Below are 227,445 nucleotides of genomic sequence, written 5' to 3' on the forward strand. Positions count from 1 at the left end.
TTTCAAAAATATTTACTTGAGAGCAGCCTGGGTGGCTCAACTGTTTAGCGCCGCCTTCAGCCTAGGGCGTGATCTGGAGACCCGAGATCGAGTCCCAAGTCGGGCTCCCTGCATGGAGCCTGCTTCTCCCTCTGCCTGTATCTCTGCCTCTCTCTCTTTCTCTCCCTGTCTCTCATGAATAAATAAATAAAATCTTTTAAAAAAACACAAACACACAAAAATATTTACTTGATATTATAACACTGTTTGTCAAAGTTTATTCCTGACTTAAAGAAAAAAGGGATGATGGTAGATCAGTATGTTCTGACAGTGGAAAGACCACCTGCACATGTTGTTAAATGAAAGAAGCTGAAGAGTCCAGGATACAGGCAACAGGTAGGACAAGTCAGCTCTGGGAAGGGAAGGAGCGAGGGGACCCTTGCCAAAGCATGTTTAGTGGCCTCTGGTTTTTGTTTCTTTATTTAAAGATTGTATTTATTTATTTGAGAGAGAAAGAAATGGAGCACAAGCAGAGTGGGGGTGAGGGGCAGAGGGTGAAGGAGAAACAGACTCCCCTCTAAGCCGGGATCCCGACATGAGGCTGGGTCCCAGGACCCTGAGATCATGACCTGAGCCGAAGGCAGATGCTTAGGCAACTGAGCCACCCAGAAGCCCCTGTTTGTTTTTCAAAGATTTTTAAAATTTTTTACCAATTTTATTTATTTATTCCTGAGAGACACACAGAGAGAGGCAGAGACATAGGCAGAAGGAAAAGCAGGCTCCCTGCGGGGTGCCTGATGCGTACTCAATCCCAGGACCCCGGGATCATGCCCTGAGCTGAAGGCAGACACTCAACTACTAAGCCACCCAGGCATCCCTAAAGATTTTATTGAAGTAATCTCTATACCCAATGTGGGAATCAATAATCCTAAAATCAAGGGGTCGCAGGCTCCACTGACTAAGCCACCCAGGCGTCCCTAGAGGCCTCTGTTTTACCTGTGGAGTAGGAGGCAAGTGGAAAAGGCTCTGGTGGCAAGCAGGCCACAGCAGTACCCCTTTCAGAGAGGCCCCATTGCCACTCCTGCCACAGCCAACTCACCCTTACCTTAGCTTGTGCTCATGACAACCTCTGTCCTCTGGCCCACACCTCCTTACCTTTCCCCACCACACTTTACCATCATCAGGGCTTCTCTCCATATGCATCCCTCTGAGGGGCTGACAACAGGTGGCCAGGCAGATAAGTACATTGGTGGGGAGTATGTGGAGGAGTCCCTGGCCCAGGTCACTGGCAACAGGAAGGGAAGGCTTTCGAAAGAGGTGACACTTGAGAGGCTTTCTAAACCACAAAGAGATGGTAATGAGGCAAATAAGTTGGGAAGGCATATCCAGGAAGAGAGAATGTTCCAGGCTTAGAAGGAGCGTGACACTTTTAAAGAATGGTGGAGGGAGGGCCTGGGTGGCTTAGTCGATTAACCATCTGACTCTTGATTTCAGCTTAGATCATGATCTAAGGTTCATGAGATCAAGCCCCTGTCCAGGTCTGCGATCAACATGGAGTCCACTTGAGATTCTCTCTCCTCCCTCTGTCCCTGCTACCCGCCCCCGACCTGTGGGCATGTGTGCACACAAGTGCTCTCTCTAAATAAATAAATTAAAAAAAAAAAAAAAAAAGGAATGGTGTGTGTGTGTGTGTGTGTGTGTAACACTGGGAAGGGGTAGGGCCCTGTCTTGAAGAACCTTAAAAGCCTTAGCTTTGAGGAGCCATCAAAAGTTTTTAAGCAACCAGGGTGATTTGATCTGGCTTGCATTTTCAAAAGGCTGCTTGGGGGATCCCTGGTTGGCGCAGCGGTTTAGCACCTGCCTTTGGCCCAGGGCGCGATCCTGGAGACCCGGATCGAATCCCACGTCAGGCTCCCGGTGCATGGAGCCTGCTTCTCCCTCTGCCTGTGTCTCTGCCTCTCTGTGTGTGTGTGTGTGTCACTATCATAAATAAAAAACAACAACAACAAAAAAAGGCCGCTTAGGCAGCCTGGGCAGATATGGACAAATGTGGGGCTCACTGGAGCTGGGGAGATGGGAGAGGAGTCTGTGAAGGGTGGGAGATGGTGGTGTAGTTGGACGCTAACATCAAGACAGGAAGAGTGGGGGCATGAGTGGATCGAGAGCTTTCTGGAGCCAGAAACAGCAGTACTTGCAGCCTAAGCTAACATGAATGAACCTCATGTCTTCTTCATTGCAAAATTATTGTCCTCATTTTCCATGTCCTCATTCTAGAAACAGAGCTCCGGAGAAGTGAAGTCAGTTGCTCAGCAGGAGAGCACAGTGCTGACAGTCCCATGCTGTGTCCTACAGAGTCCCACAGTTCTGATGGGAATATCCAACAGAGATCAGGGTCCACCACCGTCCACCTCCCCCCCGCCCAGCCAGAGCAGCTCTGCTTTGAGTTGTTTCATAAATGGCAATCCTACATAAGATTGCAACTGAAGGGTCGTTTTGCCCCTTTAAAAAACACTGTTGACCTCACGGCACACACAGCTTGTATCTAGGCTGGAGGGCCAGTCAGCAGCGAGCTGGTCTATCCTGTGCAGATTCCCCATAGGCAACCATACCCAGGTGTTCCTAGAAACCTTCAGGCTAACCCCCTACTCTATCTATGCCTGGGGCACTGGGCCCTGACAAATGACAGTGATGCCTGGAACAGCCATTCTTACTAGCTGTCTGGGAGAAGCTGGCACAGTCATACACCAAGTATTGAAGAGAGAAGTCCTAATCACCCTCACAGTCTTGGGGACTCCTGCCCAAGTGAGCACCAATAGGATCATGTAGGGGGTCACACCTGGGGAGAGAGAGATCCTCTTCCTCTTACATCAAAGGGGGGATGTAAAGGATACCTAGCCTTGATGCTCATCTACCCTTCCTCCATCCATATCCAGTTAGGATAGCAATCAAGAGAGGAAGAGAGCCAGGAAATGGTTAACCTGGGGAAAAGCAGCAGAAGCCAATTGATCCACAGCCCCTCCTGGTTGGGCAATAAGTCCTCTGAGGGCTGCTTTTGCTGACCTCTCTTTGGCGCCACAGACCCACAGAGCAGGACAGTCACAGCTTCCAACCTGTCTGGGGGTGGGGGTTGGTACACAAGGCAGGACAGGACGGGATGGCCGTGTGGAAGGGAACCACCGGGCTCTGCATTTTGAGGGGTTGAGAATGCACAAGGCCCCGGAGGGTTTGTCACTTGTCAAGCTTAACAGGTGTAGGAATAGGTGTGAGGGACCCTGGCATGTGGAAAAACCTGGGGAACGCTCCAGAGAATTAAAGCCACTCTTGGCTTTGCTGTGTTTCCACTTTACTCACTCTGGGCCTTAGTTTGCTCTTCTGTAAAATGGAGACACTAGCCCAGCTAAGTGTTTTTATTTTTATTTTATTTTTATTTTTTATTATTTTTTAAAGATTTTATTTATTTATTCATGAGAGAGAACAGAGAGAGAGAGAGGCAGAGACACAGGCAGAGGGAGAAGCAGGCTCCATGCAGGGAGGCCGATGTGGGACTCAATCCCCGGTCTCCAGGATCACGCCCTGGGCGGAAGGCAGGCGCTAAACCGCTGAGCCACTCGGGCTGCCCACAGCTAAGTGTTTTTTAAAAGCAGAAATTGTGTGCGGGTCATGTATTTATTTATTTATTTATTTATTTACTTACTTATTTATTTGGGGGCATCAGAGGGAGAGAATCTCAAGCAGACTTCCCACTAAGAGCAGGCCTTGATCCCACAACCCATTAGATCATGACCTGGGCCGAAACAAGAGTTGCACACTCAATCGACTGAGCCACCCAGGTGCCCCTTGGGGAGGAGTTGATAGTGAGAGAAGAATGGGCCTTAAGTCTGATTGACCTGGAGCTGCTTTCTCCCCTCCAGCCATTCCCTCTACTTTCCTTTCCCAACCATCCCTGCTTCTGGTAGAAAAGGGAACACGAGTTGGAGAGCCTGGCTCCTGGTCTTTATATTCTTCTCAGTGTCTTATAGCTTGGACAAGGCCCATAATCTCTGTGGATCTTGGTTTCTGCCTCTGCAAAATGGAGATCCTCTACCATCTCTGCCATCTTCATGCAGTTAGGAGAGCAAATAAGAAAATGCCCAGGAAAGCACCTCCTAAATCACAAAGCACTCTACAAACAGAAGGCATCTCCATTAAACAATTATGTAACCCACTGACTCAGAACTGGATCATGCTGGTGCCTGGCCTGCCAAGAAGTCCGAAGAGCTGGTTCCCTCATTTACCTGGTGGAGCTTAGTTTTATTTTCCCTATCTGGCAAATAGAGATGATACCTAAGTCCTCTCAGTTTCATGGACTTATGGTGAGAATCACAGCAGATCATGCAGGTGCCAGAGTTTAATCTGTCATGAACCATAATAATAATAGTACAGCAGAAACTTCACATTCCCAGCTCACATTTGAAGACCCTTTGCAATCTAGCAACACCCTCCTTGTGTATGTGTGTTCTTTTCTCAGGGACTTGGGCCCTTGCCGGGTCCTTCCTATCCAGGCCTGTCCACATGCAGTCACATATCAAGCTGGCTATACAGTTAATGAGTTCATGTTGTTTTGCCTCTGGGAGGAATGCCTGCTCTTGGAGACACAGGGCTGAGAAAGACACAGGCTGTCATTTCATGTTTTCCTAGTACTTAGTGCAAAGGCTGGCACACAGTAGGCACTCCATAAATGTGTAATAAATGAGTTTTGTTTTTGATGTCTTAACATACTGGCCCAGGTCATACAGTTCAGTTCCATTAACTTCTATCTTCTTTTGTTTTGTTTTTTTTTTTTTGTAATAGAAAGCAGTAAGCAGTCTGAAGAGAAATCAAGGAATAAGGCAGATGGCCCTGACTTCTGGGGGAAAAAGAGTCAGGAATTGGGTGGGCAGGGATGTCTAGATGACACATCAGGCTAAGATGGGCTTGGAGGTTACGATTCCTAAACCTTGTGTTCAGGTCCTAGCTACCATTATTAGCTGCATGCCTTGGACACCTCTCTTAGCTTCGATTTTGCCAGCGAGAGAGACAGATTCCTCCCTTACTGTTTCACAGCAGTGGGGCAAGAACCAGATGCCATCTGTGGAAACTGTAATACAAATTTTTATTGAAATGTGCAAAGAATAATCAGAGACCTAAGGGCTCTTTGACTTGTGTATTTCTCTAACATTTTCCAGTGGGGCCTGAAGAGGGCACTATACCCTAGGAACTGAGTTGGCCAGGCAGGGGAGGAGGGGGGAATTCTCCTTTGGGTCCACCTCTCCTTTGATTCCTCCCACCACGCTTGGCCACGGCCCCCCCAGCACACACACATATATTTAGCACATACCATCCAATCCCCCAACCGACCCATCATTTGTCCTCCTGCAGATTGCAAAAATTCTTTTTCTTTTGCATATTTTCAGGGATGCAGGCTGACTTCTCTAAGTTTTGTGATATGAGCAGAAAGGCTGATCCCCACACATATGATAATGGCCAGGATTGGGCTCTCTGCAGGGAGCCTGATGCAGGACTCAATCTCTGGACCTGGGGATCACGACCTGAGCAAAGGCAGACACTCTACCACTGAGCCACCAAGGCATCCCTCTGGGAAGGAATTTGAAGTGGAATGTTGGAGTACTGGGTAAAATTATTAGTAGGGATGGAGAGCGGGAGCTGAGTTAGTCTGTTCTGTGTCTCCCATCCCAGGGGAGCAGGGAGCAGGTAGGGGTTATGTGGAAGAATAAGCTGAAGAGGGAAGGGATAAGAGCTGGGGCCATTGGGGATTCCTGTTGTCTTGGCTTTGGGCAGTTTACTTCTCATCTGGGAATGACAGTGGAAACTTTCTCATCAGGCTGTGCAAGGAATAAAATGTCATGTAAGTGAACCACCTAGAATAGCCCTGGGCACAGAGTGAGTGCTCAGTGAGACCGCTTTTGGGGAACGTGGCTCCTTCTGCAAGTTTTGGGGTAGAGCATTTCCTTGCCTTGACCATCCTCAGGCAAGGAAAAGGGTCAGCTGGATTTAGAGGTGGCAAAGGCTGATGTGGGAATGTGGCTTTAGTCAAAAGCACTATGGAGAAGTGAGAAATAATAAGGGTCCAGGGTCCAGGACTGGGAACTCCCACCAGCCCCCAAAGGGGCTCTTCCTCCTGGCTCCTGTTTCCTTGATGGCAGCTGTAGCTCACTACAGAGGGTTGCCAACTGCCTACTGAGGAACAGCCTTGAATAGAACCACCTTATTGACCAGCGTGGGCAGAGCTTGTGGCCTCAGACCCAGTGGGGTTAAGAGGTCAGATAGACCATGAGAGGCAGCACGTAGGGCCGACCCCCTCCACCTCTAGTTTTCCAGGACTGTGGCCTGCTGCCAGGGCCGGAGCAGGGCCAGGGAAGTAGGAGGATCCCAGGGAAAACAGAAAAGTCAAGAGCCATGTTGTGGTTTCAGTTTCTGCCAATGAGATTGAAAAATACACAAAACTTGGACCCAATGAGAGCCAGGGGCCAGCCCCTATCCCATCTCCATGGCTCCCACCACCCTTTGCCCAGTGGGCTCTTGCTGTCATAGGAGACCCACGAGACCTAGAGAATTTATGGCTTGCCACCTAGATTCTCTAGCCTCTCCTGTCTCTCCCTGATAGGTGCAAAAAATCGGCAATTGCCCTCCAGCTTGTCCTGGCATCACTGTTCGGCAGGGCACCGAGGTGAGTCTCCCGAGCAAGGCTCTGTCCCCAAGTTTGAGCTGATTTCCTCCGAATTCCTCCTGCTTCGGGCCTCAGGCTGGCACTGTGACATCCTTAGATCTGATTTGAGCTCTGGACAGTTCCTCTGGCCCTTGAGATGTCACCACTGGCCGTGGAGTGTCCAAGGGACAGGCTGGTGCTGAGCAGATCACCCCTGGACAGGGGTCAGGAGTGGTGGTGCAGAGGCGTGGCCCAGGCAGTGGTAGTGAGTGAGGTGGTGGATGTGCCTGGGGTGGGAGCACCTGGTCACCTGTCTCCTCTTCTGCAGGCCTCCCCTGTGTACAGTGTCAGCTTTCCACGGAGGAAATTGGAGTAGATTCGGAAAAGTTTGCACAAAGTATCAACAGTGAATGTTCGGAGTGGAGCAGGAGAGGCTTCCTCTGGAAGGGACATGGCCTCCTTCTGACAAGGAGAGAAGAGAAGGTTACCGAAGTGCCCAGGACCCTGGTGGGAGATGGGATGGAGGACAGAATTGGAGGGGGGATGAGGAGGTCCAGTGGGGTCTCAGTATTTCTTGGCAGGGCCCTTGGAGCAGAAGTGCAAGGGAGGCTTCTACCCACCTGGGCTCCCAGCGCCCGAAGCAGAGAGGTGAGGCTGCGCAGGCTGCTGACGGCTTTGTCCACATGCAGCTGCGGAGTCTCAGATGGCTGGGAGGCGTTGGCCAACAGGGCCTGACCCCGCAGGATGGCTTCTGAGAGCAGTGCCAGGCCCTGCCAGACTTCCAAGGCCTGCTGCCCAACCTAAAGGGAATGGCGACTTATAGTCAGCGGCCCAGGCCAGCCCCTCCCTCTCAGCAGCCCCAAGCACCAAGCTGAGCAAAATGAAGGCTTGGGATCAGTTTCATTGAATGAATGAATTAATGAATGAACAAAGAACAAATGAGTAAACATATTGCATTCAGCCCTCAGCTTCTTCTATGGTACTCCCTCCCACCCCATCAGGTAAGCAAAACAAGACTGTCCAAGTAGAGGGGAAAAATAAACTCACATCCATCCTCTTCCAGGTATAGAAATTAACCTTGGTGTCTGGGACGGTGATATTCTCACTGAAGCTGCAGCCTTGAGCACAGCCCATCTGAAATGCATGACCCCAGTTCGGGGGGAAGGGGGTGTCAGGCTCCCCAAGAGCTCCCTCCACCTTTGCCCCTCATCTAGCTTCCAGGCATGCATTGAGGGGCTACCACTTTTATCATTTTTCCTGAGGGCTCTGGCTTCCCATCTCCATCTCCGAACGAAGGGGCTCAGGTTCCCAGATCTTGGAGGACACCCCTGGACTACTGAGAATGTCCTGAGGTGGGACCCTCACCGTGACATTTTCGGCCTCCCTGGCCTCCAGGATGTATCTCTCCAGGACCCGGCTGTCACAAATGAGGCGAGGGGGGGCGCCCAGGACTGGGAGGCCCAGAGGAAGCAGCAGCAAAGACAGCAAAAGGAACAGGGCAGGACATTCTGGAAAAGAGTGCCAGGCTGACTGTGTGGGTTTGGAGGGGCAGGTTCACACATCCCGCTCCTCTGCCCCCAACTAGTCGCGCCCGACCCCCACCTTCCCAGCGTTCAGGTTCTGCCTCCCCTGCCTTCATTCAATCCGGCCGCTGCTGCGCGCACACCCCACCCCCCAAACTACCGGCATCCACTTCTCCCGGCCAAACTTCAATCCCGGCGTGACTGAGGCTTCCCCTCTGGCAGATCCCGGTGATTGCTCCAAGACCCAGGTATCAGCCTTCTCCCCACGCACGTGGCAGCCCCTCTTCTCCCTGAACCCCCAAACCGCATCCCCGTGTCCAGGTCAGATTTCACCTTTCCTAGGGGCTCCCTAAGCCCTGCCGGCACGTGGGGGCTGCCCCACCCCCCTTGCCCTTCCGGGGTCCTTGGCAAGTCGTCGGTCCTTGAACCCAGCCACCTCGGGGCCCCAGCGGTAAATTCTTGCTCAAACAGGGGCCCGAGCGGGCGGGGGCTCCTCCGGCCGGCGAGTACTCACCGCACGCCCCCATCTCCGCGCCTCCGTCGGCCGCTCAGCGACCAGGGGCTCCGCCGGCGCCCTCGCCGGGAGCCCTCATCCCGGGAAGCGCGGCGGGGCAGGGCCGGCCCCACGGTCCGAAGGAGGGGGCCACCGTCCAGGGGCCGCCGAGCCGGGGTCGCGCAGAGCGAGCGCAGGGCTCTCGGCCAGGGTCCGCGAGGACAGGCGCGCGGCGACCGGCCGGGGTTGGCCCGGGGACTGCGGCTCGGCCGGGGGTCGGGGCTGTTATCAGCATGTGTGCGTGCGTGTGTGGGGGTGGGGGGCAGGCTGTGTGCGTGAGGGGTCGCCAGAGGTAAGGGCCAGAGGGGTCAGACCGGGGCAGGACGCCTGGGTCGGGGGCTCGCCGGGGCGGGAGCAGAGCGGCAGCAGGCGCGGCAGCAGGCGCGGAGCGGGACGCGGGTCCGCCAGTCTGACCCCGGGTTGTGGGAGGCGCGGCTGGGTGCGCACCCGCGGGAGGGGTGCCATTCTGGGAAAGGCCGGGGACCCCGAGGCTCCCGGCCCCCTCCCCCCGGGGGGAGGGGTGCGTCCCAGTCCTGGGCGGGGGATCGAGCTGGGAGCGCCGGTGCCTGGTGCCTGCGGGGCAACTAGCCTTGGAAGCCGGGAAGGTGCGGGCAGAGGCAAGTTGCCTTCCTTCTCGCAATCCCAGTACTTGTTCTAGACGCCAGTATTGCTCGTGTTGAGGAATTTGACGGGGGCCCACGGAGTAAGAAATTTGGGGGGCTCTTCTTTCCTGGCTCTTTAGTTTCTAGGACTCTGAAAACCCAGAAATTGAACTTTTAAGGGCACTGGGCGTATGGTATGTTGTGCAGGACACGCGTGCACTTAAACATCCTTTTGGTTTTTGGTTTTGACCTATGCTGTAGGCTAGGCTATGTGGCAAAATTTGTTAGATGGTTCAGATTTACAGCTAAGCCTTTGAGGCTTCTCGGAAGCAGAGAGGCAAGCTCCCTAGAGCAGGAGTCTGAGCCTGGCTGGCTTCGCAAACCTTGGAAAGTGGTCTGTCCTGAGCTTCCGTGCCCTAACCTGACAAAGGGGGGTGATGAAGTCCCAGTTTCAAAGTCCTACAAATACAAGTAGTTATATATATATATATATTCCCTCACTTCCTTCCCAGTTCCATGAGATTCAAGAATATTTTATTCCTGCAATCAATGCCATCTACGAGCAAGTCAGCTGCCTACACACTTTGCAAGGCAAAAAGATGTGTTTGAGAACTAGCTCCTGCCTCTTGGAGTTTGTAGTTTACAACAGAGATAAGATGGGTACACAGAGCAGTTGTGTGAGGACAGGGGTGTTCAGAGCCTAGCTGGAAGAATTTGGAAGAAGCAGAGCTCACTGTTAGCTGGGGGAATCCAGGAAGATTTGATGCAGAAGGTGACAGGAGCTCAGCCTTGAAGGGCTCGTAGGATTTCAGTGGGAGGAGATGTGAGGTGAGGATGAAAGTCATTCATCAAGGGGAAAGGAGGGTCAGGTGTGTCAGGGTGGGGGAGACTAGGCCAGAGGGCTGGTTAGGGAAGGGTCAGGTTGTGAAGGGCCTTGTATGACACTCAAACAATTTGGATTTGGGGAGCCCTGGGGGCGCTCAGTCGCCTGAGCATCCAACTCTTGGTTCAAGAGATTGAGCCCCACAATGGGGTCCGTGCTCAGTGAGGAGTCGCTGGAAAGATTCTCTCCCTCTGACCCTCATCCCCTCCAGATGCGTAGGTATGCTCTCTCCCTCTTTCTTAAATAAATAAATAAATCTTTTTAAAAATTATTTAAAGAAATTTGGATTTTGTTTGTAAAGAGTCTGAAGGAAACATTCTTTCATTCAAGAAATGAATATTCAGGGATGCCTGGGTGGCTCAGCGGTTGAGCATCTGCCTTTAGCTCAGGCGTGATCCCGGAGTCCCACATCAGGCTGCCTGCATGGAGCCAGCTTCTCCCTCTGCCTGTGTCTCTGCCTCTCTCTCTCTATCTCTCTGTCTCTCACGAATGAATAAATAAAATTAAAAAAAAAAAGTATTTCCAACAGCAATAAAGGACCAAGGAGAGCATGCATGAAGGGGGCCGGGAGTGTTGGAGAAGGCTGCAGTTTGAGATGGGGCAGTGGGGGAAACTGTGCTGAGGGTGACTTGAATAAAGTCAGTGGAGGTGAGTGAGGGAACCACAAGGTGGGGAGGGCATGATTGGAGAGGGGTTCAGAAGAGGGAAAGGTGGGAGGCAGAGGCTGCTGTGGTTCCAGTGGGAAGTCCTGAGGGCCTGGATTTGCTCCGATCCTGCTCCTCTACCCTCCACTCACCTCCAGCCTGCTCTGGGGTCCCTCCTCAACCCTGGTATATTGACTCCCAGTCTACTCACTCCACTATGCCCCTGGTCCCAGTTTCCCTCCCGACACCCAGGCAGCTTCCCAGCCCTGCTTGGCCTTCGGAACCCGGTTCTGCTTCCCTCTCAGATCCCAGCTGTGGGACAAGCACACGCACACTCACGTCCACACACGTCCACACATGCGTTCTGTCCCGACCCCTCCACACCCCCAGCCTCTGCTCTCCAGTCCCGACTCCTGCGTCACTGCCCTGACCTGACCATGGAGATTGGGCCAGGGACAGATGGAGGGGGCAGACACTGCCTGAGGAGACTGAGGAGAGGAGGAGCCTTTCAGGCTGTGAGACCTGCTGCTTCCCTCATAGCAACTTGTGGGAGGCCTGCCTTTCACCTCTGCCTTCAGGAAAGGAGGGGAGATGGGCCATAGCACCAGTGCCTAGATGCTAGGTCCTGGTGGACAGGGGTGGTGCTAGCTCATCCTCTGGGGCTTTTGGAGAGAGCTTTCTGATTGCAGATTGGGAGAGAAGGTGTAGGAGAGGATCTCCGTCCACCCCACACCCAACCCCTAAGCTGTAGTAATCCTACCAGAGGGCAGAGGCTGGTTTGGGGCCAGCTTCAACAAAGATGCTCTTGGTAACTGCCCAGCAGGGCCCAGCTATCTGCCCTTGGTATCTGCATACTCTGAAAAGCAGAGAGAAAAATGGAAGCTCCTTGGGCCTCCACCTCCAACACCCACCACCCCCTGCCACTGGCTCCTCCATTGGCCTCCTTATGTCCTTCCGGCGTGGTGCTGGCCACTGCAGAGGGTCTCCCCCCGACCTCTCCAGTCAATCCCCACTAGCTTTCCCATTGAATAGCCTTGTTCATGTCACTCCCCTGAGCAGGAACCTGCCATGGCTCCCAGTTGCCTCAAAACGAAGATTGTCTGTGTTCTGTCATCCACCTGCCTTTCTATCCTATTCTCCCACTTTGCTCATTCCCATTCCTTCCATCACATGAACTCAGATACTTCCTGCCTTTTGCTCACCCTGTGCTGTCTACCTGCATCATCTTCGCACACTATCTCCCCCAGCCCCTTCCCCCGCCCATTCTTCAAAGCCCAAACCCAAGATTTCAGCACCTCTATGAAGGCTTCTCTGATCCCCCAGCAGAAAGTTGTCTCCTTTCTTTGCACTGCTATCATTTATGCACATGGCTTAGGGCTCCTACTGGCTGGGCCACCATACACAGTTTTCAAGATTGAGGACTGCACAACTCCAGGGGGCGCCATTCACATAGATTCACTGGGAATGGCAGTTTCTGGGGTCATGCAGCACAGGAGCCTTGTTAATCAAAAAGAGCAGAGGACAATGTAGGGTAAGTCTTGTTTCACCTCAATACCTCCCAGGGACCCAGCATGTTGCCTATTTATATGTGGCTGGTATTAGGTGATCCCTCCACTGCAGACAGACACCTCAGCCACAGAATGGGACACCTAGAGTGGGGAAATGAGCCACTCATCCTCTGAGTGCTTGCTGGAGCCAGCCTTGACAACCTAGCTCTGGGATCTCATGGGCCTGTAAAGCCTCCATCCACTTCCTGAGCAGCGGCCACTGAGGCAGGGCCTGAAAAGGGATGGGTGTGACAGGAGGATGGCGGGGGTGGACGTAGGCTCTGTTCCATGGAGTCTTCCTGGCAGTCAGTTCAGAAAGAAAGTCCAAGGAGAAGCAAATTTACAGCTCCCCTGAGCTGCCCCAGCCCCCAAGACAGCACGAAGCCCCAGCTGCCTGGAGTCGTGCTGGGGACGAAGGGGGCCTCTGGGCCTCTCTTCAGTGGCTTTCAGCTTGGCTGGAGAGTTCAGCCAGTGGCCCAGAAGACCTTCTGTGCTGGGAAGTGAGGTGACCAGGGACTGTGGAGGGGTGTGGTGGGGGAGGGTTTCCTGGCCCCTGGGGAGTTGGGAAGGGAGCAAGAATGCTGGAGAACAGATTCCTGCTGGAGAGCCAAAGAAAGTCCTGTCCAAAGGCCAATTTGGAGAAACTGAGGCAAGGGCTGCTTTCGGGGTCATAAAGTAGCCAAGTAGAACCAGACATCCAGGTGTCTTCTCTCAACAAGCATTGGCTCTGTGGCCCAGCAGCTTAAAGGGGGTTGTCCTGTAAACAAGGGAGCCCAGATTAGCGGCTTGAGCTCTGCCATTACTAGGAGCCGACTGGGACTGGTGACTTTACCTGTGAGCCAACGCATGGCAAGTGATAGTAATTGCTTCCCGGGACTATTGTGGGTTATGTAACACCTGGAGTAAGGTGATCAATAAATGCTGGCTGTTATTACTGCACTAACTCTGCTTTATTATCCCTCCTACTTGTTCTCACTTTGGAGTCACATCTCCAGCATATTCTCCAGACTTCCTCCAGCACACTCTACTTTTCCCTCTGAGCAGCTAGGCACAACTCATGGGAACTGCTCTGTGCTGTTTTAGCTGCCTGGCCGAGCAACTCACCGGAAGACATCATGAGAACAGTGGGGTGTGGATGGAGGTCTCTCTGGGTGTATGCACTGACTGCACTTTGGAGAAACTTGCCCCCTGAACACAACTGAGTGAAATGAAGTCACTGTGGGAGTTGCCGGTGGTTTCAGATGCAGGTATTAAGCCTATAGACTCTTTCTACTTAGAAGAATATAGGCCAAGATCTCCTGAAGGGTAGTTTATAGAAGACTTAGACATACTCGTAAACATCCAAATTTAGCAAATATATTCCCAAATTGTTCATGGTTCACCGAGAACCAACAAGAACCTATTGCTTGACCCCATAGGCGTCCCCTATGATCTGTATAGAAGGGAACTTTTTTGCTCCTGTTTTATTTCATGAACCAGCAAATGAGTTTAGGATTTTCAGAGAAGTATATATATTAAGATTTTATCTATTTATTCGTGAGAGACACAGATAGAGAGGCAGAGACACAGGTAGAGAGAGAAGCAGGCTCCTCAAAGGGAGCCTGATGCAGGAGTAGATCCCAGGACCTGGGATCATGCCCTGAGCCGAAGGCAGATGCTCAACCGCTGACCCACCCAGGTGTCCCAGATGTGTATTTTTCTTGCAGTGAACAAAACTCAGACTCTGAACTGGAAAAGACCTAGGAGGTCCCATGAAAGTGAAGGTTCACCCTCTCTTTGTGTACTTCCAGTGGCAAGCCATTTGGTGTTTTCTCAAGGGAGCAGAGGCTTGTTATAGAGTGGACAGCAAGCTGTCTCCTGTGTATCCCATCCATCCATGAAGTGATATTTATTAGTTACTGGACTGGGCAATGAGATCACTTCTCCTTGATGTTATCTCATCAGTTTGATAACTAACTCCCCTGATCACCCCACTCAGAGGACAAAGGAACAAGCTTTGTAAAAAATTAACATTTTTTATTATAAAAATGATCTGTGATCATTGAAAACTAGAAAATATGGCTGAACCAAAACACATGAATGAAAAGCACTCATATTGCCATTACGAAGGCGGAGTCTTAAGTGGTTACATTCAGACATCTTTCTTGGTGAGATCATTTTCGCCTCACCCCAAACCTCCATGCAGTTGGACATCTGCTCCCTGAGGAAGTACCTCGAGCACAAGAGTTTTAGTCCAACTTCTCCAGAGGTTCAAGGATTTAATGGAACATGCCCCTCTTCCCCCAACTCCTGACCAAGCACTACAAACTGACCTGAGACAGAGTATGAGGACATCCCTAGGAGGATCATCACTCTATCCAAGCCAGTTCATGAGTCCTGAGGGCAGGTCTTCTTCCCTGCTGAGTAAGCCACAGATTTAAGAGCTAACAGAACTAGAAGCCTGGCCTTGTAAATCAAACACACACAAATCACCTTTCATCCCCTCTCCCTATAACCCACAAAGAGGCCTGAAACCATTTCTTCACAAAATGGCTCATATTAACAACAGTAGTTTTTACAACTTATGGAGCCTGTACTAACGCCAGGGGCAGTTACAAGCACAATGCCCATTCTTTGTCTTTTTAACATCTTACTCCCTATAGACTTTATAGGACCAGTTTATACCTTCATGGGAAGGCCTGGTACTTAACACAGATCCCTAAAAGTAATGCATGATCAATAATGCTATGAATGATGAGCAGATGTCTGCACCCTCCTCCAAAACAAAGCATTTCAATTCTGGCCTCTGGGGATCTGGTTTTGGAGTTGGAGGTCATTTCAAACTCACTGTGGCTTATGCAGATGTTGTGTAAAAAGAAGGGAGGAGAACTGCATTTGGACACACCTTCTGCCCCTATCTCCTTCCCCTTTCTCCAACCCTGATGGAAGACATTTCAGAGTCAATAGGAGGAAGGGGAATAGAGGTGGTATTTGGCCTACTGAAGGGATTCGGAGTTCAGAGTTCCCTGCCCTGCCCACCATGCCTGGACTCCAACAGATGCAGGAGCCTTTCTCATGCCCCCTACGTGCCTACATATGCAAAAGGGTGAGCTCTTGGACCCTCTTCCTTCAAACAGCAATGTCTATGGGCTGTTTTTGAGGATCTGCCACTGAGGGAAGCCCCAACAGCAAGCACTGAAAGAAAGTGGAGTAGAAACAACAACAAACAGGCTGGGAGAGGTAGCTGCCAAAACAAACCAAATGCAAAATGTCTGCTTGCCACCACCTCGGCTGGGCCCAGGCCAGGAGCTCAGACACCAGAACACATACGTGCAGGGAGACACATAGTTCCAGCGAACTCCCTGCTGGCTCCCCATTCTGCTACTGGATGCTCTGGGGCAAGAGAGCCTTGCAGTCAAGGCTGATAAGGTAACGAGGTGGGCAGTATTGTTGGGGGTATCTGAGAGAAATGTGTCCCTGGTGCCTCCAGCTTTCTAGCCACCCTGAGTGACCCTTGAGTCCCATAGCACACCCTGCCTATTCATGAATCCCCTTGGCACATGCTGACCCCTCTGTCATATATGTCCTCTCCTCTTTGCCTGGCAAACTCCTATTCATTTTTCAATACCCAAGCCAAAGGTGAAACCATTTTGGACACCAGCAGGAAGGTAGTCCTCTCAGTCCCCACATTTTCAAATCATGGCTCCTCTTACTTCTTACGTAACTCACCTTCCTACTCACTCACAAAAACGGGTGTTACCTACCTTCCCAATGAAATGGTGGAGCTCCTTAAAGGCAGGGGCTTTTGAACTGATTTTGTATCTCCAGGGCCCAACCCTGGCCTTGGCCCACAGTAGCAAACTAGAATAAAACCCTGTTACTTTTAGATCAGAGGCTTTCAAACTCTTAGGACTTTGATCAACAGTAAAAAACACAAAATGGGATGGCCTGGGTGGCTCAGCAGTTGAGCATCTGCCTTCAGCTCAGGGTGTGATCCTGGGTCCGGGGATCGAATCCCTTATCGGGCTTCTCCCTCTATGCTTCTCTCTGTGTGTCTCTCATGAATAAATAAAATCTTAATAAAAAAAAAAAATCAAACAGTAAAAAATGCAATTTATATAACTAGTACACGTGTTGGACACATATATACATAACTGAAAGGCACCAGCAAATACTACCATTTCAGACCCATTTCTGTAATGAGAAAAAGCTTTTTAAAAGGCTTGGACTGGGATCCTGGGTGGCGCAGCGGTTTAGCGCCTGCCTTTGGCCCAGAGCGTGATCCTGGAGACCCGGGATCGAATCCCACGTCGGGCTCCTGGTGCATGGAGCCTGCTTCTCCCTCTGCCTGTGTCTCTGCCTCTCTCTCTCTCTCTCTCTGTGACTACCATAAATAAATAAAAATTAAAAAAAAATAAAAAAATAAAAGGCTTGGACTTGGGATGCCTGGGTGGCTCAGCGGTTGAGAGCCTGCCTTTGGCCCAGAGTGTGATCCTAGAGTCCCAGGACTGAGTCCCACATCAGGCTCCCTGCATGGAGCCTGCCCCCTGCTCCCGTTGCCCCCCGCCCCCCCCCCGTGTGTGTCTCATGAAGAAATAAATAAAATCTTAAAAAAAAAAAAAAAGACTTGGATTCAGTAAATTGATTTTAAGATGCACAAATGGGGGGATCCCTGGGTGGCGCAGCGGTTTAGTGCCTGCATTTGGCCCGAGGCGTGATCCTGGAGACCCGGGATCGAATCCCAGGTCGGGCTCCCAGTGCATGGAGCCTGCTTCTCCCTCCGTCTATGTCTCTGCCTCTCTCTCTCTCTCTCTCTCTGTGTGACTATCATAAATAAATTTAAAAAATTAAAAAAAAAAAGATGCACAAATGGTTCACCACCCACTTTGATAAACGTTGCTTTAGAGGACTCTAGCTTGATAAACCCGAGAAATCAGATCTCCCTACAAATATTCAAACAAAAATATACTTACTCCAGTGCGCATGGTAATTGGAGGCTCTCCTTTCCCACTAGAGCAGCCCACCCAGGAGGATCTAAAAGGTTCTGGACAACTTGGGCCCCACACCCAATGGACCAGGAATCAGGTGAAGCTGTTTGTCAGTCTCTATCACAGAGCCCGACAAAAAGGAGGTCCCAGTCTTTGCTCCCTTTGTCCTCAAATTCTCACCTTTCTTGTCCTGGGAACCGCCACCAGAAAGCCTGATGCTTCCTGAGTGTACAGCCATCCCAGCTTTACGTTAGCAGGCAAGAGTGTACACCTTATCCACTCAGCCTTCCACTGAGAGTACAAAAAAGTTTAAAGCAAACACTGGAATTCTCAGGCTTTTGCTTGTACTAAAGTTTGTTTTGTTACACTGTCTGTAGCTGTAGTACTATCTATACTCTCTGCAAAGGCAGGATACACTAGGGGTTCCCTCCTGTATGTAAATACTTGTAAAGTGTCCTATTCTCCCTTTCCATGTCATACGGAATTTACACAGGAGAGAGACAGTGGCAGTGGGGTGGCTGCATACTAACACAGCTGGATAGTTTTTATTGTCTCTGACAATGGTTACAGATCATAGACTCAGGAAGACCCACTGCTTGGGCCCAACAAGAGACAATACTCTTCTTCTCCATTCAGAGTCCTCTGGGCTGTAAGGTAATAGGGTTTTTCTTACGTGGCTCTGGTAGGAGGTCCATGACTGTATTCAGTACAAGAAGAGCCAATATCTGAGCCTACCTATGTGGGGGTGGGTGGATAAGGTGCCCACCCTCATTTCGATTACTTGGGGGTAACCCTGAAGACACGGATGTGGATGGCCGAGTTGTTGCGGATGCGGGTCAGCGGCTCTCGTGTGTCAGTCTCTGGTTCCAGCTCATCGACGAGCTCCACGGTGGAGGTATTGGCAGCCACCTGCAAGGACCCGAAGCTGCCCGCTTGAAGCTGTAGGGCAATGTTGATGGCACGGTTGATGGCCAGGCCCAAGCCATGAATGTAGATCTCACTGCATGAGTTCTGACCCCGAGCCCCTCCGTCCAGAAGCTTCTGGCAGCGGGCCAGCTGGGCCTTAAAGTCAGTCTTCATGTTGACATAAATGTCATTGGGCCTCCGGGGCAGGCGGTGGGGAAGCCGCTTCCGAAGGGTATACTCCACCGGGTCCAGCTCAGCCTCGACCGCCCCGCGGGGCTCTCGGTTTTCAGCCATGCTGTGTGCCCTGACGCGGGGAAGGGAGATCAGAGAGAGGTGACCAGCCACGTCGCTGCCTTTCCTACCCCATTTCCAGGACAAAAGGTGCAGACACGAGGGGGCGCACTCAACTCGCCTCTTCCCTTCCAGCCTCAGTCCCCTCCCACTCACCCCAATCTCCCGAACCTCCCTCACCCCGGTTCCTATTCATTCAGGACACCGCCCCCAACCCCGGGCCCGTCCACCGCCCCTCTTCCCGAGCACGCGGCCCGGTCCCGGCCGAGCTACTCAAGAGCTGTTCCCACCCGCCCGGACTGACCGCGCAGCCCCGGACGCTCAGGTCCCAGAAAGAGAAGGAAAGCGGCCGCGCTACGGGATCGCGAGACCGCGGGCGCCCTGACGGCTCCAAGCTCCTGCAAGCGCTGCGCACTGCGCACGCGCGCCCGTCCCCCGCGACCTACGAATCGCCTTCCCGGCCTCTGTTCTCCCCGCCCCTCTGGGCGCGCGCGACCGCGGGAATGTGTTTAAGTAACGCGAGAGCGCCGGAAGACCTCCTTTACCACGTGTACGCCACGCAAGCGGGGCGCGGAGGCAGGAGGCAACTACTAAGTCAAAACTGGGGAGGAGAAAAAAAAAAACTGGGGAGGGCCAGCTTCTCTAGGCCAGTCCAAGTTACTGGCTCACGGGAGGGGTCCTGAAAGGGAGGAAGGAAGAGAGACTATTGTAGGGGCGTGGAGGACTTGGGGTAGGGGCTTACAAAGATGGCGGGGAGGGCTGAGCGTTCAAGAGAAGGTGAAGGGACCTGAAGGCAAGTGTGGACTCCCGCGTCCATCGCAATTCCTCTCGTCAGAGGAGGCGTGGCAGAGCCGATCTCCCGCCCTGGGCCCCCGCTGCCCAGAGATTGAGGGGGGAATTGAGCGGTGCGGCCGCGCCCTCGGCAAAAGACGCCGCCTTGGGACTCCCCTGTAGGTCACAGGGACCCGCCCTCTCCCCATCCCTTGCAAGGTCAGCTCTTGGGGACCCATACTTTAAGCCATAGGCCCAGCCTTCAGGGTTCCCTCAGAGCACGCTGATCCACCCTCACGCTTCAGCCTCTACCTACCAAGGAGTTCATCGGCCTCTGTCCCTCTCCCCGCCAGCGAGGATGTGCGCCCCCTGGCGGGCAGGATGGGGCGGTGCCTGGGGGGGTTCGTGGCTCCTCGGCCAATAGGGAGGGGTTTCTTGTGACCAGCTTGGTGCAGCTTTTGGAGACTTCCCTTCAAAAATGAGTTAGACCTGTATCGGGAACCTAGGACTACTCTGCTTGAGTTGCCCCAACAGTCAGATGGGGATGATAATTCCTGTTTTGCAACTGTGAAACGCAATATAATTTTGTAAACTGTAAGCCTACACATGTGAATTGGCATTGTTATGACCCTGTTTGGAGGTTGGAGGGGGGATCAGGTTCCTGAGAACTTCTCTATCAGCACCATTTAAATCCTGTTGTTGTCCTTTTAGTTTCAGATTATTTCATTAATACCAAGTTTGGGGGTTTATGTGGGGGTGAGGAGGAAAGGCTGGCTACAACCCTATTTTGCCTCAAAAGTGACATTTAAGTTGAGTTGATGGATAAACAGTTTTTCAGAGAACCAGTGAGTATTCTGGGGACACTGAACGATAGTTTTTAAATTTGTTTTTCTTTACAGTGTTTATTTGACAGAATGAGAGAGTACAAGCAGGAGGAGCGGCAGGGAGAGGGAGAAGGCCCTGGCAGAGTAGGGAGCAGGAAGTGGGGGCAATCCCAGGATCCTGAGAGCATGACCTGAGCCAAAGGTAGACTTCTTTTTTTTTTTTTTTTAAGATTTTTATTTATTTATTCATGAGAGACACAGAGAGGTAGAGAGGCAGAGACCTAGGCAGAGGGAGAAGCAGGCTCCATGCAGGAAGCCCGATGTGGGACTCGATCCTGGGACTCCAGGATCACTCTCTGGGCCAAAGGCAGGCATTAAACCGCTGAGCCACCCAGACTCTTAACTGGCTGAGCCAACCAGGTGCCCCTGAAAGTTTTAATAGAAACATAATCTAAGCTTCCACCTCAAGGAACTAGAAAATGAAGAGCCAAATAAAGTCAAGGGGAAGAGAAGTGAGGGAATAATAAAGAACAAAAATCAATAAAACCAAACACAAAAACAATAGAGAAACTCAATATAAAAGCTGGTTGTTTGAAAAGATCAGTAAAGTTGGTATGTATCTAACAAGACTGCAAAGCAAGAACAAGAGAAGGAAAACATGCAGTGTCTGGCTGGCTCAGTCAGTAGAGCATGCAGCTCTTAATTGTGGGGGTTGTAAGTTCAAGCCCCACGTTGGGTGTAGAGATTACTTAAAAATAAAATCTTAAAAAAAAGGAAGACTCGGGGCACCTAGCTGGCTCAGTGGTTGAGCCGTATACTCTATCCTCTGATCCGGAGTCTGCCTTTGGCTCAGGTAGCAATCCCGGAGTCTAGGATCATCCCTCATCGGGCTCCCCACAGGGAGCCTGCTTCTCCCTCTATGTCTCTGCCTCTCTCTGTGTCTCTCATGAACAAATACAATCTTAAAAAAAAAAAAAAAAAAGACTCAAATTATGATTACCAGAACCAAAAGTGGGGATAGCACTAAAGATCCTCCTATGCAAAGGATACTTAGAGAATAATACAGGCATGGCTTGGAGATTTTGTGGGTTGAGTTCCAGATGACTGCAATAAAGTGAATATTACAATAAAGTGAGTCAGAGATGCCTGGGTGGCTGAGTGGTTGAGTGTCTGCCTTTGGCTCAAGTCATGATCCTGGAGTCTGAGGATCGAGTCCCACATCAGGCTTCCTGCATGAAGCCTGCTTCTCCCTCTGCCTATGTCTCTGCCTCTCTGTATCTCTCATGAATAAATAAATAAAATCTTAAAAAAAAAACAACAACAACAATAGGGGCATCCCAGGTGGCTCAGTGGTTTAGCGGCGCCTTCAGTCCAGGGTGTGATCCTGGGGTCCCGGAATTGAGTCCCATGTCAGGCTTCCTGCGTGGAGCCTCTTTCTCCCTCTGTCTGTGTCTGGGCCTCTCTCTCTCTCTCTCTCTCTGTCTCTCATGAATAAAAACATAAAATCTTTAAAAAAACAATAAAGTGAGTCAAATATTTCTGGTTTCTCTGTATATATAAAATTTATGTTTACACAGCACTGTAGTCTTTTAAGTTTGCAATGGGATTATATCTAAAGAGAGTATATATCTTAATCTAAAAATACTTAATTGCTGAAAAATGCTAACCATCGTCTGAGCTTTCAGTGAGTTGTAATCACTGAACACCATAACAAATACAAGAAGTTTGAAATTTCAAGAGAATTAACCAAAATGACACACAGACATAGAAGCAAATGCTGTTGGAAAAGTGGTGTTAACAGACAGGGTTGCCACAAACCTCCAATTTGTGAAAAATGCAGTATCTATAAAGTGCAATAAAAATATGCCTGTACAAATTCTATATACACAAATTTAGCAACCTAGATGAAATGGACCGATTTCCTAGATAACCACAACCTACAGAACTTACCTGAAAAAAAAAAAAAAAAGAACTTACCTGAGATGAAATAGATCATCTGAATAGTCCTGTAACTATTAAAGTAATTACAGTCCTAGTTCTTAAAAATCTTTAGAAAAATATCTAGGTTCACATGATTTCACTGGTGAATTATAAGAAAAAAAAAAAAAAAAACTCCACACAAATTCTACACAATCTCTTCTCTATAGAAGAGGAAGGAACATTTTCTAAATGATTTTATAAGACCAAAACCAGACAAAGGTTATATAAAAGAAAACTACAGAACAATATTTCTCATGAACAAAGATGCAAAAATCCTCTATAAGATTCTAGCAAACTGAATCCAGCACTATTTAAAAAGAATTATTAACAATGACCAAGTAGAGTTTACTCCAAAGATCCAGGCTAGGATGCCTGGGTGGCTCAGCAGTTGAGCATCTGCCTTTGGCTCAGGGCATGATCCTGAGGTCCTGGGTTCGAGTTCCACATGGGGCTCCCTGCATGGGACCTGCTCCTCCCTCTGCCTATGTCTCTGCCTCTCTCTGTGTCGCTCATGAATAAATAAAATTTAAAAAAACAAAAAAGATTCGGGCTGGTTCAATATATGAAAAACACTTTCATTTATCATATGAACAAGCTAAGCAAGACAATGTATATGATACCAATCAATGCAGAAAAAAAAAAACATTTAACATTTAGTATCCATTTATGAGAAAGACTTTCAGCAAAGAGTAGAAGGAACTTCCTCAACCTGTTAAAGAGCATCTTTAACAGAAACCCTACAGCTACAATCATACTTAATGCTGTAAGACTAGAAACCTTTTTCTTCAAATCAGGTAATAAGGCAAGGATGTCATCTATCACCACTCCAATTGGTAAAGTTCTAGCCAATACAATAAGGCAAAGAAAAGATTGGAAAGGAAGAAATAAAAACATTCTCTATTTGCTGATGGCATGACTGTATACATAATAAGTTTTGAGGAATCTACAAAGAACTCATACAATTAATAAATGAATTTAGCAGGTTTAGCAAGATACAAGATTAACATACAAAAATCAACCGTGTATAGATACTGACAACAATTGGAAACTGAAATTTAAAATACAATGCCATTTATAATGGGGGGGGGAATGGGAGGGAGGAGGGGAGGAGGGAGAAGTATTAAGTCTAAGTCTGACAAAACACGTATAGAATCTATACGTTGAAAACTACAAAATCCAGGGATTCCTGGGTGGCTCAGTGGTTTAGCGCCTGCCTTCAGCCCAGGTGTGATCCTGGAGTCCCAGGATCGAGTCCCTGCATGGAGCCTGCTTCTCCCTCTGCCTGTGTCTCTGCCTCTCTCCGTGTCTCTCATGGATAAATAAATAATATTAAAAAAAAAAAAAAACCTACAAAATCCTGGGGCACCTGGGTGGCTCAGTGGTTGAGCATCTGCCTTTGGCTCAGGTCATGATCCCGGGTTCCTGGGATCAGTCTTGCATCAGGCTTCCCGCAGGGAGCCTGCTTCTCCCTCTGCCTAGGTCTCTGCCTCTCTCTGTGTCCCTCATGAATAAATAAATAAAATCCTAAACAAAACAAAACAAAAAAACCTACAAAATCTTGATGAAGAACTCTAAAATCTAAATTAAAGAAGAGAGGTCCATGTATTGAAGACTGAACATAGTAAAGATACCAATTGTCTCCGAACTGGACTCTGGGTTTAAGGCAATTCCTATGAAAATCCCAGCAAGAATTTCTGTAGGTATAGACAACTTTATTGTAAAGTTGATATGGAAGGGCAAGGGAAATATTTTTTTTTTTTTTTTTTTTTTTTAGGGCAAGGGAAATTTTGAAAAAGTTGGAACTGTGCTACCTGACTTTAAGACTTACTACTACATAAACACAATATCCAGACAGTGTGGTATCTGCCAAAGGATAAACACACAAATCAATAAGATGGAATAGAGAACCCAAAATAGATTTGCACAAATACAGCCAGACAAAGGTGCAAAAGCAGTTGAAAGAGGGAAAGAGTAAGTCTTTTCAGCAAGTGGTTCTGAGACTACTGGATAAATACAAGAATCGAACCTTAGCCCTATACAAAAACTTAACACAAAATGGATGGTAGGTCTAAATAAAAATGTAGAATCATAAAACTTTTAGATGAAAATTAAGGGAAAAAAATCTTCATGAACATGAACATAGGGTCAGGTGAAGAATTCTTAGACATAACTCCAAAAGCACAAACTATTAAAGAAAAAATTTGAGGGGCACCTGGGTGGCTCAGTCATTGAGTGTCTGCCCTTGGCTCACTGTCAGGCTCAGCTTCTGATCCTGGGTCCTGGGATGAGTCCTGCATCGGGCTCCCCGCAGGGAGCCAGCTTCTCCCTCTGCCTATGTCTCTGCTTCTCTCTGTCTCTTATGAATAAATAGACATTAAAAAATAGATAAAATCTTTTTTAAAAAAGAAAAAAATGATATTTTATCAATTATATCTCATAATGTGGCAAAAAGGGGGAAATAAACTTTCACTCTGCAAAAGAGTACATTCATATAATGAAAAGGGAAGCCATAGACTGGGAAAAAATATTTGCAAATTACTTACCAGACAAAAGACTTGTATCCAGAATAGAACTCTCTAAACTCGAGTTAAAAAAAATAACCTGATTAGAAAATGGGCAAAAGTCTTGAACAAAGACTTTGGCAAAGAGAGTATAAGGACGGCATATGAGATATTCAATGTTGTTATTAAGGAAACCCAAATTAAAACTATGGTCAGGTACCATTACACGCCTATTAGAATGTCTGCAAGAAAAAGTCTTGACACTACCAAGTATTGATGAGAATGCAGGGAAACTGATGTATCACACACTACTTGTGGGAATGTTAAATGGTCTAGCCACTCTGGAAAATAGTTTGGCAATTTCTTCCAAAATTAACCACACAGGGCAGCCCTGGTGGCTCAGCGGTTTAGCGCCGCCTTCAGCCCAGGGCGTGATCCTGGAGACAGGGGATCGAGTCCCACATCAGGCTCCCTGTGTGGAGCCTGCTTCTCCCTCTGCCTGTGTCTCTGCCTCTCTCTCTCTCTCTGTGTGTCTCTCATGAGTAAATAAATAAAATCTTTAAAAAATTTAAATTAAATTAAGCACACATACAGTCAGCCTATGACCCAGCAAGAGCACTCAAAGGTATTTTAAAACCCATTCACAACTGTCTACAGCAGTTTTTTTTGTTGTTTGTTTTTTCCTACAGCAGTTTCATTTGTACTAGCTCCAAAGTGGAAACACCCCAGGTGTCTTTCAGTGGGTGAATAGTTAAACATAATGGCACATCCATATCACGGAAAAGTTCTCAGCAATAAAAGGCGGATCAAGAAGACTTGGTAGGCTGTTGGAATACTAGTTACATCACAGAATATCATGCTAAACAGCTCACAGTTTTGTGTGGAAGGCAAATGAGATGAGCAAAATGGGGAGCATGTACAGGATTTGGTGGAGTCCCATGGAGGAATAGCCAATATGACCTTGGGGAGATCTAAGGTTTTCCAAAGGAAGCAGTGGCTAACCTGAGCTAGGAATGTTTAGCAGTAGGGCTCATAGACTGTGCAGTCCCTCCTGTTACAAAGAGAGGTCTGGAAAGCCCAAGCCCTGTGAGTGCAGGAAGAAAGGAGGAACCTGCAAAAGACTCAGGAGTAGCTGGTGAGGTAAGAGGAAAACCCAGCGAGTATGGTGTCCTGGAAACTAGGTGAAGAAAGCATTTCCTGGAGGAGGGAGTGACCAGCTGTGTCATATGCAGCTGATAGGCCACATAAGATAATGGATCACTGGATTCAGGAACGTGCTGGTCACTGATAACCTGACAAGCTGTTATATTTGGTAGACAGGAAAACTGAGCTGGTGGCAGAAAGTAATTTTGAATGCAATAAATTCATTTTGAGGCCCATTTTGTGTGATAATTAAGAATAAACAGTTTATGAACTGTCTCTCCAGGGATGCCTGGGTGGCTCAGTTGGTTAAGCCGTCTGCCTTCGGCTCAGGTCATGATACGGGGGTCCTGGGAGCCAGCCTCAGGGTTCGCTGTTGAGTGAGGAGTCTGCTTCTCCCTCTTCCTCTCCCTCTGCCCCTCCTCCCCCCTCTCGTGTTCTCTGTCTCAAATAAATATTTAAAATTTTTTGATTATTATTTTTTTAATTATTATTTTTAATTATTATTTTTTAAGATTTTACTTATTCATGAGAGAGAAGCAGGCTCCCTGAGGGGAGCCTGATGTGGGACTAGATCCCAGGACCCCAGATTCATGATCTGAGCCAAAGGCAGACAACTCAACCACTGAGCCACCCAGGTGTCCCTAAAAAAAGAATTGTTAAACGAACTATTTAAAAAAACCCAAAAACGAACTATCACTCTATTACTCAAGAAGTGTGTCTTTTCATGAGATCTGAAAAATGTTTTCTAAATGTTGACATCCAGATAATGTAGAACGGTTTGTGATTTAGGTGAGTGAAGCCAGGCACTGTAATAAACTGATTTGACAATAAGATGGTACTTATCTTTTTGCATTTTGTTTTAGGCAAACACTACAGAGGAATCTGCCATTAGGAAAAAAGGCAGTGCTTGGCTGTTTAGACTTCAGACCTCCCTTTCATCTTGATTAATCACCTAACCAAATCTTTCTCTTCAGTTCAAAAACCCGCCAATTTATTTTTATTTTTTAAAAGATATTATTTATTTATTTATTGATGAGAGACAAAGAAGGAGAGTCAGACTTAGGCAGAGGGAGAAACAGGTTTCCTGCAGGGAACCTGATGTGGGACTGTATCTCATGACCCTGGGATCATGACCTAAGTCAAAGGCAGACAGCCACTGAGCCACCCAGGTGCCCAAAAGACCACCTTTTTTTTTTTTTAAGATTTTATTTATTTATTCATAAGAGACACAGAAAGAGGAAGAGACATAGGCAGAGGTTAGAAGCAGGCTCCCTGCAGAGAGCCTGATGGGGGACTTCATCCCAGAACCCCAGGATCATGACCTGAGCCAAAGGCAGACGCTCAACCACTGAGCCATCCAGCCCCAAAAAGCCCAACAATTTAAAACACAGACCAAGACATTTAATAGCATAGCACCGGAATAAACAAAAATATTTTAGGTCTGAGTCTTTTTTTCGTAATTCTCTTTTTCATTCCATATGGGAGATGCACGGTTCTGATTTCAATATTCTTTCTCAAAGAGGTACACTTCACAGATTCAAATTCCACAGTGTCTTCAGCAACAGGAGCAGCAGCAACATTTTCCCCAGCTCTACAGTTGGAGGAGATTACTGGGCCAGGGTCACAAGCTGGAACACAAGGAACCCTTGGTGATCGCTCCAACCCTGTACCCTGGAGTCCAGCACGTGCTCCTTGCCAGGCAGCATCTAGTGGGTGCTACTCTCAGATCAAACACATTTTCATGTTGGCATTCAAAGCCCTCAGCTGAAGTTTCGCTTCCCTTCTCACCCAACTAGGGATCCAGGTGCTCTTTTCCCATTAGCCAGGAATGTGACTATTGTATAGCTGACCCCCACTCTTCCTAAACCTACCCAAGTGTCTTCCTTCCAGCTTAGCACAGGGCCCCACCATTCCCTACAGATGGCATTCCACAGACATCCCTCCCCCCCTTTCCCCTATACCAAAAATGTGCGATCTCATATTTGCTAAATTAACAATCGAGACATGCTAAGACCTTACTCATTCAGAGATTTGGCTGCTGGGAACTTCCATCACCCAGGACACAATCTAGAAAAGTTAAAAAAAAAAAAAAAGCAACAACAGTTTGTAACAAAAAAACTGTCATAAGCTTATAAGCTTTAGGTGAAGAATTCTCACCCAAGCCTGGATTCTGTCGATACATTTTTATACAGTGTTCACAACTTTATATCTTCTCTCCTGTAAAACCAGAAGCCCCCCCCCCCATCAGCTAACATTTGTGGAGTACTTGCCCTGTGCCAAACAGTGTGTTAAATGCTTTACCAGACAATCCAGAGAGGGAACAGATTATTTCCAAGGCCACAGGCAGTAATGAATGAAATCTGCACGGGAGCCCTTGCTTTAAACAATTGCTATTTTCCAGCCTCGCAGCAAGCGGGGGAGACCAACAGCACTAAGAAATCCTGACTGCATGAAAGTGAAGGGAACTGGGGAAAAACAAAACAAAACAAAACAGATACTAAAACTGCTAGGACAGAGAAGCCTGGGGAACACTGGTGCGGGAACAAAGGGCCTTCTGGTAGCTCCTGAGGTCTGCGCTCCATTCTGGCACAACACAAGACACTCAAGTTCTAAGTCCCACTTTACCTTTCTCCGTCCTGAGGATTACACTGTGTTTGCTAACAGCCGTTTTAGGAAGCCGGAAAGTACAGTATACATTCTGAATAACCAGCACCCCCTACCCCGCCAAAAAGGTGAAAATACACAGGGGATAAAAAAACAAAACAAAACAAAAAACCTTTCACCCTAAAAAGTTCAGGGACTTGGAAAAATCTTTCTAGAAAACCCCTTTTTTAAACAAAGGAGGTGTCAATCTACTTCTCATATTTGCATAATAATTTCTCTCTTCACCGTCTTTCACATTCACCTATTTTAATTCTTCCAGCACTAGGGGAATGGAGTCGGGTGGAGGTCGGGGGTGGGGCGGAGAACAGCGTAACACCTGACCTAAAAGTGAAACTGAGGCCCCATCAACTGCTTTGCCCCCGGGGTCTAGAAGCTAGTAGTCAGTGGCGGAGCCAGATGGAAACTCTGGGTCTCATCAGCCAGTGCTGCTTCGGACACTTTCCAAATGATTAGTTCCTCACTTATTTTATATATCCCAGGACTTCTAATTAACACACCTCTGGATCGTATGCTGTCTCCTTCAATCCAGGTGGGCTTCCTGGAGGAAACCGACTGGAGAGGCGAGCCCTGCGATGCCACCTGCGGCGGCCTCCGTCGCGACGGTCGCGCGTCACGTGCCGGGAGCAGCCGGGGGGCAGCCGAGGAGTGCCCCGGGGACCCCACCCCCCACCCCGGCCCGCTGCAGGCCCTGCGTCACGTGACGAGCCAGGCCTCGGGTCACGTGCCGGGGGGGTAATTTCGGGGGCGGCGGGCGCCAGGGCTCCCCACTGGGCAGGCGGGGCGGGCGCTAGGCCGTGCGGGTCGCCGGGGACCGGGGCTACGGAGGGAGCGGCGGCGGCGGCTGCAGAGGCGGCCGCGGCGGCGGAGGGGGCGGCCCCGCGACCCCGCGTCCGCGTCACGTGGTGCGAGGCGGGCAGCCATCTTGCTACAAACACAAACAGAGAGGAGCGGCCGCCGCGGGAGCGCCAGCGCCCCCTCCCCCGCCGCCGCCGCCGCCGTCGTCGTCGCCGCCGCCGCCGCCGCCGCCGCCGCCCCCTGGCCCGCCGCGCGCCGCCAACGCCCCGGGACCGGAGCCTCGCGCCGCCCGCCCGCCGCGGTAAGCGCTCGGCGGCCCCGCGGACCCCGGCCCGCCGCCGGGCCCGGGGCAGGCCCGCCCCCGACGCTGAGGCGGCCGCGCCGAGCCTGCGAGAGCCAGAGCGAGCGCGCGGGCCGCCAGCACGGACCCTCCCGCCTCTCTGCCCAGGCCGCTGCCGCCGTCGCCGCCCGGTGCGTCCGCCCTCCCGCCGGCCCCTCCTCGGCGCGGCCCCGAGGGAGGACGCCCTCGCCCCTCGCCCCTCGCCTCGCGCACCTGGCGCCCCCTCCCTGAAGGGCACGCCGTCCTCCCGGGCGGCCCGCCTCCTTCCCACCCCCGCGCTCCTAACGGTCGTCCTCTGGCACCTCGGCAGCCCTGCCCGGCCCCTTCCCGTCCACCCGCATCCTCCGCCAGGCCTGCCCCGGCCCCCCGACCCTAGTGCCCGGCGCTCCCCGGAGACTTCCCCCAACGAGCCTCCGGGCTTTGACCGGAATTAGCTGGGCCCTGCGGGTCTTAAAGTCCAGGCGTTCCATGACTTTGGCCAACGTGGAAGCTTTTCTTAACCGAAGCACCTCCGCTGGGTCTTCACCTAAATTTCCTTTCAGCGGGCGACATTAATGCTTGGTCATTGGGGTCTCCTTCCTCCCTGTTGCCCGTCCGTTTCTAACAGCTTAGTCTCCTGGCTACGGTCCCTCACACTTTGCCTCTTTTCTTCCCCCCGAGTTAACTTGAAAGAGACCCTCTTTCTTACCCAGTCGTTAGAATTCCTAGTAAGCTTCCCGGTCTGGTCTTTCATTGGGCCCCAGCCCTGGGAGATGCTAAGTCAGTTGTCCGCCGGATCTTTCCTCCACGCACCCCAGTCTGTCTGTCTGTATCTCTCTCTCTCGTTTCTTCTTGCTGCTTACCCCAAACTCAGCCTGCACGCCACTTCTCCACTGTCCCTTGGAGCTGACATGCCAGTGGCACCTTGGCTCCCCACCCATGGTCTCTGCATGTGAAGCCCCTTAGATACCAACAGGCTAGGCTGATCCCCTTTGCCATTCATTATGGGGAGTTTGCTCTCAGGATCCTTCATCTGTAGTCTTCCCCTTGAAGTGCCAGGCCACCCACCCCTCACCCAGCTCCAGTTTTATTTCCTAGTTGTAGATCTGTGTAATTGGGAAGGGATGAGACAGATGTGGACTTTGCATTGCTGCCGTGGCCTAGGGAGCAGGGACCTAAACGGTCCCATATGGTGATTACAGTCAAGTGAGTTCTGTTTCTAGATCTCTGGCCTGGCTTTTTGTAGCCAGTGGACAAATTAGTGTTGTGGTTTGAGGAATTCAAGGACCCCAGTTTGCCCTTGTTTGTGGTTGGGTTAGAGATAGAAAAAGCTGCCCCACTTGAGAACAGAGAAAGGGAGAAGAGGTTGCTACGTGAAGGATTTTAAAAATTCTAAGGAGAAATTTTAAATGGCTTAAAACTTACCAAGTACTTAGGGTGGCTCTTGCTGCTTGTGCATCCCTTCTCCAGTCTCTAATAGTGTGTCAGGAACATGGGGTCCCCTGTGGGGGCAGCTGCATCCTCCCTTGTTTTCCCTGGCTGGGTCCCGAGACTGGGCAAGTGGGCAGAAGGGATCAAATGAGGTAAAGTGTGAAAGCACTTTGAGAACTTAACCAGTAAACATGCCAAGGACATTATCACGATGGCTCAGAGAGGCAGGGGGAACATGGTCTTGCACCCCTTCCTGAGCCTCAGAATTATTCTACCATGCATGGAGGATCTTTCCATCCAGAGAAAGGGCGGAGTCACCTCCCAACAGGCTTGGGGCTGGGTGGTTGCTGGTTGCTCAGATGTTGGGGAATTTGGGACTCCACTTCTGTTAATAGTGGTACCTTTCTGTGCCAAGGCACATTGCTCTGGAATAGGGCTAATTTTAGGGGTGACGGAATGAGGAAATAATGTTAACTTAGTGTGTACTAGGACTGCGTATTCTTTGGATATTTTTCTTCTGAGAGTTCTGAACCCCAGAGAACAGGCTTCGCTCCTGTTCCTGCAAGCCTGTTGTGAGCATCCTGGACAGTGTGTGTCCTCTCCCCTCAACTCCAGCAGGGGGCAGCCTTTTAGTAGCAATAATTCCAGTGCCAGGGGAGGGAGGGTATGTTAAGGCCTGAGAAAGAAGATCGGGCAGACAGGGGCCTAGGGAGACAGTTAGGAGATGAGGCAAACAGATGCTGAAGGTAGGGCCATGGGGTGGCAGATAAGCTGGAGGAATAAGCCTGTGAGGAGAGCCTTAAGATTAAGAAGCCAGGAAAGAGTGCTGTCCGCAGTCCTGTCTGCTCTGCTCCTTGTCCTGGTTCTTTGCTACTGGAAAGGGACCCAAACTTTGAGAGTTTGTGATACAGAAACTTAGCAGAATTTTTTGAATCTCTTCTTAAGGATTTCTCTCCTGGCAGGAGTTCATATTTCTCTCATGGGACAGTACAATTAGGAAACAATTTCCTTGCTTGCTCACCGGAGGGGAAACTGAATTGGAATAAACTTGGTTTCTTTTGTCTTCGTTCTTCCCCATAAACAGAATAGGCTTTATCAGCACCCATGATACGAAGGAAGGGTCCTCAACCATGGCAGTGTTGATTCCTTGTTGTGGGTGGGGGGCAGTGGGAGGCTGCCCTTCATGTTGTAGAGTGTGTAGCAGCGTCTCTGCTCTCTGTTAGACACCAGTAGTGCCCTTCAGTCATGCCAACCAAAACCATCTGCAGATATTGCCACATGTCTCTTGGGGAGCACAGCCCCCCCTTTAATTGAGAACCATTAACTTGGAGGAAACATGGAGAAGACTCATGGGTGTGGAGGGTGGGCACCATGGGGCAGTGTGTGTGCTGTTGGGTGGCACTTCCTGCAGTGTAGGGAATGGCCGGTGGCCACCAGCTGCTGGGACCAGGTCCTCCTGTGACTTTTTTCCAGCTGCTTCTCTGCTTCCCCTGCCCTGACTACCTTTCCCTTGCTTCTGCAGTTGCTCTGCTTCTCACACTGGGAGCCACTCCTCAGTTTGCTCCTTACAACCAGGACACAGAGGTGAAAGCCAGGAGCAGAGAGCATCAAGGAGAGCCACCTTTGCCACTCCCTGGAAGGGAGGGAGGGTGAGTGGTCTTCTGCCTTCCATACCCAGAGGGCTCTTCTGTCCCCCATCTTCCCTCTCAAGATGGGGCTTCTGGAATGAACTTCAGGAAGCTTAGAACAGTCTTTCCTGAGGTTGGTTTGAAGGAATGTGAAGTGTTTTCGTTGGAGTGAGGAAGACTTAGGTATGCAGTAGCTATTTCTAAATGTCTTTCTTTTCCCTAGACTTTTTTTTTTTTTTTAAGATTTTTATTTATTTATTCATGAGACACACAGAGAGGCAGAGACATAAGTAGAGAGAGAAGCGGGCTTCCTACGGGGAGCCCAATGTGGAACTCCATCCCGGAACCAGGGGATCACAACCTGAGCCCAAGGCAGACACTCAACCACTGAGCTACCCAGGAGCCCCCCCTTTTTTCAAATGGTAGTAATATGTACCATTTATCCATTTCTGAGAGTCTAATTTTGCGAGGTTAAGGATGTTCATATTGTACAACCTTAACCCCATCCATCTCCAGAACTTTTAGATTTGCCCCATTTGAGCTGAAGCTCAGTACCCATTGAATACTCTCCTCTCCCCCCAGCCCTAGCACCCATTGTTCTACTCTCTATGTTTCTAAAATTGACTCTTCTAGGAATTTCAGGTAAGAGGAATCCTGTATTTCTTCCTTTGTGACCGGGTTGTTTCATTTCACATACCATCTTCAAGTTGATTCACTGGCCATATTAAGTAGGGGTTATAGCGTGGGAAGAATGAACCTACTCTGTTGTCCTGGGAGGCTTGTTTGAATCCAGTGAAAGGGAGAGCTTTTCAATAGATGTATCTCCTGATGGCCATGTGTGCTATGACATGTTCCATCACCAGAAATGTCCAGTTGGGGCTATTGTAGGAGAGATGCTCATGCCAGGGGTGGTCCACCCCGCTTTAAATGATCTCCAAAGCTGCATTTCCTGGTAGGATGCTGGTATCCTGGAACTGGGTCCCATCTTTGTCATAGCATTTTATTTCATTTTCCCATGTGCAGCTGTAGTGAGAACTACTCTCCCGTGGCCCTTCTGGTGGAAACTCCTCCTCCTTTCTTGCCAGAGCTGTGGAGTCTTGGACTTGATGGAAACTGTGGAGGTACTCGGGTCCAGCTTCCCCACCAGCCAGTGAGGGAAGCCCCTGTGCAGCTCCCTGAAACCTTGCCCATCTGTCCTCGCTTGGAACTGCCAGGGATGAGCTGCCTCCAGAGAGTCTCCTCTGCTGTTCCTTAGAGGGACAGGTCACTGCCACTGCCACTGCTTCTATCAACCTCATTTCTACTTTATGGTGAGGGGAGCTCTTCCCTAGTTTATAGCATAATCACGTTCCTTTTTTGATTTTTAGTAGTCTTTCTGATCCATGGAAAGGGTCTGGGTGTTGATTATTGTTGGGTAAACCAGCCCCAGGGTGCACTGACTAGACTTAACCTGCTTGCAGCCTTCCGTGTGCCCTCTCTTTTTGCCTGGAATAGGGCCTCCCCACTGCCACTCTCCTTCTGACCACCCCCCCCCCCCCCCCCAGTTGAATCCCTGGATTCTAGCCACCAAACAGGCAGCCCTGAGTTTTTTCAGGAGGGAAATAATTTTCCTCCAAGATTTTGTTTGTAATTCTTTTCATACCTGATGTTTTCTGTCTTTAGAATATCTGTGGCTTCAGTCGGTTTTTTGTTTGCTTGTCTTATTTGTGTTTTACCTTTGTCCTGAGCATTCCCACATACCTCAGCCAGCCCTTTACCAAATGCTGCACCACACTGGGAGGGCACTGAGGTCTGGAGAGGTCCTTGGCATTCTCTGCCACACTGCCAGTGCCTCACTCAGCTCGGCTGAGGGAATTAAACTACTCTTGAGGCCTACTGTAGGGGACAGAGATGAGGAGCTGGGGTTGTGGTTCCCCTGCCTGGATAACTAGAAGCTTTTAGCAGCTATGCATCTCCCTGTTATGCAGGCCATAGGAGGGCCAGAAGTAGGAAAGCCCAACTGGCCCATTGGTTTAACCCCAGCTTTGTTTCTGTGCCTCTTGGTAAGGATCTTTCCCCGAAGTGAAGCTCCCTTCTCAGGCACCACTGCAGTCAGATCATCATCCTGCTGCTTGGGGACCTTGGTTCATTCCAGCACAGGCCCCTTCCTGAAGAGAGCCCAGTTCCATCCCTACCTGCTTCCTGGGGCAAGGCTGCCAAGTGAGTCTAGGGTGGAGGGAGGTACCCCCTGCTGAAGCTGGAAGGGGCTCTAGCTGCCCTGTTTCCTCCCCTCCCCCAGATCTTCCTCATTGTGACAGTTCGCTTAACTCATGGTGTGAGTGGCACGTGGCTTGGCTTAGGTGAGTCCTTTTAGAGTTCGTTAGGTGGGAATCTATACTTTAATCTCTTGTGGTTCTCCGGGTGTGCTGTCTCCAAGGCCTAGTGTTCCTGCTTCTCCACAGGTTTTTGGAGAGTGAACACCAGGTCCCCCCTCCTCCCTTCAGCCCCACTGACCTCGAGGACACACCCAGCTCCATAATGGCAGCAGAGACCCTCAATTTTGGGCCTGAGTGGTGAGTTAGACATGCTGTGGATGGCTTGGAGAAGCCAAAAAGAATAGAATTGCTCAGACTCCAGTCTCTTTTCCTTCTTTCCCTGTGTCCCTTTTGTAGGTTGAGGGCCCTTTCCAGTGGCGGCAGTGTGGCCTCCCCACCCCCATCCCCTGCCATGCCCAAATACAAGCTGGCTGACTATCGCTATGGGCGAGAAGAGATGTTGGCTCTCTACATCAAGGAGGACAAGGTAAGGGTAGGCAGGTGTAGGGTATGTGACCCGGTTGCCTGTTGGGTCTCAGCCAGTGGAGAGGGTCCAGGAGCATGAGATCTTGGCTCTCCTCCCCCAATTGACAGGTGCCTGATGAGCTGCAGGACAAGGAGTTTGCTGCGGTCCTACAGGAGGAGCCACTACAGCCTCTGGCTCTGGAGCCTCTGACTGAGGAGGAGCAGGTGGGGCTGGGCCGGGGCAGTGCAGGGTGGGGCGCTGGGTCTTCACCTGGGAGAGAGGGGCTGAACCTGGGAAGACAGGTGGTGGAGGTTGTGGTTCTAGGCAGGGGTGAGGAGGGGTGGGTGCCTGGGTCCTCACTCCCACCCCTGGCTCCCTCCTCAGAGAAACTTCTCCCTGTCAGTGAACAGTGTGGCTGTGCTGAGGCTGATGGGAAAAGGGGCTGGCCCCCCCCTAGGTGGCACCTCCCGTGGCAGGGGCAGCACTCGGAGCCGAGGTAGAGAGGGTGATGGTGTGTTATAGGGGTGGGCCGGGGGGCGAGGCTATGGTTTTGAGGGTGCAAAGAGATGGTAGGCAGGTTTCCCATGTGTATCTTGTCCTTTCTCTAGGCCGAGGCCGTGGTGATAGTTGCTTTTACCAAAGAAGCATTGAAGAAGGCGATGGGGCCTTTGGCCGAAACCCTCGGGAGATTCAGCGTAGCCAGAGTTGGGATGACAGGTGCTGGCAGCATAGTGGCAGAGCAGAGAAGTCTTGTGGCTTAGTCCTTGGAGGGGGGCTTGGGTGTTTGTCATTAGAGGTCAATAGGAGACCCACCAGATGAGCCCTGGTCACAGATTTTCCTCTTTGCCCTGTGACTCCCTGTGGCCCTCTCCTTTTTTTTTCTGAATCTCTTAGTATTTACTCTGTGACCTTCATTTCTACATGCCCCCCTGGGCTCCATCCCAAGCCTGACTTTTCCCTAAAACCTCCCCCTTACCCCCCTTCTCAGGGCAGAATGGACAAGGTGTGCAGAGATGCCACAGGTTGGGGGAGGGAATCTGTTCTCCTTTGAAATACCTTTTCCTTCTGCAGAGGCGAGAGAAGGTTTGAGAAGTCAGCCAGGAGGGACGGAGGTACGGAGTGTAGCAATGACCAGGTCCTGAGGGTCATTGGGGTGAGGCGGCGGGGGGAAGGGGGACTAAATGGGTGATGCTGTTAGGAGGGTGTTTTCCTGAGGGAGGCGTTGGTGGGGACAGGAGGGCCCAGAGCTGGTCTCTTTTACTGTAAGGTCTATAGTAAGAGTCTTCCAGGGACTGTGGCTGCTGTTCTTCTCACTCTATCTTCCCCCACCCTCAAGCACGATCCGGGTTTGAGGAGGGAGGGGCTGGCCCAAGGAAGGAACATGCCCGCTCAGATAGCGAGAACTGGCGTTCTCTCCGAGAGGAGCAAGAAGAAGAGGAGGAGGGCAGTTGGAGACTTGGGGCAGGACCCCGGCGAGATGGCGACCGCTGGCGCTCAGCCAGCCCCGGTGAGGTTGGGGCCGGATGGGTGTTGTGGAGGGCAGTGGGTGGCAGGAACTTCCTGTGAGAGTGGGCGCCCATGGCTGGGTAGAGAAAACAGCTTTCTGGAGTGGAGTGGGTGGGAGGGCAGGCCTGGAAATGCCAGGGTTCCCCAAGTGGGGGGAAGACCTGATGGACAGCAGAAGGGTCAAGGCTGGCTTGACTGGGACACTGACTTCCCTTCTCTGACTTTTCCTGCCCAGATGGCGGCCCCCGCTCTGCTGGTTGGCGGGAACATGGGGACCGGCGTCGCAAGTTTGAATTTGATTTGCGAGGGGATCGAGGAGGGTGTGGTGAAGAGGAAGGGCGGGGTGGGGGAGGCAGCTCTCACCTCCGGAGGTGCCGAGGGCCTGACGGCTTTGAGGAAGACAAGGATGGGCTCCCAGAGTGGTGCCTGGATGATGAGGATGAAGAGATGGGCACTTTCGATGCCTCTGGGGCCTTCTTGCCTCTCAAGGTATGGGAGGAAGGGGGGAGGCGGCAGGTCTACACTAGAGGGTGGTGGGATCTATCCTGCAGGGGGCACCTCTTGTTCGTACCCATTCATCCTCTGCCCTTTGTCCCCACTGTGTCCCTTAACCTCGTGCAGAAAGGTCCCAAGGAGCCTATTCCTGAGGAGCAGGAGCTCGACTTCCAGGGCCTGGAGGAAGAAGAGGAAGAGCCTTCTGAAGGGCTAGATGAGGGGGCGCCTGAAGCAGGTGAGCCTGTAGGATGGGGCGGGGAGGAAGAAGAGTGCCTTGAGCCAGGCCAGGCAGGCAGAGGGGCCCTCACCAGATTATGCACCCGTTTTTAGGAGAAGGTGATTTAGGAGAAGAGCAGGTGTTGCCAGGTGTGGGGAGGAATGCAGCAGGGCTGTGTCTGAGAAGGCAGTGTGTCAGTTCAAACTAAGGCATGATCAAGATGATCTGTGCAAACCAAGAATGCAGTGTTAAGTCTGTGGTATTGTGTTTATGCTGTGGGCAGGGACGATGTGTCCAGTGTTGTGAGGTGGGGTTTGTGGTGCTGATTTTTTGGAGTTGACCAAAGTTATCTGGGTGCATTCAGTGCCCAGAGGCCTAGCTTCTGGCCACAAGTGGGGGATTTCTGCCAAATAATTTTTAAGGCCTCTCAGGTTTTGAATTCTGATAATTACCCATTTCTTTCAGGAGGGAAGGAACTGACCCCACTGCCCTCTCAGGAGGAGAAGTCTAGCTCCCCATCCCCACTGCCCACCTTGGGCCCACTCTGGGGAGCTAATGGGGAAGGTGATGACCCTGCAGACAAGGACCTGCCGGCCACTGAAGGTAGTTGGGGGGAGGAGAGGTGGGCATGGGGGGTGCTCCCCTTTCTTGCAGGAGGGAGGTACCCAAGGAATCTTGGAGGCAGGGTAGAACTAGAGCCTACTTTTCTGGAATGAGGGTGGACAGGGGAGTGTCTCATTCTCTTCTCTGTCTTCTCCCCCCCCATTTCACTTCTTTTCTTTGCTTCTAGATGATATGAGGGGAGTGCCTCTGAGTCCTGGTGTGGGCTCACCCTCTGGCCCACCTGGAGATCTGGAGGACGATGAAGGCCTAAAGCACCTGCAGCAGGTGTGAGGGACCTCAGAAGGCTCTAGGGATCCAGCCCTTTGGGGAATAGAGAGTCATTGTTCATCTGTCCCTGCCCAGTTCCTTGCTTTCCCCGTCTGTTCTTCTGCATTGTGACCTGATCTCCTGACCGCACTCCGACCTTAGCCCCAGCCCATCCTGATATTGCCGTGATTGTGCAATTAAGCCTTCCCTCTCTCTCTGGTCTCCCAGGAGGCAGAGAAGCTGGTGGCCTCGCTGCAGGACAGCTCCCTGGAGGAGGAGCAGTTCACGGCCGCCATGCAGGCCCAGGGCCTGCGCCACTCAGCAGCTGCCACTGCCCTCCCCCTTAGCCACGGTGCAGCCCGGAAGTGGTTCTACAAGGACCCTCAGGGCGAGATCCAAGGTACCTGTGGGGAGTGGGGACCGTGCAGGAGGGGCTGCTGGAGGCGAGGGGACAACACCATTCTCATCCAGGGCTTCTCTGGCACAGCTTTTAACTGAGGTCCCCCTTTTCTTGGTCCAGGTCCCTTCACAACACAGGAGATGGCAGAGTGGTTCCAGGCAGGCTATTTCTCTATGGCACTGCTTGTGAAGCGGGGCTGTGATGAGGGCTTCCAGCCACTGGGTGAGGTGATCAAGATGTGGGGTCGTGTGCCCTTTGCCCCAGGACCCTCACCCCCCCCACTGTTGGTAAGCACATCTGCCTTGGTGAGGAGTGGGGAGGGGAAATGGGAGCTGAATGGGTGGATTGTAGTGGCAGGTGCAGAGTGAGACAAGGTCAGAGCCACAGGAGTGCTCTGGCTCTCCCTCAGGGCAACATGGACCAGGAGCGGCTGAAGAAGCAGCAGGAGCTAGCTGCGGCGGCCTTGTACCAGCAGCTGCAGCACCAGCAGTTTCTGCAGCTGGTTGGCAGGTATGGGGGTGCCTGGAAGGCCTTGGTCGTCAGGCTAGGCCCAGGCTACGTGGCCTCCGCCCCGATACCTGTCTCTGTTCCTGCAGCCGGCAGCTCCCACAGTGCGCGCTCCGGGAGAAGGCAGCTCTGGGGGACCTGAGCCCGCCACAGCAACAGCAGCTCACTGCGTTCTTGCAGCAGCTCCAAGCTCTAAAACCTCCCAGGTCCAGGCCCGGTCTCTGGGCGGCAGGGTGGGGGTGCTGGACCCAGAGAAACTCAGAGTTCTGAGAATTACTGCTTTGCTCAGCAGAGGTGGGGACCAGAACCTGCTCCCGACCATGAACCGGTCCTTGTCGGTGCCGGATTCAGGTCCCCTCTGGGACATACATACCTCAGCCTCATCACAGTCAGGTGTGTGGCCCACCTGCTCCCTGCCCCCGTGTTCTGAACCCCGATGACCCTGCCCACCAGCACCCCCCAAGGCCCCGGGTGAGTGGGGGGCTTTGTGTCTGTGGCTGCTCCAGCCCAGCATACCCTAAGCTTCCTCCTGCAGCTGCCTTTGCTTTCTGCAGGCGGTGAGGCCAGTCTTTGGGACATACCAATTAACTCTTCGACTCAGGGTCCAATTCTAGAACAACTCCAGCTGCAACACAAAGTGAGTAGGCTTCCTGGGGCTGGGCTTCTTGGGCAGTGAGGGCTGGGCTGAGGCAGGGAAGGCCAGGTGCCCCCAGGTCTGCCGTCTGAGCACATTGACTATGCCAGTTCCAAGAGCGCAGAGAAGTGGAGCTCAGGGCGAAGCGGGAAGAGGAGGAGCGCAAGCGGCGGGAGGAGAAACGGCGGCAGCAACAGCAGCAGCAGGAGGAGCAGAAGCGGCGGCAGGAGGAGGAGGAGCTATTCCGGCGCAAGCAGGTGTGTGCCTGGCTGCGTCTCCCCTCGCCCACCAGGCCTGGGCCCCAGGGTGAGGCCATGGGCCCTCACCACGTCACTCCGGTTCAGGTGCGGCAGCAGGAGCTCTTGCTGAAGCTGCTGCAGCAGCAGCAGGCAGCTGCTGTCCAGGTGCCGCCGGCACCCAGCTCCCCGCCCCCGTTGTGGGCCGGCCTGGCCAAGCAGGGGCTCTCCATGAAGACGCTGCTGGAGCTGCAGTTGGAGGGCGAGCGGCAGCTGCACAAGCAGCCCTCACCCCGGGAGCCATCGCGGGCCCAGGCCCCCAACCACCGTGTGGTGAGCAGGCTGGCCCTTCCCCCACTGACTGGCATTTTTGAGCTCAAGAATCCCTTCTAGTCAGTTCCAAGGATGACCCGGGGTGGGAGGAGTCGCTGAGCCCCAACTTTCCAGCCTGAGCGCTGGTCCATATCTGATTCTGAAGTGTTGCTTTTCTGGGTGGCCCTCATCTCACCCCACTTGGCTGCCTCCACAAGCCCCCCGACTTAGCTGTTTTGAACGTGTGTGTCTGTATTTGGGCCACTCTGATTTTTGCCATCTATAGCAGCTTGGGGGCCTGGGCTCGGCCCCCCTGAACCAGTGGGTATCTGAGGCCGGGCCGCTGTGGGGCGGGCCCGACAAGAGTGGGGGCGGCAGCAGCGGCCCGGGGCTCTGGGAGGACACCCTCAAGAGTGGCGGGAGCCTGGCCCGCAGCCTGGGCCTAAAGAACAGCCGGAGCAGCCCCTCTCTCAGGTGGGTGTCAGGCCCTGCAGGCTCTGTCCGGGCTCGGGCAGGGGTGGAAGGTTGTGACAGGCCTCAGCTGATCTCTTGCCTCTGATTGACCCCTGGCCCACTCAGTGACTCGTACAGCCATCTGTCAGGTCGGCCTGTGCGCAAAAAGACAGAGGAGGAAGAGAAGCTGTTGAAGCTGCTGCAGGGCATCCCCAGGCCCCAGGATGGCTTCACCCAGTGGTGTGAGCAGATGCTGCACACGCTGAGCACCACAGGCAGCCTGGATGGTACGGGCCACATACCCTGGAAGGCCGGGTGGGGCTGGGGCTTCCAGACCTGCGTCAGGTGGGCCCTGACCAACACCTCCCCTGCCCTTTAGTGCCCATGGCTGTAGCGATCCTCAAGGAGGTAGAATCCCCCTACGACGTCCACGATTATATCCGTTCTTGCTTGGGGGACACGCTGGAAGCCAAAGAATTTGCCAAACAGTTCCTGGAACGGAGGGCCAAACAGAAAGCCAGCCAGCAAAGGCAGCAGCAGCAGGTGAGGCTTCTGCCCGATTGGCCCTCTAGTGGGTGGGGTGAGGCTGCTGGTACCCTGCTGACCCAGCCTCCCTCTCTGAGCCTCACAGGAGGCGTGGCTGAGCAGTGGCTCCCTACAGACAGCCTTTCAGACCAACCACAGCACCAAACTCGGCCCTGGGGAGGGCAGCAAGGCCAAGAGGCGGGCGCTGATGCTGCACTCAGATCCTAGCATCTTGGGTGAGTTTGGGGGTGTGGCCATGCAGGAGGCTTCTTACTCAGCAGGGGCCAGGAGCCTAGGGAGAGCTCAAACCCAGCTTCTCCCCGGCTTCAGGGTACTCCCTGCACGGACCTTCTGGTGAGATCGAGAGCGTGGATGACTACTGACCAGCCCATCCCACCAGCCTCTGGGCTGTAGGCCAGGGGCGGCAACAGCGGCTTGGACCCTTGGGTCCCCAGCCTGCAGGCTCCCCACCAGGAGCATAGGAGGAAGCAGGGGCAGGGTCCCCAGCACTTGTTACAAACCACACGATGCACCTTAACTCACCCACCACAAGGCACTTTACAGATTGGGGGGGAAGGGTTTTTTTTTTTTTCCTTTGTTTTGTCTTTTTTCTTTTTTTAAAAAAACATTTTAAACAACCCTGAAGAAAATGTTAGGAGAGACAGAGTTGTTAAAAGCTAGACTCTAAGCACCCCTTTCCCCTCTAGGGACAGTGAGGGTGACAATGGAAGGTCCACAGGTTTTTTGGGGGTTTTTTGGTTTTTTGGGGGTTTTTTGGTTTTGTTTTTTTAAGAAAAAAGAAAAAGAAAAAAAAAAAGGTTAGGAGATTGAAAGAAAAAACACACTGTTATTTTGGGGCAGTGGGGACATAGGCCCCATGGACCTGTCCTGCCTGGCCCCCGAGGCTGCACTTACCCTCCCTGCCCCGCAAGGTGGGCCATTGGGGTAACTGGAAGCTGGGGTGCCAGCAGTTTGCACAGCGAGGCCCCCTCAGCCCCGCCAGCCGGACCCGCTGTGAACGGCTCCCTTTGTTGCTGTGACTGTGGCAGAGGTGTCCGAGGTAGGGGCCAAAGTAGCCCCTTGGCTTTGCTGCTTTGGGGGAAAGTTGCACAAATGGGCCAGGCTGCCTCAGCTCTCTAGGCTGCCATCCTGTGCTGGCTGATGGGGTAGAGGGGAAAGGGCCTGCCGGTGCCAACCTCATCTGGCTGTCAGGGTGGTAGAACTTTCGCTCTGGCCCTGGTGAGGGCTTCCCCCACTGCTGCCATTTGTGGGGACGGCCTGGGTGTGAAGCTGAAAGCCTCAGCTCCCTGCCTTGCCACATGAATGTATTCTTTGGGCCACAAGCCCCTGCTGCGCCTTCTGCCTCAACCCTGCGCGAGGTGGGAGTGGAGCAGTTCCTCCAGGAGCTGGAGAGAGAGGCACCACTTCATGACTGTTTTCTCCTGTGAAAGGGGCAAGAGGAGGGCCTAGGAGGCCAAGGGAGTGGGCAGCATGGGGCTTCAGGTTGCGGTGTGGGGGCTGTTAGAAGGGAGTTCCCTGCCTGCAGCCAGCTGTGTGGGATGTGGACCACCCAGCTCTGCTCTGATCCCTCCATTGACCAAATGGGAGAGAAGCAAGTGGCCTCTCCCCTTTCTGCTCCCCTGATGCATTTTTAATGTTGGGTAAGGTGGGGGGGGTCAAGAATAGAAGTGTCGTCTCTCCTGGGTCAGGGGTAGGCTGCCTTCTGTTGCTCACCAACTTCTTATTCCCAATCACTTACCTGGGTTTGTCTCCATTTGTGTTTTCTTTTTTGTTTTGTTGTTTGTTTTTTAAACAGTTTGTTGTATCTTTTGGTTTCTCATCTAACTTCTCCCATCGACCTCATTGCTCAGAGCGCAGTATTAGGGCAGGATTCTGCCACTGCCTCCCCTCCATGAATGTATTTATCCTTCCTGCCCTGGGGAAATGGGGAGTGGCCCGTTTTCTTTCCCATCTAACCCCAGAGAGACCACATTTTTTTTGTTTGTTTTTTCGTTTTGCACCAAAGTGGCAACTGGGTCAGTGTTGGGGGATAAAGCTGGCCTCGGGGGTGGAGGACACCCTCCACCTGCTTCTCCCTGGTTTCAACAGTGTTAGTGTCCGTGAAAAGACAATATTCTCTCTAAAGCAATAAGGGGGTGATGGGCCAGGGGGAAATGTCTTGCTGCTGCTGGCCCCCCAGCTCCCCCCTTCCTCACGCCAGTATTTGGCGGCAGTAGAGGTGTGGGGGGGATACTGTTGTGACTGAATGTAACCGCCCACACCCCCACCCCTGCCGCAGCCAATGCAGGGGAGGGGGGGTGACACTCTTCCCTGTCTCTTCCTTCCCCTTCTCCCCCAGCTAAAGAGACTTTGAATTTAGGGGGCCCTTGAGCCTGGAGAGGCCTTAACCCTGTGAGGAAGTGTAGGGGGAGCCCTCTCCCACCCCCATCCCCTTCTGAGAGTGGTCAATGTTTACAAGCCCCTGAGCCCCCGGGGCCCAGGGACTCCACCCCCATTGCTGTCCTTTCCCACCCGTCTTCCTGGGCCCCAGCTGCTCTCCCACCCTTCCTGGGTTGGGGTGGGTGCAGGGGCTGTTCTGTACTCCTTGTCTGCCTTGGACCCACAATCTCCCCTACTCCCACCCTATGTGACTCCCCTCTCTTCTACCTGCCCCTGTAAATATTCCCCTTCCCTCAATAAAACTTGGTGTGTGTTCTCCCCTTCTGCTTCTGTGTCTTTTCTTGGGGAAAAGGGTCTTTGGGGCTAAGCGTGAGGAACTTAAAGAGCTGTGGCCAGGGACAACTATGGTCATCCAGGGTCAGAGTGCTGTGTGTGTTTGGGAACATCCACGGCCCTGCTGCGCAGGTCCTCCTGCCTCACTTTAGCTGAGAAGGTGTGGGGATTCCTCTCTGGTCCCCATATACCACCACGACCCTGCCCCAACAAACGCACAGTTAGGCTCAGAGGTTGGAGTGAGAAAGACGCAAGGGCAGAGACCAGGTACAGAGTTGGAATTGGTTCCTTTATGGAAAAACTGAAAATATAATAAAAATTAAAATAAAACCAGTTTTAAAAAAGCCAGCCCCTGGAGTTTCTACCTCCTGCCTCTGGCCCTCCAGAGGGATGAGGCCCCAACCCCAGGGCAGCAAAAGGATGAGGGCTTTCTGCCCCTCCTCTTTCCCCATTCTATCCCCATCTTTATCTCCACAGTGGGGGCCCCCGGGAGGAACCAAACCTGGGTAGGGGAGCAGGGACCCAAGGCCCCGTGGCCCAGGGAGGGAGGCTTGGTATGCACCCAGCCCCAAAGCTCCCGGCCTGTAGTGTGGGCATGGGCAGGGCCCCTCTTGGCCTGGGCCCAGTGGGGTGGTAGCTGTTAGTTCCAGATCTTGAGGAAGGAGTCCCAGGAGCCTGTGGCCACAGCCATGCCATCATCAGTGACCCCGAGGCAGCTCACACGGTTGTCGTGGCCGGCGAGGACACCTGTGATGGAGGACCATCAGAATCCAGCCACCTGGGGTCCCTGCCCCCCACCCCAGCGCCCAACACACACCTGCGCGGTCGCCTTTCATGGCGTCCCAGATGTTGCAGTTGAAGTCATCATAGCCGGCGAGCAGCAGCCGGCCGCTGCGGGAGAAGGCAACAGAGGTGATGCCACAGATGATGTTGTCATGGGAGTACATGAGCAGCTCCTGGTCAGCCCGCAGGTCGAAGAGGCGGCAAGTGGCGTCGTCGGAGCCAGTGGTGAAGGCATAGCCATTGGGGAAGAACTGCAGGACATAGGAACAGAGCAGGATGAGGGCACAGCAGAGCCAGTAGCCTGGCAGAGACAGGCCAGCCCAGCTCGACTCAGAACTTACTGCCACGGCATTGATGTCTGACTCGTGGCCAATGAAGGTCTGTCGGCACATAGAATCCCGCACGTCCCACAGCTTGATGGAGGCGTCACAGGCACCTGACACAAAGGTGCGGCCATCGGGGGCCAGCGATAGGGACATCACATCTCCGCTGTGTCCAGCAAAACCCACTGTCTGCTGGCCTGTCTCAATGTCCCACAGGGCACTGGAGATAACAGGAAGGAGGAAGGGATCAGAGAGGGGTGCAGGGCAGACTCCTTGCCCCTTTCCCCTCCAGGTGAGCCCAGCCCTGATAGAACCTTAAAGGAAGGGGCACAGGGAGCCACTGGATCACAAGAAAGGGAGGCAAAGTGTTCAGAAGGCCCTTGCTCGCTTGGAGCATATACTATACACTAAACACCAAGGCAGGGGCATCCCAGGCAGGAAGTATTGGTGAGCCCTGACTACACAGCCCTGGCAGGGCCTCACCAGGTGGTGTCCCCAGAGCTGGTGATGATTTGGTTGTCATCCAGGAAGCGGCAGCACGACAGGTACCCTGGGGAAAGGGGCTGGTCAGCCGAGTCTCTAACAGCGGGCAGCACAGCCCCACCCCCTGCTACAGCGCCAGAGCCCTGCCAGGTCCCTCTCACCAGTGTGGCCAGGCAGCTCCCGGCTGACCCTGACATTGCCCTCGCGGGTCTTGAGGCTGTAGATGGAGCAGATGTTGTCCAGCCCCCCACAGGCCACAAAGTTCCCTGAGGGCGCATAGGCACAGGTCATGACCCAGGAGGAGCGCAGAGGGATGGCATGGACCTGGAGAGAAGGGGCAGTGCCCAGGGTCGGAGACAGCCAAGGCCTGTGGCCCTGCCCCATCCAGCCTCAGGCATCACCTCTACCTTGTTGGTGGTATAGCTGTCCCAAATGATGAGCTTCCCATCCTGGGAGGCGCTGACCAGCAGCCTATTAAAAAGTGGTGGGGGAAGAGGCAGAGGGATCAGGGTGTGAAGCTCTCTCTGGAGACAGGACACCTTTCCTCCTCTCTCATTGGGTGGGAGGCCCTCTGAGGTAACTCCAAGCAGCAGCCCAAAAGTTCCTGCTGGGATGGTCCTGTTTCCCACTCCCTGGGGCTGTCTGGGAGTCACTGTCTTCCCAAATACACTGAGCAATGTAGGCGTCCCATTCATCCCACTAGATTGGGGAGGTTGCAACCCCTGCCCCTTTCTGCGTGTTGTAAACTCAGGCCAGGACAAATACAAAAGCTCAGCACACGGCCCCAACCACACACAAACACACCTTGAGTCTGTCCCCCAGTGCATGGCATAGATTTTTGCCAGGTGCCCACGGAGGGTCCTCCTTGTCCTCATCTGGATCCTCCCCACTGGGTCCAGCCCAGCTGTGATCTGGAGGTAGAGGCAGAATGGGCTCAGGGAGGTTCAGGTAGCATGGCCCACCAAACAGTATGCCTCAAACCCTTGGTCCTTCCCTAAACCCCAAGTCCGGCCCTGGATTCATCTCACCTGGGTCAGTGTTGAATCCCCACATGCTTTTCGGGCATCCTATAAGAGATGGCATGGCGGACCCCATCAGAAAGAGGCAGGAAGAGAGGGGAAGGAGGAGGCAGGGAAAGAGATGACAGAGGAGTGGAGAGGAGATAGTGAGAGGCTAGAGTAGCCACACACACAAATCCGCCCCCAGCCCAACCCAGTAGAAGCAGGCCACCTGGCCCTGCCCCCTCAGCCTCCCCAGCCCAGCGGCCAGGCTCTCACCCGGATCTGGTTCCGGAGCTGCTCAGCCTCCTGTCTCAGTTGCTCCAGCTCACTCATGGCGCCGGGCCCGTGGGGCGGGGTTGGGGGCGGCTGGGGGCCGCGGGACGGGGGCTGGGGGAGACAGCTCCTCGCCGCTGGCCCGAGGCCTGGGGGATGCAGGGCTGACGTCAGGCCCAAGGCCGCCGGGGAAGAAGGGGGAAAAGGCGGGGTTGAAGCGCGGCCCGGAAGGGGTAAGCGCCGGTCGGAGGGGGGAGGGGACAGCAGCGGGGGCCGCGGTCCCCCAACCAGAACCGGGGTCTCCGGCACAGGAGCGATGTTGCCCAGGAAGAGGTGACTTCCCCAATCTTCCTCCCGCCCCCCGGAAACGGAGCGGGAAGTGCAAGAGGAAGCGCAGGGGAAACCCCTCCCTCGGACAGCAGCCCGGGCGGGACACCCGCGGCAGGAACTGAAGGGGGGGGGGACGGGGAGGGGGAAGGGGCGGGGAGAGTCCCTTCGAAAACAGACCTGGCGTCGGCCCGGGCCCGCACAGGCACCGCCCTCCTAGCACCTAATTTTAAAAGGGGCGGTGCCTCTTTAAATTCACCCCCACACGCCGCACACCCTCCACACACACCCCCAGCTTCGACTGGGGTGGGGGAGAGACCAGAGAGGGAAGCTGGGCTGTTCGTGGGGTTGCCTAGGCAACCGTCACCCGGACTGAGAGCACCTCATTGGTGAAGTGCCCCCACCCTAGCCCTGTTGCCAAGGCAACCGCATCCAAGGCAAAGACCTGTAGGGTGGGTGACCCCACCCCCGGCCCCCTCGCCCCCTCGCCCCCGCCCGACCCAGCCTCCCGCCCCGACCCAGAACCCGCCAGAGTGGCTGTTTACAGGATTTGGGAAAGCCTATTGGCACTAATGGGTTCGGGACGGCTCACCCCGGATAATCCCCGGGCCGGCTGCGCCCCATTAGCCGCCCACGGCGGGCGGAGGGGAGGGTGGAGGGGAAGGCAGCCCCAAGCCGCTGCTCCTTCCAGCGCCGAGGCCGCTCGCCTCGGCGCGCCCGCAGAAAGCCCATGGGAGCCACTCTCGAGTAATTAGTGCTCCGAGGAGAGGTCCCCGGCCCCGAGGCGTGGAGCTGCTCTCTCCCAGACGCGGGCCGGCGGGCGGGCTGGCGGCCCCAAGCGGCCCGGCCCTGCGCCCTCGGCACCCCAGGAGCCCAGCCGCGGAGCTCCGCGCCGGGGCCCCAGGGACCTGGCTGGCTCTGCTCCAGTGCCCGGAGTCCGGCCCCCCTCTCTGGACACCTGTGTGATCTGGCCAAGCACACTGCACTCTGCCGACCCAGGCGTCCCCCACCCAGCTCCCACTTCCCCCAGGTCCTGGGCGTTCCTCTTCCCCACTGACATTTCCCCTCTGCCAGCTCAGCTCTCTACGCTAGGGCCGAGAGACGCCCCTCCATAGGAGCGGGGGGCTGGCAGAGTCTCCCACTCCACCTCCCCAGCTCCCCAGGACAAAGCCTCTTCCTTCCAGTTGCCCACAGCCCAGGCCGGGCGGCAACGCCAGAGACCGGGGCATAAGGAAGGAGGCCAGGAGGAAGCCGCGGGGGGCGGGGGCGACGCTTCCAGCCCTCAATCCCCATCACCCTCTAGGGCCCCCTCGGCGGCCCTCGGATTCTGGGCATACAGCAGCCGGGGCCCCAAGGAGAAACAGGGGTGCCGCCGCCCCCGCAGGTCCGGCGGGGCGACGGGGAGGGGACATGGGAGGGTCCCGGATCTGGCAGCTGGAAGGCGCGGGCCGGTGCCGCGCTGCGAAGCGCAGTGGGCCTGGCCCTCCGGCCCCCACGACCTCCATTTTGCCCAAAAGAAAGCAAGGCGTGGGGTGAGGGCGTCCGGGAACTGGGCTTGGGGTGAGGGCCAGTAGAGGAAACAGGGTGCCGAGGTCTCCGGTCTAGGGTAACGCGGCCAGAAAACGCGGCCAGAACCCAAATCGAGGGTAGGGTGGAGGCGAAAAGAAGGGTGGCCTCGCGGCCTTGCCTGCCTCTGAGGATTCTGGAGTTCTGCTGGGCGAATGCCGGCATGGGTGCAACATGGGAGGGCACGAAGGGTGCTACCCAGGGGCAAACAGGAGGGCGGTGATGGGGGGAAAGGGGGCGGGACCGGGCCTAGAGGAAGACCGGAATTTGGCCCCCCAACTTCTCAGGGCGCAAGAAGCAGGAGGGGCTGGGTTGGGGGCTGGGGTCAGGGAAAATGCCCCTGATGAGGCAGGGAGCGCGTGCGTTATTGGGGACGAGGGTCCCCCCCAGTTCCCCTTCCGGGTTTGGGAGCGACGGAGCCAGAGGAAGGGAGGGGAGGTCTGGGGTGCTACGTCCGCTCTCAAAAGGCCAGACCGGGGAGACAGAAGGAAGAGAGGTTCCCCCACGGGAATTTGGGTCTGGGGGACAGGAGGACTTCTTTTGTCAGCGGAGGTACCTGTGGCGGTGGGACTCTGCGAAGGGTCGCTAGAGGAGCGCGGGAGGTCCTGTCTTCCTCCGCGGCGGAGGCGGCAGCGGCGGCGACGCGGATGGATTTCCTCAGTCACCCCAACTCAACCGTCCAGCGCTGCTCTCCCCAGAGCGGAGGGATCCCGCCCGCCAGTGACGCGGCCGTCGCCGCCGCGCCCAGGGCCCGGCTGGGCGAAACCAACTCCTTAGTGGTGGGGGGACGCCGGAAGGCAAAAGACCCCTTCAGGGACAAGGATTGACTCCGTCACAACAGAGATATCACACCACACGATTTCGACGCAAAACGGATCAAAATTAATGCTTTGCTTTCCGAAAAGGCGCAAGACATCCCCCCCGGGACTGACAGAGGTGGTACCGGCGTAGGGGAGGGGAGGGAGGGTAGGAAAAAAAAAAAAAAAAAACAACCGCTCGCTGGTCACGTGACCTACCCTCCCGGATTGGGCGGCTCCAGACGGGGTTCGGGAGCTCGACGCCCCAGTTCTGGGTTCGGCACGCCCCTGCCCCAGTGAGACCACGCCCCTCCACCGGCCTGGGACTGAGCCCGGCAGATGGAGACCCGCACGGGACCCGGCCGGCGACTCTGACGCGGCCGAGGGGGAGAGCTGCTCTTCTGAGAGCCCCCGAGGAATGATGCGGGCCCCTGAACCTGGGAACGGTGAGAAGTGTCGTGCCCGGGAAGTTCCCCGGCGTTGCCCGCTGGGCTTTTGTGAAACTCCACGGGGCTGCGTGACACTGTGATAACTCATATTTATTGAGTTCCATACTTAATCTAATCCTCACGACAGTGTTGTGCGTTTCAGGACTAGCATTGTCCCCATTTTGTTGCAGTGGAAGCAGACTCCTAGGACTCCAGAGTTGAGATACGAACGAGGCAGCCTTAGCGACTTAACTGTGCACTCATATCAGTACACTAGCCTCTTGAGGAACGCTCCCGAGCACCATCCCTGTAAAGGAATGAGAATGTAAGCCCAGGCCTTAGCTTCCACACCTGTAAAATGAGTGTTGACTGTCGCCTGCCCTGCAAGTCACATTGGATTGTGAAAATGCTTTGGAAGCAAAGCATTTTCAAAGTTCACCTCAATGAAGAGTCTTCACTGAGTCCTCATTGAATTTAAAAGTGAAAGTATTAAAACTGACTTCTTGTGGCCTCCATTAAAGACACTGGAAGAAGCTTTCAAAGCACAATATTTTTAAGAATGTAAGAAAACAGTCACATTCTTCTTTATGCACAAATCCCGTTGATGTGCACTTACTAATTCAATGATATATTTGTAGGAGGTGATAGATGTCAGTTAGGCATTAGAATTTGGAAGGGACCTTAATGGATAATTCACTTCAATTTCCTGTCAATCTACAGATGGGCAAAGTGACTTCCCAAAAGTCACTTAGAAAACTGGCAGCTTAGGACTAGAACCCAATTTTATTAATCTCCGTAGGGCATCTGACACTGCTTCCTCTCACTTTTGGCTTCACTTTTCCTCTCACTTTTGGCAAATACGCTTCTTTGTCTTGACACATTCACCAAATATTCAGTCTCTGATGCATGAGGCACTGTCCTAGGCCTTGAGGATACAACCATGAAAGGGTGCATCCTTCCTCTGCCTACAGAGAGTTTACACTGTACAGAGGAGACAGATGGTAGATGATCATTGAAATGACCATTGGTGCTGGTGGCTTGAAATGTGACATTTGCTAAAAGCAGAACATTTGGGAGGGGAACACATTTGGGGAGGAAGATCAAAAATTTTTAAATTGAGGACATGTTAGGTTTGTAGCGCCTCAGAGAAGTGCAAAGAAGAATGTTCAGAAAGTGGCTGTCAAACCAGGTCTGGGGCTCCACAGAAGAGCAGGAGTTGGAATAAAGCCTTGGGAATGAGTGGCGTTTTAGAGCAGATGAAGTCATAAAGAGACTCAGGGAAAAGACAAGATGGCCCAAGACCAAGCCCTGAGGAACTCCAACATTAGAGGTCAGGGAGAGGAGAACAAGCTGCCAAAGGAGAAGCCAGAGAGCTAACAGGAAAATCAGGAGAATATGGAGTTCTGGAGCCCAAAAGAAAAGAATGTTCCAACAAGGGAATGGTAAACTGTGTTGAATGCTGCAGAGAGATGAAGCAAGACAGGGCTGGGAAGTGTGCATGAGATTAACGAGGAAGCCAGTGGTGACTTTGTCAAGAGCACTTGCAGTGAATGCAAGTTTGCTTGCAGTGGGCTGAGGGTAAGTAAAAAAATGAGGCAATGGGGACAACCAAAGTGGCCAAAACTCTGGGAATCTTGATTTGGAGGAGGTAGGAGATAGAAAGGTGGGGCTACATATGTTGAGAGGAGAATTTGAAATCAAGGTATTTGGGTTTTGATAGGAGCTACTGGAGCTTGTTTAGATGGTAATGGGAAGGATGGGAGTTGGGGGAGGTGAAGGATACAGAGGTAGGGGATGGCCAATGGATGACCGATTTCTCTGAGAAGGCAGGATCCCTGGAGAACATGTGGAGAACCTGGCTCCCATGGGTCATGGGATATACTTCCTCCTCCTTCTGACTCTTCTTTCTCAGACTTCTCCTTGGTCCTCCCTTTCTCTTCCAAGCATCTGTAAACATTGTTTCTCCCAGGATCCCAGCTTCAGCCTCTTTTTCTCACTGGTCACTTCCTCCATTACTGTGACTATCCCCTAATTGCCCATATCTTTCAAATCTCCATGTCCAGCCCAGATGTCTCCCCCCAGGTGTAGACTTGGTGTATGTCCAACCACAGCCTGAATATCTTCATCTGGATGCTCGCAGAAGAGCTGATTGTTTTGTTTTGTTTTTTAAAGATTTTATTTTTTTATTTTTATTTACTCATGAGAGGCACAGAGAGAGAGAGAGGCAGAGACACAGGCAGAGGGAGAAGCAGGCTCCACGCAGAGAGCCTGATGAGGGACTCAATCCCCGGGTCTCCAGGATCATGTCCCCAGCTGAAGGCGGCGCTAAACCGCTGGGCCACCGGGGCTGCCCCAAGAGCTGATTGTTAAAACATTTATTATGCACCACTGATCACAGACATGTCACATTCAACACATTCAAAACTAAATTAATCCTCTTCTACCCCACCCCACCCTGCCTAACCTTACCCTTTCTCTGAATCTCTTGGCCCAGTTAACAGCATTGCCATCCATCCAGGGGCTTCTTGTGCCTTCATTCCCCATATCCAAAGATGGTCAGCTAATTAGGGTATAGGCCAAGCTACTATAACAAAGAGTCCCACAAATTCAATGGCTTAAGAGACAAATTTAAAACATCCTCTAGGACTGTGGGGGCATCTCTGCCATCCTCAACACCTAGCTTCCATCTCTCTGTATACTGTGGCCCAAGCAGCTTTCCACAATCATACCTGAATTTCATCCATTGGGAAGGGGGATGGGGTGGAAAGCACAAGTTCTTTCTTGTTTAAGGACAACAATAACTTCCTTTTTTTTTTTTTTTTTTTACAACAATAACTTCTGCTCAGAGGTTGGCCAGTTGCAAAAAATGGCTGGGGAAATGTAGTCTCTAGCCATATGCCCAGCTAAAATGTTATTAATAAAGAAAGAAGGGAGATAACCATTGATGTAAGACTAGCAATCTGTGTCACTGGTGGATACATCCTGTCAATGCTACCTCTTGTATATTGCTTAAATCCATCCCTTCTACCATATGCTAAATGCTGTTACCCTAGCCCTAGTCTATATTCTGGCCTCTAAGATAGTTCCTCTCTATTCATCTACCAAACAGCTTCCAGACATATCTTTCTGAAATGCAAATTAGATCATATAACTGTTGTTCAAAATGATGTAAGAGTTCCCCATTGGTTCCGTGAGAAGGGCCACACTTCATGATGCACAGTCTGGGTCTTGTCCCCTCTTTGAATGCCTTCCACTCCCCAAGTCCAATCCTACTTCCTTGTCATCTGGGAAAATTCAGTTCAGTTTAGTTTAAATACTGCCTCCCTGACCACACTGTTGTTTGTGCCCCACTGCAATGTTGGCTCCATTCCTACTGCGGCCTTTACTGGACTGTTTATTTCTGGGCACTTGCCACCTTCACTAGAGAGGGGCTCCCTGTGAAGCCAAGACACTTGATGTATCTGGCAGGGAACTGGGGAAGAGCCAACCACGGAAGGAACAGACCCTCACAAGATGCCAAATCATTTCCAAGGTGTGGGGGGCAGAGGGTCCTGGCCCTACCACCTTCAACATCATTACCAGATGTTCAGGTTTGGCCAACCTAGTGTAGGCTGAAATGTGTGAACCTCCAGGTGATTTTCTTAAATTAATGATTTAACCCTCCATCTTCTAGGATAGACATTCAACCCTAGGAGAGTCATATCAAGTTGGGTTTTTTTTTTTTTTTTTTGTTTTTTGGGGGTAGATTTTATTTATTTATTTATTTACTTATTTATTTGTTTGTTTGTTTTTAAGATTCCATTTATTTATTGATGATAGACACACAGAGAGGCAGAGACACAGGCAGAGGGAGAAGCAGGTTCCATGCAGGAAGCCCGATGTAGGACTCGATCCCGAGACTTGGGGATCAACCCCTGAGCCAAAGGCAGATCCTCAACCGCTGAGCCACCCAGGCACCCCTATTTATTTATTTGACAGAGAGAGAGAGCATGCACAAGTAAGGAGAGTGGCAGGCAGAGGGAGAGGGAGAAGCAGACTTCGTGCCAAGCAGGGAGCCCGACGTGAGGCTCAAACTCAGGACCCTGGGATCATGACCCGAGCCAAAGGCAGATGCCCACCCGACAGAGCCACTCAGGTGCCCCGAGTTACATCAAGTTTTATGAGCCATTTTATTCCTAATGTCCATCAGGTATCTAGAAAACATTTATGAAAAGAGTAGAAGCAAGGCAACATTTTCTCCAGAGAATACTTTTCACAGGCCACAGCTGAAATCTCAGCTGTGTCATTTACCAGCTGAGTGACCTTGGGCAAGTCACTTAATCTCTCCATGTCTGTTTCCCCTACAAAATGTGGATAATAATCAGATCATTATAAGGACTAGAGTACTTAACATTTGTAAATCACTTAAAATGCTTTACATCTAGGCACTGGATGTTTTGTGTTTGCTAAATAAAAATAGGATTTAGTTATGAACAAGTTGGTCTTTGGCTACTTTTCCACTGTCATTTCCCCCTGACTCTGATCTCTGCCAGCAGCTCTTGTGCAACTCTCTTTCAAGACTAAGCTCCTAACTCCACATATGCCAGAAATGATCATGTCTCTAGAACTTTGCATGTGCTATTCTTTGTGTGAAAGACCTTTCCTACCTTGTTCACCAGTGAACTATTCATCCTTCACAATTCAGCTCAAACTTCACTTCTAGAAGCCTTCCTGGACTCCTGGAGACAGGCGGCCCCTCCTTCCTCTGGGCCCCCATTTCTTGCCACTTTCGTGCATGCCTAAGCTCCCCACTACAGCAAAACCCCTTGAGGGCAAGAATATATCTTATCCATCTCAGTATTCCCATGTCTTGCACAAAGACGTTTGCTGAATCAACGAATGGATAGTGAAATATATTAATAACCTTTTACCTTACATAATACAATAGAATCATAATACAAAAGAATGACAAATGAAAATTGGCCACAGTTGACTGGAAGGTAAATCAAGTCCAGTCGTGTAGTCAGCCAGCTATAGAGGAAAAACCATGAGAGGAAAATTCAGTTCTCATTACAGTATTACAGATTTCTAATTTATGAATAATAATAGTAAAGCCTCAAAAACTCCCCAAGAACATTCTTAGGGCCAGTGTTTACTGAATAGTTCCTGTGTGCCCAGCTCTTAGCCAGGCACTTGATTCTGGCATCAGATTGAGTCCTCACTACCAGCCGTCCTACAGATAGGGACAATGAATCTTGGACTGGGACACAGAAGTGTTGTGAAATAAGGTCATTTCTAAACTGGCTGATGAGAAATGTGAGTTCTAGTCCTGGCTCTGCCAAGAGTGGGTTGTCTGACCCAAGACAGGGACCTGCCTCCATCTGGGGAAACCTCTGTAAAATTGAGGTGCTAGGGGATCCCTGGGTGGTTCAGTGGTTTGGCACTTGCCTTCAGCCTGGGGCGTGATCCTGGAGTCCCAGGATCGAGTCCCACATCGGGCTCCCTGCATGGAGCCTGCTTCTCCCTCTGCCTGTGTCTCTGCCTCCCTCTCTCTGTGTCTCTCAGGAATAAGTAAATAAAATCTTTAAAAAAATAAATTGAGGGGCTGGATCTATGATCAATAATATTTCTCCTGACTTGAGGCAGTCTCTGGACTGGGTTAAGAGAGGGAACTGACAAGGTGAATTTGTAGGGGAAGTGAAGCAACTTCATTAAATGTCAACAAAAGGAGAGGTACAGGCCACGAATAGAATCACTTTCTACTCCAGTGTTCCTGTAATCCTCACCTCAGCAACAACAATAATAATAACAGTAATAACAATTTTGTAAGATAAATGCAGGTGTCAAGAGGTCAAGGGACTCATCCAGTCATCTAGGTCTCAATTTATAGAGGCCAATGACTAACTACAGAAATATTTCAGTTTCCCAGCACTGAGTCAGCTCTCTCCCCTACAGCTCACCTCTCCCACTTAAGCCTGGATGCCTCCAGTCTGAGGTTCTAGGCCTGGACTCCCAAACAACATTGGGCATGTGAAATGCCACTCTTGCCAGTGGGTGATCAATGAGCCACCTTAGTCTCTTTCAGAGCGGGCATCTGGTGAGCAGAGAAACTTCTGGGGCATTGGTTGTCACAAGGTATCCTCTTCCTGTGCCATCCATGGTCTTTTTTTCCTTTCCCTTTCCCTTTCCTCTTCTTTTTCTTTCTTTCTTTCCTTTTCTTTCGTGTGTGTGCCAAAACCCGCTATCCATGGTTTTAATGCTTCCCTCACACTCAGCAAATAGGTAAGAGTGCCCTCAAAACAAACATTCACATGCATATACAGACATGCATATGCACATGCACACATCCTGACACGCATAAACGCATACATATAGGCACACATCTACACACATGCTCACATAAGAGTCGCTCAGCTAAGCCAAGCTGTCGGAGCTGCTCCTTCACCTTTGCTATTAAAATTGCTGTGGAGGTGGTGTCAGGCCAGGAAAACAGCTGGGGAGAGATAGATGGGGAAAGGGAGCTGAAGATGGGTTAGCTGAGCACGGGTACACGTGTATATGTATAGGGCCCAGGCACCGGGGACGGGAGAGGAAAAGGGGGCACTAGAAAGACAAGGATAGAAAGAAACAGGGAGAAGATGGAGACACGCCCCCTCCTGTACCTCTCTCCTCCTTCCCTTCTTCCTTTCCCTCCTTCGCCCGGTGATTTCATTCAGACTTGGGTATGGCAGAACCTTGATCAGGAGCCAGAGAATGGACGACTCTCCAGGACTATGGTGCCCTTTTCTCGACCCCATTTAAAAAAAGTAAGAGAGCAGGGGCCCCGTGAGACGTCCTGAGGCGTCCTGGTCTCCAAATGGACAAGGTTTCCATCTCTTGTGTACGTCTGCTCTCTACCTGGCTATCTGTTAGAATCGATCTCGAAGTCCTTGCTATCCTCCCCACAATCTTAAAGTTGCGGTGTCTGCCCCTTTAAAGCAGCAGCCCCGGGTCCGGTTATTGTCTCGCCTTGCAGCCAATCCACGGCGTCATTGGGGGCGGGGGATCCGGCCTCCTGATTGGCTACTGTAGCGCCCCGCCCCGCCCGGGATCCCGGGAGCTGTCCGGCCGCCTCGGTGCTGATCCCGTCGCCGCCCACGGGCCGTGAGCAGCGCTAAGAGGGCATTATGAGCGGGGGCGTCTACGGCGGAGGTGAGCTAGCCTCGGGCTTCAGGCTACCCAGCCTGCTGCGGCCTCACCGGCAGCCCTGCACCCCGAACCCGCGCGACCTAAGCTCTGGGCACCCTAGGGCCTGTCACCCCGGCGCTCGAACGGGTCCAGCCCTGGGTTTGGGTCCTGCGCCACTCCTACCTTGGTCCTCCCAGGTCGGTCGTTTGCGCGCACTGGGGTCACTCTCCACCATCCAACTCACCTCCTCCCGGCCCCCTGGCCCCTTCTTTCCCGGCAAGGAGAGTGGCCTGAATAAGGCCACTGGGCAAGAAGGGACTCTGGGGAGGCTTGATCCCCACTCCCAGGACCCCGGACTTCAGGCCGAGCTCCTACTTGCCCCGGCAAGCGTTGAAGGTGGCGAGACTGGCTCTGCCTTGACCTCCTCTCCGAGCTATCCAGGGGGAGAGAGTTTGGGAGAGGTCCCCTCACACACCTGTCTCCCCACACAGATGAGGTGGGGGCGCTGGTCTTTGACATTGGCTCCTTCTCAGTCCGCGCTGGGTACGCTGGGGAGGACTGCCCCAAGGTGAGCCTTCCAGCCCCATCCCCAAGTCCTAGGGCCTCGGACTCCCCTCCAGGCTTCCCAGTGACCCAGGGTTCTCACAACACAGAGAGAAGCTCTGCAGAGCGGGAATGTGGGAGTAAACCCAGGGGCGGGCTGAGGGCCTTGCTATGGGTCTGGATAGGGGCAAGAGGTTGATCCCTCTTCCTGCCCATGCCCCCTCCAGGCTGACTTCCCCACCACGGTGGGGCTGCTGGCCGCGGAGGAGGGGGGCGGGCTGGAGCTGGAGGGGGAGAAAGAGAAGAAAGGGAAGATCTTCCACATCGACACCAACGCCCTGCATGTGCCTCGGGATGGAGCAGAGGTCATGTCGCCCCTCAAGAATGGCATGAGTAAGGAGCCCCCACCCACTGTCTCCCACCACAGACCAGGATCCCACTCACCACAACCCAGGACATATCACCCCACACTTACAGGAGTCTATCTTGCAATTGCCCACATCCCAGGAATTCCCTCACAGCTTCCCACAGCTGACTGGTTCCCAGCCCAGGGGCCCAACAGATTCCCAGGAAGGGGGGATTTCTGCTAGAACTGATCTCACTTCCCCTCCCCTGGACTTGGCATCCCTCCTTCCTTTGCTTTCTGTCCCTGGACCCCTGCCGGCCCACCTTCATCTCTCCACGCTGGCCTCCTGGCTCCAGTTGAGGACTGGGAATGCTTCCGCGCCATCCTGGATCACACCTACAGTAAACACGTCAAGTCCGAGCCCAACCTGCATCCAGTGCTCATGTCTGAGGCCCCGGTAAGTGCCTCACCCAAACCCTAGTCCAGCCCCAGGTGCTCCCTACCTCCTTTCTGCCATTCACTTCTCCCTTCTTTTTTTTTTTTTTTTTTCACTTCTCCCTTCTGAAAGCATCTGCCATTGATCACTCCACTTAACTTTTCAGACTTTTCTTCCAACTCCACCATCTTCAAGCACTTTTTTTTTTCCTCCCTGGTTTAGTCTTTATCCCTCTCCATCCTCCTGTTTTATCCATTCATATCTTTTGCCCATTCAGCCTTATCCACTGCTGTTTCTCCCCTCCCCCCCCCCACCAAAGTCCTTTTGGACTTTTTAACTTAAAATTTTTGTCAATGTTATATATGCACATAACCACTTTGATTTAGAAAATATGTTAAAGAAAAAACGGCCATTCATATCCTCTTCCTTCCATTCCACTTTTCCAGAGGCAACTGCTTTTCATTTAGAGAAGTTTTGTCATATTATTCTATATCTCTAAATATCCCATTCAAATGCTGCTTGTGGATTTTATAGTTTTAGGGATTTATTTCCCACTGTAGAAAATAAATATTGAGGGGTATCTGAGTGTCTCAGTCAGTTGAATGTTGGGACTCTTCATTTTGGCTCAGGCTGTGATCTTAGGGTCATGAGATTGAGCCCTGCATGGGGCTCCATGCTCCATGGGAATCTGCTTGAGATTCTCTCCCTCCCCCTCCCATTCCCCCTCCTTCTCCTTGTACACACTCTCCTCTAAAAAAAGAAAGAAAGAAAAAAAGAAACATTGAGCTCTCTTTCCTCCTCCAGCCCACACCACACACTTCCCTCATTCCTCACCTTTAAGTATAGTTGTATTTTAGATTTCTAAAAAAATTATTATTCAGTATTTACATTCTTGTGTTTATATATGGTAATCAAGCCTCAGGCAGGCAATAACTCTGGTCACTTTTCCTTTCCTGCACAGCTCCTTTACATAGAACTGAAAATTGCACTGATTTTTATTTTGCTTAGCTTTCTATTTATTTAATGATATGACCCTAAGTTATTCATCTGCTATTATTTATCTGCTTATGTTATCTATATCCTTTCTCAAACATTAGCTCCATTAGATATTCTATCAATTTGGTCTTTTTGAAGAAATCTCTCCAAAAACCCACTAATTGCTCCACTTTGGACTTGTTGCCTTCTATACAAAAGACATAGCTATCATCCTGACATCTCCCTTCACCATCATCTTAGGGCATCCCCTCACGTCTCTCCCGTAATAGAAGTCCTGTTTCTTGAATCTCATTACTCCTTTTCTTGATGTACTCCCTTGTTTTCATAGAGCACATCCTCCAGTAACTGCCTTATAAAGGTCATGAGAGGTAAAAAATGTTAGGACCTTGCATGCCTGACCTTGATTGATAGCTTAGCTAGATATAACATCCCAGATTGGAAATCTTGAAGGTACTGGGATCCCTGGGTGGCGCAGCAGTTTGGCGCCTGTCTTTGGCCCAGGGCGCGATCCTGGAGACCCGGGATCGAGTCCCACATCGGGCTCCCGGTGCATGGAGCCTGCTTCTCCCTCTGCCTGTGTCTCTGCCTCTCTCTCTCTCTCTCTCTGTGACTATCATAAATAAATAAAAATTAAAAAAAAGTTTAAAAAAAAGGAAATCTTGAAGGTACTTTTCCATTGTCTTCCAGCATCTACTGTTGCCATCAAGAAAGCAGAGCTATCTAATTCCTGATCTTTCGGTATAATGTTTTTTTTTGTGAAAGCTTATAGAATTTGCACTTTGTCCTCAGTGTTATATAATTTTTCAATATCGTATTGCTTAATTTTCATCCATTGCTTTAGACACTCAAATTGATATTCCTTCAATCTGGAAACCTATGTCTTCCAATTCTGTGAAGAAAAATCAGTCATTATTCAATTAAGTATTTTAAATTACTTATTTGATAATTTATTTCTCTCACTATTTATCTGTTCTCTCTTTTGGAAAATATTATTTGGATTTTGCACCTCCTGAACTGATCCTCTCCTTTTCTTATCTTTTTTCTTATGTTTTCCTTCTTTTCCTCTTTTCCTCTAATTTCCAAGATAATCCCTCACATTTATTTTTCTTTTTAAAAAAATTTTTTTAAATTTATTTTTTTTTAATATTCATAAGGACCAACTTTATTGAAAGTAGATGCACAGAGAGAATGCAGCATAAAGAAGTGTTTCCAGGATCAAACCCTGGGTGATGCTTTTACATTTACTATAAAGAAGAGAACCTTCCAGGGATCCCTGGGTGGCGCAGCGGTTTGGCGCCTGCCTTTGGCCCAGGGCGCGATCCTGGAGACCCGGGATCGAATCCCATGTCGGGCTCCCGGTGCATGGAGCCTGCTTCTCCCTCTGCCGGTGTCTCTGCGCCTCTCTCTCTCTCTCTCTGTGACTATCATAAATGGATAAAAAAAAAAAAAAAAAATTAAAAAAAAAAAAAAAGAAGAGAACCTTCCAGTAGAGTAGCTACTTATTTTTGCTGAGGGTTCTCTGCTTTTCTGCATGCTCCACTATCTTCTCTTCCACGTAAAGACCCTTCTGCTTGCGCACGGCGTTCATGTACTTCCGGGCCTGGTTCTCAGAATCAGCCTTTTCCCCAAAGTTCAAGTATTCTTCCTCGGTGGTCGGCACCCAGAAGGGGTCGCTGGGAATGATCTCCCAGTGGCTGAACACCAGCTGCAGGCTGGCTATACCCCATTTAATTTAATTTAATTTAATTTAATTTAATTTAATTTATTCATCTGAGACGCAGAGAGAGAGGCAGAGACACAGGCAGAGGGAGAAGCAGGCTCCCTGCAGGGAGCCCAATGTGGGACTTGATCCCAGGACCCTGGGATCATGCCCTGAGCCAAGGCAGACACTCAACTGCTGAGCCACCCAGGTGTCCCTCAACTTTATTTTCAACCCTTCTATTGGGTTTTTCATTTCTGCTCCTGTATTTTCAATTTCCTAGAGCTCTTTTTTGTTCCATGAATGTTACCTTTTAGAACATCCAATTCTTAATGGGTGCAATATCATCTATTATCTCACTCAGAATATGATTAGTTTTGTTTTTCCAAAGTTTTCATTTCCCTGCACAATCTCTGTTCTTCCAATTTTTTCCCCATGCCCTTTTTCTTCTTTTGGTGTTGGGAGGCCCTATGTCTTGCTTTTTAAAAAAGATTTATTCATGAGAGACACAGAAAGAGAGGCAGAGACATAGGCAAAGGGAGAAGCAGGCTCCCCAATGTGGGGCTTGATCCCAGGACCCCAGGATCATGACCTGAGCCAAAGGCAGATACTTAACCACTGAGCCACCCAAGTGCCCCTCTATCTCATTTTGAGGCTTTTCTCAGATTTCTGAGAAATCTTTGGTTGTCTGCCTGTGTTTGCAAGTGGTGGACTAAGATACTGATTAGAAGCTGTGTGGGACAAGGCACTCATTGACTGTGGTGATAGAGGATGTTGCTATATGATGACCTGCCTGGGATGATTGTTAGGCAGCCTCTGATAGTTGGCAGCTTTATTTTTTTATATAATAAATTTATTTTTTATTTTTTTATTGGTGTTCAATTTGCCAACATACAGAATAACACCCAGTGCTCATCCCGTCAATTACCCCCTCAGCGCCCATCACCCACTCACCCCCACCCACCCCTCCTCCCCTTCTACCACCCCTAGTTCGTTTCCCAGAGTTAGGAGTCTTTATAGTTGGCAGCTTTAGATCTCATGTAACCCACAGGGAAGACTTGTACCCTACAGATAGGCCTAGCGACCCCCTTTCGGGGAGCCAAGTGAAGCAATAGGGCTGAGATTCTCACCATTTAATATACATGGAATCACTTTCTTCTCCTGTTTTTTTTTTTTTAAGATTTTATTTATTTATTCATGAGAGACACAGAGAGAGAGAAGCAGAGACACAGGCAGAGGGAGAAGCAGGCTCCATGCAAGGAGCCCGACGCGGGACTCGATCCCGGGTCTCCAAGATCATGCCCTGGGCTGAAGGCAGGCGCTAAACCGCTGAGCCACCCAGGGATCTCCGTCTTCTCCTGTTTTAAATATAGTGTCTTCTTTACTCCTGTGTCAAGTATCCCATCGGTCCAGAGACCCTCAGTTTTACTCTGTCTAGGGAATTAAACTTTCAGTCTTCTGTGGAGGCTGGAGTGAGTAATAACCCAGTGACATGGAACTGGGGAGAGAGTTTTGGGAGCTGTTACTTGAAGAACTTTAAATAATCTTATTTTAGCTTTCCCTTAACCTTACCTGCCAGAGGTACTCAAAACTACCAATTCCCAAACCCTCTGAGGATTCTGCAATTTCCTGGCTTTTTCCCACTACCAGCTTAGGAGTCAGTGTTGAATCTGTTAAGCCAGTTACCACTCAACTATCTTTCTTTTTTCTTTTTTTTTTTTAAACTATCTGATTTTCAACCTTCAAAACTATGTTTCTGTTTTCTCCTTCCTTATTATTCCCAATCCTTGAGGGTATCTGTCTCTTCTTTTTTTGAGGTAAAATTCACATAACATAAAATTAACTTTTTTGATGTCAACAGTTCTATGCCATGAAACACATTCATAATGTTGTGTAGCCCTCATCTTTTTCTACCTCCCAACATTTTCATCAGCCCAAAAGAAAATATGTTTTCATTAACCAGTTTCTCCCTACTCTCCTTGCCCTTGGCAACCAACCATCAATTTGTTTTCTGTCTCAATCAATGTATCTATTCTGGATCTTTCTTATAAATGGTATCATACAACATGTGACCTCTCATGTCTGTATTCTTTCACTTAGCATAATAGTTTCAAGGTTCATCCATGCGGTAGCATATATCAGTATTTTATTCTGTTTCATGGTGAGTAACATTCCATTGCATGGATATACCACACCACAATTTGTTTTTCCAATTAATCCATTCATGGACTTCTGGGTTGTTTCCATCTGTGGCTATTGTGGATAGTGCTGCTATGAACAGTTGTGTATATGGATTTATTTCAGTACCTGTTTTCAGTTCTTTTGGATACATAAGTAGGAGTGGAATTGCTGGGTCATATGGTAATTCTATGTTTAACTTTTTGAGGAACTGCTGATTGTTTTCCACAGTGGCTGAACCATTTCACCTTCCCAATGGCAATGTACAAGTGTTTCAGTTTCTCTATATCCATTTTTTTCTTAATTATTATTAATACTCTAGTGGGTATGAAGTGGTATCTCGTGATTTCAAATTGCATATCCCTCATGGTGGCCAACAATGTTAAGCATCTTCTCGTGGGTGGTTGGCTTTTGTGGCTTTAGGTCTTTTGGTTTTTTTTTTAGAGATTTATTTATTTATTTATTTTAGAGAGACAGAGCATGAGCAGGAGGAGGAAAAGGGGAAGGGAGAGAGAATCTCAAGCAGACTCTGAGCTGAGTGCAGAGCCTGATGAGGGGCTCGATCTCACAACCATGATATCACAACATGAGCCGAAACCAAGAGTCAGGCACTTAACCAACTGCACCACCCTGGTGCCCCCCTTTTTAGAGTAACCTCTATGCCCAAAATGGGGCTCAAACTCACAACTCCAAGATTAGGAGTTTCATGCTGTACTGACTGAGCCAGCCAGGTGCCATGGATTTATGTCTTTTTTAAATTGCCCCTTTATTATACTTTTCCTGGGATCTTGGAAGGGGATAAAACTGGATGTTTGTATTCAATCCACAATTTCTACTAGAAACCCTCTTCCCAGCTTTCATGCCTTTGAGATGACTTAAATGGGGAAGAGGGATAAACCGGAGGCTGATAGAATTATACAGTAAAGAACAGTGGGCCAGAAGTCAAGAGACTATAACTCTACCAAGCTCTACCAAGGGCTTTGTGTGTGAACTTGGTCAAGTCACTCTCCCTCTCTGAGTTTGGTTTACTTCAGGGTTTGGATTATAATCTTTAAAATTCTTTGTACTTCTCACATTCTAGAGTTATATGTGGATCTAGAGACCTGACCTCTGTCCCCAGTCCAAGTCTTCTGTGTATGTGTGTGTGTGTGTGTGTGTGTGTGTGTCTGGGCCTCTCCTTTTTTGAATCCTCCCCTCCTGCACTTTCTCCCCAGTGGAACACACGGGCCAAGCGGGAGAAGCTGACAGAGCTGATGTTCGAGCAATACAACATTCCTGCCTTCTTCTTATGCAAGACAGCTGTACTTACTGCGTATCCTCTGGCTTGAGCTGCTCTGGCTGGGTGGAGGGCCAGGGTGGGGTTTATGTGGTGTGTCAAGCTGGAGGCTGGACCTGATTCTGTGGAGATTAGTGTCCTGGATGGGCAGACACCCACCCTGTGCTCCATTAGTGCAGAGGGGCCCCTGTACACTAAATGCCTTTGACCCTGGGGTGGCCAGATCAGCAGTTCTTTCCTATTCCTTGGATAAGACTGAACAGAGAGAGAGACAAAGAGGGAGGAAAGGAGGGAGAGTTGGACCATAGACAGCAGGGGCTGCAACTGAAGAGAACAAGGAAGAATATATAACAATCAGCATTCATTTTTTTAAGGATCTACCTTATGTTGACCCCTGTGCTAGGCACTGGGGCAATATGGCCCCTCATTTCAAGGAGCCCACAGAACACTGAACCAAGATTAAAGAGAAACTGGGAGCTCAGAAGAAAGAAAAAGAGGGAAAAGTTGTGATTCAGACAGGGAAGAAGTGACAGGAGTCTCAGGAACCTTTGTCCTGTGATGGGTCATAAACCAGAATGAGAGATTTGCAGAGTGTGAATGGACTGGACCAGGAGATCAGAGAGTGACCAGGGCAGACCTGAGTCCCAGTCCCTTCACTTGCTGCTGCTGTCTCTTTGACCTACCCGTCCCACACCAGCTTTGCAAACGGACGTTCCACGGGCCTAGTGCTGGACAGTGGGGCCACCCATACCACCGCCATCCCAGTACATGATGGCTACGTCCTACAGCAAGGTGGGGCCTCAACAGGGGTCGGGGACTCCTTGGGGAGGACCTGGCCCTGACACCCCCTCCCTTTCCAGGCATTGTCAAGTCGCCCCTAGCAGGGGACTTCATCTCCATGCAGTGCCGGGAGCTCTTCCAGGAAATGGCCATTGACATCATTCCACCTTACATGATTGCTGCCAAGGTGGTGTCTTTGGGGAGCCTGGGGCACTTACCCTATGACAGTTGACCCACTGACCCACTAGATATCAGAGAGAGGAGTGTCAGAGCCCCCAGAGGACCCTGAGTCCAGTTCCTTAAGTTATAATCAAAGCATCAGAGATTGGACAGGCTGAAGGACATGGCCAAGGTCATACAGCTAGCTGGTAACAGGAGGTATGAGGGCCAGTGCGGCAGACCCAGGTTCAAGGTCTGCCTCTGCCATGTAAGAGCTGTGTGACCTAGAGCAGATCAAAGCTTTCCGAACCTCAGTTCCTTCCCCTGTGAAGTGGAATTACAGCATATACGGCAGCTGTGAGTGTTGAGACACTGAAAGGGTCCGCCCTGGACTCCCACATGGAATGTGGCTCAGGAAAGGCTACTTCTTTAAGGTTCTCGTCTCCCACTGTATCCCCCATGCCCTCAGCTTTCTCCAGCCTAGGCCTTTCAGATCAGCTGTACCTGTTGCATGAGTGGCAAACATGGGGACAGGCTCTCCCCATTCTCTCTCCTTTGAGAGAGAAGGAGGAGGAACACCTTTTGTGGGCAGCAGAGCAAAGAACTCAGTGCCTGTTAGCTGCAGGAGCATGGGTGTGGTCAGGGTGGGCTGGGCAGGAGTGGAGTGGGAAGGATGCTCATAGGCTTTGTGCCCCCAGGAACCTGTACGGGAGGGCGCCCCTCCAAACTGGAAGAAGAAGGAGAAGCTCCCCCAGGTTTCCAAGTCCTGGCATAACTACATGTGCAATGTGAGGAGACGGTCCCCTGAAACAACCCCTATCCCTCCCAGCTCCTGCTCCCCTGCCATGAGTAGAGGGGAAGGGACAGAGAGGCCCTGCAGGGGTGGCTTGGGGGTGCTGAGGAGGGACACCAGGCCCTCACTGCTCACCGTGTCCCTGGGTCCCCAGGAGGTGATCCAGGACTTCCAGGCCTCTGTGCTACAGGTCTCAGACTCTCCCTATGATGAGCAGTAAGTGAGCCCATGGCTGAGGGATGGGACAGGGGGCAGGCCTGGGATTCAGAGGGTACCTCTGGTCCCCTGTGAGCACCCCCAGGCAGAGTCTCTTTTTCCTGGGCAGGGTGGCTGCGCAGATGCCCACGGTACACTATGAGATGCCCAATGGCTACAACACAGACTATGGTGCTGAACGGCTCCGCATTCCCGAGGGCCTGTTCGATCCCTCCAATGTCAAGGTTGGGTGGGTGGAGGGTATTGAGGTGGGGACTGGTTGGATTCCCTGGATGCCAACGTTGGGTGTGAGGGAGGCTGGGAAGGATCACTGGGGTCTGGGGAGAGAGGGCAGAGGCCCAAAACCCAGATCACCTTTCTTGGCAGGGCCTGTCGGGGAACACCATGTTGGGTGTGGGCCACGTGGTGACCACCAGCATAGGCATGTGTGACATCGACATTCGCCCGGTGAGGCCCAAGCCTGTGTCTGGGCCCAGGGGCCCAAAAGTAGTGGGGAGACAGGGAGGGGCTGTGCCCTGAAGGCACACTCCTCTCTGCACTCAGGGCTTGTATGGCAGTGTCATTGTCACCGGTGGAAATACCCTGCTCCAGGGCTTCACTGACAGGCTCAATCGGGAGCTTTCCCAGAAGACCCCACCGGTAGGAGCCCTCCCCCAACAGGGTCCTGGATTCCTGTCCTGGCTTAGCTCTCCAGGACCCAGTCCTTCCTCCTTCCTCAACAGCAAGTGTTCTGGCCACCAGAGCAGACCCCTCCCCCTGCGGCTTCCCAGTCTTCCCCACTTCTAGCCCTCTCCCTTCCCAGAACCCAGGTGTCTGCTTCCCCCAGCCCCTCTTTCCCCCCAGAGCATGCGGCTGAAGCTCATCGCCAGCAACAGCACCATGGAGCGCAAGTTCAGCCCCTGGATTGGGGGCTCCATCTTGGCCTCACTGGTGAGAGGAAGGGGCCTGGCCTCGCACTGACTGTGGGAACCAGGCAGACCCAGACATCCCATCCCCTTGTCCGCCTCCTTATTCATTCATTCAACAAACTTTTATTTTTGAGAAAGAGTAGGCTCCCAGAAGGGTGAATGCTCCATCAGGACAAATCAGGGAGCAGAAGGACAGGAAGCTGGAGAGATTAGTGGAAGTTGAGGCTATGGACGAGGCACCCACTATACTTAGCAGAAGAGAGACACTGGAAGTTTGGGGCAAAGAAGCAATGTGACAGTCACAGGCATGTTTGGGAAGACTATGTCCAGAATGAGTCTTTGGAGATCAGAGTATGAGCCAGACACAAGGGCACCTTGGGAAGAGGCTCTTTCCATTGTCCTAGAGTCACAGAGTGAAAGCAGTGAGGATGGGGTGGTGGGCAGGAGGCAGATAGAGGAGACAGGCAGGCTGGTTCTGGAGCAATAGGTGGTGAGTCCTCTCTGGACCTGCTGTGGGACACAGGCAAGATGCTGAGCAGGGAGCTGGAGATGCAAACTATATCTCATGGGTGTCAGCCACACAGACAGGACAATGGGACCATGACAGAGCAAGAAGGTCATCTCCTAGAGGGGCAGCCCCCAAGGAGACAGAAACAGGGGTCAGAAATACAGGAGGCTGACAGTGTGAATTCATCCATCCAGTTACTGTGGCCCCCCACCCTGGGTGCCTGACATGGTCCCTGCTTCAGGAGGCAGCACAGACCAGCTGCTGAGCCCATTAAGCAGGAAGTCATCTCAAAATGTGCAAGTGTTCCTTGAAGGGAGGGCCTGATCTAGTTTCAGGGGCTCTAAGGAGCATTCAAGCTGAAGATGGAAGACTGAGTAAGAACCCTTGAGGCAAAGAAGGAGAGAGGATGCTTGGGCCATGGGGAGAGGCAGGGAGACCAAAGGCAATGGGCAGATGCTGTCAGACCCAAGTTTAAGAAGCTCAATGGGGCCACAGAGTGGAGAGTGGCTTGAACAGTGGCCTCCACTGTGACTGGAGTTTGACAGGGGAGTGGGTATCAGGCTGTAGAACTGGGAGCTCATGACACAATGTGGGCAGCATCTGGATGTGAAAAGTTAGAAGGAGTCTAGGATGATGCCCAGGATGCTAGCTCCTGGCAGCTGTGTCCAACAGGAATTTAATATGAGGAGCCACATATATAACTTGAAATTTTCTAGTAGGCATATTTTATAAGAGCCCCAAGAATCTGGTGAAAGTTAAGCTTAAAAAATATATCTTATTTGGGTTGCCTGGCTGGCTCAGTCAGTAAAGCATATGACTCTTTTTTTTTTTTTTTTTTTTAAGATTTTATTTATTTGAGAGAGATAGCCAGGGAGAGAGCAGGAGCAGGGGGAGCAACAGAGGCAGAGGGGAACCTGATGTGGGGCTCCATCCCAGGACCCTGGGTTCATGACCCGAGCTGAAGGCAGATGCTTAACCAACTGAGCCACCCAGGCACTCCGAGTGTGTGACTCTTGATCTAGAGGTTGTGAGTTCGAGCCCCATGGTGGGTGTAGAGGTTACTTAAAAACGGAGTCAGCCAGATGCCCCTACTTAAAAATAAAATCTTAAAAAGAAAAGAACATACTTTATTTAATTCATTATATTCAAGATATTTCAATGTGTGATCAATATAAAAATGAGATGTTTTACATTCTCTTTCCTGGATTTAGTCTTCAGTATCCATTGTGTATTTTATAACTGTAGAGCACATCTCAATTTGACTAGCCATGGGATGCCTGGGTGGCTCATTGGTTAAGCATCTGCCTTCAGCTCAGGGCATGATCCTGGAGTCCTGGGATCGAGTCCCACATCAGGCTCCCTGCATGGAGCCTGCTTCTCCCTCTGCCTATGTCTCTGCCTCTCTCTCTCTCTCTCTCTCTCTCTCTCTAATAAATAAATAAAATCTTTTAAAAAAATTTTGGACTAGCCATATTTCAAGTGCCCAATAGCCACAGTGCTCAATAGCCACTACATTCACCAGCACTAGTATAGAAAATGAGAAAGGCCACTGAAGAAGGTTTGGGCCAGCTCTGGGGGAACTCAGTCACAGACATGCTGAATTTGAGGTCTTAAGAGACTCAGAAGGAGGTGTTTAAAGACAGTTGAGTATTTGGGTCTAGTGTTCAGTTCCAAGCATTGGCAATGGTAAATCGAGGGAGGAATAGGGTTTTGGAGCACAAGCAGAAGTCCCAGGAGTGGATGAGCTGGTTCGGGAAAGGAGAGAAACAGGGACAGTAGTACCAGGGACACAGGCACTAGCTTTCAGGCAGAGATTGAGCAACCATCAAAGAGAAGGAAGAGTTTGGGACGCCCAGCGCGATACCCTCGGGGGCAAGGCTCAGCGTGAGGGGTGGCCGGCAGAATGAAGAAAACTACATCCAGAAGTTAAGTGGTGCAGGAATGGTGAGGGTGAAGGAAAGATTCTTCTTGGGAATGCGGAGACTCCCTGATGGAGTGATAGGAGGAGGAATTGGGGGAGGGGAAGGGGGGCAGGTCGGCTGGCCTGAGGCTGTTAGCTCCCCTACTCAGCTCTAGCCCAGTGCGTGGCCCAGGGCAGACAGTGTGCAATAATTACTTGTTGAATGAATGAATCAACGTCAGGATTAAACGACAGGAGCAGGGGTATTCGCACGGAATATGAAAGAGGGCTGGGAGGCTTGGGGCGGTCGCTGCGGAAGGGATTGGGCTGGAGAGGCGGGGTCGGAGGGCGGGAGGAGGGTTTCCGAGGGGCTGGGCTTGCACTAGTGGAAGGTGCGGAGGTGCGTCCAGTTCCCCCGACCCTCCGCCCCGAGGCCGCGCTGATGGTGGCCTCTGTCGTCCCCCGTCCCCAGGGCACTTTCCAACAGATGTGGATCTCCAAGCAGGAATATGAGGAGGGAGGGAAGCAGTGCGTGGAGCGGAAGTGCCCCTGAGGGCGCCCCCTCAACACCCACACGCCCTCCCGCAGCGGTGGGGTAGAGGACGCCAAACCCGGGAGAGGGCTTCCCGGCTCGGCCTCAGCCAGCGCAGATCTAAGCCCCTACCCCCATGCCCTCGTCTCTTCCCCTGCCCTCTCGTCCGCTTAGATTGTGATGTTTCTGGGTTGAAAGAAGTAAAAATGTTTTAAGAAAAAAAGTTTGGCCTCCTTAGGTGGGTGGGCGGGAGTGGGGACGGGGGCCTGCGGGGAGGCGAGGGGAGGGCTACAGCTGCGTCCCCTGGTGATCCCACGGTGGACGCCGGGGCAAAGTCTGCGGGTGGGGGCAGAGCCCCAGGAGTCACGCAAGCCTCGGGTTTCAAAGGGGCCGGGACCTGGGGAGGGTCACGCAGCGAGGACCTGCCAGAGGCCCGCGAGAAGGCCCCCAGCTAGGAGCGGAGTTGGGGCGAAGCGGGTGCTGGAGACCCGACCCCCGGGCAGGGGAGGGGCGGAGCCGGGGACCAGCTTGGGTGGGGCCGGAGGCGGGCCCTGGGGTGGGCGGGGCCTCAGGTGGGCGGTGTCGCTTAAGGCCCAGAGGACCTGCAGCTCAGGTGACCCCCGCTGCGCTGCGTCTTCCCTCTCTGGACTCCTGGCGGCGGCAAGAATGGGGCGGGGACTGGGACCCTGGTGCACCCCAGCAGCTCCGAGCTTCTGAAGCTCCCAGTTTGGTAGGAGCTGAGGTTTCCCAAGGGAGACCTTGACACGGGGCCCCTGAGCCCTTCTATTCGAGAGCTACAGGTCTGGGGGGTCCTCGGTAGGGCTCGGGGACCGGCAGCCCTGCGTGAAATTGTGGGTGAAATTTAGCAGTTCGTGTCTGTGATATGTTCGTGGGGTGCCTAGACCCAAAAGAGTTAGAAATCAAGTCCTCCGGTCACCAAAGAGTCGCAGGTCCCCAGAGAAAACCATGAGTTGTAGGTCATCCAACTCTGCCCAGGCCTTGACCAGGACTCTTTCCACCAATGGCTGGTGGGCCTTGACCCAGCAGATCCAGGAGAACACCAACATGGAGCACTCACCAACATGGAGTCCTACTTGATCATATGCTCCCACCCATGTCCCTCCCTCCCCAGAAGTTAAGAGCCTGAGACCCACTTTTCAGGCTGATTCCAGCAAGACAGGCATCTGCATGGCCAGACCAACCCCCAGGTCACACCACTGTGGCAATTTCAGTTTAGGATCTCATGGAGGCAGGTGTCGGAACAGGGAACTGATGTGTTACAAGGCCTGGCTGGGCACTCAGTGGTGGGGCTGCGAGCCAGATGAGTTGAGGAGGAGCGAGGTTTTCACGGTGGGGAGCTTAGGAAGGGGTCCCCAAGGACACTGGGAGGGATGGTAGCTGGAGAGGGCATCCTTATCTTTGCCCTCCTCAGCCATCAGCCCCCCTCCCCCACCCCTGCCGGGAACTAGGAGGCCAAAGTCTGCCCCAAGGTAAAAAAAATTGATTGTTTTGCAGGGAGGGGGCAGGAGTGGGACCAGAGGGATTGGCAGGGGAGGGCACAGTGCCTCTTCTCAAGCTTGGGCTGGGGGTTCATATCTGCAGAGCTGGACTGAGGCCAGGACTGTGCCCCCACCCTTTTGCGGGGAGAAGAACGGCCTGGGCTCAGGCTGCCTGCCAGGGCTGATAAGGGGCCCTCTAGAGGCTCCCACAAACGGTTTATCACTGTGGGGGGAACAGCCTACAGGGCTCCGGAGGGGGCACGAGCATGGATCGACTTTGGGGTCTACTTCAGAGAACGGTAAGACCAAGTGAGCTGGGGGACAACTCTAGGCCTTCCCTTCAGGTCCTTCAGCCTCCTCCCAACCCCAAGGCTGGCCTGTCCACTCCCCACCTCCATCTCTTCCTCTCAGCTTGCCTCTCAGGACCCTCTCCCCTGCCTTATGCTCCTTTGGCACTCCAGAGTCACTACCCTTAGGGTCAGCCCCTGCCCCATCCCCCACAACTCTTTCCCCAGTCTCATTCCCCTCCATACCCCCCCCCTCACAGCAAAGGTTGTCCCCACGACCTTCTCAGACCATCTACAAGCGTGTGGAGGGCACCCAGCAGTGGCGCCTCGAGGAGGAAGAAGAAGACGGGGAGGAGGGGGCTGAGCCAGCAGTCCACTTCTGCCCCATGGAGCTCAGGGGCCCTGACCTGGGCTCTCGAACAGGGGGGCAAAGCCTTGGACTCTTGGCAGCAACAGGACGAAGGGCTGCCCCCTACCTCATCCTGACAGCCCTGCTGATCTTCACTGGGGGTGAGAGCCTTCCGTCCCCCCACCCCCCAACCAGTGAAGGGCCTGGGTTGAGGGGGTTTATGGAGTCCAGAGTGGGGCACAAGGAAAATCTCCATCTTGCCATCCTTCAGCTTTCCTTCTGGGCTATGTGGCCTTCCGAGGGTCCTGCCAGGCGTGTGGGGATGACGTGTTGGTGGTCAGTGAGGACATGAACTATGAGCCAGGCCCAGACTCCCACCAGGGCACACTGTACTGGAGCGACCTCCAGGCCATGTTCCTGCGGCTCCTGGGGGAGGGGCGCCTGGAGGACAGCATCAGGTAAGGATCAGCCTGCCCCCTTCCCGGGCCCTTGAAAACCCCCACCCACTTGCTTGGACTCAGCCTCCCTCCCTCATCTCCCAGGCCCCTGAGGTGGGGTCCCTTCTGAGTCCTTCCACTTGCCTCCCTGACCTCCCTGTTCCAAGGTCCTAGGAAGGACGTCAGGTATTTGGAGCTGAGGGTAGGGAGGGTGCTCCGGATACTACATAGAGGGTTCTGTCCCTGAGCCTGGCACATGTGGGAGATGCAGGAGTTGACTGTCTCAGTGAGAGCTTAGGGCTTCAGTATCCAGACCGGAGGTGGGATGGATCCAGAAAAGTCCTGAATGCCACATCACAGAGCCTGGATTTTGACCTGTGGCTTGGGCGGGGGGTGGGGGGGGGGTGGGGGTGCTCTGAGAAGGGACATTTTAAGGAGTCAGAAAAAAATGGAGCAAGCAAGTAAATGCATTTGTAGGCACAGACTATCCCCCTCCAAGACAGAGAGAGTGCAAGCCCAGAGCACAGCACAAGTAGATCGGGGTTTCTCTTGTTTTGCTGAGGTCACATCCCCCATCAGGAAGGAGCTGCCCAGGTAGGTCCAGAGAAGAGGTCAGGCCACCAGAAGCCCTCTCTTGGGTCAGGAATAGTATTTCAGTGGATTCTCCTGGGTTTTCTAAGTAGAAAGTCATCTAAGCTAGATGACTAGTGAGAGATACACAGCTTCTCTTTCAAAGCTTATACTTTTTATGTCTTTTTCATTGCTTATTGCATTAGAGGGGATGTGAATTTAGGTAATGATGACAGGAGATATGCCTATCTCCTGATTTTTGTAGGAATGTTTTTATATGAATTTGTTATTGAGTGTGAACTTTGCTGTAGATTCCGAATAGCTTTTTATTTTTTAATTTTTTATTTAAACAATTTTTTAAAATTTATTCATGAGAGACACACAGAGAGAGGCAGAGACACAGGCAAAGAGAGAAGCAGGTTCCACACAGAGAGCCCCATGTGGGACTCAGTCCCAGGACTCCAGGATCATGCCCTGGGCAGAAGGCAGACGTTCAACCACTGAGCCACCCAGGCGTCCCCCAGATAGGTTTTTAAAAGTGAATCAAGGAAGTTGCCTTCTACTCCTAGCTTCCTCTTTCTTCTTCTTAATGATCAGGAAAGGAGGGACAGGTTTGGATTTTTTTCAAATATTTTTCCAGAAGGTATTGAGATGATCACATGATGTTTCTGCTTTGATTTATGTTTGCATGTCTTAAATTTATGTTTCTGTAGTAACTGATACTGATAGATTTTCTTGTCTGAGATCAATGCCAAACTTGATCAAGGCGTACTATTACTCTTTGGATATCTTGCCCAAAGACCTTAGCTCTGTGGCATCAACAACATACAGGGCTTCTTATTTTCTTGAGCAACACTCAGTTGTTTGGGTACAGGCTGAGCAGGTGGACGGTTTGACAGGTCCCACGGTAAGGTGTGGCACTATGGATACCATCAGAGGGCTGGGAAGCAAGAGTGTGATGGTGAAGGGGAGCAAGCAAGGAAGTGATGCATGACTCCAGGATGGTTGGAGAAGGAAGAAATTGGACAATCTGGAGAACTCAATGTGGTTGAAGAGCAGGTGTAGTGAGGGTCAAGAAGTAAGCTGGAACCTGGACATGTAGTCAGAGAGTGGGATACTGGAACTTTGAAGATTTATCTGATAAACCATGTCCAATTTATCTTGATGTCCCCGGCACCTAGCACAGTGCCTGGCATTTAGTTGGTGTTCAGTGTATCCCGAGTGGATGAATATTCCAAGGTGGAATTCTGGGTAATGACAAGGCCAGTGTGGGTATGGCAAGGGAAATGAGTGGCTGGACTGACAGTGACACTGACAAGGTCATTCATTCATTTATCCACCAAATATTTTTGAGAACCTACTATGTGGCAGGTACTCAGTTAAGTAGGTGGGGGCGATAAAGCAGAGAACAAAAGTCTGGACCTTGTCCTTATGGAGGTTACAATCTATGGGGGAGACTCATTACTGAACTAATAATCTCATTCATTACTATATATTTATTTATTTTTTAAAAGATTTTATTTATTTATTCATGAGAGACACAGAGAGAGGGGCACAGACACAGGCAGAGGGAGAAGCAGGCTCCATGAAGGGAGCCTGATGTGGGACTCGATCCTGGGTCTCCAGGATCACGCCCTGGGGGCGCTAAACCACTGAGCCACCCGGGCTGCCCCCTTTTTTTTTTTTTTTAAGATTTTATTTTTTTAAAAGATTTTATATATATTTATTTTTTTTAATTTTTTTTTTTTTTTTTTTATGATAGTTACAGAGAGAGAGAGAGAGAGGCAGAGACACAGGCAGAGGGAGAAGCAGGCTCCATGCACCGGGAGCCCGACGTGGGACTTGATCCCGGGTCTCCAGGATCGCGCCCTGGGCCAAAGGCAGGCGCCAAACCGCTGCGCCACCCAGGGATCCCTTATATATATTTATTATTAGAATCACTGCTTTGAGGGAAAAGTAAAGGATGTGAGGAATAACCAGGAGGACTTAACTTAATTGAGGGGCCAGGGAAAGCTTCCTTGAGGAAGTGATGAGCTGAAGCCTGAAGGGTGAGTCATTCACCAGGCAAAGAGAAGGTGGAAAAGCATTTCAGGTCAGAGAACAGCAGGTGCAAAGGGTCTGGGCTGGGAAATGGTAGCCTATTGGAAGAAGTAAATGAAGGTCTATATGGTTGTCTGAATGAGAGCAGAGGGGTCCAGTATCCAGACAGGAGGTGGGACAGACCCAGAAAAGCCTTGAATGCCACGTCATGGAGCTTGGTTTTTGACCTGTGGCCTTGGGGAGCTGCAGTGTCAAGGTGGATATGGCTCAGGCCCTAAAAGGTCTTTTTTTTTTTTTTTTTTTTTTAATTTTTTTTTTTTTTTTTTTTTTTTATTTATGATAGTCACAGAGAGAGAGAGAGAGAGGCAGAGACACAGGCACAGGGAGAAGCAGGCTCCATGCACCGGGAGCCCGATGTGGGATTCGATCCCGGGTCTCCAGGATCGCGCCCTGGGCCAAAGGCAGGCGCCAAACCGCTGCGCCACCCAGGGATCCCCCTAAAAGGTCTTAATAGCTATGCAAACTGCTTTGGATTTTATTCTAAGAGGAAAGAGAGAAAAATGAGAAATTTAAAACAATAGAGTATCACAAAAAAAAAAAAAAAACAGAGTTTATGATACCCCTGTGATGATAGTTCAGTATCATCAGTGAAAGGCTTTTTTGGTTTTGTTTTTTCAAGATTTTATTTTTATTTTTTAAAATATTTTATTTATTCATGAGAGACACAGAGAAGCAGAGACATGGGGAGAGGGGGAAGCAGGCTCCTTGAGGGGAGCCCAATGTGGGACTCAATGTGGGACTTGATCTCAAGACTCCCTGAGCTAAAGGCAGACGTTCAACCACTGAGCCACACGGGCATCCCTAAAGATTTTATTTTTAAATAATCTGTACACACAACATGGGGCTCGAACTTATAACCCTGAGACCAAGAGCTACGTGCTCTATGGACTGAGCCAGCCAGGCACCCTAGTGAAGGGCTTTTTTGTTTAATTTCCAGCCCTAACCCTGAGCACTCCTCCCTGCACCCTCCCCCAGAAGCACCTCATTTGATGCGTTTCACGTGTACCTTTAAATTCATGTGTCGCTTTATCGTATAGGTAATGTTTTACATGCATATATAGGTTTTTCAAGACATTTATACAAAAATATTTTTATACACAAATATTTGTATAAAATCCTTTATGTTCCTTATTTTTAAAGTGAAGTCATATGGAGGGACACCTGGGTGGCTCAGTGGTTGAGCATCTGCTTTTGGCTCAGGTCATGATCCTGGGGTTCTAGGATCGAGTCCCACATCAGGCTCCTTGTGGGGAGCCTGCTTCTCCCTCTGCCTGTGTCTCTGCCTCTCTCTCTCTGTCTCTCATAAATAAATAAATCTTAAAAAAAAATAAATAAAAGTTAAGCCATATGGAAAAATATAAGGAAGAAATTTTTTTAAAAAATCACTCCAAGACCCATTACTCAAATATAGCTATCTCTAGTGTGTGTTTTTAATTTTGATAAGCTTTTTTTTAACTGAATACCTGGTTTTCAAGGTCTGTCTATGTTGCAGTGTGTACATCTAATTTATTGTTAGGCACAGGAATCCACACTGTGCATCATGTATTTTATGAAAATGCACTGACTGACGCAGTTTTGGAGCTCCTGGATCGGATCAGGAGGGGGTGGCAGGAATGGTACTGAGAAAGCTGAGGCGACCGTGGGGTCATGAGTACAGGAGTCCTTTTGAGAGCTGAAGGGTGGTGGCTGAGACTACAGTACACCCTGCACGTGGGTTTTGAAATGGTGACACAAAGTGAGTGGACCATGATTTAGAGAGGAAAATGCTAAGCCAGATGCCAAAGTCCTTGATGAAATGGGTCAAGTGACCAATTGGCTGGAAGAGGGGCAGAGGAGGGGATCACTGGATGGCACAGGCTTCAAAGGAAGAGAGGTTTACTGGAGGAGAAATGGCCAGAAATTCCAATAGTGGAGTCTAGAGGCTGCCTCCACTCCAAGCCCGGGGTGTATGGGAACCTGAGTTCTCTCCCGAGCCCCATAGGAGACCTGGCCTCTCAAGGGACAATTGGGTTTTTGCCAACGCAAAAGGTAGAGAGGTATTTAAAGTTGATGCTGAGGAGGGAGGAGTCTGCCTTGGAGAGCACACAGATGAAGTGGGTTGGTCAGGAGGCCATGAGGCCTGAGGCGCAGCCTATGGCTGGGGCGGGAGGGCAGCACAGGAGGGGCTCACGGGACAAAAGGCTCACTGGTTAGGTGGTAACTATGGAAAAAGACACACGGTGAGGTCTCCAAGACCGGGGACCCCACTATCACACCAGTAACCATAGCGTAATATGTCTCGTGAGGCGCAGCTGGAAGAGGGGGGAGATGAAGGGCCGCCTCTGCCCCCTTAGTCCTTTGGAAGAAAAGTATTTTCAGGTAAGGGGCAGAGCACAGGCCAGTGTGCATATGTGTGTGGGGGGGTGGGGGGGCAGCAGGTAAATCTATCTGGTGAGTTTGGCCTGAGCCAGGAAAAACCTAAGGGACGGTGGGCCGGACACCAGGTTGTTGGAAGCTAAGGTTTGAAGCAGGAGTCCATAGAGACGCTCAGTCACAGCCACAGCCCGGGTGATGGGATGGATGGCGATGGCAGGGTCAGAGAGAGGCTTAGGAGACCCTCACAGCCCACGACCAGGGCGACCCCACGTCTCTGGCACCATTTCTTCCTCCCTGCCTCTCCTCCAGGGGCAGAGAAGTCCCTCTCCCCTTCCGCGCCCCCAATCCCCCCTCTTCCCGCTCAGGCAAACAAGCCTTCGGAAAAGGATGGCTGGCTCGGCTGGGATGGCGGCTCTGGCTCAAGACATCCGCGAGGCGCTCTCGAGCCAAAAGCTGGACCACGTGTGGATGGACACGCACTACGTGGGGCTGCAGTTTCCGGACCCGTGAGTGCGCGCGGGGGGCGCGGGGGGCGCGGGGGGCGCGCGGGGACGCTCACCACCTCTGCTCTTCAGGGCTCATCCCAATACCCTGCACTGGATCGGTGCGGCGGCCGGGACGCTCGGGGAGCCCCTGCCGCTGGAGGACCACGACGTCTACTGTCCCTACAGCGCCACGGGCAACGCCACGGTGAGCGCCTCGTGTGCCGCCCCCAGGACGGGGGCAGCGCGCGCCCTTTCCCGGGTGGCGGAGGAGGGACCTGGAGAGCACACCCCCTCGTCCTCCCCGTCCCCAGGGAGAGCTGGTGTACGCCCACTACGGGCGGCCGGAAGACCTGCAGGACCTGCGGGCCCGGGGCGTGGAGCCGGCGGGGCGCCTCCTGCTGGTGCGCTTGGGAGAGATCAGCTTCGCCCAGAAGGTGAGGCTCCCAGGAAGGAGCGGGGAGGGCGCAGGGCTGGGGAACAAGAAGATAGGGTAGGGGCCGATGGGAAGCGTCCAGAAGCCTGTCAGAGAGAGAAAAGGAAGAACCAAGTGGGTCATAAGAAAATGTTGGTGGGAGGCGGGGGTTGCCAGATGGCTCAGTCAGTTAAGCATCCCAGGGTCCTGGAATCGAGTCCCTCACAGAGCTCCCTGCTCAGCGAGAAGTCTGCTTCTCCCTCACCTACTCCTTTCGCTTGTGCTCTCTCTCTCTATTAAATAAATAAATAAAATCTTTTAAAAAGATAAAATTTTAAAAAAGGAAATGTTGGTGGGAAACAATCAGGAGGTTGGGATGGGTACCAAACACGGCGGAATGCAGAGGACAGTGGGGCTTGAGGGATGCCAAGGCACTGTGGGAAGGTGAGGGTCGGGTGGTACCCAGAGCCTCTCTGTGGTTCCGTAAGAGCAGAGTAGAGGCAGTGCCATTTCACTTTTACTTGCTTCTCCTGCCCTTATAAATTAGTTTTCCCCCCAGGTTGAAGGAGTCCATTACCCACTTCCCTTCCCCAGGTGGCCAGTGCCCAAGACTTTGGGGCCCAAGGAGTGCTCATATACCCTGATCCAGCTGACTTCTCCCAGGATCCACACAAGCTCGGCCTGTCCAGCCACAGGGCTGTGTATGGACATGTGAGTCTGGGGGTGGCCACCTGGGGATTCTTGGGATCCCAAAAACTATACCTCCTTGTCTGGGATGAGGCTGGCAAGCTACTCCTGGAGACCAGCTCATAGCTTCAGTGCAGACACTCCTTTCCTCACAGGTACACCTGGGAACTGGGGACCCCTACACGCCTGGCTTCCCTTCCTTTAATCAAACTCAGTTCCCCCCAGTGCAGTCCTCTGGCCTCCCTAACATCCCAGCCCAGCCTATCAGCGCGGACATTGCCTCCCTCCTGCTGAGGTGAGGGGCCTTTGGAAATCAGGAGGGGAGGAGGGAGATGTAGCTAGTCTGTAAAGTGCTTTTGGGTGAACTGGAAAAAGATGAATCTGGGTGGGGACAGCCTCACGCCAGGGCCCACTGTCTGGTGAGTGGAGCTCTAGCTGGATATCACACCCACCTCCGTTGGGCACCTCTGGGCAGGACATAACCTGCACAGCTGTCCAAAGCAGTGGGCAGAGTGTAGAAGTAGAGCTAGGGCCAGAAGATGGGAGGGAAAGAGCAAAGAGGGAGCTCTGGGCTCTTCTACAGCCTGGGCTCTCTGCCACTTCCAACTCTTTCTGCCCCGTCTCTCTCCAGGAAGCTCCAAGGCCCTGTGGCCCCCCAGAAATGGCAGGGGCGCCTCCTAGGCTCCCCTTATCACCTGGGCCCTGGGCCAGGCTTGCACCTCAGAGTCAACAACCACAGGGTCTCCACCCCCATCAGCAACATCTTTGGCTGCATTGAGGGCCGCTCAGAGCCAGGTGTGCCAGTGTGGCCCAGCATTACCCTACAGCCTGCAGGAAGGGGGCCCCACTTATAAACCCTGGATAGAGACGGTGCTGGAGTGGGAAGCCCCAGGGGAGTGGCCAAGAGCTGTGCTCAGTGGTGGGGGTTGGGGGGTGGGGGGCAGCAGGGCTTAGCAGGGAGGGAGGCTGGCAAGTTGAGGCCGATCTGGGATCGAGGGGGATGGCAGGGAGTAGATACCATAGTCGAATCTGTCCAGAGACAGAACTCTGTGTGGTAGTGAGCTCCCTAGCACCAGAGGTGAGCAAGCATGAGTTGGGTGATATTATAGCATGAACGAGGGTTCACATGAGATAGATGAACCTTTCAAGCCTAACTGGATGAGGATGGTGGTGGGCAATAAAAGTGGGTTCTTGAGCCGAAGAGTATGGTACCTACAAACACTGAGGGAGAGACACAGGGGGGCCCGCAATGCGGCTCACAGGAGACTGCTGGGGCCCAGGTTGGGGTGGATTAGAGAGAAGCGTGAAGGAGGAAAACCTCTCAGGACTTGTGTGGACGTGGCCGACCAAGGAGGTAATGGAATCCAGAAAGAGGCCAGGCACCCTGCTGAAGGAGCAGGCCATCCAGGCAAGGCCAAGGGGAGGAGAGGCACTCCTTTAGGACAGCAGGGATCACTGGGCTGGGAGGTGGAGACTGGGGGGGGGGGGGGGCAGAAATGGTGGTGAGCTCCCACCAGCACAGGACCCTCCCTAGACGTTCTCTGGGTACTGCCATGTAAGGACCGAGACCCCAAACCTCCCCTCCTGCAGATCACTATGTGGTCATTGGGGCCCAGAGGGATGCGTGGGGCCCAGGAGCGGCCAAGTCTGCTGTGGGGACAGCCATACTTCTGGAGCTGGTGCGGACTTTTTCTCCATGGTGAGCAATGGTAAGGTCAGGGCCTGGGCCGGGCAGCTGGGGCTGTGGCCCGAGCCAGGACAGGGCAGAGAGGTGGTCAGGAGCACAGGCTAGAGGCACTGAGCACGTGGCCACTTAGACCTGGTCTGCAAACCTGGCTTCTCCACATCCCAGCTGCATGGCCCTGGGCAAGTCACTTTACTTCTGTCTCCTTTGTCCAAACAAAGAGTAAATTTGACCCCCTAGCAACGCCTGGGGTAGGGGCACTGACTCCTCCCGCTCAGTTGAAAATCTGCATGTGAGGGGACCCAAACAGTTCAAAACCAGGTTCAAGGGCCAATGATAATAATAGTCCTTGGTCTGAGTGAAGAACTAAGCAGGAGACTGCATATGAAAGCAATCACTGTGGGTCCCTGGGTGGTTCAGTGGATTGGCGCCTGCCTTTAGCCCAGGTGTGATTCTGGAGTCCCGGGATTGGGTCCCACATCAGGCTCCCTGCAGTGGAGCCTGCTTCTCCCTCTGCCTGTGTCTCTGCCTCTCTCTCTCTCTCTCTCTGTGTCTCTCATGAATAAACAAAATAAAATCTGAAAGAAAGAAAGAAAGAAAGAAAGAAAGAAAGAAAGAAAGAAAGAAGAAAGAGAGAAAGAAAGAAAGGAAAAGAAAAAGAAAGAAATCTCCATCGCTGTTATGGTTGAGTCAGGGCAGACAGGTGAGCTGGGCTGGGCTGGGGGCTTGGTGGGAGGGACAGAGAGACCCTAAGGAAGCAGGACAGAAGAAGACAAAGATAGGTCTTTGTTTGGCCTCCAGCGGAGCCCATCCTCCTGACCCACTATGCTTCCAGGCTTCCAGCCCCGCAGGAGTCTTCTTTTCATCAGCTGGGACGGAGGGGACTTCGGGAGTGTGGGCTCCACAGAGTGGCTGGAGGTAATGTGGGGTCCAGAGCAGGGAGTCGGGCAGTGGGAAGAGGTGAGGGGGTTTCAACTCCACATCTCTCACCCACAGGGCTACCTCAGCGTGCTGCATCTCAAAGCCGTGGTCTATGTGAGCCTGGACAATGCAGTGCTGGGTGAGTGGGGGCATTGCCACCAGCTGGGCCCGCTCTGGTGCACCCTGGCCTCGAGGCCAAGCCTGGAGCCTGGCATCCCTTCTCCCTCTCTGCAGGAGACGACAAGTTCAATGCCAAGACCAGCCCCCTTCTGATCAGCCTCATAGAGAACATCCTGAAGCAGGCAAGAGCCTGGCCAAGAGCAGGGGATAAAGGGAAGCTGGTGGCAGCCAGGGGATGAAGGGAAGCTGGTGGCAGCCTGACCGGTGCCCCCTACCCTGCCCCCAGGTGGACTCTCCTAACCGCAGCGGGCAGACCCTCTATGAGCAGGTGGTGTTCAACAATCACAGCTGGGATGCTGAAGTGTAAGTTGGGATGAGGAGGCGGGGAGGATGTTGCGGGAGGTGGTGAAACCACAGAGCATTCCCCACTGCCCACTCCCAGGATCCGGCCACTGCCCATGGACAGCAGTGCCTATTCCTTCACGGCCTTTGCGGGGGTCCCTGCCGTCGAGTTCTCCTTCACGGAGGTGAGACTTCCTGGCCCTGCCCCAGAGCAGCTGCCCCTCCGCCTGTCTGCACCATGCCCCTGCGCCAGCCCGCGCCCTGTCCCGGCAGGATGGCCAGGCGTACCCGTTCCTGCACACGAAGGACGACACGTATGAGAACCTACACAGGGTGCTGCGGGGCCGCCTGCCCGCCGTGGCCCAGGCTGTGGCCCAGCTCGCTGGGCAGCTCCTCATCCGTCTAAGCCACGATCACCTGCTGCCTCTGGACTTTGGCCGCTACGGGGACGTGGTCCTCAGGCACATCGGCAGCCTCAACGAGTTCTCTGGGGACCTGAAGGTCCGACATAACAACCCTGCTCCTGGCTTCTGGGGGTGGGGGGCGTTATATCCTCTCAAAGTATTGCAGGGTCCAGAGGTCTGGCCCCTCCTCCCCACAGCCCTTAGGGTCTAATCCCCTCGGGCAACCTGGCCCCTTTACTCCTGCCCCGGGACCCACCTGGTACCCTCCCAACCGCCCAGGTTTTCTTCCTTCTCCCAGCATTCCCCCCCATATCCCTCTCCTCCCGCCAGCCCTAGGGTCCCAGCCCCATCCTCCAGTACCTGGACCCACAGCCTAGGCCGGGGCCCTAGCCGCTGTGTGCGGCCCCAGCATGCGTCTCCACCCTCAGGCCCGTGGGCTGACCCTCCAGTGGGTGTACTCGGCGCGAGGGGACTACATCCGGGCGGCCGAGAAGCTGCGAAAGGAGATCTACAGCTCGGAGGAGAGCGACGAGCGGCTGATGCGCATGTACAACGTGCGCATCATGCGGGTGAGACCCCACTGCGCCCTCCTCCGCTGTGCGCTCCTGTCCCCTCTCTCCGCCTTTATTTTGACCCTGTCCTCGGCCCCCAGTCCTGGGCGCAGCGCTCACAGACCGGCCAGGCTGGAGCGGCCACTGAGGCCCCACAAAGTGATGAAAATGACAGGGAGGGCCGGCTGCTTGGCGGACTACTTGGCAGACTACTTGGCAGACCACGTGGCAGAACTGGGACAAACCCCGGTCTCCTCCCTGCCTGCCCCAAGAGCCTTCCACTGCCTCTTCACCCCTCTGGAGGGAAAAAGTGTGGACTCAGTTGTCCACAGTACTAGTGGCACAAGCTTATGGCCCAGGAGGGGCAAAGGCTTAAGACATTCAGAGCAAGGAGAGCTTTCTTCCTCTGGTAATAAGATGGGTGAAGCCCAGAGAGGCTGCCTGGAGGAGGTGTCAGAATAAGTTCCACAAGATCCTTGGCTAACCCCTCATGCTTAGTTTTGTTGTTGTTGATTTTTAAATTTATTCATGAGAGACACAGAGAGAGGCAGAGACATAGGCAGAGGGAGAAGCAGGCTCCTTGTGGGGAGCCTGATGTGGGACTCCATCCCAGGATCCCAGGATCACACCATGAGCCAAAAGCAGAGGCTTAACCACTGAGCCACCCAGGTCTCCCCCCCCTGCTTAGTTTTTAATGCTTTGCAACCCTCACTTCATCTCCTGTTCCAACTCCTCCACTTCCTTCCATTTCTTTATCCTGAGTACTCAACCTGCCACCCATTGATTTTGGGAAATGGGATAAGTAGGGACTGTGGGAATGGGGAAAAGTCTACAGGGTGAAATTATAAGTAGGACCATCCCCCGTGAGTGTAGGGTGGACAGGGAACCCATAGTGTATAATGACTGGTTTTAGAACATGTCTGCCATGTTTTGTTTTCCCCCTTATGTCCCTCCCTGTTTCCCTTGGCATCACTCATTCCTTCTTTCTGTTCACAAACCCACCTCTCTTGCTCTTTCATCCTTGCCCCTTTCTCCTGATCCCCCTCACTCTACTCTCTGCATCTGCAGTTTCCTCTTCCTCCCCCACGTCGTGACCTCTCCATCTCCCCTTTGCTTTGTCTCCTCCACTGAGGTGACCCTGTGGGTGAGACAAGAGATTGGGCACAGTTCATTCCCATTCACAGGTCTTGCTTTAACCTCTGCTGTGCCAGACTCCAGGAACACAAAAAGATTCTCACCTCACCCGGCCCCCAAAGTTACCACGTGCCCCTTAGGGAATAAAGGGCACCTGTGCGTAAGGGGCATGATTCAGACTCAGGGCTGGAGAGTACAAGATTCAGGGCTTCAGAAGGAGCAGCATAGAGCTGGACCAGACCCAGGGAACTTTGTGGCTCTAGACCAGGGGTTGGGAAACTATAGCCACTTGGCCAAATTTGGCCTGCTACCTGTTTCTGCAAATAAAGCTTCATGGAAATACAGGCATGCTCATTGATTTTCATATTGTCCATGGCTGCTTTTGTGCTAGCTATGGTGGCCAAATTGAGTGCAACAGAAACAATATGGCCTGCAAAGCCAAAAATATTCACTATCTGGATTTTTGCAGAAAAAGTTTTCTAACCCCTGCTTTAGACTATGACATTGGTCTTGAAGAACGGACAGAACTTGAGTTGGTGCAAAGTAAAGATATTTCAGTGGAGAGACCCAGAGTAAGGGTGTGGTGGCGAAATAGGCCTGGCTGTCCTTGGGAGCAGGGCTTGGACCCGATGAGCCAGAACAGAAGCCTATGGAGAAGCAGAGGGGAGAGGTACACTGAACAGTGGGATAGAAATTGGGGGGTTAGATGATCAGAGATCATCCTTGAATGTCAGGATGAGAAATTTGGATTTTTAGGGTCTGGGTATCAAGGAAATTAGGACGGTGTTTGAGCAGGGAGGTGATGTGGGCGAAGTGGAGTTTTAGGAAGGATTTGGTCAGAGTGCAAATGATGAAGAGGGAATGAAGTTAGTGATGGCCGAACTCTGGATGAGAGTGGCAGATGGCAGTAGATGCCACCTGTGGGTGAGGAGACTGGAATGAAGTGAGACATGTGGAAGGAAAATGGACAGACAAGGTGTTGAGGGAAGAGGAGGAGGAAAACCATAGCAGCTGCCACTTACCGAGGGCTGCCATGTGCTTGCACTCAGCTTCATTTTCTCTCCCAGGACTCCCCCTGCAAATCTTGTGAGGGCTAGTCTTGTACAAAGATAACTCACCCAAGATCGTAGGGACTTGTGGAGCCCAAATCAGAAACCAGGCAGTCTGAGACCATAGCCTGTGCTCATCCCACTCATGTACACTTTTGGGGCTGAGAGGTTGGCACCTGGGGAGATTGTGGCGCTCCTGAGGAATCGTGGGTGCAAGGGTCAGGTTTCTTTTTCTTTCCTTCTTTCTTTCTTTCTTTCTTTCTTTCTTTCTTTCTTTCTTTCTTTCTTCTTTCTTTCTTTCTTTCTTTCTTTCTTTCTTCTTTCTTTCTTTCTTTCTTTCTTTCTTTCTTTCTTTCTTTCTTTTTTCTTTCTTTCTTTCTTCTTTCTTTCTTTCTTTCTTTTTTAATTTTTATTTATTTATGATAGTCACACACAGAGAGAGAGAGAGAGAGAGAGAGGCAGAGACACAGGCAGAGGGAGAAGCAGGCTCCATGCACCGGGAGCCCGACGTGGGATTCGATTCTGGGTCTCCAGGATCGCGCCCTGGGCCAAAGGCAGACGCTAAACCGCTGCGCCACCCAGGGATCCCTCTTTCTTTCTCTTTCTTTCTTTCTTTCTTTCTTTCTTCTTTCTCTTTCTTCTTTTATTGTGAGAGAAAGCATGCACTTGTGTGAGCAGGGGGGAGTAGCAGAGGGAGACACTAGAGCAGACTCCATGCTGACCACAGAGCTGGACTTGGAGCTCAATCTCACAACCCTGAGATCATGACGTGAGCCGAAAACTAGAGTCAAACAGTTAACCAGCTGAGCCACCCAGGCACGCCTAGGGTCAGGTTTTATTTTTTATTTTTTTTATTTTTATTTTTATTTTTTTAAAGATATGCATTTCTTTTTTTTTTTTATTTTTTTTAATTTTTATTTATTTGTGATAGTCACAGAGAGAGAGAGAGAATGAGGCAGAGACACAGGCAGAGGGAGAAGCAGGCTCCATGCACCGGGAGCCTGACGTGGGACTCGATCCCGGGTCTCCAGGATCGCGCCCTGGGCCAAAGGCAGGCGCCAAACCGCTGCGCCACCCAGGGATCCCAGGGTCAGGTTTTAGAAGTTGGTGCCCACATGTGTGTGAGGCTGTGTAAGTTACTCTGTACCCAGTGGGGTAGGTCCAGGAGGGTGGAGGGCAAGATTCCAGTGGATGATTTGTCAAGCAGGCTTGGCAGTTCTCCTCAAAAGGTCCTGACTGCAGCCAGGGGTATGGATGAGCCCTTGGCATGAAAGATGGAGGACTTGAGAAGAAATGAACCTGTAAGCCTAGAGAGTCCGATTCTACTGGGGAGGCACCCAGGCCATGTCATCAAAAGGTTCCCCAAGTGATTCTAATTAGTAGCCAGGCTTCAGAACCAATGGACTGCACATAGGAGAAGAGCAGAGGGTGGAGGCTGAGCCTTGGGGCTGCCCACAGGTGGGGAGTGGAAGGAACCAGAGGGAGTGGAAGAAAGTTAGGAGAATTGAGGGAGGAGAGAGGCCCCCTCAGGAAAGATGAACAGCATCTGAGTCACGCAGGGAGGACAGAGTCCGGCACTTCATTAGGACTGGCCTGTCCCCTTGACCTTTGGGCTGTGGACATTGGTGGTGGTGATGGGGAATGCGTGGGGTGTAGGAAAGTCTGGAAGAGCAGGATAGGTTGTTCTTTGAGGCTTCAGCTGGGTAAGTGAATGCGTGAAGACTGGGGAGAGACGCGGGTTTGGAGGCTTAAGGCTTAGAAGCGAATGGAACCCAAAACACAGCAGGAGGATGCATCCTACCTGGCTGCTGGTGACCTCAAAGGATGGCCGCTCGGCATTGGGTGGCCAAGGGGAGTGGGACTTAAAGAAGCTGCTCTGCATTGTCTGCTAGGCGCGAACGAGGGAGGTCCCCAGCTGGGTTTGGAATTGCTGTTAAACCTGCCCTCTGGCGGCCCCCACCCCGACCTGATCCCCTTCTTGGCGCAGGTGGAGTTCTACTTCCTGTCCCAGTACGTGTCACCGGCCGACTCCCCGTTCCGCCACATTTTCCTGGGCCGCGGAGACCACACGCTGGGCGCGCTGCTAGACCACGTGCGGCTGCTGCGCTCGGATGGCTCCGGAGACCCGGGGGCCTCCCCCTCCCAGGTGACTCCGGGTCTGGGCTTCCAGGAGAGCCGCTTCCGACGCCAGCTGGCCCTGCTCACCTGGACGCTGCAGGGGGCCGCCAATGCACTTAGTGGGGACGTCTGGAACATCGATAACAACTTCTGAGGCCCCGGGGCGGGGGGTGGGGGGGGGTGGGGTGGGGGGGCAGGGCTGGGGGGCATGTGCCCCCAGCTCCTGCCTGGAGCTCCTGCCTCCCCGTTAGTATTTTCTGGGTGAGGGAGGTGCCTAGTACCACCTCTCATTGCTGACCTATTTCTCATTGGCCTTTCCCATCTCTGCAAAGGGCCCAGCCAAGGTGCGGGCTCAGACACCCACACCCTGGCCCCACAGTATAGGAGTCGGTGAGCAGTGCCTTCCACAGTGGGCCGGCAATACAGTCAGCTAATCTGAGAGCCTCCGCTCCCTCACTGCACAGCCCCTTACCCTTCGGGAGAGGGCCCCCCCTTTGGAAGGTTTCCTGGGCCCTGGGACATAGCTAGCCCTCTTGCTGGGAGAATGGCTGAAACCACAGCCTAGAGCCCCAGCAGGTGGTCTGTGGCAGGAGAGGCTGGGGTTTGGACCTTAATAAACCATCTGGTGACTTCTTGTTTATAGGCACCTTTGTGCTTCCTTACCTTTACTCCACCCTGTCATCCCACCCCTGAGACAAGGAAGGGTTGGTTGGGCAGAAGGGTGAGAGATGTAAATAGGAATGCTGTCTCCATGAGGAAAACTCTGAGCTGCTCTGTCATGTGAGAAAATAAGGGGGGCCCTTCTCCAAAGACCATCATGGGGTGGGGAGCTGACTCTACCTTCTCCTGAGAGCTGGGATGACTATGTAATTGGCAAGGCCTCTTGTTCAAAAGGTGTGAACAGAACTGTTTTCTTCCTTACAGTCTTCCAACCTGTCACGTGGATTTTAATTTGCTATTTAATGTCCAGATCTTCAGAGGGAAATACCTTGGGGCAGAGCCCCATAGACACTCAAGAGTTCTGCCCCACAACTTGGTATGGATGGCGCATGTGCCAGACCCTGACTGTGACCCAGAACCTCCCTGTGCCTGGGCCCAGACCCCTGCTGGGAAAGGAGCATAACAGCCATCTCTGGGTGGGGGCAGGGAGCTGGCAGGTGAGAAGCCATCCAGGGGAGGCAGGACCCCCAGCACATTCTCCATTGTCCCATCGGCTTTTGCTTCCAAAACATACATTCAAGGGTAAAGATCATTGATAATTTTTCTTTTCTCTTTCTTTTTTTTTTTTTTTTTTAAGATTTTATGTGTTTGTTCATGAGAGACACACAGAGAGAGGCAGACACAGGCAGAGGGAGAAGCAGGCTTCATGCAGGGAGCCTAATGTGGGACTCTATCCCAGGACCAGGATCATGCCCTAAGCCAAAGGCAGATGCTCAACAGCTGCACCCAGGCACCCCAGATCATTGAGAATTTCAAGATGGTGACCACAGAGCATTAACTGCCAAATGCGGGGCCACCTGAGCATGGGGCCCTGGGAGACTGCAGTGGTCACACACCTGTTAGATGGGCCTGCCCTGGGACCTCTCTCCACATGGGTCCCTGTGGTCAGTCTTTGTCCATCAAGGTAGAAGCTGCAGGAGGGCAGGGAATTCCAAGTGCTGCTGGCACCACTTTACCCTTAATCACATCTCAGGAGGCTGCAGCCCTGGCTCTCACTCCCAGGGTAGCTGCATAAATCCCAGGGCTTGTCTTTGGGTTACTTTGTCCTCTCTCTTTTTTAAAGATTTTATTTATTCATGAGAGACAGAGACCTAGGCAGAGGGACAAGCAGGCTCCCTGTGGGGATCTGATACAGGACTCAATCCCAGGACCCCAGGATCACGACCTGTGCCAAAGGCAGACACCGAACCACTGAGCCACCCAGGTACCCCTACTTGGTCCTCTCTTGCTCCCACTATGGCATGACAGTTCCCACCCTGGGTTCCAGGATGAAACTCTGCCTTCTAAGCCCCTCCCCCCCCCCCAGGAGCGTTTCTCAGGAGCCTGGACCAGGGTCAGACCCTCCTCAACTATTTGCTCCTCTGATACACGGTTCAGAACACACTTCTCAGAGTGGTTTCTTGGTCCTTCATCTTGTCCATTTGCTCCTTGTAGTGAATAGAATAATGGTATGGAAAAAGATGTTCACATCCTGATCTCTAAAACCTGTCAGTGAATGTTACCTTACACAAAAAGGACTTTATGGGTGTGATAAAGTTGAGGATCTTGAAATGGGGAGTGTTTTGAGCTGAAATGTGTCCCCCCCACCCCTATTCATATGTTGAAGCCCTGACCCCCCAATACCTCAGTCTGTATTTGGAGATAGGCCCGTAAGTTCAAATGAATCCTTTAGGAAGGGCCTAATCCTATCTGATCAGTGTCATTATAAGAAAATTTTGACACAGGGGCCTCTGGGTGGCTCAGTTGGTTAGGTGTTGGGCTCGATCTCAGCTCAGGTCTTGATCTCAGGGTCGTGAGTTCAAGCCCTATGTTTGGCTCCATCTTGGGTGTGGTGGCTACTTAAAAAAAGGATGGACACAGACACCAGGGATGTGTATGCACAGGGAACCATATGAAGACACAGTGAGAAGGGGGCAATCTGCGAGCCAAAGAGAGGCTTCAGGGGAAACCTGTTGACACCTTAATCTTGTACATCTAGCTTCTAGAACTGTGAGAAAATTAATTTCTGCTGTTGAGGCCTCCCCCACATCTGTGCAGCCCTAGCACACTAATAGGGAGATGATCCTGAATTAGAGGAGAGGAGAGATGTCATCATTACTGTCCTTTTAAAAGGAGACAAGAGGAGCAGAGGTAGACAAAGGAGATGTGACAGCAGAAGCAGAGAACAGACTGAGTCTGTCTTAACATTATCTTGCTAACTTTGTCCCCAACCACCAATGTCACTGGCTGGCCCTCTTCCTTTCTTTTCCCCTGCCCTGCATCTGGAAGAGGACTGGACACATACTTTTCAAGGCTCCTGTTCTTTTCCCGTGTTTAGTTTCTCCTGCCTGGTTGAGGTAAGTCAGGCAAAGCCACTTCCCTCAATCTTGGCAGAGACCTTGGTGTTTCTGACCCACCGGAGTTGAACTCTTTTTTTTTTTTTTTTTTTTTTTCGGAGTTGAACTCTTAATGGGAGAGACAAAATAAAGCAGATAAAGGGTCAAGAAGCAGAAAAGGATTCTGGGTATTGGAAGCATCTAGGTTACCCTGGCAAGAGGCTCTGATGGCTCAAGACTATGAGACTGGGCTTCTGCAGTGGGTGGCATGAGGCAGGATTTATAGTTTAAATACACCAGCTTAGGGACAGGACCCTATTTTTAGAGCTAAGGGGGACCTGAAAAACCTGCTTGCCAATTCCCTGGTGTTAGAGGTAGAAATAGAAGCTCAGAGAAGTTCAATGACTTGCTCAAGGTCACACAGTTTTTCCAATGTGGCATCAGGACCAGAACCCAGGTCTTCTCTATCCTCACTGGGCCCCTTCCCTGCCCCCACTTCCTGGGTGCCCTGCGGACAGGAGGAGGAACTGGGAAGAAAGGGGCTTACTCCCTCCAATTCTGTTTAATTTCAAAAATTTATTTTATTCAATTTCGAAACAATACAAATCCCTGGGTCCTTAGGGGAGGGAGGATGGGCAGGAAGAAGAGGGAGTAGGAATTGAGGCTGAGGAATGAGCATCACAGTGGCTGTCTCATGAGCACGTCCACATCCCTGCCCTAGGAGGGGGCTGGAGGTTGAGCAGGAAGCTCAGGTCCGAAGGAACACCATGGTGAGGAGTCCTGGAGAGGGGACAAAGACAAGCAAGGCGGTGTGAGCAGCCCTGGGAGTCTGCTAGCCTTCCTGCTGGCCCCCACGCCCCTAGCCACTACTGTGCTCACCCAAGATGTAGGCTGCCACCAACTTCTGTCCCAGAGAGACGTGCAGGATTTGAGGCAGCTGGCTGCCGAGCTCGTCCTGGAGCGGGAGCAGCAGGAAGGCCACAGAGACTATGCCAGTCAGCAGGAAGAGGAGGAAGGAGCTGGTGGCCAGTTGTGGGTGGCGGTCTGGGAAAAAAGGCTCATCAGAAGCTCCAGCCCCCCTCCTGCCCAGCCCAACCTCCAGGGAGGAAGCTAGAGATAGGAGACATCTCTGTTTTTTTATTGCCTCCCAGGTGGCATACTAGAAGTGTCCTCTCCTCCCTGGAGCCTCTGTCCCCACAACCATGAGAAACCCTCTCCCCTGTGATCCCTCAGCATTTTTTCCCTCTTCACCCTGCCTTTGTTACTGGCTCCTGTGTACATGTCCGCCAGGCAAGGAGTCCTATGACCCATATACAGCCCACAACTTGGTACAGTACAGGTTTCTTACTGAACTGAGCTGAACTGGCACATGATAGGAAGTATTAAAGTTAGAGCCCGGTGGGGATCCCTGGGTGGCTCAGGGGTTTAGCATCTGCCTTCAGCCCAGGGCTTGATCCTATAGTCCTGGGATCGAGTCCTGCATCGGGCTCCCTGGATAGAGCCTGTTCTCCCTCTGCCTGTGTCTCTGCCTCTCTCTCTCTCTCTGTGTCTCTCAGGAATAAATAAATAAAATCTTAAAAAAAAAAAAAGGTACAGCTAAGGAAGAACTTTTCTAAGAAGCCAGAAACCAGGAAAACTACAAAGTCTGCTTTTTGCCTAACCTGATATAAAATCTCAGCTCCTAAGAATGACCAAAAAGCGAAAGATCGAACCAGAAGACCTCTTCAACTCCAACTGAGTGCATCTCTAGGGCAATGCTGAAGAACTCAAGAATTCCCATCCCCCAACTCACTCTCTGGGAAGTGTCTGGCCGTGGGTGGTGTTGTCCAGGAAGGAGGCCCTGGGTGGGGTGTTGGGTCAGGCTGTCCCTGGAGCTCAAGTGGGTAGGCTGGGGCCCTCAGAACCGAGGTGATGTCCTTGCGCCCCACCACTCGACCCTCAGCTCCCTCCTCAGACAGCTCAATGCGGAAGCGGTCCTGGACGTCATAGTGGCTGGGAATGGGGGCCACGTGGCGAATCACACTGGTCCCAATATAGGAAAGAGCCCATTGAAAGGAAGTGAGTGACAGGCAGTGATCCAAGTGGATCCAGCCCCCCTCCCCTCTTCCCAGGAGCCTTTCCCTTAGGGATGCAAACAGAGGTAGGGAAAAAGACTGAGGAGAATCAGCTGAGCCCTACTTCACCATCACCAGCACGGTAATTCAAAGGGGGCCACGACCCCTGGCTTCCAAGAGGCCCCTCCACCCCAACTCACATGTCAATGCAGGACTGAGGTTTCACATATCCTTCTGCGTCAAACACCGTGTATTTGGCAGGTGCTGTGCACAGGACTGAGGAATAAAGGGACACAGACCGACTACTGCTTCAGAGACCCTACACAAGCTAGCCCGTGGAGGGACACTAGAGTCTCCCTTCCCTTCTACGCCGGGACTGGACATGACTTTTCCAGTCCACCAAGGTTGGCTATCTGACCCCACTCATCTCGCTCCCCCAGCCCATGCAGCCCCTCCCCCCAAGTGTCCGGCCGCCAGACCCAGATCCCTAGCATGAGGTGCCCATCCCTTCACCTCGGAAGCGAAGCGCAGCTCCCGTGGGGTTATAGAGGGTCAGCAGCTGCCGGGGTCCACTCCGCTGGTCCGCCCTGAATACTAGGTCCGGGGGAAAGACGAGGACCGGGACAAGTCCCGAGGGAGGAGGGGCGCCCCGGGACCCCCGCCCAGGAGCCCCCGCGCCCACCAGCTCCTGGTCCTGGGGCGCCCCACGGCGCATGCAGGCTGTGAACGGTGGACATACGAAGGCAGAGCTCAGGGGACAGGGCCTGGAGTCTAGAGCTGGGGGACAAGAGGGGAGAAAAGGATCGGAATGAGAGGGGAGAAAGGGATCGGAATGCTCAGGGGGCGGGGCCTGGTCTGATCCTGCCGCCGCCGCGTCGGAAGCCGGCTAAATGAGGCTCCCGCAGACCAGGCCTGGGCCCCCCAAACCCTTCCCCTCTCGGGCTCTACCCGGTCCCTTTAGGCCCCGCCCCAAGCCCCACCCCATGGTCACGCCCACCCCATAAACCCTGCCCCTATTTGCTCCCAACCCGGGCCTTGTCTGCAGGCTCGGCTCCGGATCTCAGAAGCCCCGCCCGCCCCGCCGCAGGCCCCGCCCCTTCCGGGCGTCCCCGCTCTCCGGCCAGACCCCGCCTGCCGCAGCGCCCCCCTCCGGAACCGCCCTTCCTCCGGCTCTCTAGAGGCTTTTATCTGTGCCTCCGACCCCTCCCTGAGCTCCGCCCGCAGCTCCTTTGTGCGTCAGCCTCCGAACAGCCGCTCCTGCTATGAGGCTTACCTTCTGGTCACTGTACCTGCCAATCAACTTGTGGCCGGACCGAGGCAGCCATCTTCCCGGGAGGCCATTCCTACGCTTCCGCCGTACGGCCGCTGTCATTGGCTGGGGCGGCCGCGTTTCCGCCGTAAGGTGTACTCCGATTGGCGAGCTTAACGACGTGATTGGCTTGATCCCAGTGACGCAAAACTTTACGGGCGACTCCGGCCAGAAAGCTCTGCCCAGAGTGACTGAGGGAAGTCCTTAGCGCGGGTAGCCGGCCCCTGGGCTTTGTTCCTCCCTCCCGGTTGCGACCTCCCAGTCGCTAGAATCACTTGCGGTGGGGAAGCCCCCTTTCTCTACTTTAATCCCAGGCCTTCCTAGAAGCCTCTGCGGCAATCGCAGCCGTTTTCCACAGTACTAGTTGCGAGGTTGCTTCCAGTTGGAGTAGGATTCAGACAGGAAAACTACAGAGACCTCATGAAATAGTCTTTTTGTTTGTTTTTAAGATTTGAGAGAGAGCACGAGTGGGAGGGGAACGGGAGAGCGAATCCTGAAACCGACCCCGCTGAATGTGGAGCCTGGGGCGAGGTGGGGATGGATCCCAGGACCTTGAGATCATGGCCTGAGCAGAAATCAAGAGTGAGCCACTTAACTGACTGAGCCACTCAGGCACTCCCAAAGCCGGTTTTTTCCCCCTTTGTTTCTTTTTTTTTTTTCTTTCTTTTTTTTAACGATTTTATTTATTTATGACAGACACAGAGAGAGAGGCAGAGACATAGGCAGAGAGAGAAGCAGGCTCCATGCAAGGAGCCCGATGTAGGACTCGACCCCGGGACCCCAGGATCACACCCTGAGCCAAAGGTAGACGCTCAACCGCTGAGCCACCCAGGTGTCCCTTCCCCTTTGTTTCTTTTCCAGCTTCTATTCTTGCTAGGGCCTGCACACCCACCCCACTCTACACGTGCCTCCTAATGTAAAAAGCATATGGCCTCCTTATAAGGGTCAAAGAAATGATATCTTTGGAGTCTTCCAGCACTATAGGTGATATCTAAAGAATCACCTGCTAACCATTATGTGCCTATTCCAGACCACTGGCACTAGATAACTCCAGGCCAAGACCCCCCAGCTTCAGGGAATGAGTGACATGAAAGACACCTGCGTCCTACCGTTGTTCTGACTAATTCCAGGATGCCTGAGAGGACCCGCACACCAGATGACAATCCCCAATAAAAAACCCAGAAAAGATGAGACTCACGCTCTTTTCCTTTCCAAGTCTCCGTAAGGCTCAGTCCGTCTGTCTATCTATCGATCTATCTCTGTACCCAAACTGCCTGCATCAAGATCTCAGCCCATGACTTCTCTCCTGTGTCTCCCTTTCCTGCACGGGACTCAGAAATCACGTTTGCACAAGGAAGTAGGATTTACCAACCCTGCCACTTGCATCATCCCACTGAATCTTTAACTCCTTTCACAAAAGAAGTGGCCTCAGGAAGATGAAGAATCTCACCCCAGGGCACATGAGTGGTTAGCAGTAGAGCAAAAACAAAGTTCATCTTATCCCAAAGCCTTCCCTGAGCACCCCAACAAATGTAGAACCCACTTTATCCTTTCAGGCTTTTGTTTTCTTCAGCACAGTTTCACTTGACACCATGTTTGTTACTTATCTCTGCTCCAGTAGAATGTACTTTCCTCCCCATAAGAGCAGAGACTTTGTTTTCTGGTTCATTCCAGAGAGCCTGCCATTTGGAAGGAACAAATGTGTGACTAGGATGAACTTTATGCTGAGATCTGATTGAAGTTAGGAGGCGAGCCATGATAGATCCGCGGTGAGAATTTTGGACAGAGGGGATAGCTAAGGCAAAGCCCTGAAGCAGAATGTACTAAAAATGATCAAGGACCCACTGAGACTGGAACAGCACTTCTAAGGGAGACAACAGTCAGAGATGAGATAAGGTGGGAGGGTGGATGCAGATCACGTAGAGACTCAGTCTTCAGTAGGACTTTGGATTTTATTCTGAGACTAGTGGGAACCTATGGGAGAGGTTTTCTTTATTTCTTTTTTTTTAATAGCTTAATTGAGATGTCTTAGGACATATACAAATTGTATCTATTTAAGGTGTACAACTGCCCTTGAAGGGGTCCTGGTGGCTCAACTGAGCCAAGTTGGTTAACAGCTCATGTCATGATCTCAGGGTCCTGGGATCGAGCCTCAAGTTGGGCTTCCTGCTTGAGGAGTGGGGGTTGTCCTCCCTCCTGCTCTTACCCTCCTTGTGCATGAGCGTGTGCTCTCTCTCAAACAAATAAATAAAATCTTTTCTTTTATTAAAGATTTTATTTGTTCATGAGAGACAGAGAGAGAGAGAGAGAGGGAGAGAGGGAGAGAGGCAGAGACATAGGCAGAGGGAGAAGCAAGCTCCATGTAGGAAGCCGGATGTGGGACTCAGTCTCGGAACCCCAGGATCAGGCCCTGAGCCAAAGGCAGACGCTCAACTGCTGAGCCACCCAGGGGTCCCTAAATAAATAAAATCTTAAAAAAAACCAAAGGGTGTACAACTTGATATTTGGATTTATGTACACATTATGAAAAGATCACCACAATCAAGCTAATTAACACATCCAACACATCTACATAGTTACCATTGTGTGTGTATGTGTATTTGTGTGTGTTGAAAATAGGGGAAGAGTTTTGAGCAAAGGGGTGACAAAGTCTTGCATTCTGAAAAGATTGTTCTGAAACATGTTGAGTTTAACGAATGAATGAAATCTCCTTAGGGGGCCCCCAGACCATAGAAATGGAAATGTGACCCCTTCCTCAGTCAAGAAACATTTATTTGGATAAGAAAGGAGTCCCTAGGGCTCTAGGCTAGGAAGGTAGCCTGGGTTTCAGGCCTGGGACCCAGCAGCCCTTCCAGGCTGGGAGGGGCACTTCCGCTTGCTGAGGTTGGTGAGGATCTGGTCCTGGTTGGGCCGGTAGAGAACCACGAAGCTCTCTGCAGGAAGGATAGGACCTCTGTTCTCTTCCACTTGGCCCATCATCAGATAACTGGCTCCTGGGGGAGGGGAGGGAAGGGAGGTATTGAGAGTGCATTATTGTGACCTTGTAGATGTACCTCCCCGTCAGAGTCCTTCAGATTCTATCATTTTCATGAGGCTAAGTCCTCCTCCCCATTTTCCCACATCTGTTACCTTTCTTCATGGGAGGGCACTGCTTGCAAGGCACATAGAACTTCAGGGGGGTGTCAGTGATTGGAGAAGGCAGGTCCAGGCCTCCGGTTTTGTAAGCACCAATGAGACTGACAGTGACAGTGAGGCCCTCCCCTGGGCCTCGAACCATGGACTTCACTGTCGCGGTCACCACTGTGGGAGAGTGGGGGTGAGAATTGAGGAGACAGAGGCCAGGTCAGGGCTGGAGCCAGGAGGGGGGACTTTGGGGACAGGAGTGGGATTAGCGCTGCTGGAGGAGCAAAGCTGGCAGATGGGGCTTCTTACCCAGGCTGCTGGAACAGAAGTTGCTCTGCAAGGTGCCTGTCCTTCGGCACTGCTTTGGGCAGGACACATTGGGCACATCTAGGAAGGAGGGGGGTGCTGTTTGTGGAGGGGGACCCAATGGGCAGGTAGGAAGGACCCCTTTCCTCCTAAAGGTCTCATTAATTTTAGTTCATTCAGAGCTCTATCCAGTGCTAGACCCCACACCCAGTACCAGACCTGAGTACGTACAGAGGAGGCACCAGAGCATAAATGTGTGCATAAATGAATGAGTTCAGAAGGGAGGTCTTTGGAATGGCTCCTTTCAGTCTATGTCCCTTCCTCCCCCTTCCCAGACTCACTGGGAGCTTCCGGAGTTGCTTGAGCCTCCGATGAGGCCTTTGGCTTCTCCACAGGTGGGGGTCCGGGCTTGGGGAGCGAGGCTCCTGACCGGGCATCCTCCCCGGGGCTCCGGGCCTGCCCTTCGGCAGCGGCACCTCGTGGCAGGGTCTTGTAGGAGGCGGAGAAGCCATCGGCCGTGACACTGAGGTCAGAGACGAACTGGACGAGGAGCTCATTCCCTTCAGAGGAGATGGGACTGCGGGTGGCGGGCACCGTGGGAAGCGTCAGGCGGGCCTTTGTAACCTCTGCCCTGGGTTAGCCTTAACCAGCTACCTGACTACGCGGGACCTACTCGCCTCTCCCTCCGTGGACCCGTCCCGGGGCCAAACCGGGTCTTCTGCCTGGTCCCCTACTAGCTCCGCCCATTTTGGGGGTCCCCGGTGCAGGTGTTCACCTCTTCATCTAAGCCAGGTCTCTCAGCCCCACTCCCTTTCCTGGGGAGGTGGAGACCCCTCCCCGCCAACCACCCGGGTCCCGCCCCCTCACCCCGGGGCGGTGTCGCCGCAGAACTTTCCCAGCCTCTTGGCGTCATCGCTCACGGCTCCGTTGAACACGCTGACCGAGTCGTAGCGGCAGTAGGTGTCGGGCTCCAGGTCAAACTTCCCGAAGGTCAGCGAGATCACCTGTCGGCGGGGAGAGAGGAGGCTGCGCGGCGGTACCCCCGGCGGCTCGAGGGCGCGGAAGCTCTGCACCTCTTGCCTCCTCCTGGAGCCCGGAAGCTCGCGGCAATCTCTCTCTCCCCTCCCGCGTCCCCTGGAGCTCCCTTCTTAAAGCAGTCACACCAGCGCTCGGAGGGTCACACACCAAGGGAACCCTTCCGTGGCGTCTGCCTTCGTCGGCAAGGTCTAGTCCAGGCTCACGCTCAAGGAACAGACCCAGCATCCACCTCCACTGCCGCCACTTACACACACAAAACACCGTTTATGTATCAGCATCGTGTACCTCGCTCTCGTAAGACTCGTCACAGGTGTTATTTTACATTTTTTTGTTTGAGCGCGAGCAGTTCTGGGTCTGTTTTCGCACCCCACCACCGTGAGCTCAGTGATCGGGACATAGCAGATGGTCAATAAATCTTTGCTGGCTGCATGCTGCAGGACGCCGCCCGGGTCCCCGAGGGCGGCCCGGGCAGGGGCTCGGTACCTGGTCCGGGGGCGCGATGATGTGCCAGGAACAGCTGATGCCCGGGGGGTAATCGGACTCGGGCCAGTTGGGCGTGGTCAGGGTTCCCTGGGCCTTCTCCAGCCGCCCCCCGCAAAATTGGTGCTCTGGGGAGGGGAGAGAGGTGTGGGGGTGGGAGGCGGTGGAGACCCTCGGTCAGCTCGAGGAGAGCGCTAGGCTGGAAGCCTGTGCTGGAAGCTCGGATGTCTGGGTCTCAGCGTGAGCGGACGAGAAGAGGGGTACGGAAGAGGGAGTTGGTTAGCAGATAGGGGGCTTGGAGAAGCAGGGCTCAGGGGAGTCTCGGACCGCCCGGCGCCCAGGTGGGCGCTGGAAGGGGGAGGAGGCATTGGCAGGACACGCTCCCTCTCGCCCCTCCCCCTGACCCGCGGCCACACCGCTCCTCTTCCCCTGGGAGATCCCATCTCCCCGGTCCGGCGGAGAAGTCCCTCTTGCAGGTTGGGGAGTCCTCACGTTGTGAGGGTGCCCTCAAATTGGGGCACAGCCCCAGAAGCCTCTTTGGGGAGGTCCCTGCCTTAAACATTTAGGGGAGACCTCTACCGCCAGGAGGGGGTGATGGGACCGCAATCGGGAGCCCCGGGCTGGGTGTAGGGGGCTCCGGGTCGGGGGTACCTAATCCCCCAGCCCGAATGCCTCCTCGCGCCCGTCTGAGGGAGCCCGATTGCGGACGGGGGCGGGCTGTTACTCACCGTCCCAGTAACCCCAGGCCGCCCATTCCACCCGCGGGTCGGTGACCCATTTCCGCCTCGCGCCTGGGGGGGGGCCTGGAAGAGGGGGTGGGCGGGAGCGGGAGGGGGGAGAGAAGACGAGGAGGAGGGACTGAAGGGGCAGTTAGTGAGGAAAAAGGGTAAGGGAGGTAATGGGGGCCCTAGGCTCTCGGGCTTGGGGTTCGGCTGGGGGTGGAGGTTAAGGCTGGGGGCGGGGCCTGCGCCGGGGGCGGGGCCAGGAGAGGGGGAGGCGGAGGCGAGTGAGGTCTCACCAGTGCCTGAGGTGGCCCGCCCGCTGTACCAGAGCAGGAAGCCTCGTCCTCCCGTGCCCTCGTCCGCCGTCATCCTCAGGGTCACCTGGTTGCCGGGGGCGACTAAGGGCGCAGGCCGGAAGGTCCCGCAGAAGCGTCCAAGCCGCTGGCCCGAGGTTCCAGACCCGGCAAAGACCTCCAGAGCATCATAACGGCAGGCGGGGTGCAGCTCCAAATCAAAGACTCGGAAGGAAAGGGACACAGTCTGGCCCTCAGGGACCTGAAGGCGGGGACAGGGAAGAGGACCTGCAAAGTCAGGCCACACACAACCCAGGCAGAGGGTACCTGTCCTTCCCCAAGCATTTCATACAGATACTGGGCCTGAACAGAAAGGGACCCCATCAGCGTGCAGAGCAGAGGACCTGGGCTCTGCAGCAGCTTTTGGCTTGTGCACGGGACAAGACCTGAGGTCCTGGAGAGATTGGAGGACTGGGAATGAAGCTGGAAGTGGAGAAGCAGACCTTAAGTAAGGTGTGAGGACGCTTTGCCCCGTGTTATTATGGGCACTGCTGCCTCAGTGACAGAGGGGATAAGGCTTGGTGGTTCAGGGATGGGAGGTGGTGGGAGCAGGGGGCCGGCAGACTGAGGTGCCCTTAGTTGGGCCTGGGAGACTACAACAAGGGGGTAGTGATAGGAAGGAACTTCTCACCGTTATTGTCCAGATGCACTCCTTATTGGGGGGGTACAGGTTGGGGAAACCCTCACTTGCCACGTAACCTGACTCCCCGGTCACATCCCCTCCACACAGGAACACAGGTCTGGAGATCAGAAGAGGCATCAGCCATGAGTGGAAGAGAGCTTGGGAAGGATAGGGACGGAGGGTGGGGGGGGCAGGGAGGGAAGCCAGGGGGATGGAGGCCTAGGGAATCTGGGGCAGCCTCAGCCAGCCATGCCGGGATTGAAAGGATTAGGAACAAGTGGGGCCAGCAACTTGGCTGTCTCTCCAACACCCCCCAGTCCCCACCCCCACCCCAATAGGAATTCCCGGAATCCTCCTCGGGCTGTTCCTCACTCTCCCCCCTCGCCCTGCCTGGCAGTCGGGGACAGGAGCCGCCTAACTACTTCCAGATGTGGACACAGCCACGAAGCCATGGGGGGGGAGGGGGCGGAGAGATGAGGAGCAGCAGCAGCAATGGCCCTCATGTTGAACCTGGAGACCAGATTTCCCCAGCTCCCAACCTTTGCCCTGCTCTCAACTACTTGAGTATCTGACTCCCAAGTCTCCCCCTCGCTCCCCCCTCTCAGCCCCCCCACCTCTCATTCTCTCCTGGAATCCAGATGTCCAGCTACCAGGCAAGTTCAAGGTCTTGGTGCTCTCAGGTTCCATAGGGGTGGGGGGTGAGGGGTGGGCAAGGGTCTGGGTGGATGGGAAGACTTAGAAGATGAGGGACAAAGGGTGGAGGAATGGGGGGCACTGGTGACCCACAGGAAATAGTAGTCTTGCAGGTAGGGAGGGAGAACATGGGGACCAGGGAAGAGTTGGGGCTATAGGAGATCTGGGGGGTGGTGCATTAGTGAAAGAATCCATGGGCTCCACAGGCAAAACCCCCAGGAATCAGGGGTTTTTGAAGCTCACTCAAGCTATCTGGAAGGTGCCAAGAGACCTACCTGGTATAGTTGGGGGTCTGGCCCTGGGTGAAAGGCAGCAGGGCCCAGGCAGTGAGGAGGGGCCCCAAGAGGGAGGCTGTGGCAGCAGGCAGCATGGCCGGGGGGAGAGGCGCCGGGGTCCTTGAGGCAGAGGCAGCAGCTGAGTTTAGCAGCAGCAGCGGCAGCAGCGGAGATAATCAGTGCCAGATGAGGCAGCCTCGGGTGTGTGGGCGTGGGGACTGGCCAGCGGGGCGGGCGGTGGGGAAGGCGGGACAGGGAGAGTTTAGTTGGGACGGTAGTGAGTCCAGGGGCCTCTCTAGGTCCAGGACACATAAATATTGACCTAAGTAGGGGGTGGAGCAGTGAAGGGCAGAAGGAGCATGAGCCCTCAGCCACAATGCAGGCATCAAGTCCTGTCACCTGGACCCCACTCTGCCCAGTGCCTGAGCATCTGGTCCTTCCTCCCAGCCATCCCTGTGCCTCCCCCTTCCCTAGACCCCTACATCTAGTCACTTACCCCTTCCTGACCTCCCCTTGCTCCAGCTAATTTTCCACTTCAAATTTCTACTATCTTCTCTCCATCCCTGGGCCAGACTAGGCCAAGGAGAGAATTTTTCCTGCTCAGCCATTTTCTCTCCCGAATATTTGGAGGTATGGGAGGGGCTAGGGGCGGGGCAGATGGTAAAGGGAGCATCCCCCTTCTGAGGAAGAGGATGGAGCAGAAAGTGAGGGAAAGGGACAAAATGTGAGACTGGACCTGGCGGTAGAGGGGAAGCGGGGGCTGACTTCACAGGGACCAAGGGAAACGGGTAGGAAGCTCTGTGAAGTCCGAGGCAAGTGGCCTCCCCAGGATGGAAGTCAGATAGAGGATCCGAGGAAGATAGAGTAGCATATGTTGGTTTCATTGTTCCAGAAGGTGGGGCTTAGACTTCCAAGTCCAGGAGCCTGGGCTGGTCTTGGGAATGGGAGGGGAGAGCAGGCTGAAAGATTCAGGTGGTCAGTTCTGTAGCACCTGAATGCCTGAGACACTTCTGCTCTGCCTGCACCCCCCGCCCCCATGCCTGGGCCTCCACTGCCCCCTGAGCCACCCGGTCCCCATCCCCTGCCCCATTTTCCTCCCAGGCCCCAGGGCTCCAAACCGGGCCTCACTTCAGCCTTTTATTCTATTTGTCCATCAAATCTCTTGTCCATGATAGTCAGATTGGGGGCTCCTCCTGGGCAGCCCCCTGAACATTTTACAAAACAGTTCCCTCTCCACCCTGGCATGTCTAGCAATCCCCGCACACCCCCCACCCCTTGTGCACATACAGTGTTTATTGCTACCACCCCATTTCTCCTTAGCTCCTGGCCCAGGGCCAGACTCTCCCTCCAGGGGTGAGACTAGGAGAGGGGGTGGTCAGCTCTCTGGGGTTGGGAGGCCTGGGCCAACGCCTGCAGCAGCCCTCTGCAGCATGTCCAAGGCCTCCCAAAAGAAATCCTTCTGTGCAGCCATCAAGGGCATCCAGCCTACGATCTCCTTCATCTTTTCCATGCGATCCTGCAAGGTGGGGCAACTGTGGATCTGGCTGAGGTACTCCTCACAGGCTTGGGCCGCCCCCCCTGCGTCTTGGGATGCTCCGGCTCCCAGGCTGGGCTCGGGGGTCCCCACCACCCTGCTGGCTGGTAGGTCCCTATAGGTGGGGTGGTGCTCGATGTCATGGCTGGACAGCATGTAGAGGCACTCTCTGGTAGAGCAGAGGGAACAGGCACACAAAGGGACCTTGGAGGAGAGAAGGGGTGTGGCTGAGTTGGGCCTTTCCTGAGGGGCTCCCAGGAAGCCCCAGCTGTTGTGTTCCTCCCTCTGAGACCAGCCCTGAGCCAGCAAGTGAGCTAGGGCTGGCTGAGTCCCAAGGTTGTGTGAGGTCAGAGAGGGCCAGCAGGGTCTGCTAAGGGAGAGAGCCAGGAGTCATGGTTTGTGGCAGGGAAGGGAGGTAGATTGTGCTGGGGAGATGCCCCCACCCTGGATTCCTGTAGGAGCCCCAGTTATGCTCCTAGGTGCCACCTGGCTCTACTGCTCCTGCCCTCCCTGGTGGCCTGCTTGTGTGACAATGCTCTGACCTTGACGTGGAGCTTCACGAAGGAGGCACTCCCCTTAGGCCAGCCAGGGAGGCGGCCTCCAGCCCCACAGCCGCAGCCCAGAAGCTCCTTGCTGAAGTCTGAGCCCTGGCTCAGCACCAGGGAGTGGTTGAGGCCACACCACAGGGTAATGGGGCGTTGCAGATAATGTACCTGAGGACACAAGACCAGGATGCCTAAGGTGGGAATGCCAAGGATGTGGGCCCCAGCTAGGGCAGGAAGGCTTAGGAAGAATCTAGGGTAACTAGGACAGGAAAACAAAGGACTCATACCCCCCCATGCCCACCCCCACTCCTGCCCAGCTAGGAGGTAGACCAGCAGCAATCTCTCCTTGGTTCTCTTGCAGTCTCAGGCAGACTCTGCACTTCCGTAGCCTCTGCATCTTTGCTTTCCAGAAAAGAGGCTACATGACTGAGCGTAGGAACTACCATTTGCTCCCTCACTGTCACCCCAGGACTGTGCCAGTCTAGTCTCTCATTCTGCCTTCCAGTCCCAGGAGGAGGACTATCCTTCCTCTTTTCCCAAAGTTTCAAGACTCCCTCCCTCCCTGTGCAATTCCAGGTTAGCCCCAGGAAGGACTTTCCTCCCACTCACTCTTCCCTTCTCTCTCTGGCATTTTCTTCTTCTTCTTCTTTTCTTTTTTTTAAGATTTTATTTATTTAATCATGAAAGACACACACACACACACAAAGAGGCACAGGAGGAGGGAGAAGCAGGCTCCACGTAGGGAGCCAGACGTGGGACTCAATCCCAGGTCTCCAGGATCATAACCCGGGCCGAAGGTGGCGCTAAACCGCTGAGCCACCCCCGGGCTGCCTTCTCTCCGGCATTTTCAACTTGTCCTATCCCTGTCTTTCCAATGGGCTACCCTATTTTGAAAAACAACATTTCCACCTGATTCCTGCTGCTTCTGACCTCTGTCTCTAAGCAGCAGAACTAGTTACATGATCAGTCTGAGGTCGACCACATTCTTGTTCTCACCACAGCCAATGTTTCCTGCACTTTCTTGTGATCTGTCTTCTCTCCTCACTATGCTACTGACATGTTCTCTCCAGATGCACTTGACCTCCCAGCTGCCAAATCCTGGGGCCTCTGCTGCACACTTCCTCCTGAGATTATGAGGCCTTTAATTTTGAAGACCACAGGTAAGTAATTTATGGTCATTATAGAAAAATTATAAAATGTGATGAGCAAAGACGAATTTAAAAATTACTGGGAAGGGGCGCCTGGGTGGTTCAGTTGGTTAAGCGTCTGACTCTCTTTTTTTTAGATTTGTTTTTTATTTATTTGAGAGAGAGAGATAGAAAACAGAGGGAGGAGCAGAGGGAGAGGGAGGGAGAATCCCAAGCTGACTCCGACCGAGTGAGGAGCCCATCTAGGGGCTCGGTCCCAGGAGCTGAGATCATGACCCAAGCAGAAATCAAGAGTGGAACACTTAACCAGCCGAGCCACGTAGGTGCCCCAAGCACCTAACTCTTGATATTGGCTCAGGTCTTGATCTCAGGGTTATGGGCTCAAGCCACACCTTGGGCTCCATGTTGGGTGTGGAGTCTACTTAAAAAAAAAAAAATCACCACCTATAATGAACATCTTGCTGGATAGTCTTCTTCACTGCTGCTTATGTGTGTATATATGTGTATAAATTGCATATTTGTAAACACAAATGGGGTTATATTATGTAAAACATAATGTGGCCTGACCATCTTTCTGTGTCAGTAAGTATATTCCTGCATTACCTGTCACCGTTAATGACGCCCTCCTGTTTGGATCTCCCTGCACCCAGGGCTTCTGGGATTTGGCATTTGAGGGTGTACCCCTCCTGTCTCAGAGACAGCCTTTTCTGGCCCTCTGCCTACAACATCTGTTCCTGCCCAGAGTTTGCTTCCCTATCCCTACTTCTGTCTGTTTTGACCTTCTTCCAACATGGAATCTAATGTCAGAGAGACACTGCCACTTTCGAAAAAGTCCAAATTGGGGCATCCCAGGTGGCTCAGCGGTTTAGCGCCGCCTTCAGTCCAGGGTGTGATCCTGGAGTCCTGGGGTTAGTCCCACGTCGGTCTTCCTGTGTGGAGCCTGCTTTCTCCCTCTGCCTGTGTCTCTGCCTCTCTCTCTCTCTCTCTCTGTCTCTCATGAATAAATAAATAAAATCTTAAAAAAAAAAAGTCTAAATTCACACTCTTCCTCTTTCCTCAAGCCAGCATCCATTCCTTTATTTGTAGTGATGCCATCTTTCTTCAAGTGGTCTTGTGCCAGAGCCGCTTTTGTCCTCCGGGCCTTTCCTCACATCTCATCAGTTTCTAGGGCCTGTTCATTTCTTTTCAAAACATCTCCAGTATCCATTCTTTTGTATTCTCACCACCTCAGGCTCTGGTCTCAAGTGCTGCCATAGCTCCCCAGTTTCCCAGTGGGCTTCTCATTCAGTGGCCTCCTGTTCTCAGTCACCCTGGGGGTTGCCTTCTCCTGCTCCAGAACCCCCTGTGACTTTCCCAAACTTCTGCCTCTCTAGGCTCACACCCACCTGTACCACCTCATATCTACCAATTTCCAAAACACCCTCTCTGCTTTAGGTATGTGCAAGCTGCACTGTCGTCTCCATTATACAGAATGCCTCTCTTCGTACCCACCCGAATCCGACCTTAGCCACTAGGCCCTGATCACATCTTACCTCTTCTGGTCATACCAGCCCACCCTGGGTCTCCCTGCCTCACTACATTCCTACTGCACTCACAGCAAGCACCGTACAGAACAGATCTCACACTGCCAACCCTGGGAAAGACACGCACCAGTATCCCAGGCATTATGTACTGGTTGGCTTAACTTCCCCAGGGAGTAAGAAGTGGATTCCAAAGAGAGTGGAGAAGTGGAGAGGTGTGAGGTTTAGGGAATTGAAGGAAGGGGGCTAGGATGAGAGTTACTGAGAAACAGGCTCACCTGTGTGGGTTCCCCTCGGTCCATTTTGTCCCCTGTTCCCAGCTGCCCATATCTGTTATTTCCCTGCATAAAGATTCGGCCAAATTCATCCACCAGGCCAAGGTGATTATAGCCAAGAGCACAAAATAAGATCTAGAAAGGAAGACAGAAAGAGAGGGTGGGCATTCAGTTCCCTCAGAGTAACTCTGAGCTCCAGAATCTCCCAACCACTAGCCTGCTATTCCCACCTGACTTCTTTTGGCCTTGCCCACTGCCTCACCCCCGCCCCCTCTCTCTCTGGGTCCCCTGTCCTTCCCTGATCAATCATTTGATTTCTGCTCATATTTCAGGCTTCTGGTACCTTTTAAACCCTACACCACACCCCCTGCCCACCCCCTCGTCTGCCCCATCCCTCCAGCATCCTACCTTGGCAGGCAGTGAAAGAGCAAGCGGCATCTGCTGGTCCAGGGGGTCAAAGGCTTGAAGGGTCCCAAAGAGATCACGATACACCCCTGGGGTATGCACCTCAAAATACACTCCTCCCTGGTCTGGGGGGTCAGGAGCCCTCAGCTCAGCAGCTTTGGGCACCCATTTCCTAGGGATAAGGCCCTACCTGGGATGAAAGTTGCAAGATCTGGGGAGTCTCACACCCACTAGAAATGTACCAGCTATGATGTCTGGGAACCTAAACTCATCTTTTCACTAGGATGCCCGAAAGGGTCCACCACAGAGCTGGACTAAGTATTAGTGGGGGGAGGTATTCATATCTTGAAGGCCTGTGTAAAACTAGGGTCTGGAGAAGCAGGAAGGTGGTTCTTACCCGTGATGTAGAGAGTACTGCTCTGGTTGGAAGCCATGCAGGCCACTCGAAGGTGAGGCAGGCACCGGGACACCTTCCTCAGGGCCAGCTGAACTGTGTAGGAGCGTGGCTGGTCCAGCTGGGTTTCATTCACGACCAAAGAGTAGATCTTTCCTTCCTCTGGGAGAGATGGGGAGAGGTAGACAATTATGTGGGGGAGGGGACCCCCCAATATCCACATTAACTTCCCAGTAGGCTTTAAGCCATAAGGAGGAAACATTTACTGCCCTAGAGTGGGGTTGGAAGAAAAATGATAGCAGCAAAATAAGAGAAGTGTGATGTCAAGTTGCCTAGATGCTAGCCCTTTACCACCAGAAATGAATCAGGGAAGTAAGTCCCTGAGTGTGAAAGATTAGTGGAAAGAAAACCCAGAGTCAGATTTGGCAGAATTCAGCTTGAGTATTAAGAGGAATGATGCTGGGCACTTGGAGCCCTGCCTGGCATTAGTAAGCCCAGAGGATCTCAAGCCTGGGAGTGTAGTCCAATAAAGGGGATGAGGATGTGAGGCTCGCTCAGTCAGAAGAGCATGTGATTTTTTTTTTTTTTTTTAAGATTTTATCTATTCATGAGAGACACAGAGAGAGACAGAGGCAGAAGGAGAGGCAGGCTCCACACAGGGAGCCCGGCGTGGGACTCGATCCCCGGTCTCCAGGATCACGCCCTGGGCTAAAGGTGGCGCTAAACCGCAGAGCCACCCCGGCTGCCTGAACACGCGATTCTTAATCTTGGGATTGTGAGTTTGAGCCCCCCATTGGGCATAGAGATTGCTTAAATAAATAAAAACTTTAAAAATACATATATATATATACACGTAATATATATATATATTACGTTATATATACGTAAACCTTATATGTGTGTGTGTATATATAAAACTTTAAATATATGTATATATGTAAATGTAAATGTATATATTTACATATATATAAACTTGATAACTTTAAACTTTCACATATATATTGAATCTATATTCTATATATATATATATAATTTTAAAAATTGGCCTTTCACTAGAATAGTGATTTCCAAACTATTTTTTGCAGCAGAGCCCTTTATTCATATGAAACACACAGAATCTTAAGACTAGAAGACAGACAAAAGGCAAAGCTCTTTGGTTTGAGAGCAGGATGAGGGGGCACAGGGAAACCCATGTGAGAGGCCTCCCTCCTCCCCTGCAGCAGGTCCTGAGGAATCTGTGGAAAGCAATTTGCAAACCCCTGCTCTAGGCCATACCTGTGAGAAGCAGCAGAGCCCGCTGGGTCTCCTGACCCACCAGCACAATCTGTTTGAAGCTCATGGAGTGGTGGAAGGTCATCTTAAAGACCCGCTGCCCACTGGACTGCAAGTAGACCTCGACGCAGTCACAGGCCCGGCTGCCAGTTGTGCCTACCACCCCTGGCTGCTCCCGAGTGGCCAATACATAGAGGTATTTACGGTAAACTGTGTCACATCTTGGGTCTGAGGCAAACTGTAGGAAGAGATGAAGGTGTCTGGGACCTAGGCCTTGGAGAGGAATGAGTCTGGGTCAATTGAATCCTGGGGTGAGGTACTTGGGTTCAGGGCTGGGAAACGAGGACTTGTTTTTCAGTTCCTGGGATAGGAGGGCGGCTGTCCTGAGAATACCTCAGGGCTGGTGTGGGCCCTGGGTCCCCGCAGGAGGGGTGGGGGTCTCAGCTGCCAGGGCTCTGCTACTCACATCCTTGGCTCCACGACACAACACAACATAGCGGCAGGCTCGCTTCCACTGGATCTGGCCAAGGGTAGAGGAGACCAGGGCATTTTTGAGGAAGAAGAGGGTCCCCGCATAGTCAAGAATGAAGACATGGTCCTTGGTGGGCAAGAAGCGGCGGTAGCCATGGGCTAGCAGGGGGGCTACACTCTTGCTGAGACAGCGGCGGCGGCCCCCAAATGCCTGGAAATACAGGCCCTTCGTGTCTGGAGAAGGGAAAGAGATGGAAGGCTCAAGGGGTCAGGATGGCACAAGGGAGAGGAATCAGAGCTTGGGCACACTAGATTTCTCTGGTAGAGTGGTATTTAGCAGCTCCCATGCCCAAGACTGGGGAACAAACCCCTTCTAAAGGACATTGGAAAGCTCAGAGGTTATCTTTAAAAAACCCCTATCTATATAGGATGGACATCTTGAATAAACCCTCATGCCAGAACATTAGTTCTCTGCTCCTTCCTCCCCCCTTCAGCCCAGGGCACTACACATGCTTCTAAGTGCTTCCTCAATCCAACCTTGCATCAGAGACATCAAGGGGAAAATAATACATAGAAAAGCAGCAGAAGCGGATCCCTGGGTGGCTCAGTGGTTTAGTGCCTGCCTTCAGCCCAGGGCATGATCCTGGAGACCCAGGATCGAGTCCCACATCGGGCTCCCTGTGTGGAACCAGCTTCTCCCTCTGTCTGTGTCTCTGCCTATCTCTCTCTGTGTCTCTCATGAATAAATAAAATCTTAAAAAAAAAAAAAAGAAAAAAGAAAAGCAGCAGAAGGAGGAGTGAAAAAGAATGACCGAGAAACTCCTAGCTCTGGATCAGATCTAGATCTCCCCTAATCTCCAGTGTGTGAAATCAAGTACTTGGATAGGGGCTCCCTGGGAATTCTTCATATCTCAGCAAACTGGGGTGATTTTGTTCCTCAGGGAACACCGGTTGTCACAACTGGGGGAAGTTTGCTACTGGTATCTAGTGGGTGGAGGCTAGGGATGCTGCTGAACATCCTACAATGCACAGGATGCACCTCCCCCCCACTCCAAATAACATTTTGGTCCCAAATGTCAACAGTGACAAGGTTGAGAAACACCAGGTTTGGGGAATGGAGGAGGTATCCAGGGTAGATTTAGAAGAGAGTCTGAATATGGAGGGAGGTTTGTCAGGCATGCTAGTAATAGGGGTCCATCAGAGGGTGGAACTAGAGGATTGTAACGCTCAAGGGTGTATGTTTGAATCTAGTGGTTCTTCCAGAGAAAGGGGCCCTGGAAGTTTGGCTGGGAATGCTGAGGCATCTCTATGAAACAGGGGATCCCAGAATAAGGTAAGACAGAGGCAAAGAGAACAGGAGTTTCTGGGGAGGTGTACAGTTAAGAATGGCAGCTCTCTTCCAGGGCCGGACCCCAGAACCCTGCTCTCGTAGGCGAGGACTGAGCCTGCGACAGATGCGTCTCCACACGCCCTCAGCATCGCACACTTCGTGGAAGTAGTGGCAGGTCTGGCCCAGAGCGACTACATCTCTGACTGGGAGGAATGAGATGATATGCTCCACCTGGAGGGGCAGGAGGAAGGAAGCAGGGATCACCCTCAGTGGTCTGGCCCTCTGTCCTTTATTAATACCTCCCTGCAGAGGACTCACCAGCTCTGGGGGGAACACCTGAACAGAAATAGGGTTCCCTCTCCCCTTCTTCTCTTCACCCCCAGGCTCTGGGCCACAGGAAGGGCAGCTCCGCTTCACCTACCCAAGGAGAAGGGGGAGCACAGGGGTTCCATGAGAGGCCTCTTTTGCTCCCTTCTCTCAGGCTGTCGTTCATTAGCTTCTTTCTTGGGGGCTCACAGCTCTGTGCTCACAAATCCTCCCATCTTTCTCTCTAGGTCCATGGGTCACCCCTCTCTGCTGTGTTCCTTAGTCCACCAGCTCCAAAGAACCCCTCCCCCGATTTCTGGTTGCCATCTTCTTGTCCTTCCCTTGGCTCACTACCCTCTCACCCGGAGCCCTTCCTCCCGTCTGCACAGCCCGGTGAATTTTTGCAGCTTTCGTCTCTGGCTTCTCCTCACCATCCTGACTGCCCCCTCCCTGCTCCTGCCCTCATTTCTCCAGGCTCCTTGGCCCCCTGTAGTCAGCTCCCTGGCCCCCGTCCCTGCTGCCTTTCCCACACCATGTCCCCTGCCTGGGCTTGGGGGACCTCTGGGGCCCCTCTGCCTCCTGGCCCCTCCCCCATGGAGTCTGGGAAGACAAACCTCTCTGTGACCTCACTGTCCAGCCACTGTGACCTATTTCCCCAACCTGGCCCAAGATTTTCTCTTACACAGCTCCTGGATTCTAGCTCAGCTCTAGCCACCCAGTGGCTCATGGGATATGCATTTTACAGGAGAAAGTGTGAACTACTGGTAGATGTGGCCTTTCCTTTTGGGGACTAGTTGTGAGGTTCCTCTACTTGAGGCCCTTTTAGCACGAACTCTGTTCTGTAGAGAAACAGTGGTGAATTCTTCATATCTCAGCAGGCTAGGGCCGTCAGGGGATTTTGTAGCCCAATAGTAAAACTCAAAAAAAAAAAAAAAAAAAGTGTAAACTCAGTTTGACAGGTGCGGGGGGAAAGGTGACTCTGCTCTTAGAGGAGAGCATGCATCAGAAGAAAGTGGAAACAATTCAGCACAAACCTTTCAGTCTTATAAAAACACATCCAGAGGGACGCCTGGGTGGCTCAGGGATTAAGCGTCTGCCTTCGGCTCAGGGCATGATCCCAGGGTCCTGGAATCAAGTCCCGAATTGGGCTCCCCAGTGAGCCTGCTTCTCCCTCTGCCTGGTCTCTTACTCTCTGTGTCTCTCATGAAAAAATAAAATCTTTTTTTTTTTTAAATTTTTATTTATTTATGATAGTCACAGAGAGAGAGAGAGAGGCAGAGACATAGTCAGAGGGAGAAGCAGGCTCCATGCACCGGGAGCCCGATGTGGGATTCGATCCCGGGTCTCCAGGATCGTGCCCTGGGCCAAAGGCAGGCGCCAAACCGCTGCGCCACCCAGGGATCCCTAAAATCTTTTTTTAAAAAATATTTTTTATTCATGAGAGACAGAGAGAGAGAGAGAGAGAGGCAGAGACACAAGCAGAGGAAGAAGCAGGCCCTATGCAGGGAGCCTGATGTAGGACTCGATCCTGGGACTACAGGATCATGCCCTGGGCCAAAGGAAGGCGCTAAATCCGCTGAGCCACCCAGGGATTCCCGAAAAAATAAAATCTTTTTTTTTTTTCCCGAAAAAATAAAATCTTAAAAAAAAAAAAACAAACCCAAAAACATCCAAAAGCAGATTTGCTGGGACAGTAACATCAATGCCATCAATGCATGTATGAAGGACAACCTATGAAGGTGGAAGAAAGGGATAGAATTACTCTGAAACCTGGGGTATCTCCCACAGTCTAAGCTTTTAAGGTAGTCTTGGGTGGGGGGAGGGGTGCCGTGTATGAGAAACAGCAGGAGTTTGGGATGTGTCTGTCCAGGTAGGGCCAAAGGATCTACACCAATAAATCCAAGGAGTAATCGGCTCTTCCAGGAACTCAGAGCAATCCAGTCCTGGACAACCAGCTCTCAGCTGCCAAGTATTACAGATTTTACTGTGCCAGCTAATTGTCAACCACCTGAACTCCCTTATTCATGGTGACTAGTAAACAACTAGTTTGAGACACCGCGGATAGAATTTTAATCATCCAGTAAATGTTTAAGAATGTCAACATTTGAGATGTGATTTATAAGAAAGTTTCAGTGGCCTGAGGTCAGGCAACTCTGACCATATTAAATGGACTATGTCGATGTATTGGATCCTTCTGCCACCTAAGAGGATGCTAAGCTCTCTCGGCAGACAGAAAAGGATCGTCGGCTTCCTCTCGTGTCTGGGTCCCCTTTATCCGCTCCATTTCAGCTCAAGGGGCAAAGAAAAGGTGCAAATAGAAAAAAGTCCACCATAGGAGCTCCTGGGAAACCGGGCTTCTAGAGCAAGAGGTCAGTAACTTGCGGTTTGCTCTTGCCAACTCATCAACTTCCCTCTGCCTCAGTTTCCTCGTTTGTTAAACGGACGGCTTTTCTAGAGGGCACGGTCCCTTAAGGACTAAGCCCGCCCAGGGGCGCTCTTCTGGGCAGGCTGGCCGGCAGGGCGGCAGCTCTGGAGGATCTGGTCTCCTGTAACCCTTCCTCCGGAGCTGGGCATCTCCGGTCTCCGCGAAGTCCCCCGCCCGCCGGGGCGGCGCACACCGCCGCAGGGTCTCAGCTTCTGCGGCCGGAAAGGCCTCCAGGGTCCCTTCGGCTGCGAGGACCCCCTGGCCTCAGGCGTCGCCTCGCCCGCGGCCTCCCTCGCACCCTCACAGCGGGCTCGCTCCCTATCATTTCCAGCTCGCACGCGCCACTCCAGCCCTTGCACTGTTCCCAGCCGGCAAAGCCCGCAGCGCTGGCATTCTTTACCTCGATCTCAAAGTTCTAGCTCACCCGCCTCCTTCTAGGCGAAGGGACCGCCTTCTCGCCCATGCTATTGGTTGATCCAGCCGTCCCTCAGAGAGGAGGCCGAGCCAGGTTCCCTCCGGCGGATCTAATTGGCCTTCTTGACAGTCACTCGCCTGTATCTGGCTTGCGATTGGTCTCCGTGGGAAGAAAACCAGGAGCCGGCTTGCGGTCTCTCGGCCTCTATCCCTTCAACTGGAGCGCCGGCGGCCCCGTCTCCTGGTGAGACCTGATTGGCTCCATCTCCGGCCCTCAGAGCTGCGATTGGATGCGGCTGCGCGGGGCGGGCCGGCCTGGAGCGTCGGCCGTTGGCGAGCGCTCCATTCTAGCCCCCTCCCTCCTGTCGCCTCACTCGGGCGCCGGAGTCTCCACGCCCCCGGCGGGTTCTGATTAGCCACTTCCGACGCGTCTCGGGACCGCGATTGGTCCACCGGGCCCCTGAGCCCGTTTCCTCCCCCTTGAAGCGACTACGGCGGCTCCAAGGAGGGGGAGGGGGGGAGGAGGGACGGCCGGTCCCGTCAGTCAGGCAGCGGGAGCCGCCGGGAGCGGATGGCGGCGGCGGTAGCGGCCCCACTCGCCGCCGGGGGTGAGGAGGCGGCGGCCACGACCTCGGTTCCAGGGGCTCCGGGTCTGCCCGGGAGCCGCAGTGCAGAGCGGGCCCTAGAGGAGGCGGTGGCCACCGGGACCCTGAACCTATCTAACCGGCGCTTGAAGCACTTCCCCCGGGGCGCGGCCCGCAGCTACGACCTGTCAGACATCACCCAGGCTGGTGAGTGCGCTCGGCCCCGTACGCGGCCGAGACCCTCATTTGCATAGACCCGCCCCCAGCTTGTTTCTCACCGGGCTCTGGAGTCTGGCCCGCCCCTTCACCTGACCGTCGGGGTTCTCAACCCAGCCGATTTGCATAAGCCCACTACCTCCCCCTCCTCACTTTGAGAACTACTAGACAATGAACGCATTTCTCGTTTGCACCGAACGCCCAGCGCCCCGGCTGAGCGCTGTGAGAATTCCCCCTTTTCTCCTTCTCTTTATTTGCATATCTGCGCACCTGTAGAATGGCCCCGCCCCTCACCTGGTTGGCTTATTTGCATGACCTCTTCAACCTTAGTTCTGATCGTTCCTTAAAGCAGCCCCCACGAGTCCCTCTAATGACTTCTTTCCCTTCCTCCACTTCTCCCAATTCTTTCTCCCCGTTCCACCGAGATCCGAGCAGCCTTAGGCCCCCCTCATCCCTAGGGTTTGCCCCTAACAACCTGGTGTTTCTGTTTACTGTGCTTGTCGTCCCGCCCCCTAAGGTTGCTGGCTCTCTCCACTCTTCACCCAGCTGGCCTATGGGAAAGAAGCAGATCTTCCAACTCCCCTAACTCTTTTCTCCTCCAGCTCTTCCACCTATTATCCCTGACTTATCTTATCTTATCCAAGACTCCTCCTCCTGCTTGCCTGTGTGAGGTCACTATGGAGCCTGTGACCTCATAGGGACCCTAGAATTCCCAATTCAGTTTCTGCTTTCCCTAGGGGGAGGGACTTGAGGCAGTCGCTGAAAGGAAGGAAATCTTATCTCCTGGCTAGGAGTACTGGGAAGCTAGAGACTGCCCCACTGCCCTTCCACTCCCCCACTCACAGATCCCTCTAATCGTGTTAACCTCCTGCCTGGTGTCTCTTGATCGTGGGGTGTGGGGGACTCTACCATGACAGGTGAGTCAGACCTCAGCTGCTCAGGAGGCAACAACCTATGACCTTGGGCTGGCAGCTGGGGGGTGGAGATTGGGAGTGGGGAGAAGGACTGCATTCCCGAAGCCCCACCCCAGCCTAGCCCAGGGTGGGACTTTGGGCTGGGTGAGCGTCCTGATGACACTGCTCTGCGACTGCATGTGTTTCTCCTCCAGCAGGTGCTTTCTCACCTGCAAATACTCAAGTGGGCACAAACACTCTTTTCTCCACTGCTCTGGGGAGGGCCAGTTTAAGCCTCTCCGCTTTTCTTGGGTTGCTGGGTAAACTCACTTGCCTGCCATGCAGTGAGTGAGTTCAGGGAATGAGTGAGCCCCAGGAGCCAATCCTCTCCCTCTCAGTCTCCCCCAGCCGCCTAACCCCGAAGCTTCAGATTGACCTCAGCAGCTGTGTGACACTCGCCCGTCTGTTCCCTTTCCCCTCCCCCTTGCTTGTTTTTGTGACAAAGACCAAATGTTATTCTTTACTTCCTTAGGACTCTGCCTCTGTGAGTGGACTCCTGGGGAAAAGTACCAAGAACTCCCAGGCCCCTCCCAACCCCTACCCCCTCCCACCCTCCTCCGCCCGGCATTCCGGCTTAGGGTGCAGGCAGCTCCCCTGAGTGTGCTTGTCTGCTGAAGCGGGGAAAATTCCAGCTTCTCTGGGACCTCTCCCTGTCCTGCTCTCCACACAGAAATCCTGAGTCCTTTCTGGGCCCAGCTTGTAGGCCATGGTGGAATATCTCTTGTCGAGAACATTCTCCTCTGACCCTTCTCCCCAAGCAGAATGCTTATAGTGTGGGGCAGAAAAGGGAAGTGACAGTCCGTGTTACCCATACTGTGCCCTCCACACCAACTTGCCCTCCAACCTGGACTGAACACTTCAATACTCTGCCAGATTCTTTTGAGCCCTCTCCTGGTTTCCCAGCTTTTTCTGACCCATTGTTTTCCCTGCATATTTCCTATGGCACAGGTCTTAGATATCCCCTGGACTCTTATTCCTTGGGGCCCCTGAAAGTAGGATGAACCCTGAGACAGTGGGGAGGGGCCGCTCTCGCAAAGGAGAAGTGCTGCTCATTCTCTCTCAGACCACATCCTGTGCCTCCTGTGCCCTGCCTCCTCCAGCCCAGGCTCCCTTCCCCTCCTAGCTTTTGCCCCCCCCACCACTGCTTAGCCCATCTTGTCTTCCGCCCCCTTCATCCACAGCATGCGCTGCTTGCGCGTGTGCACACATACACACAGACATTTGTAGATGTAGGGAGAGCAGGCAGGTGGAGGGCAAACATATGAGGACTGCATCTGGCTGTCTCACCCTCTTCAGAACTCGGTCATTTCCCTTGGTGGATCTCCTCTCTTTGCACACCAGGGCTGTGAACAGAGAGGGAGAAAGGAGGAGCCCTGGTGCATCAGGCTGTCCTCTGCCCTGCTAAACATAGAGCCCACCAGAGACAGAACTTGTCTAGATTGTTTCTACTCCATTTCCTGTCATGAGACTCATTTCCTTGGGGGATATACCCCAGCTTCCCTCCCATCAGCTTTTGCTCACCCCTTCCTGGGGAGGGCTGCCTAAGAAGCTCACCCAAGTGCTATTGCCAGGGGCATCCCCCAGCAGGCCCTGGGCTCCTCCCAGTGCAGGCGAGGAGAGGAAATAGAAACCCAGACTTGAAGAGCTCTAAGCAGTTAGAGTCCGTAGACTGGCAGAAACCTCATGCCTGACTCCTTTCATTGGAGTGGCAGGTAACCCCTTGAGATAAGGGGTGGTGGTCATAGGCATTCCCCTCCCTTCCTCCCTCCCTGTTCCTCACCCACATCAAGACACAGGCAAAAGAGCTGAGCGCCTCAGCCTGGGTCAGTAAGAGAGGAAATAGAGGAGGGCTGGTGAGGCTATGGTGGGAAGGAGGCCAGTCCTAAAGAAGGTGTATCCTGATGGGAGGGACTTGAGGATTCCAGCTCCCACCTCTAGCTTTGGTCAGCTGCTCTCTTTCCCCTCTTGGTCCTTGGGAGTCTGTTCCTTCACAGACCCTTGGACCTGGCTTTCTGATCCCAGGGACTGATGAAGAACCATTGTCCAGTGTGTTAGGAGCTTTACTTATTCTGTAGAGCCAGACTCTAATGACCCTTGGTTTCTTTCCCCTGTGTTGAAAAGAGATTGAAGCTGGGGACAAGGCCCCCGAGGAGAGAGGAAGAGGGACGAGCTTGCTCAGTGGCCTCGCCCCGGGGTTACTATATTCTTATCTCGAGCCTCCTAGCCCCTTACCTTTCTGTTTTCTTTGGAGCACCAGCCTTCTCCATAGAACAGCAGGAACCACGAGTTCTAGAAGCCAGTCACCCTTTCCAGGGTAGCCCTTCATTGGTGTATTCAAAGGTGGTGGTCATGGTTTGTCCTCCTAAGTCTGGGCTTCTCCAGCCCAGTGAGTGTCCCTTTGCTGTTCTGGTAATGCTTGGAATGTACTCAGTTTGGCAGAAAGCTTTATTCTCTCCAGGGAACTCATGTTTATAGGCCTGATTCTTTATGTCCGACGGGGAGGTGGACGGCTGGGCAGTTGGCTCTGGGAAAGTTCAGGGCCCTCTTGTCCAGGGTTGGGCTCATCCACAGCTCTCCCCTGACACTTGCTTCCCCTAGACCTGTCCCGGAACCGGTTCCCCGAGGTGCCAGAGGCAGCATGCCAGCTGGTGTCCCTGGAGGGCCTGAGCCTCTACCACAATTGCCTGAGATGCCTGAACCCTGCCTTGGGGAATCTCACAGCCCTTACCTACCTCAACCTCAGGTAGGGAGGTATGGCCAGGGGAGGGTGGGAGCCCCAAGTCCTGGTGCATGGTACTCTGAGTGCCCCTCCCACGACCCCGAAAAGAGGGCAACACTAGGATGCCATGCCTGGAGAGTGAGCACCATGCCCTTCTGTCCACAGCCGAAACCAGCTGTCGTCACTGCCACCTTACATCTGCCAGCTGCCCCTCAGGGTGCTCATCGTCAGCAACAACAAACTGGGAGCCCTGCCTCCCGACATCAGCGCCTTGGGAAGCCTTCGGCAGCTTGTGAGCATGGGGAGCAGGGCCAGAAGAGGGGCTGCTGAGCCAGGCACCAGGGGACCTTTGGGGGAAGTTAAGGAGAGGTGGGGAACCAAAGGAGCTGGCCAGAGACAGAAGGCAGTTTCTGATGCCCCTAGTCTCATGGCTCCTGGCCTACTTCTTTTCCTCCCTGCAGGATGTGAGTGGCAATGAGTTGCAGGCCCTCCCGGCAGAGCTGTGTAGCCTCCCTTCCCTGCGGGACCTCAGTGTGCGCAGGAACCAGCTCAGCACCCTGCCTGATGGTGAGGAGAATGAAGAGCTGGAGGGAGGAGGTGGTTGGCGGGGAGGGAGTATGTGTATCTACACTGGAGAACTCACAAAGACTCTTCACAGAACATCAGTGCCCCAGGTACAGATAAACAGACTACATTATCTAATGTGTTCTTGACCAGCAAGCCTCGGAGGCTAACAAGGCATGGGTGGTTAACTCTGTTTTCATAAATGAGGAACAAGGCACAGAGAAAGGAGACAGGGTGCATGTGTTAGCACCCTATAGAGTCATAAGGTTGGAAGGGGCCTTTGCAGTTACCTGGGATCATCACTCACCCAGTGGGAGCTCTCAGACACCTGAATCATATGATGCCCTGTGCCTCCTCCCCAGAGTTTCTGAGTCCATAGAGCTAGAGCCCAAGCAGCCCCATTGTAACGAGCTAATTGTGATCCACCCTAACATTTGATAGCCCCTGCTCCAAAGCAGGCACCCCTTCCCTTATTCAGGCAGCATGGTTGTGTGCTTCCTGTGTTTTAAGTGGGGATCAGGTAGACGTGAGTGATGTCACGTTAAACGTTAAAATGTTTGGGCTTCATAGGGAGAGATGAGTGGAGGGAAGTGCTAGAACAGGACACATAAAGAGCTTCAGGAGCTAGAGGGAGGCACGTGGCTCTGCTCTGGGAGCTTGAGGAAGACTTCTTCCCAGAGGCATGATAGGAGCTGACCTGTGAAGGAAAGTTCTCCTTCCTTCTACATCCCAGGCAGGGGAAACCCATGTGCAGAGCATGTGGGTGGGAGGGAGCACAGTCAGGCACGGATGTGGTGAGAAAGGCAAGCCAGGGCTGGGTGGGAAGGACCAGAGCCATGCTCATCTTGGTTTTGTTTTATTTTTATTTTAAAAAGTTTTTTTTGTTGTTGTTTTTTTTTTTTTGTTTGTTTTTTTGTTTTTTTGTTAAGATTTTATTTATTCCTGAGAGACACACAGAGAGAGGCAGAGACATAGCAGAGGGAGAAGCAGGCTCCCCTTAGGGAGCCCCATGTGGGACTTGATCCCAGGACCTGGGATCACGCTCCAAGCTGAAGGCAGACGCTCAACCGCTGAGCCACCCAGGCACCCCTCATCCTGGTTTTAAAGAGCAAGAGAGGGGAGTCAGGTGGCAACTCCTTTTCTCTGGGCTCCACCTACTGCTGCTCTGGCCCCCTCTCCTTCTAAGTTGGTAGCAGTGTAAACAAGCATTTGATCAGGATGCTCTCTGGTGCATAAAAGAGACCCTAGCAAAACACCCTGGGGGCACAGAGGAAGGCGCAGTGAATTCTAACCTGAGTGTCTAGAAAGATTTCATGGAAGATGCAACACTTGAGCTGAACTTTGAAAGATGGTCACAAAAATGAGTGTCCCAGTTGAGCAAACAGCACGTAGAAAGGTCCAGAAGCTGAGGGTTGTCTGATGTGTGTGAGGGTGGGCAGTGAGATGGGAAATGTGGAACTAGCCAGATCATGAACACCTTGACTGTACTGGGCCAAGGAGTGGGGAATTTTATTCTGTGTCTCTACTACCACTAATCCAACTGTGCATGTTTGCGAAGTAGAAAAAGGCACACTCCCTGTGGGTGGGCACAACCTTGCCTGGGGCTGGAAGGGCTTAGCTAGTAAAGTTCAGGTGGGATTGCAGACTAGGTGGCTCTGTGCAGGGCACAGTCCACTCACTCTCAGCTGCCTCGGCTGCGAGGCACGGATGGTTTTTGAGCCTTCCAACGTCGCAGTTTGGTCTGGGTCTTGTGATGGTCACTTGGGGATGAAGGAACGGTTGAAGTCTGGAGTGGGCAGGATGGGGCAAAGGAGAGAAGAGGTACATGAGCTGGGCAGGAGCTAAGGGAGGGGAGGCCTGGAGGTGGGAACGTGAGCAGGAAGAGAGGCAGGAAGGTTGTTCTCAGGGAATACCTCCGCCAGCCAGGGCAGAGGCTGTGGTGGACCCAAGGGTGGCCAGTGGGCCAGAGCAGAGGGCAGAGGAAGTGAGCACAAGGCCCCACCCTTGGGCAGGCTCCTGACTCTTCCCTCACCCACCCCCAGAGCTGGGGGATCTTCCTCTTGTCCGCCTGGATTTCTCCTGTAACCGTGTCTCCCGCATCCCGGTCTCCTTCTGCCGCCTCAGGCACCTGCAGGTCATTCTGCTGGACAGCAACCCCCTGCAGAGCCCACCGGCTCAGGTGAGGGGTGGGTCTGCTGTAGGCCATGGGGGCGGAGCTGAGAGTGGGTATGAGTTGGGAAATGAGTCCCTTTAGCAGCCAAGCGGGATCTGGGGGCCCCCGTTCCCTTTCTCTAACCCCTGTCACACACCTCCTTATACCTAGATCTGCCTGAAGGGGAAACTTCACATCTTCAAGTACTTGTCAACAGAGGCGGGGCGGCGTGGGGGGTCTGCACTGGGGGACCTGGCCTCTTCCCGCCCCCCAAGCTTTAGTCCCTGGTAAGTCCCAAGCTGGAAAGAGGGAAGCCCCTGGTACTTACTGCCCCTTTCTGGCAGCACAGACTCCACGGTTTTTGGTGGGAAGATGAGAGGGGTCACTGGCCAGCATTGGACTGACTAGCTTTCTCTGGCTGGCACTAGCCCTGCTGAGGACTTATTTCCGGGACGTCGGTACGATGGTGGGCTAGACTCTGGCTTCCACAGTGTTGACAGTGGCAGCAAAAGGTGGTCTGGAAATGAGGTAAGGGCCTCCTTTCCCTGGGACATACAGGGAATGTCTCTCCCCCAAGGAGAACATCTGAGTTGGGACCTTTTGCTTGGTGCTTCTGATTATTACAGTGACAATTGGTATCTGGAGGAGTCTTCCCTTGCCGAAGTATCTGGGGGAAGGGCTGGCTCAGCAGCAGACCCCAAGGGCATGAACCCCATGAACCCCCAGCACTACAGAGCAACTGTCTCCCATTTTGGCATTTGTATTTATAGTCAACAGATGAATTTTCGGAGTTGTCCTTCCGGATCTCAGAGCTGGCCCGGGAGCCTAGGGGGCCCAAGGAGCGGAGGGAGGATGGCTCTGGTGAGTAGTGGGCTCTGGGGTAATGGATGAGTGCCCCAAGCCCCCAAATGCTTGCTGACATGCCCTGGCCTCTCCAGCTGACGGAGACCCTGAGCAGATTGACTTCATTGACAGCCACATGCCTGGGGAGGAGGAGGAGCGAGGTGCTGCTGAGGTGAGGGTCCAGCCCCTGGCCTCATGCCCTGTGTGTGCCCTGTGTGGGAGAGAGGAGAGTGGAGGGAGGGAAGGAGGGAGTGGTGCTGGCCTGGAGGAAGAGACACTCCCTCAGCCCTCTGCTGCTCTTTCCTTAGGAGCATCGGCCACCAGAATTGAGCCCTGCCACAGGGGATGCAGAGAAGGCACCAAGCAGCAGGTACCCCAGAGCCACCTGAGCCAGCACCTTCTCCCTTTGCCCCATCCCCCTGGACGCCTCCTCCTCTCCCCTGACTTATGTCTGTCTCCTTCACTGGTCTTACCTCTAACCCTCAGGCGGGAGGAGCCAGCTGGGGAGGAGCGGCGGCGCCCCGACACCTTGCAGTTATGGCAGGAGCGGGAGCGGAGGCAGCAGCAGCAGCAGCAGCAGCAGCAGCACACTGGAGTGTGGGGGGCCTCCAGGAAGGACAGGTGTGGGCACAGGGGCGGCTTGGGTTGGGGCTTCCGCTGGGCAGGGGACCCTGGCCATGAGTGGAAATGAACCCTCCTGAGCTCCTCTGCTCCTCAGGCTTGGTGGGTTCCCTGCCTGTGCTGCTGACTCCACACCTTCTTTGCTTTCTAGTTTTCTGAAGCTGGGGATCAGGGCTGCTGGTGGAGCTGCTGCTGCCTCGTCCGCTCAGGCCTCCTCTAAGTATGTGTCCTCCGAGACTCCAAACTCCCTGAGCTCTGTCCCTACACGCCTCCTCCTGCCCATCCCCTTTAATCCGCTCTCTGTCTGTCCTCAGTGGCATGCCTAAGTCCAGTGCCACCCAACCGGGACCTTCAGGAGGGCAGGGTGCCCCTGCCCCCACCTCTGCCTCCCAGGAGCCCCTCCCTGCAGCTGGACCAGGTGGGACAGGGACTTTGGGAAAAGGATGGGGGACTGTGTAGCTGAGAGGGTGGCTGGGGCCTGGTGGCCTGAGGGAAGAGTGGGACTCTGAGAGGTGTCTTTTCTCACCTGCCCCTGGCTCTGGCCCCCAGCAACAGTGCCTGCTCCCCGGCCACTTGGCTCCATTCAGAGACCAAACAGCTTCCTCTTCCGTTCTTCCTCTCAGAGTAGTTCAGGTGGGTTTCCCCTGTCCCTGGTGCTCATTCAGCACTCACCCCTGCGCCGCGGACATCCCTTCTGGCCTGGGAGTTCTCTGGTCTATTGTCCCTTTGTGTTGAAAAGCCCACAAGCACAAAGGCAGGAGATGTGGGTGCCAGACACTGTGACCCAGCTAGAAAGTCGGCGGCGGGTGGCAGAGACAGCTCACATTCCTCCTCCTTCTCCAGGCCCTTCGTCACCAGACCCTGTCTTGAAACCTCGGCGATCCCCCCAGCTTCTGGATGAGAAGGAGGTGATGGCACAACTACGCCAGGTAAGAGAGGTGGGACCTGCAGGGCTGGGGGTGGGGGTGGGGTGCACTCAGCCTCCTTGAGTTTCCTGGCCTCTCAGCAGCCTGTAGGTGCTTCCACTGAGGACACAAGGGACAGGCGGGAGTCCCCACTGACCTTAACCTCACCCCCACCCTCCTGGCTCCCAGGTCCTTGAGTCGCGGCTGCAGCGGCCCCTGCCGGAGGACCTGGCAGAGGCTCTGGCCAATGGAGTCATCCTCTGTCAGCTGGCCAACCAGCTGCGGCCCCGCTCCGTGCCCTTCATCCACGTGCCCTCACCTGCTGTGGTCAGTTGGGTCCCAGGGCGAGAGGTAGGGGATGGGGCAGAGGACTGCCGGGGCCTCTCCCTTACTCCCTTCTCTGTTTCCTTTCTCGCCCTCTGCCAGCCAAAACTTAGTACTCTCAAGTCTCGGAAAAATGTGGAGAGTTTCTTAGAAGCCTGCCGAAAAATGGGGGTGCCTGAGGTATGGGGGGGCATGTTCTCAGGAGCCCAGGGCTGGTCCCTACTCTAAAGAGTAGTGACATCCTGGGCTCGGCTGAGCCCTCTGCATGGATGGGTGGCAGGGTCCCATTCGCAGGGGTGTCTGCTCCCCAGAAGGAAGCACATTTGCAAGTCCCTGTCCTGCACGCCTCCCTGCCCTGCATGCCTCCCTTCCTGGCGCTCTGCATGTTGGCCTGGCCCCGGCCCTGGCACATGAAGGCAGGGGTGGGAAGGGCCGTCTCGCTGCTGACGTCTGCTCTTTGTCTTTGTCCATCATCTGTCCCACTCTCCCTTCCCAGGCCGACCTGTGCTCGCCCTCGGATCTCCTCCAGGGCACCGCCCAGGGGCTGTGGACCACCCTGGAGGCTGTGAAGCGGGTGGGGGGCAGGGCCCCCCCGCCCCTCTGGCCCCCCTCTGGTCTGGGCGGCTTCATCTTCTTCTACGTGGTCCTCATGCTGCTGCTCTATGTCGTCTACACTCGGCTCCTGGGTTCCTAGGACCTGAAGTCACCCTTTCTCCCCGCCCCCTTGCCCTATTTCTATTTATAAGACTCCTGTGCCACTCCTGTCCCTACCAGTGGTGCCTTCAGCCCCTACCAAAGACACTAGTGAACCCCCCTCCCCTCACAAACACTGACCTTAGAGGCCCCAGTCTGGTGCCCCAAGACCCCAGGCCCCAGCCTCTGGCCACCCTCCTGTAGCCCGTTCTGAGCCCCTCACCTCTCAATCCTGATGGTGCCTTCATTCCCTCCAGGCCCTGCCCTGCCCTCTGTTCCTTCAGGAGGGTAGATCTCAACCTTCCTCCTCGTGCTGTTCCCCGCACCGTCCCCCCCCCCCCCACTGTTACGGGGAGCTAAATTATCTATATTTTGTAGAGAGAAGTTTATATTTGTAGGGGATGTAGGGGCCCAGGCTGGGTCCTTGTCTCTGTGTATAAATTGTACAGACCGTGGCCGCCTCCGTGTGTGTGTGCCTGTGTTTGCGTCCGCTCCTGCTGTGGCCAGGCCCTGCCCTGGCGGGGGGCCCCTGGGGCTCTGTTTGTCAGCCCGCCTATTCTATTCGAGCATTTCCCTCTGGAAATGACAGGTCCCTCCTCCCCTGAGCCTTGGCCCCCTGTGTCATCTCCCTTCTGTTACCTGCTGGCAGCTTCCTTGCAACTTGTTTGTCCCCAAGCCATGTCCGCGGTGCCCCTGGCCTTTGCGGCCTTCACCTGGAAGGGCCATCCTGTCAGCCCCGTTTGCCCAGGCTTCTTTAGGCTCTCGCCACCCCGTCCTCTGACAAGGGCAGGGAAGCCAGAGAACCAGCTGGCAAGGGGAACTTAACTGGGCCCCTCCCCCCAGGAGTCCCTGTGCCAGCCCCACCACATCCTGGAAGAGGAGGGGGCCCCGGGAAGGGGCCTCCCCTACATCGCTGCTGTCATCCACGCCCTACTGGAACGGCCATAGGGGTCGAGGTAGGGCCGCAGGGCCCCCACCCGGCCGGGAACACAGAACAGAGAAGACAGCTGCTCTCTAGCAAGGACTCTGGTGAGGGCGGCCTCGGGCCTGGCCCTGTTCCTTGGGTGCCTCTCGGCCCGCCCGAGGGGTTGGAAGCGGACGGGCGCAGCGAGGCGCCCGGCTGCCTCTGGGTGCGGCCGCGGGTCTGGGCTACAAACCGGGCGCCGGATGTTGTGTCAAGTGCAATAAAGAAGCCAGGCCCTCCAGGTCGCCCTCGGGTGTGCGTGTGCCTGTGTCCGTCTGAGAACGAATGCGGCGCGTCGCGGGGAAGTAGGCGCCGCTGTTCGGCAGCTCCCGGCGCGGGGAGCCGCTCTCGCGTGTGGGGCGGCGGGCAGCGCTGGCCCCGCCACCCCCGCCACCAGGGGGCGCCCGCGGGATCCCGGCGGGAGCGCGCGCCACGTGGCCCGGAAACGCGCTGGGCCCCGGCGTGGTGGCGAGGCCCTGCGAGGTGGGCCGGCGACCTGGGCTTGCGGATGGCTGCGGGAGGTGGGGGCCGCGTGGGGTTCCGGGAGGGCGAGGTGGGAGGCGCGGGCGGGGCGGACGCCGGCACGGAGCTGCTGCCCCGCGCTGCCCTGCCCCCCAGACGCGGCATGTTGCCCGGGCCGCCTCGGCGCTGGGACGCGGGCAGAGAGGCGCCGGAGGAGCAGGGCCCCTCGGCGGGCAGTGACTCCGGCGAGGCCTGGACCTCTGGAGAGGAAGCCCCGGGGGAGCCAGGAGCATCCCCACAGGACAGGTGAGGGGTTCCGCCGCGGGGAAGCCCAACAGGGGGCCCACCGCGTGAGGTGCAACCTCAGTCGCCCACACTGAGGACCGGGTGTGCTCAGGCTCCCTGCCCCAGGCGCCCTTGGCCGGGCCTCGGAAATATCGGGGGAGGCTGTGACGGGGGCCCCTAAGTACCTCCCCCTCCCAGCCCGCAGCCCTGGTCACGAAGGCCTTCCTGGACCCAGAGGGAGCAGCTGCTGGCCCGGTCCCCGCCAGGCCTGGCTGCTGAGCACTCCCCGGGAACCCCAGGTAGGCTCTGGCCTTGCTGTCTTTACCCCGCCCCCCCCTTCCACCCACTCCTGAGCCTGTTTTAATCTCTTCAAATACCGCCCTGCCCCAGTTGCCCTTTCCCCGCAGATGGCCTGGGAGGTGGCCCCCTCAAGGATGACTGTGTTAGCACCGTGGGACCTCAACTACAAGGCCAAAGCAGGGCCACGGATGGTGTGGGTGAGTTGGGAGTACCTCTGGCTCTGGCCTTGGGAGGGGGCGGGGTGCCCCGGAGGGGACCAAAGCTCCAGTGATCTTTCCTGCCCCCTCCACAGGGACCTAGCTGTGCGCCTGGTGCCTCCTTCTCAAGCCGGACCTTGTGTCATCCCTCATTCTGGCCGCTGTACGAGGCAGCCTCAGGCCGGGACCTCAGGCCCCTGGCCCCAGCAGCAGGACGTCAGAATGGAGAGCAGGCACCCAGGGATGCAGGTACTCTGGCCCCCCAGGCTCTGGAGGTGCCCTGCATGAGCTGGTCGGGGAACTGGTGCAGCCATCACTGGTGTGGGAACCCCAGCCGGCTGCCCTACCGGTTTCTCCTTCCCAGGGTTCCCAGTGATGTGCCATGAAGATGTCTTTCTGTCAGACCCGCTGCTTCCCTGTGGGCAGCGTGTCCCCCTGTACCTGTCGGAGGCCTCTCAGCAGGTGAGTGCAGTTGCTGCCCTGGCCTCACCCTAGTCTTTCTGCAGGGCTTGGGAGGAGACACTTCTCCCTCCTCTCTCCTCAGGTCATGGGCTCTCTGAAGCTGCTGCTCCCACCTCCTATCATGTCTCCCTGGGTGCTCCACACACCATCCCCGGGCTGCTCCACTGCCTGGCTCAGTGGGCCTGAGCTGATCGCCCTCACAGGCCTCCTGCAGATGAGCCAGGGGGCTCCTAGACCTGCCTCCTCCGGGGCTCCCACGCCCCCTGTTGGCCCCCCAGGCCCTGTACCTGACCACCCAGGCCCCAGTGGTGGCCCCAGCTCTTCTCACTGCACTGACCCATCTGTCCCATGAACCCCAGACACCTCATTGAACACAGCCCTTTTGGGAGGCAGAGTGGGTCCCCTTCTCCCCTGGGCAGGTTCTCTTGACAATAAAAGTGTTGGTTTGCAAACAGGCTCCTTGTAGTGAATGAGTAGCAGAGTGAGGCATGGAGACAGGATGGGGTCTCTTCCTCGTGGCCCAGACTGTCCCCCCCCTCAAATTCTTGTTACTCACTGGTCACCCCTACAGTGGGGCAGGGGAATCCATGGACCTAAGACCTTTCCAGGCTGACCAAGCAGGGCCACTTTAATAGGGCATGGGCTCTGGGGGTCCACAGTACAGTATTACGGAAGATAAGTATATGGAAGCAAGAGGTGCATCAGCTCCACCAGGCTCCAGAGAAGGGAGGATTGTGTGAACACGTGGCTGGCACTGGAAGAGGGAAATGAGGGAGTAAGGGAGTGGCATAGCACTTTAGAGAAGCAGTAGAGGTAAGATACCTGGTACCTCTTGCTCTAGGGCCCTAGGAACTCAGTCCTGGTGTGGGGGATTGGTTCTTTGGCTGGGAGGAGACAGAAGGCAGGCCCTGCAGGTGTGGGGTGGGGAGGAGCAAGTCCATGTGGAAGTCATTGGAGGCAAAGTGGGGAGAGCCAAAGCTGACCTGAGATCTGGAATGATGCTGCAGGAAGGCTGCCAGGAAAGAAAGGATTGGGGCTTTGGCTGAGAAAGCCTGGAGTTCGTAGGGGTTTGTGGGTGGGAAGGGGGGGCGGTTCTAGAATTTTCTCCCTTAAAAGAATCCCAACTCTTGGGGAGCCTTTTCCTGAGGATTTCCTATACCACATCTGGAAGGGGTGGAGGGGGCAGCAGGCCCTAAGGGGCAGCTCAAAGCTTCTGTAAGTTGTAGGTGCTAGGGGGCCTGAGAGCCCCTCTATTTTGGGATCCAGTGGGGGAGTTGAGGGGAGCAGGCAGGAAAGTATTCCTAAATTTGGCCTGCTTTCTCTCCCCTCCCCATCCATTCCTAGCTAGACAGGGCGCGGCTGCCTGTCTCCTTACGGGAGCCTCTCTGAGGTTCAGGGAAGCCGATGCGCGCATAGCAGTGCCAGTGTTGTGTGCCAGACCCAGGGGCGTCGCCTCGAGCCTCCAGTGGAGGGACCAGGTCCAGGTCGACATAGTCGAGGCGGCCGTTGGGGGGTCTGGTATGGCAGTGCCCATTCTAAGTAGTCTGGGGCCACCTAATTGATGCACATGTATTCCCTCCCCTATGAGCTCTGAGGGCAGCTGCAGGGTGGGGATGAACCCCTCCCAGTCCCTAATGTTCCCGACCCTGCGACAGGGGCCTTGGAACAAAGGTCCCAGCTCCCCCGGCCCTGGGCTAATAGAAACGGGGCAGGGCACTCCGGGACAAAGGCCCTGGCGGAAAGCGGCTCATGGGCATGAATTCAGTGCCCCTGCAACTCTGGAGTGGCTTGTGGGGAGCAGCCGTAAGGCCTGGGGGCGCAGTCACCATGTAGCCCCTAGTTTGGCCACCCCCCATGGGTTCATAATCGCTCCCGGCCGCGTTCCAGGTCCTCGGGGTGAGGCCGCGTTCCAGGTCCTCGGGTGCGGGGCTGCTTTCCCGCCCTTCTCACGCAGGCCCCCGCGATGGCTCAGGCTGCTTGACTGGGCTGCCGAGGCCAGGGTCGCATGAGGTTGGGAGACGCCGGGTGTGCAGGCGCTGGTCGGCGGATCCCTGGGCAGTGGCTCAGCCCTGCCACCCGCACCGCCATCCCCGAGGCACCTCATGGCGGCCAGTACAGTCTCATGAAGGCTTTGGGCCCCCACGGCGGCGTCGGGCGCCTGTAGCCACAGCTCCCCGGGACCTGCGGGCACCGAGCGGCCGAGCTCCAGGAAGAAGAGAGTCTGCTTGGCCGCAGCGGCGCACGCTGAACGGGGACAGGCGAAGGGCCGGTGGCAGCGAAGCCTGAGTGTCCCCAGAGCCTCTGCCCTTGGGCTTCCGCAGCAAGGCCGTAGCCGCCGCTGCCCAGGCCTCGTGTCCGCCCCGGTCCCTTGGGTCGCAGCGTCACGGGCCAGACGTCCTGAAGGGGAGCAAGGATCCAGGCGCCGGGGTCCTCGTGGAAGCTGACACCCGGAGAGGCGGGGCGCCGGTCACAGGGGGCTCCTGGGCCGGGGGTGGGGTGTGGGCCTTGGAGTCACTGTGTCCTGAGAACTAAAGACGTGAACACGCTTCATGTTTGGACTTGATTTCGGTGACTTATGGGGAGGGACAACCCACAATAAACACCGGCGCCGTCCGGGCCCCTGGCCCTCAGCCCCGGCTCCGCCCGCCCTGGGCTCGGGCCTCACCGGCGGGGCGGAGGCGCCGGCCAGGAGCAGGGCGCTGTGCGCCTGCTGCTCCGCCTCGCAGGCCGCCCCACGCCCAGGCTGCGGTCGCGCGGGTGCAGGACGATCCGGTGCCCTGGCGCGCGTCCACGCGCTGGCTGGTGGTGCACGCGCCCGCCAGGTTCCCGCGGAACTTCTCGCTCCCGTAGCCCTGGAGGCGCGGCGGTCCGCGCGGAGCACGCAGAAGCGGCAGCGCTGAGACTTCTGCTTCCGCAGGGGGCCGCAGAGCCGCGCGGCAGCGGGACAAGCCCGGGGCGTGGCAGAAGCAGGGGCACGTCTGCCGGCTCGGAGTCCGGGGCTGCCGTGGGGCCGCCATCTCCGGGCTTCATGCCAGGCCAAAGGCAATAGAGTGGCCGGAGTAGGGGCCGAGACTCAGCAGAGGCGGGGTGGCGGTGGCGGTCTCTGGAGACGGGGGCAGCGTCCTCACAGGTTGTCACCCGTCTTGATGCCCAGCGTCTTGCACCGGACTTGAGGTTTGGGGCACAGGGTCTGCGGTGGCCCCTCGTTGCACGCAGCGTGTGCCCCACTGGCTGTCCGGTGGCCTGCGCCACGCGGGGCTCCAGCGGCCTCCTCCGAGGCTCGACCCTGCCTCCTGCCCCCTCCCTCCCTCTGCCGGCAGCTCCGGAGTCCCCACCCCCGTGAGGTTAACCCGCGCGCGCCCGGGCGCTGGACGCCAGGCCGTGGGCGCGAAGTCTGGTTGGGGAAGTCTGGGAGAGGCGGCCTCCTGCCCACCCCACCCCCCTCGGGCTGGTGGCAGGAGCCGGGAGCGTGTGGGCGTCTTCACGGATCTGAGCTGACCGCTAAGTAAGCGGCTGAGGCCAAAGTGAGTGGAACTGCGTCGGGAGACGACGGCGCTGGCGGCGCAGGGTCCGCAGACCTGGCGATTAGGGGAAGGCGCTTACAGCTGCAGCCACGCCTCGTGCTGCCGCCACTCCCAGCTCTTCCAGCTCAGGCTGCGGGCGTCTGGCACCTGTGTCCCCCCTTCCCCCCCCGGGAATGGTTCTATACTCTTCCTTCCCAAGTCAAAATAGTTGCGAGAGCCACCAAACATTGGGCTGTGCTGATTTCAGAGCTCGAGGTTCAACAGATTCTCTCTGGTTTAGGGTGACAGGAGGTGTCTTCAGATAAGTTCATTTTCCCATTGGTCCCTGTCCCTGGACCATGCCACCAGAATTCCAGTCAAGGGGCCACTGAAAGAGAACCTGTGAAAGAAATCATCCCTCAGGGGCACTCCTCCCTTGCTACCTTCAGTCCCTTCTCATCACCACTGTCAAAGATGCCACATGGGCCAGCTGAAGACTCTGATTAGAGGTGTGCACTTCCTGGTGGAGGTAACCCTTGCTTCTTACATCCTAAGACGTTTGAGATGAGTTTGGGATTCAGACATTTCACACCCTACTTCTAATCCTTTCAAGGACCACAGACTTCTGCTAGGGTGATGGTGCTGGTCACCACACTCTGCAAGACACACCAGGAGTTGACACATGGGTTGGAGCCTTTAGAGGACCTTGTGCTATCACTCTTGTGACCAGTTAGATAAAGGGTGGGAAGAGTCAAGGTTTGAGGAGGGATAGTGGACAACCGAAGCCCCTGTTAAAGATGGTGTATGGGGAGGAGGATATATAACAAGAGTACTGAAGCCAAGAGAGGCCATTGCCTGTCTCAGACTAGTCCAAAAGCCATGACAGCCTGAGCTGGGAGGGCAGGGATTCCTGCCCATGCTTCTCCATTTCCCAGACCTGTGAGGAAGGGACTCTTCTGGAATACTGGAGAAACCAGTGGTGCAGTGTGCATGGAAGCTAGGATCCTCAAACATCTTTTCAAGGGTCATGTTGAGAGTGAGATGCATAGAACCAACCAGCATGGTGAGTATGGGAGTCTGGCTAGCAGGCAGGGGGTTCCTCAGGTGCATCTGGGTCGGCCATAGTTCCCCAAGATGCAGGGGAGGTGCTGGCTTGCGTTCATGTGTGCACTGGGGCCAGCGGCACCACCGCTGTTGGTGGGTATTGGCTAGGGAGAGGCAGGTATGTGATGGATCCATCAGTGGCCACCAAAACAGAAGTACATTCAAGGCCGCTGCCTCCAGTGTGGTCTTGACAGACCTACCTTATGCAAAGTAGCAAGGATACAAAAGAGATCTGCAGGCCCAACCCCTTGCCCAGGTATGGTGCTGCTTGGAGGAACATGGGAGCATCCACAGGGCCTCCCACCTGCTGTGTTCCTGGTCTGGAGCCTTCCTCTCCAGGCTGGATTTGAAGCTATCCACAGGAGGGCCTCTTCATTCCTCCTCTTTCTCACTCCCCATCAGCTGGGCCACTGTGCAGCCCCCAGTCCTTGGTAAAATCACGGCTGCATCACAGAGTCCAGCTCTAGGCCCCCTTGTGTCGCTGAGCGCATAAGTGCTGGGTACGGTGAAGCAGGAAGCAGCGGCGGGGAGAACCTGGGTTCTGGGCAGTCAGTACCAGGTGCTTTAGCATGCTGGGTACCAGGAAAAGCCTGGAGCCAAACAACTGGCCTAATCAGCTGCCCGAGCAACAGCACTGCCCTTGGCCCTGCTCAGACAAGATTTGTTTTAGCCTGTTGCCCTGGAAACTGCAGTTGCTCGGTGCAGAACCCCAGCTCTGCTGGGTGAGAACACCTCCCCACTCTGGAGGGTCTACCTGTGCCTCCCTCTGCCGGGTGCGGGGTAGCTGGGCCATGGAGCTCCACATTCCCAAGCCCAGGAGAATCTTGTCACTGAATCCTGTCAGTGGCAGGAGGCTACAGGGAGGATACTGTGGGCACTAAGGCTGGGCTGTGGCTGTCGCCCTCCCTTCCCTAGCTGGAGTTCTCCTCACTGCGGGGGGGGGGGGGGGGTGTGTGTGTGTGTGTGCAGGGGCAGCTGCCATCTCCTTCCGCCACCAGGGCTCCTAGACTCCCGGATACAGGGAATGGAGCTCTTCCTGGCAGTCCTGGGGACTGGCTCCTGCGTGCTGGGCCACAGGGGCAGGTGACCTGCTGAGGGCTGGGGGCCAAGTCAGAAGACTGTCTGTAGAGCTCGGTCACAGCATTGGCCACTTGGTCAGAGCCCAGTGGGAGCCTGGGCGAGCTCCACAGCGTGGCGGTGGCTCCATGGTTTGCCTGCTGTGGGGATCTGATGCGTAACCACCAGATAGGGCCGTGCAGGGACATCCTGGGGGTGAGGTAGGAGGAACACAGCCCAGTCACTTAGACATTTTCTAGCAGGCCAGGGATTTTTCCATTCTCTGCAGCTCGCCTGGATACAAGAGGCCCCATGGAGGCGGCGCTGTGGCTGCTCCATGCCAGGGGCGGCAGCTGCGGTCCTTGTCTTGGCCTGTGCCCAGGGAACTCGGGATTTCTGTCCTGGGGATGGAGGCTAACCCAGTGTAACTCCTCTGATTGGTCATCCTGCCCTGGCCAGTGAGCTGGCTGGAGTCCATGTTGGACAGAGTGCCCGGGGCACAGGGAGGGGGACTGCAGGGAGGGCCTGGGCACCAAGCCCTAAGGAGGTCGCTGGGAAACAGCAGGAGTGTAACTGAAACTCGCAGCAAGGGCCCTCTCAACTTCACCTCCAGACCTCAGTGCTTTTGGTCAGGAAAGGGAGTTGGGGGTGGCTGGGGAAAAATCAGATAAGGCTCCTCCTCCTACGAAAGAGACCTGCTTCCTCCCCTTCCTGGCTCTAAGCAGAGAAAATGGGAAACAGAAACAGGGCCCGGGACAGAGAAGTAATCAAGAGTGACAGAGAAAAATACTGGGAGAAGGGGACAGAACATGAAAAAGCCAGGGATGGTGGTCTATGCTGGGAAATCCATGATCCACCAGGCGATGGAAGGAGGGTAGGGGCTGGGAGAGTAGGAACACAGACCCGAGACAGGATGGGTTCTGAGCCTTGCAAAGGTGCAGAGGCTACGCCTGGATGGGCAAATAGCAGCAGAGAGAAATATTTCCAGAGAAGTCCTCAAAGTAAATAAAGTGATAACACAGTCCCCACCTCTCCTTGCTGTTCTGCTGCTAAAGGTCATTGGGTGGAAAGACCCAGAGAATCCCAAGAATGAACAGCTGAAGGGCCAGAGTCCCTGCACAATGCAGGAAAGGGAAGAACATCCCTTGACAGCAAGGCTGAAGGCTGGGCCTCTCCTCTGCCATGTGAGGTGTTTAACCCACGCTGGCTGCCTTGTCACCATACAAACAGCCCAGATGCTATGGCTGTTGACACAACATCCTCAGGCGAACAGTCTGGGGAGGGGCCGAGGATGCACCGGCCTGGGAGTGGTCTACTCCTGTACTCAGGTCCCACCATCGTCATCTCCATCCTCCAGCACCACCCTGCCCCGTGGGAGTCACCCCCTCACTGCAGCCACCTCCCACTGCACTCCGTCCCATTGCTAACCAGGATTCCAGCTCTGATGGGGCCTGGCCATGTCCAGCAAGGAATTCCTGTCCTGAGCCAACAGCATCATCATCTTCACTGACCTACTAGGCACACTGGGGCCCCTCAAACTAACTCAAAGTGAGACCATGTGAGCCATTTCCTTTTTCTTCCAAATGCAGTTCTTTTCCAACATTGCCTGCAACAGCTTTGGTGAAGAGATTTTGGGGGTGGGGGAGGCACATGGGAAAAAGATAGGAAAAAACCCAGCCAATTGCACAAAGCCTTTCCCTGGAAAAGCCCAGGCTCTGGAGTGGTCAGGACTTGTGAACACCCTCCCCACCACCTTCTGGAGCTCCGGCTTTGCTGGTTGAGGCACAGATGGGGATCCATTCCATTCCCCATGTAAAAGAGCTGTCTGGGAGCAGGAGAATTGTGGCATGTGTGTGCATGTGTGTGTGTATATATAATAGGCTATATTAGAAAATTCTCTATGTATAAATATAAAACACTGGTATCCAAACATGACACCACAGCAAACTAAAGTGCTTGACAGGAGTTGGGCATGTCTAAGTATATAGGTAAAACTATTATTCATCCTGAGTATCCAGGATGAGGGAGGGAGCTGGAGAAGCAAAACCATGGAGGGCCTTCTGGCATGGTGGGGATGGGGATAGAAGGGTGTGCTGGCCCAAGCCAGGGCATCAAGGGCATCCTATGCCCCCCTGCCCCCGACCAAAGCCTTCTCGACCTGTCTGATCACTGTCCAAGGTCAACACCACACCTCATCTCCACTTTGACCCTACTCTGCCCACCGTGCTTCTGTCCACAAGGAGACCAGCATGGGAAAGCTGGGGAGGCGGGAGGCTTGCTCCCACAGGAGAATGCTGGTCCGTCTGCACCCACAGCTTCCTCTGTCCACAGGGTTGGAGGTGAAGGAACCACTATGTATGCTGAAGGCAGGAGAGGAGGATTATTGTCATCATAATTAAGAATTTGAGAAATCAAATACCAATACTCCTCCTGGCCAGTCCCTGCCTGCTTTCCTCTTAGGCCTCCTCCTGGGTGGGAGCTGGAGTGGGGATGGGAGGAAGCCTTGAGGGCAGCTGACCGGGAAGCTGCCCTTTTATCTGCAAGCCCCAAGCAAAGCATTAGCACCTCCGCCATCCCCAAGACCCCTTCCCTGCAAAACAAGGCCCATTCTGGTCTCAGACCCACAGAAATGCCACAGGCAAATGGTCACCAGAGCTCCTGGGAGTAGAGGGGCCCCAGAGGGTGGGGAAGAGGCCCCCCAGGGACACAATGCTACAAGAATGGGTTGGTGGTTGGAGGTCTGGAGGCAAACGGGCTTGATGAGGATCCAGTCTGAAAAGAAACAACAGTCACCAATTAGGGGATTAGGGGAGAAAAGCTGCAGGCCAGGATTCTTTTCTCCCCCAGAACTGCTGAGCCTGAGGATTCTGGGAAAGTTGGTGAGCTGAGGCAAGTGGGGGGCAGGGGAATGTGGGAGACAGCAGGACCCACTGACTAACCCACTCACCGTTGCACGGCGAAGGCAGGGTTTCCACCCCACATTGCCCCATTCTCTTTCAAGGATTCTGCCCCCGACCCCCAGAGACAGGCCATCCCCCACACCAAGGCCATACTGGCACTTGCCATGAAGGGGTTGGTAGAGGTCCCAGCTGGCTGGCTCAGTTGCCTCTGACCCAGCTTGGCTGATCCTAGGTCGCTGAAGGAAGAGCCTGGGAAGCAAGAGCAAAAACTCAGCTGACAGTGTAAGCCCTTCCCCTCAAGCTGGTGCTGGCCAGCTTTGCTGGGCCTCCCTGCATCCTACAGTGGCAGCAAGAGTGGGCCTTTCTACATACAATAAGGGTCTGGAGCAGAGTCAGAGAACACTGGCAGGTCTGTGGCTTCTCTGGTGCCCCCTACTGGTCCAAAAGGGAACTATTTCAGATATCTGATATCCTAACAGTCCTAATATTCATACCCAGCCTCAATTCCTGCAGTCCCTTCGGGTGGGTGAGGAATGGGGTAAGAAAGGAGGGTGTGGTCTGAATCCCTTACCATTCTGCTGCTGAGTCATCGAGGTCTGTGGGGGGAACACTGGCGGTGGGAAGGTGCTGACAAAGGCCCTGGTGGGAGGCACTGTCTGGGGGAAGCCAGGCCCTGTACTGCTCATCCCAAAGCTGGACCCTGTGGAATGAGCACATGAAGGTCAGGAGAAGCTCTGGAAGGCAGGCTGGAGAACAGTTCTTCCTAGATCTGTCCAAGATGGGGACACGGGATAGAGTGTTTCCCTAACCAGAGGTACCCAGTAAAAGTACCCTAAGTGAGCCATTGGAAGTCTTCAGCTTTTTTGCAACCTAGTAAACCTGCCCTCTTCCTGCCCATGGTGGCTTGTAGCACAGACAGAGGGCACAGCAGTGCCGAGCATGGGTGTGGCCCAGAACTGGGGTCAGCTGCCAGCTACCTGTTAAACTGCATCAATGAAGGCAAAGTACTAGCCCTCTATGTGCCTCAGTGGTCTCATCTCTAAAAGTGGGACCATCCCCTTTCCTAGGACTGCTGGGAAAAGCAAATCCTGGGTGTAAAGCCCTCAGCAGTGTTTGCCACACCGTCAGGTCAGCATGCAAGCTGCTATCAATCTCTCTTCCTGGTCTCAAGGTTTTCAAGAACAACAACAAAAAGGTGGGGGTGGGGTGGGGTAAGAGTGCCTTTGAAGAGAGAAGAGCTGAGGCTGCAGTGGGATAAGGACTGAGGAGATCATAACACTCTGGCAGATGAAAGCAGGGACCAAGGGCAAGGCTGTAAGTGGGACACAGAAGGGAGAGAGGCTGGGTGCTGGGGGGATACGGCTGAGGGGCAAAGAGGGAGAGTCACTGCCACATCAGCCATTAAACCTGCAGAACCGGCTCGGGTAAGTAGCAGCTTGTTTTTTTGTAATTCTTAAATTCTGATCCTGGGACTTGGGTGCTTCTACTCTTTGCCCACTAGGTGGCCTGTAAGTGAAACGCGGTCTGGCCTGGTGAAGGGTGAGAGGGGGATTCGTTTCAGGAAGACCACAGCTGCCAGCTGAGGCTGTCTGCCACTCCTCCTGACAGAGGGGTGTGTGTGTGCGAGAGAGATAGACAGGGAGAGCCAGAGACAGAAGGACAGAGAGAGACAGAGAAACAGAGAGAAGGGAAAGAGAGAAGGAGGGAGAGAGGAAATTTGCACTCTGGGCAGAGTCTGGAGGCTTACCTGTGGCCAGGCCATTGGGCTGGAACGGGTTGGTGGAAGGCAGCTGGGGGTGAGTAGCAGGTACTGTGAAAGGGTTGGTGAAGGCTGCTCAGGGTGGAACAGGGTAGAGGCGGGAGAAAGAGACGGTTACTCTTTACTCATGTAGTTAATATTGGGCTGATAGCATTCCTCACAGTCTTGGGGTGCTCTTTCTCTACTTCCCTCTCTATGGAAGCCCGTTTCCTCTTGGCCTCAGATCCCCTCCCAGGGTCTCCACAGGCAAGACTCACCTCCAAAGGCAAGCCCTGTGCTGCCACCACCACCACCAGCTGGGGCCGACTGGAGTGCAGGGACCTGGCCAGCCACCCCAAAGACGCTGTGACATGGAAAGAGAAGTCAGTGTGCAGGGCACCCAGGATCAAGGGACCAGGGGATGGCAAACCCTGTTCTGCTTGACGACGATGGGAGCAACTGAGCAGGCTGGGAAAAGCCTGCTGCCCCAGAGCAGATGTCTTGACCTACCTGCTGGGGATACCTCCAGCTGATACTCCGGGCCCCAGGAGGCTGCCCATGTCTGGAAGGCTGTTGGGCTGACTGGTGGGTGCAAGAGGAGAGGCACCAAATGGAGTCACCTGGCTGCTCCCTGGGCAATGACAGGAAACAGAACGGGGAGTGCAGGGGTGAGGCAGGAGGGAAGGTGCAGAAGAGATGGAGGTGGGGGGAGCAGGGGAGAAGTAGCAGAATGATGGCATGAGTGGCCCCCACTGGGTTCTCTGAGCTTATTTCCCCCTGAATCATCCACTTCAGAGAGCCTTGACTCCAGCCAAGAATTCTAGGCAGTTTAGCCTTTCTCAGTCTCCCTAGTGCTCAAAGCCACCACTGCTGAGAGAAAGCTGCCTTCCCCTGGGTCAGGTCATTCATTGTCCCTCCTGGTCCAGTTTGACTCAGTTCTCATTTTTTCTTCAAGACCTGGAACCACCTGTGTTTTCCTCAAACCAGCATTTCCATGTATGGAGACATCACAGCAAGGGACAGGTAGAGGGGATGGGGGGTGTGGGAGTGGGTGAGGAGCTGCGAAGGGCAGAAAGGCCCAGACACTCGGGAGCCTCTCATGGAAGGCAGAGCCCCTGCTGGAGCACTGAGTGGAGATCTCCAGCTGAGAGCTTGGCTCCCACTCCTACCAGAGCCATCCTAAGGCCAGGGGCTTAGATCAGGGTTCCTCTGACCTCTCTGGTCATCACATCTAAAAAAAAAAAAACACCTAGGGGAAGCTCACATGTGGGGCTTACAAAACAGCCTGAGAAGCAAGCCCAGGAAATTCCTGTCCTTTGGAGAAAGCCTCTTTATCGGTGTGTCTCAGTGTCATCTGTATGGTGGGAATCCTGTCAAGCACTCTGGGCCTCTGGGCTGCTCTGAGGGTAAAATGAGGCTACATATGGGAAAGACTTGATTTTTATGGGTGTTGGGAGATGTATACTGAAGGAAAACGCACTTTGCCTGGTGTCTGCCACATGACAGTGCTCAGGAATTGTTTGCTGCGTGACTATGTGAGAAGTAGAGTGTGAGGAACTGAACTCTAGTTGGGGCCCTACTCCCTGCTACTGCTGTGACCTGAGCAAACTATCTTATTCTCCTGAACTCATTTTTGTCCTCTGTGGTACATTCCTATGGTGTAGGCACACACCTATCTATGGTGGCACAAAGTGCCATAAAGACAGCCCCCACGAACCCTGGTAAGTATTCTCAGGAAGTATTCTGGAATCTGAAAAGTACACAAATGTGAGGGATCACCAAAGCCTATGATTTAAGAGACCATTTCCGCGGTCAGAGGAATAAGATGAGGTTTCAAAGGAAATGTGATGGCTAGCTCAGATAGTAAATGCAAGTGAACAAGAGGCTCTCCTAGACTCTCAGCTCCAGTCTTTCAGCGTGTTCCACCTCAGCCTTGAACAAGAGGCCCCACCTGTAGGCCTCCCCACCCTTCGGGTTCAACAGAACCATGTCTCCAGATGTGCCTTCCCCAACCTCTGTCTGAATGAGAGCCTGGTTTTCCTCTCATAACAGCCCTGTTCTTTGCCCTCAGGGCACCTGACATCTTTGTAGTGACATATTTTTATTTTGTGTCAACTGTGTCCCCTTCTAGACTAATTCCACTACCAGGAGTTTTCTCACATATAGAAGTTGCAAATGTGCCCAACATGACACAAACAGCAGCTTTGTGTTTGTGAGTAGAAGACTAAATATTCATCATTCTCAACTGTTTGAGAGTAGAAGACTAAATATTCATCATTCATTCTACATATTCATCAACATAGGATGGATTAAATAAATTACGATATACACATAAGCAGGGCTATTGTGCGGCCATAAAAAAAACAATACAATGAGGAAGCTCTTCATGTACTGATAATAAAATCTATAGCAGTACTGTTCAGTTAAAACATAAATCAAGGTGCAGAATGGTATGTCTATTATGCCACCAAGAGTGTTAAAAAAAAAAGAGTCAGTGAAGGCCACAGGCTCCTCTTCCCAGAGGCCAGGTAACCTCAAGTCTGTTTGTGGGAAGAGAGGGATGTGATGGCAGAGGTGGAGAGTAGAGGTGAGACTCAGATAAGCAAGCTGATGGAAAAAAGCCTGTAGAGAGTGGGAAGAATCAACAGGTAACCTTCACAAGGGAAGACTCTTTTGCCTCCCAGAGGTGAGAGGAAGGGCCAGGGAAAGATAAAGACACTAGGCAAGGGAGGAATGGCAAAGCCAGGCTGGTTCTCAAATCCGTATTGCTCCCTGGCCCCCTCAAAGTTCAGCCTGGTTTCTCCTCAGTTAAGTTAGGGGCTTTTTTTTCTTTTCTTTTTAAAGGATTTTATTTATTTATTTGGCAGAGAGAGAGAGAGAACACAAGGAGAGGGAGCGGCAGGCAGAGGGAGAGGGAGAAGCAGGCTCCCTGTTAAGGCAAGAGGGGAGGGGTTGGGGTGGGGGGGCTGGATCCCAGAATCCTGGGATTATGACCTGAGCCAAAGGCAGACGCTTAACCAACTGAGCCACCTAGGCGTTGGGGCTTTTTTCTAAAAACTCCAGAACAATCACTTAGGTCAGAAGCCTCAGTACTGCTCTAGGCCTGTCAGGGAGCTCCCAGGTGAGAGAAGGTGCTTGCCCCACTGGGCTGTGCCCTATTGGGCTGTGTCTCCTGACGGACACTAGAGGGCAGAGCCCGCCCTCACTCTGGTAGGGTCCACAAAGGGTACTTTGTCAGCCCATTCTGGGAAGCTAGGTATACCTGTGCTCCTGTTTGCTTCTTCTGTACTTCCAGGGCCTCACTCCCTGTGGCTGGATTGGCATACAGGCCTTCTAGCAGTTTCAGGGGAAACTGCAGTTTTAGAAACTTCCCCTCTCCAGACTCCCCCTCAGAAATATAAAAATACAACTAGGCTTGTCAGAAAAGACACCCACCTCTCACCCAATCCTCCCTACTTTATACCCAGTAGTTCTTTATGTCACACTCAGAGAACCACCCTGGTGATCACGGTGCAGTGGGAAGTGAACAGGATCTGCCACTCATCAGCCATTGGGGTTTGGCCAAGTCACTGGCCAAGTTGAGCCAGTTCTGTCAACTACAAAATGGAGATCTTTCCTTCCTCATGGGGATAATATGGGGATGCTCCTAGCAATAGCAGGAGCCTCACAAGGGCTGATAGGTTCTGGCTGGCTGCAGACCAGCTGTGTTTTGAGATGACTAGACACTGGACAGAAGTTCACCTCAGGTTCAGCCGGGGAGGGCTCCGGGACTGACAGTTTCCTTCTCTTCTTCAAAGGTTGGCCTTTCGGACAAGGGATTGCGACAGGCATGCATCTCTGACAGGGCCAATTTATAACCACCTTGTATAGGCGGCTTTCTCTCTCCCAAGAGCACTTTCTTCCTGCTACACTGAATATTTCTGTGCCAGCTTACATTCTTACTGGTAACATGCAAAAGGGCCAATTTCCCTGCATACTGGCCATTACTAATCTTTAAATCTTTGAATATAACTTGTGAAATTATTATCTTACCCTAATTTGCATTTTCTCTGATTAGTCAAGTTGAGAACATTTTCATGATTTTTTTCTGGGTATTTGCTGCTTGTATTCCTTCCCTGTTATCCTATTCTTTTTTACTTATGGGAGTTTTAAAAACACATGATGGGGGGATCCCTGGGTGGCTCAGTGGTTTAGTGCCTGCCTTTGGCCCAGGGGGTGATCCTAGAGTCAAGTCCCACATCAGGCTCCCTGCATGGAGCCTGCTTCTCCCTCTGCCTGTGTCTCTGCCTCTCTCTGTGTCTCTCATGAATAAATAAATAAAATCTTAAAAAAAAAAAAGATAAAAACACATGATGGCTATTAGCTTTTTGTCAGTTTTCCACATTGTAATGATCTTTTCTGTTTCATGCCTTCAAGGACAATGAAACATTGTTATGGGACATCTTTCAGGATACCTTTTATTTTATAGAATGTGACCTAGACAACTTCTATTTGTTAGAAATTGATGTGATGTCTCCTAGTCTGTGGTCAAATTGTAAAAGGGTTCTGTGTTTGAAAATTCTATCTTTTGGGATGCCTGGGTGGCTCAGTGGTTGAGCATGTGCCTTCGGCTCGGGGCGTGATTCCGGGATCCTGGGGTCGAGTCCCGCATCAGGCTTCCCCCGCAGGGAACCTGCTCCTCCCTCTGCCTATGTCTCTGCCTCTCTCATGAATAAATAAACAAAATCTTAAAAAAAGAAATAAAAAGAAAATTCTGTCTTTTGATTACAAAGTTCTGCTTATATGTATTAGGTCAACCTTGTTCAAGTGTTACTCAAAAGGCCTACTTTCTTCCTTATTTGTCTATCTACTCTATCTATTATTAATCTCATGAGTCTACTATCATCCCCCTCTCAGTCACTCTGTGTTAGATTTTCATTGTGTCTAAGTTTTTGCTTTATGACTTTCAAGGCCACCCTGTCAGGTACTTTAAGTTGGCAATGTGAGAACTTCTTTGTGAATTTTAACTTTCATCAATATGAAATGTCCCTCCTTGTCCCATTCAAAAAAATGAAAATAAAATAAAAACAAAAGCGAACAGACAATTTGAGGTGGCACAGCGGGAAGGCTGTGGGCAGAGTGAGAGTCGGGGAGTCTGGGCTCTGGGCCGAGCTCTGCACTCTGTGGGCTGCATGACAGGGGAACCGCTGAACTGCTTCATTTGTACGATGGCTACATTTGAAGGGTTCCTTCCAGACCTCAAAGCTCTCAGCTCAGAGGACCTGAGAGGTTTCCGCCTTGGGTGGGCTATGAGGTGGGAAGAATAACTCACCAAAGCTGTAACTTCCAGTTAGCATCCGACTGGCTGGCAGTGAGGGTAGAGAAGAGGAAGGGTGGGTGGGTGGGGGAGGGGAGAAAGAGAGAGCGTAAGTCACTAGCTTTCTCCAGACATCAGGTCTTTATGGCACTCTGGCTGCCCTCCTGTGTGTCCAGGACATGCAAAGGCCGAGGGCCAGCCCCAAGGCTATGAAGACTTGATGTCTGGGGACTCAGGGAGGAACCAAATGTTTAATGACAGTGGCCTTTAGGGTCTCTTTCTTTTTTTGTGTGTGGGGGTCTCTTTGAACACAACACTGAAGATACATGCTTCTGTTCTAACAGGGGTGAGTGAGGACTTCTGGAGACTATCTTGGACTTTGACCCAGTGCTTGCCCTTTGGGCAGCATACATCGCAGACCATCAGAGCACTCTAGAGGAAAGGTCATGTCCGCTTTTGATTTTTCGAGGACTGGGATCCCCCAAACTTCCCGGTCAGAAATCTTCTATGCACACCCTGAACAACTGCTACTGCAACTGAGCTGTTTTCTCTACAGGACAAAATAGAGCAGTGGAGCCACTCTTCCTTTCCCAGGGCTGCTTCTCGTTCTCCCCTGTCTCCTTTGCCCAGATCTCGAGGTTGGTGCAGATGTGAATGAAGGGCGATGTATGGATGTGGAAAACTGAACATAGTCAGAAGAGAGGAGGGGACTAGAATAGAGCAGGGCAGAATTTACCTGTGGCTGTTGGCTGGGCCTGGAAGGGGCCTTGGCCAGCTGGAGGAATGCTTCCAAATGCAGAAGAGCCGGGGCTACTGCCAAAGGCATCGAAGTTGGCAAAGCCTCCATGGGAAGGTGTCTGGCCTACAGGTGGAGGGAATATAAAGGCTATATATATAACATGCTCATAGAATTGTTATAATATATACTAATTCTGAAGGCCAAAGGGACATTGCCTTTCCACAGGGTCCTGTTCAGAGAGAGGTGGCAGGGGCCTGGGCAGAGGGCCAAATAACCACTGGGGGCAAGGGGACCTCAGAGGCCTCCAAGCTCCCTCTCCACCATCTTTTATCCTTACTCCATGAGGCATTCACATTTTTGTCAGGGCCTACTTTGGGCTGAATCATGTGGGGAAAAAAATCGTTTTTGGTGGGGGAAGGGTTTGAGAAGAAAAACGGGAACTAGATACCATTTTATTCAACCCTCTGTTGGCTGCTGCCGATCTTTGGGAAGAGGGCAGGGGGAATGGAACACGTGATGAGCCCCCTGCCCCCATTTTAACAGAAAAAGAAAGTAATAAAAAGGTGATTTCCAGTGTTCTAACAGGAAGTGCTGGTAGTCCCAGACTGTGATGTTTTCTGGTCAAACTGGTAGATATAATCCTGGCCACTCTCATTTGACCCCAGGCCTTCCAACTTTGATACTTCAGAATTATCATCATGTTTGCAGGACGGGACAGGGGTGGGGACCTGGTCACCTCAAGGGCGTGAATTCCTTGTGTCAGGGGTATACACTGTGGGAATCTTCTCCCAAGCCCCACTTACCCCCAAAGGCTGGGAACGCAGCAAAAGCTGGTGCCACCTGGGGAGCAGCAAAGGGGTCTCCACCTATGTCGGCCAGCAAGTCAGTACTGGCTTTCTTGATGGAAGAGTGGGGAGGTGGCTGAGAGCTCCGGGGTTGGGACGTCCGAGGCTGCGACTGACAGATAGACTTGAGAGGAGAAGGCATGACATAGAGCACTTGGGGTCCCAGACATGACAGGGCCCCTGCACGGCTCCCTAGGCTGCCCCCAGATAGGCAAGTGGAGAGAGAAGAGAGGGAGAAACTGCCCTCAACTGAGCGATTTCCTGGGCAGAAGCTGCCTGAGCCCCTCATATACCTAGTTTCTTTGTCTTCGCAGTGTACCAGTTCCCAGAAGCAAATGTTTTAGGGCTTCTCAGAGAAGGTAACCCTGAGATACACAGGGATGGTGCCAAGATTTTGCCCACCCCCCAACACCCAGAACTGTTACTTCCTCATCTTTTCCAGGGGTTTGAGGCAGCATCCTGGCCCCTTCTGTGTTTCCTTGGAGCAATGGTTAGGTTTGAAGTCGATACTCTGACTTTCCTAAATACCACTTCCTGTTGGGTTCTTTCTTCCAAAAGATAGGAGAGTCTGAGGTGAGTCCAAGACATAGGTCTGAGAACCAACTCACACCTCCAATACTGTTGTTTGCTAAGTCCAGAGGATTGGACTTAGAAAACTGACATCCCTGTCTCCCAAATTCCCAACTAGCCTTGAAGGGCAGGTCTGAGAGTTACCTGGCTAGAAGCGGAGGCAGCAGCTGAGAGAGATGGCACAGGATCCCCCAGAAGAGTCCGCAGGGGCTTTCCTTCTGGGATGGAGCCCTGGATGGGGGTGGAGGCACTGCCTTTGGTATAAGCGGGCCCCTTGACTTGGTCTGGGGGGACATACCTTTGAGAAAGAATAGCCAGGCTGAAAGGAGGGGTAACACCATGCGCCATGCTCAGTGTAGGCACTTGAAAGCACAGGTGACAGCCCAAGTCCCTTTACCCTTTCCCACTGATTCCCTTGTTTGAACTAAAGGAAATTGAGGAACTCAGCAAAGTCCTGACTATCCTGAGTATCCCATTTACTGCCGGATGCTCATTCTTTTCTGCAGTAATGTTCTCTTTGCTCAGATGTGGGCCTGTTTTTTCTTCCTCTCTCCTTTCTCTTTCTGACATCAAACCATTTGGGTTTTAAGTAATAATGTGTCAGTAGTGCTGCTGGACAGGTGATCCTATTTTTCAACTTCCTTTTTATTTTCTAGGCGTTTCTGCGAGTTCCTCCTTCTCAGTACCACAGAAAGTTTCTGCCACCTCCTCTTCTAAGTGCTCACAATCTATCCTGACAGCTCCTGTGACTTCTGATAAAATTCCCTCCACTCTAGCATATGTATGTGGTCTCTACTCTGGAAGCATCTTCTTTATCTGGAGGACACCCCCAGGAGGGACTCCAAAATGCTGTTTTGTCCACATCAAACTCCTTGTTGTCTGAATTCTCTTCTCCACCCTATAGTTACCCCCAACATACACACACCCCTGAGATCAAGCAATAGGAAGAGCCACCTGGGGAAAGAAAAAGCAAGGGGGAGCAGAAACAGTGTTTTTGTCACCAGGAAAATAGAACACATATACATTGTGGATGAAATGATGGGATGGGTTAAAAGCACAGAGTTCTAGGGTATGTGCTTCCAGCTGCCTCTTTGCATATATGGGCCCAGCTAAGCTATAAACCTGATCCACACTCCCACAGGCCTAGCCCCTCTCTAAGCAGCCTAGTATCTCCCCAAAAGAGGAGCATCAAAGTTAGTAACTGGGGACAAGTTGTCCTTTAGGTAGTTTCATGATTTTGAAGTCAGAATTGAGCCCTAACTGAATCTGGATGGAATATATTCAACCCAAGTCTGGCCTTTGAGAGAAGAACCAACTCAAGTCTGGAAACTAGACTGTCAGATAAAGAATCCCTTTGGACATGCATCTCCGTAGCAATATCCTTCCTCCTCCTTACCATCTCTTCTTCTCATATTTTTCCTGGAGAAATTCCTTCACCTTCTGAGGATCCCTGGAATCCGGTATTAAAGATGTCCGAGCATCAAAAAGACCCAGCCAAATCTTCCTACAAACCTAAAGGAATGGAGTCAGGTAACAGAGGAGTTCAGGCATAAAGCATGAGATGGGAATGATACTACTTCCAATTTATTTATCCATACATATTAATGAGCATGGACACATGTGAGGGTCTGGGTATACCCACAAAGCAGACGATCCGTGGCTTCACAGAGTTGACCATCTAATGGGGAGGTCGTGCCTTAGGTAAGTAAAAACAGATTTATAATTAAGGGACGCCTGGGTGGCTCAGTGGTTGGGGGCCTGCCTTCAGCTCAGGTCCTGATCCCGGGATCCAGGATCGAGTCCCATATTGGGCTCCCTGCGAGGAGCCTGCTTCTCCCTTTGCCTATGTCTCTGCCCCTCTCTCTTAGTCTGTGTCTCTCATGAATAAATAAATAAATAAATATTAAAAAAATTGATTTATAATTACATATTATGACACATCTTGTAAAAGAAAAGAGAGGACCATGAGAATTATGGGGAATGAAATCTGGATGGGGGTGGGCTCAGGGATGATTGTCAGAGCTGTGGCTTCCAGAACACCTCCAGAGGCCTTCCCTTGTCAGTATCCTCTAAGTAAGCCAGTTACCCACAAGCTAGGAGGACTGGACTGCTAACAGCAAGGACAGTGTCTTCCCACCACCAGCAGATTTAGCTGGGGAAGGGGTTTAACCAACATTCGAGTACATGGCATGGGCTTATACCCAGGGTTCTGAGGGTCCGATTGGTAGAGCTGGCTCCAGATCTTACTCTGAGTCAATTCTGAATGCTCATCAACGTGGTGCTCTAAATGTCAAGGGGCAGTCTTCCTTGTGAGTGCCTAGGAGTCACCCCCTATAGAGATTTTGCTCCTTTCCCTGCTTTCTCTAACAAAGGCCTAGACAAACCATAATTTGTATAATGAAGATTCTATGGATATACAAATATGCATAAGACATAGTCAATACTAAAAAATAAAAGAAACTGGACCAAAAAGGAAAGCTGTGGGTTTTTTCCATAATCATGAGACACAGCTCCCCTGGCCAGCAGGGCAACTATAGCCAGTAACCATTCCATCGGTGCTGGCTTACCTCATTTCCACGGGATTGCAGGAACACTACTTCAGGCTCAGTGAAAGTTGTCATGGAGATGGACTTGACTCGATGGGGAGGGTTCAGGCCTCTCCTGTGAGAGAGAAACAGGAAGAGAAGTACAATGTGGTTAGTGGTTAGCACTGCAGGTCTGTTTATGGGAGGATGGGGAGGGAGAAAGGAGAAGACAACACATCAATTGAGGTAGAACTCAGGTAGAATTCCCTGACGAAGCTACTTCCTGATTCAAGGAAAGAAGGGAAGTGAGACTGTTTTGGCAGCTTTTAATGAGAGTCAGGGGTGTGTTGGGATCCCCCTCATTCTGGAGAAGAAGGTAGGGCCTGCCTATCCAGAAGCATTGTCTCCCTTGCCTGGGTTCCATGGCAGGAAACCTGCCTTCTCTCCTAGCAGGGTTCCTCCTGCAGGCTGAGGGGTGGGTAGGGTGGGGTGGGGGTGGGGGGTTACTTCTGGGAACTCAGAGATGTGCCCACATCCCATTTCCTGTTTTGCCATGGTTTAATACCTGGCTGCCTCTCCTCTTTGTCTAGACAGAAAGTGTGATTGTAGGGATGGAGAGGGGTCCCTCTCTTTTATTAAGAGATCTCTGAGAAAAGAAATAGTCCAGACCTTCTCAGCTCTAGATCTTTCGATGAAGCAGGAGGAAGTCAGAGTTAACCATGAGATACGAGATTGGCATGAGTCAGGAACATATATCCTGTAGTGATGCTTTTGTGCCAGCTCTGTGTATTCTGTTAACTCTCTGGGAGTCTATTTGTGCCCACAGAAGCCCTATAGAGATTACAGTAGACAAGAAAGCTTTCTTGCCCACACTCAACTGCCCTCTGGAGTGTTCTAACAAGGGAAACTTGGCGTTAAGCCAGGTTCCCCTTTCCTTTTCCCTTAAGTTTTACTCTGGTCCAGACCAACTGCATTCATCGGATGAAAACAAAACTGGCCAAACCACAACAAATAAACCAGACCCTGGGACCAGGCTGTGAAAGAGCATTGGCATATGCAGGAAAGATAGTCTCAGCTGATGAGGCCTCTTCAGACTTTCACTCCCCTGAAAATGGGCAAATCAAGATGTGAAAATGAAAGAAGCTCTAAAAGAGGGTCCCGGTTGATGCCATCGGGAAAGCAGAGGGAAGGAGGAGATCACACAGTTTACCAAATGGAAATCCTAGAGAAATTTTATGCTAACAGGTGTACCCACAAAATGAAGGTATCCCTATGAGTCTAGAAAATTGGCAGTGTACGTTAGTGTCTGTGTAAGGGTATGCCAAGGCGGTGGGGCGAGGGAGGGGGGACAGGTGACATGATAGAGTGAAGAGTGAAGAGCAACAGTTCCTTTGGATAATAAATTACCGATTGTGGGATTCTAACAAAGGACAGGACACCGAAGGCTACAATTGAAGGTATTTTCAGCAATTCTGTTGCTAGCCTTTTAAGTAAAGGATCTCTAAATACTCCTTTAAAAGACATTATCAAAGAGGACTGATGCCCTAAAGAAAGATTAGAGCAGAGAAATCCAAAAGCAAGGCTTTATAACTACAGGTCAAACAATAGCTTTTAAACTTGATCTGCCCTGAAGACTCTTCTAATCATATTTCAGAGATATTCCAGTTTTCTCTCTTAAAGCCTTACTAATGGCCTTGTTTTGTTTTGAAGTCCAGACAGACTTTTATATTCTTTCCCTAGCTCTTGGTCACCTTAATCTCTAGGCTCTTCCCTCGCAAAATGCCAGATGTTCTAAGGTCCAGCCAAGCAGACCTCTCCGTTCCTTTGATCCCAGTTCTTATCTTCACCTCTTACTTAGAAATATTTCCTTTGCCAAAATACAAGGCATAATGGTAGGCACTCTGGGGGGTGCAATAGGACAGCTGTTTACCACTATATACCACATATATCACATTTCATGTAGACTTAGTCCTTGATCAGCCGATGCTTGCCTACAATGATCCTAGGAGCCTAGACAAAGATACTCCTCAACACAGTTGGGTGCCATTTAGGCACACACAAGCCGGATCAGAGAGAATGTGGCACCAGGATGCAGCAGTGGGGGAAGGAAGGAACTGGTCATGGGAAAAGTAAAATGTATTCTGTTTACACTAGAAGAACAGATTTAAAGCCTATCACAAAAAGGTCATTGACATTTCCTGAAAGGACAACCAGGAACTGTTAGCAAAGTGTAAACAGGGAGGTGCTTCCTTATAGGGGGAGGGGGAGGGATTTGACCCATTCATCAGTCTAGAGGGGATGATTGGAACAACAGAACTTCCTATGGTTAAGCTTGGACTGGAGGATTTTGGGAGGGTGGGGTGGAGGGTGGAAGATAGTATGAAGGGAAAGCAGAGAAAATAAGTGATTTAGGTGCTTTGGGCCAAATGAATCTGAGGGAACAGGATGTTTCCATAGCACAGTACAAAAAGCACTGCTCTGACCTTGATGTCTGTAGACTGGATTATGTATAACTAGAGCCACAGTCTGGGGGCAGGGAAAATTCTCTACAAGGCAACATTCTGCAGCCCAGGAAGAGGACCTAGTTACATGGCCTATGAGTCAGAGCATTTTGTTTCTGAATCAGAGAGAGGTCATTGCTGGCTGAACAGAAGCAATTTAGAAACAAGAGCCCCTCTCCTCCCAGTAGCTGAAATCAAATGTTAGAGGAGTGTTAGGTCTCTCTGGGGACATAGCAGGATCATGCGAGGGGCCAGATCTGAGTCACTGGCCTGGAAACAAACAGACTCAAGTCTTCAACTTGTACCCAGTCTCCCCAACATGACTCACAGGTTCTCCCCAAAAGAAGTGAGAGCTGGAAGGAGACACTGCCCTTTGGTTATCACAGCAAATCCATTCTGTTATTTCTAACAGGAGGTGCTGGGGGAATGCAGAGATAAATTTATTTGCCCAGAATAGGGTAAGTTTTTCCAACTGAAAGCAAGTATATTACTAGGACTTGAGCCTCAGCCCAGTCATGACGCCTTTGACTTCAGTTTCTGTTTCTTGGGGCACCTGACCGGCATTTGAAGTACTCTGCATCCTTCTATGAAGTGCCCTGAAATACTGGCAGCAAAGCGACCTGCAGGGACCCTAAAGCCCGCCCAATTTTCTCTCCTTGCCTCTCTCTCCCCTCCCTTATGATCACACAACTATTTCTACAAATACCACACCTTTTGTTTTTCTGTGGTCATCTCCCTCACAACCCAGGTTTTGCTTCTATCTTGCTTCATGAAAGTCTCAAACTTGCTCAGCTGCTCAGATAAGAAGGTTCTGTCAGGCCAACAATGGAAAAAAACAGTTCTACCCAGCACCCAAGTTCTTTCATTTGTGCCGAATTTGGACTTGGGAATTCCTGACTTCTGAATATTTAGTGTTCAAATTCATACCTCCCAGGTGGGGTTTCTTTGCTTCTGGGATTCTAGTCCTCTCTGCCTCTGACCAGGGTTCAGCTAAACCACTGTTGGCTCTTATCTTGGACCCAAACATCACCAAAAAGAGTCCCTATTAGAGACTCTTACCAGTCCCTAATAGGAGAGCTCCCCTATTACCTGCTCCAGGCTCAATTTCACGAATTTTACAAAACTTCCTCCTGATCTAAAATCCCTGCAACAATGATAAACTGCTGTCCACTCATGTAGAGCCACACAGAATCCTCTGCCTTCCTCTTCAGGCTCATTCCCAATCCTTTTACATTGTTTCTCCTTCTCATCTCTTTGGATGAAAGGTGAGGCAGGAGAGGATGGAGGGATGTGACTAATACAGGGGCAAGGGACATGTCTATCTCTCTGAGACGGATGGAAAAGTACTGAATTATTGAACAACACACTATGCCTTTTCTTCCATGGAGATAAAAGTGCTTCAACCAGGAACCACTACCAGCAAGGCCAGATGGGGAAACTAAGGCACAAGGAGGTTAGGAACTTGTCATAAAGAAAGAGCTGTCAAGCACACCTCGCACCCAGTCCAGAGCTCTGTCCACCTGACCTGTGACTTAATCCTGCTGTGGGAATGAAGTTGTACAGAAGTAGAGGAGACAAGTTATATATTATTGAGACCTGAAGGATGATAGATTAAAGAATGAACTCAAACATCTAGGTTAGGGAAGCATGCCACAGACTTTGCTGAACCCAACCCTGATGTCAATGACATTATAGGCCTCAGAATCTATTTTCTTTTTTCTTTTCTTTTTCTTTTTTTTTTTTAGAATCTATTTTCTTATTAAAGAAATGTGGTTTATTCATTGAGGCATCCAGGCAAACCAGAGCAAGAAAAAAACTTGAAGCCACTGCTTTGGAAAAAGCACTTTTTAGCAGCAATTTTTACCCTGTCCTAGCTTTCTTCTCTAGTAGAAGAGTCAGACACAACCAAAGACACAGCTGAATGTATATTTTGGGGAAATGAAAAGGACCTATATCCAGGTTAAGGAAACTAGGTATTGGACGAAAACCAAATGAATAAAACTAGGTCAAATTTGGGACCTACAATTGTGGCAGCATGTATATAAATTTAGAAACAGACAAAACTAGCAGCTTCTCTCTCAGTCCCTCACACCAACGCTGTGGTTTTCTGCTAGAGCTGAGAAAATATTTCTCATGAAAAAAGAAAATGAGAATGAGCTTGTACATGTAGTGACAAAGCCATAGTCATACCCACCCACCAGTATTAAAATCAAAAATTTTCTCCAGATCTTGGGAAATTCAACTTTGGCTGCAACAGTCAACTTTGCTCCATCAGACTGTGCAGCCAGCTGGGAACTTTGGAAATTGAGCTCACTGCCCTCAGAACACTCCATTCCCCTAAGAAGTGGACATATTTGTAACATACATGCTTAATAGAGAGCTGGCTTTCAAGATAAAGCCTGTCTCACTGTCTCCTTTCCCTGGCTATGGTGCTAAAGTGTGGGACTTGAATTCCCATCCCCTTCAATACTGTTGTTCTTTTTTTTGTTTTTTTGAAGATTTTATTTATTTATTCATGAGAGACACAGAGAGAGGCAGAGGGAGAAGCAGGCTCCATGCAGGGAGCCCAATGCGGGACTCGATTCCGGGACTCCAGGATCACGCCCTGAGCCAAAGGCAGTTGCTCAACTCCTGAGCCACCCAGGAGTCCCCTGTTGTTCTTTAAACAAATAATATTTTTTCTTTTTTCATCATCCTACCTCAACATGAGCTCCTATCACTCTCCAGCCCATGCTGAGCTTAATTTAACTTCACAGTACTTATTATTATCGGCAATTATATATTTAATGATTGATTTAGATAGAGTCCATGGCCTCCACTGTGGTATAAGCTGCATAAAGATGGGTACAATTTTGTGCACTGCCATATCTCCAGTGCCTGAGACCATATCTGGGGCTTGACAGGCACTCGATAAATACATGTTGACAGACTGAATGAATGAATGAATGGACAGCCTCCTGACCTACCACAATTTTCACTTCCCAGTACCACAAAAATCCTGATCTTTGGTCAATCAACCATGTGGATTTAAGATGTTAGTTGGTCTAAGTGTCACCCTGGAGCCATGCCCTTCCGTGTCTTTTTAACTGTGTGTGCTCTCTTGTCACTCTGCAGCCAGTAGTAAGCATCCCACACCTCACACATTGTTTAGGGCCCACCTGCCAGGTCCTGCCAGCACCTGCCTGTCCCAGGGCACAGGCAATATTTTTATAAAGTTCCTACGTGTGGCCCTACTCCAATGAGTTCTATATGGTGAGAAGTACCACCAGAACCCAGGCAGACAGTCACAGCCAGGGCAACCAAAGCTTTCTTCTAGAGTTTCTTCTGATATTTCTCTCCTTATAATGTCAACCTGCCTTTAGTTTACTGTGCACAAGTGATAAAGTTCTAAAACTGTGCACTGATATTTAAGGAGTTAACTGTTCTAGCAAAAGAAATCAGGTTTTTAATGTGTGCCAGATCCCTTGACCCTCCTTCTGTCCTGATTCAGGGATATTCATTATAGAAGGGAAATGTTATCTATGGGATACTTTAAACCAAGATCTATAAAATAATGATAATAGTGTCAGCTCTCCCATTTAGTTATGCTTTATCTTTTGTGCTGCACAGCTAACCTTGGGAATGAATTAACACTGTTTCCAAACATTTTCTTCCTAGGACCTAGACTCTAATATACCATCAGTTTTATCTGCCTGCTCCCAGACTCTATAACCAGATTTTCCTCTTCACAACAGGATCTTCAGAAATCTGTTCTTTCTCTTTCTGCTATAAATAGTCCTAAACTTTGCTCTTTCTCTCCTCAGAGTACTTGTCCCAGTCTCAGGTCTATCCTTTTGCTTCATTTAAGTCTCTACTTTTTGACACATTCCTGTTTGAGTTCTAATTGTTGTCCCAAGAGCCATAATGGCTTTCACTTAGACCAAAGTCATTACACACAAGTGGGATTGATCAGAACATAGGAGTTTGGCAAAGGAGGTAAAAATCAAATAGAGAAATAATCCTACACTGTTATCTTAGGAGACTTGGATCTTCATTTTTGATCTGCCATGATCCTAACTAATATCTAATAACAAATGCTGAAAACAGCAACCCCCATATGGCACTGGATAAATCAGTAAACCTCTCTTTGCTTCTGTTCTCCCATCTGTCATGTAAGAACAGTACTGCTCCCTTCTTGGCTCCTAAAGGTGTAAGAACAAGGAAAGCACCTTTTGTTAAATACAACACCAACCAACTAGACAAATACCAATGTATTAAAACCATTCTAAGCAAGTCCAAATAAATCTCTTGATAAACTTATACAAAATAGAGATACAGGGTTGGTATCCGATGTTAATCAGGCATCTAACCAAATAATTCCCTACGAGGAAAAAGAAACTTACCCTGTAACCAGAAATCTGGCCTAGAACTGTGGCTCTAAATTAGTTCAGGCATGACCAAATTCAGTGCCAGTGCCAAGTGCAGCACTGCAGATTATACAAAACTCCCCCAAATCTAGAAAGAGCTGCCAAATGCTACTCCCAGGATCAAGCCATGGCAACAAGAAGCTTAAAGGTGTAAACTATTACACTTAAGGATGGCTCATCCAGATCCCCAAACCTTTGGAAAAGTTAAGCTCTCTCTAACAGGGCAACCCACCAGCTCTCTAAAGATGTGTCAGAAATCTACCTCTGGGTAGTACTCCACAGCCCTGCACCATTAGGACCTGCACCTGAACACCGCAACATGGCTCCTTACCTGTCACTCTTTCTACTCTGTTAGCCCGGGTTAACTTACCTATTTTAAATTGGTTTCTCCATCTCACACTCCAGGATGGGTACAAGCCAGAAGGAAGAAAAGTACACCTTCATCTAGAGCCCAGCTTATTCTACTCCTCTCCTGTTTGTCCCCCACCTAAACAGAGTTCCCTTTCAAGGTGTGTGTCATTCTCTGGCCCTTTCAATGTCTAACCACCTCCCCACCCCGGCTCCCTTCAACTCTCCCTACTTTCGGTCCGCCTGCCCTCCCTTCGAGAGTTTCTCCCTTCTTCTCCGGTGTCCGTCCTATCCCCTGCAACGCGACTCCCATCGTGTCTTGTCTCCCAGGCCAATTTCCTTTCCCCGTGACAGCTCTGCAGCAGACCACCCTCTGAGCGCATCAGGCGCTTCCCCAGGCCTCTCCGCCACCACCCCTACCTCAGCTCGGTCCCCTCGCCCCGATCCCCGCTGCCTAGCCCCCTGCCCCCCCCCCACCCGCCGACACTCCGTGGCCCCTTCCCTGTCCTGCCCCATCCCCCACCCCCGCCAGTACACTCACAGGAGGCCGGAGCAGGTGGTGCAGACGAAGCTGCCCACGGTGATATCCACGTAGGTGACCCCGCGCTGGGCGCACTCGAAGCAGTGGCGGTTCCCGGCCTGGCTGCAGCCGCCCAGCTCCCGCACCCGGCGACACCACACCTCCGAGGCCGCCTCCGCCTCCGCCTTTCCCCCGCTGACCCCGCCACCCGGGCCTGGACCCTTCTTCGCCGCCATCACCATGGTTGCCCGGTCCCTCGGACCACCTCCCCGCAAGTCAGCAATTGGCCCTTCAACTACGGCCACCTTCCCGCCTCCTCTGCCTCCTCCGCACGCCCGGCTCCCCTGACAGAAGCTAGGGAGCCGGCGACGTCCGCGGGAGACTCCTCAACCCCTCGCCTCGCCTATTCTGCACGCTGATTGGCTAGTCTCCTCCCACCTCCTCACTCTGATTGGCTCGACTTTGGACGGCCTTGGGCTGCGGGAGCCGCCAACGCCACGCCCCACCGCCTTCACCCGCAGGCCTCTCCCATTGGCCCGCAGAGACCCTTGCCGGGAGAACTGTGCGTGCCCTCTCCCTGGCCCCGCCCCCTCTCGCCACTGCCTCCACGGCGGCCCGCCTCCCAGATTCGATTGGTGAGTCCAGCTAACACGGGCTCCGACGCCGACCCTGATTGGCTGTCGAGGCTGCAAAGTTAGCGCGCGAGCAAAAGTAGGTGTCTCGCGCGTGCGCAGCCCTGGTCCTCTTGGATGATGACGTTCATTCCCGCCAAATTTCAAAGGTCCAGTCTCCGCTGGATGTGCGGAGAGGTATGAATAGCAGAAGAGAAGGGGCGAAAGAGGGGGAACCAAGGGGAGGAGGAAAAGAAGGGAGCCCCCAGAGGAATGGGAGGGAAAAGGAGAGGAAGTGCCTTATAAATGCTATTTCATTTACTCCTACCCTACGCCACAGGAAATCTCATTTTATAGAGAGTTTAGGTTATACGACTTGAGGGAGGTCACATGGCTGGTACGTGGCCCAACAGGATTCTTATGTGGGTTGTCTGACTTTAGAAACCTGCTTTTAACCACCACACTATCCGTGAAATCGTTTTGACAAACATGCATTGAGTGTCTAATAGGTCAGGCACTGTTCTATCTAGTCCAGGGAAGTCCAGCAGTGAACCCAAAATCAAAATTCCTATCCTCATGGAGCTTACCTACTAGGAGGGGGAGGCAAATGATAAACACATGAAAGAATCATCGATTAGTGATAAGTCCTACACAGAGAATTAAAATAAGGGTATTGTAAGGGAGAGTGACTTTTTGGGTATTTTTAGATTGGTCAGGGTAACCATCTCTAATGATATCTCTCAATGATATTTAAGGTGAGACCAAAATAACTAAAAGGAGTCAGCCATGAGAAGATCTGAGGAGAACAATCCAAAGGGAGGGAAAAGCAAGTGCAAATCCCCTAGAGCATGAAGAAACATTTGAAGCAGCGAAAAAGAAAGCCAGAGTGATGGGATGCCTGGGTGGCTCAGCGGTTGGACGTCTGCCGTGGGCTCAGGGTGTGATCCTGGAATGTGGATGGAGTCCTGCATCAGGTTCCCTGCAGGAAACCTGCTTCTCCCTCTACCTATGTCTCTGCCTCTCTGTGTGTGTGCCTCTTATGAATAAATAAATAAATAAATAAATAAATAAATAAATAAATAAATCTTAAAAAGAAAGAAAGAAAAAAAGCCAGAGTGACTGGAGCATGGTGAGTGAGGGGAGAATGGAAGGGATTATCCTGCAGTGCAAACTGATCGCATAGAACCAACCTTCCAGGCTTTCATAAGGAGTTTGGGTTTTCTTCTAAATGTGATGGGAACCTGTATTTGTTAGAATTAGGTCCTACTATGACATAATACGTCAAATAATTGGGGCTTAAACAAAATGAAGTTTATTTATCTCTCATGTAAAAATCTAGGTAGGCATTTCAGGGCTGGGGGGTTTCTCCACTATGTCAGGGCCCCAGACTCCTATCTTGTTGCTCACAGGGCGTTACCTCCACTCCCAAGTCTACATTATGATCTATTCCAGCTTCAGCCATCATACCTGTTAAGCAGCATGAAAGAGCCTGCTCCTTTTAAAGACATGTCAAGAGACCATGCACAACCTCATTGGCTATCTCTGGTCAGAACTCAGTCACATGACCACGCCTAAGTGCAAGGAGGGACTCTGGAAAATGTGTTCTGTAATTTGGCCTTCTATGTGCTCACCTAGACTTCAGAGGTTCTGCTACTGAGGCAGAAGGAAAGAAAGGATATAAGTGTAAAGCTACAGTCTCTGCCAATGGAAGTCATTGGAAGAATTATAGCAGGGGGCAAGGCATGATCTAATTTTCAGTTCTGAAAAAAAAAATCATTCTGTCTACTCTAGAGGAAATGGTTATAGGTGGGGAAGATTGGAGCTAGGGCAATCAAGAAGTGAGTTCAGCAGTCCACGTGAAAGGTGATAGTGACATAGACCAGGGTGGTAGGAGGGGGTTGGAGAGAGATGGATTGATTCAGGGAATGTTTTGGAGGTCAAATCTATAGGATTTGTTAATGGATTACATGTGGCAGTGAGGGCAAGAGGAATCCCTGGCAACCTCACCAGAGAAGCATTGTCCAACAGAACTCTCGGTGATCGTGGAAATAATCTGTGTCTTACTGTCCAATATGGTAGCTGCCGCCTACCGAGCGCTTGAAATATGGCTAGTAAAACTGCAGACCTGAAATTTCCATTTCATTTCATTTTAATTAATTAAAATTTAAATTTAAGTAGCCACATGGGGTTAAAGATTACCATACTGGGCAGGGCAGCTTTGATTTTGTTTTGAGCAACTGGGTGGCTTATGATGCCCTTTATTGAAAACAAAAGGGAGACTGTATGTAGTAGCAGGAGCAGCTAAGTGGATGCTGATAGCCAGAAATCAGTAGTTTTGTCTTGGACATGTTGATTGGAGATTCTTCTGAGCCTCCAAAGGGGCTGATCAAGGAGGCAGGTGGATATATAGCCTGGATTTGCTGGCGAGGCTAGAGCTGGACATGTCGGTTTAGGAGTCATCAATAGGGGAGAGTTATTTAAAGCTGTGGGACTTCATAAGGTGGCTTACGAACAGTGTCTAGACAGAAGAGTGCCCAGAACTAAACCCTAGGCACCCCCAGGTGTATTTTGTCCCACTTCTCTAGTTATCACAGTCACAGATGTCCTTCAGTGTCCCTAAAAGGCAACATCAAGTCACGTCTATATAAGACAGATGTGACGTCTCAGACCACTTGAAACGTTCCTCCTAAGTTTCAGAGTGCTTCAAAGTGCTGCCCATTCCTCCTATATTTCTCTGTAGTCCAGGGTTAGTTCTTACTATTCTGAAACCTTGAACACATTGGAGGACTTCACTACCGCCAAACCCTGGTCAATACAGTTGTGGGGAAGAGAAATTAGTACATTAATATGGATTGTGATCGTTTTCTGTTAATTTGTGCCACTGGGCGTGGTGGTGCAAGAAGGCAACCACCTCCCTCCCAGGCCCTATCAGGGAGTAACAACCCTACTTCCCCTTCATAATCAGGGTAGCAAGCTAGCACAGGAACACCCTTTCCTGCCATTGCTCTAGTGGGAGGAGGAGTCTCAAATGGCCAGGGGGAGCCCTTACTGGGTTCCCTGATGATAACACCTCACCTGGGACAGTTATGTCTACAGATCATGAGTGACTTGGGGGATGGGAAGCAAATATTTTTAGAAGGAAAAGTAATAGTGAAAGTAGCCACCCTCCACCCCCAACCCCAGCCCTTGGTTTCTAAGCTTATGTATTGGCCAAGGAAGAACTGACACTGCATTTTGGTCACTGTTTGAGATCACATATCACTTTCTACAAGAAAATGTCCCAGCCTCACAGGTGTGGTCTCCTGGATACTGCTAGATCTGTTTTCAGAACACCATTTCATTGTTCTGTAAGGCCAGCTGTTTCTGGTGGATGGGAAATATGATAATGGCTGATGGCTTGCCAACTGTCTCATTTCTCTCCCTAGGAAGTAAGTTTCTTGGTTGGAGACAATTTTATCTGGACCATGCAAAGTCAGTCTTTCCCAGAATGGTAAAATAGAGGCATAATATGCAGGGAAAGCAAACCCAAATACAGAATACATGTTTTTTCCAGAGTGTATAATTCACCAAACCCTCTGTGACAGAAGAGACCTGATAGAGTTGACCTGCCACAAGATTCTTTTTTTTTTTTAAGATTTTATTTATTTATTCATGAGAGACACAGAGAGAGAGACAGAGAGAGAGAGAGAGAGAGAGAGGCAGAGACACAGGCAGAGGGAGAAGCAGGCTCAATGCAGGGAGCCTGACATGGGACTCGATCCCGGGTCTCCAGGATCACACCCTGGGCTGAAGGCAGCGCTAAACTGCTGAGCCACCCAGGCTGCCCTACCACAAGATTCTTGACAGGTCCTCAAGAAGCCTGGTGCTGCTCTGTTAGGGCTTCAGGACTGTATCCAGCTTCCTACTGACTTAACTTACTATTTGTTTATTTTTATTTTTTATTTTTTTAAAAAAGATTGTATTTATGTATTTGACAGAGAGAGCACGAGCAAGGGGTCAGAGGCAGAGGGAGAAGGAGAAGCAGGCTCTCTGCTGAGCAGGGAGTCAGATGTGGGGCTCCATCCCAGGACTCAGGGATTGTGATCTGAGCCAAAGGCAGATACTTAACCAACTGAGCTACCCACTGCCCCAATTTAGGGTATAATACTTTTTTTTTTCAGTTGATTTTCTTCATTTTTCTAATTAGAGATCATGTTGTCTTCAAATAATGATAGTTTTAACTTCTCTTGATTTTTTTTTCATCCCCAATTACTTCCTTTTGTCTAATTAAGTTGTTTGAACATCTAGAGCTAGTTAGATAATAGTGGATATCTTTTCTCCTACTCTAAGAATTGAGCTATCAGAAGAAACTCTACAAGAAAGCTGTAGTTTCCCTGGCCTGTCTGTGTCTGGTGATACTTCTCATTTGCTAATGGGAGTTTTAATTAGCATGAACTAGGGCAAGTTATAAGAGCCTTATAAGGACATCTTAACAAAACATTACCTATGTCCTTTGATGTACCTTGGGAAATGCTGGGAGCTGGCAGGTAGCTCATAAGCAGAATATGTAAGGTGAGAGATTCTTACTGCTGGCTGCACAGTGGTGAGGGAGCACACATAGTCCAGCAGGCAGTGGAGAGGCAAGGCCCTAGGGTGACACATACACCAGTTAACATCTTAAAGATCTTAAAGTTCTTTTCTTTAATGGAAGTATATCTTTATTTCCCCATAAATCTTGGTGCTGACTTTTTGGCTAACATAAATGTATTTTATCATATTAAAGAAGTATCCAGGGGCACCTGCCTGGCTCAGTTATTAGGGCATGCGGCACTTGATCTGGGGGTTATAGGTTCAAGCCCCATATAGGGTATGGCGATTACTTAAAAAAAATAAATAAAATCTTAAAAAAAAGAAGCATTCATCTTTCCCACTTAGTCTAGTAGTTTGACTATGTTTTGTTTTCTAACTTAATTTCTGGTTCTTTCTTTCTTTCTTTCTTTCTTTCTTTCTTTCTTTCTTTCTTTCTTTCTTTCTCTCTCTCTCTTTCTTTCTTCCTATTTATATTTTTATTAAAGATTTTATTTATTTATTCATGAAAGACACAGAGAGGCAGAGATATAGGCAGAGGGAGAAGCAGGCTCCCTGCAGGAGCCTGATGTGGGACTCGATCCTGGAATCCTGGGATCGCGCCCGGAGCCAAAGGCAGACGCTCAACTACTGAGTCACCCAGGCATCCCTCTTTCTTTCTTTTTAAAGATTTTAGTTATTTATTTGACACACACACACACACACACACAGAGAGAGAGAGAGAGAGAGAGAGAGACAACAAGCAGGGGGAGCGTCAGGCAGAGGAAGAGGGAGAAGCAGGTTCCCTGCTTGTGGGAACTCCATCCCAGGACTCTGGGATCATAACCTGAGCTGAAGGCAGATATTTAACCAGCTGAGCCATCCAGGCACCCCCAATTTCTGATTATTTCTATTATTGTATTTCTTCTGCCCCTTTTAGGTTTATTTTGTTATTCTTTGTCCAATTTCTTGAGCTTACTTATTGTAATTTTTTATTAAGGACAAAAACATTTCACATGAGTACTGTTTTAGTTGTATCTCATAGATTCCAATATGTTGTAGTTGTTATTGTTATGTTTAAAATAGTCTGTATTTTTATTTGTATTTCTTTATTGGCTCAAGAGTTTTTCTTTTTTCTCTCTTTAAAAAAAACTTGGTTTGTTTGTTTATTTATTTATTTATTTATTTATTTATTTATTTATTTATTTATGTAATCTCTACACCCAACGTGGGACTCAAACTCAAGACCCCAAGATCAAGGGTCATGTGCTTTTCCAACTGAGTTAGCCAGGTGCCCATCAAGAGTTTCTTTTAAAAGAGAATAGTAAAAATTGTTCAGGTGATAGGGACATTTTTTGCCCTTCATTTTAATATATTTTAAAAATATTTTATGTATTTATTTGAGAGAGAGAGAGAGAGAGAGAAAGAGCACAAGCAGGGAGGAGGGGCAGAGGGAGAAGCAGACTCCCCACTGAGCAGGGAACCAGCCGGGAGACTCAATCCCAGGACCCTGGGATCATGACCTGAGCTGAAGGCAGATCCTTAACTGACTTAGCCACCCAAGTGCCCATCACTTTAATATTAATATTAGTTATATTACATAGTGACCAGGGAATGATGCATATATTTTTTCTGTTTTTTCTAACTTAATGAGACTTTCTTTGAAGCCTAATATATAGACAACTTCTGTGTGAATTTTCTTGTTAGGTACCTGAAACTGGTACTTATTTTTGTTTCTTATTCTCCCCATTGTTCTTGGATGTTGCAAGAAGATGAAGAGGGGAATATTGCCTTTATGCTTCCATCTTCCAAATGGGACTTTCCATGGGCTTTTAACATAATAATGCTGAGGCAGGCCCCTTCTGGGTGGTACCAGCATGTCACATAGAACCATTTGTATATCTGGCCAGAGTCATTTGCCCTTGCTTAATTAATCATACAGGGGCTCCCTCTCATGGGCTAATGTTGAGGATGAGGAACAACGGGGCAAGCGAAAGCATACTTGATGGGAGGGGAGAAGGGTATAAAGACATAACATGCTCAAGTAACTTACGTGAGTCTTCAGGATCTGGAATCAACTTAATAAAGGAAAGCTTCTGGGTTAACCAATTTTGAGGTGAGATGGAGTTCAGGTTTCATGGTAACTTTTGATTGTTTTTTTTTTTAATTTTTTATTTATTTATGATAGTCACAGAGAGAGAGAGAGAGAGAGAGAGAGAGGCAGAGACACAGGCAGAGGGAGAAGCAGGCTCCATGCACCGGGAGCCCGATGTGGGATTCGATCCCGGGTCTCCAGGATCGCGCCCTGGGCCAAAGGCAGGCGCCAAACCGCTGCGCCACCCAGGGATCCCAGGTTTCATGGTAACTTTTCATCCCAGATATTTACACCAGACTTCAGAAGCAGCAAGCTAGGGGAGATTTCCTGAAAGGAGAATAGTTATATGATGAAATGTGGTCCTGCTTCAAAACCCCAGGGACCCCCACTGTGACTCTCTGTTAGGCATGCCAAGGGTTTGGTTAACACCTCCAGCACCACTGGATTATCAAGGCCACAGGGCATCTTGCTTTGTAGCCTGGACTAATTTCAAAACTTCCTTTTTCTTCTTCTCCTCACTCGAAATGGATATATTTTTTCAGGGCAACCAGCAAATGAGTTAAAGAAGGTCTCCTCAGTAGGATTGTTCAATGCATGTTGGCCATGGACCCTTCTATGCCCAGAGATTCTTCCCAGGAAATCGACCAGTCTTCCCATAGCCCACACTGAGTGAGTAGCCCACTGTAGCAGTAGATTGGTCCCTGGTCACAACTGATTGGAGGGTAGGAAGACTCATGATCCTAAGAAAGGCAAATTATACCGTGGCCTGTGGCCTTTAAAATTCTGTGATGGGAAAAGACAAACAAGGACACTTCAACTTCTGCCCATGATGGAATAACAGGGGCTTCATTCACCCTCCCAGGTTAAATAGTCTAAAAATGGACAAAATATGGGATGCCTGGCTGGCTCAGTAGAGTGCATGACTCTTGATATTGGGGTTGTGAGTTCAAGCCCCACGTTGGGTGTAGAGATCACTCAAAAATAAAATCTTAAAAAAAATTAAAATGGACAAGATATACAAAACAACACTGGACAATGGGCAGGCATAGGACAGTGATCCTTGAGGAAAGGGAAAAGAATGAGGTCAGTCCTACCATTGCCCCAGCTTGCAATTCTTGGAGAGAATTCCCAGAATGCAGTACAAAAAAGGAGAGCCAACACAGAGCCTGCCTGGAATTGAGAAGACAAGACTGAGGCAAAGAGAGCTTGAGTTTATAGGACAAAATATTGGGAGGAGAGGTGCAGAGATAGAGAAAGAGCTCCTAAGTTCTTCAGAGCATTCATCTCAAGTCTTTTTTTTTTTTTTCATCTCAAGTCTTGAGCTGAGATATATATATATTTGAAGAAACTACTCAAGGCTGGATAATGAACTATCAGAAAGGAATTAGTGTGGGGATCCCTGGGTGGCTCAGTGATTTAGTGCCTGTCTTTGGCCCAGGGTGTGGTCCTGAAGTCCTGGGATCAAGTCCCCCATAGGGCTCCCTGCATGTAGCCTGCTTCTCCCTCTGCCTGTGTCTGTGCCTCTCTCTCTCTTTGTGTGTCATGAATACATAAATAAAATCTTAAAAAAAAAAAAAAAGAAAGGAACAAGTGAAATGATTTCTGGAGATCATACAAGTCTGGGTATAGTTCACATTCCTAACAACCAGAATGGAGAAATCTCATAAAACACAAGACATTGAGAGTACTCTGAAGGATACTGTCTTAGTAGGAGAGCTAAAGTAGCCTTAGACTAAATGCTGCTTTGGTCCTCACTAAAAAAATTTAAAAGCAAGACTTGAAGAAAAAGTCACAAAATATTTCCAAATAGCTTTGCTGCATCCAAAGACAGGTCAAAAATATTTAAAGGAACACAAAGAAATCTAACACCAAAACGTGAAATTCACAATGTCTGGCATCCAATAAAAAAGAAATCAGAGATGCAAAGAAGCAGAAAAATATGACCTATGGTAGGAAAATCTTGGAAAGTTTTTTTTTTTTAATCTTGGAAAGTTAAGGAAATTTCCCAAAAAGTAGTTAAAAATGAGATAGAAAGAAAATATGATGTAATTAAAGGAACAGTCCAAGAGATCCAATACATGAATAATAGAAGTTATGGAAACAGAGAAGAGAAAAAATGGAGGGAAACTATCACTGAAAATTTTTAAGAAAATTTCCCAGAGTAGAAGGGCATGAGTTTCTAGATGTAAAGGACTTGGAGTGCCTGGGTGGCTCAGTTGATTAAGCATCTGACTCTTGATTTTGGCTCAGATCATGATCTTGGGTCATGAGATCTGATACCATGATGGCTCTGCGCTGGGTATGGAGCCTGCTTAGGACTCTCCCTCTCCTTTTGCCCCTCTCCCCACCCTTGTGCATGCACTCATTCTCCTTCTCTTTCTCTCAATCAATCAATCAATCAATAGCTTGTTAGGAGTCCTAACACAATTGAGAAAAACCAAGAACCTCACCAACCAAAAAAAAAAAAAAAAAAAAAAAAAAAAAAGAACCGTGTAAGTTTCTAAAGGTACAAATGATCCAAATTAGAATTTATAATAGAAACTCTAGAAGTTAGAAGGCAAAAGGTGCAATGCATTAAAATTCTGTAGGAAAATGATTTCTTATCTGCAGTTTCAGTTTCCTACACAGCCAACCTACAATTATGATTACTCTAGAATAAAGATAGTTTCATTAAGTTTTGGATTAAAGTGACAGAAAACCTAAACAATAGTTACAAGTTTTTTCTCTTTCACATGAAAATCCAGGTCACTAGATTGCTTTTGTTCCATACAACACAGTTTCATTCCAGTCATTACTTGGCCATGTCCAGAACGTGGCTCTCAATCTCATGGTCCACAGTGGTACCATCCCCCAGATGGTGAAGAAGGAGCAAGGGGCATTTGTCATCTATTTCTTCAGGAAGATTCTCAGAAGCTGCCAAATAACACTTCTGCTTACACCCCATTGGTTAGAATTTGGTCATATGGCCACATTGAGCTGCAAAGGAAGCTAGAAAATAATGAAATACAGATTTATTTTGGATGGTCTTGTGCCCTGCTAAAACCTCTATTACTATAAAAAAAATAGAAGACAGGCATGAGTGGAATAAGTAGCAATCTCAGCTACACAGTCTTGAACATTTTCTGAGTATTCTACCAAAGTGAAGGGATTAAGCAAGAAGGAGGAAGACTTGGGATCCATGAATGAAGGTACCCAACACCAGAAAGACAAAAGGAATCCCTAGGATACTGGTGAAAGGAGATTCCAAGACGACAGCTAAGTGGAGGCCTAGATAGCAGTCGGTTCAGAGTGGAGAAGGTCAGAAGGTTCTAAGAAGGATTTCTTTAAGAAGATGAAACTGATAGAAGATCTAGTAATTTCCCTCCACCTGGCAGGCAGAGCAGCATACCTTTACTTCTGTGACAGTCTGTTCCATGTGTTTGAAAGTAATGAGAAGACATTTGTACATCATTGATTCAACTAGGAATAAATACCTGGAAAACTATGCAAACAAAAAGACAAGGCAATTATTAACACTAGGGAAAACAAATGGAAAAACAATAACATTATTACCTATCGCTCAATCATAAATAGCAAATATAACTCTAAATGTCTTTCTAACTATATAACAAACTTATATTTGGAGGATGGTGACATGGGAAGTATGTGTGTGTGACTAGGAAGTGAAAGAGAGCTAGATCTAGCTATGACTGTGCTAAGTCAATAGATAATGGTTAAAACTGAAAAATATCAGGAATTCAAGATATAACCTAATTATTTGGAAATATAGAGATAAATACCAAATGTCAAAATAATCAGCTACAAGAACTGAAAAAGCCCTTGCTTCACAGGAGCTGGAAATAGAGAAGGATTGAAAGGGGTCTTCTATTTTTTTTCTAACAAGCCTTTGGAAGTGTTTAACTCTTTAAATTATGTACATGTCACACTATATTAAAAATAAAACAAATTTAAAAAAGAAAAGGCTTAGATCCTCTTTCTTAGGATTTTCAAGTGAGAAATGTGGAATCAGATAGAAGGAGACAAACACTAACAGGGGTAGTAGACAATGGGTAAGCCACATACATAATCTGGGATAGAAGAAAATCCATATGATTTGCCTGGGTGGCTCAGTTGGTTAAGCATCTGCCTTCACCTTGGGTCATGATCTCCAGGTCCTGGGATCAAGCCCTACATTGTAGGACTCCCAGCTCAGCAGGGAGTTTGCTTCTCTCTGTGCACCCCCCACTACCCCTCCCACCCCTGCCCTGCTCATGCTCTCTCTTGCTATCTCTCTCTCAAATAAATAAATAAATAAATAAATAAATAAATAAATAAATAAAATGTTTAAATTTTAAAAACACATAAGTTCTTATTCCTAGAGTTTTTCTGGATCCAGAACTTCCTTGAGTTTTAGCCTACATGAAGTCTGACCTCACTATAGCTTTAGATCTAGGATAGTTGCTCTCTCTCATCTTTCCCTTACTTGAGCTTCATTGAATGAATTTTTGTTTCTTACAGTAGAAAAAAACCCTGTTAGAATAGAGCTATGTCTTGCTTCCAAAACTCCTTATTAGCTGAAAGGGTATAAAATGTAGCAACTTGTTCCTCATTTCCTCCTCCTTTCCTTCATTTTGAAGGAGATATTCCATTATACTTTATTCTGGTGGTCTCCCAAGAACTTCACATATGGCAAGTCCTCGTATTTCTTCAAGTTTTACCTCATACCCCCATTACCTTCATGTCACAGGAAGATATCAAAGAGACATGCTACTGCCTAATGTCCAAGGCCAATCAGCATGATATTATCAATGTAGCAGCTTAAGGTGACATTCATGAAGGAGTTAATTAGTGTGGTCAACCATCCCTGTTTACCAGCGGTTTCCTGGGATTTAGAACTTTCAGACCGTCATGAGCAAACCTGATAGTTAGTCACCGTAGGTCAAGTGGACTAGGTTCCTATGAAGATACGCTGCTATACCTGCCAGCTGCCAGATGGTGTGGGTAAACAGAAATAGAAAGAATACTTTTATTATATACCAATATACTTAATTAAACTTGAGGTAACTCTCCATTATTTTTCTAGTCCTATCAATCTTTGCTACCAACCAATCTGGAGAACTGAATGATTTTGAAGCAGCCTTCCTGCAAGGCTTCTGCCCTCCTCTTCAAGGAGCTCTGGGCCTATAACTCATTCAGCAAAGGTTATGGCCAGAGGGCCTCTGACTATGTAGTATTTTGGCTTGAGTTACATCTTTGTTCATTAAGCTAAGGAATTATTTTGCTGTACAAATCAAACAGAACCTAGGCCTGCCCATCTGATCTGTTCTTGCCAACACTTTAAGCAGAAGCCAAAACCTCAACTCAGTGTGTTAGGCCATTTCTTTTTCTTTCTTTCTTTCTTCTTAAGATTTTATTTATTTATTCATCACACACACACACACACACACACACACACACAGAGGCAAAGACATAGGCAGAGGGTGAAGCAGGCTCCATGGAGGAAGCCGGACGTGGGACTCGATCCTGGGTCTCCAGGATCAGGCCCTGGGCTGAAGGCGGCACTAAACCGCTGAGCCACCCGGGCTTGTTAGGCCATTTCTTGCACCCAAATTACCACACCTACTGGGCTTTTGCTTTTGTGTGACCACAGATAAGGGTGATATTCAAAATATTTAGCAGCTGGTTACCACATGGCCACTAGTCAGAATAGACACTGACTTTAGCACTAAGTCAGATTCCGGGAGGCCAACAGCTGTGCTGGGTGTTAACCCTTTAGTTGCTGAATGAGAGGGAGGCCTGGTGGCCTGGAGGCAGGTAGACAGAGATGAGGTATCAGGGGACTCTAGGTAGCAATTTACCAGCTGATAAGAAAGCATTTCAGTATTTCAACAACCTGCATGGCCATAGGCAGAATGTCAGCTTGGCTGTTACCGAAGTACAGAGACTAGATGTTCCTCCTAATTTACTTTTAAGATCTGCCTCCCCTTGGGTCTAACCACCTGGTTTCCTCCTTTCCCAGTTATTAGTAACTTCATTTTGATTAACAGTCTTTTTTCCTTGTTCCTGGCTGGGACAACTATTCCTGTGACCTGCCCCTTGCTCTGTATTCCCCATCTCTGTCCCCCAAAAGAGGTTTTGCTAATTAGTCTTTTATCGGTAGTGAATTTTTCTGAAGAAGATGAGGTGTGTGTGGTGGGGGAGGCAGCCATAGCAGGTAAGTAGCGACATACTGTCATTCCTTTCTCCTTCATTCTTGGTATTTGTTCATCTATGATGTGCTATGAGCCATCAGGCTCTTCAGTGTCAGCGCGACAAGGTATAATCAGCCAAAATGTATGCAGGAAGAGAAGGAAAATGGGGGTGGGAGGAGAGAACAGAGAGAGAGACAAAGAGACAAAGAGAAATAAAAGAGGAAGGAAATAAAGCAACAGTCTACCCTCCTTTATTTATTCCATCTTCCTTGATTATGAACCCATGGGATTCAAGTCCACATAGTCACTCCTGCAGCAATTCCTTAGAAAATTCCTGCATTCGTTTTGCCTTTGATTCCTCTTTTCCCTGCTCAGATTTTGCACACCATCCTTGGTTTCATGATATTTCCAAAATCCTATGACCAGATGTTCCTCATTATGAGGTGACTCATCACATTTGCTTGGTAATCGTGAATGCAGTAGAAATTATTTGGAGGGGCCCAGGAGACTAGGGAGCTCCATTCTTTCAAGATATTGCTATTCCAACTGCCAAGATCTCAATCTTTGATAATCAAGACCTTAATTTTAACCAAAGAAAACCAGCACAGTTGTGAACTTAACAAATGCTGTAATTTGGCAATTTACAGTATCCTTTTTTATTATAAAATATTTGGCAGAAAAATTTTGTGGTAACATATTTGAAGACTTACAAAGAATATATATTAAGCATATTAACTATTGTGCATAAAAATAAATGAACACTGGTAAATCTGCCACTCAAGGAGTAAAATATAAACAGTATTCTCACTTTAGAGATCTAATTTTCAGTGGTTTTCAACCACTGGCTAATAATAAAGGATATTTCTTGTTGCAGGGCCATGGACTGGCCTTGAATATTGTTATGTACTCAGGTGCCTTGGGACTAATACTTGTTCTTTCTTGATGCAAATCACTTAATGCTGTAAAAAATGTCCATTTAACCCTACAGTCTTTATACTCCTTATCCCTTTTGAATGTCTATCAAGCAGTGATTCTTAAATGTTGTTGTACTTTAGGATAACTATGGAGATCTAAAATCCTGATGCCCTAGCCCTGCCCTGGAACAATTAAATCAGAATCTCTGGGGATGCAATCCAGGCATCCATGCTTTTTAAAGTACTTCAGGTGATTTAATGTGCTCTAGAGGAACGGCGATAAAGTCTACCTAAGTTTTACTTTCAGTGGATGTAGAATCTGAATACCAAGACTTCATTAACTGTTATATCAATAGATGGACTTCTAACTTCCCCTTCAGGGATGTCGAGATCATTTCCTCCTCTTTCTTCATTGTGTTATTACAAAAGGTTTCATACCTCTTCTGAGATTCTGCTGCCTGCAACTCTACTCCTGGAATCAAATTCTGTTCAATCTGAATAGGCTTATAATAAGAGATTGAATTATAAAACAAAATAAACTGTACACAAAGAAAAGCCCAGCCTAATATGTCTTCCTGGTGAATTCTACCAACATTAAAGAAGAATTAATACCAGTTATTCACAGATTCTTTCAAAAAAGTAGAGTAGGAAGGAATGCTTCCCAACTCATTCTATGAGGTCACTATTACCCCAATACCAAAATGAGATGAAGACATCAAAGGAAAGAAAACACATAGACTAGCATGAGTGTGGACACAAAAATCATCAACAGAATCTCAGCAAACTGAATCCAGAAACACAAAAAGTATTATATACCATGGCTAAGTGGGATTTATCTCTGGAATGCTTGAGCAGCTTACCATTCAAAAGTCTATTAATGTAATGCTCCTTATCAGTAGGATAAAACCCAAAAACCATATGATCATCTCAGTAGATGCAGAAAAACACATTTGAGAAAATCCAACACATCTTCATGATAAAAGCACCACACAAACTATGACTGAAAGGAACTCCCCAGTCTGATAAAGGGAATCTACAAAAAACCTATGGAAAAATCTACAAAAAATCTTCATCATGCTTAACAGTGAAAGTTGGAATACTTTCCCCCTAAGATCACGAACGAGATAAGGATGTCCTCTCTCACCACTTCTACTGAACATTGTATTGGAGATCTCGCTAGGGCAATTGGGCAAGAAAATTACATAAAAGACATCTAGATAGGAAAGGAAGAAGTGAACTGTTTTTATTCCCAGATGGCATGATCTTGTGTATAGACACCTTAGGAATCCACAAAAAACTCTTAGAACATGAGTTCAACAAGGTTGCAGGATACAAGACCAATAGACAAAATCAATTTAATTTTTATGCACTAGCAATGAATAGTCTGAAAGTGAAATTAAGAAAAGTCATTTTATAAATAATTCAAAAATAATAAAATACTTAGGAGTAAATTTAACCAAAGAAGTGTAAAATGTATAATCTGAAAACTACAAAGAGCATTGTTGAAAGAAATTAAAGATAAGTGAAATAAGTGGAGAGACATCCCCTATTAATGGGTTCAAAATAAGTATAATGAAGATGGCAATACTTCCCAAATTAGTTTACAGATTCTGTGCAATCCCTATCAAAATCCCAGGTGGATTCTTTGCAGAAATTGACAACCTGATCCTAAAATTCATATGGAAATTCAAGGGACTCAGAAGAGCCAAAATAATCTTGGAAAAGAACAAAGTTGGAGGACTTACACTTTCTGATTTCAAAATTTATGATGTCTACAATAAGCAACACAGTGTGGTACTGGCATAAGGACAGACATACAGATCAATTGAATGGAATTGAAAGTCCAGAAATAAACCTTTATATTTATGATAAATGATTTTTGAAAATGAGTCCAAGAAAACCAAATGGGGAACCAAATGTTCTTTTCAACAAACATTAATGGGACAACTGGATATCTACATGTAAAAGAATGAAGTTGAAGCCTCTAACTCATACCATACACAAAAGTTAATTCAAAATGGACCAAACACTTAAATGTAAGAGTTAAAACTGTAAAACACTGAGAAGAAAATATAGGCATAAATCTTTATGACCTTGCATTTGGGAAAAGTTTCTTAGATATGACACCAAAAGCATAACCAAACAAAGAAAAAATAAATTGGGCTTCATCAAAATTTAAAACTTTGGGGTTTCAAAGGACATCGTCAAAAAGCAAAAAGACTGGGACACCTAGCTGGCTCAGTTGGTGAAGCATGCAAATCTTGATCTCAGGGTGGTGAATTTGAACCCCATGTTGAGTGGAGAGACTACTTAAAAATAAAATCTTCACAGGGAACCTAGATGGTTCAGTTGGTTAAGTATCCAACTCTTGATTTTGGCTCAGGTCATGATCTCAGGGTCGTGAGATGGAGCCCTGTGTTGGGGCTTGCCAGGCATGGAGCCCACTTAAGATTCTCTCTCTCTTTCTTTCTAGCACTTCCTCTCTCTCTTAAACAAAAAAGCAAAAGACAGAACACAGAATAGGAATATATTTTTTAAATGAGCAAAGGATCTGAATAGACAATAGACATTCTCTAAAGAAGATATGTAAATATCCTATAAGCACATGAAAAGATGCTCAACATCATTAGTCATTAGGGAAATGCAAATCAAAACCCCAAATCAATGAGATACCCCTTCACATCCAGTAGCATAACTTTAATAGAAAAAAAAAGTAGAGGCTACGTATTGATGAGGATGCAGAGAAATTGAAACCTTCATACACTGCTAGCAGGAATGCAAAATGGCGCAGCTGTTTTGGATAGAGTCTCAAATAGGATGCAATTCCATTGCTAGGTGTATACCCATGAAAACTGAAAACAAATGTCCACTCAAAAACCTGTACATGGATGTTCATAGCAGCATTATGCATAACATTCAAAAAGTGGGTGAAATGGTTAAAGGAGATGAAGAGAACGCTTACTATGATGAACACTGAATAATGTATAGAATTGTCGAACCATTATACTGTACTCCTGAAACTAATATAACACTATGTGTTCACTGTAATTAAGTTTAAAAAGGGGGAAACAATCCACATCTCCACCAGCTGATGAACAAGTAAACAAAATGTAGTATATCTATATGATGGGATATTATTTGGCAACGTGAATGACCCTTGAAAACATTGTGCTAAGTGAAAGAATCCAGGCACAAAAATGACCACACATTGTATGATCTCATTTATATGAAATGTCAGAATAGACAAATCTGTGGAGACAGAAAGTAAATGAGTAGTTGTCTACGACTGGGCAGAATGACAGCATTGAGGGGAGACAGCTAAAAGGTATGGGATTTCTTTTGGGGATTATAAAATGTTCTAAAATCGAATGCAGTGTGGTTGTACAACTCTGTGATTACACTGAAAACCAGGGATATATATATATATGTATATATATATCTTTATATATCATATATATGATATGTATATCATGATACATATATATGATATACATATTGGGGCTTTTTTCCTTTTTTTTTTTTTAAAGATATTTATTTATTCATGAGAGACACAGAAAGAGAGGCAGAGACATAGGCAGAGGGAGAAGCAGGCTCCCTTCAGGGAGCCTGGGGACTTGATCCTGGGACTCCAGGATCACACCCTGAGCTGAAGGCAGCCGTTCAACCACTGAGCCACCCAGGCATCCCTGGGGCTGCTTTTCTTTAGTAGTATAAGCAGTGTTAAGTGGAAGGCATGAAGGTTTGCAGCCTACCCAAGACAGGAGGCCAAGATGGCGAAGACTGAGCTAAGGCAGTGGCAGTCAAGGTCCTAAAATTAACAGCAGGTGATTAATGCACATGGGGACTGAGGGAAGGGAAGATCCAGTAAGACTCCCCTACTTTCTGTGTTCAATGAGTTACAAGTCCTACTGACTCCTAACAGATCTCGCTGTTGCCTACCTCTCCCCCTGCTATAGATTGAATTTTGTGTCCCTCCAAAATGTATGAGTTGAAATCCTAACCCCCAGTGTGATGGTGGTTGGAGATGGGTCCTTTGGGAGGTGGTTCCTTGTGTCAGAGCCTTCATGAATGTGATAATGCCCTTATAGAAGAGGACCCAGAGAACTCCCTTGTCCCTTCTGGCACATGAGGATAGCAAGAAGACAGCTCTCCATGAACCAGGAAGCAGGTTCCCACTAGACGCCAAATCTACCAGCACCCTGACCTTGGACTTTTTAGTTCCCAGAACTGTGAGAAATAAATGTCTGTTGTTTATACCCCCCCCCCAGTCTACTGTGTATTTTGTTATAGCAGTGCAACTAAGACCCCACATTCAATCTATCTTCTAAACCACCACCATAGTTTCCTACCTAAAATTCAGATCTGATTGTTCCACTTTCTTTCTCAAGATCTTTCAAATAATCTGAACCCAGTTTATCTCACACAGCTCTAGCACAACCCCCTCCCCCATGTGCGAGCACTTGCACAGACACATACACTCATCCCTTCACCATAGCCACAGGGAACCATGTGTCTTCTTTGATCTTGCCACATCTCTCCATTGCTCACCCTGTCCCCTAAGCTGGAATGTCCCTCCGCCTCCACATCTACAACAAGGGTTGAAATGATCTCCATTCTTCAAGACCTGATTATAATTCCATCAACTTCATGTAAACCTCATCCCCCGTCCTCCTTTTTAATGCCTCACTCTTGGAGTATGCAATCTGGTAGAGGAGATAAATCAGACAATTGAGTTCTGTACTACAAGTGTGGTAATACCCTGGTTGCTGTGTGCGCGGTGTCCTAGGAGGATAGGGGAGGAAGGCAGAGAGTGTTCAGTCAGTTGAAAGACTGAACATTCCACACTCAAGTTGATTTACCAGTCCGAGAGCTTAGATCTCTGTGACGGAGGCACTGATTTTATCCTAATGGGTGCCTTTCCACGAATCTGCTCTTTTCTTATGAGTAGAGGCTATGTTTTTTGTTCTGTACCTACAGCACCTAGGAGGGGTCCTGGCCAGAAGTGGTGACAATAAATCTCTAGAGAAGACTGGAGAAATGAGAAGGGTTATCTAACTCATCTTGGGGGAGGGGCAGGAAGTACTTCCTAGAAGAGGTAGCCCATGAGTTGAATCCTGGAACAAAGGTGGACTGGGCCAAGGAGGTTGGGGGAGAAAGGGGTCTCCCAGTAGAGAAACCAGAAAATGTCATGGAGGTGAGAAACCTGACTCCCCTGGGGAGTTGGCAGGAAGTCAGCAGCCCTGGACTAGAGGCTTTAGAAAAGAAAGCAAAGAGAGAAAGCTGGAAGGGGCGAGATTATGAGGACTGTGAATACTATGTTGATCAATTTGAAATTGATATACAAAGTAGTGGGGAGATCTTCAAGGGTTTTGCGAGAGAAGATTGGATGAGTGTTAAGTGATGTTAAGGAGACAGGTTCTAAGTCCATAGATTCCGACCTATTTAGAGGATCCTCCCTTCTTACAATTTTAATTTAATTTGGTTTTGGAAAACAGGCAATATAGTCACACCATTCAAAATCCTAAAGATTTAAGGAGATACTGTGAAAAATCTCTCTTCCTAATTTCCAGACTGAGTGGTCCACGGCTTCACCTCTAGCTCCCTTATCTGGGAGAGATCAAATGTACCAGAGGCTCCAGTCCTGTTATGGACATGTACAGGCATACCTCATTTTATAGTGCTTCTCTTTATTGTGCTTTGCAGAGAGTGCATTTTTCACATTGAAGATTTATGGTAACCCTGTGTTGAGCAAGTCTGTCGGCACCACTTTTCTAACAGGATTTGCTTACTTTGTGTCTTTGCATCACATTTTTTAAATTCGTGCAATATTTCAAACCTTTCCATTATTATTATATTTGTTATGGTCATCTGTGATAGGTGATTATGACTCCCTGAAAGCTCCAATATTGGTTAGCATTTTTTAGCAATAGGTATTTTATTTTTTTTTATTTTTTTTAATTTATTTATGATAGTCACACAGAGAGAGAGAGAGAGAGGCAGAGACACAGGCAGAGGGAGAAGCAGGCTCCATGCAGGGAGCCCGACGTGGGATTCGATCCCGGGTCTCCAGGATCGCGCCCTGGGCCAAAGGCAGGCGCCAAACCGCTGCGCCACCCAGGGATCCCAGCAATAGGTATTTTAAATTTAAGGTATATATATTGTTTTTTAGGACATAATGCTTTTGCACACGTAAGAGGCTACAGTATAGTGTAAACATAACTTTTATATGCATTGGGAAACAAAAAAACTTCACTTGACTCACTTTATTGCAAAATTTGCTTCATTGCAGTGGTCTGGAACCAAACCCACAACATCTCTGAGGTAGGCCTGGATACAACTTACAGCCCGCTATTTTTTCAACTCACTTTTTAATTAGCAATACATCTTGGAGGGGTAACTAGTTGGCTCAGGTGGTAGAGCATGCAACTCTTTATCTCAGGGTTGTGAGTTCAAGCCCCACACTGGGTATGGAGCCTACTTAAAAATAAAAATTAAGGGTTCCCTGGGTGGCGCAGCGGTTTGGCGCCTGCCTTTGGCCCAGGGCATGATCCTGGAGACCCGGGATGGAATCCCACGTTGGGCTCCTGGTGCATGGAGCCTGCTTCTCCCTCTGCCTGTGTCTCTGCCTCTCTCTCTCTTTCTCTCTCTCTCTCTCTCTGTGACTATCATAAATAAATAAAAATTAAAAAAAATATAAAAATTAAAAAAAATAAAAATAAATCCTTTAAAAAACAAAGAAACAGAGGTGCCTGGGTGGCTTAGTTGGTTAAGTGGGTCGTGAATCCCAAGGTCCTGGGATTGAGCCCCATGTCAGGCTTCCTGCTCAGCAGGGAGACTATTTCTCCCTCTTCTTCTCCTTCTTCTCTTTTCTCCGGTGCATGCTCTCTCTCTCTCTCTTTCTCTCTCTCAAATAAATAAATAAAGCCTTTAAACAAACAGATCCAATACATCTTGGAGCTCTTTCCATATCAGTTCCTAAAGAGTTTTTTTTCATTCTTTTTCATGACTATTATTCCATTGCATAGCTATTCCATAACTTATTACATTTTGCATATGTACAAGTATATCTGTGGCACTAATTTTAGAGCTTTCTCTTTAATACCAAAAGTTTCACTGATCTCCTTGAAGATAGTTCTGCTGCCTGATAGAAAAAATGCATATTACAAAAGACTGCCTTGAATTTAGGAATACTTTTAAGTGAATTTGTACTTCTACATGTTATATAAGTCTGAAACTATTTATGTGTATATGAGACATATTATTGATCTAGTCCATAGACAATATTCGGTGCACGTGTGGATCCAAATACCCACCTGCACTAACTGGGTATTCCCCCCTGGGTGCCTGCCCCTCATTATAAGACGTAGTGTCTGAGTGGTTTGGGGTGAAAGCAGAGGTGGAAAAACAGGACAGTTCCGAGGTTTTTGATGCCCTTCACTGGAATGATGACACCAAGGAAGCAGTAGGTTTGGGAAAGGAACAGGCACACAATTTGGGCATGTTGAGTTTACTGTGTCTCTAGGACACATATGTGGGATTTTAAGCTCTGTAACATTATACTAATATCCCATCCTAAACCTTGAAATGTCCAAACCAAGCCTGAGGAATTTGCAAGGAGAAGGATGGAGCATTCATGGAGGAGAGGTCAGATGGCCTGGGCCATTGCATCTGGGTTTCTTGAGCCCATCCTCAGAGGCCAGAGAAGGTCCAACTGCCCCATGTCAGGATGATTAAATTCTCCAACATCCAAGAAATAGTTAAATATCTTTTGAGCATTCTTCTCAGTGCCAAGCCCTGTGTCAGAGCCTGGTATGGGGGTGCCCACAGACTAGTAGGGGATACACAGAGAAACATGTAATGAAATATTATGTAATACAAAATGGTTGTGGTGGTCCTAAAATATATCCCCATATTCTATGATGCTCCTCCCTCCAAACAGTAGAATCTAATTCCCCTCTCCTTGAATGTATGCTTGGCTTAGGGACTCACTTCCAACAAATAGAATGTGATGGAAGTGATAGTGCATGACTTCTGAAGCGGTTATAAAAGATATTAGGGGGGTGCTTGGCTGTCTCAGTCGGTTAAGTGTCTGCCTTCGGCTCAGGTTGTTCCCAGCATCCTGAGATCAAGCCCCACATCAGGCAGGCTCTCTGGCCAGTGGGGAGCCTGCTTTTCCCTCTCCCTCTGCTTCCCGCTCCCCTGGCTTGTGCTCTCTCTCTCTCTCTCTGTCATATAAATAAATAAAATCTTAAAAAGAAAATACATTATGCTTTTACCTTGCTCTCTCTTGGATCCCCCTTTCTGGGGGAAGCCAGTTACATATCACAGGGTCATTAAAGCATCCTGCAGAGATGCTCACACAGAGATCTGAGACCTGTGCCAATAGCCAGCACCAACTTGCCTGCTATGGCTGTGAGCCATCTGGGAAATAGATTCTCCAGGCACAGTCAGTCAAGCCTGCAGGTGACTTCAGCCATCCAGTCTTCTCATCTTCCAGCTGAGGCCCCAAATACTGTGGAGCAGAAACAAGCCAATCCCACTGTGTCCTGAATTTCTGATTCACAGACATTGTGAAATAATAAGTGACCATTGTTGTTCTAAGCCACTATGTTTGGAGGTAATTTGTTATGCTGCAATAGCTAACTCGTATAATGGTGGCAGGTGAACACAGAGCATAAGGAAACACAAAGAATGAATAATTAGCTCAATATGAGAGGTCTAGAAGGCTTTCTGGAGGAAAGGAAAGTTGAGCTGAGTCTTGAAGGGTGCATAAAAATTGTCCAGAAAGATTGAAAGTGTATTCCAAGCATAGGGAAACAGGATAGGTAAAGGCATGGAGTATGGGCATGAGCTACATATATAACTTACCCCCTTTGAATAGGGTCCCAAATAAATGGGCTCAATACTCAGTTCTGCTCTAGAATAACTATATTTGCTACAAGTTTCCTATTGGCAAATATACTTAGCATATGACGAGGTGTTTGAACTTGTTTATCTGTTGACTTTTCACAAAGAGGTATTCAGAAGTTCAAGAGTCTCAAACCACACAGTTTGACTTTTTTTTCTTTGTACCATCAGAATACTCCATTTTCTAAAAAGAGATATCTAAAACTCAGATGAGCATCAGAATTGCCTGGAAACTTTAAAAAACAACAACAGATTTGTGGGGCCTAATGCAAAGCTACTAGATCTTGCCTGGATAGGACTCAGGATTTAATCCAACTTTCCCACTTTACAGATGAGAACGAGAAACACATGAGACAGAGTTGAGACTAATCCCAGCTTTTTCATTTTGTGTGTGGTCTTGCCTCCTTATTCCTCTACTGCCTACCAGAGCACCTTTCTTTCTTAGCCTCATGGCCAATTCCAGCCATGTAATGGTAAAATATTGCGTGAGCTACAGAGGTCTGGCCTACATGTAGATCCCAATCTTTGCATTCCACCTCTCCACAATCCATGACTAAAAGAGAATTTGATGTACTATTGAAGTTTTATGTACCTTACTTAATTTTTTTTGTCTAGCTTTCACTCCTATTCCTAACCACAAAAGTTAAAAAAATTGAGATATAATTCACATATCATAAAATTCACCATCTTAAAGTATACAGTTCAGTAGTTTCTAGTATATTCACAGTGTTATGCAACCATCATCACCATCTAATTCTAGAACATTTTCATCGGCAAAGAAATTCTGTACCCATTAGCGGTCATTCTCCTTCCTTCCCTCCTTCCTGTCCCCTAGCAGCCACTAATCTACTTATCTACATTCTGTCTGCATAGATTTGCAAATTCTGGACATTTTGTATAAATAATCATATAATATGTGATATTTTGTGTCCAGCTTCTTTCACCTAGCATGATGTTTTCAAGGTTCATCTGTATTATATACATCAGTACTTCATTCCCTGTTGTGGCTGTATAATATTCCATTGCATGGATATACCACTTTCTGTTTTTTCAGTCATCTGCCAAAGAACATTTGAATTGTTTCTACTTTTTGGATATTATGAATAATGCTGCTATGAACATTCATGTATACATTTTTGTGTGAACATATGCTTATAATTCTTTTGGCCTGGGAGTATAATCAGTGGGTGATATGGTCACTCTATGTTCAACTTTTTGAGGAACTGCCAAACTATTTTTCATAACCACATCTATATTTACACTAAGGAAATAATATTTAAAAAAATTGAAAACCACCAACCCACAAGAGGAAAAACATCACAAATTATATCACTCAGAAGTAACACAATTTAGGGACTTTGAGTAAATATGGAGGTACACTCATATATAAATCTTCTTCCTCCTGACATGCCACTAAAATGATAGTAAATGATTTTCTTTTAAGATATAAACCCTCACAGACAAAAAAAAGACAGGAGAAAACAGCAACAAAATGTTTTGAAGGTAAAAAGCAGAAGGACAATGGAAACTGATTCACAGCAGACCAGAGAAAGCTCAGACCTAAATGAGCAGTGAAAGAGCCCAGTAGAAAGCTGACTGGCATCACGGCACCCAGAAAGTCTCCTTTGTTAGAGATACCAGGTACCCCTAAAGTGGGAGTGCACTGAGAAGGAAGAGACCAGATAAAAATTTATAAGAGATTTGCACACCCATTCTCATAGCAGCATATTCACAATAGCCAAAAGATAGAAGCAACCCAAATATCCATTAACAGATCATGGATAAACAAAATGCAGTACATACATACAGTGGAATATTATTTAGCCTTAAAAAGGAAGGAAATCCTGACACTTGCTATGACAGGACAAACCATGAGGACATTATGCTAGTGAAATAAGCCAGCCCCAACAGGACAAACTACAGGACTCTACGTCCAGGAGGTTCCTAGTGCAGTCAAACAGAGACAAAAAGTAAAATGGTGGTTGCAGGGGCTGCAGGAGGGGGGATGGTGAGTTGCTGTTTGTTTCAGTTTTGCAAGCTAAAGGGTTCTGAAGATTGGTTGCACAACAGTATGAATGTATTTGACACTAATGAGCTGTACACTTAATCTATCATCTTAACTAAGATGATAGATTTTATGTTAAGTACATTTTACCACAATTAAAACAAAGTTGGTAAAGAACCAGATTCTCAGCTGCCCTTCACCACCCGAGCAAGATAACAATTTCTCCTCAAATCCAAGATGTGATGTTGACTTTCTTGAGATTTAAACAAGAGGAACTCTGGGCCAGAGGATGTAACACAGCCGAGGGCAGGGGGCTTAACAGGGCAAGTGAGCTCTCCAGCTAGCCCCTCTTTTTTCATCTCCTCTCCCCTCACCACCATTGATAATTGGTGGAGTCCTCTCTGGAGTAACTTACTTGCTCAAGAGAAAAACTTCCAGATATTGATATATAAATATAGAGCTGAAGGTCACACCAGCCTGTGACATGAAAGATAGAAATCAAAGCAATAAAGAGAAAAAATGACCTTGAAAAAAGCAGGAGCAGAAAACCTTAAAGAAAAAATTAATAATGCTGGTTGTTGGAAAGATAAGATTAGATATTTCATTCTTGAAGCAAATACAAAAGACCATTAAAAAAGGAACATTCTGAACAAAAAAAAAGGGCCCTTAAAATGTTAAAATATGGTACTGAAAATGAAAAATTCAGTAGAAGGGTCTGAAATAAAAGGTGAAAAACATCCCCTGGATAGTAGAACAAATGACAAAGACACAAAAAATGAGAAAGAGAAAAAAAAAAAGAAAATTCAAGAATCCATTTAGGAGATTGATCCAACATCCAAAAACAGTGGTTTTAAAGAGAAAACTAGGGCAGCCCAGGTGGCTCAGTGGTTTAGCGTCTGCCTTCGGCCCAGGGTGTGATCCTGGAGACCTGGGATCAAGTCCCGCATCAGGTTCCCTGCGGGGAGCTTGCCTGTGTCTCTGCCTCTCTCTGTGTGTGTGTCTCATGAATAAATAAATAAAATCTTTTTAAATTTAAAAAAAAATAAAGAGAAAACTAGACGGGAAGAAATTATAAAACAAAAAAATAGTAACTCTAGAAATATTGTCAGAATTGAGAAATTTAATTTCCATACTTCATATATATTCGATAAAACGGATTAAAATAAATCTATATTAAGACAAAAAAGTTGAAATTTCAGAACATGAAAGCCAAACCAAAGATCCTGAAAGTTTATATAGAGAAATAACAGAGAATCAGAATGACTTGAGACTTCTCAACAATATTATTGAAAAGTAGAATTATTTTTTTGAAAAGTAGAAGACCAGTTTTTAAAAAGAAAGAAAAGTAGAATACAATAAAGCAATACCTGAAGGAATATAGATACATTAAATCATTCCATTGTATACCTAAAATTCAAACAATGTTGTATGTCAATTCTAGCTCAAGTCTTAAATGATAAACCTTCCATGGAGAGGCACAATATTAGTATTAATATATTTTTGTTGAAGACTATTGTTAAAAGCGACTGATTACTAAATTTTATGAATAAAAAAGATTTTATTCATTTATTTATTTGAGAAACAGAGAGATAGCAAGAAAGATCACATGTTGAGGGGCAGGGAGAGGGAGAAGCAGGCTCCCCATTGGGCAGGGAGCCTGACACAGGGCTGGATCCCAGGACCCCAGGATCATGACCTGAGCTGGAGGCAGACACTTAACAAACTGAGCCACCCAGGCACCCTGAAACTGATTACTAAATTTTTTAAAAGATTGAAAATTATTTTTTAAAAGATTTTATTTATTTACTCATGAGAGACAAAGAGAGAGAGAGACAGGCAGAGGGAGAAGCAGGCTCCATGCAGGGAGCCCGATGTGGGACTCAATCCTGGGACTCCAGGATCACGACCTGAGCCAAAGGCAGATGCTTTAACTGCTGAGCCACCCAGGCATCCCAAAAGATTGAAAATTGAAAGAAAGATGATGGCAAACCTAGAATTCCATACCCCCCAAAATATCAGTCTAGTTAGGATAAGGATAGGATATTTTCAGGTGTGTGAAGTTTCAAAAAATATATATATATAATCTCCTTGGCACGCTTTCCCAGGGAGGGAATAGGCTTCCATAAAACAAGAGACTAATCTAAGAAAGAGGAAATGTGGAACTCAAGAACAGAAGTGAGAGGGTAGCCCGGGTGGCTCAGGGGTTAAGTACATGCCTTCTGGCCCAGGGCGTGATCCTGGAGGCCTGGGATCGAGTCCTGCGTTGGGCTCCCTGCATGGAGCTTGCTTCTCCCTCTGCCTATGTCTCTGCCACTCTCTCTCTCTCTCTCTCTCTCTGTCTCATGAATAAATAAATAAAATCTTAAAAAAAAAAAAAAGAACAGAAGTAAGGAGACAGGTGAGCTGTGTCCCAGGACAAGCTGTGTCACAGCTGACAGTGGGCATTATAGCGTGTAGCAAGGAGATGAAGATCTGCAGGATAGAGATCTCCAAGAGAAAGCTTAAGCTGATGGATCACCTGCCCTGCTGAGGTTGAATTTGTTAGGTCCCTGGAGACTAGACAAACAAAAACTTGAGACAATTAGCTCCAGAGAAAGAAAACTTCAAGAAAGAAAATACAACCATAGTCTATCATATGGTTGTAAGTAATGCTTAAGTAATAATAATAATAATAATAATAATAATAACAACCCTGAATTCTGCTCTGACCAAAACCCAGAATATAACTTTTTCAAAACATATTTTATTTTTAAACTATTCTTTACATCCAACGTGGAGCTCAAACTCACAACCCAGGGATCAAGAGTCACCTGCTAATTCCCACCCCCACCCCTACCCCCACCCCACCCCGGCCCCCACTGAGCCAGCCAGGCACCTGGGGCTATAACATTTTTTAGGGATGATGGATGAAGGGAAAGAATTGTGTGTGGGGATGGAGGTGGTAAGAGTTAAGGTCTCATTTTCTGTTTTAAGAAATCCTAGGGGAAAAAAAAATCAAGAAATAGCTGCACAAGCATGTTCTTGAGAAATAGGGAGGTACCAGGAGAAATGGCTGAAAGAGTTGAAAATAATTCAATCTGAGAAGCGGGTTGAGAGGTAATGAGGTGGGGTTGCTTTACTTCAGGATTAGTCTTCTAGTATTTGACTATAAAATCATGTACAGGTCTAACTTGATAAAAATAAAAACAAATTGATTTGGTGAAAGGCCAGGGAAAGGAACAATAAAATGGAAGAGAGATTTAGGTGAAAGGATGGAAATGTTCTGTCCCATTGCATTTTAAATCAGGGACCAGGCACATCAAACTATTTAATATGTGCAATTAATAATAAAAAAGCGCACTTAGGATTTATATGGGGCCAATGATAAAGCAAAGATGCGGAGAGACAGTTGATGAGAGAGAGAATGTGTGAAAGAGAAAGAAAGAGACAGAAAACACCAAGACACAGAAAGATAGGAGCACCTGGGAGGCTCAGTCAGTTGGGTGTCTGTCTTGATCTCAAGTCATGATCTCAGGGACCTGGAATCAAGTCACCTGGAATCCAGCCACACTTTGGACATTCAGCAGGGAGTCTGCTTCTCCTCCCTTTGCCTCTACCCCTGCTTGTGCTCTTTCTCTGTCTCTCTCTCTCAAATAAAGAAATAAAATCTTGGGGGATCCCTGGGTGGCGCAGCGGTTTGGCGTCTGCCTTTGGCCCAGGGCGCGATCCTGGAGACCCGGGATCGAGTCCCACATCGGGCTCCCGGTGCATGGAGCCTGCTTCTCCCTCTGCCTGTGTCTCTGCCTCTCTCTCTCTCTCTCTGTGACTATCATAAATAAATAAAAATTAAAAAAAATAAAATAAAATCTTAAAAAAAAAAAGACAGAAAAACAAAAACACGGAAAGACACACCCAGATGCATATACACAAAGTGAAAAACATGGAGAGACTCAACAGGAAGACATCCACAGGAACACGACGGGAGTGTATATACCTGTGTGTGTACACATGATCAAATAATGACAGAGACCCAAATCTTCATCAATAACATCTCAAGCTTTTGTAAAATAACACAGAATGAGCTTATAAACACTGAACGTCACTCCCACCACCATGGGACTAAGTCTCCTCTGCTTTCAAGACTCAGTTGAAATCTCCCCTCTTCTCAGGAGCCTTCTAGGCCACACTATTCCGGAGCTGTTGTTCTGTCTACTCAACTTCTAGAAAAAGAATGTCTTGTCTTATCACTTATTTGGAGAAAAAAATTCACAGATGGTCTTGTGACATTCTTACATAGCCGCATTAAGCTGTTGCTGTTTTTCTCTTGAACTGCTGTTTGCCTTTCCAGTATTCATTGTTGCACACTGGGGACGGAAAAACCGAGCCTTACTTGTTCTGAAGAATCTTCTATGGGCTCAGTTTCCAGGGAAGATCTGGATTTGAATTCCTTCTCTGCCATTCACTTGCTGTGTGACTTTGGGCAAATTACTTGACTTCTCTGCATCAGAGTCCTTATCTGTAAAGTAGAAATACTAATGGGTTGAATTATATAAGATTGCCAATAATCTACCATATTTGACCAACAAAAAGGCAAACAAATCTAACAAAACCGCTGTCTCTTAGGTGATGTGAGGATTAAATGCAGTCTGTTGTATTGTACTCAAGGACCATCCTGCTACATGAAAAATGGAGCTGGTAGTAAGCTACTCAGACCTTGTGAACAAAGGCAATTCCTTGGAATGCAGAGCAACCAAAAAACCAAAAAGAAAGAGCTTGGCTCTGGATATGCTGGAGCCTCCAGAGCCGCTCTGGACTGATTATGTCTAGATGCTTATATAATCAAGGGATAACCGGGATAAGGTAACTGGGTGACAGGCATTAAGGAGGACACATGATGAGATGAGCATTGGCTATTATACTATTTGTTGGAAAATTGAATTTAAATTAAAAAAAAAATCAAGAGGGAACCCTGGGTGGCTCAGGGGTTGAGAGTCTGCCTTAGGCTCAGGGCGTGATCCTGGGTCTGGGGATCGAGTCCTGCATCTGGCTCCCTGCGAGAAGCCTGCTTCTCCCTCTGCCTATGTCTCTGCCTCTCTCTGTGTCTCTCATGAATAAATAAATAAAATCTTTAAAAAAATCAAGAGATAACCTCCCACTAGGTCTGGCCACTGTTGTTCAGGTCTGTTTTGAAGCATTTAAACTGATAGTCTAATGAATGAGGGGTATGCATGAGGGAGAAAGGAACATGTATTTCTGCAGAGAGATTTCTGGATGTGATGGCATTGACCAAGATGGGCAGTCTAAGACATGATGGGTAGTTTGGGGGGGAGCTAAAGAGTGCAGTTGTGGACATGTTGCCTTTGAGGCAGGCCTGGGGGAAGCTGCCCTGTTCTTCTGGAGCCTGGGAGAGAAGTTGGAAATATTAGTGCGGAAACTGCATGTGTATATATGATTATTGTAACTTTGGGGAAAACGTGATCATGAAGACATGGAGATACAGGGAAAAAAAGGAATCTATTAGCCGAGTGTATCATGAAATAGGTGAGAACAGTAATAATCATGAATATTATGATCACTAATGGTGCATTTCTCCATGTGCCAGGCATGGTCTGAGCTAAATGCTTCAAGTGGGTCATTCTAATCCTCAGGATAACCCCTCTGGTGGATTTTATTAGTCCAGTTTACTGACGAGACAACCAAGGTTTAGAAGGCAGGGCTGGACCCATGAACCCATTGAACCCATGTCTGATCAACTTCAAAGTCCATGTTTCTAACTGTTATTCCATGAACCTAAACATGGCTTTTTAAAACTTGTGTTTGCAGGTATATGGAGTTGTCAAAACTCCTCGTACTGTAGACTTCAGGTAGGTACATTTTATTATATATAAATTATACCTCAATAAAACTGATTTTTACAAACAGAAATAAGGTTTTAGGGCTTGCATTGCACATGTGTCAGGGGTCAATAGCCAATTGTTAACAAGAAATAATATGAACTTACAGTGCTAGCAAGTGATGAAGGTTGGACCTTAAAGGAAGATTTTGTGTATTTCCCCACCCCCACCAGTCTGAATTAGAAATAACAAGTCTTACTGGAGCACTCAAAAGCACACAGACTTGTGGATGGAATAAAGCTGTTAGGTTTCATGATAAGAATTTCAAGGTACCGTGTTTAATTATATATATATATATTTTTTTGTTTGTTTGTTTGTTTGCTTGTTTTTTTTCTTAAGTAAGCTCTATGCTCAACATGGGGCTTGAATTCAAGACCCTAAGATGAAGAGTCACATGCTCTACTGACTGAGCCAGCCAGGTTACCCTGTCAAAGTATCATGTTCAAAGTATTAAGATACTCTATCTCAAACCTTCTTTTTTTTTTTTTAAAAAAAGATTTTATTTATTTATGATAGACATAGAGAGAGAGGGGCAGAGACACAGGCAGAGGAGGGAGAGGCAGGCTCCATGCATGGAGCCCGACGCGGGACTCGATCCCGGGGCTCCAGCATCTCGCCCTGGGCCAAAGGCGGACGCCAAACCGCTGAGCCACCCAGGGATCCCCTATCTCAAACCTTCTTGACTTCAACACTCAAAGTTTATAAACCTCAATGCTATTGACATTTCAGACCAGATAATTCTTTGTCATTTGGGGCTGTCCTGTTATGGGGTGTAGATGAGTGGTAGAATTTTCTCTTGGGCTGCAATACCACCAGGATTAGGGACTCATGTCTACTAAGTCCACCCAGGGCACCAAGCATCCCTAGGTCACTTTCTAGCCACCTGGGCTCATCCCACTCACCCTTCTGGAAGAGATCACTGCTTGCTTCCTTAGCAGGGCACCTCCATTGATGTGTCCTGTCCATCCTCTCCTCGAGCCTGGTCTGGTGGTTTTGTGCTGCGTCCTCACCTGTACCTCTGGGAGCAACGGCTGGCCTCCAGAGCTGCTGTCCTTTTGTACCTCCCTTAGCCCCCACACACTGTAAATCCTGAGCGGTCTCTCCCTCCAAAGTCTAAAGAGTGGTAGTCTGTTGGTAGACAGGGCAATGCCCCTTCTCTCTCCTTCAGAATGGCAAAGGAAGGGAAATCCTCCACTCTAGAAAGGGTGGGCTGGGAGCAGTTCTCTTTCAGAACAATAATTGAGGGTGGCAAGGTTAGGTGGGAAGGAGGTGGATAACCCTCACTCACACCCCAGGAGGGAATTCTAGAAGCTAACTGTCCCTCCCCAGGTCTGTTTTGTTGTCAGGGGCCCCTCCCTGGGTGTGTGGGTCTACCTCCCGGAAAAAAGTTCCAGTTAGGAACATCTTTATTTCCTTTAGGGCCTCCTGGGTGGGAAAGGTAGACCGAAAAATAAAGAGGGAGGGGAAAACTTTGCCCCATAGATTTCCTCACTCACTCAGCCCCAACCTCAAAATGGGGGGGGGGGGGCGTGATGTTCTCATTTTTAGATTTCCATATCTCTAAATAGACCAACCATGACAGTTTTATGACCCATTTACAAGCATACATTTTATGTTACCAAATGAACAAAATGACTGCAGATCTGAATGGGCAGGGAAATAAATACCACATATAATTAAAAATTTCCCTCTAGTTTCTAATTTTCCAGAAGGTTTCCCCTCATTACTCTGAAATTTCTGGAATGTGTACATCTCACTGTCCCACCCATGCCTGGGCTTTAAGTCAGGAATGTCAAACACAATCAGCATAAGGTCACCACTTGGTCAGTGGAAATTTTTTTAGATGGTGACACCATTTTTGGTTCTCCCAACCTAGGGTTTCTGACTCGTAGCCATTTTTGGTGGCAAAAGACTGCCTTGGGTGGGGTGGGTGGGGGTGGCAGAGGCCAGAGGATGGTCTGGATGAGTCCCTGGCCAACATGCTCCTCACTGCATCCAGAGATGGCAGTTTGGAGATGGCAGAGGAGCAGTGGAACCTGGACCCTCAGAATGGGCTGCCATTCTGAGGCCACGTACATTAGGTGCACCTAGAGTCTGAACAGCAAGTGACAAGAAGCTCCAATTTCCCAGTCCCTGTAAACTGTAGAGGTACCTTCAGGAAGCAACCAGCATATGTGGAGAGTGTGACATTCTTTAACACAAATGGCTCAGGCTATTCCACAATTCAGAGATATGGGAGCAAAAGAAGCAAAGATAAAAATGTCGAATTAGAAGAGATGAAGAAAGTTAACAACCAGATGCAACTCCTGGTTTTGGGTAGAATCTCAGTCTGTAATTCGCGTATAGATGCCTTAACCTCCAAAGTGTTAGTATTTGGAAGTGATATTTGGAGAGGTGATTATGGGTAGGTGAGGTCATCAGGGTAGGGCCCTAATGATGGGATTAGTGTTCTCCTAAGAAGGGAAACAAACACCAGACCCATCGTCTTTCACTCTTTCTTGCATTTTCTCCCTCTCTGCTGTGTAAGCATGCAGCAAGAAGCTACCTGTCTGCAAGCCAGGAAGAGGGCTTTAACCAGGAACCAAATAGGCCAGCACACTATTTTGGATTTCCTAGCCTTCTGAGCTGTGAGAAATAAACACCTATTGTTTGAGTCATCTAGTCTATGGTATTTTGTTATGGCAGCTGAGCTAAGACACCAGAACACTTTGGGACATGATTAGGGAAATGTATATATGGCTTGGATATTAGATAAGATGAAACTCTATTGATATGGGGGATGTGGAGACTCTTACTGGAAAAAAGCAGCTTTCAATACGGTATGTGCAGGATGATCTTGTTTTGTTAAAAAACATATATGCATAGAAAAAGTCCTGTGATATTATACAGTCAGTTTTTAAATGGTAACCTCTACGTGGTGGAAATACAGTATTTTATTGTTGCTTTCCAGTATTTGATAACTTTCTACAATGACTGTATATTGCTTCATAAAAATAAAAGGTTATTTTTAACAGGAGAGAGAATGTTTTGGGAGGGATTTCCTAGAACATTTGCTCCCAATCCTCACTTTTTTTTTCAGGGGAGGAAAATTTTTGATTCATCACATTGACTTTAAAACAAAACAAAACAAAATACCACTTTTTATTGTGGAAAATTTCAAACAGACCCAAACGCAGACAGAGCATTCATCCAGCCTAACAATGATCAACACATGGCCATTCTTGTTTTGTCTTTTCTGGCATGTACTTTCTCCTCTTCTTTTTTTTTTTTTAAGATTTATTTATTTATTTATGACAGACATAGAGAGAGAGAGAGAGGCAGAGACACAGGCAGAGGGAGAAGCAGGCTCCATGCAGGGAGCTCGACCTGGGACTCGATCCCGAGTCTCCAGGATCACGCCCTGGGCCGAAGGGGGCGCTAAACCGCTGAGTCACCCAGGCTGCTCTTTAGTTTCTTTTAATCTACAGGTCACCTCTCCATCTTTTTATTTCCCCTGGCAATATATTTGTTGAAGAACCCAGGGAGTTTGCCCTGAGGTGTTTCCCACAGTCGATTTTGCTGATCGCATTCGCTGGTGTTCAGTGAGTTCCTGTCTCTTCTGTATTTCCTGTAATTGGTGGTGGCATCTACAGGCTTGATGATATCTCTAGGTTCAGTTTTGGTGGGGGAGGGGGCGGGCAAAAGTACTTCATGGTTGATGGTACATTCTTTCATCAGGAGGCACATAAGGAAACAAAACAAAACAAAACAAAACAAAACAAAAACAACAACAAAAAGGAGGCACATAAGGTTGTCTCTTACAGTGTGACATGGGATATTGCCTGCTGTTGGAACTCAATACCAGGTCCCATTTTTTCTCTCTTTCTTTCTTTCTTTCTTTCTTTCTTTCTTTCTTTCTTTCTTTCTTTCTTTCTTCTTTCTTTCTTTCTTCTTTCTTTCTTTTTTAAAAAAAGATTTTATTTATTTATTTCTGAGAGACACACATACAGAGAGGCAGAGACACAGGCAGAGGGAGAAGCAGGCTCCAAGCAGGGACTCCATCCCTGACGCTAAGGATCAGCCCTGGGCCAAAGGGGGAGCTAAACCGCTGAGCCACCCAGGGATACCCGTCTGGGTTCCATTTTCATGGTAATATTCTAATTCTAAAATTCTGTCAGCATTTATTAGCCAAAATGTTTCTTTATAGAGAAGCTTTGTAATTCAAAATAATGAATTGATCCTTTAGCATCCTCCAAAGATGAGAATTTTTTTTTTTTTTGTCATATGAGCTAATGAACTTAATTATATTTGCCTTTTAATCCATTGTAGTTCTTACCCTTCTTGAGGTAATATCCTTTGGCTATTTGGGAGCCTCTTCTAGTTTGCTCCCCAGTCTTTTTTATTTTTTTTTAATTTTTATTTATTTATGATAGTCACAGAGAGAAGAGAGAGAGGCAGAGACATAGGCAGAGGGAGAAGCAGGCTCCATGCACTGGGAGCCCGATGTGGGATTCGATCCCGGGTCTCCAGGATCGCGCCCTGGGCCAAAGGCAGGCGCCAATCCGCTGCGCCACCCAGGGATCCCTCCCCAGTCTTTTTGATATGACCCTAGTTGCCTTTCATAGAAATCTCTCTTCAGAGCTGAAATATGATCTCGATGGGTGATATGGACCATGAGAAATAAGGCATTTATTTCTGGGGATGCCTGGGTGGCTCTATGGTTAGCATCTGCCTCGGGGCGTGATCCGGGGTCTGGCAATCAAGTCCCGCATCAGGCCCCCTGCAGGGAGCCTGCTTCTCCCTCTGCCTATGTGTCTGTGTCTCTCATGAATAAATAAAAACTTTGAAAAAAAGAATATTATTTCTGAAGTATTTATTTTCTCTCCCCTGTAATTTGAATGTGTTACCTCCCCAATGGGGGTCTTCCACACAGCTCCTGTCTCCTTCTGGACTTAATGCTCCCAGCCCCTCTCTCCTTTAGGTCTACTGTCCTAGGGTCCCCTGCTGTGCTGGGGTCTTGAAAGGTAGAAAGTCAGTGTTGGAAATGCCTTTGTGACCCCAGGAGGGGACATGTAGTCCCAGGTGAGACCAGGTGAGTTTCACCAGGTGTCAGGCAGGACTGGGTCTGGGTTGACTTCGCAGGGGTGCTTATCCTTCCATCCTTCCTGTGAAGTTTATAAAGTTCCAGCACAGCCTAAGTTCTTGAAACTGAGAATTCTTCACAGATCTCTAATCTTAGATAGCCTGAGGGCTCACATCAACCTCAAGCACCTGCCTTAACTCTGTCTGATCCTGCCTTTCCGGTCTCCTGAGATTCTAGTCTCTGTCCTTACCCCTCAAGGAGTCATTGGGCTATCTGAAAGCGAGAAATGGCTCTAAATGACAATCTGGGATTTGAAACTTCACATGCCAGCTCCTCCATGCTGACACTTTATGCCTACCTCTGCTTCTTTTCATGAAGCACAACCCTTGTCTTCATCCTTTCTAGAACACCTAACTACTTATTTTTCTTTTTAAAAAAACTTTTTTTATGGGGCACCTGGATGGCTCAGTTGATAGAGTCTGACTTCAGCTCAGGTCATGATCCTGGGGTCCTGGGATCAAGCCTTGTGTGGAGCTTCCCTGCTTCTCCTCCCTCAGCCCCTCCTCCAAATTGTGCTTGCTTGCTTGCACTCTCTCAAATAAATAAAATCTTAAAAAATATATATATATATATTTTGTTCTGATTTCAGAATGAAGATCTACACATAAAAATTCAAACAATATACATTTTTGAAAAGTAAATTAAGCCCACTCACTTCTCAGACCTCAAATAGTCACCATCAAATATCTGGTATATTTTCTTCCAGACCTACATAAAAATTTACAAATAAATGATTTTTCTATAAATGCGTTTTTTACGAATACATTTTTTTCTAAAAATGTGCTTTCCCGTACATTTCTTTATTCACTTATTAATTTATTGTGAACTTTCTTGTGTTTAGAACATCGAGGGATCCCTGGGTTGCTCAGTGGTTTAGCGCCTGCCTTCGGTCCAGGGTGTGTTCTGGGAGTCCCGGGATCGAGTCCCATATCAGGCTCCCTGCAAGGAACCTGCTTCTCCCTCTGCGTCTCTCATGAATAAATAAAAATCTTAAAAAAAAAAAAAAAAAAAAAAAAGAACATCAACATCTTCTGTGTTCTATTCAACAGCTTCAGCGTACCATTGTTATCATAAATTAGTGCCATACTGATGAAATTGGGGTTGTCTCCAATTTTTCATCTTTCAAACAACACTGCAATTAGCATGCTTGTGCATCTAGCTTTTCACACTTGTGTAACCATTTACATAGGATAATTTCCTGGAAATCGAATTTGAGTCAAAACTATGTACATTTAAATTTTTAATAAATATTAAATTGACCTCCAGAAAAGATGTGTTTACATTTACACAATGAGTCCGTTTTCCACCTATACTTGCCAGACTGATGCTATGTTTTTTTTTTTTTCAGTTTTGTCTGACAGGTGAAAAGCATTTTATCATTGCTTTGTTTCACATCACTTGTGTTATTATGGTTGATACATGTTCATTGATATTTCTGTTTCTTTGGTGATTTATCTGTTCATGTCCTTTGAGTTCTTTTTTCCTTTTCTTATCAACTCTCGGATCTTTCTAATATACTGTATCAATCTTTTTCATGTGTTAGAAATCTTTTCCCATAGGGTGCCTGGCTGATGGAATCAGTGAGCTCTTGAGTGTGTAGCTCTTGATCTCAGGGTTGTGAGTTTGAGTCCCATCTTAGGTGTAGAGATTACTTAAAAATAAAATCTTAAAAAATATATTTTCCCAGTTTAATGTTTCTAGTTTGAGTTTGCCTTATAGAAATTTTAGCTAAGAACATGATCAAACTTAAAAGTCTCTCAGCATTTTCTGGTTTTCATGTCATTTTAGAAAGACCTTCTCCATGCTAAGGTTATAAGAATGTTCACCCACTTTTTGCTCTTAATGTTTTGTTTCTACATCTAAACCTTTTGGCATAATAAATGAAATAGAGAGCCAGCTTCCCACACTTGCCCTTGAGTAGCTGATTGCTCGAGAAACAACCGTTGAATAATCTTTTTCCCCACTTTTTTTTTTAAAGCTTTTATTTATTTATTCATGAGAGACAGAGAGAGAGAGAGAGGCAGAGACACAGGCAGAGGGAGAAGCAGGCTCCACACAGGGAGCCCGATGTGGGACTCAATCCCGGATCTCCAGGATCACGCCCTGGGCCAAAGGCGGGCGCCAAACCACTGAGCTACCCAGGGATCCCTTTTCCCCACCTTTTTTCTCCACCTTAAAATACCACCTTTATCATGTACATGCTAAATTCCCATGTGCATTTGGAACTATTTCTAGACTCTATTCTGATGGATGTACCAGTCCTGTGCCAATCCCAGTACATTGTGCTTTTGTTTCAACTTTTAATATTGATAGGCCAGACCCTCTGACCTTTACTCATCTGTTTCAGAATGTTCTGGCTTTTCTCATTATCGTTCTGGATGAACTTTTGCATTATTTTGTTAAGTTTCCCAACTCATCTTTTTGGAATTTATTTATTTTTTAAAGATTTTATTTATTTATTCATGAGAGACACACACAGAGAGAGGCAGAGACACAGGCAGAGGGAGAATCAGGCTGCATGCAGGGAGCCCAATGTGAGCTCGACCTGGGGACTCCAGGATCACGTGTTGAGCCGAAGGCGGACCCTCAACTGCTGAGCCAACCAGGTGTCCCTCCTTTTGGAACTTAGAGACTGCATCAAATTTATAGATTCAGGGGGAACTGACATCTTTTATATTATGGTCTTCTTATCTATGAACAAGCTATGTAATAACTTGCTTATACAAATATTCCTGGTTTAAGTAACTCAAAGGACTTTAGTTTTATTGATTGATTGAATGTAAGTCCTGTACATTTCTTATTAAAGTTACTCTGAGGGATCCCTGGGTGGCGCAGTGGTTTGGCACCTGCCTTTGGCCCAGGGCGCGATCCTGGAGACCCGGGATCGAGTCCCACGTCGAGCTCCCGGTGCATGGAGCCTGCTTCTACCTCTGCCTGTGTCTCTGCCTCTCTCTCTCTCTCTGTGTGACTATCATAAATAAATAAAAATTAAAAAAAAATAGTTACTCTGAGATATTTTATGACCTTTGTTGCTCTTATAAGCAGGATATTTACATCCATCAATTTTCTAACTAATTATTAAAAAGGTATCAGAAATTGTGCCACTTCTGACAACATGGATGAGCCTTAAGGGCATTATGCCAAGTGAAATAAGTCAGGCGGAAAGGCAAATACTCTACGATCTCACTTATATGTGGAATCTGAAAAACAACAACAAAAAACTCACAGACATAGAGAATAGATTGGTGGTTGTCAGAGATGGGATTGGGGTGTGGGCAAAATTGGTGAAGGTGGTTAAAAGGTACAAACTTCCCATTTCAAGATAAGTAAGTCCTGGGGTTGTAAGGTACAGTATAGACATTATAGTTAACAATACTGCATGGTATATTTGAAAGTTACTAAGAGGGTTGACCTTAAAAATTCTCATCACAAGGAAAGAAATTGTGTGGCAATGGATATTAACTACACTTATTTTGATGATCATTTCACAATATATACTTATATCAATTCATTGTTGGACACTTGAAACAAATACAATGTTATATGTTGATATATCTTAATTTTTAGAAATGTAGAAAGCTATTGCTTGTTCATAGTTTGTTCCTAATGCATATCTTTATCCACATTCTCCTTTATAAAACTCAGTCTCTGATGTATTATTTCTATATTGATAACTCCGAATGTCTACAGTCTTCTTCTTCTTCTTCTTTTTTTTCTACAGTCTTCTCATCTCTCCAAAACTATGGTCATTTTGTCTCTAACTTAATGTTTCCCAAATACTAAAAATTCTCATATTGCTGTCATAATTTTCCATATTCTGTATATCACACCTGTACCATTATTTATTTAACATTTTTCTTTAACTCATTAAAAATAAATTTAGCCCTATCTTGTGCAATAATATCCATGAAATAACAAATACTTTGATGTGCTGGTTATAGTTTTTCTAGTAGGAATGAAAATAAAACTATTCAAGTTTATAAAATGTTCTTCTTGGGGCACCTGGCTGGCTCAGTCAGTGGAGCATGTGACTCTTGATCTCAGGATTGTGAGTTTAGGCCCCATGTTGGGTGTAGAGATTATTTAAAAATAAAATCTTAAAAAGGAAAAAGAAAAAACAATATTCTTCTTCAGATTACTTAAAAACATCTTTTGTATCATCCCCTACACTTTTTGAAAATCTGTTCTAGCTTTTAACAAATCTTTCAACTTGGGTATTAACCATTGCTTCCAATTCAACGTTCTTCCCTCAAAATCCCTCTCACTCCACTTGCTTTGCTCTGTCAAAGTGATCATATCCCCAACCACAGGAGTTCCAAAGTTGGGCTTTGAGGAGGCCCCATTCAGCTCCTTCATTTCCCTCCTGAGGATGTTCTTCCAGCTGCACCTTGCAATCTGGCCCTTGCCCTCTATTCCTCCAGACACTTTTTATCCTCCTCCTTGATTGCTTCCTGAGGACCAGCATCTTGCTTTGATGCCCATCTTGCTGAACCAGCTTCATTGTGGTTGACTCATTGCCCTTTGCATTATTTAAACACATTTCCTGCCCCTCCCCCATCTTCTGTTCTGCAGACAATCATACTGTGACCTTGGGTCCTCCCCTTCTCCCCCTGCTCATCCAAACCTTACCTGTCCTTTTAGGCTCACTTTCTACAAAGCCTTCCTAGGTGATACTGCCCCCCCACCCACACACACACTCCTTACTGCTGTAGCACTGTCTAGTGTTGTCCCAGGTGTCTCATCCCCCTGAACGGACTATATGCTGCCTGAGGGCAGGCTTTAGTTTGAATTCTCCTTCTGCATATATTGCCAAGTACACATCAGAGGCTGGTTCAGTAAATGCTTGCTGAGTCACAGCATGGTGGCATTCCCAGACTTACCTCAAACTCCACCTCTCCCTATTACTTGCCACAGCCACTCACCCCTCCCTGCACCACCTCCAGCTCCCACCAACCACAGGCAAGAGGGAAAAGAAACAGGTGTAAGAAAAGCAGAGCGCACTGAAGTATAAGAAGCCAGTTCTAGGATCGTTAGTCTTTTAATATATTATTCTGAAAAGAAAGGAATTAAAAAAAAGTTCCTGACATCTCTTCTGATTTTTTAAAATTTAAATAAATACCCTGCCCACCCCCACCCACTAAAATTTCCCTCCTTCCCCATCATCCCGCCCATCCCTGGTGCTAGACCCTCACCCCAGAGCTAAATAAGATGCCTGTTTCACAGCAGGCCACACTCACTACCAAATTCTGGCCACTGGTAAATACTGTAAATGAGTCTGTCACCCTTGCCTCATCAGAGTCCCTCCCTTCTCTTGCTGGCCTCCCCACTCCAGACCAATCCCCAGCTTCTGGGTGGGCATGGACAGTGGGGCCTTCAGGCATTGGAGAGAGCGCCAACTTGGTTCCCTTTAATTGCCCACTACTGCCTACTCCCTGCCCAGGAGTGGGTCAGAAGGGCCCAGGATTGCCCTCCCAACTAAAATAAATAATGAAATAAATACCCCCTCCCCACTCCCTGCTCTTATGAAAGAGCCCCTCTACTTCACACTCTCTAGCCCCGGCCTTCACTTGCCCACCCCCTGTTCCTCCCTACCCTTCCCTCCTCCCCCATGCTGACCTCTGGCTTGGCCTTTGCCCTCTCAGGAAGAGTCTACCTCGCCCAGCCTTCCCACCTCAAACAAACCCTCCTCCCCCAAATTTCAGGGGGTGCAGCTGGCGCCCCATGCCCGGTGGGCCTGGCAGACTCCCCTTCTCCGGGGGTTAGGATGGAAGGCAGGGGTTCTCCCTGGCTTTGTCTCACCTGGTCCAAGTGTCCCTCTTTCAAGGCAAGTCTCCTGGAGAGCCCGGCACCCCCGCCCCGCTCCCCAGTCCTGCCTCCCGGCCTCCTCAGATGGCAGTGTCCCAGAGGACGGTGTGCTGCCGGCGGCAGGGCGGGGTGCCGGACTTGCGGGGCTCGGGCCCCCGCCGCCAGCTGGGGAGGATGGGCATGCTCTCCTGCTTGCAGAGGCCTCGGTCGGGGCGGTGGCGCGCCTTGATCTCCTTGCACACGCAGCGCTTGCGCTCTATCACCTCCAGCAGCTTGCCGTCGCGCTCGCGGGCGGGCTGAGGCGGTAGGGGCAGCGGCAGCGGCAGTGCGGGGTGGGTCTGTGCCCCTTCCTCCCGCCGCCGGCCAGCGACGGGGGGAGAAAGGATTAAGGGGGGTGGTCAAGGACCTCAGAGTGACCAGGTCCTGTCCCACACTGCAGAGACCAATGCCTTGCCCCAGAAACAAGTCCTCTCTTGCCCCCAAGGCCTCTGTCCTCTCCCCTTGCCTGGGGGTGGGGAGGTGGGGCGGGCAGGAACAGAAACGCAGCTCTTGCACCCTTTGCCTGGCAGGGTGCCCTGCTGCCAGACTGGGCCCATTTCACCCTGAGGAATGGGGACCTTTAAATACCTGTCTTCCTAGCAGAATGCATTTTCCGAATTGGTACCCCCCATATCCCAAGTGCACAAAGGCGCATAGTAGGCTAGTGGTGGTGCTGCCTGGCTGTCCCCACCTAATACAGTCCCTTCCCAGGATCAATGCCCCCATACCCGGCAGCTCCCCTACTCCCCTCTGGGTCCCTATTAGTATGTGCCAGGCCCCAGTTTGACATCTTCCTTTTCTTTCTACACCCAGGCCTTCTTCCTCACCTCCTCATTCACAAATCAAAGAAAGCCCAACTTGGTCTTCCTCCTCACCTGGCTTGGGGCATCCCTGGGCTGGCTGCAAGGCCGGGGGGTGTGGAGCGCGGCCTGCCGGACTCCAGAGGTGGAGGCGGAGCGCCCTAGGCGGTAACCTGTGAAGTCTGAGGTGGAAAAATGGCAAGTGAGGAGGGTAGGGACCTCCAGGTTCCCCTCCTGCAGTTCCCAGAGGGCAGCCCCATCCTGTCTGCCCCTGCCTCAGCAGAGGAGGAAAGGGGATGGAGATGTGGCATTTGAATGGAGGGCACAGGACATGGACCTGGAGAGATTCCCCACCCCCTTTCCAGCCCCTTGTTTTGTTCAGGTGTGGGCAGGGTGTCACCTCCATTGCGGTGGCAGGCAGGAAACGTCTGGCAGGGTACGGGCAGCGCCGTGCGACTCCCTCCTCGGTCCCCTCCATGGTGGATCCTGGCCAGCAGGCCCTCTGCCCCCTGACTCCTCACTGGGATCCCTGATGCCATGGGGCCCCTGTCATCACGCTCCACCTTGCCTGGACCCTCGGCACTGCCATTCCAGGCCCGGGCACCATCCTCGACCTCTGCTGGGATGACAAGGAGAGCTTAGTGCTGTACATGGGAAGGGTCTTGCTGTCCCCCCCAGGTACACACACCATGGCGTGCATGGACCAGAAGTAACTGCCCTTTTGCAAGTCACAGCTGGGAAGGGAGGGACCCTATTTCACACTCCTCAAATACAAACACACAGGAGGGACCCCAATACTGCCACTTTCCTTCCCACCCATTGGTACCATCCCTGGCCTAAGAATCACAAGTATTTGCTGCTGCCAAACCCTTTTCTGTGGTCACAGGGGTCTCCCCTACCCTAGCTTTATAGCTCCAGAGCCCCTTTGACCTGAGTGGGCTGCAGTGACCGCCCTCTGGGACAGAGACCAGGGGCACTGTTCCCCAGGAGGGGAGATCCCAAATCCTGAGCCAGGAAGTGGGAAAGGGGGGGCATTGGGGGAAGGGCTGCAAGTGAACTAAGCTCAGCTCTGAGAGGAGGCCTGGCAGAGCATTGCGTTGCCCGGCAACGGTAGGGGCCTCCCTCTCCTCTCCCTCCTGTCTGGATGGGTTGCCATGGCAACAGCTGGGAGGCAGCTGTGTTTAGCTCCTAGTGTGTGCACACTCACAAACACACACCCCTGCAGCCTAGCAAAGGGAAAGGCAGGGAGTAGAGCAGGACGGGGGCAGGAGGAGGCTACTCCTGGGGTCTGACTGTAGCCCCTCTCCATCGCAGATCTTCCTGCCCATCCAGCACACACATGGGGACCCTCAATCTGCTGCATGCCCTCATTCGCCAGTCTCCTTGAAAACTTCCCACTTCAGGACAATAGGTTGTGGCTTCCAAATAACCCCTCCAACACTTCCCCAAATCATCACAGGCATCCCCAGTTCCCCACCCCCAAATGCCCACCCCTCACTCACTGTCCAGCTCTTTTGCCTTCCTCCCTCCATACAGGACCTTCCTCTGCAGAGCCCAGCCTGCCCCAAATGTCGCAGCGCCCATCTCCTCTTCTTCCTCCTCTGGTGTCCCTGCACTGGCGATGACATGGGCGCAGGAGATGCTGGCAAAGGCACCCCCGTCGGTCCCTTGCTCCTGCAGCTGGATCTTGACCATGGGGGACGGGGCCCCCATTCCACAGCCCTTGTTCAGCACCCCCCCAGCCTTGAGGCTCTCATAGGCAGGGGGTCTCTTGAGCCCAGCTGCTGCAGCTGGGTAGGTCCAGAGGGGAGTCAGGGGGCCTGCCGTTGGGTCCGGAAGGCTGTGTGGGGAGGCCAGGCAGCCACGATGGTGGAGGACCCCAGCTGCTGAGCCCATGGCCCCGCCGTGGGAGCTGGACTTCCCAGGCACAGGGGGCCTTGAGCTGGTGCACAGCATCCCATGGAGGACTGAGATCTCCTTCTCCGTCTTTGGCTCCCCAACACCTAGGGGCGGACCAGCTGGCAGGACGGAGTGCGTGGTCACCTTGACTGCCGAGTATACCATGGTGTAAGACACAGCCTTGTCCTTGGGGGGGCCAGGGAGCAAGGCGGCCGGGGCAGGAGGGGCTGCCGGCGCCCCTGCCGCCTTGGGGCAGATCATGCTGTGGGAGTTGGGGAGCTCCCTCTCCCCCCGGGGCTGGCCAGAGCCCTGGGGTGGCAATGGTGTTGAGTGGCTCCGGGCCCGGCCCGAGGGTCCCAGCAGCAGCAGGTTGGCAGCAGGAGGCGGAGGTGGTGGAGGAGGCGTCTCCCGCTCCCGGGCAGGCACTTGGGGAGCTGGGGTGGAGCCCGCTGGCTCCTTCGAGTGGCAGAGGACCGGTAGCCTTGAGACCCCATCGCCGGGGGTTCGGGAAGCAGGCTTGGCTTGGGGGAAGGCCAGGAGCGGGGGACGGTGCTGGAGGAGGTTGGGGAAGGGTGGGGGGATTTCGCAAGGAGTGGTCTTGGTAGGTGTCCCTTCCCTCCGGCTTGGGAGGGCTGAAGCTGGCCGCCGGTGGGTGTGGGGCTGCAGGACGGGAGGCTGGTGTGGCGAGGAGCTTGCGGTCAATGGAGGGGCCCCGTTGGACCGGCCTTCCCCTGCCTCCTCGGGCAGCGGGTACTTCATCTCCTCATATATAGCCTCACTCTCCTCTGAGTCCGAGTCGGCGCCAGCTGGAGGGGTTGGGCCCCTACCCCCGAGAGGGGGCCCAGTCAGGCCCCCTCCACTTCGCCCTCCTCCCCTGAAGACATCCCCCACCATTTCAATGTACACGGGCTCCTCTTCCTGGGCACCCACCTCAGGGTCCCCAGCTACGCAGGACCCCCTACTGAGGCGCTGAAGGGGCAGATTCCCCCCTCGAGGAGAGGGGGCCGGGGGGCAGGACTCATCGAAGGACACAGAGAGCTGGGTGTTGGGGCTTCGCCTGGGCTTCTGTGGAGGAACCTTCCGGCTGGACTCTCGGCCTTCGGGAGCGGGCTTCTGTGAGCCTGGGCAGGATGGGAAGGACAAAAAGAAACTGTGCTCTTAGTGGGGGAAAGAGATGGGCAGACCCTTTCTGGTCTCTTAACCCACCTGCAAGGGCATATCTGCCTCTTTATTTCCCCCACCGTCCTCAACTTAAAGCACAGTGGGTTCCTTTTATACCAGCCTGCCCTTGGGTCCTTCTGATGAACTCCCCAGAATCTGCAGCTCCCACCATAAATTCTATCCCACCCTCATATCCCTTCAAGGCCACCCCTTTTCCCAGGAATGGACTTTTCAGGGAGCTTCCCCTGCCCTTGAATGGTTCATCTCAGGCCCTTCCAAAAAGAAACCACCCCCCCACCACTCCCACTGAGAATGGAACCTTCCATTTCCTTGGTTCTTCCCTGAATGAACCCTCCCCTATAGGCCTCTTTTGGCCTGGAATGGATCCTCCCAGCTCCCGGGAAGGGTTGGGGGTGTCTCACCTGCTTTCTTCCCCAGGGGCACTTCTGCCCCTGACCCTGCCATGCTGAGCTTGGTGCTGGGATGTCTCCGGGGCTTGGCAGGGGGTCTTCGGGCACTGCCGTCCTCTGTGACACCCCCCACTCCCCCCGCAGGCCCACCCCCCACACTGTCCATGCTGCCCACTGAATGGCAGGAGAGTGAGCGTGGGGCCATGGCGCTGCGGCAGGGGTGGGGGGTATGCTCCTGGGAGGCTGGCATTGTCATGAAGCCCATCCTGAGGGAGCGGCGCAGCGAGGCGATGTCCCGCACACGGACCCCAGGCCCCGGGCCAGCCCCGGGCCCTGTGGGGCCTGCAGGAGCCACCTCCTTACTGGAGCTGGGGAGAGAAGGCCAAGATGGAACAGATGTTGGGCCTCAGGCCTGGGCATCCCTATCCTTTACCCTAAGAGGGGTGTGCAACCCTGTGGCCTCCCAGGAGGAGGAGGAAAGGGCCCGGGGTGGGGTCGGGAGGCTGTCTGAACGTCTAGGGCACCCAAGTAGAAACTTTGGGCAGAATCCCTACGCTTTAAAAAAAGGCAAGGAAATTGGGGAGAGAAGGCAAGTAGGGAAGAGTGAAGGGATGAGTATGTGTGCAGGGGGCATCCTTGGAGCTGTCTGATCCTGGCCTGGGCATATATCTGGCACACGGCACTTGTATGGATGGCTTCATGCATAGGTAGCAAGATGCAAACAGGCAGCACAACCCTGCCTGGCACATACACCTGCCACCACGGCTCTGCTCCTCTCACTCTCACGCTGGCCCACACCTGGCCTCTGGCCTCCCACCATGTCCGGCTACTGCGGCCTCCACTCCCACACCACACCGCACCTCCGTTCCCAGATGAGGGGTGTACAGCTGCATCGTCAGAGCAGCCTTCTGCTGCCGATCCTTTTCTTCCCTTCCCCTTTCTCTGCCTCTCCCTCGGTGCTGTCCTTTCTCTGTCCCCCTCCCAGGCTTACCCCCATTCCCCTGCACTGCCCCTGAGCTTCTGTGTGAGTGAAGGGAGGGGCAGCTGGCAGGGAAGAGGGGAGAGCCACTGTGGAGTGGGCTCTCATTAAGGGCCTGTCTACTAACCCTTCATTACGGAGAGATCACTGCAGTCATAGCTCTGATTAATCTAATTAACAACAAGAATTAAACTCCACAGTTTCGAGGAGGGAGAAGGGAGCAGGGAGGTGGCTCTGACTCAAGCTCCAAGAGGCTGTGCTGTCAATGGGAGTGAAGAGAGAGGGGAGCCAGAGGGGAGAGGCCAGGATCCAGGTCCCTGGGAGGGCAAGGAGAGAGGGCAGGCAGGGAGAGGTCCCCGCCCTGTCTCTTCTGCAGAAGCCCTAGCCTTCACATCTCCCACCACCACACACACACACACACACACACACACACACACACACACACAACCCTGTCCCTTGGCCTGTCATCTTCCCCAACAGAGGAGGTGGGGAGGGGGCCAAATGGATCTTCTCTGGTGCCCCTCAAATGACCCTGTCCCTGGACCATGAGGGCAGCAGGGCCTGCCCCTTCCAAGGTCAGGTGACAGGGGAGCCTTGAGCCAATCCCACATTGACAGAAAGAAGACAACAGGCCAGAGGTGAGTCAGAAAAGAGTGACTTGAGCCTCCAGGGGTGGGGAAGAGCCAATAGGGTACTCCTGAGCTGGAAGCCCCTCCCCAGAGGCCAGGACAAGCTAGAGCCAGGAGCCAGGAGCAGGGTGGGGACAAGGTGGATCCAATTCCAGCAATTCTGTTCTGAGCACAGACTCTTAGGTCAGACTCAAGACCAGGCTGCTAGACCCAGGAAGGGCAGAAGGATGTGGCCCAGCCACTGGGGAAGCAGAGGTGGGACAGCCCAGAGGGCAATCTGGGGCTGCAGCCTTACCTCCTCTTGGCCTCCTCCTCCTTGTGCTGCCTCCACTCCAGCTTGGTTTTTCGGTAGAGGAGGTTCATGTCGTGGGGCAGGAGGTGGGGGCTGGGGGGCCCTGCTCAGCGCCACCAGGCCCGGGGGGCGGCCCTCCCTGGGTCCCGGATCCACTTGGTGAGGGAGATGGGAAGGAAAAAAAGAAAGATGTGGGGTGGATAGGGGCCAGGAATGAATGAGAGAGAGAAGAGAGAGAGAGAGAGAGAGAGAGAGAGAAAGGAGATGTGAGTTGGGTCCTCAGAGAGTGGAAAACAGATGGAGGCAGAGAAATCCCCAACACTGCCTCTAGGACCCAAAGACAGACAGACATAGAAGGATATGTGTACACAGAGTCACACACCCTGACAAAGGTGTTCAGAGCCACAAATACACATTTGGGAGAGATCAGCTCGACGCAGATTCCCATCCTGTAAATACATCCTGATCTACCCCCAGACAGGCCCCACAAATACACAACAACCCCACAGCCACACAAACACACATTCAGACACACAAACCACCAGGCCACAGACCCGTATCTACAAACAGAGGACCAGACACATAGATCAGCATAGGTAAACACAACCTAGGAACAGGCAGACACACACAGACATAAACACCCCCGACACACCCACAGCACACACAGACCTCCAGACACACACCAACCAGCTACACAGAACTGGACATACCTACAGACAAGGAGTTCTGCTAGGGCCTACATGCGTACATTGCACCCCACTGGGGAAGGGGGAGATGGTCAGAATCCCCACCCCCTCTTGTGCTCTGAGGCTGGGGGTGTCATGAGGGCAGGGTGGGGATACTGGCAAAGGGGTGAGGGCACTCTGAGTTGGGTATCTACAACACTACCCATCCATCTATTTCCATTCCCTGCGGGCAGTTCCCCCTTCCAGTCCTTTGCCTGGGCCCGGGCCTCCGTCCACCCCTATTCCTGTGCCCTGGCCCCTCAGTGACCGTCTCCGCCTCCCTCGGTGATGGCCCCAATCCCCTTCTCCCTCCTCTAGGATCTGGCAAGGCTCCCGCCTTCCCTCTTCCAGTCCCTGCCCTCAATCCCACCCGGGGGTCTCCAGTCTGGCCCCATAGCTACCTTCTGAGCTGCGGCCTCCAGACCTGCTCTGGCTTCCCTCCCCCGAAACACACTCTCCTTTTCGCCGTCGGCCTCACCTCTCCTCCTAGGCGCCCCTCCTCACTGCCGTCCTCTCCCTTCCCTGTTTGTTCCAAACCTGGCGGCTTCATTCCCCTCTCCATCCAAGGCCCCCAGGTTCCCGGGCACCCCTCCCCTTCCCCTTGTCCTGCTACCCAGGGTTTCTCCGTCTCTCGCCCTGCCAATCCTCACTACTCCCTGTCCCCCCCATCCCACCTCCCCGCACCAAGGATCCCCAATTTCCACATCACCGTACCTGGCCTGCCGGGCGCCGGCCCCCCCATGCCGGGCTCCGCCCGGAGCAGGAGGAGGGAGGAGGAGAGACAGAGAGAGACCGGGGGGAGCCGAGCTGGGCCCTGCCGCAGAGACAGCCCCGCCTCCGGGTCCGCCCCCAGACCCGCCCCCGGCCCCAAACCCACCCTTCCACACCCTCCAAGGACGGAATGGGAGCGGCCGCGCCGCGCTGCGCCGCCAGGCTGGGGTGGGAGGCGCGGGGGACGCAGAGCCCGCGGAGCTCGCGGGGGGACTCGGAGAAAGGTCGCGGGGCGCGGGGGACCTGGCGCCGGCCCGCCCCCGCTTTGAGGCGTCCGCTCCTCGTCGCCCCTCGGCCTCTATCCGGCCGGGCCGTGTTCGGTTCGGTGTCCGAGGCCCCGGCGGAGCGAAGCAGGGCGCAGCGCGTAGCGGCGCCCCCCGGTGGCAGCCCGGGACCTGCACCCCCGTGCGTACCCCGTGCGCGCCCCGCGCTTCCCGGGTGCGCACCCCGCGTCGGGCCGGGGCGAGGCTGCGGCTGCGGGGCCCGGGGTGCAGTGAGGCGACGAGGCCGGCAGGGGGTGCCGCTTTCCGGGCCGAGGGGCTCGGAGAGTCGTGAGCCCGACCATCCGCGTTTCTGCCCAGCAGGGGGCGTGCTCCCTTGGCTGCGCCCCTCTTCCTGCCGCCCTGCAGGTGCTGGGAGGGCATTGCAGCTGGCTCTCCTGCTGCCGGTCGCCTGTGCCTGGAGCTTCCCGGGCGCCCGGACCTCTTTCCACCGCCTGGGCTCAAAGGCTCCCGCCAGTCCGCCCGAGCGGCTCAAGTCATCCTCCCAGTAACCTCTGACCCCATGGCGCCTCCCGCCAGGTCCTGGGTGCCCCCGGCGGTCGGCCTCGGACCGGCCACAGCGGCAACCGCCCCGGTGCGGTCGAGGCGGCCGCTCAGGGTCGCGACCTCGCGCCCCCTCCTCAACGCCGCATCACCTTTCTCTTTAGCCCTGAGAAATCCTCCCTCGGAAATCCCTTTGCCACACATTAGCTGCAAGAAGACCTGGGTTCTACGCTTAAGTAGCTGAAAAATGGACCCCCAAAAGATAGCCACCTCTAATCCCCGGAACCTGTGCCCGTTACTTTATATGGCAAATCGTTGCAGGTGTGCTGTGTGGCTTTGGGCAAATCACACCACCTCTCTGAGAGATGCCTCGTATCTACCTCCATAACGTTGTTGAGGGCGCAAAAGAATTAATACGGGGAGCTTTGTAAGCCGTAAAATACATTAAAGGGCGATTATTGCTCCCAGGAGATGGAACACAAAATACAAAACAGTCCTTTCACATTTGCACCTTAGTGTGAATGAATTTTTATTTATTCATTCAATAAACATTTCTACAGAGACCAGCAATGTCCCAGGCAGGCAGACACGGAGGAGTCCAACTTGATGCTCAGAGTTGGTGGGAAGGGGAGGGTCCAAAGATAAATTTTGAATAGTTTGTAGCGTGTCAGCGCTGAAAGGAGGATCTGGGGGCGGAGCAGCCTGGCGGTGTTCTGAATATTGCCAGAGGGGAACGAGTTGGGGGTGGTGGTGGGGGACTTGTGTGGGAGGCTGCCTCCTCGACCTCAGGACTTGGGAGGCCTTAGGACCCAGCTGTGTTACTGTGAAGGGAGAGAGGCAAGGAGTGCAGATGCATTTTAACAAAGAAATGCAGAATAAATATATAAACATCCAGGCAGGAGGCATCATTTTGTTTTTCCCTAACCCTGAAGAATGGTTAAAAATTTCCATGAGCGAAAGCTGAAGAGGGAGGGATGTGTCAGCCCAGTCCTAGTCTCAATGCCATCAAATACTAGCTCTGGGGCCTCGGGCAAATAACTGACTACCTGGGAGCCTCTGTTTCCTCCCGCGGAAACGCTGAAGCTCAAAACCTACCCCATCTCTGCCCCCGACTGTTTATAGTCCATGAAATAACTATATAAAGCAGGCAAATATGAGAAATTTTCAATATGCTCAAGAATACTTCCATCTGACCAAAATTAATTAGAATCCAATTCCTTCCAAAGCTAGGAGTGAAGGCAGATGTGGCTTTTCAACCCTGCTCTTGCTCAGATTGTTGGTTGAGGGTGCCATAAAAGAGAAAGTGGCCATCAGAGGGTTATTTTTTCATGCCAGGCATTGGGTAATTCGGTAAGGCCTTCGTGTGTGTGTGTGTGTGTGTGTGTGTGTGTGTGTGTGGCTTCTCCAATAGCAAAGAAGGGATGGGATGGGAGAGGTGGGCGGGTAGGGCTTGTCCTCAGGTGCATCTGTGTGTACATTATGTATACATGTGTGTGTGACCAGGGTTGGAGAGAAAGTGCAAGTCAGCACATTTCTGAGTACATCTCTTTGTTTCTTTATATAGGGGCCAGACAAGGGCACACCTGAGTGTGTAGAATGTTCCAGCTGTACCACTGACAGCCTCTCGGAACCTTCTGGGTCTCAATATCCACATCTAAGAAGAGGGATAATATGGTGCCTGGGATTTTTAAAAATACTCCAGCACAGCACAACAAGAGGTATTGGGAGTATAGAAGAACCCAGGTTGGTTGTGAGCTGATCATTGTTGAAACTGCACGATGGGGACTTGGGAGTTTATCATTTTTCTCTACTTGGGGGCCCATTTGCAAATTGTCATCATAATCCACGTTTTAAAATAAAGACAGGAAAGAATAACGGAACCTTCCTCATAGAGTTACTGTGAACACCAGTGAAGATATGGCAAGAGCTGAGCAGCAGCTTATGGGGTGGCGGGCACCCAGCAGAGCCCCTGGTTGGCAAGTTCTTGCTCTCTCCGTAGGCCAATGGCAGCAAGTGCCTACAAGTAAGGGAATCCCTGGCCCCCCGGCAAACTCCTCCCCTTTTCTCTCTGCCCTCCACGGCCCCTCCCTCCGAGGAAACGCGGGATTGGGGCCCAGCAGGTGTGGGGTTAAGCCTGTTGCGGGGGGGGGGGGGGGGGGGGCAGGAACAGCAGCAGTGGCAGCAGAGGTGGTGGCAGGCCTGGCCCCGGGCCAGCTGGCCGGGAGCCCCAGGAGGCAGAGAGGGCGGAGGAAGGGGAGGAAGAGGGGAAGGAGGAGGAGGAGAGGAGCAGTCAGCAGGCCCGAGGAGGCAGGACTTCCTGGTGTGGGGGTTGTCAACAGCCCAGAAAGAGAAAGGCAGAGAGACCGGAGAGAAGAGCCGAGGAGCGGAGAGAGACCCAGCGGTTCCACGCGGAGGAGATTTGAGAGACCTGCTCGCCCCAGCCACCTAGGCGGCTCCACCTGGACGATCGGGGTGGGGGCAGAGCCGCCTCTTCCCTCACCAGTCCCGGGACCCTTGGGGCTTCGGAGGCCGCGCCTGGGCTCCACCAAGGAGGCGGGGGTCCCTTCTTTTCTGGCGAGCAAACTTTTTACGAAGATGCCTTGCGGGGCGAAGTGCGGCCCCCGAAGAGAAGCGGACAGCCCCTGATCGCCGCCGCGCCCCCCGCGGGAAGGACAGCCCGACATCGTAGGCTCCGGGACCCCCGGCCCAGCTCGGTGGCCGAGGCCGAGAGGTAGGGCTCTGGGCTGGCTGGGCGGGGCGCTGGGGCAGCGGGGCAGGGCCTGCCCGGGATCGGGGAGCTGGGGTGCGGGCAGCCTGGACACTCGGCAGAGGCCTCCCGGCGGCGGGGCCGACCGAGGAGCTGCTTCACCCCTGCTCGTCCAAGGCCCTGGAGCCCCCTCCTGCTGTCGGGCGACTCGGTCCTGTGAGTCTGAATCCCAGGCAAGAAATGCCCAACTTTGGTCTGGGCCGCCCCTTCCTACTCTGTGGGACCGCTGGGATCTCCTGGTCTCAATCGTCTCTGCCAGTCTCTTTGTCTCTGGGTCTCTGGTGGTTTCCCCTTCCTCCCCCATCCTGCTCCCCAGAGAGGAAGCCCCAGAGGTGGCCTGCCCACTGCTTTCTCACACACACACACACACACACACACACTCTCTCTCTCTCTCTCTCTCTCTCTTTCCAGTTTGCAAACTCAGCTCTGGAGTTGGGCAGCGCCAGGGGCAGGAAAAACCTGCCCCTGCCCCTGCCCCCACCTCCTGCCACCTCCCCTGCCCTGTGCTCCCTTTACCAGCCAAGTACCCCCAGTTCCTGCAAAGCCCTCCTGCCATGTCGGACCCAGATGTCCCCAGGGGCCCTGATGCCCCCGCCATGTGGCCCCCCTGTTCCAGGGGTGCCTGAGCCCCTGGAGGAGCCCCAGCTGCACCCCCTGCCCACCTTGGCCGAGTCCTGAGCCCCAGGGACCATGAGTGGGGGCAAGAAGAAGAGTAGTTTTCAAATCACCAGCGTCACCACGGACTATGAGGGCCCAGGGAGCCCAGGGTCTTCAGAGCCCCCTGCCCTGCCGGGCCCCACCGCGCCCCCACCCCGTCTGCCTAACGGGGAGCCCAGCCCCGAGCCAGGGGGCAAAAGCACCCCCCGGAACGGCTCCCCACCACCTGGGGCCCCCGCCTCCCGTTTCCGGGTGGTAAAGCTGCCCCATGGCCTGGGAGAGCCTTATCGTCGAGGCCGTTGGACGTGTGTGGATGTTTACGAGAGAGACCTGGAGACCCCTGGCTTCAGCCGGCTCCTGGAAGGAGTTCGAGGGGCCTCGGGGGGCACTGGGGGCCGATCTTTGGATTCCAGGTTGGAGCTGGCCAGCTTGGGCCTGGGTGCCCCAACCCCGCAGCCAGGCCTGTCTCAGGGCCCCACCTCCTGGCTCCGGCCGCCCCCTACCTCCCCTGGACCTCAGGCCCGCTCCTTAACCCGGGGGCTGGGCCAGCTGGCAGTACCTGGTAAAGCCAAGGTGGAGACACCCCCTCTGTCAGCCTCCCCACCCCAGCAGCGTCCCCCAGAGCCCAGGACAGGGGATAGCGCCGGCCCCTCCCGGGCTGCCACGCCCCTGCCCTCCCTGAGGGTGGAAGTGGAGGCTGGGGGCTCAGCAACAGGGACCCCTCCACTATCCCGATCAAAGGATGGAGCCCTGCGGCTGAGGATGGAGTTGGTTGCTCCAGAGGAGATGGGGCAGGTAAGAGCTGGGTTCTGGGGTCAGGGAGACACCTGAGGGGTGGTGCTTGTTCATCTGGGCCTGGGCCTAACCTCCAGCTTGGGCCTCCCTGCCTCCACCTCCTTACCACCCTCTCCCCATTCCAACAACACGTGTCTGTCCCTCTTTTCTCTTCTTGCCCTCTTCCTGGGAAGTAGTCCATCCTCCTCTTCATGCAGCCTTGTTTTCTTTCTCAGGCTCCCTCTTCCCCTATATCCTGCACCTTCTTTCTTTCTCTTCAGCCTTTGTTACCTTTGGCCTCCATCTCTGTTTCCTTATAGCTTAGTGCTGTCTCGCCATCACAGAGATGTTGGCTTCACACTTTGGCCCTCACCTTCTGTCTTGGTTTCACCCCTTCTGGCTTCAGGCATGGGGGATGGAGGTCCCAGATGGGGGTAGGTGCTTGGGCCTCTGGGAGAGGAGCTGTCCAGGTTGGTGGGGAGGGGTAAAAAGAAAGTCTCCCTGGCCGCACCACGCACCATTCCAAAGGTGACGGTCTGTCTTCTTATTAGCCACTCATCCCAGCCCCATCTGCAGCTTTGTCCCAAGTCAAATTTCTCCAAGGACGTGATGAACTAGGTGGGATGGAGGGCTTGGCGGTGTGTCCTTTCTGCCCTCAGGCCCCTGTCTCCGCTCCCCTGCATCTAGGCCTCTCCATGATTGATAACTGGGGGTGGCCACCAGGGAGTGGGAGAGAGGCAGGAAGCAGTGGAGAAAGAGTTAAATCCTCTGGTCTTTCTGCTTCCTGTCTCCAAAAGAGGAACAAGTCTGGGCTGGGGGGCAGGATGCCTGGGTCCCTGGGGTGAGGGTGGGCCGCCAGGGATGTGGGGGATGGATGTGTCTGTCCTGAAGGAGAAAATAACACCTTGGACTTCAGGAGCGAGGGCAGGGAGTGTGAGGATGAGAACTTTTCCCCCTTCCTGGCCTTGGGCACAAACCACAGTATAAAAATAACCTGGGACTGGATGTCTGGGCCCTGTCAGGACCGGTCAGGACCGGCTCCCCCCACCCCCTCCTGGCCTCAAACTCACATATCTCATGCTGCGCCCCCTACTTTTCTGGAGCTTTCATTAAATTCCTACCCCAGGGGAGAAGATGCTCTTTCCTTTTCTAGTCCCTGTTCTCTTGCTCTTCCAGAGCAAGCCCCCTTTGCTCCAGTCTCTCTGTGTCCTTAAGCCCTGTCTGAGCTTCCCTTGGGCCTGCAGACCCTGCCCCTCTGTCCTCAGTGCCCTCAGAACCCTTTCCTTTCTCCCACATCCCGATCCCTCCCTGTGTGCATGCATCTGTGCTGCTTTTTCCTGGCCCCGAAGTCTGGCTCCGTTCCACACTCCCCCATGCCTCTTCCCTCTCAAGAGTGAGGCTGAGAGGAAGGCTGGGGGGACACCACCTGGGCCCCCTTCCTCTGCTCCGGCCCTCTAACCGCTCTGGACTCTCTGTTCTTGGCTTTTCCGAGAAGCAGGGGCCTCCTGGGGCCTCACAGAGGCGGCTTGTTCCTGTGGCCCCCGCCCTTTTGCAGCCACCCCCAGTGCCTGTTGGGCTGTGTGGGTCTGTGCCCGGGCTCCGCCTCCCCCCATCTCCGCAATCCAACCACCCTCCCTGCCCCAGGGCCCAGCGCAGGAGCAGAACTTCACCTGAATCTGAGAAGTTTGAGAGAAGAGGCTAGAATGGATAGAGTGGGGTGGGAGGAGGACCGGCTTCTGAGGATTCATTCATTCTACAAATAGCTATTGAACAAACTATAAGCTCTGCCCTCTGGAGCTTACCTTCTAACAGCAGGGAGGCAAAAATACTTTAATTTCAGATACTATTCAGTGCTCTAAAAATAAAATAGAACAGTTCAGTGGAATTCACTAGTCGAATGATGGGGAAATGCCTCTCTGAGGAAGTGATATTCAAGTGGCTTTTAAAAAGTCAGGTGACAGAAGGCAGACACTTTCTGCCTAGCCTCTGATTGGGGGTCCTGGTTCAGCTGGTAGAAGAGTGCTAGAGTACAGACCAGAGCCCCTTTCTGGTACTCTGATACACCACGAACCACTTTCTGGAAGCTGCTCACCCAGTCCTCAGGATGGACATTGTTTCCTTTACTCTGATACCTGCCTAGTTGCCTCCACTAGACCCAGGGAAGAAAGGGCCCTGGGGGCAGGACCCCTGGGTCCTCAAAGAGAGCAGAGATACATGGGGAGAGATGAGGAGGCTGACTACTAGGCAGGTTGCAAGGTGGCTGGTTCTTTTCTTGCACTGGATGTGATGGTTCCTACCTCTCTGCCTCCAGGTGCCCCCACTCGACTCTCGCCCTGGCTCCCCAGCCCTCTACTTGTTCCCCGATGCCAGTCTGGTTCACAAGTCTCCAGACCCCTTTGGAGCAGCAGCAGCCCAGAGCCTAAGCCTGGCCCGCTCCATGCTGGCCATCAGTGGCCACCTGGACAGCGATGATGATAGGTAGGTGGGCTCTGGGTCCCCCCGCCCAGCACCTGGGATGGCCGCCTGAAAGTGCCTGGTAGGTGTCCTTCCCCTAAGTTAAGCTTGGGAGAGGGCCTCTTCAACAGAAAACCCTGGTGTTGGCACAACCACTGGGCAAAGTTGATTTGGGACCCACTCCCTCTCTGTGGAGAGGGCTGGGTGGGACTCCCTGGCTTAGGATTGTCAAATCATAGACTTTTTTTTTTTTTTTTTTTTTTAAGACTTTGAAGGGAGTCATTGTTGTCAAATTCCAGAGCTCTTGCAGATTTAGCGATCATTTGGCCAACCCGAAGAATTTACTGGCAAATGCTCTGGAGAGAATAGAGAGTGGGTCTCCTCTCGTTCCTACCTCCCTCTCCCTGCAGAGGGCAATGGCACTCCTGCCTTTGTGTGAAGTAACATCCCTAGAGACCATGCGCACTACTTTAGGATCCTAGGACCTCGTGGTGCCTGAGGTTCTGCCCCCTGCGCGAGGGAGACCAGGAGGCCCGAGCCCGAGCCCGAGCCCGAGCCCGGGGGAGCGCCTGGAGCACTGGGCTCTGGGACCCTGGAGCACTGGGCTCTGGGACGCAGGGGGGACGCAGGGGGGACGCAGGAGAGCACCATCTAACGGGCTTTGTCCTTCAGGGAAGACCGTCTGCTCAGTTTGGAGGCAACGGTGGGCAGAACTTCCTGTTTCGAGGGCCAGGTTTCAACATAGGAATGTCAGCGAGCCGAAAAGGGAGGAACGAAATTGCGAGTCTGATAGGGCGGCTGCTCCCTTCTGGCCGGGTCCTGATAGAAGGGCTGGGGAGTCACCACTTTTATTTTGGAGGGAGGAGTGGGACTTCCTGTTGGAGGCCTGGGGGAGGGACTTCCTGTTTGGAAGGAAAATAAAGGGCGGGGCTTAGCCCTGAGTTTTGTGGGTGTTGGGGGGGACCTTGTCCTGAAGGGAGTCTCTCCTTCCCCTCCTCCCCTCGCGTGTTGCGATCCCCTCCCCTTGCCCCTCCCAGAATGAGGGAGTGAGTCTCACCAAGGGAAAGGGCTTGTGGCCTTGGGGAGAGGAAGGAGAAGGGTTGGCGGGGCCGTGGGGTGGGATGGAGGGCCAGGGCCCTGGTGGCGGCTGGTGGAGAATGAGGGACACAGTGGGGCAGGGCAGGGCCGCCGCTGGGCTCCCAGCTCTCAGGAATGTGCGAGGTGTGAGGTTGGCCAGGGCCCAGCCAGTCACCTGCCCCCACTGCTGCTATTCTCAGCGCTTCCCACCCCTACTCCCTCCCACTTGGGAGGTTCCCTGGCAGGAGGGCTCCCTATCCCTCCCCACCCCTGTTGATTTCAGAGCCCAACCTCCTGCTGCTTCTGAGAGGGCTCTGCCCTCCAGGAGCCTCCTCAACTCTATTCTTTTGGCTTGTCCCCTCCCTCCCTCCCTCTGTTCCACCCCCTCCCCACACCCCAGTCTGACCGGTCAGGCACCCAGCCTCCACTTTATCCTGCTCCACTCTGAGCCTCTGGGGCTCCAGCCTGGCCCAGCCCCTCTCTTGCCCCACCCTACTGGGCAGGTAGGTAGGATTGGATTGGGCCACCCCCTTGGTCCCCTGGAATGAGGCATTGTAGCTCCCACCTCATCTCTCTGGTGTGCCCAGAGCTGGTGCAAGAACAGGGTCTGAGTAGCCTGGAACCTCCCTTTCAAGAGGGAAAGTGGGCTGGGGATTAAGTGCCTGGATCCCAGATGGGGAATTGGGGATGCCTGCTAATCTCAGATTCTGGGGTTCAGAGAACAGAGGGTGCCTGGTGAATGGTGAATGCACACGTGCTTTTGGGTGTCAAGAGCCTTCATGTTTCCAACAGGGCCTGGCAGTCAGGAGGTACTTGAATAAGTGGATGGATGGACGAATGGATGGGTGGGTAGATGGCCAGCCTTGGGGATCCAGGCATTATAAGGAATGAATCCCAGAGACTTGGGAAAGAAAAGGTACATTTATTTATCCAGTGCTTCTCCTTTGGGTCGGGTGCTACCTTTTATCTCACTGAAGCAACCTCATGATCCCCACTTTCCAGATGAAGAAGCTGAATGCAAGTCAGAGGAGGAAGGTTTTAGGAACTTGCCCAAGGTCACCGAGCTAGTAGATACCAGGATAGCATTCAGAACCTGGGTCTGACCCCAAAGCCACATTCTCCATTCTCTTACTGGGATGCCTGTGTCCCAAGAATCAAGGAGGAGGCAATCATTTCTAGGATGCCCTTTCTCTCCAGGACAGGGGCAGGGACAGCTCTCCTAAGCTGGGCAAGGAGCCACCCCTCCCTCCCCCCCACCCCCACACTCTGGCCTAGCCCCACCCCAAAGACACCACAGATCCGGGAGGGAGTAGTATAGAGAGGGCAGCCGGATGCCACTTCTTTGGCCTCAGGCCCATCCCCTACGGGCTCCTCAGAGCAGGGCTGGCCCTTGTCCCCAGGATTAGAACCTTTCCACCTCTCCCAGGTGGATCCTCATTTTGAGGCAGTTTCATCTGACCTTCAAAAAGGAAGACCGGCCTCTAGAGCTATCCTTGTTCCAAGACCCAAGAGTCCTGCAGGGCCAGTCCTCAGCTGTGCCTATCATGCATGCCTAACCCCAGGGGGCACCATTCACATTTGAAGTCATTATCACCAACACTTGAAGTCATGACAATTTTCCCCAAGATGGCAATAAGTGTCTTGAAGGAGGGGGCATCCTGTTCTTATTCACACAGTTGCCTCTGGGCTTGTGGGGGGAGCTGATCCCACCCAGCCAACTCCAAGCTTCAGGGTCCTGACTCTGCCCTGGGAATTCCAGCACAGCACCTGCTTTTTACTTACTTGGGGTGAGGGTGGGGTGGGGGTGGAGAGGCTCTCAAAGGGAGGGTTTGAGTTGCCAGCTGGAGTCCTGGTCCCTTGAAGTGTTAACGTTAGAATGTGACAGTGGAAAGTGCTGTCAAAAACTCACCAGCACTGGACAAACAGGAGATAGTCATCTATCAGCCAACAAATGTTTATTGTTGTATTATTTCTTTATTTCTGGCAAGAACAACTTACTTGGCATCTTTACCTGGGTGTCTGCCAAGCAAGGCCAGTGTTCCTATTCCTGTGAATCTTCCCCTCTTTGGTCTCTGTCTGTGTGTATAGGGTGGGGGTGGGTGGGTGGGGAGGGGGTATGTGTCCTATGGTTGCCCAGGCTTTACCCAAGTGTCTCAGATCAAAATAGCTTGAAAACCTCCCTGGCACTCCAGCTGGCTAGCTCACCCTCCACTCTTAAATTTGTCCTATTCCCCACCCCAAACCTGAGAATCCCAGTGTCCTTTCCTCACCCTACAGTGTACCGTTCTCTCAGGGCCAGTCACCCCCTTGGTTACTCCACTTGTCAGCGCCTTCTGCACCCAGAGCTTGGACAGGAAATGGAAAAATCCCAGCTCCCTCGTGCTGCCTTCCTGGCTGCAGGGCCTCACCCAAGGGTCACCTTGAATTGAGGGCTAATTCCCCCCACAGGATAGTGAGTATGAGCTGGCAATCAGGAGAAAGGGCTTGATAGGGGAGCACCAGAGAACAGGGGTGCAGCATGTGGAGACTGCCTCACTCTGGGAGGGACAGAGCTGGGGGCTTGAGGACAGGATGGATCCTGCAGTCTTGAGGGGAGCCTGGGTGTGGAGCTGGCCCTAGGGCTGAGGTGGCTGAGGGAGAAGCAGGACAGGGGTGGGTCGTGAGCCCTGGGATGAAGCAGGAGCCTGAGACCTGGGTGGTAACAAGAGGGAGTCTTGGGGGATAGAAGGTAGAAAGGCTTGTGCAGCAGGCCCTCAGCCTCAGGCAGGCAGGACACGCTGGCGGTATCCAGAGGCTGGCCCTGGGAACCGTTCAGCCAGGCCTGAGTCGACCTCTGCTGGCCATTTAGCAAACTGCAGCCAGACCGGCTCTCCCCTTTCATTTGCTCTCAAGGGTCTTCAAAGCCCCTGCTCTAAATTGGGAATTAGATTCCTGCTTCTCACCTCTCCTCAAAGGCCTCTGGTCCCTCCAAGACCTGAGACTCAAGACCCAGGTTCCAGATCCATAGGCTGTTCTTGTCTTTTGGGGCTGTTTTCGTTGCTTTGGTAATCTTTCCACTTCTCTTCTTCCTCACTGTGGGAGGTGGGAGATGCTCTCTGCCCACGCCCCTGGGGTCACCCATGATGTGGGCTTTGTGCATCTGGGATGGGAGTGGGGGTTGGGTGCTTACAGTCCAAGGAAGATGACAAGTATATCAGAAATGCCCGCCATCCCAGCCTAGTGGAGCTGAGGGCGTGAGGGAGGACAGTATTAGCCCATAGGGGACAGAACTGGGTGAGGTGGGGGTAGGTCTCCCAAGGCCAGGCTGTCCCTCACCCTTCATGCCCCTCCCCTGACCCAGCCCACCAGCTGACTTCCTTCAGCCTGCCGCCTTCCCTCTGCTCTGGGACTGGTGCCAGGGTAAGAAGGGGACACTGGCACTGACCATGTCTGGGAATTCCCGCCCACCATGGAGTCAGTGGGAGGGGGTCCCCGTGTCCCTGAGGAGCCAATCGCAGCCAGGCTTTGCCGTGGGGGGCGGTGTATATCTTTCAGACCAGCACCCCCTAGGCACTGTCTCCTCTCTGCCTGCCTGGCACCAGCTAGACCCTGTTCTGCCCCGGGGGGCTCTGAGCCCCCCAGGCAGCCCTTCTGATACAGCCTAAAGCCCTTTCCCTTGGGGATGGCCCAGCTAGGCATCTCTGTCAAGTCCCTGGTGTCATCTTATGAGACGCGCATGGTGGGGATGGTTCCAGGGCCTCCCCGAAAAAGGGGCTGTGTCTCCTCTCCTTGCTCCCCTCGGGGAGCATCCCCCATCCGGGGGGCATCTGCACCCCCACCCCACCGGGGCCTGGGGGTGCCTGGGCAGCTGCCCTCACCCCGCCAGGGGATGGACAAAACCCTCCTCTCCCTGATTCTCTACTGTCACAGGTACAGGCAGGGGTGTGGGCGGGAGGCTACAGTGAACGGGGCTTGTGGAGGAGGCCAGAGCCTGCTCTGAGAAGCACCTGGAAGGCAGCCGGCTGGGGTGTCCAGACACCTGGCTTGGCACCTACTCTTCCTCCTCACCTCTCAACTCCCTGTGTCTCTCCAGCGGCTCCGGAAGCCTGGTTGGCATTGACAACAAGATCGAACAAGCCATGGTAAGAGAAGCCATCTTGGTCCCAGGAGGTTCTGGCTCACGTCCTGCTGCCCCACCCCTGTTGTCCTCATTAGGGAATTCGGACTCCTAGCCCCTCAGCCTACTCCCAGCTGGGTTCCCTTGGGTTCTCACACCCTCTTGTCTCCACTGGAACTCCTGATTTCCCTTGGCCCCTGGCCTGCCCCCATCTCTGTCTTCAAGCCCTGATCTTGTCTCTTTGCGGCATCCTTGCACATCGTGCCTCCCGCCACCCCACCACCACCACCTCATCCCTGCTTTGCTGCTTCTCCAGTGGTACTTCATCATTTGGGGGCAGGGGCATCTCTCATACCTAAGCCCTCAAGGCACTGGGCAGGGATGAGGTTGGGGAGGTCTAGGACCCCTGACTCTTTGTCTGTCCCTGGGCTCCCAGGACTTGGTGAAGTCCCACCTCATGTTTGCGGTCCGGGAGGAGGTGGAGGTGCTGAAGGAGCAGATCCGAGACCTGGCCGAGCGGAATGCCGCGCTGGAGCAGGAGAATGGACTGCTGCGTGCCCTGGCCAGCCCTGAGCAGCTGGCCCAGCTGCCCTCCTCGGGAGTCCCACGGCTGGGGCCCTCTGCGCCCAATGGGCCCTCCGTCTGAGCCTCCCTTCCCTCACAATGTGCCTTTGGGGGCTGCCACAGCTACCAGGCCTTGTGCCAGCTGCCCACCCCCACTTCCTATGCAGCTTTAATGCCTCCGGATCCCTGGGGATGGGAGTTGAAGGCTCAGAATCGGCCTGTCCCCCCACTCTTCCTCAGTCTCCCCCTAATGCCCAGGGACTGGGCAGCGGCATCCCCAGGCCTTGAAGGAGGAGGGAGGGCTTCGGGATAGGGTGTTAGATAGAGCCCTCCTCCCCACTCCCGAGGTGTCAGTGTTCTGGGAACCCTGGCAGTAGATGTCTGGGCGAGTTGGAGTCTCCCGGGCGGACACCCCATCCCCACCTTGTTCCCTCAAAGTACCCATTCTCCTCTGCCCAAGGGAGGGAGTATGGACAGTCTGCAAGTTCTGGGATTCAGGTTGTTATTAAAATAATAATTATAATTAAAAAATCTGAAGAAACTTGAATCTGGAGGTTGGCATCTTGTTGCTTGTGTCCAGATGGGGCCTGCAGTGGCTTTTCCACTTGGGGAAAGACTGAAACTGTGGGTTCCCTTGGAGATCTTGTCCAGACTGGGGAGGTTGAATGTGGCTCAGAGTAGTCTAAAGATTTGTGGGGGGTGGGGGGTGCACCAAGGATCCAAAGGGAGCCAGCAGCCCAGGTCCTGGGAAGGGGTAGGCAGGCAAGGCGGAGGGAGGGAGAGGGGCGTCAGCCCACGTGCTGGGGGGGGGGGGCAGGCAGGGAAACAATGAGGCCTTTGGTGATTGTGCAGGATCCACCCTCAGCTTCCCAGTGTGTCCCCTCTGCGGGATGGATCCCGGTGGAGGCTGGGGGGGGCGGGGCTGGGGGGTCCTGAATGGGCTCCTTGTCTCAGCTCTGGGTGTGGGCCAGGCTCCCCGGGCACACGGTGCCCTCGCCAGGCCTGGCTGGCCTCCGTGGCTTCCACCCTCAGCTGGCTGTGGGTGAGCGGCCCCTCCCTGACAGCCGTGCCTGGGCTTCTGTCCCAGGCAGCAGAGGCAGGTAGAGAGAAGGACCCCATCTAGTGGGGAAGGGTTGGGGGAAGGCAGCAGCCTCCGCCTGGGAGCATCCTGGCCTCAGACCCAGAGAGTGGGAGGCTAGAGGCTGACCCAGGTTGGACTTCCTGCCCCAAAGCTCCCTAGATTTACGACCTTGGGCAGGTTCTTTGCGTTTTCCATATCTCTGCTTCCTCATGGGTACAATACCTACCAGAGGGCTGTGATGATGATGATTACATGACATCATACGTGGGAAATGGCCAGTGAGTACCAGGCGCTCAGTAAATATTAGTTCCCCTTCCCTGGACCTGAGGTAGGAGGGCTAAGGACACAAGGATTGGCTCCCGGGGTCCTGAAAGGGCCTTGGTGGGGAGGTCAGGGCCAGGTAGGCTCTCACAATGGGCTAGAACTCTGCCTTCCTCTGAGTTCTCATCCACTCTGACTCCTCTCCCTGTCTCAGGGAGGGGAGGAAAGACTTAGGATGAGTCATTGGTGAAAGCTTTCCCCCTGGATTCTCTATTTCTTTCTTCTTGGTTGTACCAAAAGCTCCTGAGAGACCCCTCGGGTGGTGGCCATTGGCCTGCAGTCTGTTCCCTTCCACCCTTTGTACCAAATGTTTGTCCTGCCCCCTACTTGGTGCTCGTCTATTGGGAGAAATGGCTGTGGTAATGAGGTTCTTCCGATGGATTTGGCGAAAGATTACTTGCTGGGTGAGTTTCAGAGCATGCCCTTCCTCATGACCTGCTGGGATTGGAGGTGCCGGTCAGTGACCTCTAGGTCCTGGAAACCCAGCTGGGGAGGAGGTGGGGACATCCACTGCCCCTTCCCCTCTATGCTTGCCTTTCTATCAACCACCATGCCCCCCTTTTGTCTCTTTCCTTCCTATCTTGTTCTTAGGTTTTTTTCTGGAAACACAAAGCTAAGTCAACCATCTTGGAACACCATGACTCCCAGAAAAGTGCTTTGAAGGTGGAGAAGACCCCCAAGGTGGTTGAGACTTTCAAGTTGGTCGAGCCCTGTGAAGGGGCTAAGGTCTCCAAGACAGAGGAGACCGCCAAGGTGGCTGATCCCTTCACATTGGCCAAATCAACAGAGAAGGCTGAGGTGGAGAAGAGATGTGAGGGCCGATCCCTGCTGCAGCTGCCGCGGACAGCTGTAAAGTCTGTATCCATGCTCATGGGCTCGGCCCTACAGAGCGGCTGGCAAATGTGTACCTGGAAGGTCAGCATCCTATTTCTCTGGTTCCCAGGGGTCCTTCCACCCTCCCTGATCCCCTGTGACTCATTCTTTCCTCCAGTCGGTTAACATTTATATTGTATGCCTCTCAGGCACTGAGATAGGCAATGGAGGATACATGATGAACAAGATTTACCCAGGCTAAGGGATCTACAGACAATGTCATAGGCATTATAGGTTCAGTATCTTAGGGGCGTAACATGGGAAGTCAGGGGTCTGTGGTAGCTCAGGGGCAGGGCATCTAATCCAGAGTTGGAGTCAAGGAAAGCCTTCGCAGCAGAAGAGAGGATGAAGCTGACACCTGAAGGATTGACTCTGCCTTGGAGTGGGGTGAGGAGGGAGTGAAGGGAGTATTCCATGAAGACAGAATAGCAAGTGGGCTGTGGTCAGAGGGGTGCTGGCCCAATACGATGGGTATGGTCAGTCCTGAGGTCAAGGCCCAGCTTGTATAAGGCAGAGTGGTTGGCCATCTGTGGAGTTTGGATTTGACCCTTAGAGCAATGCAAGCCCTTGTAGACATTTGAGTGGAGGAGTGACACAGATTTTAATTTAGAAAGCTTACCCTCTCTCGTAATTGTGGTGTGGCCACTCTGGAAACATTTTGGTAGTTTCTTATAAAATTAAACATGCAATCATCATATGCCAAGCAGTTGTACTCTTGGGCATTTATCCTAGATAAACGAAACTTTATGTTCACACAAAAATCCTTGCATGAATGTTCAGAGCAGCTTTATTTGTAAGAGCCAAAACCACCCTGAATGTCCTTCAGTGGGGGAATGGTTAAACTGTGATGTATCCATACTGGTGGAATACTTCTAGACCATAAAAAGAAACAAATTACTGATATACCCAACAACTTAGATGAGTCTCAGGAATTATGCCTAGTGAAAACAAATCCCTAAAGGTTATATATACGTACTGTATGATTCTATTTATATTATATACCACTCTTCAAATAACAAAATTCTAGAAATGGAGACTCGATTCATGGTTTAGTGGTTGCAAGGACCAGGTAGGTTGGTTATCAAAGGGCAACATGGGGAATTCTTGTGGTGATGAGAATATTCTGTATATTGAGTATGTTAGCTGGATACATGAATCTGCATATGTGAGAGAAAATTGGGTAGAATGTAACACACATGCACACAAATGAGTATAAGCTGTGGGGGTGGGGGTGGTTGTGAATATCACTGGATTGTATGGATGTCAGGTATCCTGTCTATGATACTATACTACAGTTTTGCAAGTTTACTACTGGGGGAAATTGGGTAAAGAGCATACTGGGGCGGCTGGGGGGCAGAGGGCTGGGGGGCAGAGGGCATACTGGCTCAGCGGTGGATGGAGTCCCACGTCAGGCTCCCTGCATGGAGCCTGCTTCTCCCTCTGCCTGTGTCTCTGCCTCTCTCTCTGTGTGTCTCTCATGAATAAATAAATAAAATCTAAAAAAAAAAAAAAAAAAAAAAGAGCATACAGGGACTCTAGTATTTCTCACTACTGGATCTGACTATAATTATCTCAAAGTCAGAAATGTAATTTTAAAAAGGGAAGTGTCTCGATCACTACCAAACCAGCTTCCTTGGCCTTGAATGAAGTATTATAGCACTAATAATAAAGTTCACTTGGCACCCTGTGATGGGCAGGTCAGAAAAGGACAAGAGGAGAGGCAGGGTATTTAAGAGGTAGAATTTTTGTCCCAAGTCGGTTGACTGAATGACGGTGAAGTGGGGGAGGGAGAGGCAGAGTCAGAGTAGGCTGGAGCCATCCACTGGGATGGAGAATGAAGGAGTTTTCGGCAGACTTAGGGGTGCAAGTGATGTGTTGAGGGCATTGGGGCAAGATGAGTTGAGATGTTGGTGGGACATTTGCATGGAGATATCTAGGAAGCAGTGGGATATACAGGCCTGGGGTGACAAGGGACCTCTGAAGTGGAGACAGGTCGAGGGGACCATTCTATCCTTCATTTTTAAAAAAGATTTATTTATTTATTTGAGAGAGAGCACTAGTAATAGGAGTGTGGCAGAGGGAGAGGGACAAAGACTCCCCACCGAGCAGAGAGCCCCACACAGGGCTGGATCTTAGAACCCCGGGATCATGACCTGAGCCAAAGGCAAATGCTTAACTGACTGAGCCCCCCAGGCACCCCAATCCTGTCCTTCATTTTATTTTATTTTAGTTATTATTTTTTATTATTCTTTTAAATATTTTATTTATTTATTCATGAGAGACACACACACAGAGAGGCAGAGACATAGGCAGAGGGAGAAGCAGGCTCCCCCCTGAGCAGGGAACCCAATTTGGGGCTTGATCCCAGGACCCTTGAAATCATGACCTGAGTCAAAGGCAGACGCTTAACTGGCTGAGTCCCCCAAGTGCCCCGATCCTGTCCTTCATACTATCACAATCTCCATGAAACCCTAGTGAGGAGTTGAAGATAGGTGAGACATGCTCCCTGTCTTTCAGGAGTTCAAATTTAATGTTGAAAACAGGTCTGCAGAACAAATAGTGTATGACATGCCGTATGATGAGGCAAATAAAAGAGCAGAGACAAACACCTACTGCAGCCTGGGAATGCTTCCTGAAGGAGGAGGTGCCTGAGCTAGGTCCCACTGGAGGAGGTGGAACTAGACCAGCCTTTGCTGTTCACCTGGCAATGGTTCCACCAGTGGTTTCTCCACCGGCTATTTACATGTGCTCATCTTCTCTCTCTTCCGTAGTCCTCTGTGAGTTCTACCTCCATTTCCTCCCAGATGAAATCTGGGTCCCCTCTGGAGACCCCGGAGGCTGAGATGCTGCGGGAAGTGTACCTGGTGCTGTGGGCCCTCCGGAAACAGCTACGACAGCTGGCCCGCAGGCAGGAGAGGCGGAGGCGGCACCATATCCGGACCCATGCTGGCCCCCAACCTGAAGCAGTTCAGGGCCTGAAACAGGATGCCCGGAGTCCCCTGTAGGGGGGGGATCCCCACATCTTCCAAAAAGCCCCACCTCACTCTTAGGTAAGGTTGGTAGGAGAGGTTAGGGCAGCAGGCCAAGAGTTGTGGGTGAGAAGTTTTCATACTGTCACCTCTTATCCAGAGACCAAGGCCAGGCCTGGGGTCCCACTTATTCCCCTTCATTCCGTTTATTCAATTTGTAAGAAAGATTATCAAAATGTTGGGAAATAAATATCAGATATTTCTGAGTAAATGTAGAGCGTGTTTGTGGATAGCCAGAGGCAATGAGGGGAACTCGGTCCGGCAGGGAGGGGCATCTCAGGTGCTTGCCCAAATATATATGGGCTTGGGGGGTGTTTGGGGTGGGGGTCCCCATGTCCAGGCCCTGGGTCCTCCCACTTCTAGGGGCTGATTGCCTTTGGCAACTCTGCCAGTCCAGGAAGGGTAACAGTAGCATCCCTTTACTAAAGAAACTTGGTACCTACCGGGTCCTGAGCCCAGGCTCTCCCTGGCAATCCTACAAAGATGGGGCCTTTTGCAGAAGTTAGGGGACTTGTCCAAGGCCCTAGCGCAAACGAGACCTGCTGGACCCTATGCGCCAGCGGCCAGCCCACTGCCCAGCCCCTCTGACGCTCTAGGGCTCCCCCATAGTGAAGTCAGTGGGTCTGAAGACGCGTCGCGGGGAAGGCTCGCAGACCCTGCTGGCCGCGCCCCTGCGGAGAGCGGCCGAGAACTACATCTCCCAGGGTTCCGGGCGGCGCGGTGGGCGGGCCGGGGGCGCCGGCGAGGCCGGGGGTGGGGCAGCGGCCTCGTGTCTGGGCGCGGGGGCCGCGCGCTGTGCTGCTGGTGAAGGTGTCAGTCTGGGCCCTTGGAGCGGAAGGCCCGCGCGAGGCCGTGACGATTCGGAGGAGGCTGCGGGGCGGGAGGCAACCCGAGGGGAGACCGAGGAGCCGCAGGTCCCCACTCGGACTTTGTCCGGCGCGGAACGGCTCCCCAAGAAGCAGGGATGTTTCACAAGACTGCGAAATGGGGGGATTTCCTTGTTTACAAGGCTTGGGGGTGACGTGGGGTTGGAGGAGGGGATGCCAGCAGAGGCCCCGAGGAAGGAGTTGGAGAGGTGGGGGAGGGAGGGTGTGGCTGGCTGTGCTGCTGGATCTTGCTCCGAGGAGTTAGTGTGAATAGCAAGCAGGTGGTGGGCGTGAGCAAAGCTGGGAGTAGTGAGCAACGGGGACGTTTTTTGCTAGAAGCGCCAATTCACTAGAAAAGTCAGCAAACTACACCCCCCGCCCCCTTTCTGGAAGACTTGGGCTTCCTTGCTGGGAATCCGGGTGTTCTTTCCCAAAAGTGCTCAACAGGCTCCCCAGCCCTCTAGCTCTGCTGCACCAAGCCCATTAGCTGTCCACCGCACCTCAACCTTTCTCACCACTTATTAAGCTTCTACTGTGACTACTTTTAGGTCTCATTTTAAGTGATTTCACAACAGCTTTGTGGTGAAATATTATTATTTTTTAAAGATCTTATTTGTTCATGAGAGACACACAGAAGCAGAGACCTAGGCAGAGGAAGAAACAGGGTCCCTGAGAGGAGCTCCATGCGGGACTCGATCACAGGACCCCGGGATCACAACCCGAGCTGAAGGCAGACAACCACTGAGCCACCCAGGTGCCCCCAGGCTCCTCTTCCTACTGGGGACTTTAAGGTTTCAATGAGAGGACGGTGGGCTAGGGTGAAAGGTGGCCCTGAGCGTCACTGTTAAATAGCCTTGCAAGTAGCTACAGGACCAGGAGCCAATCCAGGCCTGAGGATGTGGGCTTGTGGGAAGGAATACTGCCCTCATTTTTCTTTGGCTTCTTGAGTGTCTTGGGAGTGGGAGGGGAGGAAAGGAAGAAGGTGAGTTCAGCCAACAGCCAAGGGAGCTGTTGGCAACTCCCACCACTCTCTCCCTCCCCAGACATGATAGAGTCCTGTCTGGGCTTGGCCAAGCAGGGGAATGGAGACTTGTGGGAGAGAACGGGGCGGGAGGGGAGGGAAGTCCACAGAACTTGCTTTTTCTAGATGTCTTTGTGCACCCAGTCTCCTTCCTCCCCATCCTAAGCAATCCAGCCCAGAGTCCTGGGGAAGGCCTGTGGTTGGGTCTGGGGAGGACCTTTCAGACTGGGAGGGAAACATAAAGAATCCCCTGGGGTAATGATTTGCAGGAAGGATGCCTACCCACCTCAGTCCTCTCCTGGTAGAAAGAAGTGGGGAACAGAGTGACCCCTGCAGAAATCTGCCTCCTGATGACAGTCTTTTGTTGTTGTTGTTGTTGTTAAAGATTTTATTTATTCGTGAGAGACAGAGAGAGGCAGAGACATAGGTAGAGGGAGATGCAGGCTCCTTGCAGGAAGCCCATTGCAGGACTTGAGCTAGGACCCCAGGATCATGACCTGAGCCGGAAGGCAGACGCTCAACCACTGAGCCACCCAGGCACCCTTCCTGATGACAGTCTTGTGAAAAGCTCCCACCTTGGACACCCTGCCCTCCCTCCCTCCCCACCCCTCTCCCCACCAGACTTCAGGCAGGTCTCCTCCCCCAAAGCTGCTGGATTCCATGAGGCAGAAGTGGTGATAGGACTGTGGATGGGCTGAGTTGGGACCATAGTCCTTTATTTTCAAAAGTTACCCATCCTGTTAGAGGGGCCCTAGGAATGTGGGGAGCAACATGAGAGTGCGAGTCCCAGATGTTCTGGCTTTCCATCCCATCTCCTCTTCTCCACCATCATCTGTTCCTGAAAATTTCAAATCTTTTGTCCTGCTCCACCACACAGCAAAATGTGTCACACCCCTGCTGAAACCTTCCAACAGTTTTCCATTTTTCTTGGAAAAGAATCCAAACTGTTGCCTTTGTCTAAAATGCCTTTCTCTCAGATCTTGGCATGGTGGACTCCTTGCTAGTCTGTATTCTGTACAAATGTTATCATATCTTCACAAACCCTTTCCCTGACGACCAGACTTGGAGATCAGGAGAGAGCCACCGTCTCCTCTATCCTCTGTCTCCTGCCATGCTTTATTTTTGATTAGTACTTAACAGTACCTGAAATTATATTGATTTGTTGGCCAGTATACTTGGGAGGCAACAGTGAAATGTAGTCGCTAAGAGCATAGGGAAGTGGTTTGAACTCACGTTTCCCGAATGTATAACCTCAGGTAAATCGGCAAACTCTCTGTGCCTTGATTTCCTCATCTGTAAAATGGGGAAAGTAGTAGTACCTGTATCACAGGGTTGTCATGAGGATCAAGGAAATGGTGCTCAGCACAACATAAGGACTCAAATGTTAGCTGCTATTATTATGATAATGGTTAGGATTTACAGTGTACAGTTATTATCCCCATTGCCTAAAACAGTATTGAATAAAACAAAGTAAACGATCACCTAGTGTGTGACAGGCACACCCTAACCAGTTGTGTTGTGGATGCTGTACCATTTTGGGAGTCACCAAGAATGCCACGTGCAGGGAGTAGCAGGAAGAGACTTGACAGAGAGTCAAAAACCCTTGGTTCTGGGACGCCTGGGTGGCTCGGTGGTTTGGTGCATGCCTTTGGCCCAGGGCGTGATCCTGGGGTACCAGGATCGAGTCCCACATCGGGCTCCCTGCATGGAGCCTGCTTCTCCCTCCACCTATGTCCCTGCTTCTCTCTCTCTGTATGTATCTCATGAATAAATAAATAAAATCTTAAAAAAAAAAAACAAAAAACCTTGGTTCTGGACTC

At 51.3% G+C, this 227,445-nt stretch overlaps 15 protein-coding genes, 4 long non-coding RNA genes and 1 pseudogene across 54 annotated transcripts; 9 read left to right on the plus strand and 11 right to left on the minus strand.

The window, feature by feature from the left end:
* Window positions 1-6,213: 6,213 nt before the first annotated feature.
* On the minus strand, window positions 6,214-8,714 carry EPO (erythropoietin). Its single transcript, XM_035718249.2, has 5 exons — window positions 8,702-8,714; window positions 8,030-8,172; window positions 7,712-7,798; window positions 7,285-7,464; window positions 6,214-7,126 (listed from the first exon to the last, which is right to left on the minus strand). The coding sequence occupies exons 1-5, from the start codon at window positions 8,712-8,714 to the stop codon at window positions 6,971-6,973; spliced, it is 579 nt and encodes a 192-aa protein (XP_035574142.2). The 3' UTR covers window positions 6,214-6,970.
* Window positions 8,715-17,893: 9,179 nt separating this feature from the next.
* On the minus strand, window positions 17,894-29,303 carry POP7 (POP7 homolog, ribonuclease P/MRP subunit). 5 transcript variants are annotated; one of them, XM_025425992.3, is made up of 3 exons: window positions 28,961-29,119; window positions 27,819-27,866; window positions 17,894-18,593 (listed from the first exon to the last, which is right to left on the minus strand). In XM_025425992.3, the coding sequence occupies exon 3, from the start codon at window positions 18,581-18,583 to the stop codon at window positions 18,161-18,163; it is 423 nt and encodes a 140-aa protein (XP_025281777.1). In that variant the 5' UTR covers window positions 18,584-18,593; window positions 27,819-27,866; window positions 28,961-29,119; the 3' UTR covers window positions 17,894-18,160. The 5 variants fall into 5 exon arrangements, 4 of the variants coding, with proteins under 4 accessions (XP_025281777.1, XP_025281780.1, XP_025281779.1 ...); XR_003127525.3 differs by lacking the exon at window positions 17,894-18,593 and adding an exon at window positions 27,179-27,427 and having other exon boundaries at window positions 28,961-29,303; XM_025425995.3 differs by lacking the exon at window positions 27,819-27,866 and having other exon boundaries at window positions 28,961-29,125.
* Window positions 29,304-29,440: 137 nt separating this feature from the next.
* On the plus strand, window positions 29,441-44,271 carry GIGYF1 (GRB10 interacting GYF protein 1). Of its 4 annotated transcripts, XM_025425988.3 has the most exons (29): window positions 29,441-29,559; window positions 32,531-32,657; window positions 33,660-33,946; window positions 34,684-34,835; window positions 34,915-34,975; window positions 35,078-35,188; window positions 35,288-35,417; window positions 35,525-35,620; window positions 35,781-35,892; window positions 36,005-36,113; window positions 36,468-36,508; window positions 36,733-36,903; window positions 37,138-37,391; window positions 37,524-37,632; window positions 38,080-38,217; window positions 38,405-38,502; window positions 38,713-38,884; window positions 39,005-39,171; window positions 39,294-39,394; window positions 39,481-39,597; window positions 39,684-39,784; window positions 39,946-40,028; window positions 40,136-40,282; window positions 40,370-40,594; window positions 40,860-41,047; window positions 41,153-41,313; window positions 41,406-41,569; window positions 41,658-41,787; window positions 41,882-44,271. In XM_025425988.3, exons 6-29 carry the CDS (start codon window positions 35,154-35,156, stop codon window positions 41,932-41,934), a joined length of 3,102 nt encoding a protein of 1,033 aa, XP_025281773.1. In that variant the 5' UTR covers window positions 29,441-29,559; window positions 32,531-32,657; window positions 33,660-33,946; window positions 34,684-34,835; window positions 34,915-34,975; window positions 35,078-35,153; the 3' UTR covers window positions 41,935-44,271. The 4 variants fall into 4 exon arrangements, with proteins under 4 accessions (XP_025281773.1, XP_025281763.1, XP_035573614.1 ...); XM_025425978.3 differs by having other exon boundaries at window positions 41,658-44,271; XM_035717721.2 differs by having other exon boundaries at window positions 40,863-41,047; window positions 41,658-44,271.
* A 281-nt stretch (window positions 44,272-44,552) lies between these two features.
* GNB2 (G protein subunit beta 2) lies at window positions 44,553-49,757 on the minus strand. Its single transcript, XM_025425990.3, has 10 exons — window positions 49,597-49,757; window positions 47,151-47,296; window positions 46,902-46,940; window positions 46,678-46,784; window positions 46,281-46,344; window positions 46,035-46,197; window positions 45,874-45,940; window positions 45,409-45,610; window positions 45,102-45,318; window positions 44,553-45,031 (listed from the first exon to the last, which is right to left on the minus strand). Exons 2-10 carry the CDS (start codon window positions 47,205-47,207, stop codon window positions 44,925-44,927), a joined length of 1,023 nt encoding a protein of 340 aa, XP_025281775.1. The 5' UTR covers window positions 47,208-47,296; window positions 49,597-49,757; the 3' UTR covers window positions 44,553-44,924.
* A 601-nt stretch (window positions 49,758-50,358) lies between these two features.
* On the minus strand, window positions 50,359-57,362 carry LOC125755236 (uncharacterized). The gene is made up of 2 exons (XR_007411127.1): window positions 56,907-57,362; window positions 50,359-50,572 (listed from the first exon to the last, which is right to left on the minus strand). It is a non-coding gene; the product is annotated as an uncharacterized LOC125755236 (long non-coding RNA).
* Window positions 50,490-70,904, plus strand: ACTL6B (actin like 6B). 2 transcript variants are annotated; one of them, XR_003127526.3, is made up of 15 exons: window positions 50,490-51,843; window positions 56,961-57,435; window positions 57,903-57,979; window positions 58,182-58,347; window positions 58,657-58,757; window positions 64,824-64,921; window positions 65,583-65,677; window positions 65,746-65,852; window positions 66,523-66,612; window positions 66,772-66,833; window positions 66,943-67,057; window positions 67,200-67,280; window positions 67,377-67,472; window positions 67,660-67,763; window positions 70,622-70,904. XR_003127526.3 is itself a non-coding variant. In XM_025425996.3 (15 exons), the coding sequence occupies exons 2-15, from the start codon at window positions 57,411-57,413 to the stop codon at window positions 70,700-70,702; spliced, it is 1,281 nt and encodes a 426-aa protein (XP_025281781.1). In that variant the 5' UTR covers window positions 50,490-51,843; window positions 56,961-57,410; the 3' UTR covers window positions 70,703-70,904. The 2 variants fall into 2 exon arrangements, 1 of the variants encoding a protein (XP_025281781.1); XM_025425996.3 differs by having other exon boundaries at window positions 67,677-67,763.
* A 1,003-nt stretch (window positions 70,905-71,907) lies between these two features.
* On the plus strand, window positions 71,908-88,349 carry TFR2 (transferrin receptor 2). Its single transcript, XM_025425998.3, is given in 19 exon segments — window positions 71,908-72,479; window positions 72,728-72,977; window positions 73,088-73,274; window positions 78,644-78,784; window positions 78,854-78,968; window positions 79,075-79,197; window positions 79,770-79,886; window positions 80,018-80,157; window positions 80,494-80,657; window positions 81,453-81,551; window positions 81,554-81,571; window positions 82,382-82,464; window positions 82,543-82,606; window positions 82,702-82,769; window positions 82,874-82,950; window positions 83,030-83,114; window positions 83,203-83,430; window positions 83,762-83,902; window positions 88,055-88,349. Coding segments are annotated over 19 exon segments (2,418 nt in total). The 5' UTR covers window positions 71,908-72,446; the 3' UTR covers window positions 88,340-88,349.
* A 3,427-nt stretch (window positions 88,350-91,776) lies between these two features.
* Window positions 91,777-94,676, minus strand: MOSPD3 (motile sperm domain containing 3). Of its 3 annotated transcripts, none has more exons than XM_025425999.3 (6): window positions 94,548-94,676; window positions 93,788-94,051; window positions 93,475-93,550; window positions 93,013-93,242; window positions 92,100-92,264; window positions 91,777-92,000 (listed from the first exon to the last, which is right to left on the minus strand). In XM_025425999.3, exons 2-6 carry the CDS (start codon window positions 93,987-93,989, stop codon window positions 91,969-91,971), a joined length of 705 nt encoding a protein of 234 aa, XP_025281784.1. In that variant the 5' UTR covers window positions 93,990-94,051; window positions 94,548-94,676; the 3' UTR covers window positions 91,777-91,968. The 3 variants fall into 3 exon arrangements, with proteins under 3 accessions (XP_025281784.1, XP_025281786.1, XP_025281785.1); XM_025426001.3 differs by having other exon boundaries at window positions 94,564-94,581; XM_025426000.3 differs by lacking the exon at window positions 94,548-94,676 and adding an exon at window positions 94,303-94,435.
* On the plus strand, window positions 94,546-95,774 carry LOC112646389 (uncharacterized). Of its 2 annotated transcripts, none has more exons than XR_007411128.1 (3): window positions 94,546-94,671; window positions 95,280-95,387; window positions 95,614-95,774. It is a non-coding gene; the product is annotated as an uncharacterized LOC112646389 (long non-coding RNA). The 2 variants fall into 2 exon arrangements; XR_003127622.2 differs by lacking the exon at window positions 94,546-94,671 and adding an exon at window positions 94,683-95,165.
* A 1,560-nt stretch (window positions 95,775-97,334) lies between these two features.
* PCOLCE (procollagen C-endopeptidase enhancer) lies at window positions 97,335-103,213 on the minus strand. Of its 2 annotated transcripts, XM_035717727.2 has the most exons (10): window positions 102,196-103,213; window positions 101,237-101,345; window positions 100,549-100,807; window positions 100,259-100,333; window positions 99,534-99,658; window positions 98,880-99,016; window positions 98,354-98,589; window positions 98,016-98,093; window positions 97,713-97,883; window positions 97,335-97,576 (listed from the first exon to the last, which is right to left on the minus strand). In XM_035717727.2, the coding sequence occupies exons 1-10, from the start codon at window positions 102,288-102,290 to the stop codon at window positions 97,410-97,412; spliced, it is 1,452 nt and encodes a 483-aa protein (XP_035573620.1). In that variant the 5' UTR covers window positions 102,291-103,213; the 3' UTR covers window positions 97,335-97,409. The 2 variants fall into 2 exon arrangements, with proteins under 2 accessions (XP_035573620.1, XP_025281803.1); XM_025426018.3 differs by lacking the exon at window positions 100,259-100,333 and having other exon boundaries at window positions 102,196-103,209.
* On the plus strand, window positions 100,792-108,854 carry LOC118355002 (uncharacterized). Its single transcript, XR_004816578.2, has 3 exons — window positions 100,792-101,058; window positions 105,345-105,434; window positions 108,611-108,854. It is a non-coding gene; the product is annotated as an uncharacterized LOC118355002 (long non-coding RNA).
* Window positions 103,319-115,177, minus strand: FBXO24 (F-box protein 24). Of its 8 annotated transcripts, none has more exons than XM_049111109.1 (10): window positions 115,097-115,177; window positions 111,408-111,506; window positions 111,137-111,320; window positions 109,755-109,993; window positions 109,292-109,526; window positions 108,020-108,178; window positions 107,626-107,747; window positions 107,221-107,352; window positions 104,272-104,442; window positions 103,319-103,933 (listed from the first exon to the last, which is right to left on the minus strand). In XM_049111109.1, exons 1-10 carry the CDS (start codon window positions 115,160-115,162, stop codon window positions 103,571-103,573), a joined length of 1,770 nt encoding a protein of 589 aa, XP_048967066.1. In that variant the 5' UTR covers window positions 115,163-115,177; the 3' UTR covers window positions 103,319-103,570. The 8 variants fall into 8 exon arrangements, with proteins under 8 accessions (XP_048967066.1, XP_025281796.3, XP_048967068.1 ...); XM_025426011.3 differs by lacking the exon at window positions 115,097-115,177 and adding an exon at window positions 114,245-114,588; XM_049111111.1 differs by lacking the exon at window positions 115,097-115,177 and adding an exon at window positions 111,758-111,971 and having other exon boundaries at window positions 107,626-107,678.
* Window positions 114,618-126,017, plus strand: LRCH4 (leucine rich repeats and calponin homology domain containing 4). 6 transcript variants are annotated; one of them, XM_025426003.3, is made up of 18 exons: window positions 114,621-115,025; window positions 118,586-118,730; window positions 118,872-118,998; window positions 119,168-119,273; window positions 121,313-121,449; window positions 121,594-121,709; window positions 121,851-121,950; window positions 122,193-122,283; window positions 122,361-122,437; window positions 122,574-122,635; window positions 122,752-122,886; window positions 123,038-123,106; window positions 123,201-123,304; window positions 123,436-123,519; window positions 123,730-123,815; window positions 123,981-124,118; window positions 124,218-124,295; window positions 125,652-126,017. In XM_025426003.3, exons 1-18 carry the CDS (start codon window positions 114,806-114,808, stop codon window positions 125,754-125,756), a joined length of 1,980 nt encoding a protein of 659 aa, XP_025281788.3. In that variant the 5' UTR covers window positions 114,621-114,805; the 3' UTR covers window positions 125,757-126,017. The 6 variants fall into 6 exon arrangements, with proteins under 6 accessions (XP_035573618.2, XP_025281788.3, XP_025281787.3 ...); XM_025426002.3 differs by lacking the exon at window positions 125,652-126,017 and adding an exon at window positions 124,612-125,263; XM_025426008.3 differs by lacking the exon at window positions 125,652-126,017 and adding an exon at window positions 124,612-125,263 and having other exon boundaries at window positions 114,884-115,025; window positions 118,586-118,738.
* Window positions 126,018-126,343: 326 nt separating this feature from the next.
* On the plus strand, window positions 126,344-127,930 carry SAP25 (Sin3A associated protein 25). Of its 2 annotated transcripts, none has more exons than XM_025426019.3 (6): window positions 126,344-126,540; window positions 126,718-126,818; window positions 126,910-127,016; window positions 127,112-127,265; window positions 127,381-127,478; window positions 127,561-127,930. In XM_025426019.3, exons 1-6 carry the CDS (start codon window positions 126,398-126,400, stop codon window positions 127,828-127,830), a joined length of 873 nt encoding a protein of 290 aa, XP_025281804.3. In that variant the 5' UTR covers window positions 126,344-126,397; the 3' UTR covers window positions 127,831-127,930. The 2 variants fall into 2 exon arrangements, with proteins under 2 accessions (XP_025281804.3, XP_035573621.2); XM_035717728.2 differs by having other exon boundaries at window positions 126,526-126,540; window positions 126,927-127,016.
* Window positions 127,931-128,079: 149 nt separating this feature from the next.
* Window positions 128,080-130,551, minus strand: LOC112646055 (insulin receptor substrate 2-like; annotated as a pseudogene).
* Window positions 130,552-131,749: 1,198 nt separating this feature from the next.
* Window positions 131,750-155,956, minus strand: AGFG2 (ArfGAP with FG repeats 2). 7 transcript variants are annotated; one of them, XM_025426012.3, is made up of 13 exons: window positions 155,551-155,956; window positions 147,797-147,890; window positions 146,626-146,741; window positions 145,374-145,548; window positions 144,618-144,783; window positions 143,812-143,937; window positions 143,091-143,123; window positions 138,290-138,410; window positions 138,058-138,143; window positions 137,789-137,872; window positions 136,613-136,741; window positions 136,205-136,290; window positions 131,750-135,913 (listed from the first exon to the last, which is right to left on the minus strand). In XM_025426012.3, exons 1-13 carry the CDS (start codon window positions 155,769-155,771, stop codon window positions 135,854-135,856), a joined length of 1,497 nt encoding a protein of 498 aa, XP_025281797.1. In that variant the 5' UTR covers window positions 155,772-155,956; the 3' UTR covers window positions 131,750-135,853. The 7 variants fall into 7 exon arrangements, with proteins under 7 accessions (XP_025281797.1, XP_025281798.1, XP_048967073.1 ...); XM_025426013.3 differs by having other exon boundaries at window positions 144,618-144,771; window positions 155,551-155,955; XM_049111116.1 differs by having other exon boundaries at window positions 144,618-144,771; window positions 145,374-145,527; window positions 155,551-155,952.
* A 39,181-nt stretch (window positions 155,957-195,137) lies between these two features.
* NYAP1 (neuronal tyrosine phosphorylated phosphoinositide-3-kinase adaptor 1) lies at window positions 195,138-205,385 on the minus strand. Of its 5 annotated transcripts, none has more exons than XM_025426024.3 (7): window positions 205,225-205,385; window positions 203,789-203,940; window positions 201,898-202,253; window positions 199,918-201,435; window positions 198,816-199,031; window positions 198,491-198,597; window positions 195,138-197,914 (listed from the first exon to the last, which is right to left on the minus strand). In XM_025426024.3, exons 2-7 carry the CDS (start codon window positions 203,854-203,856, stop codon window positions 197,657-197,659), a joined length of 2,523 nt encoding a protein of 840 aa, XP_025281809.1. In that variant the 5' UTR covers window positions 203,857-203,940; window positions 205,225-205,385; the 3' UTR covers window positions 195,138-197,656. The 5 variants fall into 5 exon arrangements, with proteins under 5 accessions (XP_025281809.1, XP_025281805.1, XP_025281808.1 ...); XM_025426020.3 differs by having other exon boundaries at window positions 198,816-199,034; XM_025426023.3 differs by lacking the exon at window positions 205,225-205,385 and adding an exon at window positions 204,989-205,102 and having other exon boundaries at window positions 198,816-199,034.
* A 2,899-nt stretch (window positions 205,386-208,284) lies between these two features.
* TSC22D4 (TSC22 domain family member 4) lies at window positions 208,285-218,981 on the plus strand. The gene is made up of 5 exons (XM_025426026.3): window positions 208,285-208,776; window positions 209,224-210,264; window positions 212,555-212,721; window positions 217,847-217,895; window positions 218,307-218,981. Exons 2-5 carry the CDS (start codon window positions 209,503-209,505, stop codon window positions 218,514-218,516), a joined length of 1,188 nt encoding a protein of 395 aa, XP_025281811.1. The 5' UTR covers window positions 208,285-208,776; window positions 209,224-209,502; the 3' UTR covers window positions 218,517-218,981.
* LOC112646242 (uncharacterized) lies at window positions 218,934-219,878 on the minus strand. Its single transcript, XR_003127527.3, has 2 exons — window positions 219,742-219,878; window positions 218,934-219,178 (listed from the first exon to the last, which is right to left on the minus strand). It is a non-coding gene; the product is annotated as an uncharacterized LOC112646242 (long non-coding RNA).
* A 230-nt stretch (window positions 219,879-220,108) lies between these two features.
* On the plus strand, window positions 220,109-223,949 carry SPACDR (sperm acrosome developmental regulator). Its single transcript, XM_025426027.3, has 3 exons — window positions 220,109-220,240; window positions 220,428-220,751; window positions 223,481-223,949. The coding sequence occupies exons 1-3, from the start codon at window positions 220,187-220,189 to the stop codon at window positions 223,712-223,714; spliced, it is 612 nt and encodes a 203-aa protein (XP_025281812.1). The 5' UTR covers window positions 220,109-220,186; the 3' UTR covers window positions 223,715-223,949.
* Window positions 223,950-227,445: the final 3,496 nt, after the last annotated feature.

This window comes from Canis lupus, chromosome 6 (genome assembly GCF_003254725.2).
Source record: "Canis lupus dingo isolate Sandy chromosome 6, ASM325472v2, whole genome shotgun sequence".
In the NCBI taxonomy this organism is placed as follows: Eukaryota; Metazoa; Chordata; class Mammalia; order Carnivora; family Canidae; genus Canis; species Canis lupus.

What these genes read in the sequence shown, in the direction of transcription:
- PCOLCE (XM_035717727.2), bottom strand. Translation starts at nt 102,290, where the DNA reads ATGCTGCCTGCTGCCACAGCCTCCCTCTTGGGGCCCCTCCTCACTGCC. An exon ending in AGTGCATCTGGACAATAACG is followed by an intron (nt 100,808 to 101,236) that starts GTGAGAAGTTCC and finishes CCCCGCCTTCAG; the next exon opens with GTCCCTGAGGGCCAGACTGT. An exon ending in GTGCCCTCCCATGAAGAAAG is followed by an intron (nt 97,577 to 97,712) that starts GTAACAGATGTG and finishes CCCCTCCCCCAG; the next exon opens with GAGCCAGTTATCTGATGATG.
- EPO (XM_035718249.2), bottom strand. An exon ending in ATACCTGGAAGAGGATGGAT is followed by an intron (nt 7,465 to 7,711) that starts GTGAGTTTATTT and finishes CATTCCCTTTAG; the next exon opens with GTTGGGCAGCAGGCCTTGGA. An exon ending in TTCGGGCGCTGGGAGCCCAG is followed by an intron (nt 7,127 to 7,284) that starts GTGGGTAGAAGC and finishes TCTCCTTGTCAG; the next exon opens with AAGGAGGCCATGTCCCTTCC.
- NYAP1 (XM_025426020.3), bottom strand. Translation starts at nt 203,856, where the DNA reads ATGAACCTCCTCTACCGAAAAACCAAGCTGGAGTGGAGGCAGCACAAG. An exon ending in GCCCCTGGGGAAGAAAGCAG is followed by an intron (nt 201,436 to 201,897) that starts GTGAGACACCCC and finishes CATCCTGCCCAG; the next exon opens with GCTCACAGAAGCCCGCTCCC. An exon ending in GAAGGCAAAAGAGCTGGACA is followed by an intron (nt 199,035 to 199,917) that starts GTGAGTGAGGGG and finishes TTGTCATCCCAG; the next exon opens with CAGAGGTCGAGGATGGTGCC.
- LRCH4 (XM_025426002.3), top strand. Translation starts at nt 114,806, where the DNA reads ATGGCGGCGGCGGTAGCGGCCCCACTCGCCGCCGGGGGTGAGGAGGCG. An exon ending in GTCAGACATCACCCAGGCTG is followed by an intron (nt 115,026 to 118,585) that starts GTGAGTGCGCTC and finishes TGCTTCCCCTAG; the next exon opens with ACCTGTCCCGGAACCGGTTC. An exon ending in AGGAGCGAGGTGCTGCTGAG is followed by an intron (nt 122,438 to 122,573) that starts GTGAGGGTCCAG and finishes CTCTTTCCTTAG; the next exon opens with GAGCATCGGCCACCAGAATT.
- AGFG2 (XM_025426012.3), bottom strand. Translation starts at nt 155,771, where the DNA reads ATGGTGATGGCGGCGAAGAAGGGTCCAGGCCCGGGTGGCGGGGTCAGC. An exon ending in AACTGGAAGTTACAGCTTTG is followed by an intron (nt 138,411 to 143,090) that starts GTGAGTTATTCT and finishes GTCATTGCCCAG; the next exon opens with GGAGCAGCCAGGTGACTCCA. An exon ending in GCTGGAGGTATCCCCAGCAG is followed by an intron (nt 138,144 to 138,289) that starts GTAGGTCAAGAC and finishes TCCATGTCACAG; the next exon opens with CGTCTTTGGGGTGGCTGGCC.
- ACTL6B (XM_025425996.3), top strand. Translation starts at nt 57,411, where the DNA reads ATGAGCGGGGGCGTCTACGGCGGAG. An exon ending in TGCTCATGTCTGAGGCCCCG is followed by an intron (nt 58,758 to 64,823) that starts GTAAGTGCCTCA and finishes CTTTCTCCCCAG; the next exon opens with TGGAACACACGGGCCAAGCG. An exon ending in TCGATCCCTCCAATGTCAAG is followed by an intron (nt 67,058 to 67,199) that starts GTTGGGTGGGTG and finishes CTTTCTTGGCAG; the next exon opens with GGCCTGTCGGGGAACACCAT.
- GNB2 (XM_025425990.3), bottom strand. Translation starts at nt 47,207, where the DNA reads ATGAGTGAGCTGGAGCAACTGAGACAGGAGGCTGAGCAGCTCCGGAAC. An exon ending in CACTGGGGGACAGACTCAAG is followed by an intron (nt 46,345 to 46,677) that starts GTGTGTTTGTGT and finishes ACTTTTTAATAG; the next exon opens with GCTGCTGGTCAGCGCCTCCC. An exon ending in GGAGCTGCCTGGCCACACTG is followed by an intron (nt 45,941 to 46,034) that starts GTGAGAGGGACC and finishes CCCTTTCCCCAG; the next exon opens with GGTACCTGTCGTGCTGCCGC.
- SPACDR (XM_025426027.3), top strand. Translation starts at nt 220,187, where the DNA reads ATGGCTGTGGTAATGAGGTTCTTCCGATGGATTTGGCGAAAGATTACT. An exon ending in GGCGAAAGATTACTTGCTGG is followed by an intron (nt 220,241 to 220,427) that starts GTGAGTTTCAGA and finishes TCTTGTTCTTAG; the next exon opens with GTTTTTTTCTGGAAACACAA. An exon ending in GGCAAATGTGTACCTGGAAG is followed by an intron (nt 220,752 to 223,480) that starts GTCAGCATCCTA and finishes TCTCTTCCGTAG; the next exon opens with TCCTCTGTGAGTTCTACCTC.
- TSC22D4 (XM_025426026.3), top strand. Translation starts at nt 209,503, where the DNA reads ATGAGTGGGGGCAAGAAGAAGAGTAGTTTTCAAATCACCAGCGTCACC. An exon ending in CTCCAGAGGAGATGGGGCAG is followed by an intron (nt 210,265 to 212,554) that starts GTAAGAGCTGGG and finishes CTCTGCCTCCAG; the next exon opens with GTGCCCCCACTCGACTCTCG. An exon ending in ACAAGATCGAACAAGCCATG is followed by an intron (nt 217,896 to 218,306) that starts GTAAGAGAAGCC and finishes CTGGGCTCCCAG; the next exon opens with GACTTGGTGAAGTCCCACCT.
- MOSPD3 (XM_025425999.3), bottom strand. Translation starts at nt 93,989, where the DNA reads ATGCGCCGTGGGGCGCCCCAGGACCAGGAGCTGGTGGGCGCGGGGGCT. An exon ending in GGCCAGACACTTCCCAGAGA is followed by an intron (nt 92,265 to 93,012) that starts GTGAGTTGGGGG and finishes CTTTTTTCCCAG; the next exon opens with ACCGCCACCCACAACTGGCC. An exon ending in GGTGGCAGCCTACATCTTGG is followed by an intron (nt 92,001 to 92,099) that starts GTGAGCACAGTA and finishes TCCCCTCTCCAG; the next exon opens with GACTCCTCACCATGGTGTTC.
- POP7 (XM_025425995.3), bottom strand. Translation starts at nt 18,583, where the DNA reads ATGGCTGAAAACCGAGAGCCCCGCGGGGCGGTCGAGGCTGAGCTGGAC.
- SAP25 (XM_025426019.3), top strand. Translation starts at nt 126,398, where the DNA reads ATGTTGCCCGGGCCGCCTCGGCGCTGGGACGCGGGCAGAGAGGCGCCG. An exon ending in GGAGCATCCCCACAGGACAG is followed by an intron (nt 126,541 to 126,717) that starts GTGAGGGGTTCC and finishes TCCCCCTCCCAG; the next exon opens with CCCGCAGCCCTGGTCACGAA. An exon ending in CAGGGCCACGGATGGTGTGG is followed by an intron (nt 127,017 to 127,111) that starts GTGAGTTGGGAG and finishes CCCCCTCCACAG; the next exon opens with GGACCTAGCTGTGCGCCTGG.
- GIGYF1 (XM_025425978.3), top strand. Translation starts at nt 35,154, where the DNA reads ATGGCAGCAGAGACCCTCAATTTTGGGCCTGAGTG. An exon ending in GGGCAGCACTCGGAGCCGAG is followed by an intron (nt 35,893 to 36,004) that starts GTAGAGAGGGTG and finishes TCCTTTCTCTAG; the next exon opens with GCCGAGGCCGTGGTGATAGT. An exon ending in AGCTATTCCGGCGCAAGCAG is followed by an intron (nt 40,283 to 40,369) that starts GTGTGTGCCTGG and finishes ACTCCGGTTCAG; the next exon opens with GTGCGGCAGCAGGAGCTCTT.
- FBXO24 (XM_025426010.3), bottom strand. Translation starts at nt 111,829, where the DNA reads ATGGTGAGGAGAAGCCAGAGACGAAAGCTGCAAAAATTCACCGGGCTG. An exon ending in GACGGGAGGAAGGGCTCCGG is followed by an intron (nt 111,507 to 111,757) that starts GTGAGAGGGTAG and finishes CTCCTTGGGTAG; the next exon opens with GTGAAGCGGAGCTGCCCTTC. An exon ending in GGCTCTGCTGCTTCTCACAG is followed by an intron (nt 108,179 to 109,291) that starts GTATGGCCTAGA and finishes CATCTCTCCCAG; the next exon opens with AGGAAGGAAAGATCTACTCT.